The following is a 288,358-nucleotide window of genomic DNA, read 5'->3' as shown; positions in this document are numbered from 1 at the left end:
CAACCTCTAGTTTTATGTTATAAGAAAAAAGTAAGCAGATCAAGAAAAAGAAAGCAATAGAAAGGGGAAAAAGTGGAAAAATAGATGGCAGAGAGTAGAAAAACGTGAAGTGTGTATATAAAAAATAAAAAAAGGAAGAGAGAAAGAGGAGAGTAGAAATAGAAGAGAAGGCCCCTTAAAAGAGAATTTTTCAAATCTGTATTCGGAGATGTAGATCTATCCGCGTCATGAACTGAAATCGGCAATCCTTACGGCACCGCTGCATCACATGATTCCAAAAAGTCGATGAAAGGAGACCAACTCTTTAAGAATTGGTCATATTTATCTATTAGTCGGAGTCTCATTTCTTCAAGGCGTGCTATGTCCATCATATTCCTAATCCACATTTTAACAGTTGGTGTGGTTGTACTTTTCCAAAATTTAAGTATCAATTTCTTTCCAATTATTAACCCATAATTAAAAAAAAACATTTTGATCTTTATTTAAATTGGTATCTTCTCCTATTATTCCAAATATAATCCATTCCATTTTGGGTTCTATTCTTGACTTGAAAATCTTTGTAAATATATCAAATATATCACTCCAAAATTTATTCAACTTTGTACATCCAACAAATGAGAGTGTGTTGTATTAGCGTTTTGAAACAAACATTTATCGCATCTGGGAGAGACGTTTGGATAAAATTTGTTCAACCTCGTTTTTGAATAATATAGTCTATGTAATAATTTGAATTGAATTAAATTGTGTCTTGCATTAATAGAACAGTTGTGTGTGTTCATCAAATATTTTTCCCATCTATCCTTCGAGATCTTTGTCATTAGCTCTTGTTCCCAATCTTCCCTTAATGCTTCTGTTGAGGGTGATTCTCTATTTAATATATTATTATAAAAGTATGATATTAATTTTTGTGAATCAGCCTTAATATTCATTGCTTCTTCTAAAGGATCTAAAAATATAGTTTGAAATCTATGTGTATGTTTCTTCATAAAGTCACATACTTGTATATATTTAAAATATTGATTATCCTTCAATTTAAATTTTAATTTTAATTGTTGAAATGATAACAGTTTGCCCACTTCATACATGTCCCCTACTTTCCTAATCCCCAGTCTATCCCATTGCTGATATGTGTTGTCGATGAGAGAAGGTTTGAATGCGGGGTTGTTCAGTAGTGGGGTTAGTACTGATAAATTATTTAATTTCAAGGATGCTTTTATTTGTTTCCAAATTCTTATTATATTGTGAATAATTGGGTTCTTCTTATATATTATACTATTCAATTTTATCGGTGAGAGCAGGATCGTTCCTATATCGTGCGGATAGCACTCCTCTTTCTCCATTCTTATCCACTTCAACTGCTGAGTGGAACTATCTAGCCAGTATATTATGTTCTTAATATGCACTGCCCAGTAGTAATATATAAAGTTAGGTAATGATAAACCCCCCACTTCTTTAGATTTGCACAAATGCTTTCGTTGAATTCTATGTGTTCTGTAGTCCCATATAAAATTAGTGATAGTGGAATCTAATTTTTTGAAAAAATATTTTGGAATATATATTGGAATTGCTTGAAACAAATATATTAATTGTGGTAGGAAAGTCATTTTTATAGCGTTAATTCTGCCTATCAATGAGAGTGGAAGCGTTTTCCAAAATTTAATCGTATCATTCAGTTTATTTAATAGTGGTATAAAATTGGCACTAAATAATGATTTGTGTCTTCTCGTAATTTGAATACCCAGGTACTTAAATTTTTCTGTTGCAATTTTGAAGGGGAATTTTAGTAAGTGTCTCGAATCCTGTGGTTTTAAAGACATAATTTCGCTTTTATTCCAATTTATTCTGTATCCTGAAAAAGAGCCGAATTCCTCAATTAGTGTTAATAAGGTGGGTATACTCGTTTGTGTATTAGTAATATATAAAAGGATATCATCCGCGTATAATGAACTACCAATTGCTTCTAACCTCATTTTACACCCCTCGGTCTCTATGCTCACACATTTAAGAAACCCTTTCCCTTTAACTCCATCCTCCACTATCTCATTCGACACCCCACCCCCCTTATTCAGTTTAAAGCCACCCGTGTAGCAGTGGCAAACCTGCCTGCCAGAATGCTGGTCCCACACCTGTTAAGATGCAATCCGTCCCTTTTGTACAGTTCCCCCTTACCCCAAAACAGATCCCAGTGATCTAAGAATCTAAATCCCTGCCCCATGCACCAGTTCCTCAGCCACACGTTCAGGTCCCGTATCTCCCTGTTCCTGCTCTCGCCAGCACGGGGAACTGGAAGCAAACCGGAGATAACAACCCTGGAGGTCCTGCTTTTCAACATTTTTCCGAGCTCTCTAAAGTCACGCTGCAGAATATTCATCCCCTTCTTTCCGACATCATTTGTGCCGACATGCACTACCACTTCCGGATGTTCACCTTCGCCCTTGAGGATTTTCTGCACTCTGTCCGTGACATCCTGGATCCTGGCACCGGGAAGGCAGCACACCATCCTCGCATCCCGTCTGTTGCCGCAGAAACCCCTGTCCATACCTCTGACGATGGAGCCTCCCACTACAATGGCCTTGCCTGCCTTAAGCCTTTTGGGTTTTGGCTCAACAGCCCTATTCGCATCGCAAGCCAGTCCGCCGCTCACGTCTTCTGTCCCAACAGCTTCTAAGCGGGTGAACCTGTTTACAAGAGGTACACCACCCGGGGACGTTGGCATTCCATGCTTCCCTCCCTTTCTCACTGTCTCCCACCTTCTCCCTTCCAGTACCTTAGGTGTAACAATCGTACTGTAGGACTTATCGAGGAACGACTCCGTTTCTCGTACGAACCGGTGGTCATCCACTTGCTTCTCCAGTTCCCCAACACGGCCCTTCAGGAGCTCCACCTGGATGCACTTTTCGCATTTGTAGCAGCCAGAGGCACCAGCGGTGTCCTTGACCTCCCACATACTGCAAGCATCACACTGAATCAGCTTGCCTGACATCTCCTTCTTTCGTCTCTACCTCTCAAACGTATTGCGTGGTCTCCTCTCCTCGCCAAAGACTCACACTTTTCTCACAGGGCACTTCCCTCACTAGGCCGCTCCTCACTGCCGCTCGCTAAGAGCCGTCTTGCTTAAATTGACTGATAAATTGCCTGATTTACCAATTTACAAAGCAAATTCCTCAGTTTTCAACTGTTTTCCCACACTGACTCACTTCTCTCCTCCCACTTGGGCTAGAGCCAATCTGTCGTATCTCTTGCTAATCTGCTGCTGCTGTTCCTCCCCAATCTACAGCAGATCTGAACAAAGACTTGCCTGGCCTTGGCCTTTACTGTAACTGTTTTCACCCCTCTCCTCCCACTTGGGCTAAAGTCAATCAGTCGTATCTCTTGCTAATGATGCTGTCTGACCCACTGCTACTCCAGCTCTTTGTGTCTATCTTTGGTTTTCAACCAGCATCCGCAGTTCCTTCCCACACAACTTATTTGGTCTTGGTGCCCAATAATCAACAGACTGCGCAGACAGATCGCAGGTAAATGTGTCATTCCGCACCAGAGGCTGGGAACCTTGACCCATATTTTTTGAGAGGGATTGGGGGTGGGGGTCTCGCCTTCCTGGGTGCAGGAACACCTTCAGTGTGAGGTCGTGGCCTCTCGAAAGATCTATGTCCATAATGTCAGGCAAGGCCACGAATTTGCTACCGAGATGATAGATTATTGATTAGTAAGGATGTTAGGCGTTATGTGGAGAATGCAGGAGAATGGTGTTGAGAGCTTAACATCTCCAAGACCAAGGAGCTGTGTTGTGGGGGGAGGCGAACATCTTCCCCCCAACCTCTCTTTGAACCTCTGAAGCTGAATGGGCAGACAGTTGAGCAGGTAGAGGCCTTTAGATACCTGGGCACAGAGATTGACACCCGCCTGTCCCTCTCCCAGCACACAGACTCTGTGTACAAGAAGGCACAACATAGAAACATAGAAATTAGGTGCAGGAGTAAGCCATTCGGCCCTTCGAGCCTGCAATATGATCATGGCTGATCATCCAACTCAGTATCCCGTACCTGCCTTCTCTCCATACCCCCTGATCCCCTTAGCCAGAAGGGCCACATCTATCTCCCTCTTAAATATAGCCAATGAACTGGCCTCAACTACCCTCTGTGGCAGAGAGTTCCAGAGATTGACCACTCTCTGTGTGAAAAAAGTTCTTCTCATCTCGGTTTTAAAGGATTTCCCCCTTATCCTTAAGCTGTGACCCCTTGTCCTGGACTTCCCCAACATCGGGAACAATCTTCCTGCATCTAGCCTGTCCAACCCCTTAAGAATTTTGAAAGTTTCTATAAGATCCCCTCTCAATCTTCTAAATTCTAGAGAGTATAAACCAAGTCTATCCAGTCTTTCTTCATAAGACAGTCCTGACATCCCAGGAATCAGTCTGGTGAATCTTCTTTGCAATCCCTCTATGGCAATAATGTCCTTCCTCAGATTTGGAGACAAAAACTGTATGCAATACTCCAGGTGTGGTCTCACCAAGACCCTGTACAACTGCAGTAGAACCTCCCTGCTCCTATACTCAAATCCTTTTGCAATGAAAGCTAACATACCATTCGCTTTCTTTACTGCCTGCTGCACCTGCATGCCTACCTTCAATGACTGGTGCACCATGACACCCAGGTCTCGCTGCATCTCCCCCTTTCCCAATCGGCCACCATTTAGATAATAGTCTGCTTTCCCGTTTTTGCCACCAAAATGGATAACCTCACATTTATCCACATTATACTGCATCTGCCAAACATTTGCCCACTCACCCAGCCAATCCAAGTCACCTTGCAGTCTCCTAGCATCCTCCTCACAGCTAACACTGCCCCCCAGCTTAGCGTCATCCGCAAACTTGGAGATATTGCCTTCAATTCCCTCATCCAGATCATTAATATATATTGTAAATAGCTGGGGTCCCAGCACTGAGCCTTGCGGTACCCCACTAGTCACTGCCTGCCATTGTGAAAAGGCCCGTTTACTCCTACTCTTTGCTTCCTGTTTGCCAGCCAGTTCTCTATCCACATCAATACTGAACCCCCAATGCCGTGTGCTTTAAGTTTGTATACTAATCTCTTATGTGGGACCTTGTCGAAAGCCTTCTGGAAGTCCAGATACATCACATCCACTGGTTCTCCCCTATCCACGCTACTGGTTAATTCCTCGAAAAATTCTATAAGATTCGTCAGACATGATTTACTTTTCGTAAATCCATGCTGACTTTGTCCAATGATTTCACCACTTTCCAAATGTGCTGCTATCCCATCTTTAATAACTGACTCTAGCAGTTTCCCCACTACTGATGTTAGACTAACTGATCTGTAATTCCCCGTTTTCTCTCTCCCTCCCTTCTTAAAAAGTGGGGTTACGTTTGCTACCCGCCAATCCTCAGGAACTACTCCAGAATCTAAAGAGTTTTGAAAGATTATTACTAATGCATCCACTATTTCTGGAGCTACTTCCTTAAGTACTTGAGAGTCCTTGAGAGGCCCGGGACCGTTGGAGAGCAGTGGAGGAGGGTCAGGGCGGTGAGTACTTAAATCGGGCGCGGGGCTTGTTTTCACAGAGGCCCGGAACCGTTGGAGAGCAGTGGAGGAGGGTCAGGGCGGTGAGTACTTAAATCGGGCGCGGGGCTTGTTTTCACAGAGGCCCAGGAACGTTGGTGAGCAGTGGAGGAGGGTCAGGGCGGTGAGTACTTAAATCGGGCGCTGGGCTTGTTTTCACAGAGGCCCAGGACCGTTGGTGAGCAGTGGAGGAGGGTCAGGGCGGTGAGTACTTAAATCGGGCGTGGGGCTTGTTTTCACAGAGGCCCAGGACCGTTGGTGAGCAGTGGAGGAGGGTCAGGGCTTTTACCAAAATCCGTAACGTTCCACGCTCCATAGGGAGGGTTCTGGTGGAAGTCGCTGATTGGTGGAAGCAGACTAGAGGAAGCAGCTGATTGGGTGCAACCTCGGGTTAGCATTTGTGCTTTCTGGTTAAAGGTACAGTGCTTTAGTAAAGGTACAGTGAGCTAAAGGTACAGTGCTTTAGTAAAGGCACAGTGAGCCAAGGGTACAGTGGGCTAAAGGTACAGTGCTTTTTGTTTATATAATAAAGGGCAGTTTAAAGGTCACGAGGGAGCAGTTTCTATTGTATTATACTGGTATCAGATCCAGGGTAAGGCGGGAGAATGACAGTCAGAGCAGTATACTGTTCTGGATGTCAGATGTGGGAGGTCATGGTGTTGGATGGCCCTCCAGACGTCCACATCTGCACCAGGTGCAGCGAGATGGGGCTCCTAAGGGACCGTATTAGGATCCTGGAGCAGCAGCTCGATGACCTCTGTCTGATCAGGGAGAGTGAGGAGGTCATAGAGGGGAGTTATAGAGAGGTGGTCACTCCAAAACCACGGGAGAGAGACATGTGGGTCACGCTAAGGAAGGGCAAGGGGCATAGGCAGGAACGAGTGAGTACTCCAATGTCGGAACACCTCGCAAATAAATACTCCTGTTTGACTACGGATGGGGGTGACAGCCTACCCGGCGGTAGCGACAGCGGACGGGCCTCCAGCACAGAGACCGGCCCTGTTGCTCCAAAAGGTAGGGAAAAAAAGAGGGCAATAGTAATTGGGGACTCTATTGTTAGGTGGTCGGATAGGCGATTCTGTGGACGCAGTCGGGAGACCAGGATGGTGGTCTGCCTCCCTGGTGCCAAGGTCTCGGACGTGTCTCAACGCATCCAAGATATCCTTAAATCAGAGGGAGAGAAGCCTGAGGTCGTGGTACATATAGGTACCAATGACATAGGTAAAAAAAGGGAAGAGGTCCTGAAGGGAGGATTTGGGGAGTTGGGAGGAGAGTTAAGAAAAAGGACCAAAAAGTTAACAATCTCAGGATTACTGCCTGTGCCACGCGACAGTGAGAGTAGGAATGGAGCGAGGTGGAGGATAAATGCGTGGCTGAAAGACTGGTGCAGAGGGCAGGAATTCAAGTTCCTGGATCATTGGGACTTCTTTTGGGGAAGGTGGGACCTGTACAGAAAGGATGGGTTGCACTTGAACCCGAGGGGGACCAATATCCTAGCGGGGAAATTTGCAAAGGCAGCTGGGGAGACTTTAAACTAGAATGGTTGGGGCGAGGGACTCAAATAGCGAAAGGTAGTAGACAGAATGGGAGGCAGGAAGCAGAAATGGGAAGCACTCGGACACAAGAGGAGAAAGGAAAAAAAGGAAATAAACAGAGAATAAGAGACGGGGGTTTTCTTAAATGTGCATATTTTAATGCTAGGAGCATTGTAAGAAAGGTGGATGAGCTTAGAGTCTGGATAGACACCTGGAAGTATGATGTTGTGGCGATCAGTGAAACGTGGTTGCAGGAGGGCTGTGATTGGAAACTAAATATTCCAGGATTTCGCTGCTTCAGGTGTGATAGAATTGGAGGGGCAAGAGGTGGAGGTGTTGCATTGCTAGTCAGGGAAGATATTACAGCAGTGCTTTGGCAGGATAGATTGGAGGGCTCATCTAGGGAGGCTATTTGGGTGGAATTGAGAAGTGGGAAAGGTGTAGCAACTCTTATAGGGGTGTATTATAGACCGCCAAACGGGGAACGAGAATTGGAAGAGCAAATATGTAAGGAGATAGCAGATATTAGTAGTAAGCACAAGGTAGTGATTGTGGGAGATTTCAACTTTCCACACATAGACTGAGAAACACATTCTGTAAATGGGCTGGATGGGTTGGAGTTTGTAAAATGTGTGCAGGATAGTTTTTTGCAGCAATACATAGAGGTACCTACTAGAGGAGGGGCAGTGCTGGACTTCCTGTTAGGAAATGAGATGGGACAGGTGGCGGAGGTATGCGTTGGGGAGCACTTTGGGTCCAGTGATCACAATACCATTAGTTTCAATATAATTATGGAGAGGGTCAGAACTGAACCTAAGGTTGAGATTTTTGATTGGAGAAAGGCTAACTTTGATGCGATGCGAGATGATTTAAAAGGAGTGAACTGGGACATTTTGTTTTATGGGAAAGATGTAGAAGAGAAATGGAGGACATTTAAAGGGGAAATTTTAAGAGTACAGAATCTTTATGTTCCTGTTCGGTTGAAAGGAAACAGTAAAAATTGGAAAGAGCCCTGGTTTTCAAGGGAAATTGGACATCTTGTTCGGAAAAAGAGGGAGATCTACAATAATTATAGGCAGCATGAAGTAAATGAGGTGCTTGAGGAGTATAAGGAATGTAAAAAGAATCTTAAGAAAGAAATTAGAAAAGCTAAAAGAGGATATGAAGTTGCTTTGGCAAGTAAGGTGAAAGTCAATCCAAAGGGTTTCTACAGCTATATTAATAGCAAAAGGATAACGAGGGATAAAATTGGTCCATTGGAGAGACAGAGTGGACAGCTATCTGCAGAGCCAAAAGAGATGGGGGAGATATTGAACAATTTTTTTTCTTCGGTATTCACCAAGGAGAAGGATATAGAATTATGTGAGGTAAGGGAAACTAGTAGAGTAGCTATGGATACTATGAGGTTGAAAATAAAAGAAGTACTGACACTTTTGAAAAATATAAAAGTGGATAAGTCTCCAGGTCCTGACAGGATATTCCCTAGGACATTGAGGGAAGTTAGTGTAGAAATAGCCGGGGCTATGACAGAAATATTTCAAATGTCATTAGAAACGGGAATAGTCCCCGAGGATTGGCGTACTGCGCATGTTGTTCCATTGTTTAAAAAGGGTTCTAAGAATAAACCTAGCAATTATAGACCTGTTAGTTTGACTTCAGTGGTGGGCAAATTAATGGAAAAGATACTTAGAGATAATGTATATAAGCACTAGATAAACAGGGTCTGATTAGGAACAGTCAACATGGATTTGTGCCTGGAAGGTCATGTTTGACTAATCTTCTTGAATTATTTGAAGAGGTTACTAGAGAAATTGACGAGGGTAAAGCAGTGGATGTTGTCTATATGGACTTTAGTAAGGCCTTTGACAAGGTTCCTCATGGAAGGTTGGTTAAGAAGGTTCAACTGTTGGGTACAAATGCAGGAATAGCAAGACGGATTCAACAGTGGCTGAATGGGAGAAGCCAGAGGGTAATGGTGGATGGCTGTTTATCGGGTTGGAGGCAGGTGACTAGTGGGGTGCCTCAGGGATCTGTGTTGGGTCCTTTGTTGTTTGTCATGTACATCAATGATCTGGATGAAGGTGTGGTAAATTGGATTAGTAAGTATGCAGATGATACCAAGATAGGGGGTGTTGTGGATAATGAAGAGGATTTCCAAAGTCTACAGAGTGATTTAGGCCATTTGGAAAAATGGGCTGAAAGATGGCAGATGGAGTTTAATGCTGATAAATGTGAGGTGCTACACCTTGGCAGAACAAATCAAAATAGGACGTACATGGTAAATGGTAGGGAATTGAAGAATACAGTTGAACAGAGGGATCTGGGTATAACCGTGCATAGTTCCTTGAAGGTGGACTCTCATATAGATAGGGTGGTAAAGAAAGCTTTTGGTATGCTAGCCTTTATAAATCAGAGCAAGGAGTATAGAAGCTGGGATGTAATGTTAAAATTGTACAAGGCATTGGTGAGACCAAATCTGGAGTATGGTGTACAATTTTGGTCGCCCAATTATAGGAAGGATGTCAACAAAATAGAGAGAGTACAGAGGAGATTTACTAGAATGTTGCCTGGGTTTCAACAACTAAGTTACAGAGATAGTTACAGAGACTGCAAGGGACCTACATTTGTTTTAACTAATCTCTTTCTTTTCACATATCTATAAAAACTTTTGCAGTCAGTTTTTATGTTCCCTGCCAGTTTTCTTTCATAATCTATTTTTCCTTTCCTAATTAAGCCCTTCATCCTCCTCTGCTGGTCTCTGAATTTCTCCCAGTCCTCCGGTATGCTGCTTTTTCTGGCTAATTTGTACGCATCATCCTTCGCTTTGATACTATCCCTGATTTCCCTTGTTATCCACGGATGTACTACCTTCCCTGATTTATTCTTTTGCCAAACTGGGATGAACAATTTTTGTAGTTCATCCATGCAGTCTTTAAATGTCTTCCATTGCATATCCACCGTCAACCCTTTTAGAATTAATTGCCAGTCAATCTTGGCCAATTCATGTCTCATACCCTCAAAGTTACCTTTCTTTAAGTTCAGAACGATTGTTTCTGAATTAACAATGTCACTCTCCATCCTAATGAAGAACTCAACCATATTATGGTCACTCTTGCCCAAGGGGGCACGTACAACAAGATTGCTAACTAACCCTTCCTCATTACTCAATACCCAGTCTTAAATAGCCTGCTCTCTCGTTGGTTCCTCTACATGTTGATTTAGATAACTACCCCGCATACATTCCAAGAAATCCTCTTCCTCAGCACCCCTGCCAATTTGATTCACCCAATCTATATGTAGATTGAAGTCACCCATTATAACTGTTTTGCCTTTGTCGCACGCATTTCTAATTTCCTGTTTGATACCGTCTCCAACTTCACTACTACTGTTAGGTGGCCTGTACACAACACCCACCAGCGTTTTCTGCCCTTTAGTGTTTCGCAGCTCTACCAATACCGATTCCACATCCTCCAAACTAATGTCCTTCCTTTCCATTGCATTAATCTCCTCTCTAATCAGTAACGCTACCCCACCTCCTTTTCCTTTCTCTCTATCCCTCCTGAATATTGAATATCCCTGGATGTTCAGCTCCCAGCCTTGGTCACCCTGGAGCCATGTCTCCGTGATCCCAACTATATCATAGTCATTAATAGCTATCTGCACATTCAACTCATCCACCTTATTACGAATGCTCCTTGCATTGAGACACAAAGCCTTCAGGCTTGTTTTTACAACACTCTTACCCCTTATACAATTATGTTGAAAAGTGGCCCTTTTTGATTTTTGCCCTGCTTTTGTCTGCCTGCCACTTTTACTTTTCACCTTGCTACCTATTGCTTCTACCCTCATTTTACACCACTCGGTATCTATGCTCACACATTTAAGAAACCCTTTCCCTTTAACTCCATCCTCCACTATCTCATTCGACACCCCACCCCCCTTATTCAGTTTAAAGCCACCCGTGTAGCAGTGGCAAACCTGCCTGCCAGAATGCTGGTCCCACACCTGTTAAGATGCAATCCGTCCCTTTTGTACAGTTCCCCCTTACCCCAAAACAGATCCCAGTGATCTAAGAATCTAAATCCCTGCCCCATGCACCAGTTCCTCAGCCACACGTTCAGGTCCCGTATCTCCCTGTTCCTGCTCTCGCCAGCACGGGGAACTGGAAGCAAACCGGAGATAACAACCCTGGAGGTCCTGCTTTTCAACATTTTTCCGAGCTCTCTAAAGTCACGCTGCAGAATATTCATCCCCTTCTTTCCGACATCGTTTGTGCCGACATGCACTACCACTTCCGGATGTTCACCTTCGCCCTTGAGGATTTTCTGCACTCTGTCCGTGACATCCTGGATCCTGGCACCGGGAAGACAGTTGAGCAGGTAGAGGCCTTTAGATACCTGGGCACAGAGATTGACACCCGCCTGTCCTTCTCCCAGCACACAGAGTCTGTGTACAAGAAGGCACAGCAACGCCTGTTCCTGCTGACGAAACTCAGGAGCTTTGATGTCAGACAGGACATTTTAACAGCTGTCTATAAATCACATAGAATCTGTACTCACCTTTAACATCACACCCTGGTTCAACCTCACCTCTTTCAAAGACAAATCAAACCTTTCACGGATCATCAATCAGGCAAGCAAAATAACTGGCAAAACTCAAAATCAATTATCAGTACTCCACACACAGGCAGTTAAAAGGAAAGCCAATTTAATTACACAGGATCCCACCCACCCCCTGCACAACTCTTTCCAACTTCTGCCATCAGGCCGCCGATATAAAGTCCCCCTATCCAAGAAAAATATCCACAAAAACTCATTCATACCCATTGCCATAAACAGCTTAAATAAAAAATGAACAATGGACAAATTAACCCTGACGCATTGTCACTTTACACGTATCCACAACTTTTATCTTGTCTATTTTTACAGTTTTTATTCTTTGTATTTGCTTTTAAGATCGATACACACTGTGTGTGCTCGCAGAAATCTGTGCTGTATGACTGCTTATCAGTACATTGTCCTGTCTGTATGTTGAGCCATGTCAAAGAAGATTTTCTGTTACGACAGACAATAAAGTTTTCTGAATCTGAATCTGAATCTGAAAGATCGGCCATGATTGAATGGCGGGAGAGACTTGATGGGACGAATGGTCTAATTTTGCTCGAACGACTAATGGACATGAGATGTTTTTTTCAGTTTAATTCATAGTCACGAGTACAGAGGTACAGTGAAAAGCTTTTGTTGCGTGCTGATCATTCAGCGGAAAGACAATACATGATTACAAACGAGCCATCCAGAATGTGCATATAACCGATCAAGGTGATAACTTGAATAGCGTTTAGTGCACTTAGTGTCTTCCACTTCCCCCATCTATCCCACTCCGCTGTGTTCCCACTCCCCTCGCATCGCCCACACTCTTCCAGCCTCCCTACACTTCCTGCTTTGCTCCCCACTATTCCAGGGTTAATCTCCCAAGGAGGGAGAGAACGTGGAATGAGGAAAGCTGGGGAGTTGGGAGAGAGAGGCATGTGGGAAGACATGGAGGATCTGAGGTGTTGGCGGCGTGAATGGGGGAGAGTGGAGTTGGAAGGGATGGAGACTGTATAAAAGGGGAACACGTATGACGAGGGTTGAGGGTAGAGATTGAGGAGCGCAGGGACATGGGGTGTTTGGCGAGGTGTCTGAGGTGGGGGAATCCCGGTCAAGGGCTGGGTCACATTAAGGAAAACCTCGCTCGTTGGCGGACCCCGCTCCGTGTCAAAGACATTGAACCTAACATACACTCTGGTCTGGTCATGGTTTCAGCGGCCTCTGTGGGCAAGGATTTGGCAGTGCCGTGGCCCCTTACGCTGGCCCCATGGAACCACTCTTTGATTAAAGAAATTCCTCCTCATCTCCTTTTCAAAAGTTCGTCCTTTTATTCTGATGCCGTGCGCTCTTGTCCAATAGATTGAATACAACGTAGCAAAGTGCGCAGTCGGTCATTTTCGTAGTAGGATCTTCGGTGCCTTGTGCTAATGAGGGTAGGGATGGAAAGACTGGGGAGATTAATGCGTGGTTTAAGAGTTGGTGCAGGGGGGCATGGTTTCACATTTCTAGACTAACAACATATCTTCTAGGGGAATGGTGACCTTAAGAAGACGGATGGGCAGCATCGCAGCATCAGGGAGCTGCAGGTCTAACACGTTTGTCGTAGGAAGGTATTTCAACTTTCCCATTATTGACTGGGAATGTCATGGTACAAAAGGTTCAGACGGGGTGGAATTTGCCAAATGTGATCAGGCGAATTTTCTGCGACAATATGTAGACGCCGCACGCGGGAGAGGGCTACGTTTCAAATTGTGTTGGGGAAATGGGAGGGGCAAGTGGATGAAGTGTGCCTGGATGAGCCTTTTGGGACCAGTGCCCATTGTTGTATCAAGTGTAAGGTAGTCATGGATAAGGAGAGAACGGGCGACGAGTAAAAATGCTAAATTGGGGCCAGGCCAACTTTAAGGATATTTAACAGGATTGCACTCAAATTGATTGGAGTCGGTTGTTTGAAGGAAATTGAACATCTGGAAAGTGGGATGTTAAAAGTGCTGACAAGTGTTCAGGCCATGCACGTCCCTGTTGGAGTGAAGGGCAAGGCAGGCATACATAAAGAAGCCGGGATGATGAGAGAAATTGACGCTTTAGTCAAGAGTGTAAAGCTGGCATGGGACAGCTAATGGCAGCTGGGATCGTGTATCCTTGGAGATGTTTCGGGAACTAAGGTGTAAACTGTAAAGGAGTCTAGTCTGACACACTGTAATCTTTACTAGAGTCTTTAATATAGCACATGGCACACACGTCCCAGTACTGGCTGCACCCAGCCTTCAGGCGTACCAGGACAAAATGGGAGGAGGAGAAGGGAGGAGATCATAGTTATACTGATATGAGAGGGTGTGTTAATGGTGATGAGGTAGCTACATTATAGGTTGCATGCATAAACCATCTACATCCTTTCCCATACAATTTAAACAAAGTTAGAAGAACAGCAGGTTGATTATACAGGACCTGCAAAACTAAGCAAGGTCTCCGTAGCGATCCGGAGGTTTGACGATCCGACCCGAGCGAGTGCGCACAGCACCCTCACCCTCCCCACCCGAAAGAAGAGAGGGCAGACTGGGAACAGGAACAGGGGGGAAGGAGAAGGCCGGCGGGCACCCCGGCTGCAAGGGGGAACCGGCAGGAACTGGAGAACCAGGAGAGAGGGAAGGGGAGGAACGAGCGGTAGGCGGAGAGAGGGAGAGACGGGCAGGAGGAGAGCGGACCGGAGAGCGGAGAACGGGAACCGACCAAGGCATGTTACGGGCAGGGGGCATGTCACTGGCGGGGGGCACCGCAGGCGGAGGAGAATAAGGAACAGCAGGAGGAGGTTTCGGCTCTCTGACCGCCAATAGGTGCTGGCGGCTGCGCCGGTAGACAGTGCCCTCATAGTCCACCAAGTAGGAACGCGGCGAATCGTCTGCAAACGGACGACCTGGCCTGGCAGTAGTGGGGAGAGAGGACGGCTGGACTTGTCGTGCGAGCGGCGTTGGATTTCGTGCTTCTGAGCAATGCGCTGCTGGACGGCAGAAGGCTGCAGGACCCTGGGCACCAGAGTTTGCTGGGCAATCGGCATCGGGGGGGCGAATAACGCGGGACATGAGCCGTTGGGCAGGCGATTTAATGGTCAGTCCCTGGATATATTCCGAAGGTTCAACAACCCCTGGTAGAAATCACCATTAGAGAGATAGGACTGTTCAAGCAGGTGCTTTGCACTGCGCACAGTGCGCTCAGCCAGGCCATTGCTCTGCGGGTACTCTGGACTGCTGGTGTAATGATCGAAGTTCCACTTTGTAGCGTCGGCTTTGAATTCAGCGCTGGTGAACTGGCGGCCGTTGTCAGTCTGTAGCCGGACAGGGGATCCAAAAGTGGCGAAGTGTTGGCGTAGCTTGCTGATGACCATCTCCGAGGTGATGGCAGGGAGAAGGTCCACCTCGAACCAATTTGAGTAAGAATCCACCAAAACGAGGTAGTGCTTTCCACGCCATTCAAAAATGTCGGCAGCCAGCGAGGACCATGGCATGTCAGGGGCAGGCTGTTGTAGCAGCGGCTGACGCTGCTGGTGCGGGGCAAGAGAATTGCAGTCCGGGCAGGAGGCCACTCTGGCCTTGATGTACTTCGCCATGCCAGGCCAATAGTACTGTTCCTGGGCATGCGAGACGGTGGCGTCAGCCCCGGATGCCCCATGTGGGCAGCATTGAAATACAGGTCGTAGAGGGAGGCAGGGACGACAACTTTATGGCCTTTGATGATAATGCCATCGATGAGCACCAGCTCATCACGAACCAGGAAGAAGGGGTGAACGGCGGCAGGTAAAGTGGTGCGTTTGACAGGCCATCCACGCCTGATGACAGCGGCAAGCTGTTGAAGATCGGGGTCGTCGGCGGTGTGCGCAGCCAGGCATTGGAGCTGCTGGGAAGGGACGAAATTCACGTTCAGCACCTGTAGGTCATCCTGTTCGAAGGGGTGCTGGTCGCATGAGGTCCGGGGGGCCCCAGACAGCACGTCAGCCACATGCATCTCGGTGCCCCTTTTGTAGGCGATTTTAAAGTCAAAGCGCTGCAGCTGCAGCATCATCCGCTGCAGCCTTGCGGGAGCAACGTGGATAGGTTTGTTTAGGATCGTCACCAGAGGTTGGTGATCCGTCTCGACAGTGAAACTGTTGCCAAAAAGGAAGTCTCGAAACTTTGAACAAGCGAACACAACTGCCAGCAGCTCCTTCTCAATCTGCGCGTAGCGCTGCTCCATGTCCGTCATGGTCCTAGAGGCATAGGAGACCGGCTGTAGAGAACCATCATCGTGCGGCTGCAGGCAAGCAGCACCCAGACCAAAACGTGAGGCATCACACGTCACCACCACCGGACGCTGTAAATCGAAGAACCTCAGAGTGGGTGTGCTGATCAGCCTTTTCTTCAATAGGTCGAAAGCCTGCTGGTGGTGTGGGAACCAGGACCAGGCAATGTCTTTTTTAGTAAGCTGTCTCAGGGGTGCGCTTAGCTCGCTGAGGTCGGGAATGAACTTTCCCAGGTAGTTGAGCATGCCCAGGAAGCGCTATAGACCGGCAATATCAGTGGGGGCAGGCAGTTCAGAGATGGCGCTCGTCTTTTGCGGGTCGGGCTTCAACCCTTTGGCCGTGAAAATGTGGCCAACGTACGGGACCTCAGGTACACGGAAATGGCATTTGGACGGGTTCAACTTGAGATTTACCTGCCTGGCGCGGTCCAGGATTCTGCGGAGGTTGCGGTCATGCTCAGCCACATCTCTGCCGTAGACCAGAATGTCGTCCACAATAATTGCACAGGGCAGACCTGCAAACAGTTGCTCGATGGAGCGCTGGAATACCTCACTAGCGGAGTTGATGCCGAACGGCATCCGCAAGAATTTAACCCTGCCAAAGGGTGTACCGAAGGTTGTTAAGTCAGAGGAGCGTTTGTCCAAGGGTATTTGCCAAAATGAACTCCTGGCGTCGAGGACGGAAAACACCGTTGCTTGTCGGACTTGGGCGGCGACGTCTTCAACGGTCCGCATTGGGTAGTGGGGCCGCTTGATAGCCAAGTTCAAGTCCTTGGGGTTGATGCACACCCGTATCTCATTCTTTCCTTTCTTCATTGTGGCGACCATAGTGGAGACCCACTCGGTGGGCTCGCTGACTGACGCCAGAAAACCCATATCGACCATGTCCTTTAGCATAGCCTCCACCTTGTCCTTCATGGCGAATGACACTCTGTGCGGCGGGTGAATTACAGGCATCACGGAGGGGTCAGTTGCAATCTTATACACTAGCGGCAGCTACCCAGCTTACCGTCGAAAAGGTCTGGATATGCGGATAGCGGATCCATCACAGCTTGAACCTCGTGAACTGTCCGGTCGAAAGACACCAGACCGAGATCCTGGCAGGTCTGGTTGCTCAGCAAGGTGACACAGTCGCAATCCAGAATAAAGAACGACAGGTCACAGGATGATTTCTGCAGCACACAGTGGAAAGTAGCCCTCCCCACAGGTGTTAGTTCCTCTCCCCCATATGCACGCAAAACAGAGCGATCGGCAGTCAACGGCTCATTATTTCTTATCTTGTTGAACAGTGATGTTGACATAACATTCACTTTTGCACCCGTATCCAGCTTCGCAGAGAATGACTTGTTATTCACCGTAATGAGCACAGAAGGATCGGGGAGGCTAGAGTGGCTGTGAAGGAGAGTGTAAACACTTGACTCTCCCATGGAATATTCGATCGCAGAGTCGTGGGCAGTGTCTGCAGTAGACTGAGAGTCCATCTCACTATCAAGTTGCTGAAGGTTGTTTAGGATTTGCCTAGTAGCTGGTGGAACTTTCCCACGGGAACGGCATGCGGCAGCAAAATGATTCATTTTCTTACAGAAATTACAGGATTTTCCGAAAGCCGGGCACTGAGACTGCACGGGGTGGGCATAGTTGCAATAGGCGCCGCGGGTCCCGAGATGGACGGGCGGGCCGCGGTGTAGGGCGGGAACTGTCCTGCAAACGTCGTGGCCCTGTAACACTAGTCAGATTGACAGCGCGACTGTCAGATCCCCTCACCCCATGTGTAGGGGTTACCACCTCGGCGATGCGACACGCATGCATTGCCTGAGTCAGTGTCAGGTCAGGTCGTTGCAGCAAATCAGCACGTAACTTCTGGTCTAATATGCAAGTAACTAGAATGTCCCTGGTGAGCTGGTCACACATATTTTCGAAACGGCACCGCTGAGCAAGATAGCGCAGGTCAGCGATGAAACACTCGACAGGTTCTTCTGGCTGTTGCTTTCGCGAGAAAAACCTAGCCCGCTCCAATATGCGGTTGGAGGGCAGGTCGCAAATCTCGGCAAATTTACGTAAAAGACATACCGGGTCGGCGGCAGATTCAGCTGGCACGGCGATCTGGCCGTTGACATCCAGGACCTCTGGATCATAAACGAAAGCCCAAGCTCTCTTCATGGCACCAGGACCTGCTAGATTAAGCAGGAGAGAGGCGCGGACCGCAGCAGGGTCATTTCTGTGCACAATATTGACGAAGTGAGTGTAGTCCATCACAAACGTAGCCCATCGCTCCGCAATGTCCACATCAAAGACAAGGGGAGAGGGTTTCCTGCACGAGGAGGCCATCAAAACTGATAGGGAATACCGGGCAAAATATAAAATAAAACCGGTAAACGGGAGACCCGAGTCTAACTAACTACCTGACACCATGTAAAGGAGTCTAGTCTGACACACTGTAACCTTTACTAGAGTCTTTAATATAGCACATGGCACACACGTCCCAGTACTGGCTGCACCCAGCCTTCAGGCGTACCAGGACAAAATGGGAGGAGGTGAAGGGAGGAGATCATAGTTATACTGATATGAGAGGGCGTGTTAATGGTGATGAGGTAGCTACATTATAGGTTGCATGCATAAACCATCTACATAAACCAAAAATGGAAATCAGATGCGCAAATTTGGGACAGTAGATGGCTATGGCAGATTGTGTTAAGGATAATCCGAATAGATTTTATCAGTATCTCTATACTTACAAAATTCTAATCTTTTTTTCTTTATTTGTGTGTGTTTGTGTGTAATCACATTTTCACAAAAAAAGGACGTGGGCTCGCTCTAAGATTTTTACATATTCCGTTAGAGACCCCCCCCCCGAACTCCGAAACGGCCCCATCTGACAAATTCATGCTTTATTTCTCGAGTTATTAATGAAAATGTTCATAAATCTGAAATTTTTTTGAAATAAAACCGGCTGTCTTTCGATGATGACATCACAATGGATCTGCGCGTTGTGTTCCACAAACTGCGTTCCACGCCTGCGAGTGAAGAACGAGCAAGTCGGCCCTGTACTTGAGCTATCGGGTCCATCTCGGGCCAGGTCGTCTGGGGTCGGTTATGTCTCTGGACTGGTCCGTGTCAGTTCGGATTGGTTTCAGGTCGGGTCCGTCTCTGGTCGGGTCCGTCTCGGCTAGTATCCGTCGCGGGTCGGCACCGTCTCCAGTCGGGGCCCTCTCCACACTCCTCCTCTCGCCATCCCCCCCCCCCCCCCCCCCCCCGTACACCCCCGCCGTTTGCCCCCTTCCCTCCTCTCCGCCTCCTTTCCCCTCCCCGGTCCTTCCTCCTCACCCCCCTTCCCCCCTCTCCCCCACCACTCTCTCCCCCCCCACTCCCCCCTCCTTCCCCCTCGCCCCGTCCCTCCTCTCTCTCTCCCTCTCTCTCCCCGCCCTCTACCGCCCTCTATCCCCTCGCTCCCTGCCCTCTCTCTCCCTCACTCTTCCCCCTCTGTCCATCACCGTCTCTCAATCTCCCCCTCTTCTCTCGCCCCCACTGCACGTCTCTCCCACCATTATCTCGCTCGCTCTCTCTCTCTCCCACTTCTCTCCCCCCTCTCTCCCCCTTCTCTACCCATCTCCCCCTCTATCCCTCTCTCTGGCTCTGCCCCTCTATCTGTCTCTGCCCCTCTCTATTTGTCTCTGCCCTTTCTCTCTGTCACCGTCCCACTCTCTCTGTCTCTGTCCCTTCTCGCTCTGTCCTCTCTCTCTAACCCTCCTCCCTCCCCCACTCTAGACGCGCCTGCGAATTGGGGGCTATGCTCGAGAGGATAGGGCGGGGATTGGGGTCAAAGGAACGAATGCATAATGTTAAATTAATGTCAACGGGGTAGTTAGTGTGCGTGTGTGTGCGTGGGGGGGGGGGGGGGGAGTGTATGTGTGTGGGTGTGTGTGTGTGTGTGTGTGTGTGTGTGTGTGTGACACCGCAGCAGAGTTGAGGAGGACTAGTATTTCTGCTCTCTTTTTACGGTGGAGATAGTCAGGATCTCGGAGCATATTGGTGTAGTCAATGTCAGTGTCTTGAAAGCAGTCAGCATTAAGGTCACAGAGATGCTGAAGGTCTTGCCACATATGAAGTTAGACAAATCTCCCGGCATGATCAGGTATATCCAATGACACTGTGGAAGCTAGGGAGGAAATTGCGGGAGCCATGGCTGAGATTTATTAGTCATTATTCAATACAGGTGACGTGTTGAAAGACTGGATGGTGGCAAATGTGCGTCTATTCAAGAAGGGCTGCAGGAAAATGTTGGGAACAACAGGCCAGTGAGCTTAATATCTGTGGTCCGAAGATTACTTGAGTATTCTTATGGATGGGATATAGTGTACATGCATTTAGATGGACAAAGGCTGATTAAGGATCTCAGCATGGTTTTGTACGTGGGTGATCATTTCTCACCAATCCGATTAGGTTTCCTGAGGATGTGACCAAGGAGGTCAATGATGACAGAGCTGTTGACATTGTATGCGTGGATTTGAATAAGGCATCCATCATGGTTCAACATGGACAGCTTCTCTGGAGTTAGATCCAACAGGGTTCAATGAGAGATAGTTCAGTGGATAGAATAATGGCTTCATGGAATGAAGCAGATGGTGATGGAATGTTGCTTTGCTGACCGGAGTCCTGTGACCAGTGGTGTGCCTTAGGGTTCGGTGCCGGGCCTATTGCTGTTGTCATCTATATCAATGATTTGGATGAGAATGTACATGGCACGTTTAGAAAGTTTGCAGATGACACTAAAGTTGGTTGTATTGTAGATAGTGAAGGTAGCTGTCAAATATTGGTCAGGTTATTGATCGCTTCGGTAAGTGGTCTGGGGGATGGTGTTGGAATTTAATACAGAGAAATGTGAGGTGTTGCATTACATGGGCACGACCGACACAGCGAACAGTGTGGCTCTGGGGAGTGGTGTAGAGCACGGGCATCTTGGAATACAGTTACCCAGTTCGTTGAAAGTGCCATCACACTTAGATATGGTGCTTAAAAAAGCTTTTGGCACATTGGCCTTGAACAGTCAAAGTATTGAGTATAAAAGTTGAGAGGTCATGTTGCAGTTGTATAATACGTTGGTGAAGCTGCTTTTGGAGAACCGTGTTCAGTTTTGCGCACCGTGTTTACTGGAAATGGGGCAGTAAAGATTTCCGAGGATGTTGCATGCCTCGAGGCCCGAGGAATAGGAGCGGTTGTATAGGATAGGACTCTATTCTATAGGTATATTCTATAGGTAGATTCACAGAGTCTCTTGTCCAACGTTGGGGAATCTAGAACCAGAGAACGTTGAATTAAAGCGAAGGGAGAAATATGAATAGTAATCTGAGCGATTACGCTTTCACAAAAAGAGTGGTGGTGTACGGAACGAACTGCCAGAGTCGGTAGTTGCGACAGATACTATTTTAAGGTTAAATACATGTACGTGGTTCGGACATCCACATGGATTTTGACATGTACGCGGATAGTACAGGTTTAGTGGATCAACTGAGGGCAGGTACGTTTAACCTTCTTGTGTAGATAGGGCATGTAGGCCAGTATTGTCAAGTTGGGCGGAAGGATCTGCTTCCTTGCTGTGAGACTCCATGACTACGACTCTATAAGTCTAATCTGCCATTCAACAATGACTGATGTATCTTTCCATCTCAACCATACTTTCTGCCTTCTCTCCATAACCCCTTACTCATCAAGAATCTTTTAATCCCGCCGTATAAATATCCCTTGATTGCCCGCACAGCCGACTATGGCAATGGATTCCACAAATTCGCCACGGGAGACTAAAGAAATTCCTCCTCATTTCCTTTCTAACATTTTATTCGGAGGCGGTATCCTCTGGCCATCGACTCTCCCACTAGTGGGAACACCTTCTCCACATCCTTTCTATCCAGGCCGTTCTCAGAGGTGCACGTCCAGGTGGGGCACAGGGGAGGTGGCGAAATGGGTGTGGGGCAGCATTGGTAGGTTAGTTGGTTAACTAAAATAAGAGAATACAATGTTCATAGCAAGTTGTAAGGTAGTCATGTGAAATATGAAGTGATCTCCCTGCAGTTTGCGCGTGCCCTCAATCTGGCAATGGAGGACCTCATCGATGGAGGTCTGCGCTTGGTCCCGCCGATTAAACAGATGAACAGGAGGAACTCAACGGTCAGTCGACAGTCGACTTCATTCGTCCATTCCGTCCACAAATGCTGACGGACCCTCTGAGTTCCTCCAATATTTTGTGTTTTATTTTTCAAATACACGTCACTCGGGGGGGGGGGGGGGGGGGGGGGGGGGGGGGGGGGGGGGGGGGGGGGGGGGGGGTTCACACCACATGCGATTCACGGTTGGATTCAACTTTTTAATCTCATTATGAAGAAACGACCCCTCTGTCCACCGTGTGTCCCTCGTCTCCATCCCATCCGCCATCTACCCCCATTCTTCCACCCGCCCCTCAGCACCTCCTTGTTTTCCCAGTTTCCCCGCGCTTCCCATTCTCCCATCCCTCTACACACACTTTTGCTTCCTACCCCCACCACCAAACCTCCCTTTCTCCCCTCTCTGCCCCAATCCCCCCCCCCCCCCCGCCCCATCCACACAACCCTTCGCATTCCTCCACCTATCCACTCTCCATCCCTCCCCCAGTGCTCGCTCTCCCTCCCTAGCTCCCCTTGTGTCACTCACTCTGACAGTCCTGTCCTTTTTTTTGCTCTGGAGTCATTGCCGTTGTACCCATCAGCCTTCACTCGCTCCCCACCCCGCTTCCGCTTGTCCTTGCTCACTCCACTTGCTCCATTTATCCTCTACATCGGCCTCAGTCTCCCCTCTACCCCCCATCCACCGCACGGCCCGTTTCTCTTGCCCGCCGTCACATCAGTGCCGACCCTCCCGAGTGTGTGAGCAAACTCGGTGCTAGCGCAGTGTTGGGGGCACTCAGTGTGTTCAATGAAGCTCCCTGTGTCGGGCAGAAAGAAGGACAAAGACGACAAGTGTCTGCACAGCGAAGGTTTATTCAGCACGGCTCCACACCCTGACACAAAGCGCTATCTTCGGCTTTAAGCAACATGCAGCGGGTAAACACGGGATTTCCGTCGGGAAATAGAAGCGCGGCGCATGGCGGGGAAACTCAGCGCTCAATTTGAGAGGGACAGGCCGTCACTGAGAGTCAACGCGGAGCTCTGGCGGGGCGGGCGGTGGGGAACTATGTAATGGGTCAGTGAGTGTGGACCGTCCATTGATTGGTCACTCTGTGTGGACACAGAGAGTGACTTCATCGTAGACTTTCCAGAAGAAACGTTCCCATGGGAAGTCATTCATGCATTGGACCCCGTTGAACCGGCGGATAGCCTGGACCAAGTGCCCAGGCAGTTCACCTTTGAGGAATGTCACCACTTCCGTGGCATTTTTGCAATCGTTGAATTTTTTATCCATGATCTTCAGTACCGTGTTACGATCAACTTTGGTTTCGGCCTTGCTGTAGGAGACGACACAGTTGATGCCGTTGGTTCGGTAGAAGTAGAAAAAGTTTTCACCTTTTGTGTTGTGATTTTCGTGGCCGCCCACCTCGTCGTACACAACCACCGACCACTTCAGCCAGTCGTATTTATTTGCCAGCTCAGTGTGATATGCGAAGACTTGTGCCGCGTGCGAGGGGTCTTTATTGGCTTTGATCATCGCCTCCACGTCGATCTTCGCCTGCTCCAGAAACTCGGCGACGCAGCGATCCACCATGGTCTTCATCTTCTCCTCCACCTTGCTTATTTTCTCATCCCACTCCTTCTTGATGCTGTCTACGTCGTTACCCGTGATGGTGGTCTGACCCAGGAGGGCGATCAGGCCGATGCAGAAGAGCGTCTTCAGCCGGGCGCACATCTGCTCCATCACCCGCCGGTTCTTCTGGCTGTAGGACATGGCCGTCTCCAGGATAGGGACCCCGAACAGCATGTTATGGCCCATGATGGCCTCGTAGAGGGTGTGAAGGTTTTGGTCGCCTTTGGTGCTGTTGAAGTGAGTGATGAATTCGTCTTTCTCCTTCTCCTTGCAATCGGATCTGGCACTGATGATCTCCATGTACTTTCTGAACTGGTTTTTCAGATTCATCTCCGTCGGGAAGTACACGCTACTCAAAGTGCTTTTCTCCACCTGTCGCAGAACGTTTCCCAGTTCATCCGAGATCACGTCCAGCTTGTTCTTGACTGCCGTGAACTGTTCCTTCATGTAAGACAACTCCTCACTGTCTCCTCCACCCATGGCCAGTCCGAGCAGCAGTCCCGCCACGCCGGCGATGGGCCCGAGTACTCCGGCCATCGAGGCAAACTTCTCTAGGCTGGCAAACACCTCCATTGCCGCCCCCATATCGGCCATAGCCGCAGTCAGCTCAATGGCATCGCCCATGATGTCGCGGGACGTGGATGCAGTGGGTTCTCTTTACTGGGCGCTGTAGAGGGAAAATGAAGATGGTGATCACCCCCAGACAAGCGGAAGAGTGACGAATGGAGAGGAGGGAGGATTGCCAGAGAGGTGGGGGTGAGGGGATTGAAGCGAAGCGGTTGGAGGGGTTAATGAAAGATAGGCGGCGGTGCAACTATTGGTGAGATAGGAGGGTGAATGTAAAAGGAACGCGGGACAGGGCGAGAGACGGGGAGTTGGGAGAGACATGTGGGGTGGGCGAGAAACGGGGAGAGTGAGAGAGAAATTGGTAGTGAGCGAGCGACGGGGGCAGAAGGCGATAGACGGGGGGGGGGGGGGGGGGGTGGAGGAGCGAGAGACGGGAGATGGAATGAGCAGAGATAGAGAGCAATTGGAAGGATGGGGAGAGAGCTTGAAAACAAATTCTCAGTTGTCATCTCCACCCCGAGAGTTTCACAAGGTCTGTACAGTATTCGTTCCCACGTCCTCGTTACAGCTCATCCCTACCATCACCTTCACCGTCACCATCACCATCACCAACCCAGAGAGACAGTTGGGAGAATAGGCGAGGGACGGGAGCGCTTGATAGTGGGACTGGGGGAGGGGAGAAGGAACAAAGGCGGGCGGGGTCTGAAGATCAACTTAAAAAAAACTCTCCTGGACAATCTACACCGCAGGCGACAGCTGTTTACTGCGCCTAGCGGAGCTGATCCTGACCCTCAACAAATTCTGCTTAAACTCCTCCCAGTTTCTCCAAGACCAAGACGCAGCTTTGGCCACCAGCATGGGCCGCAGCTACACCCATCTCTTTATAGGTTACGATGAACAATCCCTGTTCCAGCCATACACTGACCCCATCCCCGAACTCTACCTCCGTTACATTGATTACTGCATCGGTGCTACGTCCTGTACCCGTGCAGAACTCATGGACTTCAGCTTCACCTGGTCCTCACCTGGCGCTATACCTCCTCGTCGACTCTGTCCAGAAATATAGAGCAGACAGAGGAACCCTACGGCGCCGGGGCAATCTAGGAGAGACGAAGGGAGCAGGGAAGAGACGGGAGTGTGGGGGAGACGTTGAGCGCGCCCTCAAACCACCGCCCGCAACACTGCGCGGGCGGCGTGTAGATACCGGGGTGTGGGGGAGAGACCGGGTGAGTGGGTAGTTGGTGGGGCGGGTGGCGCAGGGAGCATTGGGGAGTGGGGAGCGACGTGGAGGGGAGGGAGAGATGGTGGAAGTGGGAAGAGGCGGGGCGGGTAAGAGGCGGGTTTGTTGGGGAGAGACTCGGCGAGTGTTTGCAGGTGGAGGGGGAGTCGGGAGAATGAGAGCAAGAGACGGTGGACGGGTGGGAGTGCGGAGTGGTGGTATGGGGAGAGACGGAACCACTGCGGGCTGGGTCTGAAGAACAGCGTGACCCCGGGAGACAGATGGTTTACACAGTCCGTACATTATTGTCCCACCCCCCCCCCCCCCCCCCCCAACCACCCGCCCCTCCCGTGCTGTGAACACTGGGCATTGCGGGTGTGGGGCGGCTACAAACAGGGGAGTGGGGAGAGACGTGGACAGAGGGGAAATACCGGGATGTAGGGGAGAGAAGGGAAAAGTTCGACGAAGCGGAGGTAGTTGGGACTAAAAGTGGGGAGAATGATGGGGGGGGGGGGGGGGGGGGGAGAGAGAGAAAGAGAGAATGGGCCTGGGACGGGGGGGGGGGGGGGGGGGGGTGAGGAAAGGCGGGGAGCGACAGATGGTGGGGCTGGAAATGTGATGCGACGGAACAAAGAAGATCAGCTTCAAAACAAACTCTCGTGTACAATCTCCCATACGACCACCGCACCCTCCTCCCCCCCACGGGAGAGTCAGCTGTGTTCACGGGGCTGTGGCCCGGTGTGTCCTGTCAAGAAACTGTCGCCAGTCGTGTTTCCTTCCGCCTGCGATTGAGAGCTTCATTGAACACAACTGCCTCCAACACTGCGCTTGTACCCAGGGGGAGCGAGAGTAGTGGGGAGTGGAGGATGGGGGTGGGGGATATATAGAGAGAGCGGGGATATCAGGATGTGGGGGAAAGACAGAGGGAGTCTGGGAGAGTCGTGTAGAGAGGGGTGACATGGGGCGTGCGGTAGAGACGGAGAAGTGGGAATGGACTGGGGAGTGAGGAGTGACGAGCTGATCGGTGAGAGACGGGGAGAGGGCAGACTGGCGGCGGAAGAAATGGATAGTGAGCGAGCAACAGGCGCAGAAAGCCAAGGACGGGGGGGGGGGGGGGGGGGGGGGGCGAGAGACGGGGGGGGGGGGCTGTAATGAGCAGAGATAGAGAACTACTGGGAGGATGGGGGAAGAGACTGGGGGGGACCGGAGTTGGAGAGGAGTGCGAGAGGGGGGGGGGGGGGGGGGGGGGGGGGGGGTGCGAGAGACGGGGGGGGGGGGGGGGGGGGGGGGAAGAAGTGGGGGGGAGGCGGCAGGAATGGGGTGGAACGGGGGAGTTGGGAGAGACGGGGGGGGGAGGGAGGGGGGAGTGCGGAGAGGCGGCAGGAATGGGGGTGGAACGGGGGGTGTGGGGTAAGACGGGGGGAGTTGGGAGAGACAGGGGGGGGGGAGGCGGGACGTATCCGGAGGAGATTTACCTTCACGAACACCTCGCTCCTTCCCAGGTCACGTCGCTGAGGGGTTCACTCGGATGAGCCGCTCGGAGAAATTGGGACCGACTTTTATCCACGGGGGGGATCCTCCTCCTTCCCCCGCCCAAAATCGTCCACTTCACCTTGCCCCTCCCCAGGGGCGGAACATATGCGGGCGGGGTCCGAACATGAGTTTCAAAACAAATGCCCTTGGACAATCTCCACCTCGGGCGACACCAGGTCCACATGACCTGTACACTATTCTTCACTCTCTCCCGTTACGCCCCTTCCTCCTCCCAACCCCGCGCTGTGAACACAGGGGGAGTCAGCTGTGTTCACGGGGCTGTGGCCCGGTGTGTCCTGTCCACACACTATCGCCAGTTGTGCTTACTTCCACTTGACAGCGGGAGCTTCATTGGACACAATGTCCCCAACACTGCGCTTGCACCGAGTTTGATCACACAGACTGGAGGAGGAATAAGAGCAGTGGGGAGTGGGGGAAGACGGAGACAGAGGGGGGGAGGGGGGGGCTATAAAGAGGGGGTGCGGAGGGGACACGCCCAAGATGACGTCCTCGTTTACGCCTTTTTCCTTTATTATCGTTAATATTTTGTATACATTTCATTCATTGTTCTTTATCTCTCCAAATCACCGTCTATATCTCTCGTTTCCCTTTTCCATAACCAGTCTGAAGAAGGGTCTCCACACAAAACGTCACCCATCCCTTCTCCACAGATGCTGCCTGTCCCGCTGTTTTGTGTCTATCAGCAGTTTACATAATCTGTACATTACATGTTATCTCTCCCACGCTAATCCCCCCCAACCCTCACTCCCACACACGCGCTCCGAGACCAAGGGGAGAGCCAGCTGTGTTCACGTAATGTGACCCCGTGTGTCCTGTCCACACACTGTTGCCAATTGTGCTTACTCCTACACGGCTCTGGGAGCTTTATTGAACAAACACAGTCCCCACCAATGCGCTTGCTCCCAGATTGGTCACACGGATGGGAGGGGGAACGAGATCAGTGGGAAATGGGAGGTGGGGAGTGGGGAAGATGTAAAGTAAAGGGGGGGGGGGGGGGGGGGGGGGGGGGGGGGGGGGGGGGGGATGTGGGGTAAAGACAGGGGGAGTCTGGGAGAGTCTTGGAGAGAGAGGAGACTTGGGACGTGCGGTAGAGACGGAGATGGACTGGGGAGTGTGGAGTGACGAGCTGAGCGGATAGTGACGGGGGGAGGTCAGGCAGGTGGCGGAACGGATGACGAGGGGAGTGGGTAGAGAAGGTGATAGTGGGGTGAGGGGTGGCAAGAGAGGTGGGGAGAGATGGAGCAAATACGGGCCGGGTCGAAGATCAGCTTGAAAACGAATTCTCTGTTGCAATCACCACCCCGTGAGACAACACTTAGTGTTCGCAGGGCTGTTGGGGGTGCAGGTGTGGGGCGGCTACAATCAGGGGGGAGAAGGGGAGACGGGGAACAACTGAGAGTGGGGATGGGGAGGGAAGCCAGAAAAAAGACGGACGGGGTCCGTCGATCAACTTCAAAACAAACTCTCTTACACAATCTACATCCTACCCTTCAACTCCCCGAGGGAGGGACCAACCACTCCCTGGAGCCGGAACAATTGCAGGCGGATCCGGAGATCAGCTTCAACACAAACTCTTTACAATCTTCGCCCCAGGCGACACCAGTTTCACATGATCTCTACATTATTTGTGTGAACCCGGTGTCGCCCGGGAGGATATTGCAAGTTTGTTTTGCAGCTGATCTCCGGACCCCGCCTGTAATTGTTCCGGCTCCAGGATGGGTCACCACCTTCCCACAGGGAGTAGGGAGAAGGGGGGGGGGGGGGGGGGGGGGGGGAGACGGGGGAGAGGAGGAATGAGTGAAGAAGAGTCGTGGGAGAGGAGTGCAGACCCGTACGAAGCTTTCCAAAAACTGGGTTGGCATGACAGTATTACAAAAAATCTAATGTGAAATTGTGTGCGCGCTGCGCACATCATGAGCGCGAAGCGTGAGGTCCCTCGATGCCAGGGTTTGGGGTCTTAGATGCTCTCTGATGCATTCTGAGCCTTATTCTGGAGCATTTTTGCACCAAATTTATGACCAATATTTCAGAAATTAACAGGAATCAGTGAGGTAGCTTTTTCACACAAAGGGTGCTAGGTGTATGTAACGAGCTGCCAGAGGAGGTAGTTAAGGCTGGGACTATCCTAATGTTTAAGAGACATTTGGACACGTACATGGATAGGCCAGATTTAGATGGATATATGGGCCAAACGCGTGTAAGTGGGACTAGTTTAGATGGGACATGTTGGTCGGTGTGGGCAAGTTGGGCGGAAGGGCCTGTTTCCACACTGCTTCATTCTATGACTAAAAAGTTAAGAAGAAAAATGAATGTAGATAAGTAGAACAGATTTGAAAGAGGAGTGAAATGTAAAGGCAGAGAGAGGTTTATGGGTGGAAAGGAACATAGGAAAGGAGGGGGGAAAGTGGGCTTGGGCAGATGTGTGAAGGGAAAATAGACATAAAGTGCTGGAGTAACTCAGTGGGTCAGGCAGCATCTGCGGAGAATATGAATAGGCGACGTTTCACAGAGTGCTGGAGTAACTCAGCGGGTCAGGCAGCATCTCTGGAGAACATGGATAGGTGACATGTCACAGAGTGCTGGAGTAACTCAATGAGTCAGGCAGCATCTCTGGAGATTATATTTCGGGTGAAGACCGTTCTTCAGTAATATTCATGATGTGACATGCATAGACATTCCTGAATGTTGCCCAAACCATCGTGAGCTACTTTGTTACGGTGCTTGACCTCTCCTCTAACATCTCTGCTGCCTTGGGTGATGCAGGACAGGACACGAGCTTTGGGACATGGTGTGAAGCTGTTGCAGTCTGTCCCAGCCTGATAAAAACCTGGATGGAGTGGATGTGGAGAGGATGTTTCCACTGGTGGGAGAGTCTAGGACCAGTGGCCACAGCCTCGTAAAGAAAATACATTCCTTTTGGAAGGAGACGAGCGGGAATTTCTTAAGTCCGAGGGTGGTGAACTGTGGAATTCATTGCCACAGACAGCTGCGGAGGTTAAGTCAATGGACATTTTTCAAGAGGAGATTGATAGATTCTTGATTGATACGGGTGTCAGAGATAAGGGGGGGGGGGGGGGGGGCAGGAGTATGTGTTTGAGAGAGAAAGATAGATAGGGTCATAGAGAGATACATTGTGGAAACAGGCCCTGCGGCCCTGCATGTCCCATCTGCACTAGTCCCACCTGCCCACGTTTGATAGTAAGATTAAACGAGTACTTACCAGTATGAAGTTTGATCTGTATTTTATGAGGAGTTACGGTGAGGTATTACGTGAAGACCCCAGCCCCAGTGCGCATGCGGCATACTTCGAAGCAGCGGTGTGAAATCACAGGATAGACACAATATTTGAAGTAAGATAGTAAAGATCATGAGACATCAGTTTATTAGTTTGATCTATATAATGAGGGTGGGAGCGGCGGGCACGTAATACCTCACCGTAACTCCTCATAAAATACAGATCAAACTTCATACTGGTAAGTACTCGTTTAATCTTACTATTTTACTTCGGAGTCACGCGAGTGATTCCGTGAAGACTTCAAAGGTCTGTGATTTCAAACCGTGTAACAGTTTTTATTTCACTCACTGCCGAAGTTTATGAGGGAGGAAGTGTTATCGTAATCAACCAGTGGATCTGCTTTCAAAAGAAACAGAAAGGTATTTGTTAACAATAACAACATAAAGAGCTCCTCTGAGCTTAAATTAATATTGCAGTTTGTAATATTCTTCTGCAATTAAATCAGGTTTATCAACGGTTTATAATAAAAAATGTTCTGAACGTCGTTCCCTTGACCATTCTGCTGTATTGAGAATGTGGTCAACCGGGATGTCCATTCGTTCAGCCGCTGATACCAATGCTGCCCTAGTGGAATGGGATTAAATGTATTATTATCTATTCCGGCAGCTTTCAGTACCTGTTTGAGCCACCTTGGAGTGGTTTGGCTCGTACCCCGTCTTGGGTTACTGTGGTTGACCCATAGGCTTTCCTCTCCCTCTAAGATTGTGGGTTGTGTCTATATATAGTAGTAGATGGGTCACCACACTCAACCTGGACTCTGGTGGGTAGGCCCGGAATCCCACCAGTGAATTGGGCGTTCCTGGTCCATATAGCCATATAACGACTACAGCACGGAAAACACAGGCGATCTCGACCCTACTAGTTCGTGCCGAACTCATAATCTCGCCTAGTCCCATATACCTGCGAGTTAGATTTTACCAGACCTAAAATATGAACGTGATGCGTCTGGGGTAATCACCATGTTATCCAGTCTAGTTTATGGAGTGACCGGACTCTGTGAGCGTGTACGAGAGCCATAAGCATGAGCGTTTTTAACATAGATTAAGCAAGCTGAGGGATCTGGCTGGTGCCATTCTCTGAGATATGTCAATATCACACCAATATCCCATACATGGGTATACCTGGGTTTTTGGGGCTTATTTTATAGTTGCCCTTCATAAGTTTACCTTCAGTGGATGGGATCCCATGCTCTGCTGTCATGCTGTTTTAGATAAGCAGATAAGGCGCTTCATGCTGTATTTACGGCATTGTAACTCACCTTTTAGTCATGGTGTAGATGTTCCAGGAACTCCAATACGTCAGTGGTTGAATAGTTCGGTATGTTGTCCCTGCGTCGTGGCAGTATTTTACCCATGTTAGCTTTTAGTGACTGTTCGCAGGGATGCCGACATGGTGGTCCCTTGGATAATCCCAGTCCCTGGTAAGGTCTATTCAAACCCTGCACCCAGGAGTTTGATGTTTCCCTGGCATGGGTGGCTTGTGCCTGATACTGGGTTGAGTCAGCAACCATGGTCCACTAGGGAAATCCATAGGTGACTCGCCCACCGTGTCGTGATGAACTGGGAACCATGGCTGTGTAGGCCGGTCGGGCATGTTCAATGTCTCGGAGACTCCCATCTGTATTGCGAAGTGCCCGTCTGATGAGGCAGAAGGGAGGAAGGCAAAGCAGAAATTCCCCCTTCCAGCGTGTAGGCATCTATTGCTGCTGCCTCTAATCTGGTTCCAAAGTCACATACATAGGTTACTGGTGATTCCGTCTTGTGCAACCAAATTGATATCTGGCGTTCAAACTGCTTAATACCTTTAGCAGATATTTTGGGTTTAACATCTATTCAATGTAATCATAAATTTTACCCCGTGACCTGGTGTCTCCCACTGTGTTCTAGCTTCCTAGGACATAGGCAGCTGATAGTTAAAATGTCTTTTGACACACCATTGCCAGATTTGTTTGACCAATTTGATGCACAACAATGATTATTATGCTCCCCATATGGTTGATATAAGCCACCACCATAGTATTATCAATCCGTAACCACATATGTACGTGCTGCATTTGAAATGCATATGCTTTTTAGCCCAATAGGCGCTCACCAATCCCAAGTAGTTGATGCCTGGTATGTGTAGTAACGATGTTTGTGAATTGGTCCATCTGTTACCTGTGCTGGATATGGAGTTTAGTTGCTCTCCAGCCTAAGGTATTGGCATCGGTTTTTAATAACCAAGTTGGGATTGGTGATGATAATAGGGCTGAAAACTATGCCAAATAGATGTCTACCCACCACCTTAGTTGTGATATAGCTTCAGTGGGTACATTCATGATTTGATTATAGTGACCCAAGTACCTTGGCAAAGTAACAGTCATATGGACGGAATTATTATTGAAGCCCAGATAATCCTTGGTAGTTAACGCTTCAATTCTGGTTTATCTGGGCATGGGATAAACCTCAGAGCTTTAGGGAGCTGTTTCGTAGCTAGAACTGCTGCCACAGCTAATTCCTTTGTTTCCCCTAATATGAGGATATCATCCAATATATGCCATGATTATGCTTGTTTTCTTAATATTTTCATGGCCGTTTTAATATTTATAATAGTTTAGGGCTGAGGTTAGACCATAGGGAATGCTCTATGCTCCCATGGTTGCCCTAACCGGGATATCCATTATCCAGGTAAAAATTTTTAGGTATCTATAATGATCCTAGTGTATGGGTATAAGATAGTTAGCATCTTCCATATCAATGCTCCCCTTAGGTATCCTTGGGAGATCAGATGTCTGGCAGTGACAAAAACCCGTCTCCATCTTAAAGTGTATATATACTCAACAGATTTATTTAGTGATATTAGATCAATGATGATGCTACATTCACCATCTTTTGTAGTTTCCAATGGTTCATGTTTACTCCCATGATCCGTTTAGTAATGAGCCTTTCTAGTTCAGCTTGACCTTCTCACTTCTCTTTTCTTAGAGGGAGAAAATGCCCTTTGGGCGCATTGCTGAACTGGCGGTAATATGCCCAATTTGAATTCGTTTTTATCCTCTAATACTGTTGAGTATATTTTAGTTATTTGTGACAGCATCCCATGCTTTATCAACAAGTGTAAATGCCCCCCCCCCCCCCCGCAGTTAGTAGAACACCCTTATTTAGTGTAAACTGGGAGGAACCAGACTACCTACCTCCATGTTTGTTGTTTTTTCATGAAGGCCTAGTTTGCTGGTATGCTGGTGCTGTCGGTGGGGCGGCGCATCTTCCCACGGCTCCGCTCTGGGCCCCGTCTAAAAAGAACTTTGGGGGTAATGTGAAGCGGTCGCCAGGCTTTCACCAGTCCTTGTTTGATATTGCTGGTGGATGCCGAGGGGTGCTGCCAGCTGGGTGTTGGATGCGATGTCCTGCTCGTTCCATGGCCTGCCTTCATGAGGCGCACAGGTTTAGCTGCCTCTCTTCCCGCAGCAGCGGTTTGCATAGCCCCGTATATTTGGGGTTGCGGGCAGGTCTATATGCACCATTGTTCAGTCGAGTATCCCAAATTTGGGAACATCTTAGGCGTCAGCACCCTGGTAGTGCAATGGGATAGTCTCATCCTGGGAGAACCACCTTGGTGATCATGGCGTCTCGCCTGCCAGGTGAGTATGATCCGTGGAAAAAACGAGCAAAGGCGGTAACATCTTGACCCTTCTGTTAGGAGCTTCAGAATTCGCTGCTTGTCTGCGAGTCTGCTGACCCAGCTGCCTGCGGATTTGCCTCTAGAAAGGCCTGCTCCTGCAGGGCTTTGTTGGGAAGATGGTCGCGTGGAGGAGCCATGTAGTGGCCCACGACACCCAGTAGCTCTTCCTGATCCTGCTCCCCTGGCATACTGCTGTTCTCGTCCGCCTGCCCAGCGTTTAAGCCAGCCCAGCCCTGGCCTCCTTAGCTAGCCTCAAAAGAGGGAGCAAAAGGGTGTGCTATAAATTGGAGGAGGCATAGCTCAAACTCCGCTGTTGCATCAATCCCTCGTCAAGGGAGATGGCTAGTGCAATAGCACTGGGGTAGGAGTCAGCTCCCTTGGCATTCAGCCAGTGCCCCTTTTTTCCTGGAGGTGAATTCCATGACCTCCTCTGGCTTGGGGAGACAGACATACTTATTTTTGCTGTCTCCAACCTGTTCCAGTTTTGGAGGAAGTTGGCTCCTGTAGAACCTGTTAAATTGGGAAGATTTTTCTCTTACCTGTATGTAGAGGCTGCCTGCCGTTTTTCAGGCGGCATTGTAGCGGTTCCCGGGCGGCGATTCTCCTTGTCAGGAGTCTGCAGGGCTGCCGGTCGGGTTTTTAAATTTCCCGCCGGTCCGCTGCTGTTCACCAAACAGCTGTTCAGCGGACCGGCATCAGCGCAGCTCCTTCAGCGGTCCGCAGCGTTTGCGGTCCGGGTAGCGCCTTTTCCCCCTCCACTGTCGGCTCCACGCTGGAGTCGAAACGGGGGCCGCTCACCACGCCTCTCTACTTTGCTCCCCCTGGAGCAAAAACCACAAGGCCCGATTAAGGTAAGTACTTACCTCTCGTCCCTGGATGCGGGAGCTGCCGACTCCCGCTGGCCGCGTTCTGCACAGCTGTGCGATTATGCCGCATGCGCACTGGGGCTGGGGTCTTCACGGAATCACTCACGTGACTCCGAAGTAAAATCCATATCCCTCCGAACCTGTCCTATCCAGGTACCTGTGTAACTGTTTCTTAAATGTTACGATAGTCCCCGCCTCAACTACCTCCTCAGGCAGCTTGTTCCATACACCTACCACCCTTTGTGCGAAAAAACATACCGCTCAGATTCCAATTAAATATTTTGCCGTTCACCTTAAACGTATGTCCACTGCTCCTCGATTCACCTACTCTGGGCAAAAGACTCAACCATATCTATTCAAATCATGATTTTATACGCCTCTATTAGATCATCCCTCATCTTCCTATGCTCCATGAAATAGAGTCCCAGCCTACTCAACCTCTCCCTATAGGTCTGGCCCTCTAGTGCTGGCAACAATCCTCGTAAATCTTCACTGTACCCTTTCCAGTTTGATGACATATTTCCTATAACATGGTGCCCAGAACGGAATACAATACTTTGAATGCGGCTTCACCACCTTCTTATGCAACTGCAACATGACCTCCCAACCTCTATTCTCAGCCTGACCCACTGAGTTACTCCAGCACTCCAAGTTCGCTGATGATACAGATGTGAGTGATTTTGCATATAGTGAAGATGGTTGTGAAAGATTGCAGCAGGATATGGATCAATTAGCCAGGTGGGCAGAGGAATGGTTGATGGTTGCATGGTTCCTTGAAGGTCACCTCGCAGGTAGTCAAAACATATTTTGGCATTTTGGCCTTCATCAGTCAGAGTATTGAGTATAGAAGTTGGGAGGTCATGTTGCAGTTGTATAAGACGTTGGTGAGACCTCATTTAGAATATTGTGTTCAGTTCTGGGCACCATGTTATAGGAAAGATGTCAAATTGAAAAGAGTTCAGAGATCCCCATCCTGGATCAGTCCAATCAGGGTTGTGTCGTCCGCAAACTTGAGAAGCTTGACAGAGGTGTCTGTGGAGGTGCAGTCATTGGTGTGGCGAGAGTAGAGGAGAGGGGAGAGTACGCATCTTGCGGTGCTCCTATGCTGAGCGTTTGCGGGACCGAGATATGCTTTCCCATCTCACATGCTGCTTCCTGTCTGTCAGGAAGCTGGTGATCCACCGACAGAGGGGTTCAGGCACAGTCAACACAGAAAGTTTGGAGTGTAGTAGCTCTGGCACAATGGTGTTGAATGCAGAGCTAAAATTAACAAAAAAAACCTCGCATAGGTCCCCTGGCGGTCTAGGATCTGGAGGATGAAGTGTAGGCCCAGATTGACTGCATCATCCACAGATCTATTGGCCCAATATGCAAAATGCAGAGGGTCCAGCAGAGAGATTGTGATATTTTTCAGCTTGGCCAGCACAAGCCTTTCAACGGTCTCCATGACTACAGAGGTCAGTGCGACAAGCCTCTAGTCATTAAGACCAGCAATCCTTACCTTTTTGGGTACAGGGACAATAGTGGAGACTTTGAAGCAGGCAGGAACAGTGCATCTTTGCAGGGGCTGGTTAAAAATGAGTAATTGGGGGTGAAGTGTTGGTGGGAGTGGGAAAGGGTCCACTCTTTTTCATTACTGGAGTCTTGCCTTAAGCAGGTGTGAGGTGGTGAATGGGAAGGAGGGGGTGCAGGGTCCATTCTTTGCAGACTGGGGTCTGGCTGTGTTTGTTGGGGAGGGGGTACCAGGGTTACGTATCTGATTTTCAAACCATATAATAACCATATAACCATATAACAATTACAGCACGGAAACAAGCCATCTCGACTCTTCTAGTCCGTGCCGAACACATAATCTCCCCTAGTCCCATATACCTGCGCTCAGACCATAACCCTCCATTCCCTTCCCGTCCATATAACTATCCAATTTATTTTTAAATGATAAAAACGAACCTGCCTCCACCACCTTCACTGGAAGCTCATTCCACACAGCTACCACTCTCTGAGTAAAGAAGTTCCCTTTCATGTTACCCCTAAACTTCAGTCCCTTAATTCTCAAGTCATGTCCCCTTGTTTGAATCTTCCCTACTCTCAGTGGGAAAAGCTTTTCCACGTCAACTCTGTCTATCCCTCTCATAATTTTAAAAACCTCTATCAAGTCCCCCCTTAACCTTCTGTGCTCCAAAGAATAAAGCCCTAACTTGTTCAACCTTTCTCTGTAACTTAGTTGCTGAAACCCAGGCAACATTCTAGTAAATCTCCTCTGTACTCCCTCTATTTTGTTGACATCCTTCCTATAATTAGGCGACCAAAATTGTACACCTTACTCCAGAATTGGCCTCACGAATGCCTTGTTGAATTTTAACATTATATCCCAACTTCTATACTCAATGCTCTGATTTATAAAGGCCAGCACACCAAAAGCTTTCTTTACCACCCTATCTACATGAGATTCCACTTTCAGGGAACTGTGCACAGTTATTCCCAGATCCCTCTGTTCACCTACATTCTTCTTTTCCCTACCATTTACCATGTACGTCCTATTTTGATTTGTCCTGCCAAGATGTAGCACCTCACACTTATCAGCATTAAACTCCATCTGCCATCTTTCAGCCCACTCTTCCAACTGGCATAAATCTCTCTGTAGACTTTGAAACTCTACTTCATTATCCACAACACCCCCTATCTTAGTATCATCTGCATACTTACTAATCCAATTTACCACACCATCATCCAGATCATTGATGTACATGACAAACAACAGTGGACCCAACACAGATCCCTATGGCACCCCACTTGTCACTGGCCTCCAACCTGACAAACAACCACCCACCATTACTCTCTGGCATCTCCCATTCAGCCACTGTTGAATCCATCTGGCTACTCCACCATTAATACCCAACAATTGAACCTTCTTAACCAACCTTCCATGAGGAACCTTGTCAAAGGCCTTACTGAAGTCCATATACACACCATCCACTGCTTTACCCTCATCAATTTCCCGAGTAACTTCTTCAAAAAATTCAAGAAGATTAGTCAAACATGACCTTCCCGGCACAAATCCATGTTGACTGTTCCTAATCAGACCCTGTTTATCCAGATGCTTATATATATTATCTCTAAGTATCCTTTCCATTAATTTGCCCACCACTGACGTCAAACTAACAGGTCTATAATTGCTAGGTTTACTCTTAGACCCCTTTTTAAACAATGAAACAACATGCGCAGTACGCCAATCCTCTGGCACTATTCCCGTTTCTAATGACATTTGAAATATTTCTGCCCTAGCCCCTGCTATTTCTACACTAACTTACCTCAATGTCCTAGGGAATATCCTGTCCAGACCTGGGGACTTATCCACTTTTATATTTCTCAAAAGTGTCAGTAATTCCTCTTCTTTGATCCTCATAGTTTCCATAGCTACTCTACTTGTTTCCCTTACCTCACATAATTCAATATCCTTCTCCTTGGTGAATACCGAAGAAAAGAAACTGTTCAATATCTCCCCATCTCTTTTGGCTCTGCAGATAGTTGTCCACTAATAGAAACATAGAAACATAGAAATTAGGTGCAGGAGTAGGCCATTCGGCCCTTCGAGCCAGCACCGCCATTCAATATGATCATAGCTGATCATCCAACTCAGTATCCCGTACCTGCCTTCTCTCCATACCCCCTGATCCCCTTAGCCACAAGGGCCACATCTAACTCCCTCTTAAATATAGCCAATGAACTGGCCTCAACTACCCTCTGTGGCAGAGAGTTCCAGAGATTCACCACTCTCTATTTGAAAAAAGTTCTTCTCATCTCGGTTTTAAAGGATTTCCCCCTTATCCTTAGGCTGTGACCCCTTGTCCTGGACTTCCCCAACATCGGGAACAATCTTCCTGCATCTAGCCTGTCCAACCCCTTAAGAATTTTGTAAGTTTCTACGAGATCCCCTCTCAATCTTCTAAATTCTAGAGAGTATAGAAACATAGAAACATAGAAACATAGAAATTAGGTGCAGGAGTAGGCCATTCGGCCCTTCGAGCCTGCACCGCCATTCAATATGATCATGGCTGATCATCCAACTCAGTATCCCGTACCTGCCTTCTCTCCATACCCCCTGATCCCCTTAGCCACAAGGGCCACATCTAACCCCCTCTTAAATATAGCCAATGAAGTGGCCTCAACTACCCTCTGTGGCAGAGAGTTCCAGAGATTCACCACTCTCTGTGTGAAAAAAGTTCTTCTCATCTCGGTTTTAATAAACCAAGTCTATCCAGTCTTTCTTCATAAGACAGTCCTGACATCCCAGGAATCAGTCTGGTGAACCGCCTCTGCACTCCCTCTATGGCAATAATGTCCTTCCTGGACCAATTTTATCCCTCGTTATCCTTTTGCTATTAATATAGCGGTAGAAACACTTCGGGTTTACTTTTACCTTACTTGCCAAAGCAACCTCATATCTTCTTTTAGCTTTTCTAATTTCTTTCTTAAGATTCTTTTTACATTCTTTATACTCCTCAAGCACCTCATTTACTCCATGCTGCCTATAATTATTGTAGACCTCCCTCTTTTTCTGAACCAAGTGTCCAATTTCCCTTGAAAACCATGGCTCTTTACAAGTTTTACGATTTCCTTTCAACCGAACAGGGGCATAAAGATTCTGTACTCTTAAAATTTCACCTTTAAATGTACTCAATTTCTCTTCCACATCTTTCCCATAAAACAAACTGTCCCAATTTACTGCTTTTAAATCCTTTCGCATCTCCTCAAAGTTAGCCTTTCTCCAATCAAAAATCTCAATCCTAGGTCCAGTTCTGTCCCTCTCCATAATTATATTGAAACTAATGGTATTGTGATCACTGGACCCGAACTGTTCCCCAACGCATACCTCTGCCACCTGACCCTGCGGTAAAACTCGTCCAGGTAGTTCGTCAGTTGACGATTGTCCAAAGAGCGGGGGGTGGGGCGCTTTCCTCTCATAGTTGGTGATTTCTTGCATGCCCTTCCAAACTGAAGAAGAGTCACAAGCTGAGAACTTGCTCGTCAACTTCTCACAGTACCTTTCCTTGACAGCTCCGATTCCTCTTCTCAGCTCTTAATCGATTAGGCTGTCATTTAACTATTTAACGATTAGGCTATCGGTTTGGCACATATTTGCAGGCGGGGTTCGAAGGCGGGGTTCGAATATCGCCTTGAAACAAATGCAGGCGATGTTCGAAGATCGCCTTGAAAACAAATTATCCGGTACTCTCACTTCCTGGGCGACAACTCATTTACAGAAACTGTTCATTACATGTTCACTCTTACCCGGTAACCCCCCCTCCCCCTCTCACCCCCCTCACCCCCAGCCCGCGCTGTGAATACTTGGAGAGTCAGCTGTGTTCACGGATTGTCACCCGGTGTGTCCTGTCCATACACTGTCGCCAGTTGTCCTTCCTGCTACCTGACACTGTCACATCATTGAACACACTGCCCCCAACACTGATCACACAACACGGAGGAAGAACGCGAGCAGTGCGGCGGAGGTGGGGGATGGAGAGAGAGGTGTGGGGAGGGTGTAGTCGGGGGAGTGGGGAGAGGAGAGGGATGAATGGGAGAGGCCGGGGTGGGGGTTAAGCGTGGTAGAAAGTGCTGGGAAGAGACGTGGGGACAGAGGGAGAGACGATTGGGAGTTGGGTGACTGGTTAGAGTGGGGCAGAAACAGGAGGGCGATGGAGGACGGGGTGTGGGCGAGAGACGGGAAGCGACTGGGTGAGTGCGGGTGGGGTGTGGGGAGAGGCGGGGTAAATGTGGACTAGATCCGAAGATTATCTTGAAAACAAATGCACTTTCGCGATCACCATGGGGGGGGGGGGGGGGGGGGGGGGGGGGGGGGGGGGGGGGATTTACATGTTCAGTACAGTATTCGTTGCAACTGTGAGCACAGAGAGGGTCGTCTGTGGCAACAAGGCCGTGGTTTGGAGTTGGGAGAGGCGAGCGGGATATGGTGGAGAGGTGGGTGGGAGCATCTGGGAGAGGGGGAGATGGGGGACATCAAGTCAAGTCAAGTCAAGTCACTTTTATTTTTATAGCACATTTAAAAAACAACTTTCATTGGCCAAAGTGCTTTACATTGGTGGAGGTACTAACGTTATACAACAGTGGTTCATAGGTTAAGTACATACATAAATACATACATATCCCTCACTCAGAGGACGTCAAGAAAGGCTTGAGAGTAAAGATGAGTTTTAAGTCTCGACTTCTTTAAGTCGATGGAGGGGACAGTTCTGATGGGATGAGGGATGCTGTCCCACAGTCTAGGGGCTGCAACCGCAAAGGCGCGGTCGCCCCTGAGTTTATGTCTAGATCGCGGGATGTTCAGTAACCCCAACTCGGTCGATCTGAGGGACCTGGAGGTGGTGTTGTGGGTAAGCAGACGTTTGATGTAGGTGGGGGCAAGCCCGTTAAGGGCTTTGTAGACATAAAGGGGGCTCTTAAAATGTATTCGAAACCGCACAGCGAGCCAGTGGAGAGAGGCCAGGATCGGGGTGATGTGGTCCCTTTTTCGGGTGCCCCTCGCTGCGGCGTTTTAGACCAGTTGCAGGTGGGACAGGGAAAATTGGATGATGCCAGTGTAGAGGGAGTTGCAGTAATCTAGGCGGGAGGCGATAAATGTGTGCATTTGTTCCGTCTCTCTCCTACTCTCCGCCTCTCTTACAAACAACCCACTCCTCCCCCACATCCCCTACCACCGACCCGTTCTCACGTTGTCCCCACTCCGCCACAGTCCGGAGTTCGCAGCGCTGGGTGTGGGGGTGAAGAGGGGGGGGGGGGTGTAGCGTGGGAGAGAGATCACCCCCCCCCCCCCCCCCCCCCCCACACACACACACACACACACACCTCTCTCCCCCCGTCCCTTCCTCACTCATTCCCCCTCTCTCCCCCGTCTCTTCCCCCCCCCCCCCCCTCTTCTCCCTACTCCCTGTGGGGAGGTGGTGACCCATCCTGGAGCCGGAACAATTACAGGCGGGGTCCGGAGATCAGCTGCAAAACAAACTTGCAATATCCTCCCGGGCGACACCGGGTTCACACAAATAATCTAAAGATCATGTGAAACTGGTGTCGCCTGGGGCGAAGATTGTAAAGAGTTTGTGTTGAAGCTGATCTCCGGATCCGCCTGCAATTGTTCCGGCTCCAGGGAGTGGTTGGTCCCTCCCTCGGGGAGTTGAAGGGTAGGATGTAGATTGTGTAAGAGAGTTTGTTTTGAAGTTGATCGACGGACCCCGTCCGTCTTTTTTCTGGCTTCCCTCCCCATCCCCACTCTCAGTTGTTCCCCGTCTCCCCTTCTCCCCCCTGATTGTAGCCGCCCCACACCTGCACCCCCAACAGCCCTGCGAACACTAAGTGTTGTCTCACGGGGTGGTGATTGCAACAGAGAATTCGTTTTCAAGCTGATCTTCGACCCGGCCCGTATTTGCTCCATCTCTCCCCACCTCTCTTGCCACCCCTCACCCCACTATCACCTTCTCTACCCACTCCCCTCGTCATCCGATCCGCCACCTGCCTGACCTCCCCCCGTCACTATCCGCTCAGCTCGTCACTCCACACTCCCCAGTCCATCTCCGTCTCTACCGCACGTCCCAAGTTTCCTCTCTCTCCAAGACTTTCCCAGACTCCCCCTGTCTTACCCCACATATCCCCCCCCCCCCCCCCCCCCCCCCCCCCCCCCCCCCCCCCCGCTTTACATCTTCCCCACTCCCCACCTCCCGTTTCCCACTGGTCTCGTTCCCCCTCCCATCCGTGTGACCAATCTGGGAGCAAGCGCATTGTTGGGGACTGTGTTTGTTCAATGAAGCTCCCAGAGCCGTGTAGGAGTAAGCACAATTGGCAACAGTGTGTGGACAGGACACACGGGGTCACATTACGTGAACACAGCTGACTCTCCCCGTGGTCTCGGAGCGCGTGTGTGGGAGTGAGGGTTGGGGGGGATTAGCGTGGGAGAGATAACATATAATGTACAGATTATGTAAACTGCTGATAGACACAAAACAGCGGGACAGGCAGCATCTGTGGAGAGAAGGGATGAGTGACGCTTCGGGCCGTGATCCTTCTCCAGACTGGTTTGTGATAAGGGAAACGAGAGATATAGACGGTGATTTGGAGAGATAAAGAACAATGAATGAAATGTATACAAAATATTAACGATAATAAAGGAAAAAGGCGTAAATGAGGACCTCATCTTGGGCGTGTCCCCCTCTTTATAGCCCCACCCCCCCACCAAGAGAGCACAGCTGACTCTGTTCCCATAGCGAGAGGAGGGTGTGTGTGTGTGTGTGTGTGTGGGGGGGGGGGGGGGGGGGTGATGGTGGGGAGGAGGTACAACGTGGACGTGGGGACACTGTACACACCACGTGAATCTGTTGTCTCCCGTGATGGAGATTGCAACTGAGTACTTGATTTCAAACTGATCTTCGGCCACGCCCGAACCACTGCACAGTCCAACGCACTACCCCCCCTACCGCATGTCTCCCCGCTCTCCAGCCACCCCCCCCGCCCCCCCCCCCACGCTGTATCCCCCCCCCCCCCCCCTCTGTCTCCGTCTTCCCCCACTCCCCACTGCTCTTATTCCTCCTCCAGTCTGTGTGATCAAACTCGGTGCAAGCGCAGTGTTGGGGACATTGTGTCCAATGAAGCTCCCGCTGTCAAGTGGAAGTAAGCACAACTGGCGATAGTGTGTGGACAGGACACACCGGGCCACAGCCCCGTGAACACAGCTGACTCCCCCTGTGTTCACAGCGCGGGGTTGGGAGGAGGAAGGGGCGTAACGGGAGAGAGTGAAGAATAGTGTACATGTCATGTGGACCTGGTGTCGCCCGAGGTGGAGATTGCCTAAGTGCATTTGTTTTGAAGCTCATGTTCGGACCCCGCCCGCATATGTTCCGCCCCTGGGGAGGGGCAAGGTGAAGTGGACGATTTTGGGCGGGGGAAGGAGGAGGATCCCCGTGGATAAAAGTCGGTCCCAATTTCTCCGAGCGGCTCATCAGAGTGAACCCCTCAGCGACGTGACCTGGGAAGGAGCGAGGTGTTCGTGAAGGTAAATCTCCTCCGGATACGCCCCCCCCCCCCCCCCCCCGTCTCTCCCAACTCCCCCGTCTTACCCCACACCCCCCCCGTTCCACCCCATTCCTGCCGCCTCTCCGCACTTCCTCCCCCCCCCCCCCCTTTACCCCACACCCCCCGTTCCACCCCATTCCTGCCGCCTCTCCCCACTTCCTCCCCCCCCCCCGTCTCTCCCAACTCCCCCGTTCCACCCCATTCCTGCCGCCTCTCCCCACTTCTTCCTCCCTCCCCCCCCCCCCCCCCCCCCCCCCCCGGTCCTTGGCTTTCTGCGCCTGTTGCTCGCTCACTATCCATTTCTTCCGCCGCCAGTCTGCCCTCTCCCCGTCTCTCACCGATCAGCTCGTCACTCCTCGCTCCCCAGTCCATTCCCACTTCTCCGTCTCTACCGCACGCCCCATGTCACCCCTCTCTACACGACTCTCCCAGACTCCCTCTGTCTTTCCCCCACATCCTGGTATCCCCGCCCTCTCTATATATCCCCCACCCCCATCCTCCACTCCCCACTACACTCGCTCCCCCGGGGTACAGGCGCAGTGTTGGAGGCAGTTGTGTTCAATGAAGCTCCCAATCGCAGGCGGAAGGAAGTACGACTGGCGACAGTTTCTTGACAGGACACACCGGGCCACAGCCCCGTGAACACAGCTGACTCTCCCGTGGGGGGGAGGAGGGTGCGGTGGTCGTGTGGGAGATTGTACACGAGAGTTTGTTTTGAAGCTGATCTTCTTTGTTCCGTCGCATCACATTTCCAGCCCCACCATCTGTCGCTCCCCGCCTTTCCTCAACCCCCCCCCCCCCCCCCCCCGTCCAGGCCCATTCTCTCTTTCTCTCTCGCCCCCCCCCCCCCCCCCCCATCATTCTCCTCACTTTTAGTCCCAACTACCTCCGCTTCGTCGAACTTTTCCCTTCTCTCCCCTACATCCCGGTATTTCCCCTCTGTCCACGTCTCTCCCCACTCCCCTGTTTGTAGCCGCCCACACACCCGCAATGCCCAGTGTTCACAGCACGGGAGGGGCGGGTGGTTGGTGGGGGGTGGGGGGGGGGGGGGGGTGGGACAATAATGTACGGACTGTGTAAACCATCTGTCTCCCGGGGTCACGCTGTTCTTCAGACCCAGCCCGCAGTGGTTCCGTCTCTCCCCATACCACCACTCCGCACTCTCCCACCCGTCCACCGTCTCTTGCTCTCATTCTCCCGACTCCCCCTCCACCTGCAAACACTCGCCGAGTCTCTCCCCAACAAACCCGTCTCTTACCCGCCCCGCCTCTTCCCACTTCCACCATCTCTCCCTCCCCTCCACGTCGCTCCCCCACTCCCCAATGCTCCCTGCGCCACCCTCCCCACCAACTGCCCACTCACCCGGTCTCTCCCCCACACCCCGGTATCTACACGCCGCCCGCGCAGTGTTGCGGGCAGTGGTTTGAGGGCGCGCTCAATGTCTCCCCCACACTTCCCGTCTCTTCCCTGCTCCCTTCGTCTCTCCTAGATTGCCCCGACGCCGTAGGGTTCCTCTGTCTGCTCTATATTTCTGGACAGAGTCGATGAGGAGGTATAGCGCCAGGTGAGGACCAGGTGAAGCTGAAGTCCATGAGTTCTGCACGGGTGCAGGACGTAGCACCGATGCAGTAATCAATGTAACGGAGGTAGAGTTCGGGGATGGGGTCAGTGTATGGCTGGAACAGGGATTGTTCATCGTAACCTACAAAGAGATGGGCGTAGCTGCGGCCCATGCTGGTGGCCAAAGCTGCGTCTTGGTCTTGGAGAAACTGGGAGGAGTTTAAGCAGAATTTGTTGAGGGTCAGGATCAGCTCCGCTAGGCGCAGTAAACAGCTGTCGCCTGCGGTGTAGATTGTCCAGGAGAGTTTCTTTAAAGTTGATCTTCAGACCCCGCCCGCCTTTGATCCTTCTCCCCTCCCCCAGTCCCACTATCAAGCGCTCCCGTCCCTCGCCTATTCTCCCAACTGTCTCTCTGGGTTGGTGATGGTGATGGTGACGGTGAAGGTGATGGTAGGGATGAGCTGTAACGAGGACGTGGGAACGAATTCTGTACAGACCATGTGAAACTCTCGGGGTGGAGATGACAACTGAGAATTTGTTTTCAAGCTCTCTCCCCATCCTTCCAATTGCTCTCTATCTCTGCTCATTCCCTCTCCCGTCTCTCGCTCCCCCACCCCCCCCCCCACCCCGTCTATCGCCTTCTGCCCCCGTCGCTCGCTCACTCACTCACAATTTCTCTCTCACTCTCCCCGTTTCTCGCCCACCCCACATGTCTCTCCCCACTCCCCGTCTCTCGCCCTGTCCCGCGTTCCTTTTACATTCACCCTCCTATCTCATCCACTGCCCATTGTATTTCGTCAACTCCCCCTTATGCACACCCACCCCCCCCAACCACCCTCCTCCATTTCCCCCTTCCTACTTTCGCCCACTCCGGCCCCCACATTGCCTCTCCCCGCCCCCTCCCGCCCCGTCTATTCCCCACTCTACCCGTCTCTCCCCAAATCCGTCTCTATCCACTTCTTTGTCTCTCGCCCACTCATAGTCATAGAGGCATACAGCGTGGAAACAGCACTTCGACCCAACTTTCCCCACACCGATCAACATGCCTAATCTGCACTAGATACCACCTGCCTACGTTTGGCCCATATACCCCCAAACGTGTACTATCGATGTACTAACGTGCTTCCGCGGACCAAGATTGCCCATCTGCTTGCGTTTGACCCATATATCCCCAAAACAATCATAGGCATGTTTCTGTCAGACGTATTTTAAACGTGATAATACCAGCCTCAACTACCCCCCACCGACAGCTCGTTCCATAGACCCTTTTACCCTATGTGTAAAAAACGTTGCCCGTCAGTTTCCCATTAAATCTTCCTCCCTTCACGGCTCCATCCACTCCGTTCGTCACCCCCACCCCGCCCCCACCCACTCCCACCATAAATCCCCTCCGTCGCCGCACAACTGGCGACATTTTCTGGACAGGATACACCGGCACAGCTCATGAAGCACAGCATACCCTCCCTGTGTTCAAAGTGCGGGCGGTGGTTGTGATGGAGGGGTGACCAAATAAGAGTTAGTTTTGAAGCAGATGTCCAGAACACGCCTGCATTTGTTCCCGCTCCGGGGAGGGGTAAGTCCTTCACCCGCGAACGAGCGAAGTGTTCTTGAAGTTAACTCTCCGCAGGACTGGGCACCGTACGTTCGTGTCTTTCTTCTCGCTCTTCCGCTCCCCCTCAACTCACCTCCTCCCATGTCCCGATCCGACTTCCCCGCCTCTCTCTTTCTCTCTCACGGGCCCTCCTGTCTCCCAATCCGATCCCCGACTCTTGGTCCCCTCGCCACCAATAGTTGCACCGCCGCCTATCTTTCATTAACCCCTCCAACCGCTTCGCTTCAATCCCCTCACCCCCACCTCTCTGGCAATCCTCCCTCCTCTCCATTCGTCACTCTTCCGCTTGTCTGGGGGTGATCACCATCTTCATTTCCCCTCTACAGCGCCCAGTAAAGAGAACCCACTGCATCCACGTCCCGCGACATCATGGGCGATGCCATTGAGCTGACGGCGGCTATGGCCGATATGGGGGCGGCAATGGAGGTGTTTGCCAGCCTAGAGAAGTTTGCCTCGATGGCCGGAGTACTCGGGCCCATCGCCGGCGTGGCGGGACTGCTGCTCGGACTGGCCATGGGTGGAGGAGACAGTGAGGAGTTGGCTTACATGAAGGAACAGTTCACGGCAGTCAAGAACAAGCTGGACGTGATCTCGGATGAACTGGGAAACGTTCTGCGACAGGTGGAGAAAAGCACTTTGAGTAGCGTGTACTTCCCGACGGAGATGAATCTGAAAAACCAGTTCAGAAAGTACATGGAGATCATCAGTGCCAGATCCGATTGCAAGGAGAAGGAGAAAGACGAATTCATCACTCACTTCAACAGCACCCATGGCGACCAAAACCTTCACACCCTCTACGAGGCCATCATGGGCCATAACATGCTGTTCGCGGTCCCTATCCTGGAGACGGCCATGTCCTACAGCCAGAAGAACCGGCGGGTGATGGAGCAGATGTGCGCCCGGCTGAAGACGCTCTTCTGCATCGGCCTGATCGCCCTCCTGGGTCAGACCACCATCACGGGTAACGACGTAGACAGCATCAAGAAGGAGTGGGATGAGAAAATAAGCAAGGTGGAGGAGAAGATGAAGACCATGGTGGATCGCTGCGTCGCCGAGTTTCTGGAGCAGGCGAAGATCGACGTGGAGGCGATGATCAAAGCCAATAAAGACCCCTCGCACGCGGCACAAGTCTGCGCATATCACACTGAGCTGGCAAATAAATACGACTGGCTGAAGTGGTCGGTGGTTGTGTACGACGAGGTGGGCGGCTACGAAAATCACAACACAAAAGGTGAAAACTTTTTCTACTTCTACCGAACCAACGGCATCAACTGTGTCGTCTCCTACAGCAAGGCCGAAACCAAACTTGATCGTAACCAGTTAGTGAAGCTAATGCTTCGCGATCACTATTATAGCAAAAATGCCACGAACGTGGTGTCATTCCTCAACAGTCAAATGCCCGGGCACTTTATCCAGGCTATCCGCCGGTACAAAGGGGTCCAATGCAAGAATGACTTCCCATGGAAAAGCTACTACTGGCATGCTTACGACGGGATCACTCTCTGTGTCCACACACTGTGACACATTAACGGACGGTCCACACCCACTGACCCATTACATAGTTCCCCACCGCCCGCCCCGCCAGAGCTCCGCGTTGACTCTCAGTGACGGCCTGTCGCTCTCAAATTGAGCGCTGAGTTTCCCCGCGATGCGCCGCGCTTCTATTTCCCGACGAAAAACCCCTGTTTACCCGCTGAATGTTGCTTAAAGCCGAAGATAGCGCTTTGTGTCAGGGTGTGGAGCCGTGCTGAATAAACCTTCGCTGTGCAGACACTTGTCGTCTTTGTCCTTCTTTCTGCCCGACACAGGGAGCTTCATTGAACACACTGAGTGCCCCCAACACTGCGCTTGCACCGAGTTTGCTCACACACTCGGGAGGGTCGGCACTGATGTGGCGGCGGGCAGGAAAACGGGCCGTGCGGTGGATGGGGGGTAGAGGGGAGACTGAGGCCGATGTAGATGGTAAATGGAGCAAGTGGAGTGAGCATGAGTGAATGCCTTCCCATGGAAAAGCTACTACTGGCATGCTTACGACGGGATCACTCTCTGTGTCCACACACTGTGACCCATTAACGGACGGTCCACACCCATTGACCCATGACATAGTTCCCCACCGCCCGCCCCGCCAGAGCTCCGCGTTGACTCTCAGTGGCGGCGCTGCCTGTAGTCCGTTTGTCTTTTCTGTTTTTTGTTTTCTCTTGTCCCGTTTTTACAGTTTATTTCGGTTTATTTAGTTGTGTGTGTGTGTGTGGAGGGGGGTGGTGGGAGGGGGGGATGCGACCTTTCCTGCCGTATCTCCTGTCTCCGTGTCCGTCTGCGCTGAGGCCTATCGCGGAGCTGGGACGCTGCGGAGGCAGAGCCAGAACTTACCAACGAGTCTGGCCGACTTCGGGGCTGTGGTTGCGGGGGGACCCAACGTCCGACCCGACTTTGGAGCCTCGGAGGCTCGGCACGAAGTAAAAGTGTGTGTAGAGGGAAGGGAGAATGGGAAGCGCGGGGAAACTGGGAAAACACGGAGGGACTGAGGGGCGGGTGGAAGAATGGGGGTAGATGGCGGATGGGATGGGGACGAGGGACACACAGTGGACAGGTATGGACAGGGTTATCTTTTCTTCATAATGAGATAATAAAGTTGAATCAAAGCGTGAATCGCACGTGGTGTGAACGCCCTCACGAGTGACGTGTATTTGGAAAATAAAACACACAAAATACTGCAGGAACTCAGAGGGTCCGTCAGCATTTGTGGACGGAATGGACGAATGGACTATCCATTCCCTCCACAGGTGCTGCCGGACCCGTTGAGTTCCTCCTGTTCATTTGTTTAATCGGCGAGACCAAGCGTAGACCTCCATCGATGTCCTCCATTGTCAGATTGAGGAAACCCGCAAACTGCAGGGAGATCACTTCATATTCCACACGAGTACCTTACAACTTGCGATGAACATTGTATTCTCTTATATTAGGTAACTAACTAACCTGCCAATGCAGCCCCACACCCATTTCGCCACCTCCCCTGTGCCCCACCTGGACGCGCACCTCTGAGAACGGCCTGGATAGAATTCTCCCGTGGTGAATTTGTGGAATCCATTGCCACAGTCGGCTGTGCGGGCAATCACGGGATATTTTTAAGGGGGGTAATAAGATTCTTGATGAGTAAGGGGTTATGGAGAGAAGGCAGAAAGTATGGTTGAGAGGGAAAGATACATTAGTCATGGTTGAATGGCAGATTAGACTTATAGAGTCATAGTCATGGAGTCTCACAGCAAGGAAACAGATCCTTCCGCCCAACTTGACAATACTGGCCAACATGCCCTATCTACACAAGAAGGTTAAACGTACCTGCCCTCAGTTGATCCTCTAAACCTGTACTATCCGCGTACATGTCTAAATCCATGTAAATGTCCGAACCACGTACATGTATTAAACGTTGAAATAGTATCTGTCGCAACTACCGACTCTGGCAGTTCGTTCCATACACCACCACCCTTTTTGTGAAAGCGTAATCCCTCAGGTTACTACTAATATTTCCCCCTTCACTTTAATCCTACATCCTCTGGTTCTCGATTCCCCAACTTTGGGCAAGAGACTCTGTGCATCTACCCGATCTTTTCCTTCCATGAATTTATACACCTGTGTAAGGTCACCCCTCATCCTCCTGTGCTCAGGAATAGAGTCCTATCCTGTACAACTGCTCCTATTCCTCTGGCCTTCGAGGCTTGCAACATCCTCGGAAATGTTCTCTGCCTTTCTAGTAACATGGTGCGCAAAACTGAACACGGTTCTCCAAAAGCGGTTTCACCAACGTATTATACAACTGCAACAGTTGGGGCAGAGAGAGGGGCAGAGACAGAGAGAGGGACAGAGAGGGGAGAGAGGGAGGGGGAGAGGAGGTGATACAGCGGGGTGGGAGAGAAGACGGACGAGGGGAGGAGAGGAGAGAGGGCTGGGAGGGGGAAAGGAGGTGATGGGACAGAAGGGGGATGGAAAGTACCGTGGGGGGAGGGGGGAGATGGTGAGAGGAGGGGGTGCAAGGGGAAGGAGGGATGGAGATAGGGGAGAGAGAGGAGGGGGGGAGGAGGGAGGGAGGGAGGAGGGAATAGAGGGGGAGAGAGGGGTATAGAGGGGGAAGAGAGGAGAGAGCTCGGGGAGGGGACGGGATGGGGAGAAAGCGGGTGGGAGAGGAGGAGCGGGGCGAAGGGGAGGGGGAAAGGAGGAGGAGGATGGGGAGAAGAGGAGGGGGAAGAGGAGGTGGGGGGAGTGCTTGGGGGGGGGGGGTGGCGAGAGGAGGAGTGGGGAGAGGGCCCCGATTGGACACGGTTCCGACCCGCGACCGATCCTAGCCGAGCCCGACCCGACCTAAGACCGTTCCGACCGGAAACGGAGCAGACCAGAGACAAAACCGACCCCAGCCGACCTGGCCCGAGATGGACCCGATAGCTCAAGTACAGGGCCGACTTGCTCGTTCTTCACTCGCAGGCGTGGAACGCAGTTTGTGGAACACAACGCGCAGATCCATTGTGATGTCATCATCGAAAGACAGCCGGTTTTATTTCAAAGATTTTTCAGATTTATGAACATTTTCATTAATAACTCGAGAAATAAAGCATGAATTTGTCAGATGGGGCCGTTTCGGAGTTCGGGGGAGGGGGGATCTCTATCGGAATATGTAAAAATCTTACAGTGGGAGCGCGTCCTTTTTTGTGAAAATGTGATTACACACAAACACACACAAATAAAGAAAAAAATATCAGAATTTTATAAGTATAGAGATACTGATAAAATCTATTGGGATTATCCTTAACACAATCTGCCAGAGCTATCAACTGTCCCAAATTTGCGCATCTGATTTCCTTTTTTGGTTTACGCCTTAGTTCCCGAAACATCTCGAAGGATACACGATCCCAGCTGCCATTAGCTGTCCCATGCCAGCTTTACACTCTTGACTAAAGCGTCAATTTCTCTCATCATCCAGACTTCTTTATGTATGCCTGCCTTGCCCTTCACTCCAACAGGGACGTGCATGGCCTGAACACTTGTCAGCACTTTTAACATCCCACTTTCCAGATGTTCAATTTCCTTCAAACAACCGACTCCAATCAATTTGAGTGCAATCCTGTTAAATATCCTTAAAGTTGGCCTTGCCCCAATTTAGCATTTTTACTCGTCGCCCGTTCTCTCCTTATCCATGACTACCTTACACTTGATACAACAATGGGCACTGGTCCCAAAAGGCTCATCCAGGCACACTTCATCCACTTGCACCTCCCATTTCCCCAACACAATTTGAAACGTAGCCCTCTCCCGCGTGCGGCGTCTACATATAGTCGCAGAAAATTCGCCTGATCACATTTGGCAAATTCCACCCCGTCTAAACCTTTTGCACCATGACATTCCCAGTCAATAATGGGAAAGTTGAAATACCTTCCTACGACAAACGTGTTAGACCTGCAGCTCCCTGATACTGCGATGCTGCCCATCCGTCTTCTTAAGGTTACCATTCCCCTAGAAGATATGTTGTTAGTCTAGAAATGTGAAACCATGCCCCCCTGCACCAACTCCTAAACCACGCATTCATCTCCCCAGTCTTTCCGTCCTTACCTTCATTAGCACAAGGCATCGGAAATCCTACTACGAAAATGACCGACTGCGCACTTTGCTACGTTGTATTCAATCTCTTGGACAAGAGGGAACGGCATCAGAATAAAAGGACGAATTTTTGAAAAGGAGATGAGGAGGAATTCCTTTAATCAGAGTGGTTCCATGGGGCCAGCGTAAGGGGCCACGGCACTGCCAAATCCTCGCCCACAGAGGCCACTGAAACCATGACCAGACCAGAGTGTATGTTAGGTTCAATGTCTTTGACACGGAGCGGGGTCCGCCAACGAGCGAGGTTTTGCTTAATGTGACCCAGCCCTTGACCGGGACTCCCCCACCTCAGACACCTCGCCAAACACCCCATGTCCCTGCGCTCCCCAATCTCTACTCTCAACCCTCGTCATACGTGTCCACCATTTATACAGTCTCCACCCCTTCCAACTCCACTATCTCCCCCATTCACCCCGCCAACCCCTCAGATCCTCCATGTCTTCCCACATGCCTCTCTCTCCCAACTCCCCAGCTTTCCTCATTCCACATTCTCTCCCTCCTTGGGAGATTAACCTTGGAACAGTGGGGAGCAAAGCAGGGAGTGTAGGGAGGCTGGAAGAGTGTGGGCGATGCGAGGGGAGTGGGGACACAGCGGAGTGGGGTAGATGGGGGAAGTGGAAGACACAAAGTGCACTGAACGATATTCACGTGATTCGCTTGATTGTGTATATGTACACTCTGGATGGCTCGATTGTAATCATGTGTTGTCTTTCCGCTGGATGATTAGCACGCAACAAAAGTTTTTCACTGTACCTCTGGACTCGTGACTATGAATTAAATTGGGAAAAAAAATCTCATGTCCATAAGTTGTTCGAGCAGTATTAGACCATGCGTCCCATCAAGTCTCCTCCGCCATTCAATCATTGTTGACATTTCCATCTCGTCACCATTCCCTGCATTCTCCCCACAACCCCTAACATCTTTACTAATCAATAATCTATCATCTCGGTAGCAAATTCGTGGCCTTGCCTGACATTATGGACATAGCTCTTTCGAGAGCCCACGACCTCACACTGAAGGTGTTCCTGCACCCAGGATGGCGAGACCCCCACCCCCACTCCCTCTCAAGAAATTTGGGTCAAGGATCCCAGCCTCTGGTGCGGAATAACACATTAACCTGCGATCTGTCTGCGCAGTCTGTTGACTATTGGGCACCAAGACCAAGTAAGTTGTGTGGGAAGGAACTGCGGATGCTGGTTGAAAACCAAAGATAGACACAAAGAGCTGGAGTAGCAGCGGGTCAGACAGAATCTCTGGAGGCGTGGAATAGGTGACGTTTCTTGTCGAGATGGGTCTTGACTCGAAGCATCACCCATTCTTTTTCACCGGTGAAACTGTCTGAGCCGCTGAGTTGGTCCAGCTTAATGTGTCAATCTTCGGCTAAAGGAGCTGCCGCGTTGCTAGAGGAGGCCATTGAGCAATTTGAATTCAGAGTCATGACCCACGGATGGACCTCACTCTTGAAACAGCCCTCATGATGATCACACATTCGGGACATGGCGGCCATTCACTCTCACGGTGTTGGTGGCCACGTCCGCAGTAGGTGCAAGCAATTTCATTCCACAGGGGCTCTGGCCTTCACCCTTCCATGTAAATTATCTTTCAGGGCAACTAGAATCATTGGACGAGTAGGGATAAGTACGGGGTCGTGGGAATCAAGTGGGGGAGAGACGAGGGAGTGAGAGGGCGTGGAGGAGGCAGGGGGCAGATTGGGGGATATGAGAGAAACAGTGGAGTGCGTGGGGACGAGGAGGTAGGGAGGGATGTGGAGGTGGTGGGAAAAGGGAGTGTGAGGTGGGGAGAATGATGATGTGGGACCAGACGTAGGAGTGAAGTTTGCCGATGTGCACGAGAAGAGACGGGGAAGGGGACACGAGGGAGAGACAGAACTGGATAGTAGACGACGGGGGTGGGGAGATGCAGGGGGTTGTGGGAGAGGTGGAGAGAGCCGAGGGGAGTGCGGAGGCACAGGGGGGGGGGGGTCTGTAGTGACGGGGATCGTGGGGAGAAACGCAGGCGGTAAAGAGCGACCGGAGAAGTCGGGGAGTGGGGAGAGGTGGGCGGAGTGCGGGGAGCGGGAGGGGTAATTACAGAGAGAGATGGGGAGCTGGAAGGTAGTCGGGAAATGGGGGGTGGTGGCAGACGTGCGAGTGGTGAGTGGTTTGGGGAATTGGAAGAGACTGAGGAGTGGGAGTGATGGGGACAGGCGGGGTGGGGCAGCGAGAGACGTGGGTAATGGGGAGACACGGGGAGCGGGGGAGTGAGTGAATAGTGGATACGGGGGGGGGGGGTCGGGCTAAATGTGGGAGAGACGGACGAATGGGGAGACATTGGGGAATGGGCGTGGACGGAATGGAGGGAGGAGGGTGGGGGGAAGCAATGTGTTTTGGAGTTAAGGGGGTTGGGAGAAGAAGGCTAAGTGGGGAGAGAATGGTATTGAGGAGAAGCGGGATGTGGGGGTGGAATGCAGACAGACGGGGGAGAGTGGGCGATACTGGGGAGTGGGGTGAGACAGGGGGTGGAGTGAAAGGGGGAGTGGGAGGAGACTGGGGGATGGGGACGGACGAGGCGAAGGAAGAGAGCTGAGGGAGAGTGGAGGGGGTGGGGACGCGAAGGGGAAATACGGAGAGTGGAGACGAAGTATGTTTCTCACGTCCAGCCCAATACCGAACCCTCTCACTCCCGTCTTTCCCTCAGTTTTCCCCGCCGCCCCGTCCCTCCACACATCCCCGTCTCTCCCTGGCCCTTCCATCTCTCCATATCCCCCCATCTGTTCACGCTTCCCCTTCTTACCGCTCCACGCTTCTCCCCACTCCCTCCTCCTCTCCCTACACCCCGCGGGAAGGTGGCCACCATCCTAGAGCGGGAACAATTGCAGACGGGGTCATGGAAACATAGACATAGAAACATAGAAAATAGGTGCAGGAGTAGGCCATTCGGCCCTACGAGCCTGCACCGCCATTCAATATGATCATCGCTGATCATGCAACTCAGTATCCTGCACCTGCCTTCTCTCAATACCCCCTGATCCCTTCAGCCACAAGGGCCACATCTAACTCCCTCTTAAATATAGCCAATGAACTGGCCTCAAGTACCTTCTGTGGTAGAGAATTCCTCCGATTCACCACTCTCTCTGTGAAAAATGTTTTCCTCATGTTGGTCCTAAAAGATTTCCCCCGATCCTTAAACTGTGACCCCTTGTTCTGGACTTCCCCAACATCGGGAGCAATCGTCCTGCATCTAGCCTGTCCAACCCCTTAAGAATTTTGTAAGTTTCTATAAGATCCCCCCTCAATCTTCTAAATTCTAGCGAGTACAAACCAAGTCTATCCAGTCTTTCTTCATATGAAAGACCTGACATCCCAGGAATCAGTCTGGTGAACCTTCTCTGTACTCCCTCTATGGCAAGAATGTCCTTCATGGATTTCTGTGGGCCGAATTGCCTGTTTCCATGCCGTATATCTAAACTAAACGCTATTGGTGGTGATTTGGTCGACTCCTGTACTCCCTCTATGGCAATAATGTCCTTCCTCAGATTTGGAGACCAAAACTGTATGCAATACTCCAGGTGTGGTCTCACCAAGACCCTGTATAACTGCAGTAGAACCTCCCTGCTCCTATACTCAAATCCCTTTGCTATGAATGCTAACATACCATTCGCCTTCTTCACTGCCTGCTGCACCTGCATGCCTACTTTTAATGACTGATGTAACATGACAACCAGGTCTCGTTGCATCTCCCCTTTTCTTAATCGGCCACCATTCCGATAATTGTCTACTTTCCTGTTTTTGCCACCAATGTGGATAACCTCACATTTATCCACATTATACTGCATCTGCCATGCATTTGTCCACTCACCCAGCCTATCCAAGTCACCCTGCAGCCTCCTAGCATCCTCCTCACAGCTAACACTGCCCCCCAGCTTCGTGTCATCCGCAAACTTGGAGATGTTGCATTCAATTCCCTCGTCCAAATCATTAATATATATCGTAAATAGCTGGGGTCCCAGCACTGAGCCTTGCGGTACCCAACTAGTCACTGCCTGCCATTGTGAAAAGGATCCGTTTACTCCTCCTCTTTGCTTCCTGTCTGCCAGCCAGTTCTCTATCCACAGCAATACTGAACCCCCAATACCGTGTGCTTTAAGTTTGTATACTAATCTCTTATGAGGGACCTTGTCGAAAGCCTTCTGAAAGTTCAGATATAACACATCCACTGGTTCTCCCTTATCCACGCTACTAGTTACATCCTCGAAAAATTCTATAAGATTCGTCAGACATGAATTACCTTTCATAAACCCATGCTGACTTTGTTCAATGATTTCACCACTTTCCAAATGTGAAGGTCTATCCCATCTTTAATAACTGATTCTAGCAGTTTCCCCACTACCGACGTTAGACTAACTGGTCTGTAATTCCCCGTTTTCTCTCTCCCTCCCTTTTTAAAAAGTGGGGTTACATTAGCTACCCTCCATTCCTCAGGAACTACTCCAGAATCTAAAGAGTTTTGAAAAAGTATCACTAATGCATCCACTATTTCTGGGGCTACTTCCTTAAGTACTCTGGGATGAAGCCTATCTGGCCCTGGGGATTTATTGGCCTTTAATCCATTCAATTTACCTAACACCTCTTCCCGGCTAACCTGGATTTCACTCAGTTCCTCCATCCAATTTGACCCCTCGGTCCCCAGCTATTTCAGGCAGATTATTTTTGTCTTCCTCAGTGAAGACATAACCAAAGGAGTTATTCAATTGCACTGCCGTGTCCTTGTTCCCCATGATCAATTCACCTGTTTCTGACTGCAAGGGACCTACATTTCTTTTAACTAATCTTTTTCTCTTCACATATCTATACAAACTTTTGCAGTCAGTTTTTATGTTCCCTGCCAGTTTTCTTTCATAATCTATTTTCCCTTTCCTAATTAAGCTCTTTGTCCTCCTCTGCTGGTCTCTGAATTTCTCCCAGTCCTCCGGTAGGCTGCTTTTTCTGGCTAATTTGTATGCTTCATCTTTTGTTTTGATACTATCCCTGATTTCCCTTGTTATCCATGGATGCATTCCCTTCCCTGATTTATTTTTTTGCCAAACTGGGATGAACAATTGTTGTAGTTCATCCATGCAGTCTTTAAATGCCTTCCATTGCATATCCACCGTCAACTCAATAAGAATCAATTGCCAGTCAATCTTGGCCAATTCACGTTTCATACCCTCAAAGTTACCTTTCTTTAAGTCCGGAGATCAGCTTCAAAATAAACTCTTGCAATCACCTCCCGGGAGACACCGGGTTCACACAAATAATGCACAGATCATGTGAAATTGGTGTCGCCTGGGGTGAAGATTGTAAAGTTTGTTTTGAAACTGATCTCTGGATCCGCCTGCAATTGTTCCGGCTCCAGGTGGTGGTTGATCCGTCGATCGGGGAGTTGAAGGGGAGGGAGGGGCGTCCCTGTGGATAAGTCATTCCCCCCTTTCTCCGAGCAAAGGAGTGAATGTCCCAGCGATTTGACCGCGTCCTGCCTCACTTCTCTCCCCACGTCTCTCACTGCTGCTCCAATCTCCCCCCCAATCCTCCTGTTTCTCGCCATTCTTACCTTCCATTACCTGCAACCTTCGGCAACCACCTTCAACTATCATCGCAACCGGCTTCGACTAAAAAAATTGTCGATTTTTAAAAGGGCAACCTATTTTTTGATATAGCTATAGCGCAGGAACATAGAAGAAGTGGAAACCACTTTCGACCATTAGGGAGACTGACAAAAACCTCCGTGAACCGCATGGAATCCTTGGATGGGGCGCAAATTCTCCAGAGCTTTCCGTTCAGGTTTCCTAAGTGGGGCAGGGGCATTCAGATGATAACAGAAGATTGTATCAGCGCCTGCTGGCGTACGCAGAGATCAAACCCGGCATTCGGAAGTCGCGGTCACATGACTCGGGAGGGCCTGCTTGTTTCGCGCGTTTTTTGCTTCCGCGCGTTAGTTCAGCGCTGACTACCGTTGTGGCCAGACGTGTCTAGGGAACCTGTATACTGGAATCCAAACTTTTGAATAAAGATTTGTTGGAAACTCCGTTTGTCGTTCTTCAGACCGCCAAATTGGTGAACCGACCTGTCTAGCTGTCGTTAGACAAGAAGAATTATGCAGGAAGTGAGTGTTCCCATAGAATCGGCCAGCATGAGGCAGCGCTCACTGGCCTTCAAACTGCCAGCCTTTTGGCCAGATCAACCTCAGGTGTGGTTCGCCCATGTTGAGGCACAGTTCCACCTTCATCGCATCGTGGCGGATGACACGATGTATTTCCATGTGATGGGCGATTGCCGCAGGACTGTGCCTCGAGGTTGTTGCCCTACATCAGGGACCCACTGTCCATCACCAAATACGAAGGGCTGAAGGCCCTGCTGCTCCACACTTATGGTCTCAGCCGCAGAGTCAGGGCAGCGAAGCTGCTGCAGATGGACTGCATTGGCGATCGGCGGCCATCATGGCGAAGATGTTAGACCTGATGGACGGGCACCGCCCATGACTGCTTTTCGAACAGGCGTCCCTGGAGCAGATGCCTGGCGAAGTGCAACTAATGCTCGCCGGAGCTGATTTCAGCGACCCGCAACAACTCCCGGAGAGAGCTGAAGAACTGTAGGCACACAGGCGGCGGGACGTGTTTGCTTTCGCCCCACCCCTGGTCACACAGAGGGTGCAGCCAAGCCGATACTTACGGCACGCGGACCGCGAACCTAAATCTCGACTCCCACCAGTACAGGTGGAAGTTCATCTTTGCTGACGTCGCGCAACTGATCCTGGGGGCAGATTTCTTGCGCGCGTTCTCTCTGTTAGTCCCTGAGGTGGACACATGGTCCCTGTGTTGGACCTATGCCCTGCCAAGCCGCGCAATCCGTCAACGCCCCTACAGCAATTCAATGAGGTAGCTGAGACCCAGCAACCTTTCTCAGTGCTGCTCGCCGACTTCCCAAGGTTGCTCACACCCCGGTTCGATGGGGCTGTGCCCCGTCATGGCATGGTCCACCACATTCCCATTGTGGGCCCACCAGTACACACCCGCGTGAGCCGTCTCCTACCTGATAAACTGCGCATTGCATGAGACGAGTTCCAGCTTATGGAGGACCTAGCGATTGTCCGGCGGTCGGATAGCCCCTGAGATCCGTTACACATGGTGCCCAAAGCGCCCGTGTGTTGGAGACCTTGTGATGATTACAGGCGTTTGAACGCGGTAGCCACAGCCGATCGGTACCCCGTTCCGAACATCCAGGATTTCTCGAAGGTTAACCTTAATCGCGGGAATAATCAAATCCAGGTCCATTCCGCCGATGTCCCCAAAACGACCACCATTACCCCTTTCGGCCTTTTCGCATGGTTTAGAATGCCTTTTGGCTTGAAGAATGCTGTTCTGGTGTTCTAAAGGCTAATGGATCAGGTCGGTTGGGGGTTGCTGTTCAGGACGGGCCATGTGGGAGTGAGGACGCCGCTGCCGAGGGAAGCAACAAAGGAAGACCCGGCGTGGGGGGACGGCCATGAGAGAAGGGGAAGAGGAATGGACGATGGAGGACCCAACATGGGGGAGGGGGGAAGAACAAAGGGGGAACTGGCTCGGGAGGGTGGGAATTTGTAACTTTGTCAGTGCCCTTTATGGGCAACTATTTGTATATGTTAGGTAGGCAAGCAAATAATTTCACTGTGACTTGTCACATGTGACAATAATGCATTCAATTCAATTCAACTCTGCCTGCACATGATCCCTATTCTTCCAATCCCTGTGTGTTCATTCGCTAACAGTCTCTTTAATGCTACTATTGTTTCTGCCTCCATTACCAACCCTAACAGTGTGCCATCCAGACACTACCACTCTCTGTGTAAAAAAAACTTGTCCCACACATCCCTGGTAGCATTTATCATATTTTGAACAGTAAAACCATGCTTTGCCTGTTATTTAAGGTCGAGATGGACAGATTCTTGATTAGTATGGGTGTCAGAGGTTATGGGGAGAAGGCTCAGAATGGGGTTGGGAGGGAGTGATAGATCAACCATGATTGAATGGCGGAGAATACTTGCTGTGCCGAATGGCTTAATTCTGCTCCTATTACAACAAATCTTATGATTTGATTTGTTGCTGAATGTCTGCAGTTGCAAGAACTTGAAATGTTTTACAATATTTTGTGACCTCACATTCTGTTTGAGAAAGTCAAATGTTTTGGTCAATTTTGAAATCTGTCTTCAACCCCCGAACCGAAGACCAAACTCTATGGAATGCACCAAATTATGGCAACCTTTCAGGAAACAAAATTAAAGCAAAAGGCACATTCTGTTCATTTTTATGTGTTGCCAACCCATTCCCAAACTAATAACGTGAGTTTTGATCAACTGACCCAGAAGTTCTGCCCAGGTAAATAGTTGTCTCAATTTGTTTCATTGCTGAGTTTGTGAATCCATTCAGAACCTGCAGCGTCCCAAAGTGCCACAAATGCAGCTTTTAAAGCTAAATACTGCCATCTACTGATTCATCTAACTCCTCTGCAGATCTGAGAAATTCTTTCTCTCTATAACTGGCACGGAATCACACAGGAAATAGCTCAGACGCTTATAAATTTTTCCACATTCCAAGTAATTCGGGAGAAAAAAACTGAGTTTTTGGTCAATCTTGTTATATAAACCGATTTCAAACTAGGCTAAGTCATTTCACTTATTTTCTACTTTACCAATTATGGAGTGAATCAAATCAAGTATCCACCAATGCATTCACTGTGCAGGAGATAACCTTTAGTTTAGTTCAGAGATACAGGGCGGAAACAGGCCCTTCGGCCCATCGAGTCCGCGCCCACAAGCAATCCCTGTACGTTTGTTCTAACACTAGAGACAATTTACAATTTTTTTTTTTACTAAAGCCAATTCACCTACAAACCTGTACATCTTTGGAGTGTGGGAGGAAACCAGAGCACCCGGCAAAAACCCACACAGTCACCGGGAGAACATACAAATTCTGTGCAGACAGCACCCATAGTCAGGATTGAACTCTGGTCTCTGGCGCTGTTAAAGCAGCAACTCTACAGCTTTGTCACCATGCCACCTTCTCCCTTTCTTTCCTGTACATCCTCCCTCCCCCCCACCCCTTGTGCACCCATTTCTCCCACTCCCCGCATGTCCCATTCCACCTATACCCCACCATCTACCTTTACATTTTGAGCTTCTTCTCTCCTTTTCAGACATCTTGTGTCTCCTTGTTTCCTTGATAACTCCTTTGTTTCCTTCGGATGCTTTTTTGTCTCCTTTCATCTCTAACCTCTGTTTACCAATCAAACCCCCTCACCTGTACCCGCCTATCATTTATAGATAGGCACAGAGTGCTGGAGTAACTCAGCGGGTCAGGCAGCATCTCTGGAGAAAACCTTTCTCATGCAACAACAGTGTACAGTGATGTGACTGCGGATTAAGTGTTTAATTAAGGAATTGTCTGAAAAATGCTTTGAGACATCCTGAAGTTATGAAATGTGTAGGAAGGAACTCGCGACCCAAAACGTCACCCATTCCTTCTCTCCAGAGATGCTGTCTGTTCCGCTGTGTTACTCCAGCATTTTGTGTCTATCTTCTGAAGTTATGAAAGGTGCCACTCTCTTCTTTTTTGAGCCTTACTTGCACAGAAGGATCCTGGCAGCTGGCCCAGATTCTTCATGTGCGTACCTGGATCTAAGTGAGGACAATCCATGATTGTTCGGAGCTACTGTCTGACATTCCATCCGACACGCCAAGCAGCAACCACTTCCTGCTTCTTTCAGCCAACATACAAATGGGGCCTCTGCCGTACATGGCCAGGAATTTATATCATTCACTGTGCCAACGTCAAATTGGCTTTCCACTTGCCTTAGTCCTAAACGTTTCCTTCCATCCTGAGTTACATCTGAGGCTGTTAAACCAGTTGTGTGCTTTCCTAACCAACTGGCACAATCGCTGCGCATATGGTCATAACGAATGGGAGTAGAATTAGGCCATTTAGCCCATCAAGTCTACTCCACCATTCAATCATGGCTGATCTATCTAGCAATGTTACAACATTTTGAGATTTTAAAAATCAAGTCTGCAATTTATCCCATCAGATAAAGCATAAAAAGAAGTTTAATTTGATACCTAATTCGCTTTCATATCTTCTGTATTGGCCAAGTTATGGCCATTTTCATACTCGGAAATTAGGATCTTGTTCCCTATTACTTTTCCATTGATAACGCAAACGCAATAAGCAACTCTGTACACCTTGTTTTTCCTCAACTTTTCAATTTTGGCATTGTAAACTACAGCATTTTGCTCTTCAAACCACGCATGACATGCCTTTCTGCCCACTACTTTCCCATTAAGAATGTCCTGTAGATCATCACATTTGGAGTAGTCCAAATTCAGATAATCTCTGCGAATGCTGTCTAAATCAGTCTCTTTTGCTGGGCATTTGGATTGACACTTTAGCATTTCTTCTTCGCAGACATCTGTTCCAATGAACAGCATTAACAGAAACAAGTTATTATTTGCAGTTGTAGAAAAAAGGTAGAAATAATAACGTTAAACGCTAAAACAAATAGTAAATACGCAACAAAAAATTCATATTCATCAGTTTCATCAAATCAATTAAATTCATCTAATCAATTAAGTTCATCTAAATTCAATTACTCGATCCAAACATCTATCAATTTCTTAAGAAAAGGCTAAATTTTTTAAATCGCCTAAGTATCCAAGTAAAAAACTAATCCCATTCACACAAGAATTCACAATATAACATGATTTTTAAATCTCACTGTCATGAAATATGCTAAATGGAAGGAATTTAATGGTTAATTCCCATAAATTAATCTAGAAATATCCAATCTCAATATAATCAAAATTATTATTTTTTGCACAATACATGTTATTATAACTGTTGTGGATATTCAGTATAAAAATATTGATTATAGATAGACAATTACACAAGATATAGACGATATAGATGCTCTTCTGACATGATTGTCCAGAAAAAAAGATAATTTTAATCATCTTGCGAGTGGGTGTTTCTGGAATGCGATCGATTGGAACGTTGCCGTTGCCGTGAATTTTAACCCCATATCGGCAGGAAAGACATGGCCAATTCATATGGGGCACAAATAACATTTTTGCAATCTTCTTCTTCGAGTCCGTTGCAATCTCAGATGTCGTTCTGCCAGTATCTGGTGCAGGTCACAGCTGGTCGGGTCGGTTCAGCCAGGTCCTGGGGGCTGCACTGGGGGGTTGCACTGGGGGGCGTCGTCACACTCCAGTAGGTGGGACATTGTCTGTACTGCTCCGCAGCTGCATGTGTCTTCTGCCTGGTTGTGCCATGCTTTCATAAGTGCTTTGCACCTCCTCTGCTCCACTCGTAATCTGTTGAGGGTCTTCCAGGTTGGCCATGGGAGGTCGTGCCCGCTGGCGAGGCATTCAGTCGGAGTAATTCCTCTCTTCATCCAGTCGTGGGCTTGTGTGTTGAGCTGGTTCCATTCATCTTTCCAGATGTTGGTCCGGAAAGATGAATGGAACCAGCTCAACACACGAGCCCACGACTGGACGGAGAGAGGAATCACTCTGACTGAATGCCTCGCCAGCGGGCACGACCTCCTATGGCCAACCTGGAAAACCCTCAACAGATTACGAGTGGAGCAGGGTAATGTAAAATTAGATTAAAGCCACCCCAAGAAGCAAGATTATATGTGAAATATAGACTTACCTTTTGTTTTGTCCCAATATTACGATCTGTCACGTTGAGGGCGTTCAAGTCGCATTTTACTTTAATCCAACTATTAAATTGTTCAGAGATTTAAAAAAAAAACGGGAACGGAAGTCTGATCGATTTTTCTTCATCGACTAGCAGCCCGAGGAAATTCCTCTCCGACAAGCGATACAAACCTGCATTTTAATCCCGTCCCTCCCCCAACCACTCCCCTCAAAGGCACCAGAGTTGCACACACAGCCAGTGGCAGATCTGCAGCACCGCTGAAGGTAGGTTATGTAACATCGCTAATCTATCTCTCCCTCCTAACCCCATTCTCCTACCTTCTCCCCATAACCTCTGACATTTGTATTAATCAAGGTGCTATGTATATTAATTATTACCAGCAACCTGTCCTGGACCAGCCACATCGAAGCAATGGCCACCAAGAGAACACCCATGCCGTTACTTCCTTAGAAAGCTGAGGAAGTTCGGCATGGCCCCAACAACCCACACCAACGTCTGCAAATGTGGCATAGAAAGCATTTTATTGGGATGCATCACAACATAGTTTGGAAGAAGCTTCATGCAAAACCGCAAGCATTTGCAGAGTTGTGGATGCTGCCCAGACCATCACACAAACCAACCTTCCATGCATGGACTCCATGTCCACTCTGCGATGCCTCGGTAAGGTCACCAGCATAACCAAGGATGAGTCTCACACACGTTCACTCTCTCTTCGCTGCTCTCGCATCAGGCAAGAGGGACAGAAGTCTGAAAACCAATACGTCTAGATTCACTCCTTAGTCCAGCTAGTGTGATCTTGACCTTCCATCTTCCTCATTGGAGACCCATGAACTATTTGAATCGGACTATATCTTTCACTAAATGTTGTACTCTTCGTCCTTTATCTGTAAACTGTGGACAGCTTGAATGTAATCACATGTAGACTTTTCTTTGACTGGATAGTGCACGACAAAAGCTTTTCACTTTACCTTGGTAGGCGTGACAATAATAAATTAAACTAAAACTAAATATTTTCAAGTCGGGACCCTTTTCCAGACTGTCACCTATCCATGTGTAAGAAGGAACTGCAGATGCTGCGTTACACTGAAGATCGACACAAAATGCTAGAGTAACTCAGCAGGTCAGGCAGCATTTCTAGAGAAAAGGAATAGGTGACGTTTCAGTCAGTCTGAAATCTCACCTATTCCTTTTATTCGTCTGATGCTGCCTGACCTGCTGAGCTACTCCACAGTTTTGTGTTTATCTTTGGTGTCACTTATCCGTGTTCCCTAGAGGTGCAGCCTGATCTGTTAAGTTACTCCAGCACTTGGTGTCTTTTTTTGCATGTTTGCGACCTTTCGTTTTCATGGAATGATCATTGGGGCTGGGAGGAAGTTTGACCTTCTTCCAGTCCAACCTTCCACATGCCACCGCGCTCTATTCATTAAAGAGGCCGGTCTGGACATCTGCTGTTTCAGGTTTTGAGCGACCTTCTGTATAGAGGCAGCTGGCGATGGAAATAAACATTCAACTGCTGTCAGTCATGCAATTCACCGCTCCAATGCCTGGCACATATGCCAGCTGAAGATCCATGCACCAGGAAATTACTTGACACTTGGAACAACTGTCGTGCACCATGCAAGCACTCGACCTGTCTGTGGGCATCCCATTTAGAAACTCCTCGTGCGGAGCCCAAGCTCCAAATGTGACTGTTAAATTATCAGAGGCGCAGAGAAACAAAGTAGACAGTCACACCATCATCCCCTGGGTGGAAATGTCCAACACTGGAGAGCAGTGTTTAAGGTGAGAGGGCCAAAGGTTAATGGAGATATGCAGAGCAAGTTTTTTTACACAGAGAGTGGTGGAGGCAGATACAATGGAGCATTTAAGAAACTTTTAGATAGGTCGGTGGATATGCGGGGATTGGAGTGGTATAGATCACGAGCAGGAAGAGGAGATTAGTTTAACCTGGCAGCATATTCGACATGGACTTTGTGGGCCGGAGGGCCTGTCCCTGTGCTGGACTGTTTTACGTTCTATTTGCCTTACATGAGGTAAGATTTTTCCGCTGAGCATTTTACCAATACAGGATATGCAAAAATAAATCTTTTAAATCCCAAGCGTGGAGAAAGAACAGGAATCGGGAGGTGGAGTAAGATTGTGCCGTGGGCTGGCTGCTGTGACCATGGTGGTGATTGGGAACGATGCAAGGTGGGGCCTACATCATCAATAACGGCAGAGAGTCATGAGTTACAGAGCTGTGATCACAGGTTGGGAAGTGGGGTCAAGGTCAGGTAATTGGGATTGCATGGGATTTGTGAACTTGGAAGAGTGGGTCGATTGGCATGAAATCATGGAGTTGATGGAGATGCATGAAGTAGATAACATAAAGGCAACATCTCTGAGATGGTTCCCTGTACTGGGTTGGGACCTGCTCAAGGGGGTCTCTTTTAGGTCTTTAGATATATAGGCTTTAGAGATACAGCACGGAAACTGGATCTTCAGCCCACCGAGTTTGCGCTAACCAGCGATCTCTGTACACTAACACAATTCTACACGCACGAGGGACAATTTACAATTTTACCAAAGCCAATTAACCTACAATCCTGTACGTCTTTGGGGTGAGGGTGGAAAATGGAGGAAACCCACGTGGTCACAGGAAGAATCCAGATTACTATCTAAATGGCGTCAACAGATTACGATCAAAATGGCGTCAAGTTGGGAAAAGGGGAAGTACAACAGGGTCTGGGGGTCCTTGTACATCAGACTATGAAAGTAAGCATGCAGGTACAGCAGGCAGTGAAGAAAGCAAATGGAATGTTGGCCTTTATAACAAGAGGAATCAAATATAGGAGCAAAGAGGTCCTTCTGCAGTTGTACAGAGCCCTAGTGAGACCACACCTGGAGTATTTTGTGCAGTTTTGGTCCCCTAATTTGAGGAAGGACATTCTTGCTATTGAGGGAGTGCAGCATAGGTTTACAAGGTTAATTCCCGGGATGGCGGGGCTGTCATATGCTGAGAGAATGGAGCAGCTGGGCTTGTACATTCTGGAGTTTGTGAAGGATGAGAGGGTATCTCAGTGAAACATATAAGATCGTTAAGGGTTTGGACACAAGAGGCAGGAAACATGTTCCCGATGTTAGGTGAGTCCAGACCTAGGGGTCACAGTTTAAGAATAAGGAGTAAGCCATTTATAACGGAGACGAGGAAACACTTTTTCTCACTGAGAGTGGTGAGTGTGGAATTCTCTGCCTCAGAAGGTGGGTTCTCTGGATGCTTTCAAGAGAGAGCTTGATAGGGCTCTTAAAAATAGTGGAGTCAGGGGATATAGGGAGATGGCAGGAACGGGGTACTAATTGGGGATGATCAGCCATGATCACATTGAATGGCGGTGCTGGCTCGAAGGGCCGAATGGCCTACTCCTGCACCTATTATCTATTGTATCTATTGTATCTAAGCATGTACAAACTCCATACAGACAGCACCCATAGTCTGGATCGAACCCGGGTCTCTGGCGCTGTAAGGCAGCAACTGCAAAACGTCCAGGTTCAGGAACAGCTTCTTTCCTGCAGCCATTCAGCTATTAAACACTACAACCTCAAATAAGCTCTGAATTACATAGACTATTCTTGTTATTATTGCACTGGGGTCCAGGAAAGAACGTTCACGCCATGGACCTGTTTCCAGCAATCTTTCCACAAGAAGCACAAGACAGACACCATTGAATGCAGATGCCGAGAAGTGTGTTCAGCTCTGGCTGAACAACTTCCAATCTTGGGTGTGGACTTGATAAGAAGATTATTGCACTATTATTGTTTGGTTTTGTGATGTGTACACACGTGTGCGTGTGTATATATACACATACTGGACTTTTTTTTCTGTCTTGTTCATTATATTGTTTACAGTGTACTATGTTGACACATTCTGTCGTGCTGCTGTCAGCAAGAATTTCATTGTTCTATCTGGGACATTTAACAATAAAACAATCTTGACTCTCTTGACTCTGTGCTATCCTGAATGCATGCAACTTATGCAACAGTAGACCCCACACGTTACTTGTGCTGGAGTATCCTGCAAACCGCATGAGCTACCCATCGCAAGCAAGGATTCCCTATGCGATTCCATATTTGGTTAGTTTTGTGTAATTTATTGTCAGGTGTCCAGTGAAAACCTTTCTTGTTACGTGGTGTCCAGCCAAGTGGAAAGAGTATACGTGATTACAGTCGAACTGTCCACCGTGTACAGATACAGGACAAAGGGAATAACAATATAGTGCAAGATAAAGTCCAATTAAAGATAGCCCGAGGATCTCCCATGAGGTAGATAGTAGCTCAGGGCCGCTCTCTAGTTGTTGATAGGATGGTTCAGTTGCCTGATAATAGCTGGGAAGAAACTGTCCCTGAATCCGGAGGGACATTCACATAATTGTTCATCAATCGCTACTGCGTATGTTAGATATTCTTTATACATTAATGGTCAGCTGCAATGAAGAGGTCAGAGGGAAAATCACAGGCTTATCAATTTCATTGTAAAGTCATGAGTAGCCCTACTTTGGGTCATATTTATGTATCATGGAAATTGGGTCGTGTTATGTGCAAAAATATGGTATTATGTGATACGATTTCTTGGCAAGAGAGTCAAAGAAGCCCTTTCATGCTTGATAAACCATTATAAGATGCTGCAACTAAATGGCAGTATCCTGCAAACGTTTATTATATTGATCGCCAAAAATAGCTTTCATCGGCACGAGAAAATTGTTTCCTCGATGCTGATTTATACTTGTTTTCACTTTTCTACTTCATTTAATTTAAAAAAACTTGATTTATCAGATTTGCTTTAAGCCTTAATGATTAAGGTATGTGGTCGTTTTCTTTAGTAAGAGAGTGGGTGTATATAGTGGCATGTTCATTGGTTCATGTGATAGGTGCAGAATTAGGCCATTCAGCACATCAAGTATATTCCGCCATTCAATCATGGCTGATCTATGTTTCCCTCTCAGCCCCGTTTTCCTGCCTTCTCCCCATAACCCCCGACAACTGTGCTAATCAGGAATCTGTCAATCTCCGCCTTAAAAAATCCATTTTCTTGGTTCCCACAGCCGTCTGTGGAAATGAATATTCACAGATCCACAGAAATTCCTCCTCATCCCCTTTCTAAAAGTACATCCTTTTATTCTGAGGCTATGGCCTCTGGTCCCAAACTCTCTCACTAGTGGAAACATCCTCTTCACATCTACCCTATCCAGGTCTTTCACTATTTGGCATCTACTTCCAGTGCCTGTCCCTATGGTATAATTGTGTTCTGCACTGATGCAACCAGGGAAGGTCAATTTTACACATCTCACCATCAAGTTATTCTCCACCTTCCTCCATTCCCTTAACAATGAGCGCTCTTTTAGATGGTCTATGATTTTTCTGGGCTCAATTTCCTGGCAAAGCACTGTGTAGTCTTATAAAGACCAAAGTGAAATACAATATTTTAACAACTCGTTACACTTGAAAGATCTGTTTGGAATACAACAGGTGACAGGAAATAGGTTATTTTCGACATATTGTGTTCATAATCCATCCCTTCCAGCAGGGAGCCGTGCTCATGACAAGTACTGTTGGACAACTGAATCTATAATGTTGTTCCAATTTCATTTTTGTCTGGCGTGGAATGAGTGTGGTGTGGAGTGAGATGAGAGGAATTTTCTACTTGCCTTTTCTGCCAAGCAGCTTTCTACAGAACTTGAAAATAAATTATCTTCAAATAACCCGTAGCGGAAATGGTGCAGCTTTGAGAAAGTAGAAGTAGTATTAAACTTCTTTCTTTTGCAATGAATATAGTGCAGAAAAAACAGTGTGACTACTTGAGATGACAGTTAGCGTCCGGCACAGATAAAAATATTCTAGTTAATTATAGTCTTGTTCTGTAGTGTTTTCTTTTCAATGACAGGTGCAAGGCAGGTACACTTGACAATCAACTAAATTGAACTGAAGGGTAACTTTTTCACACAGGGTGTATGGAACGAGCTGCTGGTGGAGGTTGTTGAGGCAGATACTATTGTGACGTTTAAGATGCAATTAGACAGGTACATGGAAGGACGGATTGAAAGGGATATGGGCCAAACGCAAGCAGATGGGACAGGTTGGTCCGTGTGTGACTCTACGACTAAATGCATGCATAACACCAATCATAAAATTCAGTAGATGACTGAATTCAATGACTTGAGAGGGACGGAGAGAGAGGGGATGCAAGGGTTAGTTGAAGTTAGGGAAATCAATACTGATTTCTCATATCAATTAGAACAGGAATATAATTTGCAGCCATATCCCGCAAGAATTATTCAATCTGGATATATTTTAGAATCTAAAATGATCATTTGTAAATGTTGTAGGGTGACCAATAGTAAGAGCTACTGTAATAACTAGTGAATAGGGAAGTACTGTCGACTGTAAATGTGGTGGAAGGAAACTGCAGACAAAGTCTAACAGGAATGCCATTGATTATGCTTGCACCCTATCATTGTAACAGAAATTTGGATCTACTGTTAACAAATTTAGACTTGTGGACAATCATACCATTCTGATTGTGACCTAATTAAGTCTTTCTGAGTTCCATTATGTAATTAAGAATTTGTTGTATTGCTAATCGAGTTTCTGAGTAATCGTGTCATCTGAGAATATAACAATGTACCAGAGTCACACTTGACAGGCCAGCTTTGGCTGGGCTCCTGGCAGTTAAATAAATCGCCTGTAACTTCGAACATCAACTTTGCACGGCCTTTCCATTTTTTACTCCTACAGTAAACATCCCAAGAAGGACAGCGCGTTTAACTACAAAATATTTGTATTTGCTAGGGAAACAAATACCCCAGAGTAACAGAGATTTAAAAGAACTCTTGAATTGAACTTTTGGGACCCATTTACGAAGTCCTGTTGCGTTAAAACGCTCCAGCCTTGTTCAGAGCTGGCAGTTGCCCAGATTTCACATAATTGTTGAACACACGAAGAAGAATGCTCATGCTTTGTGTTCGGGTCTTCTCAGCACAACCACGTAGTTAGAATGTGTGCATTTAACCTATAGCCTCTACACCTCCCAACCTCACATTCAAGGCACAACATAAGTTCATGTTACAGGAGCAGAATTAGGCCATTCGGCCCATCAAGTCTACTCCACCATTCAATCATGGCTGATCTATCTTTCCCTCTAATCCCCACTTTCCTGCCTTCTCCCCATAACCTAATGGGATTCACCACCCGCTGGCCTCTGGTCCTAGACTCTCCCACTAGTGGAAACATTTAGCAAATGCTGCTTTGTCTTTTGGATCAAGTATCCCACCATCCTTCTCAGGCGGGACTCAGAATGGGACACTTTTCGCTGCCGATTGTACAAAATCGCCTTTTACCCTGGCACTTACAAGAATTGCAGCAGACACCTTCCGGAGGTGGCGCTGAGAAACCGTGGCTGGAGCCTCACGGGCTGGAACCCCACGAGTTGGAGGTGGAGCCTCACAGGTCGGTGCCTCTGAGATGCAGCCTCGTTGGTCGATGAAGCCCACGGCCGTCGGAGCATGAGTCTGTGGAGCCCGAGGCTGGGGCCTGGGCTGGCGCCACGGAGGCGTCTGGAGAGGACCCGGCAGCGATAGTGGAGAGATCGGTGCGGCGGTCGTTGATGATGCCGACTGACAGACATGGACAGACCACTTGGAAGTGAGGATGCCGCTGCCGAGGGAAGGAATAAAGGAAAACCCGGCGTGGGGGGACCGCCGTGAGGGAGGGGGAGGAGGGAAGAACAAGGGGGACCTGGCGCAGGGGGGAATTTGTAACTTTGTAAGTGCTCGTTATGGCTTGCCTCCCCAAGCTATTTGCATACCTTGGGGAGGCAAGCAAATAATTTCACTTGTGACAATAAAGTATTCAATTCAATTCAGTTCCTACTACCATTAATCTGGGATTACTGCTGAGTGAGCAGAGAGCTCTGCGTTCAGAGGGGTTAATCCCCTCGATGGATGTATTGAAACAGCCATATTCTACTCAAAGGACAGTGCTGTCTAGTTTTGTGCAGAGGTAAAGCGAGGAATCAGGCCCTTCAGCCCACCGAGTCCATGCCAACCAGTGATCCCCTCACACTAACACTATCCTACACACACTGGGGACAATTTACACACACCGAGCCAATTAGCTACACACCCACGTGTGAGAGGAAACCTGAGCACCCGGAGAAAACGACTTGATTAGTACGGATGTCAGAGGTTATGGGGAGAAGGCAGGAGAATGGAGAGATAGATCCGCCATGATCGAATGGCGGAGTAGTCTTGATGGGCCAATTGGCCTAATTCTACACCTATCACTTATGACCTAAAACCCACGCATGTCATGGGGAGAACGTACAAACTACGTATAGGCAGCACCAGTAGTCAGGCAGCAACTCCGGCGCTGCGCCACCGTGCCATCTTGTCATTCCAGGATATAATTCACTTAGACAAATACATCTTTCCTTACGTAATATGCAATGCTATTCCCAGTACCCAATGATGCCCTTTATAGTCTGCTTTGCTTTGCAAACTCTTCAGTCTCGGCATGTTTGCAGAAAGAAGAAACATGCACCAAGAAAGCATACTGTCAGGTTGCATCACAGCTATGTTCTGCAACAGTTCTGCCCAAGCCTGCAAGAAATTGCAAAGAGTTGTTGATGTAGCTCAGTCCATAACATAGACCAGACTTCCCAGCATTGACTCCATGTTATTTCACGTTGCCTCAGAAAAGCAGTAAAATAATCACAGACTTGTCCCACCCTGGTTATTCCTTATTCTCCCTGCTCCCATCTAGCAGAAGGTACTGAAGCTTGAAAGCACCCACCACCAGATTCAGGAACAGACTCTTCCCCTCTGATATCAGGTGGAATATATGGAACGGTCCTTCCATAAGCTAGGGTACTTTTCAATTCACCTCTAAAGTAACCCAACACCTTCACTCTCTATCCCTGAAAACTTCAAACAAGCCAGAAATCTTGGGGTTATTATGGATTCAGATTTACATTTCGACAGTCACATCAAATCAGTAACGAAATCGGCCTACTATCACCTCAAAAACGTAGCAAGATTAAGAGGACTCATGTCAGCTCAAGACTTAGAAAAACTTGTACATGCCTTTATTACTAGTAGGCTAGATTATTGTAACGGTCTCCTTGCAGGTCTTCCGAAAAAAAACTGTCAGGCAGCTACAGCTTGTTCAGAATGCTGTTGCTAGAGTTCTAACAAAGACCAAATAATTTGAACACATTACACCAATTCTTAAATCCTTACATTGGCTCCCTGTATGTCAGAGAATTGATTTCAAAATCCTGCTGCTCACCTATAAATCACTACATGGTTTAGGACCAAAGTATATCACTGACATGCTTCCACTATATAAGCCTTCTAGACCACTAAGATCTTCTGATACCAATCTGTTAGTGATTCCCAGAGTAAATACAAAACATGGGAAAGCAGGATTTAGTTACTATGCAACAAATAGCTGGAATAAACTTCCTGAAGATTTAAGACTTGCCTCAACTTTGACCACTTTTAAAACAAGACTGAAAACTTTTATGTTTACTTTAGCTTTAAGCTCCATCTTAACTACATTGCACTTTTAACTTTTGCACTTTTTATAATGCATTTTTAATTTTGCTTTTATTTTCTTTTAATTCTTCTATTTTATTTCATTTTATTATTTCATTTTATTGTATGACATGTTTTTATGTGAAGCACTTTGAGTCTGCCTCGTGTATGAAATGTGCCATATAAATCAAGTTGCCTTGCCTTGCCTTGCCTTGCCTCTACCTAAGGACATTCGACTCTGTCTATGGAACTAATATGCTACAAAGATGAGAACCATATTCTGCACTGTATCTTCCCATTTGCTCTATCTATTACACTTGAGTTTGACTTGATTGTATTTATGTACGGTTTATCTGATCTATGTAAGAAAGAACTGCAGATGCTTGTTTAAATCAAAGGTTGTCACAAAATGCTGGAGCAACTTAGCGGGCGAGGCAGCATCTTTGGAGTAAAGGAATGGGCGACGTTTGGATGAAGACGGAAAACTCTGGCAGTCGGTAGAGCAGTTGGCACTTAACCTCTGGACGTAGCCTGTCGGGGGAGCAGGAATGGGACATGACTGCCACGTTCGAGTGCTACGATGAGTTTATCATGAAGCAGACACCACCGCATGTTCCTTTTCCTGACGTCGCCGCAGGTTTCATATGTTCTAGGAGCAGAATTAGGCCATTCAGCCCATTAAGTCTAGCCTGCCATTCAACCGTGGCTGATCTACCTTTCCCTCTCAACCCCATTCTCCTACCTTCTCCCTATAACCCCTGACACTCATTAGTAGGGCGGTCACGGTGGCGCAACGGTAGAGTTGCTGCCTCACAGTGAATGCAGTGCCAGAGACTCGGGTTCGATCCCAACTACGGGTGCCATCTGTACGGAGTTTGTACCTTCTCCCAGTGACCTGCATGGGTTTTCTCCAAGATCTTCGGTTTCCTCCCACACTCCAAAGACGTACAGGTTTGTAGGTTAATCGGCATAGTTAATGTAAAAAAGTAATTGTCCCCAATGGGTATAGGATCGTTTGACATTTTTTTTTTAGATACAGCACGGAAATAGGCTTTCGGTCCACTGGGTCCGTGTTGACCAGCGACACATTAACAGTATCCTACAACCACTAGGGACAAATTTACACATACACCAAGCCAATTGCTGGTCGGTGCGGACTCGGTGGGCCGAAGGGCCTGTTTCCACGCTGTATCTCTAAAGTAAATTAGACACCCATATTAATCAAGAATCGATTAATCTCCGCTTTAAAAATATCCATTGACGTGGCCTCCACCACTGAGTGTGGCAATCAATTCCACAGGTTCACCACTCTCTGCCTAAAGAAATTACTCCTCAACTCCTATCCAAAGGTACATCCATTTATTCTGAGGATATGGCCTCTGGTCCTAGATTCTCTCACGACTGGAAACATCCTCTCCACATTCACTATCCAGGCCTTTTACTATTCGGTAAGTTTCAATGAGGCTCATTCTTTTAAACTCCAGCAAGTCCAGGCTCAGATGTTGCATGTTCATTTTGTATATATATATTAACATACAACTCTCATCATATGTTAACCCAATCATTCCTGGGATCATTCTTGTAAACCTCCTCTGGACCGTCTCCAGAACCAGCACATCCTTCCTCGGTATGGGGCCCAAAACCGCTCAGTTGATAGAAAGACCATCGTGCTGGAGCACCATGTCTGGAGTGTTGAGGGTGAGCCATGTGCTAGACCAAGTGCAGACCCGTTGGGTCTGTTCCCGCAACGCGCGGTTGCAAGTGGAGGGGCCGGCCTGACGTCATCGCGCAACGCCACGCGTTAGGCGTACGCCGTGAAGACGCTGCGTACGACGTCAAGACGCTGCGTACGCCCGTCGAGACGCTGCGTACGCCCTCAATGCGCCTGCGGGCCGCTAGGCCGTTGACGTCAAGACACTGCGTACAACGTCAAGATGCTGCGTACGCCCTCAATGCGCCCATTTGAGACAAATGCAGCTGATGTTGATATCATACTACAAGAAAGCCTCATTGAGTTGCAGAGTAATCAAATTGCTCAAGCTAAAGTTAAACATGGCTTCAATAACTTATGGACAAGTAGTGAAATTCCCATTGCTATGGCAGGAAGTAAAATTATATTTAATTGCCTTTACAACGTCTTACCTAGTTGAGTCAGGTTTTAGCCGAGTGCCTCAGCTATTATCAAAAGCTCGCAACCGCTTAGAAATTGTAAGTAGTGATCTTGGTCTGTCTCTAACAACCATGGACCCTGACATTGAAAAACTTGCGAAACTGCATCAGCCACAAGGATCTCACTGAATAAATATGGTGAAAAGCTAATATGATATATTTGTATTTTTTTGCTAAAGGATTTTATTTTTTGAAGTAAAAAAGTACTCAATTTTTAAAGGTTATTAATTTTCTGGGTGTCCATGGAAGTTTTTTGTTATGCTGCTATATCAGAAAAATAATGTATGATTATAAATGGCTGTTTTATTGAACACACAAAATATTTTTGATGTTTGTGGAATAGAATAAAAGAGAATATATGTGCAATTAATAGACACTGATATTTTTATGGAAGGTATTATAATATTGTACTTTTTACCCGCTAATAATGTCAAAGATCCCAAGGGGGCCATGAGCTAAAAAAGGTTAGGAACCACTGGTCTAAACCACCCAGCCAATTCTTTCGAAGGTAAACAAAAAATGCTGGAGAAACTCAGCGGGTGCGGCAGCATCTATCAAAGATCCTATAGCAGAGCTCTGCTATAGGATCTTTGGCATCTATGGAGCTAAGGAAATGAGCCAGTTCTCTCCACCTATCTCCAACTAAACGTTAAAAAAATATTCAAACGATATACACTCGTGATAGTTTCCAAAGAGTACTCACAATAACGTAACGTCAAGAAATATAATTCTATTTTTAAAAAAATGGGACGCTCCAGGAAAACGTTGGAGGGGGTTGACGCGTTATTTTCTTCTTTCCATCCAATGAGCGGGTTGTGCGCGTCGAGTGGGCGGCAACTTGCTCTCAACACCTCCCTCTTACCGTGGCAGAGTTTAGCAATCAGTAGCGAATCAGCAGGAGCGTTTTTACTTTTCTGGAGCAGCCAGGTCACACGATGAATGGAAGCCTAGGCCACCGAGCGCACTGTTGCTGTTTGCGTTGACGCAGGGGGAGGTGATTGCGGGAGCCCGCTTTCTACGGTAAGTAATGCATTCTCTCCTCTCTCTCGCGTTTTCCGTAGCTATGGGGAGAAAGAGAGGGCGCCGGGATTGGCGGTGTCTTTGGACGGGATTTGTCCCTCGTTGCTGTTGCTGCTTCAGGCAGTGCGCGTGATGCTGTTTGTTACATTCGGTTGTTACGCCCCGTTCCACAGCTCGCACCGCGGCTCCTGGGAACGTTCTAAATCTCAGGCCGCGTTCCTTACACGGGGCTCCCGGGCCACGTTCCAAATCCGCAGCCCATGCGAGCCGCTAGCGGTCCAGATCGGGCCGCAGTAACCCAAAGGTATACACACGCACTCACACACACACGTCATTGGTCTAGAAAACCTCGTTCGCATAAGTCTACGTTTTATGCCTCTCCGTGTACTCTTATTATTGCAGGATTTCCTAAACTGGGAAACAACTTGCATGATATAACGTTGGAATTGTGGAATGTAACAAAACTGTTTGCATGACTGAATGTAAACTCATTTAACACGGCGATTGTGTTTCTCTGGCACGTTAACGTCTTTAATCTTTGGGTTGGGCACGGAAAGATTTGACCCACTTAACGTATGTGTATTTTGCACGAGTTACTCCCCGCTGGAACTTAACTGAAGCACCATAGGTTTGAAATATGTAAAGATGTATTTACATATCTGCAGTTGGGGGGGTAGTGCAGGTGGTTTGAATTTGGTGACAAAGGACACTCATCTATTTACAGAATTGTTTATAGTTCAGTGGTTCACTGTTGCACCCGGGTCGAGATAGGGATGGCAAAGACCCTGGAAGTTCTGTTGGAGGTGCCATCAGTTGAGGCATAAAAACTGAGCCCCAGAGTGCTCCCCTAATAAATTAGTAACTTTGCCCTTTATCTCTGCAATGTCCTTGCAGTAGTCATTTAGCTTAACTCAGTATGTTATAACTATAGCCAGGATTTTGCCAAAAGTGCCCTTTCGTGCCTTTTTTGATGATTTCACCAGGATAATGCCTTTTTCTCGATCGAGTGCCCAAATCAGCCTTTTTGTACCGTTTTGCTAAAAGGTTGTACTATTTTCTCTAGTTGTACTGTGATTACAATGTAGTTTCCTATGTTAACACTTAAATATTAATGTTGTTATTATTAACATGGTAACATAGTATATATTACAAGAACATTTCCACCACCGGGGCGAAACCGAGGGCGCCACCGTCAGTTGTTCATTCATTTGTGCTGCTGCCCGCTGGTTCAGTCTTCTCCAAAATCTATTTATTACTCCCAATTTTGCAAACTTCCTGCGAACTACCTTGAGAAACATTAGTAAATAACTTGCAGGCTTTCAACAAAGTAACTGATGATATTCGTAAAGTTCCTGGCGACGTAGGTATAGACATACAAGGAAAATGTGAGAGTGATTTTAGCTAACAAAGATCTTGAAGAAATACAAAATATAGCTAAAGTTCTCAAAGGTAGTTAAAATGCACAATATATCGACATGAATATAAAGTCTGTAGCTTGTTTTGGGTATGCACCAATGACCTCAGTTGAGGGAGAAAGAGGTTTTTCACAACTGAAGCATATTCTGTCTGACACCAGATAATTTGAAAAAAAATATGCTAGTAATTATGTGCAATCAGGCAACTTTGGTCATTTACTGTAGAATACCTTTATATTATCAATTTAACCATATTTTGGTGGTGGAAATACAACCTGCCTATTTGAGAGATTTTTAGTGCCTAAACATCCTGGCTCTAGTTATAACCATAACCAGTTACCTTTAAATTTCATCTGTCTGTAATTATGTGGCTGGGATTTATATGTATGCTGAGACGTGTTTGAGGTTGGGATTCTCGCGCAGACTCCCTAGTAGTTAGTTTGGTTTGAAGAAGCATGGGGGAGAGGTCACAGCTTTTGACCATGCACGAGTATGACCAAGAGTAAGATTAAAATGTACTTATACAAGAAGAAGTTTGAATGAATATCTTACTGTTTTTACTACTACAATAAAGAAACTATTAATCAAGATTTATCTTACAATAGGAGCGGGAGTAGACCATTTGGCCCTTCGAGCACCGTTCAATGTGATCATGGCTGACCATCCCCAATCAGTACCCCGTTCCTGCCTTCTCACCATATCCCCTGACTCTGCTATCTTCAAGAGCCCTATCTAGCTCTCTTGAAAGCATCCAGAGAACCAGCCTCCACTGCTCTGAGGCAGAGAATTCCACAACCCTGTGAAAAGGTATTTCCTCATCTTCGTTCTAAGTGGCTTACGCCTTATTCTTAAACGGTGGCCCCTGGTTCTGGACTCTCCCAACATCGGGAACATGTTTCCTGTGTCTAGCGTGACCAAACCCTTGATAGTCGTGTGTTTCAATAAGAGACCCTCTCATTCTTCTAAATTCCATAGTGTAGCCCAGCTGCTCCATTCTCTCAGCTAATGACAGTCCCGCCAGCCTGAGGATTATTATTGTAAACCTATGCTGCACTCCCTCGTTAGCAAGTATGTCCTTCCTCAAATTAGGAAACCAAAACTGCACACAATACTCCAGGTGTGGTTTCACTGGGGCTCTGTACAACTGTAGAAGGACCTTTTTGCTCCTGTACTCAAGATCTTGTTATGAAGGCCAACATGGCCTTTCAATGGCATTGAATCTCGTGGAGAGCTCCTAGGTGCATTTCGATTATCTTCTGATCCCCTGTCTTCAATTAGTGACTGAAGGACTAAATCCTTGAAACAATATAAAAATCTGTCACTACAGTCCTCTCATTTGAGGCCTTTTTCATCAGACTCCCATAGTTGCATTGTTGATAGCTCTGTTTCCACTGCCTAGTCCTGCATTTAAAACATGACTGGAATATTCATCAGACTGCAACTGGGTGTGGAGAGAGTTAACATTATGGGTCAAAGAACTTGCTTTTCCTAGCATTTTCTATCATATAAGATCTCCAGAATCTGCATATTTTGTTTGTTTTCTCATTGCTGATATTTGTTGTTCTGTCTCTGCGTAAGTTTGCTTGCTGTGACAGCCCAATTGTTTGTGGGGCTATTAATATGGTTAGTTTCTTTCTATTTAAAAACAAAGTTGCCTTAAGGATCCTCCATATCTAAAAGCCTGAGATTTTGAGCTTTTGAGGTTTTATCTTGCATGCAATTAATGTGTTTAATTCCAAAGTTCAGAATTTCAGCAGCCAAAACCCCATTGTCTATTGTTTTTGTGAAGGTTTTGTTGGGATGAAGGAAAAGTGACTAGAGATGGTGGCGTAGTGGTAGAGTTGTTGCCTTACTGCGCTGGAGACCCAGGTTTGATTCTGACTGTGGATGCTGTCTGTATGGAGTTAGTATGTTCTCCCCGTAACCTGTGTGATTTTTCACCAATATCTCCGGTTTCCACCCCCACTCCAAAGATGTACAGGTTTGTAGGTTAATTGGCTTCTATAAAAATGTTCTCTAGTGTGCAGGATGCGAAAGCAGGATAACATAGAAACTAATGAATGGGTGATTGTTGGTCAGCACAGACTTGGTGGGCCCTGGGGCCTGATTTCATGTTGTATCTTTAAACTATAAACCAGGAATTGGAGTACCTTCATAGACTCAACAATAATTAATTTCAGATTTTAATAAAGGCCTTTTTTATACATTTTCCTTTCACCATGTAGAAATTATAGTAATGTTTATACGTAGTCCCCTCATTTCAGGGCACCATAATGTTTGGAACACAAATGTAAATGAAGTAGTCGTGTTTAGTATTTTGTTGCATATCCTTTGCATGCAATGACTGCTTGAAGTCTGCGATTCATGGACATCAAATGTTGCTGGGTGTCTTCTTTGGTGATGCTCTGCCAGGCCTGTATTGGTGCCTTCTTTAGCGTATGCTTATTTTGGGGGCTAGTCCCCTTCAGTTTTATCTTCAGCTTACTAAAGGCATGCTCAATTGGATTCAGATCGAGCAATTGATTTGGCCACTCAAGAATTGACAATCTTTTAGCTTTGAAAAACTCCTTTGTTGCTGTAGAATGAACTGCTGGCCAATGAGTTTTGAGGCATTTGTTTGAACTTGAGCAGATAGGATGTGTCTTTACACTTCAGAATTCATTATGCTACTACCATCAGCAGTTGTATCATCAATGAAGATAAGTAAAGTAAAGTAAGTTTATTTATATAGCACATTTTTAGTCAATTTGCATTGACCCCAAAGTGCTTTACATAAGTTAAATAATAAGTTCCATTACAAACCATAGAAGTAGGATAAAAAATAAAAATGAATAAAATGGACACGCCACATTTTAGAGTTCAACACAAACGTCCCCCCACAGCAGAATCAAAGCTTTCCACTGTGGGGAAAGGCACCAGAAAGTTAAATAGACCTGAGACACAACATAATTTACGTAAACATCCATCACAGTGCTGTGATGGAAGGCCAAAAAACTTATCTCTCCACTGCACCCCCCCCCGGATGTCAGCGTCAAAGTCAAAGCCCCCAGCGGGCGATGGCGATTGTCCAGCGGCCATTAAAGCCACGCCGGGTGATGCAAGGTCGCACACCGGGTCTTGGTGTTAGAGCCCCCGGTGTGCGCTCGCAGAATCCCGCGGCCATTCCAAGCCGCGCGGGGCGGTGCTGTAAGGCCCCGCTCCAGGAGCTCTTCAACCCCGCAACTCGGGCGGGAGAAGTCGCCGTTGCGGGAGCCCTGAAAAGAGGTCTCCCTCCAGGGACCCGCGGGCTCCCGGTGCCGCTGTCTGCCAGACCCGCAGTTGCAGCCTCCGAATCTCCGGAGGTCGGGCTGCAGCAGCGCTCCACCACCGCTCCACCCGCTCTGGACTCGGCCAGCACCGCGACGGTGAGGTGAGTAGTCGGCACCAGAGTCCCCGGTCTTCTCCTGTTGGAGGCCGCTCCTCGTTGCAGCCCCAACGACAACGGAGACCCAACAAAGCAAAGGTCGGGTCTCCCGTGCAGGGAGAGATTTAAAAGTTACCCCCCCCCCACATACCCCAACAAAAAATAACAAAAACTACATAAAAACATAGACAAAAAATAATAAAAACGCAGACGGGCTGCAGAGGCCGCTGCGGACGAAAGTGAGCCAGTACTTTCAGCAGCCAGACATGCCCAGGCCATAACACCCCCACCACGGTGTTTCACGAATGGGTTGGCATGCTTTGGATCTTGGGCCTTTTTCTAGAACTGTGGTTGCTCTTTTACATACTTCTTGGCAAACTGTAACCTGGCCATCTATTTTTGCAGCTATCCAGTGGTTTGTATCTTGCAGTGTAGCCTCTGTATTTTTGTTCATGAAGTCTTCTGCGGACAGTGGTCATTGACAAATCCACACCTGACTCCCGAAGAGTGTTTCTGATCAGTTGGACAGATATTTGAGTTTTTTTTCTTTATTGTAGAGGGAATTCTTCTGTTAACAGCTGTGGAGGTCTTCCTTGGCCTGCCAGTCCCTTTGGGATTGGAAAGCTCACCCGTGCTCCCTTTCTTCTTTATGATGTTCCAAACAGTTGATTTTGGTAAGCCTAAGGTTTGGCTGATGTCTCCAATAGTTTTATTCTTGTTTATCAGTCTCGTAATGGCATCTTTGACTTTCATTGGCACAACTTTGGTCCTTATGTTGATAAACAGCAATAAAAGTTTCCAAAGTTGATGGAAAGACTGGAGGAAAGACTAGGTGCTGAGAGCTCTCTTATACCTGCATTAAGAAGGCAATTAAACACACCTGAGCAATTGCAAACACCTGTGAAGCCATGCGTCCCAAACATTATGATGCCCTGAAATGGGGGGACGATGTATAAACAGCTTTATTTTCTACATGGTGAAACCAAAATGTATAAAAATACCCTTTAATAAAATCTGACAATGTGCACTTTAACCACGTGATTTTTTTTTTTTCTATTACAAATCTCAAATTGTGGAGTACAGAGGCAAATAAATAAATGATGCCCAAACATTATGGAGGGCACTGTAATTCTGCTTGCTAATGTAAAGTAACTACCTTCCTCCCACACTCAAGCCGTACAGGTTTGTAGGTTAATTGGCTTGGTATAAACGTAAATTGTCCCTAGTCTGTGTAGGATAGCGTAAGTGTGCGAGGATCGCTGGTCATCACGTACTCGTTGGGCAAAATGGACCTGTTTCCATGCTGTATCTAAACTAGACTGGTAACAGGTAAAAATAACTTTTTTTTTAAATAAGTAGGGCACTTGTAAAATAGCTGTTGAACCGAATAGAAGTGATGAGCAAACCAAATTCGATGAGAGTTGGTGACAGAATTTTGGCTAATCTCAATAGTGTGGTGAGTGCTTTACTGCAATAGTTGTTTAGTTTAGTTAAGAGATACAGAGCAGAAACGAGCCCTTCGCCCCGCCGAGTAGCGCTGACCAGCAATCCTCGCACATTAACGCTATCCCACTAGACAAAACTTACAATTATACCAAGCCAATTAACTTACAAACCTGTACTCTTTGGAATGTGGGAGGAAACCCGTGCTGTCACAGGGACAACGTGCAAACTCCGCACCCAAGGTCAGGTATGAACCCAGGTCTCTGGTGCTGTAAGACACCAGGTCTACCTGCTGCGCTGCTGTTCTGCATCGAAGGAGAAATTGAGAGATTGATGGTGATATAGAGAGAGATTCGGAACAAATGAATGAAAGATATGCAAAAAAATAATGATGATAAAGCTAAAAATGGCTTGTTCCCTTCATCATCGTTAATTTTTTGCGTATTTTTCATTCATTTTGTCTATATCTCCGTACATCATCGTCTATATCTCTCTTCCCTGACTCTCAGTCTGAAGAAGGGTATCGACCCGAAATGTCACTTATTCCTTTTCTCCAGAGATGCTACCTGAGTCGCTGAGTTACTCCAGCTTTTTGTATCATGTCTTCGAAACAAACTGCAGATGCGGGTTGACGCAAAGAGCTACAGTAATAGTGGGTAGCTGGGGAGCAGTCTCCGAACTCTGCCCTGAGCCACCGGTGTAGATGAACGTGGGGCCGCGCGAGTCTCCGAGTTTGCTCTTGGTGCAGAGAGTATCACTTTGATTTGGTCATAAGGAATAGGATTAGAATTAGGCCATTCGGCCCATCAAATCTACTCCGCCATTTAATCATTGCTGATCTATCTCTCCCTTCTAACCCCATTCTACTGCTTTCTCCCCATAACCTCTGACACCTGTACTGATGAAGAATCTATCTGTCTCTGTCCTTTATTTTAGTTTAGAGATGCATCATGGAAACTGGCCGTTCGGCCCACTGAGTTTGTGCCAACCAACGATCACCTGCTCACTTGTTCTATATTATCCCAATTTTGCATCCAACAAATTGGGGGGGCAATTTACTGAAGTCAAATGAACCTACAAACTTGCAAGTCTTTGAAATGGGGCCAGTAGCCGGAGCACCCCGGGGGAAAACCCACACGGCCACAGGGAGAACATACAAACTCTGTACAGAAAGCATCCATAGTCGGGATCGAACCTGGGTCTCTGATGCTGTAAGGCGGGAAATCTTCCGCTGTGCTCCCCTGGCAGGGTTGGGTACATGATTCTTTTTTTTTGTGGTGCCAGCATAGAAGAATTCCATCTATCACTTTGCAGGAAACATGGAAATGCATTTTGAAGCTTAAAAAAAAACACACTCAAGATTTTTGAGCAAATAAAATTGGAGGTGTTTGGATTGCTTTCAATGCTCTGTGCAGTGCCTTGCTACATGAAAGTGCTATGTAGATGACATTGATTTTGACTGGCCATTTTTGGACTATTTTGATTTCTCCCTTGCAATTTAAACAGGTTAGCAGGAAGTTGCTTGCCCTCCCCTGTCTTAATGTTCCATAAAGGATCAGTTTAGTTCAGTTTATTATTGTCATGTGTACAGAGATACAATGATAAGCTGGTTCTGTATGCAATGCAATCACAAGGCACATGAGTTCAATAGACACTCTTGTGGAACAGCACACATAGGGTCGCCACATTCCAGCGCCATCTTGCAGCTGCCAACTCTCTGACAAGTTTGATTTGAAGTATTTGGAGTGGTAATTGGGGCAGCCCAGTAGAGCTGCCACCTCACAGTGGCAGGGTTCAAATCACGGCTTGGAGTTGGCAATTGTATCATATATATGATACCTAATATTTCCTCTTGCCACAAAAAAAGGTAGATACAAAATGCTGGAGTAATTCAGCGAGACAGATGATGGATAGATAGATCCTTTATTGTCATTCAGGCCTTATGGTCTGAACGAAATTATATTGCCTGCAGTCATACACAGAATCAATAATAACAAAATATACAATAAACACAAATTAAGCATCCACCACAGTTAGTTCACCAAGCACATCCTCACTGTGATGGAGGCAAAGTCTTAGTCTCCGTCTCTTCTCTCCTTGTTCTCCCTCTGTGCTGAGGCGATCGATCCAGGCCGAAGATGCCACTCTCCAGTCCAGCGGACCTCCGTGGTGATGTCGCTGCCGCCGAAAGCCGGAACGCCGTCTCTGCTCCGAGACTGCCCGCCACAGCATCAGCTCTGGGCCGCCACCCCAGCTTCAGGTCCCGCAGTCTCCGCTCTGGGCAGCCGCCCCAGCTCCAGGTCCCGCAGTCTCCGCTCCGGGCAGCCGCTCCAGCTCCAGGTCCCGCCGCCCCAGCTGCAGGCCGCTGCTCCAGGTCCCGCAGTCTCTGCTCCGGGCCGCAGCTCCAGGTCCCGCCGTCTACGCTCCGAGCCCCGCTGCATCAGCTCCAGGCTGTTGCCCCAGCTCCAGGTCCTGCAGTCTCCGCTCCGGGCAGCCGCCCCAGCTGCAGGCCGCCGCTCCAGGTCCCACAGTCTCTGCTCCGGGCCGCCGCCCCAGCTCCAGGTCCTGCTGCCCCAGCTCCAGGCCGCCGCCCCAGCTCCGGGTCCCGCAGTCTACGCTCCGAGCCCCGCTGCATCAGCTCCAGGCCGCCGCCGAAAGCCAGAACGCCGCACCAGCAAGTCGGTCCACCGCTACCTTAGCCCTGAAGACGGCCAGCCTCTCATTGGTAAGTCCTGGCTGGCTCTGCCTCCGGAGCCTCGGGGTCGGTCGCAGGTTGGAGGCCGCCAGCTCCGCCATTAGGCCTCAGCGTAGACGGAGGCAGAGGAGGGGGATACAACACGAAAAAGTCGCATTCCCGCGAAGGAAGAGACAGAGAACATGTTCCACCCCCTCTAACACAAACCAACAAACTAAAACTTAACCAAAACAAGACAAAAAAAACAACAGAAAAAAGTAAAGACAGGCGGACTGCAGGCGAGCCGCAGCTGTTAACTGCGCCACCACTTCCGGACCCAGGCAGCATCTCCGGAGAGAGGAATGGTGATGTTTTGGTTCTTCAACCATTCCTTCTCTCCGGAGATGCTGCCTGTCTCGCTGAGTTACTCCAGCATTTTGTGTTTATCTTTGGTTTAAACCAGCATCTGCAGTTCCTTTCTACACAAAAGAAAGGTTGGTTGGTTAATTGAAAAACTAAGTTTTCGTAAGTGTGCAGGTGAGTGGTGGAATGAGGGGTATTGTTGCGTCTGACTGAGAAGGGAGATTAATACACGATTTGTGTAAATCTGTAGGTGTGTAAATGGGTAACTGTTTGGCATGGACTAAGTGGGCTGAAAGGTATGTTTCTGTGCTATATTTATCTGCGACTATATAATTTTCATTTTTTTCCAATCTAGCAGTTGTAAAGGGGAATGTTGGCTGTGAATCAAAGTGCTTTATTCTAGATGTACCACTTTTTCTACTTCTACTTTTATTTTTACCATTATTTAATACATATATTTTGATAGCTTGCATTGAATTTGAATATTTCATGTGTCTGTGCGCAGCTTGATTGTAATCATGTATTGTCTTTCCGCTGACTGGTTAGCATGCAGCAAATAGCACTTCGCTGTACCCTGGTCGGTACACGTGACAATAAACTAAATTCTTGCGTGTACATGCACTCACACGCACATTAATAGATCAACACTGATAGTTTTTTAATAACATAAATAATGTAAAAATTGTCGGGTTTATTTATGTGTGTGTATATATGTAGATATATATGTAGATATTTCTAGCTGTAACTTTTTTTGTATGCGTGTGGGTGGGATTTGATACGTAGAAGGGCATGTCTACATCTGAGGAGGGTAGTGTAGCCACAGAGAGTGGGCAGTCAGTTTAGCCTCGAGGGATGGAAAATAGTTTTTACCACACGACGCAGATGAAACGGTAAGAACGAAAAGTTACAATTTGTATTAGAATAAGAAATACTTGATATGAATCACTTCTTTGTTTGTACCACTTCAATAAAGGACCAATTAATCAAGAAAGATGCGTTTTTACTATCAGTGAGTGCGTAAGCTATATCTCTTTATCTCTGAGAAGTAATGGCAATCAAAAGTTGGACATTTGAATGTTAAGAAATTGCCATTACACATGGAGAGAGAACTATGTCAGTGTTAATCTTTTAATATGCCTTCGTAGTGTAAATCTGTAGACGTTATTCTTCTTTATTTTGTGGCTGGGAGAAGCTGATTTTAACTTGTATTCTCTTATGCCCAGCAGAGAGAAACTGGTTTGGTTACACAGCTTGGTGAAAGGATGACTACTTCATTTGTTCCTATACCACTCCCTGTGGGGACTTCCTCCTCTGGTCCACCTGCAAACAGAAGTCGGAGGAGTTCTTCACTTCAGTCTTTGGACAGTGCGTCCACCAGTTCAAACTCGTCGAAAGGTCAAGTGGGCAGTTTACATTCTGGTGGGTTTCGAAAGACTGTTACGTCTGAGCACCTTGCTTCCACAAACTTGCTCAATAACAACAGTCCCTTGTTGAGAACTAAACTCAATGGGACAAACCCAACAATTGAATATTCCTCCAGACCTGTGGAGTCTGAGAAAGAGACTGACTCAACAAATTGGGACGAGAGACCACCCACGCCTACCATGTTGGGATATGAAGTTATGGAAGAAAGAGCAAAATTCACAGTAAGATTCATTTAACAAGTAAATCTGTGGGTGACATGAAAAATTGATAATGTTGTGGATAGGAAATGTGTTTGTCTAAGGCTAAATCCACTGGATGGTTGTGTGGAGTGATGGCAGATGGAATTTAATCCCAACAGGTGCAAGGCAAAACATAGGATAAGGCAAATGTTAAGGTCCAAAGAAATGCTGATGAACAGAGGGAACATGGTTTCAACTCCATTGCACTATGATAGTGACAACATGGGAAGATATGATGGTGAAGAAGGCAAATACATGCCTGGAAATTGTATATAAAAGTTGGGATGTTTAGAGAGAGAGAGAGCACGCGGAAACAGATCTGTCGGCTCACCAAGTCTGCACTGATCAGTGATCCCTGCACATTAACACTATCCCACACACTGGGGACAATTTTACATTTAGATTCAATTTAATAGTCACATGTACCAATTAAGGTACAGTGAAATTTGAGCTGCCATACTAAGTAAAAAGTAAAAATAAAATAAAGTTTAACATAAACATCCACCACAGTGGAATCAACATTCCTCACTGTGATGGAAGGCAAAGTTCAGTCATCTTCCCCCTTTGTTCATCCTTGTTCGGGGCCTTTGAACAGGGCCGTTGATGATGGTCTGCTGTTCAAGCCCTCTCATCGGGATGATTGAAACTCAGGCATTATACCAAGCCATTTGGCCTACAAATCTGTATGTCTTTGGAGTGTGGGAGGAAACCGAAGATCTCAGAGAATGTACAAGCTCCGTACAGACAGCATCCGTGGTCATGATCAAACCCAGGTCTCCAGCGCTGCAAGGTAGCAACTCTGCTGGTGGACCACCGTGCCTCCCTGTTTTATGGAAACTTGACAAAACGTTGATTAAACAGCTCCTGGAAAGAAGAGCACTCACTGCATTAGAGAGAATGCAGAGGAGGTTCACCAGATGTTGTCTGGATTTAAGAATGTTAGTTATGGGAAGAATTGGATTGGCTAAGCTTGTAATAAACTGGAGATGAGAAAGGGCCAGAACAAATTGGGGCTGGAAACTGATGACCTCGGGAAGGGTGGAGCCCATAATGGCCCATTGTTGGCTGGGGCCGGTGTGGTAACGAGGGATACATGGATGCGAACAATGGAACTGGTAGGATGAGTCGGATGCGAGAGAGGGGAAGGGAGGGAATGCTGGAGTTACATGAAATTGGAGAAATCACTGTTCACGCCATTGGGTTGTAAGCTGCCCGAGCGAAATATGCCAAACTTAGTCATACAGTATGGAAACGGGCCCTTTGGCCCAACCTGCCCACACCGACCAGCATGTCCCATCTGCACTAGTCCCATTTGCCTGCATTCAGTCCATATCTCTCCAGACATGTCTGTGTACCTGTCTAATTGCTGCTGCAATGTTGGGATAGTCCTTGCCTCAACTACCTCCTCCAGCAGTTTGTTCCATACATCCACCAATCTCTGTGTGGAAAAAGGTACCGTTCAGTTTCTTAAATCTTTTCCCCTTTTGCCTTAAACCTGTGTCCTCTGGCTCTTGATTCCCCTACTCTGGGTAAGAGACCCTGCATCCACCCGACCTATTTCTCTCATGATTTTATACATCTCTATATGATCACCCCTCATCCTCCTGCATTCTGGGGAGTAAGAGTCCCAGCCTACTCGACTTCTCCCTATAGTTCAGGCCCTCGAGTCCTGGCAACTCGTTGGAATATTTAACCTTTGCAAATCCTGGTTAGAGTGCATATTTTAGTGTTGTTGTAACTTCTGGTTACAAAACCTGCTTGCTTTGTTTTTTATCAGTTGGCTCAGGGTTCTAACCATGGCTCTGTTTGCCTCATGGTTGGTACAGAAGGCTTCCCACCCACTTCACCTTTAAGGAGGTGTGACAAGAAGGGATTAAAAAAGAAATCCAGCTGACATTGGCTGCGTATTTAAAGAAATTCTTGTGGTTTTTTTCCTGCTTGCTTGCATTTTCATTTTTGCTCATGGTTTGATTTCACCTCGCCCACAGCCAACAATGGACTGTTTCCTTTGTCATTACTTTTTTGCATTTCTTTCATTCACTTGTTCTATATCTCTCTATAATAGTATATACAATAATAATTGTATGTTAATGATTAGGACGAGGGGGTTAAATGCTTTGTGGAAATGTTTGTGGGTGATATGAACATATGTGGAGGGGCAGGGAGTAGAGAAAGCAGAAATCAGGGATGCAATGGGACTTGGGAGGGTTGGTGCAGGATTCCCAAAAAGTTAATTTGCAGTCGAATCTGTAGTAATTGTTAGTAAAGAAAGCAAACTCAATGTTAGCATTTATTTCAAGAGGCTTGTTTACAAAAGCAAGGATGTAATGTTGAGGCTCTTGTAAGGTGCTGGTAAGGCCACATTTGGAATATTGCGAGCCATTTTGGGCACTGTATCTGAGGAGGGATGTGCTGGCTCTGGAGAGGGTCTAGAGGAAATTTACTAGAATTATCCCAGGAATAAGTAGGTTAACTTATGATGAATGTTTCAGTACTCGCTGGAGTTTTGAAGAATGAGGGGGGACTTCATTCAAGTACAGAATAGTGAAAGGCTTGGATAGAGTTTATGTGGAGAGGATGTTTCCACTAGTGGGAGAGTCTAGGACGAGAGGTCATAGCCTACGAATTAAAGGATATTCTTTTAGGAAGGAGAGCGAGGAGAAATGTCTTTAGTCAGGGTGGTGAATCTGTGGAGTTATTTGCCACAGAAGACGAGACCAAGTCAGCGAATATTTTTAAGGCAGAGATATAATTTTTTCATTAGTACGGGTGTCAGAGGTTGTGGGGAGAAGGCAGGAGAATGGGATTAGGAAGGAGCGGTAGATAGAAACATAGAAAATAGGTGCAGGAGTAGGCCATTTGGCCCTTCGAACCTGCACCGCCATTCAATATGATCATGGCTGATCATCCAACTCGGTATCCTGTACCTGCCTTCTCTCCATACCCCCAGATCCCTTTAGCCACAAGGGCCACATCTAACTCCCTTAAATATAGCCAATGAATTGGCCTCAACTACCTTCTGTGGCAGAGAGTTCCAGCCATGATTGAATGGCGGAGTAGACTTGATGAGCCGAATGACCTAATTCTACTCTTATTCCAATGACATAACACCATCTTTATCCTTTGAATTCCTTTCCCTTCACCCTGAAGAAGCATCTCCACCAAAACATCACCTATTCCTTTTCTCCAGTGATGCTGTCTGACCCGCTGAGTAACTCCAGCTTTTTGTATCTATTTGCAGGGCAAGTATAGAGTTGATCGATGATCGATGCTTTTGAAGAGAAGTTGTTTAGCAGTGTGTGATGGGGTTTTCAATAGCTTTGGGTCTTGAACTGTTGGCTGCGTGGATTTTAGATATTGGTCACTTTTGTGCATGCCCAAATGCTGGTTGTCATCAGATTAACACCCCATGAATGCCCTTGTACAATGTTTCACTCAAAGTTTGGTTGAGGTCCTGAGCAAAGATCTTATAGCGAAGCAAGATAGGCTACTCCTGCTAAATGCAATGGACTGACATGTAGTACGCTATGGAGGGGATCATGGGCATTTTTCCACGCCCATTTTAGCAACCTGAGCCTACCTAACCCGACCCGACTCGCACTGTAATCAATGTTGCGGGGCAACAGTTTGTGTGGGTCAGATTCATAAGTCTGTCAGTTCAAACTTCTTGTCAAGAATAAATTTGATTCTGGTAATTGTCTTTTTTAATGTTTTTTAAATTTCTTTTTAAATGGCTCACAAACAGTGATTGAGTTGATTTTGTAGTAACCGGAACCGACCCGACTCGCAGGGTGATTGACAGGGGGGACTTTTTGTGCGTGATTTTAGGGTTAGATTCATAATTCTGTTGATTCTTGTTAAGGAATAAAATGTTTATAAACACACATACATGAAAATTATATAAATGTATATAACACACACAATTATATTTCTTCTAATCCAATAATGAACTTTATTTCAGACTAGACAAGGGACATTAAATAAGAAACATTGTCTTGGGGCACTCTCTCTCCCCGCTGCCCCGGGCCCCGCACTCTCTCTCCCCGCTGCCCTGGACATAGAAACATAGAAACATTAGGTGCAGGAGTAGGCCATTCGGCCCTTCGAGCCTGCACCGCCATTCAATATTATCATGGCTGATCATCCAACTCAGCATCCCGTACCTGCCTTCTCTCCATACCCCCTGATCCCCTTAGCCACAAGGGCCACATCTAACTCCCTCTTAAATATAGCCAATGAACTGGCCTCAACTACCCTCTGTGGCAGAGAGTTCCAGAGATTCACCACTCTCTGTGTGAAAAAAGTTCTTCTCATCTCGGTTTTAAAGGATTTCCCCTTTATCCTTCAGCTGTGACCCCTTGTCCTGGACTTCCCTAACATCGGGAACAATCTTCCTGCATCTAGCCTGTCCAACCCCTTAAGAATTTTGTAAGTTTCTATAAGATCCCCTCTCAATCTTCTAAATTCTAGAGAGTATAAACCAAGTCTATCCAGTCTTTCTTCATAAGACAGTCCTGACATCCCAGGAATCAGTCTGGTGAACCGTCTCTGCACTCCCACTATGGCAATAATGTCCTTCCTCAGATTTGGAGACCAAAACTGTACGCAATACTCCAGGTGTGGTCTCACCAAGACCCTGTACAACTGCAGTAGAACCTCCCTGCTCCTATACTCAAATCCTTTTGCTATGAAAGCTAACATACCATTCGCTTTCTTTACTGCCTGCTGCACCTGCATGCCTACCTTCAATGACTGGTGTACCATGACACCCAGGTCTCGCTGCATCTCCCCCTTTCCCAATCGGCCACCATTTAGATAATAGTCTGCCTTCCTGTTTTTGCCACCAAAATGGATAACCTCACATTTATCCACATTATACTGCACTCGTACTGACCCCGCACTCCTTCTCCCTGCTGCCCCGGACCCCGCACTCTCTCTCCCCGCTGCCCCGGGCCCCGCACTCCTTCTCCCCGCTGCCCCAGGCCCCGCACTCTCTTGCCCCTCCCCGCTGCCCCGCTGCCCCGCACTCCTTCTCCCCGCTGCGGATCCAATCTTTGGCCGGAAGCAAGAAGGCGGGAGCAAGAAAGCGGAACAAGATGGCGGAGTCAGGTTGCTAAAATGTGTCCTATAATCACCCATGAATCCGCCCATGAGCGTACCTCACGTTTGCGTGAGAGTAATCCATCTTGCTTCGCTATAAGATCTTTGGTCCTGAGTACCAAGGATCTATAGATTTGCATGTGGTAACTGGTAGTCTGGCACCTCCTTTACTCTGGACAAAATTACGAGAGCGCACTTGAAATACCCCGGGCGGCCACAGATGGCGCTGCGTTTGGCGTGCTCTTTCAGGTTATGTCCGTCCGTCCCACAAGACTTACTTGTTCATGTCTGCAGTTGTTGATGATCCCTCTATTTTGTGCAATTCTCATCTTATTTTGTTTACATTTGACCTTATTTTGGTTACATTTTCAAGCAAGGTCCAAGTGACATTTGTGGTGTTAAGCACAAGTACATTCAATATGCTGGAAGGAACTGCAGATGCTGGTTTACACTGAAGATAGACACACAAACTGGAGTAACTCAGTGTCTGGCAGCATCTGTAGAGAGATGGAATGGGTTATGTTTCAGGTTGTGACCCTTCGGACTGAGTCATGCAGAAGAGGACTAGAGATATGGAAGGGTAAGGTGTGAAAATGACAGCTCAAAGCAGACTATGTTCAAGGAAATGTAGAATGGTATTTTTTTGTTGTTGAAGTTTCTAACAGTCCATAGAGACTCGAGAGGGGTACACCTAGTGAGTCAGAGGTGTATTGTATCATTAATACATGACCTTTGTCGGTCCAGCAAAAACAGATAATCCGGCAAGGCTCTGGAACCAAGGGTGTAGGAAAATTGGTGGTGGAGTGTACTTGTTCTATTTTACAGGCAAATTTCAATTGCAAACTACTTCCCACTCCATTTCCCCAACCCCCTCCTCCACATGTCTCTTGTGGAAATATCAGTATGGAGGACACAAAAGAACCTGCAGATGCTTGAATCTTGAGCAGAAGACAAAATGCTGGAGGGATTCAGTAGATTTGGCAGCATCTGTGGAGGGAATGGACAACAGATGTTCTTCAGCACCAGAGTACAAGTTGCCTGGAACATTTGTTGTTGAAATAATTTCTGAGGTATAGCTTTGTTTTGATTCCATAAGTTTGAAAATGTCAAAGGTAATACAGATGTGTGTTTTACATCACTGCACCATGACTGACAATACTTTAGCTGCTAAGTCACCAATCTACTAAGTCCAGAGAGAAGGAATGGGTGGTGTTTCGGAACTAGACACTTCTTCACCCTAATATAGTCTGAAGAGGGTCTTGACCCAAAACATCACCCATTCCTTCTCACCAGAGATGCTGCCTGTCCAGCTGAGTTACTCCTGCATTTTGTGTCTATCTAAGATGAAAAGTATGGTGTACAAGGTCATTAAATTGTTGGCATAGGATTAAGAGTTTAGCAGGTGGAGAGACGTGTTTAAAATGTAAGTGGATTTCCCTAGAGCTTGTGATATTTTTAGGTGGGTAAGAAAATGTGCCACAAACAGAAATTGAAGCAGACCAATGGGAATTGATACTTGCACGAAAAGGGAAGTGTTCCACTGAATGAACTGTAAAATGGAATTAGATGAGAGCCAGCATAGGCTTGCGCATGCCAGGTTCTGTTTATTTTCAATAATTCTGCATTAGTTTTGCTGTGTCTTTTAATTTAGAGATACAGCACGGAAACAGGCCATGTGGCCCACTGAGTCTGTGCTGACCAGCGATCCCCACACACGAACACTATCCTACACACTAGGGATCATTTTTATAATACCAAGCCAATTAGCCACTACAATCTTTCACCACTCTGCTTTTTTAGACTTCCATTTATTTTCATTACACCAATGTATGCTGTTTAATTCATGAACTTCAGGCGAACAGGACATTTCATTGCACTCATGTATATGACAATAAACTAATCTAATCTCATGCGTTTTGTTTCCAAAAGCAAAACTCATTAGGTTTGTAAATATTTTGCTTTCTCAATCTGTGGATTTGATTTTAAAATGTTCACACTGTCATGTAAACTGAAGGCCCCAGGTATCAAGGAAATGTGGGAATGTAATAGATTGTTTTAGTTGTAAAGAATTAACATGTTTTGTGTTACTCGTGTTTTAACGTGAATTAACATGTACTCTGAATATTTGGAAGATTGGGACCCGAGAGTTGTGTCTGAAGAAGGCTCCCGACCTGAAACAGTACCCATCCTTTTTCACCGGAGATACTGCTGAATTATTCCAGCACTTTGTGTCTATCTCTGATATAATTCTGAATTTAGTACATGTTTTCAGGCCAAATATTTAGTCCTTTCTGTGCAAGTCCACTGCAGTTATGTGTTTGCAATGCTCCAAAACCTGTATGCACATTATTTTAATTTGATCGAGAAGGGATCTCAGTCTCGCTCTTAGTCTGAAGATGGGTCTCGACCCGAAATGTCACCCATTCCTTCTCTCCAGAGATTTACTCCAGCATTTTGTGTCTACGGTATAAACCAGCATCTGCAGTTCCATCCTACACGGGGATCTAGCTGTCCTGGTCATGTGGTGCTTCATCTGATTTTCTTCTGTAATGTGTGACGAGCTGCGATTTAATGTTGGAATGCTATCCTGCAGAAACCGTTACGCGGAGTTGTCTAGTGGTGCATTTACAAGCTGATATTTTGTGCTTTTCTTAGTCGTGAACTGCAAGCATTTGGGGTTTACAGCAAACTGGATTATGCTTGCAAATTGGTTTCAATATCTAATTGTACAATATTGACGTAAAATAAAAATCAATGTTAACTAGATTTTATTTTTACAATCACAGCTTGCAATGTAGATGTTAAGTTCTCCAGGGTTTCTATTTCTGGTGGAAGAAATTTCAACTGGAGATGTCCTTCACGTTCGTGATTGCTTTAGTTCTTAGATTATTTTTGCAGCGTTTAAGAAATATTTAGATAGCTCCAAGCGAAAGGAGCAGAATTAGGCCATTCAGCCAATCAAGTCTACTCAGCCATTCAATCATGACTGATCTATGGTAGAACTAGTGTAGATTGGTCGACGTGTGCATGTTGGACCGAAGGGCCTGGTTCCCCACTTTGACTCGATTAGATCCCTTAGGTTCACTTTTGGAATAATCACGTGGATGAGTTACCAGATGACTTCTGGCAAGAAAGATTGCTTTGTCAGAAAAGGCATGCATAAGATGATCGGAAACTACTTTTACAATAGCATCCCTTTCCACTGTCAGGTTGCACTAGGATGTGCAAACCAGAAAGTCTCAAGTTTGTTCCTAATCAAATGGTATTGCTATGGCAACAATATAGTGACTGTATTTTGTTTGATCGGTACAAATTGGCAAAAGAAAACCTTGCTGACCATCAATGCAGGACACCTTGAGGCTGCGCACTTAGTCCCCCATTCCTTCTCTCCAGAGATGCTGCCAGTCCTGCTGAGTTACTCCAGTATTTTGGGTCTATCCCCTACTCTACTCTCTTTACTCACGACTGCGCAGTCAGGCACAGCTGCAACGCCATCTTGGGTGGCGAATTTGCAGAGGAGGGCGCCTAGTTATGTAACTGCTTTACTTAATTCAAGAGAGAAATCTTGGCTTCAATATTTTTACTTGACAATCAATTGGACATGACTTAGTTTAGATAGAGCACGGAAACGGCCCTTCGGCCCATCAAGTTCACACAGACCAGCGATCCCCCGCACATTAAAACTACTCTGCAAAACTAGGGACAATCTTATACATTTACAACAAGCCAATTAACCGACAAGCCTGTACGTCTTTGGAGAATGTGAGGAAACCAAAGATCTCGGAGAAAACCCACGCGGTCACGGGGAGAACGTGCAAACTCCGTACCTGACAAGCATCCATAGTTGGGATCGAACCCGGGTCTCTGGGGCTGTAAAGCAGTAGCTCCACCGCTGCACCACTGTGGCGTCAGTGCTTGACCTATGTTCCTAAATGCTGCACAGGAGTTTACAATGTTATCATGTTTGTGTCTTGCTATAGGTTTACAAAGTGCTTGTGAAAAATCATCTAGAAGAAAACTGGGTGGTTTTCAGGAGATACACAGATTTTTCACGACTAAATGATAAGGTAGGTAACACATTTTAAAATTGTCTTCTATTTGCTTGCAAAAAGTACAGAGATACAAAGGAATACTGCTGAATAGGTGCAAGTACACTATCTCCCGAATATACACATATACTATTTTTTCCTCCACGTCATACAGCGATAGGGCATGGAAACAGGCCCTTCAGCCCAACTTGCCCACACCGGCCAATATGTCCCAGCTTCGGTGGTCCCATCTGCCCATGTTGGGCCCATATCCCTCTAAACCTGTCTTATCCATGTTCCTTGCAAACTGAATTAATGGCATGATCTCTTGCAAGCCTGTCAATGGGAGATCCTCCGATTAGTTTATTGTCACGTGTACCGAGGAACAGTGAAAAGTTTTGTTTTGCATGCTAAACGGTCAGTGGAAAGAATATAGATGATTGCAATTGAACCATTTACAGGGAATAAGGTTTAGTGCAAGGTAAAGCTAGTAAAGTCCAATCAAAAATGGTCTGAGGGTCACCAATGAGGTAAATAGTAGTTCAGGACTACTCTCTAGTTGTGGTAGGGTGATTTAGTTGCCTGTTAACTCTGGGAAGAAACTGTCCTTGCTAGTTACCACAAATTAAAAAGAAAACTTAGCTTGAAGATTTAAAAAAAAAAAATCTCACTTGCTGACATTGATATCTCTTAAGTGTAAAGCCTGTTTGGTAAAATTGACCACAATTTGTGAGAGGTGCTCAAGAAAAACAAGAGTGGATGACCAAAATTTTGATCATTGAGTTGGGCTTTACAGTGCCATTTTGGAATCTAAAATGATTCTAATTTCTTCCAGTTGAAGGAAATGTTTCCTGGTTTCCGCCTCGCACTCCCTCCCAAACGCTGGTTCAAGGATAATTACGACACCAACTTTCTGGAGGAACGTCAGCTTGGACTCCAGGCATTTCTGCAAAATCTGGTAGCTCACAAAGATATCGCTAACAGGTATGTAAAAACTTTGTGCAAGTATGCTTGCGGTGCAGGTATAAACGCCGTGCAGACAACACTCGTGGTCAGGATCGAACCTGCGTCTCTGCCGCTGTAACGTAAATATCGAAACATAGAAAATAGGTGCAGGAGTAGGCCATTCGGCCCTTCGAACCTGCACCGCCATTCAATATGATCATGGCTGATCATCCAACTCAGTATCCTGTACCTGCCTTCTCTCTATACCCCCTGATCCCTTTAGCCACAAGGGCCACATTTAACTCCCTCTTAAATATAGCCAATGAACTGGCCTCAACTACTTTCTGTGGCAGAGAATTCCACAGATTCGCCAATCTCTGTGTGTGGAAAAAAGCAATTCTCATCTCGGTCCTAAAAGACTTCCCCCTTATCCTTAAACTGTGATCCCTTGTTCTGGACTTCCCCGACATCGGGAACAATCTTCTTGCATCTAGCCTGTCCAACCCCTTAAGAATTATGGCAAGAATGTCTTTCCTCAGATTAGGAGACCAAAACTGTAAGCAATACTCCAGGTATGGTCTCACCAAGGCCCTGTACAACTGCAGTAGAACCCCCCTGCTCCTATACTCAAATCCTTTTGCTATGAATGCTAACATACCATTCACTTTCTTCACTGCCTGCTGCAACTGCATGCCTACTTTCAATGACTGGTGTACCATGACACCCAGGTCTTGTTGCATCTCCCCCTTTCCTAATCGGCCACCATTCAGATAATAGTCTACTTTCCTGTTCTTGCCACCAAAGTGGGTAACCTCAAATTTATCCACATTAAACTGCATCTGCCATGCCATTGCCTACTCACCCAACCTATCCAAGCCACCTTGCAGCCTCCTAGCATCCTCCTCACAGCTAACACTGTCCCCCAGCTTCGTGTCATCCGCAAACTTGGAGATGTTGCATTCCATTCCCTCATCCAAATCATTAATATGTATTGTAAATAGCTGGGGTCCCAGCACTGAGCCTTGCTGTACCCCACTAGTCACTGCATGTGATTCTGAAAAGGACCCGTTTACTCCTACTCTTTGCTTTCTGTCTGCCAGCCAGTTCTCTATCCACATCAATACTGAACCCCCAATACCGTGTGCTTTAAGTTTGCATACTAATCTCTTATGTGGGACCTAGTCGAAAGCCTACTGAAAGTCCAGATATAACACATCCACTGGATCTCTCTTATCCACTCTACTAGTTAGATCCTCGAAAAATTCTATAAGCTTCGTCAGACATGATTTACCTTTCATAAATCCATGCTGACTTTGTCCAATGATTTCACCACTTTCCAAATGTGCTGCTATCCCATCTTTAATAACTGACTCCAGAATTTTCCCACTACCGAAGTTAGACTAACTGGTCTGTAATTCCCCGTTTTCTCTCTCCATCTCATTTGACCCCTGGTCCCCTGCTATTTCTGGCAGATTATTTATATTTTCCTTAATGAATGCGGAACCAAAGTAGTAATTCATTTGGTCTGCCATGTCCTTGATCCCCATGATCAATTCGCCTGTTTCTGACTGCAGGGACCTACATTAGTTTTAACTAATCTTTTTCTCTTCACATATCTATAAAGGCTTTTGCAGTCAGTTTTTCTGTTCCCTGCCAGTTTTCTATCATAATCTATTTTCCCTTTCCTAATTAAGTCCTTTGTCCTCTGCTGGACTCTGAATTTCTCCAAGTCCTCTGGAAGGCTGCTTTTACCTAACACCACTTCCTGACTTTCAGAACAAGGGGTCACAGTTTAAGGCTAAGGGGGAAATCTTCTGGAACTGAGATGAGAAAACCATTTTTCACACAGAAAGTGGTGAATCTCTGGAATTCTCTGCCACAGAATGTAGTTGAGGCCAGTTTATTGGCTATATTTAAGAGGGAGTTAGATGTGGTCCTGGTGGCTAAAGGGATCAAGGGGTATGGAGAGAAAGCAGGTACAGGATACCGAGTTGGATGATCAGCCATGATCATATTGAATAGTGGTGCAGGCTCGAAGGGCCGAATGGCCTACTCCTGCACCTATTTTCTATGTTTCAATGTTCTTCTGGCTAATTTGTATGCTTCATCTTTTGTTTTGATACTATCCCTGATTCCCCTTGTTATCCACGGATGCACTACTGTGGATAACAAGGCCGTTTTGATTTTACTGGGACATTTGTGCAACAAATCCTGTTCCCCTCTCGTGCATAATTCAACTCCCGAGTGCCTCAATCTAACCCATGTTTATCATTTTTAATCTGTTCCATTGTTCATTAGCATTGACAATTGATTCAAAGAACCATCAGGAATTGCATGTGAACTCTGAAACCAGGTTCGACAGGTAATTCCACAAAATTTGCATTTCTGTATTTCAATATGGCAGAGCAAATTAGAGATGGAAACATGTAAATGATAAACTATTAGAGAATGATCAGCTGGGCCATGATAATTAAATTTGTTCACCCATACCTACAAGTAAAAAGCATGAAAAACACGCTATAATTGTTCGGTTATATGGCATGTGCTGAATTTTACAGTTGGCTGTGAGTTAAATAACTTGCAAACCTGGGAACTAGTTTTCCAAACTGCTGTTTACTTGGCTTGGATAGAGTGGATGTGGAGAGGATGTTTCCACTAGTGGGAGAGTCTAGGACCAGAAGTCATAGCCTCCGAATAAAAGGATGTTCCTTTAGGCAGGAGGTGAGGAACTTCTTTGGTCAGAGGGTGGTGAATCTGTGGGATTCATTGCCACAGAAGGTGGTGGAGGCGAAGTCAATGGATATTTTTAAGGCCGAGATGGATAGAATCTTGATTAGTACAGGTGTCGGGGGTTATGGGGAGACGGCAAGAGAATGGGATTAGGAGGGAGATAAATCAGCCATGATTGAATGGCAGAGTAGGCTTGATGGGCCGCATAGCCTAATTCTGCTCCTATCATTTATGACATGATTAGAAAATGTTGATCAGTGAAGTGCCTGATAACTGCTCTCTTCTGACTCGAACCTCGTTTGACAATCCCCACTACTCGGGTCATGTGCATCAACCACTAAAGAAGAGCATGAGTGGCGGCATGGTGGCGCATTGGTACAGTTGTTCCCTTGCCATGGCAGAGACCCAGGTTCGATCCTGACTACGGGTGTTGTCTGTATGAAGTTTGTATGTTCTCCCTGTGATCGCGTGGGTTTTCTCCAGGTGCTCCGGTTTCCTCCCACATTCCAAAGACATGTGGGTTTGTATGTTAATTGGCTTTGATAGACCCATTTGTTACTGAACCAAGACTTTACTCTGATAATGTTCTTATGAACTGCTGGTGTACAATAGTCTTTCCATGTTAAAATAAATCCACACACAAGAAATATTACACTGGAGTTTGGGTTGCACACAACTCTAGGTTTGTAAGCTCGAGGATTTTGCCCCTCTATCAGTGGAGCAGTACTTGTGTATTTCTGTGTAGGAAGGAATTGCAGATGCTGCCATACACTGAAGATGGACACAATAAGCTGGAGTGACTCAGTGGGTCAGACAGCATCTCTGGAGAAAAGGAATGGGTGACATTTCGGGATTGAGGAAGGGTCGCGACCCAAAACGTCACCTGTTCCTTTTTCTTCAGAGATGTTGCCTGACCCTCTGAGTTAGTCCATCATGATGTATATTTCTTACTTGGGGATAACCCTTAGCCATATCCTGCCCTCCGCTTGGAATATTTGACCTGCCATATTTGAGGTGCTTTCAACGAATTAGAGGCAGTTTGCATACTAATCTCTTATGTGGGACCTAGTCGGGAACTAATCTCTTATATGGAACCTGAATCCTGTACATTTCTGCAATAAAATTCATATTTTTAATGTTTTTTGTCCTTGCAGCACTTCGGTGAGAGAGTTTTTATGTCTGGATGACCCGCCAGGTCCCTTTGACAGTCTAGAAGAGAGCAGGGTAAGTTTTGCTTTAATTATCTGGGTGTGTGCATGGTTTTCCTACAGCAGTGGCATGATTCTTCTACATGTTGAGGAATGTAGGCGTGGGTGGTGTTGATAACAATGGGTTCTAATTTAACCATGCATAGGACTACGCAAGTCGTAAGCATTACAAAGTCAAAGTCAAAGTAGCCTTTATTGTCATTCAGACCTTGCGGTCTGAACGAAGTTATGTTGCCTTGCAATCCTACATATAGTACCAAAATGACAAAAGCACACAATAAACACAAATTAACATCCACCACAGTGAGCTCATCAGGCACCTCCTCACTGTGATGGAAGGCAAAAGGTTTTTGTACGAAAGCAAACGGCAGAAATGTTACTGCAAATGTTAACTTGAGCTAGTATTGTTCCTCAATCTCAGTACCCACTCGTGGCAACCCACAGTTCAACAAGCTACGATGAGTTTTAGTCAGACGAGCTAAAATTAAAACTAAACAGATGCAGCAGCGCGGGACTTTTAATAATAGAGGCCAGCCTGTTTATGAAGCCTCCCAGTGAGATGTTTATTAGTATTTGGGGTTAGACGTGGAAACGGGCCCTTTGGTCGACCAGTGATCCCTGCACAATAACACTATCCTACACATACTAAGGATAATTTATAATTTATGATTTTACCAAAGCCAATTATCCTACAAATCTTTGTAGAGTGTTGGAGGAAATCTGAGCACCCAGAGAAAACCCACGCAGGTCACGGGGAGAACATGCAAACTCTGTACAGACAGCACCCGTAGTCAGGATCGAACCCGGGTCCCTGTAAGACAGAAACTGTACCGCTGTGCCGCCCTGATGGCCAATCTGAAGGCTTTAAAATAAACATCCTTGCATGACAGTTTCTTAGCGGGTGTATAAAAGGAAGGTTGATACAAGCGGAGGAGGTTGATCCGAAAGGACAAGTGCAGTGTGGAATGTAAGTGTGAGACTTTGACTTGAGATGCTTCGGCATAGAGGGTGCCGTTGGGGAAAAGGGATGATCTTTCTTAAACTTTCCTTGGTCTGGTACAGTGAAGGAGGGTAGTTAGGGCAGTGGAATGCTCCTGGTGCAGGATGTGGTGAGTCGGGGAGACTTTGTATCCCCGAGGCCTATACCCGTGTGAGGTGTCCGCATCATGAAACTGGAAACTGGAGCAGCAGCTGGACAACCTCTGGATCATCTGAGGCCGAGGAGGTCATAGATAAAGTTACTGTGAGGTGGTCACGCCTAGGGTAGAGGCAGAAAGTGGATGGGTGACCACCAGCAGAGGAGTAGTCAGAGAATTGGAGTCCCTGTGGCCATTCCCCTTGACAAAAGGCATGCCTCTTTGGATGCGGTTGGTGTGGGTGGGGTGTCCGGTCAGAAGAAAGCAGCAGTCCGAGAGCAAGGAAACGAGCCCTTGGGCCCAACTGGTATTGATTGATATTTGGTTACAATTCAAACTTGTACTTGGGTGGCTATCTCATTTACCTTTCCATATATGGGGAAAGAGATCAATTAAAACTAATTAACAGGATGGCAGGGTGACGTGGCGGTAAAGCTGTCGCCTTACAGCGCCAGAGACCCGGGTTCGATCCTGACTAAGGGTGCTGTCTATGGAGTTTGTACGTTCTCCCCGTGACCTGTGTGAGTTTTCTCCGAGATCGTCGGTTTTCTCCCGCACTTCAAAGATGTACAGGTTTGTAGGTTAATTGGCTTGGTATAAATGGAAAATTCTCCCTAACGTGTGTCGGGTAGTGTTAGTGTGCGGGGATCGCTGGTCGGTGTGGACTTGGTGGGCCGAACTGTATCTCTAAACTAGGCTAAACTAAACTCAAGGGTTTGAAGAACGACTTCAAAATGATTTCTAATTTGGCACTTCCTATCACCAACGTCCAGTTTAAATTACAATGTTCCTGTGCTCTGAGGGAGTGTACATAGTCTGATCCCATTGAATTTGAGAGACCCCGAGTCCTATCTGATTTGTAACTTCTCTATTTCCAAACGCATTCCCTTGTACTCATTCCTTCGTCCTTTAAAGTGTATACATTGTACTCCAGCCAAACATATGAAAGAAATCTGTGCTCCTTAGACCACATGGCAATGTTGGCACTAATCCTCTGCTCCTTGCTTTGTAGTATAGAATGCACATAAAATCTCCAAAGCATTTCTCAGTTGCACAAATCCAAGCTGACATTCCAGTTCAGCTCTGCGGAAATGGGTGTACTGTCTGAGCTAGTCTTTTCAATGAAACATTAAATAAAGGTCTTGGTTGTACTCTTGAGTGGAGATAAAAGATCCCATGACATGCTGCAGTAATTTGGGGAAAATCCGGGGAGAAGGCAGGAACGGAGTTCTAATTGGGGATAATCAGCCATGATCACATTGAATGGCAGTGCTGGCTCGAAGAGCCGAATGGCCTACTCCTGCATCTATTGTCTATTTCCCCCCATGTTGTGGCCAATGTTTATTTCTTAATCAACGTCAACAGAAATGGATTAGGTCTCCAGTCAACCGATTAGAGTCTGAATAAGGGTCCCAACCTGAAACGTCATTCATCCATGTTCTCCAGGAATGCAGCCTGACCTGCTGAGTTACTCCAGCACTTGGTGTCTTTTTTTGGAAACCAGCAACTGCAGTTCCTTGTTTCCAGCTCCGCCACTGATTTTCCAACACCCTTAGTTCCAGAATTTTCTGGATTATCTGTTTTGCCAGACCAACAGGGGTCACGGTCTCCAAGTGGAGTTTAAACGGTCGGCGGAGGCTGAGATATCTGGCTCGGAAGTTGACGATGAGGACAGATCTGCCGGCTCCAACCAGTGCTGAGTTCTAGAGCCCAAGCTGCAGGCGGCAAATTTGATCTGCCGATCGGCTGCAGAAGTCCCAATAAGGTTGGAATCCGCTGCCTCACCTGGCCTAGACGCCACATTTTCAGAGGGACCTGCAGTGGGATTTTCAAGTGCGCTCTTGAAATTTTGTCTGGATTAATGGAGGTGCCGGACTGCCAGTTGCCAGAAAATCTGTGAGGGGCGTGTACTTATTGTTCTCAGGGCCTAAGAGCACAGTGACGGTCTAAAGTAGAGTCCTTTCACTTACAATACCATATTTATGGTTTCAAAAAGTACTCAATAAATTTCTAAACTAAGTTCCAGTAATATTCAACATTTCATTAAGAATTTTGTCGATATTCCATTGTATACACAGACATGATCTTTCAGAGTTTTATGCATCTATGAAAACCTGACACGATAGAAAATATTCACTGTTCTGGTCAATGACAGTATAAATCGGCATTTTGTAAGTGCAGCAAACCTAATTTTGCATGATGTACCAGAGGAATGCAGATAATGATCATGAAGGGTGGTAACTGGTAGATGAAACTAGTTTACACAAACAAACCAAGCACTGGGCTAACTAATCGGGTCAGGCAGTAGTCAGCATCTCTGGGGAACATGGGTAGGTGACGTTTCGTGCCAAGACCTTTCTTCAAAGATGCTGCCTGACCTGTTAAATTACTCCAGCACTTTTTTTGTAAGGCAGCATCAGCAGTTCCTCGTTACTACACACTGGTATTCAAACTGTTTTCAGTGTTTGGTGGTTGCTGCATCATGTCTTTATTGAATTATAACTTCACTTCAAAACTCTGGTTATAATTAAGGGCTTCTTGTGGGTGTAACAAATGTAACATGTAACTTCGGACTCAGAATTATTTTCACAATTTTATTAACTCAGTCATATGGCTGCAGATTTAGACTATGTAATTGATGGTATCAATATAAAGGAAAATTAACTACTGTAAAGTTAAAACATCCTAAATGCTGGAATTATGCCATTGTTTAATTTCAGTTTTAGTTCTCTAGATGCTAATCATTTTCTGTTTGACATATCTTGGAATAATACACTACAGTTAGACAATAGGTGCAGGAGTAGGCCCTTTGAGCGAACTCTGCCATTCAATGTGATCATGGCTGATCATCCACAATCAGTACCCCATTCCTGCCTTCTCCCCATATCTCCTGACTCCGCTATCCTTAAGAGCCCTATCTAGCTCTCTCTTGAAAGTATCCAGAGAACCGCCCTCTGAGGCAGATAATTCCACAGACTCACAACTCTCTGTGTGAAAAAGTGTTTCCTCATCTCTGTTCTAAATGGCTTACCCCTTCTTAAACTGTGGCCCCTGGTTCTGGACTCTGGACTGGTTTCGGGTCGATACCCTTCTTCACACGAAGGGTTTCGACCCGAAACGTTGCCTATTTCCTTCACTCCATAGATGCTGCCTCACCCGCTGAGTTTCTCTAGCAATTTTGGCTACCTTCGATTTTCCAGCATCTGCAGTTCCTTCTTAAACACAGTATTCCAGGTATGGTCTCACTAGGGCCCTGTACAACTGCAGAAGGAACTCTTTGCTCCTATACTCAACTCCTCTTGTTATGAAGGCAAACATGCCATTTGCTTTTTACCCTGCCTGCTGTACCTGCATGCTTGCTTTCATTGATGAACAAGGACCCCCAGATCCTGTTGTACTTCCCCTTTTCCCAACTTGACACCATTTTGATAGTAATCTGCCTTCCTGTTTTTGCTACCAACGTGGATAACCTCACATTTATCCACATTAAACTGCATCCGCCATGCATCTGCCCACTCACCCAACCTGTCCAAGTCGCCCTGCATCCTCATAGCATCCTCTTCATAGTTCACATTGCCACCCAGCTTTGTGTCATCTTCAAATTTGCTAATGTTACTTGTAATTCCTTCATCTAAATCATTGATGTATATTGTAAATAGCTTTGGTCCCAGCACAGAGCCTTGTGGTACCCCACTAGTCACTGCCTGCCATTCTGAAAGGGACCCATTAATCCCTACTCTTTGTTTCCTGTCTGCCAACCAATTTTCTATCCATGTCAGCACTCTACCCCCAATACCATGTGCCCTACTTTTGCCCACTAATCTCCTATGTGGGACCTTATCAAATGCTTTCTGAAAGTCCAGGTACACTACATCCATTGGCTCTCCCTTGTCCATTTTCCCAGTTACATCCTCAAAAAATTCCAAAAGATTAGTCAAGCATGATTTTCCCTTCGTAAATCCATGCTGACTCGGACCGATCTTGTTGCTGCTGTGCAAATGTGCTGCTATTTCATCTTTTATAATTGACTCCAGCCTCTTTCCTACCACCGATGTCAGGCTAACTGGTCTATAATTCCCTGTTTTCTCTCTCCTGCCTTTCTTAAAAAGTAGGATAACAGTAGCTACCCTCCAATCCACAGGAACTGATCCTGAATCTATACAACATTGGAAAATGATCACCAATGCGTCCACGATTTCTAGAGCCAGTTCCTTAAGTACCCTGGGATGCAGACCATCAGGCCCTGGGGATTTATCAGCCTTCAGTCCCATCTGTTTACCCAACACAATTTCCTGCCTAATGTGGATTTCCTTCAGTTCCTCCATCACCCCAGATCCTCTAGCCACTAGTACATCAGGGAGATTGTTTGTGTCCTCAGTGAAGACGGATCCAAAGTACCTGTTCAACTCGTCTGCCGCTTCTCTGTTTCCCATAAAAAAATTCACCCTTTGCAATCTTCAAGGGTCCAACTTTGGTCTTAACTATTTTGTTCCTCTTCAAATACCAAAAGAAGCTTTTACTATCCTCCTTTATATTCTTGGCTAGCTTACCTTCATACCCCATCTTTTCTCCCCATATTACCTTTTTAGTTATCTTCTGTTGCTTTTTAAACATTACCCAATCCGCTGGTTTCCCACTCATCTTTGCTATGTTGTACTACTTCTCTTTTATTTTTATACTGTCCCTGACTTCCCTTGTCAGCCACAGTCGCCCCTGACTCCCGTTGGAATCTTTCTTCCTTTTCGGAATGAACTGATCCTGCACCTTCTGTAATATTCCCAGAAATACCTGCCGTTGTTGTTCCACTGTCATCCCTGCTAAGGTATCTTTCCAGTCAACCTTGGCCAGTTCCACCCTCATGGCTCCATAGTCCCCTTTGTTTAAAACTTATCATATTATGGTCACTACCTCCTGATAGCTCCTTAACAAATCCTTAATTTGATAGGCTCCCTTATCAAATCCGGTTCATTACACAACACTAAATCCAGAATTGGCTTCTCCCTGGTAGGCTCCAGTACAAGCTGCTCTAAGAATCCATCACGGAGGCACTCTACAAACTCCCTTTCTTGGGGTCCAGTACCAACCTGATTTTCCCAGTCTACCTGCATGTTGAAATCCCCCATAATAACCGTAGTATTACCTTTACGACATGCCAATTTAAACTCTTGATTCAATTTGCACCCTATATCCAGGCTACTGTTTGGGGGGGCCTGTAGATAAGTCCCATTAGGGTCTTTTTACCCTTACAATTCCTCAGTTCTATCCATACTGACTCAACATCTCCTGATTCTATGTCACCCCTCGCAAGGGACTGAATTTCATTCCTCACCAACAGAGCTACCCCACCCCCTCTGCCCACCTGTCTGTCTTTTCGATAGGACGTATACCGTTGAATATTCAGTTCCCAGCTCTGTTCCTCTTGCAGCCATGTCTCAAATTCCCACCACGTCATACTTGCCAATTTCTAACTGAGCCTCAAGCTCGTCCAGTTTATTTCTTATACTTTGTGCATTAACACTAACTTCGGTATTCACCTCCCCTCTCACACTGGTCACTATTGGCTCTGACATTACTCTCTTATCCCTTCTTGAACTTTCCTTCCCATTAATTCGGGAGTCTTTTGTAACTTTTCCTGCACTCCAACTTTTCCTGCACTCCCAATTTGTCAATCTCTTCCCCCCCCCCCCCCCCCCCCCCACACACACACATTTAATTATGACTAAAGCAGTGTTTGATGAAAAATGTTGAGTTTTAAATCTATGGTTATCTTCCATAGGCATTCTGTGAAACTTTGGAAGAAACTAACTACAGACTGCAGAAGGAACTTGCTGATAAACAGAAGGAAGTAGAGGCTTTGAAGAAATTACTGGACGAAAAACATCTTCATATAGAATTTTTAGAAAGTAGAGTAAGGTATTAAGGCACCATCCCACCTTATGTACTGTATCTGCTGTTCCAGGTGTGGACTCCGGTATATTGGCAAGCACAGGATCAGCGATCGTTTCGCTGAACACCTTCCCTCAGTCCGCCTAAACCTACCTGACTCCCGGTTGCTCAACACTTTAACTCTCCCTCCCATTCCCAATCTGACCTTTCTGTCCTGGGCCTCCTCCATTGTCAGAGTGAAGCCCACTGCAAATTGGAGGAACTGGACCTCATACTTCGCCTGGGTAGCTTGCACCCCAGCGGTATGAACATTGACTTCTCTAACTTCCGATAGCCCTTGCTTTCCTTCTCTACATCCCCTCCCCTTCCCAGTTCTCCCACCAGTCTTACTGTCTCTGACTACATTTTATCTCTACCGCCCACTCCCCTGACACCAGTCTGAAGAAGGCTCTCAACCCGAAACATCACCCATTCCTTCTCTCTAGAGATGCTGCCTGTCCTGCTGAGTTACTCCACCATTTTGTGTCTATCTTCGTATTAAGACACTTGTTGAGTCTTGTGATTTTTTAACATTTTATAAATGTTATAGATGGTGATTTTAATGTCTCTTTAAACTTGGTTATCCATTTTTTAATCTGTAAGTGGTTAATGTATATAGTTGGCATCTTACTTTTGGGATCTCGACTATTTGACACTTGCTCTCATCGGTTTGAGCTATTTCCAGCAACTTAGTCAAATCTGAGGGCAAAATTGCTCCTTTTTTGGCTATTAATAACTTCCACTCGCGCTGTTTTAAAAAACGTCTTACAAATCCAAAATAATTCTCAAAATAACCACAGAATTACATGTAATGTCCATTTTAGAATCTAGTTGATTTGCTTTTAACCATCCTGCCACCAGTGTCACCTTATTCCATGAGTCTCAAGTTCTTTGAAAAGTCACCCCCTGATAATTCGGCTGGTCCTGCTTGTTCAGGCCTTTTCTTATCCTCGGCTCCCTACCAATAACTTTTAGTTTGAAGAGGGTCCTGACCCGAAACATCAACCATCCATTTTCTCCTGAGGTGCTGCCTAACCGCTGAGTTATTCCAGTACTTTATGTCTATCCTTGATAATTCTCAGTTCTGGTTAGTTTGCTACATTTTCTTTTCTTTTTTTTTTTTTTTTTTTTTGTTGCTTCATTGGTAGAAACTGTGAAAATACAACGTGTGCAGTAAGAACCAGCAAATTGTTTTAAGTTGTGTATTGAAATGCTTTTTCTATCTTTTTATAGGGAATTGTCCTTGGAACAAGAAAATACCCGGCGACCTTCAGGCCAGGAGAGTGAATGTAGTGGCGAAGTTGAGTCTTCTGCAGTAGAAGCTGACCAAGCTGTTATAGAGGATGACAGGTAGCCATTGCCCCAGATCTTTACACTTGAGTTTTAGTTTGGAGATGCAGCGTGGTTGTGCCAACCAGCGATTCCCCGCATGATATCCTACACACACTAGGGACAATTTACAATTGTACCAAGACAATCAACCTACAAATCTGTACGTTTTTGGAGTGTGGGAGGAAACCGGAGAAAACCCATGCAGGTCATTGGGAGAACGTACGAACCCTGTAACAAACAAGCACTCAAAGTCGGGATCAAACCTGAGTCTCTGCCGCTGTAATGGGCCTGTCCCACTTACGCAACTTTTTCGGCGACTGCCGGCACCTGGCATAGTTCGTTACAGGTCGGCGAAAATTTTCAACATGTTGAAAATCCAGTGGCGACCAGAACAAGATATGACTCTTTGGGCGACTACTCATGACCATACAGGCTTCACCCCGTGACATGTCGCCAGGGTGTTGCCTGTATGGTCGAGAGTAGTCTCCCCAGTCGCCGCTGAATTTTTAACATGTTGCGTAAAAGCCGCATAAGTGGGACAGGCCCTTAAGGCAGCAGCTCTACAGCTGCGCCACAGTACCATGCTGCCCACACCAACTTTCCTCAAAAATGACATGCAGCAATGATTCACGGGCTTAATTGCGAGGATGACGGACGAGGAATCTACGCAATGAGTATGCAAACTGCACCGATTCTGAAGTTGAGGAGAGGTTATCTCTGATATGAGTTTTTTTAAGTCCTTGGGAGGGTTTGTTAACATTGATGCTAGGAGAGGGTAATTAGCTGATTACAATGTTATCTGCCAGTTAAATCAAAGAGATAAATATTGGTCACTGTCTGCTTCTATCTTTAAACAAAGTATGAAGAAGGGCCCCGATCCGAAACATCATCTATTCATGTTCTCCTGGGGATGCTGCCTGACCCGCTAAGTTACTACAGCACCTTATCTTTCATTGTTATTAACTGTATTAATTAAATTTGAATTTTTCGGGTACAGGTTGGCCATTTTGGAATAAGATGAAATGTTTATTTAAGATGCAGTGCAAAAACAGGCCCTTCGGCCCATAACGCCCGTGCCGACCAGTAAACCCACACACTGACACTATCCCACACACTGGGGCAATTAAGTATTTTACCGAAGCTAATTAGCCTACAAACCTGTACATCTTTGGAGTGAGGGCGGAAACCAGAGCACCCAGAGGAAACCCACACAGGTCACAGGGAGAACTTACAAACTGTACAGAGAGCACCCGTAGTCGGGATCAAACCCGGGTCTCTGGTGCTGTAAGGCAGCAACTCTACCGCTAAACCACTCTGCCGCCTTTTTTTCTTCCCATAAGTTTATGAATCTTTGCAATTCTCACCAAAGGGACAGCTGTAGCTGTTCAGGTATTCAGTTCATTTTTGGCTGAAGCTTTGGGCACAAATATTGAGTGTTTAGGATAGGAATTATGTAGGGAAGTTGAAGATGTTTTGCTTTTAAAATATGAAAGCTGATGAGCAAAATTGATCACTCCCATTTGTATTCTTGGGAAATTATCTGTATTTATGTTGGTCAAGGAACGTCCTTTGGGATTCCTACCCCAAAACATTATAATTGGGGAACATGCAATATCCTGTTAAAAGCCAACTGGTCCAAGCTGACTGAACATTGGGATCACACTCAAGCCTTGCCCAAGTCCCCAACCTACACATGAGTCATTGTATGTATCTACCTGGACATATTTTGTTTAGTTTAGAGATACAGTGTGGAAACGGGCTCTTCGGGCCACCGAGTCTGGGTTGGTCTGGTCTGGATGATTTGACTCCGAATCAGTTTAGTTTAGACATGCAGCACAGAAACGGGCACTTCGGCCCACAGAGTCCAAACTGACCAGCGATCCCTGTGCACTAGCCTACATACTGAGGCCAATTTAAATTTTTTACCAAAGTTGAATTACCCTACAAACTTACACATCTTTGGAATGTAGGATGAAACCGGAGCACCCAAGGGAATCCCACGCGGTCACGGGGGGAACATTCATACTCCAAACACAGGATTCTCTCCAGGGTCTCTGGCATTAGTGATGATCTTGGACAGCGTGTAGTAAACCATGTGCAACCCCCGGTTGTCGCCTTTTGGATTGTGGGAATTTGCCCTGACAGAATTCACATCACTACCCATGAATTTGCGATGCAGATAAGTTTGCTCTCAAAATATATGTAAGATCGCTGACCGGCGATCGTCACACAATAACACACACACACACACACACTATCTAACACACACACACAAACACACACACACAATCAAACACACACACACACACACACACACACACACACACACACACACACTAACACACACACACACACACCCGACACACACGCGCACACACACACACACACACACACACACACACACACACACACACACACACACACAATACACACACACAACACACACACACACACACACACACACACACACACACACACACACACACACACACACACACACACACACACACACACACACACACACACACACACACACACACACACACACACACACACACACACACACACACACAATAACACACACACACACACACACACACACACACACACACACACACACACACACACACACACACACGTACACACACACACACACACACACACACACACACACACACACTAACACACACACACACACACACACACACACACACACACACACACACACACACACACACACACACACACACACACAATAACACACACACACACACACACACACACACACAATAACACACACACACACACACACAATACACACACACACACACACACACACACACACACACACACACACACACAATACACACACACACACACACAACACACACACACACACACACACACACACAATAACACACACACAACACACACACACACACACACACACACACAATAACACACACACACACACAATAACACACACACACAATAACACACAGACACACAGCCACAGGCAGACAGACAGACAGAGAATGGAGCGGCTGGGCTTGTACACTCTGGAGTTTAGAAGGATGAGAGGCTGATCTTATTGAAACATATAAGATTATTAAGGGTTTGGACACGCTAGAGGCAGGAAACATGTTCCCGATGTTGGGGGAGTCCAGACCAGGGGCCACAGTTTAAGAATAAGGGGTAAGCCATTTAGAACCGAGACAAGGAAACAGTTTTTCTCACAGAGAGTTGTGAGTCTGTGGAATTCTCTGCCTCGGAGGAGGCCGGATCTTAGGATACTTTCAAGAGAGCTAGATAGGGCTCTTAAAGATAGCGGAGTCAGGGGATATGGGGAGAAGGCAGGAACGGGGTACTGATTGGGGATGATCAACCATGATCACATTGAATGGCAGTGCTGGCTCGAAGGGCTGAATGGCCTACTCCTGCACTTATTGTCTATTGTCTAATACCAGTTGTCAGGGTTGAACCTGGGAGTCTGGCGCTGTAAGGCAACAACTCTACTACTGCCCCCACATGCTGCCCTAGTGGTTGGGAATAAGTTTATGAAATGCCGCTTGAAGCTGATAGCTGGAAAATGTCCGAGGGTGTGTAAGAGAGAACAAAGCAGCGTAAGTGGAGAATGGAACATTTGTGAACCTTGACTCGCTTCATTTTAACCTTTTTTGAACAAAAAGAAACTTGTGTTGATGTTCTTAATTTGTCATTTATTACTGCCTGTATTTCAGTTTGGGAATGGAGTCTGATAAAGAGCAATCTGCAGCCTGCCACAACAGCCCTGTAACTGAAACATCGTCAGTAGAAGAAGCCCAAGCTGCTGAAGAAGACATAGAACAGCAAGCAAATGCTGATGGTTAACTTTGCTGGCAATACGTTATAACAATAGCTGTAGCTGGAATACAGCATAAAGGCTTTGTCTCTAGTTATTATCTGTATGTTTTTAGGATATGCCATTCTTCCATAATTAGATATCTCAATATGTTTGCTTAATGCAACAGGTTTTATCGATCTGCTCTGCTGGGCTTCCTTGTGCAATTAAGAAGAGCTCAATCACTTATTCACTAATTGGGCTGTTGGTTCTATCCTGGATGCATTCTGTTTTATAACATTTCAGTTTTCAGTAAGGTACATTTTAGTGTGCGTCTTGAAATATGTGCAGGAATAAGTATGTTAATTTGCATTGCAGAATGTTTCAAATTGCATTACAATTTAAGTAATCCAAGCCATTGTTGCCCCTGCGACATAAATGCAAAGTTGTTTTTTTTGCCAGGAATATGTAAGTGAAAGAGTTTGAATGTTCTGTGTACTTCCAATGATATTGGGGTTTCATCAAACCCAAAGAGCCGGATTTCAATGGGCCTCAGTATGATCTGCATTGAAATTGAATGTTTGAACGTCATCTAAGCAATTGGGTTGCTTCAGATAACGGGCACAATGTGGTTTCGTTTTAGTTTTGTTCCCCTGAACCTTGCAGAATTTGTATAGAAAGCAAATGTGAAATGTGTCACTTTTTCCAAACTCGCTAGGTTAATGTCAAAAGATGTTAGAATCGACATTCCCAATATATGTGGCAGTAGCTGAAGTTCTGACAAGAGAAGGAACCAGGTCTTGTGGTGCACTTTGTGTTTGAATGTTCTATCAAATATTGTTGGTAGAAGACACTTTAGATGTATGGTGCCTTTTAACTGTTGTTACAATCAAAGTAACTAGTTTTGCTTCATTAATGTTGGTTCATTAAGGTTGCATGTCTTGGTTATGCTAAGTGCCTTGTTTTACTGGATTTGCAGGAGCTGTAACCACATTTGTCGATTGCTCTTATTTCATTCGTCCTGCTTCAATTAATATTTGTTGCTGAGAATTTATTATTGGCTAATTACAAAGCCAGGATATAGGATATTTAGAGTAAACCAGAACTGCCTGTTTAAAAAACAAAAAAAAGGAATATCTTTTAATTTATGCTAGTAGTTGAGATTGAGTTGCAAAGCCCCTAAAGATGGACTTTTTACTGGAGAGTGGTTGTAATCTTCCACTGGATGTCTTGGGTCATGTTTTGTTTTACATTGTGTGCCAAATTTGTGAAGATTTTACTGCATGATTTAAATTACAGGTAACTATATGTCTCCCCACCACATGAAGATCATTTGTTTGGAAACAAATACAGCTTTTTGAAATTTGCATGTTTCAATTGAAGGATGCTGTTTTATTTTAAAATAAAGATTTTTTCATTTGACATTCAGTGATCTTTGCTTTTGTTTATTTAAAGTGCCATTTTCTTAAAACTATTTGCAACTCCCCTTTCTGTAAATGGCCTGTCCCACTTGGTGATTTTAACAGTGTCGTCAAAATATTTTGAACATTTCAAAATCCAGCGGTGACAAAAAAGTGGTTGCGACAAAAAACACCGCACCACATACGCCATCACCGCTGCGTCATACGTCGTCACGCCGCATATTTTTCGGTGACATGATACATCAGTCAATGATGCCGGCAGTCGACGAGAAAATCGCCAAGTGGGACAGGCCATTATGGCAAAGCCAAATAATGGGGCTTAGACTAGTGAAAGATGGTCACTTGACCATAGATCATTATAATTACCTTAGCAAGGGTTCCCAACCTGGGGTCAATTTACCCCCAGGGAGTAAATTTGTTGATCTGGATTTGTACGTATTTTTTCTTATTGATTGACTATGTGGTTCTGGTATACCGGTATCTGTTCATCATTAGTTCATAAATAAGAGAAATAACATTGTTATGTGCTATTAAAGTTGCCTGGGGTAAATGGGATGAAAAAGGTTGGGAACCCCTATCTTATAGATCCCCAGCCCTGCACTGCCCACTTCTATCCAAAATAAATGCCCTGCAGTTTCCAACCTTATCGTTCCCCAGCCCCACATTGCCTGCAACTAACATCACCTCCTGAACTGTTGCTGGTCTCATCACCTCTGACGATCTGCCCCCCACATGCTTCAACCTTATACGATAGAACTTTATTCATCCCAAGAGTGAAATTGGTTTGCCAACAGTAAAATATTGTTCACTGCCTGCTTCTATCTAAAAAAAAGTCTGAAAAGGGCCCTGACCCGAAACATTGCCTATTCATGTTCTCCTGGGGATGCTGCCTGACCTCCTGAGTTACTCCAGCACGTTATCTTTAATTGTAATTAACTGTTCTAATGACTTGAATTAAAATTACAAAGATGGGTGGTGAGGAATTCAAAGCAGCAGTTCGCATGTTTGGGATCTCCATTGTGGATTAAGTAACCAAACCTGCCATTTTTTTAAATAAATACAAGGCTTAGGCTATGTCTGCAGACAGAACAATGAGTGTTAACAATTCATTTCCGTGATCACTCATCATGTGAACTTGAACCTTGGTGGTTGCTTTTGAGAATGCACATCTGAAACCTGGTGTTTAAACTAAGTTGTTCACTTGGACCTATCTAAAAGCCTAAAAGCATAGGAGTAAATGGCAGCAGTTCCACTTATTGGCTTTAATGGGAGTTTTACCAGAACTGCACACACATGAGTGTCATTCAAACTTTGAACAACATTAATCAAATATACTTTCCACTGACTGGTTAGTACACAACAAAAGCTTTTCACTGCACCCCTAAACTAGACTAAATCTATATGTGTTCCACTACATGGGCAGCACAGTGATACAGCAGTAGTTCCTGCCTTGCAGTGTCAGAGACCCAGGTTCGATCCTGACTACGGGTGCTGTCTGTATGGAACGTATGTTCTCCCTGTAACCACGTGGGGTTTCTCCGGTTGCCTCTCACACTCGATGGTTTTAAATTATAAGTTTAATTTGACTAAAACAAAATCAAGTGCTTTAACAAGAACTATCTACTCAGTAAATCATGTATTCAATCTTCTCACATATTAAATAAATTCCAATTCCACTGGTACAAAAGACAATAGAATAAAGTTTGGTGTAAATTTTCTTGGTAAGCTAGTCAGTAATATCTTGTGTAAGAAAGAACCGCAGATGCTGGTTTAAATCGAAGGTAGACACAAAATCAAGAGTCAATTTAATTGTCATTTGGACCCCTAGAGGTCCAAACGAAATGCCGTTTCTGCAGCCATACATTACACACAAATAGACCCAGACACAACATAATTACATTTTACATAAACATCCATCACATAGCTGTGATGGAAGGCCAAAAAAAAAACTTATCTCTCCACTGCACTCTCCCCCCCCCGATGTCAGAGTCAAAGTCAAAGCCCCCGGCTGGCGATGGCGATTGTCCCGCGGCCATTGAAGCCACGCCGGGTGGTGCGAGGTCGCACACCGGGTCTTGGTGTTGGAGCCCCCGGTGTGCGCTCGCAAAGTCCCGCGGCCATTCCAGCCGCGCGGGGCGGTGTAGTGAGGCCCCGCTCCAGGAGCTCTTCAACCCCGCAACACGGGCGGGAGAATTCGCCGTTGCAGGAGCCCCGAAAAGCGGTCTCTCTCCAGGGATCCGCGGGCTCCCGGCGCCGCTGTCCGCAGACCCGCAGCAGCAGCCTCCGACTCAGCAGCGGCATCGGCAGCAGCAGCAGCAGCAGCAGCCTCCTCCACCGCTCCAACCGCTCCGGACTCGGCCAGCCCCGCGACGGCGACGGTGAGTAGCACCAGAGTCCCCGGCTTCTTCCTGTTGGAGGCCGCTCCTCGTTGCGGCCCCAACGACAACGGAAACCCGACGAGAAAAAGGTCGGGTCTCCAGTGCAGGGAGAGATTTAAAAAGTTTCCCCCCCCTCCCACACACACACCCCAACAAAAAATAACAAAAACTACATTAAAACACAGACAGAAAATAATAAAAACGCGGACAGACTGCAGAGGCCGCTGCTGGCCAGAGCCGCGCCGCTGGAGTAACAGCTGGAGTAACAGCAGGACATCTGTCTCTTCTCTCCAGAGATGTTGCCTACCCACTGCGTTACTCCAGCATTTTGTGTCTGAGCGGGCAGGCAACATCTCTGGAGAGAAGAGACAGATGCTGCCTGTCCTGCTGAGACTCTGGCATTTTGTCTACCTTCGATTTAAACCAGCATCTGCTGTTCTTTCCTACACAGGTTTGTAGGTTAATTGGCTTTTGTAAATTGTCACTGGTGTGTAGTAGGATAGTGCTAGTATATAGGGGTGATCGCTGGTCTGAAGGGCTTGATTCCATGCTCTATCTCCAATGTCTATCATGGGCAGGAATGACAAGGTAGGCCCAAATGGTCTTTTTCTGTACTGTTCGAGAAACTATACAGACAACAAATTCAAGTTAATGGTCTGCACCTTGTATGAAATATGTTGGCCATCAGGGAATTGAAAACAATCCAGAATTTCAGAGCATTATTTTTCAGGCCGCCATGCGTGTGTGTAAGGGGACCTGATCAGACTCAACTGCAATACTCTTGACTATAGTGCTGCCAACTCTCATGCATTGAGCGTGAGACTCGCGCATTTCACGCACTCAGGCTTCCAGCTCCTCCACACTTTGAGTGACTCACCAATGAGAAGTTTTCTGTCGGCAGGTTTCCTGTAAAGATCGAGCAATTTGATTGGCTTAAGCCCATCGCACACTTAATATGCATAAACATCTACCGACAATCAATCCGAAGTAAAACTGCTGTCTTTGAGCTCCCAGACGCCGTATCCCATAGGCTGCATATGTATGCATCTATATATGTTCGTTATGCCCGCGCGACATGGAATTGCATAACGTCGCCAGATTGAGTCTGGGTACGTTACAAGTGCAGACGATTTCAGCTCATCATTACACTTTGGTGAATTTAGAAGTTCCGCGGCTTCACTGACAGTGACTTTGTACGGCACGTATTTTGTTTTTGTTTATTTATCGATGAAATGAGCGAGTATTAAATTAATTTTTGGGAATTTAGTTTTAAATGGGCAGAAACAAACTAAAGAAGTATCGTTAGACGCCCAACTTCAAAGCTTAAGTTATATGTTGTAGCTTGTCGAGGGTGGACGCAAGTTGAGTTTGATTGTCGTAGGTTGTCGCCTGTGTGTGGTCGAAGGTGGATGTCCCAATTTGTGAGGAATTGTGTTGCCAGAGCTTGTCGTCGACTAGGTGGGAGCTTATCGTAGACATTGTCGAAGGGTGGGTCCAGATTTCTCACTCAACTCTCACCCAATGTTGGCAGGTCTGTGATTCGTGCTACTCCACTTTAATCAGCAAAATTACTCTTTCCAAAAATCCACCTGTTACATTATTCAACATTTTGCCTTAATATACCCAATGCAATATTCGACTCAGACTTGAGAGTAAATACTTTTATTTACAAAGTGCATTTCTGTATTTTTCCCCAAATATAAGCATTTATCTTCAGTAATCAGCTACACAACCAAATCAATATGTACAATGATTATATTTAAAAACTTTGGAAGCTCTGCTTACTAAAGTACTCAGACATAATCAAGTAAATTAAAACCATGTTTTTAAACAGTAGATTTAATTGCTTAAATGCATTGTTATAGAAACAAAATCACTTGCATTTTACCAATTCATTAGGCCTTTGCAAGTTTGATTTTCCCCGGTTTTAAATTATCGTTTCATTTGACTAAAACAACATCAAGTGGTTTAACAAGGACTATCTACTCAGAGTAAATCATGTATTCAATCTTCTCGTGTATTAAATAAATTCAAATCCCTCTGATACAAAAGACAATAGAATAAAGTTTGATGTAAATATTCTTGGTAAGCTATAGTTAGTAATATCTTGGTCAGTGATATAAATCCCAGTGATATACATTTTTTCCACAGGCTATGCTGCTTGGAATGTGAAATATAAGTACACATTTTCATCCACCTTTTTACATAGTGAAGATCTGGATGCTGGCTAGTTTAGTGTGGAACAATACGTGAGCCAGTTAGTCTCATTGAAGAATACAATGAACTCAAAGCTGCAACTTGACATTTCACATGCACCTTACCTACTGCACCCAATGTTCCCGAAATGGCCTCAGTTAAATTTACTTTTTTTTTCAGTTGAAGGAATTGTGGATCAATCATGGAACAATAACTGAAATTTTACATTTTTTGCTTTTAAAAAATAACAGTGAATGTAGTGTTAGAAGAATTCTAATTATAAAACAGTGGCGCAGCTGGTAGAACTGCTTCGTAGTGCCACAGACATGGGTTCGATCCTGACGTTGTGTGCAGTTGGTGTGGAGTTTGCACGTTCTCACTGTGACTGCGTGGGCTTCCTCCGGGTGCTCCGCTTTCCTCCCACATCCCAAAGACAAACAGGTTTGTAGGTTAAATGTGTACAAAAGGGTCTTGGCCCAAAACATCACCCATTCCTTCTCTTCAGAGATGCTGCCTATCCTCCAGAGAAAGTTGCATTTAACTCTTAGGGCTAAAGAAATCAAGAGATAGGGGAGAAAAGCAGAAACGGAGTACTGATTTTAGATGATCAGCCATAATCATATTGAATGGCTCGAAGGGCCGAATAACATATTTTCTATGTTTCTATCCCATTGAGCCACTCCAGCATTTTGTGTCTATCCTAGGTTTGTAGGTTAATTGGCCCTCTGTAATTTGTGCAGGGAGTCAATGTGAAAGTGGGATAACATAGAACTGGTGTAAACGGGTGATTGATGGTCAGCATGGACTCAGTAGCTGAAGGGTCTATTTCTACACTATCTTTCAATCCACCAACCAGCTTTGTTACAATAATATATTGATAGAAACAGACAACCTTGTAGTCCTGTAAGTTCCAGGACCAAATATAATTGTGTACAAAATCAGGAGAGGAATGGATCATGTAAATTCACTGAGCCTCTTCCCCAGAATTGGGAAATTGAGAGCCAGAGGACATGGGTTTAAGGTGAGGGAGAGATTCAACTGGAACCAGAGGGGTAAATTTTGCACAAAGGGTGTTGGGTGCCAGAGGAGGCAATTGAGGTAGGTACTATCGCAATGTTTAAGAAACATTTAGTCAGGTCCACAGGGATATGAACGAAGTGTAGATGGGACATATTGGTCAGTGTGGGCCGAAGGGTCTGTTTCCAAGTTGTACGATTCCAATCCAAGGAATATTGGAATGACAGCTTGATTCCTTTCAAATTAACCGTCAATTGTTTTTGTTGCTTAGATTTTGTACTAAATGGTGAGGCCCTTTTTAATTTAAGACAGTCATCAGCTCTTTGATCAAAATATCCTATCAGGCTAGATACAGAATAAGATATGGCTGGAATATAAAATGTATTTTCCAAATCTAATCACTGTGGTTCAAGTTAAATGTAGTGTAATACACAAAGATCAGATTTCTGATTAGAATTCTATGTGAATATTAATAGCCTACCATACTTCAGATGCCTCAGACCTGTATATATGTTGCGATACTATTATCACAGCATAAAATCTTAAAATACCCTGTCATCTTCATGTTGCTTAGTGTAACAGACCCATGTGGCCAGCTTTACGAAGCCCAGGCAGTCAAATGCTTTATACTTGCATCTTCATCGCGTGTCTTCTTTTTAGCTTTAGCTGGAAAGAAGAAAGTTATATAGTTATTTTAGTCTGACAAGTCTTTTTTTACCTCCATTCCCACCCCATTGACCAAATGGTAAAAATAGCTTTTTCATAACAAACCTGCTCCAACTACGATTGGCTGACTTTAATGTGTAGGAAGGAACTGCAGATGTTGGTTTACACCAAAGATAGACAAAATGTTGGAGTAATTCAGCAGGATAGGCAACATCTTCGAAGACAAGGAATGGGTGACATTTCGGGTCGAGATTGAAGAAGGGTCTTGCTCCGAAACGTCACCCATTCCTTCTCTCCAGAGATGTTGCTTGCCCTGCTGAGTAACTCCAGCATTTTGTCTATCTTTAGTGTAAACTAGCATCTGCAGTTGCCTACTGCAGCATTTTGTATCTTTGACTGACTTTCATTGTGGCTTCACCATGTCCAGAGAGCAAAAGGCGCTTAAGACTGGGAGGGCAGGAGAAGGTTTTGCCCGGGAGAGCTAGGGCCTCGTTAGAAAATACATGGTCAGAGGGACATGGGAAATATGTGCAGGCATTAGCCTGCTTTGTTTTTGAAAATGGCTCATCTACAGGCAGAATATATTATTTAAAAAAACAAAACAGAAATACAAGTAAAATACAATATTTTAAATTGACAGAATTAGATATCTTGGAGTGAAGCTTACATTAGATGGGAAATTTGAGCTGAAATAAAACTGAATGAGAAGGAATAGATATCTCATCAGGGGAGGTGTTTAAGAATGAACTGCAGATGCTGGAAAAACTGAAGGTAGACAAAAATGCTGGAGGAACTGAGCGGGTGAGGCAGCATCTATGGAGAGAAGGAATAGGTGACGTTTCTGGCCTATTCCTTCTCTCCATAGATGCTAACCCCACCCGCTGAGTTCCTCCAACATTTGTTTCTACCTTCATCAGGGGAGGTGATCTTAGAAATAGGAAAATACACGATCTTAAACAAAACTTATCTGGGAGCCAATGTATATCAGCAGCATGGGGATGATGAATGAATGGTGCAAGATAGGGCTTGGATATCAGTTATGGATGATCTGAAACTTATATATGTTAAAAGATGAGAGACAAGACAACTGTCGTTCTCCCTCTATCCTAGCCTCAACTTATTTTTGGTTAAAATTCCTTTTATTCATCCTTACTGTCTTTGAATTTTGCTACTCCAATGCACTCTAAGCTAATAAAGATGTCTATAAAAGATGTAGCTATAGATAAGACAAAGCTGGAACAGAGACAAATAGTATTATGGAGACAGAAATAAGAGATCACAATAATGGTGTGGATATGCTATCCCACGTTCACCTTGGTGTCAAGTGAAGTAGCAGTTCTAACTGACGTTGGAAGAAAGTTCTGCACATCCAGAACTGGGTGACATCCAAGCAATTTGAAAATTTACAAAATGCATTTTCCAAATGTATTTTCACTCATCTTGTGGTACGCTACATTGAAGAATGTTTTCTGTTTTATTACCCTTAATCCAGCTCTCATTAGCTCACCTTGTCTGGATGGGAGATTGGTGGTTGGAACTTTTGGCAGTCCTTTGGTCATTTTCTTATTTAATTCTTCCTGTTCCAGCTCTTCTAATTCTGCCAGCAATTCATCCTGGAAACAACATAACAGCAGAAACGTTTCGGCTTTACCCAGCTTACAAAATGCGATAACAGGGCAGAAGGTCAATACTTTTAAATAAGTAGGATGGAACCGCAGATGCTGGTTACAATGATCTATTCTACATTTTCATTGAGCTTTGTCCCCTTTGATCTCTTGTTTTCACACCTTACCCTTCTATATTTCTCCTTTCCCTCTCCCCTGACAGTCCGAAGAAGGCTCGACCCAAAACATCACCCATTTCTTCGCTCCAGAGATGCTACCTGTCCCTCTGAGTTACTCCAGCATTTTGTGTCTAACTTTGAAATAAGTATTGGAATTAATCATTTCAAACATCATAACATTATCTAGTTTGATTTGCATGAAATAATTCATATCCTTCCTTGCATTAATACCATTTCAATTTCCCTGCCAATAACATGCGAGAAATATACTGCTTGCTAACTGCTGTTCTGTATTCATAGAAACTAGGTGCAGGAGTAGGCCATTCGGCCCTTCGAGCCTGCACCGCCATTCAATATGATCATGGCTGATCATCCAACTCGGATTCAGATTCAATTTAATTGTCATTGTCAGTGTACAGTACAGAGACAACGAAATGCATTTAGCATCTCCCTTGAAGAGCGACATAGCAAACGATTTGAATAAATAATAATAAGTGTGTGAGTCCTTGTTGAGTAGAGTGACAGCCGCCGGAAAGGGTTCCACACCTGCTGGTTCGGCAACGGAGAGACCTGTAGCGCCTCTCGGATGGTAGGAGGGTAAACAGCCATGGTTGGGGTGAGAGCAGTCCTTGGCGATGCTGAGCGCCCTCCGCAGACAGCGCTTCTTTGGCAGAGAATCAATGGAGGGGAGCGAGGAGAGATGCGTTGGGCAAAACTCGGTTTCCTGTACCTGCCTTCTCTCCATGCCCCCTGATCCCTTTTGCCATAAGGGCCACATCTAACTCCCTCTTAAATATAGCCAATGAACTGGCCTCAACTACCTTCTGTGGCAGAGAATTCCAGAGATTCACCACTCTCTGTGTGAAAAATGTTTTTCTCATCGGTTCTCATCTCTTAGGACTGAGATGAACCACCGTAAAACATAGAGCCAATGATTGAAAATAAACAGAGGCAGCCAACATGCATCAATAATAAAACATTTTGGCTCAACAATTAAAGGAGCTATTAATAAAAAATGCAGATTAATTTATTTTATAGATTTTAAAAGTTCCTTTCAGTGTATATTTTCTCCCCTTAGCAAATGAATTACAACTTTGTTATATAAATGATGGAATATTTTGTTATGTACCTCATCAAATTCAGAAGCAAAAGCGGCTGGTCGGGATATTGCATCAGAAATCTCTTGTGCTATTTCCTGCTGTTCCGTGATATTTTGCATCATTTCATCAATTTTATCCAAATCCCTGAGGAAAAAATAATAATACTACCAATAATCTACAAACTTTTGTTCCTTCAAGCCATTTCTGATTTTAACCATTGTGGGCTCACATTTTATTCAAATGGCATTCTCACCAAGGGAACAATTTTAATGCAGTTTTTTTCCTTTATGAAACATAGCAAGTTCATGACTGTTTTAGGCTTCATATCCTTCCTACTGATTTTTTTTAAATGTTATACTTAATTTGATTTGTATTTTAGAACCTACAGCTTAAAGATGACTGCAATTAGACCCAAAATCCTTTAAAGTTTTCTGTAAATAAAGAAGTATAAAATAAAATGAACATAAAGAAGTCATAATCCATTTGCTAAAATGCCGATTTTTTTCATTGTTTTCAATGTTCCCAATATTCCAAAATGGTAGAAACAGGGAATTGGAGATGCGGTTTGAAAAAACAAGACATGAAGAGCTGGAGTAACTCAACAAATCAGGCAGCATCTCTGCAGAACATGAATAGTTGATGTTTCTGGTCAGGGCCTTTCTTCACTCAATTCTGAACAAATTCAGTCTGACGAAGGGTCACAACCCAAAATACCACTTGCACACGTTCTCCAGAGATGCTGCCTGACTTACTCCAGGACTTTGTGTCTTTATTCCAAAACGGCTGGCAGGAAGAATTCTCCCATGTATTAGCTGGAAATAAACCTTCTTTAGTTTAGATATACAACATGGAAACCCCTTTGACCCACCTACCATGATCACCTGTCCACTAGTACTATCGTACCACTCGTGACAATTAACCTGCATGTCTTTGGAATGTGGGAGGAAACTGGAGCACCTGGAAAAAACCCATGTGGTCACATGGAGAATTTTGTTATTGGAATAATGTTATGCACTCCCTCTGCTGGTGTTATAGGGTACTCACCTGTTTCTGTTTTCTCCTGAGTGCAGGCGTGGCTGTGAGTCAGGAATCACGGGGTTAAAGGCTCCTGTACCCGATTGGCCAAGTCAGGTGATGGGTGACTCATCTGAAGCTTAAATACCAGAATCATATTCGTAGACCCTGACTGATGAGCAGACTGCTGGTGTGAGCTGAGGGAGGCCTGGCCACATGGCATAGAACTTTGTGTACTTTCACCATTCCTTGTTAACAAATATTGAATTGGGACGGATAAGGGCTGACCGTAGTGTTTTCATGTATTTTGTTTCAGGGTTATATCTCTTTAGGCAGGTTTTAGAGTCTCCGGTTCGACGGTCCATCATGCATTGTTAAATTGTTTGTCAGTTCATCCATATCCCTGACTGGGTTGTTTAAATCAGGTTTGGGTTTTGTGATCCATTGAATAATTAAAACTATTTTTGAACTTGAACCTAGTTTTTGACTTGTGTTACGCGGCTCTAAAATACCTGCATTCGGGAGTCGTAACAAATAAGAGAAAAAAAACCTTGCAGAGCTCATACCCAAAAATTGTTACGTCCTTCATGTAAGCAAGTACATTTTCCAGTGCTAAAGTTAAATTATGATGAATGCAGCTGGCACATCTATGGGGACTTGACAGGGGCATGTATTAAAGCAATGACTGCAGGCTGAATTTGAAGTTGGGAAGAGCATACCTTATATTAAAATCATGAGCAACAAAAGAAACACTAAGATGCCCAACTGAACTGCTTCCAGTTTATTCTCAATCTTTGCTTGAAAGCAACATCTCATCCTGACATGCAAAGACTCATTACAGTTGGCTCCCGAGGGATTCTTAGCAGACATCCACTGCAAATCAATTTTACTTAAATGAGGTGATCCAAAGTTCAATACATAGTGGACATCTGCTTGCCTTAACCAACTTGGAGACTGTTTAATTCGCATCTACCACATTGCCACGCATATTGTGCTTCCATCATTTTAGGACAGAACGGAAGGATTGAGCTTCAGATCCAAGGTATTACAGTAAAATTGATATACCTCATCTAATTATAATTGTACTGCATGATTCTGTTATATCTCCAGAAACAACAGTTCACAGTTTAAAAATAGAATCAATAAGAACATAAAGTCGGTAATTATAATGGGTCGCATCTTCTGCAATAAGGTGACATTTTAGACATGTTTGTGTACTTTAATACTTTAAAATCTTTATCTAAAAAGTTGCAGGAAGTGATAAGATAATGGAAAATAATGGGAAGGGTAAATAGATGATGTTTTCCAATAGTGTGGTGAATCACAGTTCAAAATAAATATTTTTCTTCCTACTTTACCAACTGCAAATGCATCACTACTGGGGCATATCATATAGTAATTTATTTTAATAACAATCTGGTCCAATGATTACTCTTTAGGGAATATACTCACAAGTACATGACAAAAATGAATCACTTACATGTGCTCATGAGCAGTTTTCATTGCCTTTGCAGCATAGCCCATAGATTTTAATACTTCAGTATTTGTATTTGCATTTTCCAATGCTTCTCGTTGGAATTCAATCGTAGAGAGAGTTCCATCGATCTGTGCCAACTGCTTTTCCAACCTCTTCTTCCGCTTCAGTGCCTGTAGAGCAGCTGATAGAGTAAATAATGAAATGTTTAAACCAGCATCTGCAGTTCCTTCTTACATAATGAAATGAATTAGTTCAATTGATTACAATTTGAGAATCAACATTTCAGAACACCCACCAGGTGATGATCGGAGCAAAGTACGAATGTAATAATACCCAAATTACCAGGCAAGTAGGGATTAAGAAAAAAAGTACAACTCGGTGGGATTATGTAAATGTATGCATTGGAACTGCATTGACGAGATATGCACCCATTGAGCAGTTCTCCATAAACGGCAAAACAACGAAAAATATTGGAAAGCAGATCAAATACTTGCGGAATTATGATATTCTCTGTTAGGCAGTCATTGGCTCTGAGAAGACTCATTGGCTTTGAAATCCAACCAAAAAAAAGGAACATTTTTAAGAGAGTCAGGGCAATCCTATCAGGCCAACAATGCCCCATTGGTCTACTCTAAACCACCAAAATGACTGAAGACAACACTGACAATGCCCACAAGTAAAACACACTCCAGTTTATTTAGTACAAGTAACTTTTTTTTTTAGTAACATCCAATTTGCTTTGAGGAAAGCGAATAACCTACGCTTAACATTCAATACTATTACCAAACTTCCCATCATCAACATCCAGGGTCTCTACTGATTTAAAACTCAGATAGACCAGCAACATAAATATCTCTGCAGTAGCAGTAGGTGATATTTGGCTAGTGATACACATCCTGACACTTGCAGACTATTGACGTACCCCAAACGAGGGATGCGAATGTATGAGTAATGGCAACTCTAACACCAAGCCAGGCAAACACAAGCTACCTGTCTGGTATTCCATCCACCAATGTAAATAGACATTATGTCCCCTAATGGTGGAGTAGATGCAAGTTGGACCATCTAAGAAAACAAAATAGTTACTCACCCAGGCTAATCCAAGTGCACCATACAAATCCATGACCTCTACCTCAAAACCCATTTCCTTTGCACACTAGAATTGAGAGAAACTGGGCTCAAATAGGAGTGGAGACATTGTCAAACACATCTGGACCATAAGATTTCACCAGATCCAGTAGACACACGATTGGCCATCAACCATAAATCTTTGTCACAATTCTTAGATCCTATTCCACAGTTCCCACGCTGGAATGCTGTGGAGAAAGGTCCCCTTGTTGTAATATAATCATAATATTGAATGTCAAGCCCGTGAATAGAACGCAAGATCAGATCCACTGTTCAAAAATGCTAATACAAATACTGCGAACTCACCCAACATGTAGTAGAGAATGATTTTCTAATAATAGTACTGGAGTTAGTAAAAAGAATGCAGAAAGATCCCATATTAACAAAAGCAGAGATTAGGTGTAGACACAAAAAACTTTTTTTTGTGTCTATCTTCGGTTTAACATAGAAACATAGGTGTAGGAGGAGACCATTCAGCCCTTCGAGCCAGCACCGCCATTCATTGCGATCATGGCTGATCATTCCCAATCAATAACCTGTGCATACCTTCTCCTCATATCTCTTGATTCCACTAGACCCCAGAGCTCTGTCTAACTCTCTCTTAAATCCATCCAGTGATTTGGCCTCCACTGCCCTCTGTGGCAGGTAATTCAACAAATTCACAACTCTCAGGGTGAAAACGTCTCTTCTCACCTAAGTCTTAAATGGCCTTCCCTTTATTCTAAGACCTTTAAACCAGCATCTGCAGTTCCTTCCCACAAAGATTGTGTGTCTGGATTTATTTATATACATAACACCACACCTATTTACATATACTATGTAGATATACTAATCGGTGCGGCGGCGCCTTGTGACAGCGGCTCAACTGCAGTCTGTCTGTCTTTTCTTTCTTTTTGTCCTGTTAGGTGGTATGTTTTTGGTTTTAGTTTTAATTTTAGCTGTGTACTAGACTAAGTTGGGTCCTAGCATCACACGGGAGGGTTGGTCACCCAACGCAATATTCTACCTCTCCACCAATTCCAATATTGCTCGCCAGTGGGGGGTGGGGGGGGGGGATTTTTGTTGCGCTAGTATGGGTGTTGTGGGCCGAAGGTAATGGTTTCCAGTGGGCTAGTATAGAGTGTGGGCCGAATGGATTCTTGGGCTAGCAGCTCAGTCACTGAGGCCTGGCAGTACAGTCACTCGGACCTGGCAGGTTGGCAGCTGAGGAACTTCCAGAAATTCTGCCCAAAACAGGTGACAGACTGTGAGAGAGAAGGGGGAAGAGGGTGGACTGAATGGATTATTGGGCTGGCAGTTCAGTCACTTACGGCTGGTGGGCTGGCAGTTCACTTACTCACGGCTCCTGGGCTGGCAGTGCAGTCACTCACGCCTGGTACGCTGGCAGTTCACTCAGTCACCACTCCTCCCTTCACCCCTCCCACTCTGCTCCTTGTCATTCACACACACATACACAGACTCATTCACACACACACAGATTCATTCACACACACACAGATTCATTCACACACACACACAGACTCACTCACACAGACACACACACACAGACTCACTCTCACACACACTCATTCACACACACACTCATTCACACATACACACCAGGGCTCTCGCTTAACTTTTTTTTCCTGTTTCCAGCCGGGCAACCTTGGCAGCTTTTTAGGTTGCCAAATGACAGTTTAGGTGGTCATTTAAGACGGCTTGCATGACGCGTGCGATAATGTGCTCGGACGAAGTGCGCGTAGTTACCAGTCAGAATTATACTCAATGAAGCATTCACATATAATTTCTGCTTCAAATAGTCACAAACTAAACCTATTCACCAATCAAGACACGATATATCCCACAATGACATGCAGCAAAAATTATAAGACAGTATCTCAACTCTTTTTACACATTGCAATGAATGCAATTTCTATTCGTTCTTTCCACTTCCAAACAAAAATGTGGTTGGATTATTCAGTTTATGATCAACCTGTCTCAATAAATCCTGGACCATGGTAACATATATGCTTACGTATAGTTGTGAATGTTGCTCATTAAATAACGACAGTACTAATACTCCATATTAAGAGCATTGTATAATACAGAATTCTGTAATAACGTGTCAACGGCAGCAGTGACAATCGAACACTGCGGTTTTAATGTTCCACGTGTTCACAATTTAATGTTCCACGTGTTCACAATTTAATTAATCCAAGGAGGAAGAAGGGTTTCGGTCCGAAACGTTGCCTATTTCCTTCGCTCCATAGATGCTGCTGCACCCGCTGAGTTTCTCCAGCTTTTTTGTGTAACCTTCGATTCTCCAGCATCTGCAGTTCCCTCTTAAACATTTAATTAATCCATCTTTATGGATTAGAACAAATAATAACATTGGGAATTAAAACACATTTGATTGCATTCAGTTATCAAACATAGTCAATGTTCACTCTGAAGACATTCCCAGGACAATAGGGTCAGGGAGGGGTGTGTGTGTGTGAATCAGTGCGGGGTGGATAGATGGCAGGGGTGGGGGTTGTGGGGGTTAGAAGGCAGTTGGTGCAGAATGGATGGATTGAGGCAGGTGAATTAGTACGTGTTGGTTGGAGTAAGTGAAATTGTGAGGGGAGAGCAGGGAGGATGTCAGTGGTGTTGAATGGGGGGGGGGGGGGTTCAGTACGGGAGGGAGGGGGGTAGACAAAAGGGCTGGAGAAACTCAGCGGGTGAGGCAGCATCTATGGAGCAAAGGAAATAGGCATGGATTCGGATCGAGATCCTTCTTCAGACTGTTCCCCCCCCTTTTTTTCTTGAATGGGATGATCAGTACAGGATGGATGGGAAGGGAGGGGGGTCGCAGGATGAATCGCAGGATGGGGGGGGGGGGGGGGGGGTCAGTACAGTGTGGATCGGAGGGTCTGTGCAGGATGAATGGGGATCACTACAGGATGAATGAGGGGAAGGTGCAGGGTAAATGGAGGGTGGGTCAGTACGGGATGAATGCGTGGATTAGTACAGGATGGATGGGGGATCAGTACAGGATGGATGGGAAAGGATTAAGTACAGGGTGGATTGGGGAACCAGTGTGGGATGGATGGGGGTGGGTGTCGAGAGAATCAATGCGAGGTGATAGGGTGATCAGCGACAGGATGAATAGGGGGGGGGGGGGAGCACAGGGGATGTCAGTGAGGACTGAATAGAGGCGGTAATGGGGATCAGTGCGGGATGGAGAGGAGGGGTCCCAGGATTGGGGGTGGGTGGGGTGGAGGGGGCGTACAAGAGAGAGAGAAAGAGAGAGAAGGGGGGGTGGCGAGGTGGGGAGGAAGGAGGGTCAGCGCTCCTCGGACAACATCGCCCCGCTGCCTTGGCCGTTGGGAACTCTTCGCCACCGCCTCCCTCCTCCGCCAGCCAACAGCAAGGTGCGGGGCCGAGCGGTGCATCTCAAAAATCCCATAGCTATAGGATCTTTGGTGCAGCTGCTTCAGAAGGGTCGGAGCGAATGACGGGCCCCGCACAGCAGCAGCAGCGGCCGCGGCTCCATCTCCTCCTCCCGCCCCCCGCTCACCCTGCTAGCGGCCGCTGCCTGCAAACCCGCTAACTGTGCTTGCAAAACAAATGCTCCCGCACGCCGAGGCCTCTCCCTTCCTCCCTCCTCCCGGCCTCTGCGTGCGGGTGGATTTGTTTTGCAAGCGCCGTCAGCGGGTTTTGCAGGCAGCGGCCTCTATCAGGGCGGGCGGGGGGGCGGGAGGAGGAGGAGATGGACCCGCTGTTCGGGGCCCGTCATTCGCTCCGACCCTTCCTCAACCCGCACCTAGTATCTTTCCCACGCAATACAGCTGTCACCGCTGACACAAAACGTCGCGTTCCTTTTCTCCAGAGATGCTGCCTGACCCGCGGAGTTACTCCAGTTTTTTGTATCTATCTTCGGTACAAACCAGTATATGGTTGTCAAGCCGGGCAAAATGACTCGGTGTTTAGGTTGCCCGGCTGCGCTTTCAGTGGTCAGTGGCACCCGGGCAACCGTTAATTTCGAACCGCGACACACACACACACACACAGACTCATTCAATCAATCAACCTTTATTGTCATCTTGCAAGCAACAAGTACAGTGCAAAATGAAAAGACGTTTCCCAGTGAATAGCGGAGCCTCGCACATGAAATTTAAAACACTTCTCACATAATAACACTAAAAAAAACAATCCAGTCCCTGATGGAACAGAATAAATAGTTAAAATCAGGTAAAAAAAAACACAATGTTAAAAACAGTAAACCAATCATAAAAAAATGTCCGGGGCCGCTGATTTGAGTGGCCAGTGCCAGTTATTAAAGTGTCCGTGCCAGCCGCAGAGTCAAGTCAAGTGACTGTGAGTGCAGAGTGACTGTTTAGCAGCCTCACAGCCTGTGGTAGGAAGCTGTTTAGCAGCCTCGTAGTCCGGGCTTTGATGCTTCGATATCTCTTGCCTGATGGCAAGAGATCCAGGTGTGTGTGGAGGGGGTGCAGTTTGTCCTTGGCAATTCTCTGTGCTTTCTTCAGACAGCGGCTCTGGAACAGTTCTTGTACCGAGGGTAGGGAGACGCCAATACTCCTCTCTGCTCCCCTCACTACCCTCTGCAGAGCCTTCCTGTCCGAGCAGTTGCAGGTGCAGTACCACGTATTGATGCAGTACGTGAGTACAGACTCCACCGTGCCCCTGTAGAAAGTCCTGAGGATGTTGGTGGGGCGTGAGGCCTGTTTTAGTTTCCTCAGGAAGTGCAGTCGCTGATGGGCCCGTTTGACAATCCCAGTGGTGTTCCTGGACCAGGTGAGGTTGTCCGTTATCTGCACACCGAGGAACTTTATGCTCTCCACTCTCTCCACTGCAGTGCCACTAATGTTGAGCGGTGTATGCTCTGGCTGCGCCCTCCTGAAGTCGACAATCATCTCCTTAGTTTTTTCGACATTCACACACATACACTAATTCACACACACACTCATTCACACACACACACACACACACACACACAAACACAAACACAGACTCATTCACACACACACACTCACCCAATACTAAAATGGCAAGTAACTTCAGAACATGTTGAATATACAGTGAGTAAAACAAATGTTTAAAACCTCATGTAGAGGCTGCCGGTGCTGAAGCAAAAACGTGCTTTAAATAACATCCAACAAACACACTCACCATAGACAGAACAGCTCTCCCGAATTATTCAACGGCGCTTGCACTCGGCGCCATCTTGACATCACCCTCTGAGTGAGCCACCACACTTCCGGGTTTTATATTCCTTCCCCCATGCCGCCAGCGGGGGCAGCAGAGAGAATGGTGATTTTTTAAAAAATCATTAATATCTCTCTGATATTTCATGGATGGCAAAAGTCCTCCAGTCCAGTCCGGCAGAGGAGGGCTCTGAGCGAGGTGGCAAAATATGACGGCCGTAAGTGACGGCGTTCTCTCGGAAATCACATCGCAGTGTCAAAAGTGGTCAAGATCTTACTTTTAGTAATATAGATATGTGGGGGTGCGGGGGAACTTTTAAATCCCTTCCCTGAACGGGGACCCGACCTTTTCCCTGTCGTTGGAGCCTAACATCGTGGAGCTGACGGGCCCCAACCGGAATCGACCTGGGGGCTCCAGTTGCAGAGCTTGCGGACTCGCCATCACGGAGCTGGCTATCTTCAGAGCGCAGAGCACTGTGGTGACGCACGACTGCGACCCGTCTTCGGAGCTTCGGAGGTTCCGGCTGCAGGCCCTGTGAACGGCAGCATTGGGAGCTCGCGGATCGCTGGTGGGAGACCGCTTTTCGGAGCTACCGCAATGGCAACTGTGCCCGCCCGAATCGAGGGATTTAAGTCGACTTTAAACTAACCCAGAGCAGGGCCTTACATCGCCCGGTGCAGCTTAAATGGCCGCGGGACTTACCATCGCCTGCTGGGAGCTCCAACATCAAGAGCTTCGATCAGCTCGATGCAGCAGTTTGACCGCAGTAGAAGAATAAAAAACAGAGAACAGGGAAGAGATAAGACTTTTGCCTTCCATCACAATGAGGTGTTTGGAGACTCACTGTGATGGATGTTTGTGTGGAATTGTGTTAATTGTGTGTCTTGATATTTTTTGGTGTTATGACTGCAAGAACAACATTTTGTTTGACCCTTGTCTGAATGACAATAAATGGCATTCTATTCTATTTGTACTACATAAGCAAGTCTATTACATAGAAACAAGGCTTTGCAGGTGCTGGTTAATACACAGGACACAAAGTGTTGGGAGTAACTCAGCAGGACAATTGGCTTCTTTCGAGCACATGGATAGGTGATGTTTCAGGTCAAGTGTGGCACAGTGGTGCAATGGTGGAGTTTCTGCCGTACAGTGCAAGAGATCCAGTCTCGATTCCGATTATGGATGTTGTGTATGGAATTTGCACGTTCTCTCTGTGTAGGTTTTCTCCGGGTGCTTCAGTTTCCTCCCACATTTCAAAGACAAACAGATTTGTAGGTTAAATTGTTCCTAGTGTGTCGGATAGTAGTGTACAGGGATTTGTTGGTTGGTATGGGCTCAGTGGGCATATTGCTAATACGATGAATGTTCTCCAGAGATGCGAGCTGACCGGCTGAGTTCAGCACTATGTGTCTGTAGTAGCCATTTAGCTTAACTGAGTATGTTATAACTATGTTACCTTTAAATTTTATCTGCCTGTAATTATGTAGGTGGGATTTATACGTAGTCGAAGGCGTGTTTCCGGCTGAGATTCTCGCACAGACGCTCTAGTAGTTTTTAGTTTAGTTTGAAGAAGCATGGGGGAGAGGTCACAGCTTTCTACCATGCATGAGCTCCACCATGCACGAGTTTGACTACGAGTAAGATCAAAATGTACTTAAACAAGAAGAAGTTTGGATCAATATCTTACCGTTTTTACTACTGCAATAAAGAAACTATTAATTACGAGACTGTTTTGGAAGATTTATCTTTCGACGGTATTGAATGTCTCGTGGAGAGCTCGTGAATGCGTTTCGATAATCTCCAGCGATGGAGGAAACGCATGAGATTGAGGAACAAGAAATGCGGCTTAAGAGAGAGGCTGATGAACAAGGAATGCGGTTTAAGAGATGCCGAGGAACGAAAAAGGCAGTTGAGTAGACAAAAAGAACAGCTGGAACTAGCCACTAAATTGGCAATTGCCAAAAGTGCAGCAGAGATACTGGAAAAGCGAGGTTCGAGATGCGGCTCGGAAGTATCTCAGAGGAAGAGTTCTTCAGTCCAAGAAGGTACTGCTGAGCTAGAAATAGTAGGTGGTTTCAATCCACAGCCGGGGACCACCTGGTCTCATGGCTTTGAACACCCACTGAAACAGTGGTGGGCCGACAAAGCTTTACCTCAACAACAGGATGTTAGGATGAAGCAACAAAGTTATGGGCCTCCTGATGAGGCTCGTAACAAACCATCAGACCAGTACACTTTTCAGAGACCTAATACACAGGCTCGAGCAAGCCAAGATTGGACGATGCCCGTTTATGATACGAAGAGGCCTAGTCAGAGACAAACAATTAGACAGAGGACTCGTGATAAAACGTACTCAGCCCAGTTTTCTTTTCAGAGGCCTGTTTATCGTACGTTTGCGCCAAGCCAAGGATCTCAAGATGAATTCTATGAATTGGCGAGGAATCAAACTGAAATCAGCAAGCTCATAGCTCAACAAAATCTCTCTTCCACCCTACCACCAATAGAAATTCCTAGATATGATGGTGATCCTTTGTGGTATGAATCCTTCATAATGGAGGAATTCACGAAGGAGTAGAAATGAAAACTGATGAAAAAGAACGCTTACGATTTCTGGTGCATTACACAAGCGGATATGCAAAGGTGCTTGCAGAAAGTTGTTTAAATAGGCCTGGAGGCCATGGCTATCGAGAGGCAAAAAGGTTATTCAAAGAACGTTATGGGAATGAACAGATGATCGTTAACGCATACATGAAGAAGGCCTATGCTTTAAAAGATATTGTCAGAAGATGTGGAGGCATTAAGTGAGTTTGCGATATTTCTTAGAGGTTGTTATGGCTCGATGAAAAATCTCGACCACATGGAGGAAATGAATGTCGAAGGCATTGGAACCTCTACAGACTGTGAGGAGCTAAGGGGATGCAGTGAAAATACTACTAAGATGGGTTATCTATAGCTCCTTGAGATGGAACAACAAAAGCAGGAACCAGAAGAACTTCCCTGCCGCTGCTGTTAATCAAATATCTACTCGTATATTGGAAAAGCTATTGATCAAGCATTACAATCATGACTTCAATGAAAGTACCAGTAAGGAATCTGAATAAATGTCCAGGAAAGAGGTAAAGTTCTTGGATATTATGAACTGCTCAGTAAAGATGATAGACGGGCACTATTGTCTGGACTTACCTTTCAAACAAGAGTTAGTCTGCTGAATAACCGGTAGGCGGCACGGCTCTGGCCAGCAGCGGCCTCTGCAGCCTGTCCGCGTTTTTATTATTTTTTGTCTGTGTTTTTGTGTAGTTTTTGTTATTTTATGTTGGGGTGTGTGTGTGGGGGGGCGGAGGTGGGGTGCGAGGGGGGGGAAACTTTTTTGAATCTCTCCCTGCACTGGAGACCCAACCTTTTCTCGTCGGGTCTCAGGTGTCGTTGAGGCCGCAACGAGGAGCGGCCTCCAACAGGAAGAAGCCGGGGACTCAGGTGTCGACTCACCGTTGCCGTCGCGGAGCTGGCCGAGTCCGGAGCGGGTGGAGCGGTGCTGCTGCTGCTGTCATTGCTGCTGCTGCTGCTGTCGTTGCTGCTGCTGCTGCTACCGGAGAGTCGGAGGCTCCAACGACGGGTCTGTGGACGACGGCACCGGGAGCCCACGGCTCCCTGGAGGGAGACCGCTTCTCAGGGCTCCTGCAACGGCGACTTCTCCCGCCCGAGTGCGGGGTTGAAGAGCTCCTGGAGCGGGGCCTGACACCACTGCCCCGCGCGGCTGGAATGGCCGCGGACTCTGCGAGCGCACACCGGGGGCTCTAACACCAAGACCCGGTGTGCGACCTCGCACCACCCGGCGTGGCTTTAATGGCCACGGGACAATCGCCATCGCCAGCCGGGGGCTATGACTTTGACTCTGACATCGGGGGGGGGGAGAGTGCAGTGGAGAGATAAGTTTATTTGGCCTTCCATCACAGCTATGTGATGGATGTTTATGTTAAATGTAATTATGTTGTGTCTGGGGTCTATTTGTGTGTAATGTATGGCTGCAGAAAGGGCATTTCGTTTGGACCTCCAGGGGTCCAAATGACAATTAAATTGACTGTATGGCAGAGCAATGCACCCAAAATTTGAAATGTAAGTTTCGCAAGAATACAAAATTTCATGAGGAATATACGTCTCTCCTTAGGATATGATTGACAATGATTATGCCAAAATGGTACCAACAAATCAACTAAATCGAAGTGACAGAGAGCTTTGGTACATTCCACATCATGGGGTGTATCACTCGAAGAAAGGGACCTTGAGGGTGGTCTTTGACTGTGCTGCAGTCTTCAAAGGAACATCACTTAACTGTCAACTTCTGCAAGGCCCAGACCTTACTAACTCACTCATTGGAGTTATTTTTAAATTCAGACAAGAGTCGATAAGTTTAATATCAGCCATCAAAGCAATGTTTCATCAAGTCAAAGTATCAGAAAGACACATTAACTATTTGCGATTCTTATGGTGGCCTGATGTGGATGCACAACAAGATCTTGTTAATACCGGTTGAAGATGTATCTCTTTGGAACAATGTCATCTTAAAATCCATGTCCACGGAGCAGAAAGCAATTCAAATGGTAAAACATCTTCCCTCTGCAATAAGGGAGGATTTACGCTTTCCATGTGGATCAGCAACAGCAACAGCTCTCCGAGGTCTTCATGAAAATCTTCAACCTGTCCCTGTCCAAAACCATCATCCCACCGTGCCTGAATTCTGCCACAATTATCCCACTACCAAAAAAGCCTGTTATCAGCGGCCTTAACGACTACCAACCGGTCGCTCTCACACCAGTCATCATGAAGTGTTTCGAGAGGCTGGTCCAGCAGCACATCAAAGCCAGCCTCCCGCCCACCTTCGATCCACACCAGTTTGCCTACAGAGCAAATAGGTCCACTGAGGATGCCATCGCCACTGCTCTTCACACTGCACTGACCCACCTCGAACACCAGGGGAGCTATGTGAGGATGCTTTTCATTGACTTTAGCTCCGCCTTTAATACCATCATCCCCAGCAGACTGGTCACCAAACTCATGGATTTTGGACTCTCCCAACCCATCTGCCTCTGGATCAAGGACTTTCTGTCTAACCGCCCCCAGACTGTCAGACTGGGCCATCACCTCTCCACCCCCATCACACTCAGCACAAACTCCCCAAAGGGCTGTGTGTTGAGCCCCCTCCTCTACACCCATGATTGTGCCCCCGCCCACTCCACCAACACCAAGTTTGCGGACGACACGATTGTGGTTGGACGTATCTCAGGAGGAGATGAGACAGCCTACAGGGAGGAAGTCCAAAGACTGGCAGCGTGGTGTTCAGACAACAACCTCATCCTAAACACCACAAAAACCAAAGGAAATTATCATAGACTTCCGTAAGAACAGTGCAGCCCCCAAACCCCTATTCATCAATGGGGACTGTGTGGAAAGGGTCTCAGACTTCAGATTCCTGGGCACACAAATTACGGAGGATCTCTCCTGGACTACAAACACCACCACAGCAGTCAAGAAGGCCCAGCAGCGACTCTACTTTCTGAGGATCCTCAGGAAAAACAACCTGGAGGAGAAGCTGCTGGTGTCCTTCTACCGCTGCTCCATTGAGAGTGTGCTGGCGTACTGTATAACCACATGGTATGCCAGCTGCTCTGCAGCGGACAGGAGAGCCCTTCAAAGGGTCATCAACACCGCACAAAAAATCACTGGCTCCCCACTGCCTTCCCTGAAGGACATCTTCAGCTCTCGCTGCCTTGGCAGGGCAGCCAACATCCTAAAGGACCCTTCCCACCCTGGACACAACCTGTTCCACCTGCTGCCCTCTGGCAGGCGGTACAGGTCTTTCAAAACTCGCACAAACAGACTCAGAGATAGCTTCTACCCCATAGCCATACGTGAACTTAACAATGCAAAATAAGAAATAACACTCATTCAACTGAATGGTTCTACCTCAGTGGCTATTGTTATTTATCTGTAATTTTTTTTGAATATGTATATATTTTTACCTTTTCTTATATATTTAAAATTGCTCTTGTGAATCGCACCGTGGGATTGACTTTTAAATGTCGTTGTACCATGTTCAATACTTCAACAATGAGAACAAATGTTTCTTGACATTTGTAGCAAACATAATCTCTTTTGTATTGGGAGCTACTAATGTTCCACAATGGAAATATGTTAACACAAAGGAAAATCCTGCGGATGAAGCTTCTAGAGGACTAACAGCAGACCGCTTCTTATGCAACAAGAGATGGATCAATGGACCAGAGTTTCTCTGTAGGCCAGACAGAGAATAGCCAAAGGTTGAGCTAGTATTTGAAATCTCTGCTAATGATCCGGAAATTAAACAAAACATCACAGTGAACGTTATTGCTAAAAATCCTATTATTCTCTCGAATGTCATTCACATGTCAACATTATTGTTACGACATTTCCATGAATTGATCGGACATGGAAGGAGAAGTTTCATGCTGTCAAAACTTTGGACTTTTGGTATGGGGAGGGGGTGGTCAAGATGAGATTTTTAGTAATAGTATAGATAGATTAGGTTTTGCCTTGTTATATACTCAGAACAATTAGGGGTGGTGTGTAGTAGCCATTTAGCTCAACTCAGTATGTTATAACAATAACCAGTTATCATTAAATTTTATCTGCTTGCAAAAAGTGGATAAGTCTCCAGGTCCTGACAGAATATTCCCTAGGACATTGAGGGAAGTTAGTGTAGAAATAGCCGGGGCTATGACAGAAATATTTCAAATGTCATTAGAAACGGGAATAGTCCCCGAGGATTGGCGTACTGCGCATGTTGTTCCATTGTTTAAAAAGGGTTCTAAGAGTAAACCTAGCAATTATAGACCTGTTAGTTTGACTTCAGTGGTGGGCAAATTAATGGAAAAGATACTTAGAGATAATATATATAAGCATCTGGATAAACAGGGTCTGATTAGGAATAGTCAACATGGATTTGTGCCTGGAAGGTCATGTTTGAGTAATCTTCTTGAATTTTTTGAAGAGGTTACTACGGAAATTGACGAGGGTAAAGCAGTGGATGTTGTCTATATGGACTTTAGTAAGGCCTTTGACAAGGTTGCTCATGGAAGGTTGGTTAAAAAGGTTCAGCTGTTGGGTATAAATGCAGGAGTAGCAAGATGGATTCAACAGTGGCTGAATGGGAGACGCCAGAGGGTAATGGTGGATGGCTGTTTGTCGGGCTGGAGGCAGGTGACTAGTGAGGTGCCACCGAGATCTGTGTTGGGTCCTTTGTTGTTTGTCATGTACATCAATGATCTGGATGAAGGTGTGGTAAATTGGATTAGTAAGTATGCAGATGATACCAAGATAGAGGGTGTTGTGGATAATGAAGAGGATTTCCAAAGTCTACAGAGTGATTTAGGCCATTTGGAAGAATGGGCTGAAAGATGGCAGATGGAGTTTAATGCTGATAAATGTGAGGTGCTACACCTTGGCAGGACAAATCAAAATAGGACGTACATGGTAAATGGTAGGGAATTGAAGAATGCAGTTGAACAGAGGGATCTGGGAATAACCGTGCATAGTTCCTTGAAGGTGGAATCTCATATAGAGAGGGTGGTAAAGAAAGCTTTTAGTATGCTAGCCTTTATAAATCAGAGCATTGAGTATAGAAGCTGGGATGTAATGTTAATATTGTACAAGGCATTGGTGAGACCAAATCTAGAGTATGGTGTACAATTTTGGTCGCCCAATCATAGGAAGGATGTCAACAAAATAGAGCGAGTACAGAGGAGATTTACTAGAATGTTGCCTGGGTTTCAACAACTAATTTACAGAGATAGGTTGAATAAGTTAGGTCTTTATTCTCTGGAGCGCAGAAGGTTAAGGGGGGGGGGACTTGATAGAGGTCTTTAAAATGATGAGAGGGATAGACAGATTTGATGTGGACAAGCTTTTCCCTTTGAGAATAGGGAAGATTCAAACAAGAGGACATGACTTCAGAATTAAGGGACAGAAGTTTAGGGGTAACATGAGGGGGATCTTCTTTACTCAGAGAGTGGTAGCGGTGTGGAATGTGCTTCCAGTGGAAGTGGTGGGAAGGGAATGGAGGGTTATGGTATGAGTGCAGGCAGGTGGGACTAAGGGAAAATAATTGTTCGGCACGGACTTGTAGGGCCGAGATGGCCTGTTTCCGTGCTGTAATTGTCATATGGTTATATGGTTAATTATGTAGGTGGGATTTATGCGTAGTCCGAGGCGTGGTTGCTGCTGGGATTCTCGCGCAGACGTCCTAGTAGTTTTTAGTTTAGTTTGATGAAGCATGGGGGAGAGGTCACAGCTTTCTACCATGAACGAGTTTGAATACGAGTAAGATCAAACTGTACTTAAACAAGAACTTTGGATGAATACCTTACTGTTTTTACTACTACTGCAATGAAGAAACTATTAATTAAGAGACTGTTTTGGAAGATTTATCTTTCGACGGCATTGAATGCCTCGTGAGCTTGTGAATGCGTTTTGATATAATCTCCTAAACCCCTGTCTTCAATCATAGTGACAAAGGAGGAATCCTTGAAACAATATAAAAATCTGTCACTACAGTGTCCTTAAGTCACATTGTGTAGACTTGTAATGGTAACAAACCTATATTACTGGTAAAAGTAGTGTTTCTTCTTGAGATAGGAGAAATTACCAACATATTGTTAAACATTTAATTTGTTCTCAAACTATGCATACTCAAGTTGGAAACAAAGACATTGACAGGATCTTTGCTTGTAATTACAACAAAATGACTAGCACCAAATTACATTTGTTAATTGAAATCCAATCTACGACAGTGCAATTGACTTAGATTCTAAGAGCTGCAGTGTAAAAAATGCAGTCATCTCAATATTTACAGCACACCTTGGAAATCAGAATGTGTATATTAGAACATGTAATATTGTGTTTAATCTATTCAACATAGTATTGTTTTTTCACTCACATGCAAGATTTATAATTTATTTGCATTATGTTCTAGTAAAATGGCTTTGGCGGGCTTTATTCAAAACACAATTAGTGTACCACCAGACACAACATTCTATTTTTTATATATTTATAGTTTGAGACTTCACATTGTTCCAGGTATCCATTTACTCAAAACTTAGGTGAATTTTACTGCTTTTACTTGCAATTTTTATATTAATTTAAATTATTTTTTGTTCACCGTGAGAAAAAGATTTATAAAATCACCCAAAATTGATAAACTTGAAAGGCACTGCACAGAAATTAATCTATTCATAAGGAACATGGAAATCAATACAAGATCTGCTGATATGGTAGTAGAGACCCAGGTTTGATCCTGCCTATGAGTGCTGTCTGTATGGAGTTTGTACGTTCTCCCCATGACCGTGTTGGTTTTCTTCGGGTGCTCCGATTTCCTCTCACGCTCAAAAGACGTACAGATTTGTATGTTAAATGGCTTGGTAAAATTGTAAATTGTCCCTAGGGTGTGTAGGATAGTGTTAGTGTACCGGGCGGGCTGGTCGGCACGGACTCCGTGGGCCTAAGGGCCTGTTTCCACACTGTATCTGCAAACTGAACTAAACCTGCACAATAACATTGTAATTAGTCAGTAAAAGCAATTCATCCCACACATTGTTTAGGCAGTTAAATCTGGACGAGCAAAATAAACTAACATTTAGATTTGCACCCATACACAGATGCTTCTCATTATTTCCTAACATACGTATTTGTTAGCATATTTAAGCAAATTCAATTGAGCAAAATGCTGCATTATTATTTTAATTTACATTAAGTTTAAAAAAAAAAAAAAAATGAAAAGCTTCTAGAAAAGAGAAAAATAGACCCAGAGTTCAAACCATTCACCAAATGAGACTTACGAGTTGCAAGATGATCTGATAGAAAGAAGGATTACAGGTTTACGTAGCATGTATCACAGATCAGGCCAGAGAAACGGAAAAAGTTTGGAGATGTTCTTTTTGCAAGTATGAAGAAAGTGAATAAACTTGAAATGATCTGTCAAGATAAAAGTAAGAATCAAATTAAAACCAGCAAAATTAAATCAGAAGGAAACCAAGCATAATTAAAAATTCAACAGGCACCCTTTATTTTCACCCGTATATTTGAGAACAAGATGTATATAAATAAAATTGGAGTTGGGAATTAAATAGTCATTAACTCTTAAATAAAGAAGTTTTCTTTAAATATGCTTTATTTATTTATATTTAATATTCAGTATCACATGGTACATTTGCCAACTGGACTGTTTTTGCAAGTGTCACATCTTCCAAAAGTGACGGAAAAGCACTCTGTAAAGACTAAACAAAGTATTACTATTCAATTATAATTAAATTAACTCAGTTGCTTGGTATTTCAGTCTGATTTATTTATTTTTTTCAAGAAATGGTAGTGATAAAACATTATTTTTTAAAATCATACAATAAGGAAACAAGCCCTTCGGCCCACTAATTCCTCACTGATTATCCCCCCCCCCCCCCCCCCCCCCCCCCCCCCCCATTCCCATAAATGCTACGTAAATCCCATTTCATTCTTCCCATGTTCCCTGAATCTACTACTCATTTTAGACAATAGGCAATAGGTACAGGAGTAGGCCATTTGGCCCTTCGAGCCAGCACCGCCATTCAATGTGATCATGGTTGATCATCCCCAAACAGTACCCCGTTCCTGCCTTCTCCCCATATCCCCTGATTCTGCTATTTTTAAGAGCCTTATCTAGCTCTCTCTTGAAAGCATCCAAAGAACCCGCCTCCACCGCCCTCTGAGGCAGATAATTTTACATACTCACAACTCTCTGTGAGAAAAAGTGTTTCCTCGTCTTCGTTCTAAAAAAAGTGTTTCCTCGTCTCCAATCTAAGTTTAAATCTCGAGGCAATGTTAATTGGCCAAATAACCCGCTAACTCGCATTTCTTTTGAATGCAGAGGTAACTGATCATGGCAGAAAGTCTATGCAGTCATGGAGAATCTACACAGAGCTCAGAGATCAGGATTGAACCCGGGTCTCTGGAGTTGTAGGGCAGCAGCTCTATCAAATGCGTCACTACCCAGCCAGTTAACTTTAACTAAGTACTCCGGTGAATAGACATTGAGCTGACACATTAACGCTGTTTATTTTTCCACTAGTGCTGACCGTTTTATTTTTCAGATTTCCAGCATCTGCATTTAACAGATGTAATTTCGAATAGCAGAAATAAACCAAGATGTGCATTTGATTTATAAAGACAGCATTTTAAAATAAAATTAATAAATGCTCCTTGTTTTAATAGACGCTATTGCACGTTTATGGAGTATTTAGTACAATTCCAAATGTGGTTGATTCTGGGTGAGGTAGACTCTAAAATGTTGTTGTTACCCAATCTTATATTCTTCAATAAATGCAGATAACTAAATACAACCTTTCCACTTTCAGTAAATTAGTAAGCCCAATGAACGCCTTTTCTAGTGCACTTCACTGATTGAACTAAAGTGAAACCTTAACACGAACATCCGACTCAAATCAACAAAATACTGGATTGTTTATTTCAACAGTGCTGTTAAGATAATTAATCGATTCCCGGGATGGTGGTGGGGGCAGATACAATAGCGGTGTTTAAGGAGTTTTTAGATAGGAACATGAATTTGCAGAGAATTGGAGGAATATGGAACACTTGCAGGAAGATGAGATACTTCCATTCATCTAGGTATCATCTTCGAGACAAACATTGTGGGCCGGAGGGCATATTCCTGTGCTGTACTGTTCTATGTAAAATGTTGTTAACTTGATAGGAAAGTTGCATTTAAGCAGCTTTTAGATTTGGATATGCTGGGAATGGAAGGATATGGATCATGTGTAGACAGATGAGATTAGTTTATCTTGACATCATGTTCGGCACAGACATTGTGGGCTGAAAGGCGTGTTCCTGGACTGCAGTACTCGATATTAAATTCATTACCATATTAGTAATTTAATGCTGAAAAATAATGTGCTGAAGAATTATTTTAGGATGAGGCACAACTAATTTGTTGTGCCCCAACTAACCAAGTATATTTGTTTTCTAATTTGCATTTAAGGCATTTTCCAGAACATTTAAATTGAAATAATCTTATGGTTATTAGATTTGGTTTACATGGTCACACCCATATAATTAAAGGCACAAAACTGGGAGACCCACAGTCTAGGAAGCCGAGCCAAACATCATTACTCCCTTCTAACTGGGAGGGAGCCTGCCACAAAGGACCGACGAAACTACCCACTTACAGCGAACAAGTCTTAAGAGTAATTTGTGACATATTATATCTTTCACAACTTTTGCAATCCCTGTTATTTCATCACTCCACCTATTACTAAATTATTCACTGTATTTATGAACTTCTCTTGGTTTTATGTAGCAGGGAAATATTACCACCAGGGAAGTGATTAGGATTCCAGATTAGAAAGCCAATGGAACAAGGGAGTTAAAGAGAAGGGAAAGAAAAGCAATAAAGGATGAAGAATTTAAGAAACTTAAAAGTAGTTGACAGGTAACACAAAGTTGTAGCACATGACTTAAACAAACCAGAAGAAATAGCTTGTTGGACACAAAGTGCTGGAGTAACTCAGCAGACTGTATCTCTAGAGAAAATAGATGGGTGACATTTTGGGTTGCAACCTTTTCTAATTACTGGTCCCAACCCAAAATGTTACCTATTTATTTTCTCCAGGGATGCCGCCTGATCTGCTGAGTTACTTTGCGTAAACCTATAGTGTAAACCAGCATCTATAGTTCCTTCGTAATACATTATGAAATATCTAGTTGTCATGTGACAGGCAATCATCGATACCTGGTGTTGAGAGGTCGACAACATTATTTAACTGTCATCCAATGCAGATGACATGGTGATCTGCTAAAGTTAATGGTTCTGAGATTTTGTGAAATAATTTGAATCAACAACTCAAAACTGATGACAGGTACAGGTACATGGATAGGACAGGTTTGGAGGGATATGGGCCAAATGCAGGCAGGTGGGGCTAGTGTAGCTTGGACATGTTCGCCGGTGTGGGCAAGTTGGGCCGAAGGGCCTGTGTCCAAGCTTTGACCTTATGATGGGATGAATGTCTGAGAAATTGAGATTAATAAAGTGCAAATCTGTGGGGAATTCACCAATTTCAATTGTTTTACCATCTTCAAAGATTTACTACACTCACACACAGTGGCGTAGCTGGTAGGGCGGGTTATCGATAGTCAGCATGGGCCAAAGGGTCTGTTTCCATGCTGTTTCTGTACAAAACATTCGCAGTGCTCTGCCCATGTGCTCTTTTTATAAGTTTGCCATTTAGTTTATATTGTCTCTGCTCATTTTTCTTATCAAAATGTACTTTACACTTTCTTTTGCATTAAAGCTCATCTGTGCTGACCCATTTTGACAATTTACCTACGCCTTTCTTATGACTTCTTCTATACACCTCACTGTTCGCAAGGTTTACAAATCTCACATCCTCTGCAAATTTTCAAATTGTGGCCTACATATTCAAACTCAGGTCACTAATTTATAATAATAAAGAGTGGTTCTAAATACTGTCCACCTGGAGACATATCTTCTGTGAAAAACAATACTTCATGATTCTTTTATGTTCCTGGCTGAAACTGTATCTATGGTGTCAGTGTCCCTTTAATCCCATGGGAAATCATTTTGATAATGTGCCTATTTAAGCTTTACTTTAACAAATGCTCTTTTGAAGTCCTCATAAACAGCATAACATCAATACTCTCCATTACTTCACTAAAAGGCTTGAACTACTCAGTCAAGGATTAGAGTAAGTCTGAAGAAACATCTCGATCCAAAACGTCACCCATTCCTTCTCTCCAGAGATGCTACTTATCCCACTGTATTTTGTGTCTACCTTCAGTCAAGGACTATTCAGCTTTAACAAATAAGCCAAAACTTTAGAGACACAGTGCGGAAATATGCCCTTCGGCCTACCCAGTCCGTGTTGACCAGCAATCACCCAGAACACTAACACTATCCTACAGACTTGGGACAACTTTTACAAAGGCCAATTAACGTGTACATTAACGGCGTGTGATGAAACCGGAGCACCCGGATAAACCCACTTGATCAAAAGAAGTACAAACTCTGTATAGACAGCATCTGTAGTCAGGATTGAACCCATCTCCCTGGCACTGTAAGGGAGCAACTCTACGGATCTGCCACCGTGCAGCCCGTATATGACCACGTGGTCATGCATCTCACTGTTTGCAAAGCTTCGTTGAATGCAAATTGACTGCCGTGCTTTCCACCTTCTTCTTCTTCTTGCATATGGCGTGCATTGCCTAAAGTTGTAAGAAACCTTTTTCTGTTTCATCTTCTGTTTGTGCATGCCAGGTTGATTGCATTCAACGAAACAGGGTGGACCACGTGAAGGTTGATATCTCCCACCCACTTACCACCTTATAAATGTATGGCAAATGTCAAGTGCCCTAAGGATTGTTAGGTATTTTAAGAGTTCACAAAAACTTAAAAAAATCATAGTTGCAGATTCTATTTCCTTATAAATATAATAGAAATAGTGCAAATTGCAGAAGCAACTCATGACTGGGTTAATAAGTAGTTGATACAAGTAGCATACAATCCTAATATATTTGCATATGTCAATGGTATGAGCTGCCAGAGAACGTAGTTGAGACAAGTACAAAAACAACATTTAAAAGACATATGGATAGGAAAGGTTCAGAGAGATATAGACCAAATGCAAGCAAATTAGACTAGCTTAGAGGGTGCATCTTAATCGGTATGGATGCGTTGGGCCAAAGTGCTCGTTTCTGTATGATTCTGTATGTGTAAGGTTGTGGACAGAGATACAAAACCAAGAAATATAATTATAAGATCAAAATTACACTGAAGAGTTCTGGCAGTCATAGAAAAAAAATCTAAAAGACATCATACCAAACCTTGTGGTGGCACCCGGTGGTTGGGCCACTAGCTACAACCCTCAGCAGTCGGGGGTAGGGTCATGTGACAGGGCAATGGCAGGGAGAAGCTTTCATGGGGTATAGGGGTGTGTCCTACTATATATAACAAAACCCGGGACAACCCTCTCTCTCACCGAGCTGACTAGCTCTCTTCCATCTAGAGGGGTGAGTGTCCTTCCACCTCAGCAGGAACTCAGCTCGAGCCCACGAAGCAACAGCCTCGCAGCAGCAGCAACAACAACTTCATGTTAGAGGACCAACGTGCAAGTATAACAAACTTATCATGTAGCGATGTTACGAAACTTTGCAGTTCTGCCACTGGCCATGTGCGTGACTTTGGCTCCTTGGGGGGGGGGGGGGGGGGGGATTCTTCAGCAGCTATCCTTTTAGCTAGCTGCTGGAGAATAATCGATCCGACTTCCTTTGCCATTTTTTTATTTTATTTTTTTAAATCGCGTGACAATTTAATAATTTGATTAAAATAAAAGGCGACTTCTAATGCCCTCAACGCCTACAATGTGACGGATCGCAAGAACGGGACAAAACAAAGGGCAAGTCGTTTATTTTACATATAAACTTGCTTCTTGGAATGGCTTTAATCTAATTTTACGTTGCGAAAATGTGATTTGGGCCCCATGTATAACAAACCTATTATGCCTAAATAAAATAACCCATTTGTTCATCACATTTGGTGCCTCTACAACCTGTCCTTTATCAAGTAAATGGATGCTAAATAGTGCAAATAGGGAAATATCTTGTCGATCAAAGGAAGTTATGCTCCAAAATGTTAATCAATATTTGAAGGATTATACGGGTGCCAAGGCTTACTGAAGCAAATAGGAAATCAAAGAATTAAAAACTATACAAAATAATTAGGGAAGTGCAACATAAACAAACTAACAGCAGTGTTGATGTAGTAAAATCAAAAATGTTAAGGGACAGGAACTAGGAAACAGTTGAGGAATCTGCAGCAAGATTGTTGATTGAAGTAAAATAAAGGACATTATTTTCACTGACTGTTTGACTAAGGGAGACAGTGGGGCATGTACAGTAGACAACTTCATAATTGAATTGAGCAATTTATCTTTTTCCATCATTTTTACCTCTCATTTAAATACCTGCTCCCTATCAGCCAAGTACATTCTTTTCCCTCGGAACTACATTCAATGCTTTTTCCTTCAATCTCTTTTCTTTAACTTTTCATCCTAATTGATTTCAACTGATCATGCAGACATATTACGCCACAATGGCACAGCGGCAGAGTTGCTGCCTTACAGCGTCAATAGACAATAGACAATAGGTCATTTGGCCCTTCGAGCCACCACCGCCATTCAATGTGATCATGGCTGATCATCCACAATCAGTATCCCGTTCCTGCCTTCTCCCCATATCGCCAGACTCTGCTATTTTTAAGAGCCCTATCTAGCTCTCTCTTGAAAGCATCCAGAGAACCTGCCTCCACCGCCCTGAGGCAGAGAATTCCACAGACTCACCACTCTTTGTGAGAAAAAGTGTTTCCTCATCTCCGTTCTAAATGTCTTACTCCTTATTCTTAAATTGTGGCCCCTGGTTCTGGACTCCCCCAACATCGGGAACATGTTTCCTGCCTCTAGTGTGTCCAAGCCCTTAACAATCTTATATGTTTCAATGAAATCCCTCTCATCCTTCTAAACTCCAGAGTGTACAAGCCCAGCTGCTCCATTCTCTCAGCATATGACAGTCCCGCCATCCCGGAAATTAACCTTGTAAACCTACGCTGCACTCCCTCAATAGCAAGAATGTCCTTCCTCAAATTAGAGGACCAAAACGGCACACAATACTCCAGGTGCGGTCTCACTAGGCTCTGTACAACAGCAGAAGGACCTCTTTGCTCTATGTTCGATTCCTCTTGTTATAAAGGCCATTCACTTTCTTCACTGCATGTTTACTTTCATAGACTGATGTACAAGGGCCCCCAGATCCCGTTGTACTTCCCCTTTTCCCAACGACGCCATTTAGATAGTAATCTGCCTTCCTGTTTTTGCTACCAAAGTGGATAACCTCACATTTACCCACCTCACATTTATCCAGGTCGGAGACCCGAGTTCGATCCTGACTATGGATGCTGTCTGTACGGATTTTGTACGTTTTCCCTTTGACTGCGTGAGTTTTCACTGGGTGCTCCGGTTTCCTCTCACAGTCCAAAGACTTACAGGTCCGTTGGTTAATTGGCTTTGGAAAAATTGTAAATTGTCCCTAGTGTGTAGGATAGTGCTAATATACAGGGTAATCGCTGGTCAGCGGGGAATCAATGGGCCAAAGGCCCTGTTTCCATGCTGTATCTCTAAATGAAATTAAACTAAACTAAACTATGTTCGGAGACTGGCCTTCGATCCTCTCTCAATCTTTCTCAACAACTAGATTGCCCTCTCAAAAATGATAGGAGCAGAATTAGGCCATGCCCATCATACTTATTCATACACTGATACTCATCCGTTTGAACGTGCAATCTCACTTGGCCTACTACACCCTTCATCTCCACCATTGCCTAGCCAGGAGAACATGCAAACAAGAGTCCATTCTTATTTATTAATTCCTGGCCAGAGAATCGACTATAGAGTCTTTTCTTCTCGTTTTCCCTGGCGTCTTCTTAGAATTTAACCTTGGTCTCCATCTATTCTCAGCTGTCAGATATCTTTTCCAACCTGATGCAATGGCATATCAGAAGTTTTTCTCCATACTGGGAAAACCAAGACTATAGGTTTTGTTCCCCGTTACAAACTATTCCTGATGACTACTCTTTCTTTCTGTAATTGGAAAGTGGAACATAATGTTCACAATGTTTGCATTATATTTGCCTGTAATATGTGTTAGGACCACCCGTCTGACATAAGAAAGCATACACGCTGGAACATGGAGCAGAAACAAAAACTGCTGGAGGAACTCAGCGGGTTGAGGAGCATCTGTGGGGGAGACAGAGGAACTGCCGACATTTTGGGTCGAGACCAAGCATAGAGAGTGGTGGAGTGAGAGTGGTGGAAAGATCACCAGCATGAAGAGACAAGGGAGAAGGGTGGAACAAGGGCCAGCTGGCTGGAGCAAGAAGTGGTTAATGGACAGATGAGCTAATGGGAGGGGGATGGAGGCAGGATGAAATTTCAGGTAATCCTTACCTCCCCCCACCTCTCCTTCCAATCCACCACTGCTTCCATTTTTGTTCCCTACCCCATTCCCATCCTCTTCCAGCCTCCATCACCAATGTTCTTTGAGTTCCTTTCACCTACCATTCACACATTTCACCTGGACCAGTTCCCTCCCCCAAATGATTCAACCTGTTCACCATCACTTTCTTAACTTTATTACCTTATTTACTTATCAAATTCCAGCACTGGTAGCCTTTGTGTTTAACGCATCCAGCAACTGCTTCCTCTTCCCCACCATGTTTCATCTGCCTTTTTTCCCCTTCACATTTTCCACATATCACCTGCATGCCTGTCTCCCAACTCCACCCTTCCCTCCTCATCTGCCCTACATCCCAACAAGCCCAGCTATGGACAAGTCTGCCAACCCAGGTATGATCCAGGCGTTATCCCCTCTGCACTCTCTCCAACACAGCCGCTTCCCTCCTATTGAGTGGAGACCAGAACTACATGCAATACTCCATGCCGTTCCATGACGTGGAAAGACATTTACTATACATAGCAATGTTACAACATTTTGAGATTTAAAAAATCAAGTCTGCAATTTATCCCATCAGATAAAGCATAACAATAAGTTTAACTTGACACCTAATTCACTTTCATATCTCAAGTAATAAAAAAGTTATGGCCATTTTCATACTCGGAAATTAGCATCTTGTTCCCTATTGATTTTCTATGGACATAACAAAAAAGCTGTGATCGTGGACAGTCAAAAGCACATAACCTTCTTAAAAATTAAGAGAACTGAATGAAATTTTCAGTTATCATAGATTGAACCATTCTGAAACAAATATAAAATAATCTAACTTGGATGACCTGAAATTAAAGCATATAATTAGTTAGTTACCCAATTGTAGCTAATTTCAAACTTCAATTTACTAGATCTAAACATCTATCCATTTCTTAATAAATGATTAACATTTTTAAATAGGCCAAGTGTCCAAATAATATTCACAAATAATTCACAATAAAACATGATTTTTAAATCTCATTTACATCAATTTATAGGCCAAATGGAAGGAATTTAGTGTTCAATTGCTGTAAATTAAAGTCAATTTAAATCGGCTTTCTAGTGGGTTCCTGTGAACGCGCTGGTTTAGAACGTTCACATTGCGCTGGATTTGTGCCCTCAAATGCCCAGAAAAGGGTGAGACTGGAGAGTTGTTGGTGGGGAACATGGAAATGGCAAAGGCATTAAACGAGTATTTTGTATCAGTCTTCACCATAGAAGACACAAAAAATATTCCAACGCTGGATAAACAGGGGGCGGTAGGAATGGAGGAGCTAAATACTATTAAGATCACCAAGGAGGTGGTATTAGGGAAATTAATGAGACTGAAGGAGGATAAATCCCCTGGGCCTGATGGATTACATCCAAGGGTCTTGAGGGAGATAGCGGTGGGGATTGTGGATGCATTGGTGATAATTTTCCAAAACTCCCTGGAGGCAGGAACGGTCCCAGTGGATTGGAAAAATGGCCAATGTAACACCTATATTTAAAAAAGGAAGTAAACAGAAGGCGGGTAACTATAGACCGGTTAGTCTAACATCGGTGGTGGGTAAAATGTTAGAGACAATTATTAAAGAAACACTAACGGGGCACTTGGATAAACATGACTTCATCGGACAGAACCAGCATGGTTTTGTGAAGGGGAAGTCCTGTTTAACGAATCTGCTCGAATTCTTTGAGGAAGTAACAACCCGGGTGGATAAAGGGGAACCGGTGGATGTGGTATACTTGGACTTCCAAAAGGCTTTTGACAAGGTGCCACATAAGAGACTATTGCTAAAAATAAAAAATTATGGGATTGGGGGTAATATATTAGCATGGGTAGAGGATTGGCTAACAAATAGGAAGCAGAGAGTGGGGATAAATGGTTCATACTCGGGATGGCAACCGGTAACTAGCGGGGTTCCGCAAGGGTCGGTGCTGGGACCCCAGTTGTTCACAATTTATATAAATGATTTGGAGGAGGGAACCAAGTGTAATATATCAAAATTTGCGGACGATACAAAAATGGGAGGAAAAGTAGGGGATGAGGAGGATAGGAAGAGTCTGCAAAAGGATATAGATAAGCTAGGTGAGTGGGCAACAACTTGGCAGATGAAATTTAATACTAATAAATGTGAAGTCATTCACTTTGGGAAAAAAAATGATAGGGCAAGTTATTTTCTAAATGAGGAGGAGCTGCGTTGTAATGCAACGCAAAGGGATCTAGGGGTACTAGTACATGAATCACTGAAAGTTAGTATGCAGGTGCAGCAAGCAATCAGGAAGGCCAATGGAGTTTTGGCCTTTATTGCTAGGGGGATTGAGTATAAAAACACGGAGGTCTTGCTGCAGCTGTACACAGTATTAGTGAGACCACATTTGGAATACTGTGTACAGTTCTGGGGTCCATACTTAAGAAAGGATGTACTAGCCCTGGAGGCAGTGCAGCGAAGGTTTACAAGATTAATTCCTGCAATGAGGGGATTGACATATGAGGAAAGGTTAAGTAGGCTGGAACTCTACTCTTTGGAGTTTAGAAGAATGAGAGGCGATCTCATTGAAACATATACGATCGTGAGGGGCCTTGATCGGGTGGATGCACCGAGGATGTTCCCAATGATCGGGGAAACTAGAACTAGGGGACATAGTTGCAGAATAAGGGGGGGCTCTTTTAAAACTGAGATGAGGAAGAGCTTCTTCACCCAGAGGGTGGTTAATTTATGGAATTCACTGCCCCAGGGAGCAGTGGAAGCAGAAACTTTAAATATATTTAAGACTAAAATAGATGGTTTTTTAGCTGCCAAGGGGATAAGGGGCTACGGGGAGAGGGCAGGGATATGGACCTAGGTATGGTTAGTATAGTAAGACCTGAGTGATCTCCTGGACAAGTGTCGATCGCCTAGATTGGGGTCGGAGAGGAATTTCCCGGATTTTTTTCCCGAATTGGACCTGGGTTTTTATCCGGTTTTTTGCCTCCCCCAGGAGATCACGAGGTTCTTGGGGTGGAGAGGGGTGTGATAGTGGTATAAAGGGGAGGGTAGTGTCTTGTGTTCTGTGTCTTGTGTCTACTGTTTGTGGGTAAGTGTGTCTGTTTAGTGTTCAGCCATGAGCGAATGGCGGTGCGGGCTCGATGGACCTGGTGGTCTGCTCTCGCACCTACTTTTCTATCTTTCTATGTAAAAATACTGCGGGATATAAAGAGCCCAAAATGAGCTATTCGCTATAGAAAACTTTATATACAGGGTTATATACATGCCCCATTTAATGTAAAAATAAGGTACATACCTTTAATTGTTTTCTTTATAAAACCCTGGGGCTGCGAGAGGTTGCGAGTTTAGAGAGTGATTTTTAAACTACTCTAACTATTTTACAAGGCCATAAAAACTAATAAGACCATTTGCGACGGGGTCTTTCAGCGATTTTCCGTTAATGATTTACTAGGCTGAACATTTTCGATTGCAACAGCCTAGTAAAAATCGTGTTTTAAACCCGCCCCCTCTAAACAGCGCCAAAATCACACACAAGGGGTGGGGCAGATGCTCAGCCATGATTCAGGTAGGTTTTGTAACATACCTACTATACAGGTTGCTCCTGTACACTCGACACTTCCTCACCCTCGTCTACCGTCACCTTCACACAAAAGTCTCCTTAAACTTGATGGGATTAAATTCCACCAGCAAAAGTTCCACCCAACTTTCCTTCTGATCTATTTCTTGCTGTAACCTTAGGCAACTTTCTCACTATTCATAACACCATCAACTTCTGTTCCATCTGCAAACTCTCTAATAATACCTCCTTTATTCAAACCCAAGTCCTTAAATATAAATCACAAACAACAAGCGTCTCAGCACTGATCCAGTGTGGGCCACTGATCAAAGATTTCTGATTATAAAAAGATTTCATAAGACAGTCTAGTATGGTGGTTGGTCCAGAAGATTAAGGCACATGGGATCCAAGATGAGCTGGCTAACTGAATACAAAATCAGCTTGGTGATAGGAGATAGAAGTAGGAGACTCTTAATAATTCATACATTATGTTGTCGCAGATAGTATGGTTTGATGGAAATGTGATTTTTTTTTTTTGGTTTGTCTAGTTTATCACAAATTGCTTATTGTCCCATAGTTTAACTGTGAAAAGGCATCTTAGATTATGTATGTTGTAAAACGTACCTGAAGCGTCGCTGAAAATCTGTCCTAGCATGTGTGCGCGATTTTGGCGCCGTTTAAAACGTGATTATCCCTAGGCTGTTCAAATCGAGGATGTTCAGCCTAGTTAATTATTAACGAAAAATCGCTGGTAGATTCCGTTGCTTGAGCTATTTTTAGTTTCAAGGGGTTTATTTACTTGTTATAGTAGGTAAAAAATTAACCTCTAAACCCGCAACCGCCGACAATGGGCCGGATCTCATACAGGGGGCAACGGAAGGTAGGTTGTTTATTTTTACGTTAAAAAGGGCTTCTTAAGATCCCTTTATACACAATTTAATGTTGCGAGTAGCTAATTTGGGGCCCATTATATCCTGCAGTATTTTTCTGAGCATTTGGGGGCACAAATCTACCGCAATGTGAACGTTCTAAACCTGCGCGTTCCACAGGATTCCCCACTCGAAAGCTGATTTAAATGCCATTAATTTACAGCAATTGAACACTAAATTCCTTCCATTCGGCCTATAAATTAATGTCAATGAGATTTAAAAATCATGTTTTATTGTGAATTCTTTGTGAATATTATTTGGACACTTAGGCTATTTAAAAATGTTAATCTTTTCAAGAAATGGATAGATTGTTTTAGATCTAGTAATTGAAGTTTGGAATTAGTACAATTGGGTAACTAACTATATGCTTTAATTTCAGGTCATCCAAGTAAGATTATTTTATATTTGTTTCAGAATGCTTCAATCTATGATAACTGAAAAATTCATTCAGTTCTCTTAATTTTTAAGAAAGTTATGCGCTTTTGACTGCCCACGATCACAGCTTTTTTGTTATGTCCATAGAAAATCAATAGGGAACAAGATGCTAATTTCCGAGTATGAAAATGGCCGGTTTTTAATACTTGAGATATGAAAGTGAATTAGGTATCAAATTAAACTTCTTTTTATGCTTTATCTGATGGGATAAATTACAGAACTGATTTTTTAAATCTCAAAATGTTGTAACATTGCTACTTAGAATCTCATGTAGCATTGGGATTGGTTTCGCACTTAAACATTTAGCTAGTGTGTTTGTTAACATGTAGATAGCTTATTACTGAATATGGAGTGAGTTATTGTTCTATTGCATAAGTGTGTATAAGCAGTTTAGGTACTACTTTGGCATTGGGCTTGGTTTCCTCGGTTGAACAGTAACATAACGTTATTGTTAAATTATTTACACATGGTAACTGCAAGTAACCCCAAGAAATTGTGTGGATTGTCTCACTCTTTAACAATGGTTGCTTTGAAAAACAGAAACTGTAAATTGATGTAACAAAGATGGGTCATGGAGAGTGTAATGTTCCTATCCCAGTACAGTGAAGAGAGTGTGTTACATGTACTGGCAAAGGAACAATGAAACTCTTTCTTGAAGCAGCTGAACAGGCCCGTAAATGTAACACAAGCGGATAATAAGATATATTTTTTAAATCAATTAATTGTTAGCCTTTTTAAAGAGTGGCATAGTGGCGCAGCTGGTAGAGCCGCTGTTTCATGGCGTCAGAGACCCGGGTTTGACCCTAACCTCAGGTGATGGCTGTGTGGAATTTGTCTGACTATGTGGCATACCCCTGTGGCTGTGTGGGTTTCCTCAGAGTGCTCTGGTTTCCTTTCTTTGGGCTTGTAGGTTAATTGGCCTCTGTAAAGTGCCCCTAGTGGATGAGTGGGTGAGAAAGTAGGATAATGTGGTGCGAATGGGTGATCGATGGTCAGCATGGACTCTGGCCAAAGTGTATAAACTAAATTTATGTATGATAGAATGTCCCAGCCTCTGGTACAATGTAATATCCCTACCTAGTACAATGTAACAATGCAATGTCTACCCTAGTACAATGTACAGTGCAACATCCCTGCCCCAGTACAGGGTAACAGTGCAATGTCTCTGCTCCTGGTACAGGATAACAATACAATGTCCCAGCCCCCAAACAGTGTCGTGCAATGTCCCTACCTTTTTTTTTGTCATTTCTTCCTTGTTTATTACACCGTTTACATATTGTCACTGTTCTTTCTGGAACATTTTGACAATAAAACTCCTGAATCTAGATGTAGTCCATAAGGAGGTTGCACGGCAGTCGAGGTCATGACCCGTGACCTGTACTGTTGCCACGCAACACCTTCTGGAGTACAAGCGGTGAACGTCAGGTAAACACTTACTGTAGCTGCCAGCGCAGCGGGCCCGTCTTCTGTCCCAGCATCCGGACTGACTGGTTAAAGTCAAAGTCAATTTTATTTGTCACATACACCCGAAGGTGCAGTGAAATTAATTTGCCAGCACGGATACAATTAAAAAGAACACACAATACACAATAAGATTTAACACAAACATCCATCACAGCATTCTTCACTGTGGTGGAAGGCACAAAGTTCAGTCAGTATTGTACTTCCGGTGGCGCTGGTGCCAGCAGCCTCCACCTTCAGCCGGGTATCTTTTTATTTTTTTAGTTATGTTGATGTGTGTTTTTTATGATTTTTTTAATGTCTTTATGTGGGGGAAGAGGGCACGGTGCGGGGGATACCGTCCTTCAGCCGCTTCCTGGTGAGGACGTGACTATTATTCGAGTCGCGTCCTCGTCCCCCCCCCCCCCCCCCTCAGCGGCCTACCTACCTGGATTGGCGCGGCTTTTCCTGCCGGGATCGACCGGAGCTCCAGCAGCAGCGGGAAAGCGCTGAAACATCGCGGGGCTGGCGATGCTTTACCGGGGGTCGCCATCTGGAGCCCGGAGAGCTGGACCTGCTGCACCGACATCCTAGAGCTGCAGTTTGCTGAGCTCCCAACGCGGGCTGCGCTGATCAACAACGAGGGGTCCTGCGACTCTGCCCGGCTCGACCTGCGGACTCGGGAGCTGCGGACTCCGGCTGCGGGAGGCGGCTGATCGGGAGGTCCGGGCCGCTGAGGAGGAGGATGCTCACCGTCGGGGTTCGGCGTCGGCGTTCCACCAGCCCAGCGTGAGGGCCTGAACATCGGGCCACCCGGGGCGGCGACTGCGGGTGCTCGGAAGGCCCAGACCACGGATGACCATCTGGGAAGATCGGAGGGGAGGCTGGCTGGACAATGGTGCCTTCCTCACCTTGGTGCCACTGTGTTGTGTTGTGTCGTGGACTTTCTGTGTTTCTGCTTTTTTTTTTAATTCTATTTTATTTTTTTAATATGTTTTAATATTTATTATTTATTTATTTTTATGATACTGACTGTAAAGGGAAATTCATTTCGTTGTCTCTAATTGAGACAATGACAATAAATTTGAATACAATACAATACAAAGTCCTCCTCCTTGTTCACCCGTGGTGGGGGCCATGAACCTACGACCTACTGTCGCTACGGACTGATGTATAGGCCCTCTCATCGGGATAATCGAAACCACGACGTCGGGACGGTCAAACATACTCCGCAGCTTGGAGGTCCCAAATCAGCGCTTTCTTACCAGGTTCAGGATGTTGTGGGCCGCAGGCCATCGGTGAGAGCTCTTCTCCGGGGATCCCCGGCTCCGGATGGTAAGTCCACGTCACGTCCATGGCTTGAAGCTCCGCAGACTGCGGCTTCAGGATATAACAGTCTGCGGGCCAGGGGGGTGAATCACCCCGTATGTGGGTGGGGGTGGTGAATCACCCCGTGCGTGGTTCCGGGGGGGGGTGGGTGGGTGTGTGTGAATCACCCCGGTGTGGGGGTCGGGGTCCTGTGCCACGCGGTCAGTGGCACTGGGTAGGTGGAGGGACCCAACTCTGCTGCAGCTGACAGGGACGTTGTGGGGCTGTCCCGAGGGATCCGCTCCTTCAGCTGCTTACAACTTGGTGCTCGGGTTCAGAGCGCTCAGTCACCCTCCTGCCCCAGGCAGTCGTGGGCCGGGACTTGGCCTCAATCCGCTGGCCCAGTGACCAGCAGTGATTTTGGTGGTTTTCTCTCACGGTTACCCCTATTTCCACAATTTTTTTATAGCGCAAACATTTACCATTTTGGCCGTTTTTAACAGGTCAGAACGTATATGTGGTGCTTGTGTTACTAGTGTATCCCGGAAGCGGCCTCGTACACCAGAAGGATTGAGCTACTCCATGTGTCACGCCCTTTGACCTTACGTGCAACCTCCCTATTGACTAGATGTAGTCCATTGTAGGGGGGTGTGAGGAGAGGTCTGGTCCCCTGCAGTGTCTCCTGGGGGTTGTAGTTCTTCCTGCTCCCCTCACAATGAGAGTCAATGGGAGGGGACTGCAACTCCAAGGAGTCAGAGCAAGAGTAGCTGCACCTCTGTACCAGCTGATTCACCCACATTGCCTCCTTTTTAAAAATATATACAAATACTTTTATTCAGACGCCCTTGTAGCATAACAGTGCAATGTCCCTGCCCCTGTACAATGGAAGCGTAATATCCATGCCCCTAATGCTGTGTGCTGATCATCCAGAATCAATACCCAGAATCAAATTGATTCCTGCCCCTACTACAGTATATTGACCCTGCCCCAACTACAGTGCAATTTTGCTAACACTGGTACAGTGCAATGATCCTGTATACAGTGCAATGATGTTCCCGATGTTTGGGGAGTCTAGAACCAGGTGTCACATTTTAAGAATAGGGGGTAGACAAAAATGCTGGAGATATTCAGTGGGTGAGGCAGCATCTATGGATCGAAGGATATAGGCAAAGTTTCTGGTCAAGGGTCTCAACCCGAAACGTTGCCCATTTCCTTCACTCCATAGATGCTGCCTCTCCCGCTGAGTTTCTCCAGCATTTATGTTTACCTTCGATTTTCCAGCTTCTGCAGTTCCTTCTTAAGAATAAGAGGTAGGTCATTTAGGATTGAAATGAAGAAAAACCTTTTCACCCAAAGAGTTATGAATCTGTGGAATTCTCTGCCACAGAAGGCAGCGGACGCCAATTCACTGGATGTATTCAAGAGAGAGTTGGATATCGCTCTTACAGCAAATGGAATAAATGGATATGGGCAGAAAGCAGGAACAGGGTATTGATTCTGGATGATCAGCCATGATCATATTGAATGGCGGTACTGGGTCAAATGGCCTACTCCTGCACCTATTTTCTATGTTTCTATATCCTAGTACAGTATAACAATGCAATATCCCTGCCCATAGTATACTGTAACTGTCCAACATCCCTCATAGAGTAATTGTGTAATGTCCCTGCCCCTGTACAAAGTAAGTGTAACATCCCTGCCTCTAATACAGTGCACTGTGCAACATTCCTGCCCCAAGTACAGGGCAATGACCCTGCCCCTCGATTGGTGCAATTTTGCTGCCTCTGGTACACTGTCCCTAGTACAGTGTAACAGTGTAATGCCCCTACCTCTATTACAGTGTACAGTGCAATGTCCCTGCCCCTAGTAAGGGGTAGCAATACAATATCCCTAGACTGGTAGTGTAACAGTGATGTCCCTGCCCCTGTACACTGTACGTGTATCATCCCTGCCCCTAATACAGCGTACAGTGCAACATTCCTGCCCGAAGTACCCTTCCCCTGGTTCAGTGCAATTTGGAAACCTCTGGTATAGTGCAATGACCCTGACCCTAGTTCAGCGGAGAAATAAGAAACTGCAGGTGCTGGAACCTGAAACAAAACAACCTGCTGGAGGAACTTAGTAAGTCGAGCAGCACCTGTGAATGGGAAGGAGTGGTCGGTATTTCGGGGTCGAAACCGTGTATCAGGGAAGGTGCGACGTCCAGCAGCGTTGTTGTTGCTGCTGCTGGCAGGCACAGTCTGAAGAAGGGTCTCCACCCGAAACGCCACCCATTCCTTCTCTCCAGAGATGCTCGTCTGTCCCACCGAGTTACTCCAGTATATTATGTCTATCTTCGGTTTAAACCAGTTCCCTTCCCGCACAGGGTCGCGGCAACCGTCCCAGTGCCCCCCGTCCCCGTCCTACCTCGCTTGTTCCTGGTGCCATTTTTGCGGGCGATATCCAGCTCTTTGCCAATCCTGTTCTCCAGGTACTCCTGCTTCTTGCTCAGCATCTGCTCGGTGTCGCGGAGACGCTGCAGGGCCTCCTGCGGACTCGGGCCCGGATTCTTGGAGCGGGACCGAGAGGAGGACGAGCCCAGGCCGGGACCCGGACCCGAGGTCGCGGACGAGCCGCCCCTGAACCAGTTTGAAAATTTACTCATAACGACCGAACGCGAACTGCTCGCGGGTCACGGCCGCCCGCCCGTCTGTCGACTGACTGTCTGTCACTCAGCGCGGGGAGGGGCGGGCCTCGAGGACTGCGGGGCGGGGCGGGGCTGGTGAACCACCCGTCACTGAACTGGGGGCGGGGCTGGTGAACAACCCGTCACTGAACTGGGGGCGGGGCTGGTGAACCACCCGTCACTGCACTGGGGGCGGGGCTGGTGAACCACCCGGTGAACTGGGGGCGGGGCTGGTGAACCACCCGTCACTGAACTGGGGGCGGGGCTGGTGAACCACCCGTCACTGAACTGGGGGCGGGGCTGGTGAACCACCCGTCACTGAACTGGGGGCGGGGCTGGACGATCACCAGGGTTGGGGAGGGGGGAGTGCCGGGCCGTCCGTCACACACCTGGGCAAAGATCCTATAGCGAGCTTTGCACCTGGAGGCGGGACTGGAGGACCACCCGTCATATACCTGGAGGCGGGACTGGAGGACCACCTATTATTCACCACGGGGGCGGAGGGAGGCTGGAGGGGACGTCCGTCACACACGGAGATAAAATGGCGGAGCTGGACTTGGGCACGCAGTGTGATGAACAACATTGCCGGCAGCTAGGTATGGACCCGGGATAGGGTTTTATTGTCGTGTTCATTTACAATGTGAGGAAGATGATTGCCACTGTGAAAGATGTGGAAGGATACAGGAGGCCACTGTCCCCCAGCTGCTGAATCTATATCAATAGACAAAAACACCCCTTCCTCTGCAACCACAGGAGATGCAACAACTGACCCAATACCTATCTTTTGACCCTACACCTATCTTTTGTCCATATACCACCTCAATTATGTCCAGGGACCCCGACAGTCCTTTCAGGTCATAGAGTCTTACAGCGTGGAAACAACAGGCTCTTCGTCCCAACTTAGTATACAAACTTAAAGTACACGGCATTGGGGGTTCAGTATTGATGTGGATAGAGAACTGGCTGGCAAACAGGAAGCAAAGAGTAGGAGTAAACGGGTCCTTTTCACAATGGCAGGCAGTGACTAGTGGGGTACCGCAAGGCTCAGTGTTGGGACCCCAGCTATTTACAATATATATTAATGATCTGGATGAGGGAATTGAAGCCAATATCTCCAAGTTTGCGGATGACACTAAGCTGGGGGGCAGTGTTAGCTGTGAGGAGGATGTTAGGAGTGGTGAATCTCTGGAACTCTCTGCCACAGAGGGTAGTTGAGGCCAGTTCATTGGCTATATTTAAGAGGGAGTTAGATGTGGCCCTTGGGGCTAAGGGGATCAGGGGGTATGGAGAAACATAGAAATTAGGTGCAGGAGTAGGCCATTCGGCCCTTCGAGCCTGCACCGCCATTTAATATGATCATGGCTGATCATCCAACTCAGTATCCCGTACCTTTTCTCCATACCCTCTGATCCCCTTGGCCACAAGGGCCACATCTAACTCCCTCTTAAATATAGCCAATGAACTGGCCTCAACTACCCTCTGTGGCAGAGAGTTCCAGAGATTCACCACTCTCTGTGTGAAAAAAGTTCTCCTCATCTCGGTTTTAAAGGATTTCCCCCTTATCCTTAAGCTGTGACCCCTTGTCCTGGACTTCCCCAACATCGGAAACAATCTTCCTGCATCTAGCCTGTCCAACCCCTTAAGAATTTTGTAAGTTTCTATAAGATCCCCTCTCAATCTCCTAAACTCTAGAGAGTATAAACCAAGTCTATCCAGTCTTTCTTCATAAGACAGTCCTGACATCCCAGGAATCAGTCTGGTGAACCTTCTCTGCACTCCCTCTATGGCAATAATGTCCTTCCTCAGATTTGGAGACCAAAACTGCACGCAATACTCCAGGTGTGGTCTCACCAAGACCCTATACAAGTGCAGTAGAACCTCCCTGCTCCTATACTCAAATCTTCTTGCTATGAAAGCCAACATGCCATTCGCTTTCTTTACTGCCTGCTGCACCTGCATGCCTACCTTCAATGACTGGTGTACCATGACACCCAGGTCTCGCTGCATCTCCCAGGCAGGTACAGGATACTGAGTTGGATGATCAGTCATGATCATATTGAATGGCGGTGCAGGCTCGAAGGGCCGAATGGCCAACTCCTGCACCTAGTTTCTATGTAGGAGACTGCAAGGTGACTTGGATAGGCTGGGTGAGTGGGCAAATGTTTGGTAGATGCAGTATAATGTGGATAAATGTGAGGTTATCCATTTTGGTGGCAAAAACAGGAAACCAGACTATTATCTAAATGGTGGCCGACTAGGAAAAGGGGAGATGCAGCGAGACCTGGGTGTCATGGTACACCAGTCATTGAAAGTAGGCATGCAGGTGCAGCAGGCAGTGAAGAAAGCGAATGGTATGTTAGCTTTCATAGCAAAAGGATTTGGGTATAGGAGCAGGGAGGTTCTACTGCAGTTGTACAGGGTCTTGGTGAGACCACACCTGGAGTATTGCGTACAGTTTTGGTCTCCAAATCTGAGGAAGGACATTATTGCCATAGAGGGAGTGCAGAGAAGGTTCACCAGACTGATTCCTGGGATGTCAGGACTGTCTTATGAAGAAAGACTGGATAGACTTGGTTTATACTCTCTAGAATTTAGGAGATTGAGAGGGGATCTTATAGAAACTTACAAAATTCTTAAGGGGTTGGACAGGCTACATGCAGGAAGATTGCTCCCGATGTTGGGGAAGTCCAGGACAAGGGGTCACAGCTTAAGGATTAGGGGGAAATCCTTTAAAACCGAGATGAGAAGAACTTTTTTCACACAGAGAGTGGTGAATCTCTGGAACTCTCTGCCGCAGAGGGTAGTCGAGGCCAGTTCATTGGCTATATTTAAGAGGGAGTTAGATGTGGCCCTTGTGGCTAAGGGGGTCAGAGGGTATGGATAGAAGGCAGGTACGGGATACTGAGTTTGGATGATCAGCCATGATCATATTGAATGGCGGTGCAGGCTCGAAGGGCCGAATGGCCTACTCCTGCACCTAATTTCTATGTTTTGTTTTGCCAATACCGACCAAGTTCAATTGAGTTTAATGTCATGTGTCCCTGATAGGACAATGAAATTCTTGCTTTGCTTCAGCACACAGAACATAGTAGGCATTTACTATAAAACAGATCAGTGTGTCCACATACCATTGTATAAATATATACACACATGAATAAATAGACTGATAAAGTGCAAATAACAGATCGTGGGTTATTAATGATCAGAGTTTTGTCCGAGCCAGGTTTAATAGCTGATGGCTGTGGGGAAGTAGCTATTTCTGAACCTGGTTGTTGCAGTCTTCAGGCTCTTGTACCTTCTACCTGAAGGTAGCAGGGAGATGAGTGTGTGGCCAGGATGGTGTGGGTCTTTGATGCTTGTCAGCTTTTTTGATGCTACTGCCGGCTTTTTTAAGGCAGTGACAGCGATAAATCCCCTTGATGGAAGGAAGGTCAGAGCCGATGATGCACTGGGCAGTGTTTACTACTTTTTGTAGTCTTTTCCTCTCCAGGGCGCTCAAGTTGCTGAACCAAGCCACGATGCAACCGGTCAGCATGCTCTCTACTGTGCACCTGTAGAAGCTAGAGAGAGTCCTCCTTGACAAACTGACTCTCTGTAATCTTCTCAGGAAGTAGAGGCGCTGATGTGCTTTCTTGTTAATTGCATTCGTGTTCTCGGACAAGGAAAGATCTTCAGAAATGCGCACGCTCAGGAATTTGAAGCTCTTGACCCTTTCAACCATCGACCCGTTGATATAAACGGGATTGTGGGTCCCCATCCTACTCCTTCCAAAGTCCACAATCAGTTCCTTGGTTTTGCTGGTGTTGAGCGCCAGGTTATTGTGCTGGCACCATATGGACAGTTGCTCGATCTCTCTTCTATACTCTGACTCATCCCCATTAGTGATACGTCCCACAACAGTGGTGTCGTCAGCGAACTTGATGATGGAGTTCGCACTGTGACCGGCTATGCAGTCATGAGTATAGAGTGAGTACAGCAGGGGGCTGAGCACGCAGCCTTGAGGTGCTCCTGTGCTGATTGTTATCGAGGCTGACACATTTCTACCAATACGAACAGACTGTGGTCTGTGGATGAGGAAGTCAAGGATCCAATTGCAGAGGGATGCGCAGAGACCCAGTTCTGGGAGTTTGGTAACCAGCTTGGAGGGGATGATTGTTTTAAATGCCGAGCTGTAATCGATGAATAACAGCCTGACATATGAGTTTTTGTTGTCCAAGTGTTCCAGAGCGGAGTGGAGGGCCAGCGAGATTGCATCCACAAGCGAACTACAGTGGGTCCAGGTTTTTGTCGAGGTAGGAGTTGATTTGCTCCATGATCAACCTCTCAAAGCACTTCATCACCACAGGCGTTAGTGCCACTGGCCGATAGTCATTGAGGCACGTCACCTTACTCTTCTAGGGCACTGGTATAATTGATGTCCTTTTAAAGCAGGTGGGGACCTCAGAAGTTAGAGGTTCAAAATGTACGTAAAAACACCAGCCAGATGGTCTGCACAGGTTTTTAGAACACGGCCGGGTGTACCATCAGGTCCAGGTGCTTTTCGAGGGTTCACCCCTCTGAAGGATTTCCCGACGTCGGCCTCTGTGACTGAGACTGAAATACTATCACAGCGAATGGGGGCTCGGGAAGGCACATCAGTATTCTCCCTATCAAAGCAAACTGTCAGATCTCAAGATGGCACCTGCCTGCGGCGACTTTTATGGAGCACCAGAACAGAAAAGGTTCAACTACAACTTCTATCAACTCACCTGGATCAGTGAAACGGCAGTAATCCGTGCCGTTTCAGACAAGCTGCTTGGGCAGCTGAAAGCGCTGGCAATTTTGTGATCTCCCGCAGCTGCAGGAGCCCCGGACTTTAAACTTTCCCACGCTGGCTGTGAAACTCCCGACCCGACTGAGGAACAACTCCAGGACTGGTTGGAGTCTGTTGACTGGCCAATGTTCAAGGACTCGGCAACGGACTTGAACGAATACGCCACAGTCGTTACAGACTTGAAGAAATGTGTGGAGGACTGCATCCCTACAAAACCCTTCTGAGTGTTTCCCAATCAGAAACCTTGGATGGACTTTGAGATCCGCACTCTTCTGAAGTCCAGAAACCGGGCATTCATGTCTGATGATACAGTGGCCTACAAGAAGTCCAGATATGACCTTGGTAAGGCCATCAAAAAGGCCAAAAGGGACTTCTGCTCCAAACTGGAGGAAGAGACAGATGTTCGGCAGCTGTGGCAGGGCCTGAATGCAATCACCTCCTACAAGGGGAAACCAGGAGGCAGCTTGAATGTTGGTGAAACATCACTCCCTGACGAGCTCAATGAGTTTTATGCACGCTTTGATAGAAGCGCCCTGAAGAAATCTCATGGCATGTTGGCCTTCATTGCTAGAGGATTTGAGTTTAGGAGCAAGGAGGTCCTACTGCAGTTTTACAGAGCCTTGGTGAGACCGTACCATAAGAGTATTATGTTGGTGAGACCGTACCATAAGAGTATTGAACAGGCAGGTTGGATAGATGGGAGAAGGTAGTCATAAAATATTTGGATTTCAGGATGATGTTTGGTAAGGTTTCTGTGCAAGATAAGAATGTAGGTTGTTGGGATAATATGTTAGCGTAGAAAGGAGAGCTGGGATGAGAGAGTCTTTTCAGTTTGCCACCAGTATTGAATTGCGTGCCACTATTTATAACCTGTTTTGTTGAAGTGAGCAAGATACTGCAACCAAATTGGTTGATGATGCACAAATTAAGTATTTGTGTTGAAAATTATATATATTTATCGCAGTAACATTCTACTTCTGTTTCAATGTTTCATTTGCCCCTATCTGCCTTGCTGATTGAAACCCTTCCCTGGTTTTTGTCCTCATTCAAGGTTTATTTAAAAACTTTACTGTTTTTACATTAGTACCTTTTCACAAAGAACTTGAGTTGAACAGTTACGAGTTTAAATCTCATGCAAAAGATTTCAGGAAAAATATTTTTTTTTCTATCAGACCTTCAAATGGAAGGTAGTATCTTTGCCTTTGGAAAATACATTGACCAAACATTCTAGGTAAATGCTGAAGTCATTTTAACTGACAATATATCTTTGATGCTTTATTCACTGTTATATATGTGTGAATAAATTAACTGAGTTTTGCTCAACTAACTTTCTTTACCATCTTTTAGATTTTCTACCATTTGTTTGTGATGCCTGTTCAGGAACCTATTGGTACAGTATGCTAATTTTAATTACATATTACAAATTGTTTTTAATCTCCACTTTCATACATGCAAACTACTATAACTTTCCTCTTTCTTTAGCCTTGAACATAGAAATAAAGATGCTCATGGTTGCTCTGGGGTGAGTTATGGACTAAACCAATAAGCATGTATGTTAAGATAGACACAAAATGCTGGAGTAACTCAGCGGATCAGGCAGCATCTTTGGAGAAAAGGAATAGGTGATGTTTCGATTCAAGAATTCAGACACTGAAGGGTCTCAACACGAAACATCACCTATTCCTTTTCTCCAGAGGAGCTGCAGAGTTTCTCCAGCATTTTTGTCTACCTTCGATTTTTCCAGCATCTGCAGTTCTTTCTTAAACACTTAATATTGTTAATGTTGTCCTGAGGCCAAACTGGAAATATTTCAAATGTTTTTGGTTCAGGTAAAGCAAAATATCTTGGCATTTGAAGGGAGTTTCTAGCAACTGCTTCACATCATAATTATGTTATTAAGATTCATGAGAGAAGAGGTACACATTGGAAGACTATTTATATGTATCAATGAAAAGTGTAAAATACATTCAAATACAGCGCCAGAGATCCAGGTTCGGCCCTGACAGGCACGTGCCGTCAGGTTAGGCAAGGTAGGCCATGCCTACCCTGACTAAAATTATAAATTGGTAATCATTAAATATAAATAGCAAAGGCACGGGAGAATTATGCCTACCTAAGAGATCAATCTCTTCGGTAGGCATAATTCTCCCATGCCTTTCATCTGCAGTACATTTAACACGCGAAAGTATGTGCAACTCACGTGCTGTCGACGCTGCTTCAAGCCTTCAATGACAATCGTCTATAAAGGCAGCTGAAATTCTGCCTTTGCACCGTGGACTGTGTGCGCATATGCTGCGTAGCGTACTGCGCATGCACAGCGCAAGTTTTTTGGTGGGTTTTTCCAAACATGGCTTGTCATTATCTTAAGAAACAAAAAGAGAGAAGAATAGAGTTCGTGTACAAATAATGTGGTAAATAAATTGCTTTTAGCTACCGTATTTCCCGGCAACGAAGACGCTATTTTTTTACCTTAAAATTAGGCCCGAAAATTTGCCTGCGTCTTGGAGGCCGAAGGCTACATTTTAGTCAAGAATGATAGACTTGGGCCAAATAGCTTTTAAAACATGGGGGAGGGGGAACACAATGAGGCCTTACACGGGGGTCGGCAACCTACGGCTCGGTACGGCCCATAACCCGAACTCAAGCAAACGCAAATTAGCCGACCTGGGAACAGCAGCCATTCCCGGGGCACGCAGCCGACCTGAATGTCACAGCCATACCTGGGGCAAGCGAGCCGACCTGTGCACACCAGCCAGACCTGGGGCAAGAGAGCCGACCTGGGCGCTACAGCAAGTCCCGTGGCACGGTGTCGGTCAAGTGAGAATAACAGAGAACTGCTGCCTTGTCAGCGGAAGCGCACAAAAGCAGTTGATATTAGTTTTGATATTCTCGTATCCCTGTTTTTGACCTGGCTCAGAGACCGGACAGTGTGGGGAACAGCTCAAGAGCAAAGATCCTGTGTCAGCACGAGTAACCTCAACTGGTCTCTTGAATTAGTATTGTCATTCAATAAGATCACAACTGATTCAACTTGTCCCGATGTGCTCCCATTTTCCCCCACCATCTCTCCACCTGCCGTCACCCTCCACCCCCCACTCATTCAGAATGGAGGAGATCTGGAAGCCTTGGGCAAATTGAATTGTTACTTTCTTTATTTTTATTTTTTTGAGCGTGAGAAATTCTATGTCCTTTTTTCAAAATTTAGCAACTTAAAATGTGGGTGCGTCTTAATTGCCGGGAATTACAGTATATCCTTTTAAATACTTGAGAGATAAGGCTTTTGAAGAAAATAACTATAAAAGTCAACTGGCTGCCTACGTGGAGAGGAGAACAATCTGCACATGCACGATTTTCAAGATTTTTTAAAAGCCGACTGACAGCCTACCCTGAGTAATTACTCACGGCACGTGCCTGGACCCCGACTATGGGCGATGTCTGTATGGAGTTTGTACGTTCTCTCCGTGACTACGTGGGTTTTACATAGAAACATAGAAAAATAGGTGCAGGAGTAGGCCATTCGGCCCTTCGAGCCTGCACTGCCATTCAATATGATCATGGCTGGTCATCTAAATTCAGTACCCCGTTCCTGTTTTCCCCATATCCCTTGATTCCTTTAGCCCCAAGAACTCAATCTAACTCTCTCTTAAAAATATCCAGTGAATTGGAGAATTCCACAGTTTCACAACTCTCTAGGTGAAGAAGTTTTTCCTCATCTCAGTCCTAAATAGCCTACCCTTTATTCGTAAACTGTGACCCCTGGTTCTGGACTCCCCTAACATCGGGAACATATTTCCTGCGTATAGCCTGTTCAATCCTTTAAGAATTTTATATGTTTCTATGAGATTTCCTCTCATCCTTCTAAATTCCAGCGACAACAAGCCCAGTCGACCCATTCTTACACCGAGAACTTCGGTTTCCTCCCACACTCCAAAGAAGTATGGGTTTGTAGGTTATTTGGCTTGGTCTGTATGTAAAAATAGCCCCGAATGTAGGATAATGCTAATATGTGGACTCCGTGGAACCATGGTTCGGCGCTGAATCTCTAAACTAAAAACTAAACTAAACTAAACCAAAGAAAAATGTATTTGAAATGAAATATACCATTTTATTAGTAACATTACCTTGTCTTATAACATCCATTCTTTCAAAATAAATTATGTATTATCTATATCATAAATTAATGAAGATGAGAAGATGGCCCCACATTCTAAATTTAATAGGAAAGATTCCCTTTGTTTCATTTGAAAATATGCTGAAGGGAAACAGGAAATATTTAGCAGGAAGATGAAAAGTCATTATCTCACACTCACTGACAAATAACGCAGACTAAAAAAAGCATTAAATTGACTTTTTTTTAACAAGAACATTTTTTTAAATTGTTTTCGTAAAAATAAGCAGCAAAAATGAATACAATGCAGTGGTATACTGACCTTGTAAAAATGTAAGGTAGACAGAAATGCTGGAGAAACTCAGCGGGTGAGGCGGCATCTATGGATCTTGTATTCTACCCCATTTTCTCAAAAAATCCTTAATCCACGGTCTTCCAAGGCCAAAGAAGTTCATATCATGTTGCAGAATCCACATGTATCCCACTGGAATGCAACCAAGCTTCATTATACCCGATTATATCAAACCTCTGGACCATTTAATTGGATCGGTGCACTTGGTGCACAAGGAACATCAAGACTTAAGGGAAGTATTCATTATCATCACCCCCTCAAAACTTGGCCTTTCCAGTTAAAAGAGAAATTATAAATTATTCTATTTGCTGATTCCATTGAAGACACTAGATAGGCTAAAGACTGATCCAACTAAAAGTTCTTTCCACCACTATTGTTAAAGATATCTAGCTCAAGCTTTCTCTGATATTTCAATTTTAAGAGATGGAAGCTAAAGACCAAATATTTATGATTGACACAGAGAAATTGGTAAAATTGTGGAATGAAATTGCTTTAGCACTGGAAATAATATTGAATCTCATTTAATAAAAGTTTGATTTTTATTATTGGTAGTCATAATTGGCTACTTGCCCACTTTCTTGTTGCTTTTCAATATGTCCTTGATTTTCACATCTGCATACAGCAGTTTGGATGTATATAATGAAGTAGATTCAGACATTGCAAAGTGATGAAGTCAGCACTTTTCATGCAGGCTCCCAGCTTTAAGAATACCACAAATTAGCATGAAAGTGGTAACCCCTGGAGTTGCTGAGTTTAATTGAAAGGGTAAGTTTAGCTAAGATTATTTTAGTTTAAGATAGACTCAAAGTGCTGGAGTAACTCAGCGAGTCAGGCAGCATCTCTGAAGATAAAGGATCGGTATTAATTTGGGTTGGAACCCTTCTTCAGACTAAAGGTAGAAGGGAGGGAACTGGAGATAGGAAAAGCCCATAACTATTTCGGGGGTGGCAACAGAACCTTGATTTGTTCTGGGCTTTTCCTACCACCAGTTCCCTCCCTCTACTTTCTGTCTGAAGAAGAGTTTTACCCATCTTTTTTCTCCAGAGAAACTGCCTGACTGCTGAGTTACTCCAGCACTTTGTGTCTAACTGTGGTATAAACCAGCACCTGCAGTTTCTTTTTACACATTATTTTAGTCTACTTTTCTTTAGTTTGCTCCATATTTAGATTTTTAATTAAAGTTTATATGCTTTTAACTATTTGAATTGCCTTTTGAAAAAACTTTTAGTATCCAGTTGGACTACTTTTAATTGTCTCCAAATTTCAGAGACATTTAACACAGTGAAATATACCTTTCACAACAGTGAGTTGTCATGGGCTCAAGGTTTTGCTGTGGACAGAGCCTCGGTTTCAAGAGTCAAGAGTGTTTTATTGTCACATGTGCCAGATAGAACAATAAAATTCTTACTTGCTGCAGCACAACAGAATATGTAAACAAAGTACACCGTAAACAATATGATAAATGAGAGAGAAAAAAAAAGTTGCCAACAGGGCCTCAGAACGGACGCATTTGGCTTGGTCTTGCCACACAGTCCACTGCAGTTCAGTGCAGTAATAGTGGGGTATGTGATGGCATGGATTGAATCGAGCATGATCGAGCCATATTATTCTCTTATCAATGTGCTTCATTACAACGAGTCATTGATTCTAAGTTGAGCTAGTTTATTTTAACAGAGTAACGCAGGGGAGGCACGGTGGCGCAGCGGTAGAGTTGCTGCCTTACAGCATCAGAGACCTGGTTTGAATCCTGATTACGGGTACTTGCCTGTGACCTTGTTCTCCCTGTAACCTGTGTGGCTTTTCTCCAGGATCTCCGGTTTCCTGTCACACTCCAAAGACGTGCAGGTTTGTAGGTTAATTGACTTGGTATAATTGTAAATTATTCCTAGTGTGTGTTGGACGGCGTTAGGTGTGCGGGGATTGCTGGTCGGCGCGGACTCGGTGGGCCAAATGACCTGTTCCGTGCTTTATCTCTAATACTTAAAACTCAATACAGTACTGTAAATAAGGTAACATATATTTAAGATCTGTATTTCAAATTACAGGTACTTTTAAGAAAAGAACCAGTTCAGTCAGAAGGGACCTCATCCTACAGTTGCAGTTACCAAAGCTGTAAGGCAATTGAGCTTGTGCCAATAATTTGCTCGGATTGTAATAAGCATTTTTGTCTGAGGTGGGTATTTGGAGAAGCTGAATTTTGATGCAAACATTGGTATAATTTACACTTCAGTGTGTTGACCTTTTCTTTATATAGGCATCGGCACCAATCAGACCATGACTGTGAAAAGCGGGAGGTGTCTAAATCGCGTTCGGTTGTCATTCAGCAATCAATAAAAGAGGGTGCTGGCAAGTGTTTCTCATTCTATACGTAAATGGTGTTGGAGTTGAAACTAAAATAGTAATTATAAATTCCATGTTGTGGTTAAGCAGGAAGTTACCGCAATTTTCTGGTTGGGAATGTTTTGCGTGCTGATCAGTGATCGAAGGGTGAGGCCAGACACTCCCTTTCGGATGAGGTATTTTGTTTCTGAACTAAATACAGTCGAGCTGCTGGTAGATTGATGGCATCTCCAGATTAACCATTTCCTAACATTTTTTTAGAACTATGCTGCTTTTGTCTGGCTGATGAGATTCAATTAAATCCCATATACATCATTTGACAGTATCCGGGTCTTCTCCCCTCATCCTGGACCTACGACTCGGTAGCCTCCTATGCAAATCGACCCTTCACTTCCTACCCATTGACCGCAATTGCGATACGATAAAACTTTATTCTTCCCCGGAGGAAAATTGGTCTGCCAACAGTCACAATACATAACAACTCACTTGGACTTGGTACACAAACATGAAATTAAAAGTGCAAAAAAAGGACAAGCGACTGTTGGCTGGCTGCCATGTGCACAGCTCCTAAACCGGATCGAACCAGAAAGAACAACAAACAAACAAACAAACATAAGCAGGCTTATCCTTTGAGCATAGGATTTTAAAACTAAAGTGCCCCCCACCACCGGGTCCCCCTTTCTTCCCCCCCCGTCCCCCACGGTGGTCCCCCCCCCCCCCCAAGCCGGGTCCTCCATTGTTCTTCACAGCGGTCCCCCACAGCAGATCCCCATTGTCTCCCTCCCCCCCCCACGTTCCACCACCTCCAAGGTTCCCGCCCCCGCTGAGTCTGCCGCTGAGGCACCTTCGACCCAGGCAGGCCTTTCCGCCCGGCTTCTCTGCAGTCCCCTGGGAGGCCCACCGGGGCACCGCGGTTGTTTGGCGGGAGGATAGGGACCACGCGGCTCCCTGGGGCACTCCTGCCGCACGCGCAGCTCCCCGGGAGAATCCCCACAACCATTCTCCCCAGGAGAATTAGTAAGTGACAAAATATCCCCTATTAGAATGCTCAACGCCGATGCCTTACAAGGATGCATTCTCAGCCCCTAACTACACTCTCTGTACTCATTACTCTGTGGCCAAATTGTACACTGGATGTTACAGGCAGTTCACCTGACCAACCACAGCATTTTCATTACATATCTAGCCGAAGGTCTAGAGGTAGAGTACTGCTGTAGATTTGGGATGAGCAACAGCAGCAACAGATTAGCTAGAGATACCGAGGGGATTCTTAAATAGGACCAGTTAATTACTTATATAAGATGGGCGGTCAGGAGATGTGCCAATACTGCGAGATGTGGGAATTTGTCGACACCATTGATGTAGAAGATCCCTACAGCTGCAGTAAGTGTTTGAGGCTAGAGGAACTCCAGCTCCGCATTGATGAGCTGGAGCTGGAGACCCAACTTCATACGCTGCGGTACATCAGGGAGGGGGAGTATTACCTGGATGTTTTGTGCCAGGGGATGGTCACACCGACCAGTTTAACTAATTCAGTAGGCAGTGAGCAAGGAAAGGAAGGTGTGGCCATAAGCGAGGCAGGTAGGGGGAACCAGGAGGAGATGCGGCAGGAGCCACAGCCCTTGTCCCTGACGAGCATGACCGAGGCTCTTACTCAATGTAAGGACGGGATCAGGGGCTGTGGGAGGGATGAGCAACCTGGCTGCAGCACCGTGGATCAGGAGGCCATTCAAGAGGGGGGAGTTAGAAGAAATGCCGTAGTGATAAATGAATTAACGGTGCAATTAAGTATATATAGTTATGATATCGTGGCCATTACGGAGACATGGCTGCAAGGGGATCAGGACTGGGAGTTAAATATAGAGGGGTACTCGACAATTAGGAAAGATAGACAGGAAAGAAAGGGAGGAGGGGTGGCCCTTTTAATAAGGGAGGGAATAACGGAGGTCTATAAATTACACCCACTAGTGTTTTTTTCCCCTTATTATTCTCTATCTGTACCCAAGCTGTTTCACTATCCTGATCCTTCAACGCAATATCCTTCCTCTCTATTGCCGTTATTCCCTCCCTTCCCACCGTTAATTCATTTATCTTATTACGAATACTCCGTGCATTTAGATAAAGCACTTTCAGATGATTTTTACTACCCTTCCTTTCCGTTTTTGCCCCTTTTACATCTAAAGCTTTATCTTCACACATTCTGTCTCCTGTCACATTTTGACTTTCCGCTTCCCCACTGATACCCTGCTCTATTTCCTCTACCCCTGCCGTTATTACCCCCCTTGATACCTCCCCCCCGCTACTTAGTTTAAAGACCTCTCTACTGCCCTAGTTATATGATTTGCCAGGACCCCAGTCCCAGCACCGTTCAGGTGAAGTCCGTCCTTACAGAACAGATCCCCCCTGTCCCAGTACTGGTGCCAGTGGCCCAAGAAACCAAACCCATTATTCCCACACCAGTCTTTGAGCCACGCATTTAGCTTTTTAATTTTACGTACCCTCGCCGATTTGGCCCGTGGCTCAGGTAGCAATCCGGAGATCAGTACCCTCGAGGTTCTGCTTTTTAATTTATTCCCTAACTGCTCAAACTCCTTCAGCAGATCCTCCTTCCTCGTCCTTCCTATGTCATTGGTCCCCACATGGACCACGACCACTGGATCCTCCCCCTCCCTCTGCAAATTTCTCTCCAGCATCGCAGAGATATCCTTAACCCTAGCACCGGGTAGGCAACACAGCCTTCGGGACATGTTCTGCTGGCCGCAGAGAACCTTATCTACCCCGCGAATAATACTATCCCCTATCACTACGGCATTTCTTCTAACTCCCCCCTCTTGAATGGCCTCCTGATCCACGGTGCTGCAGCCAGGTTGCTCATCCCTCCCACAGCCCCTGATCCCGTCCTTACATTGAGTAAGAGCCTCGGTCATGCTCGTCAGGGACAAGGGCTGTGGCTCCTGCCGCATCTCCTCCTGGTTCCCCCTACCTGCCTCGCTTATGGCCACACCTTCCTTTCCTTGCTCACTGCCTACTGAATTAGTTAAACTGGTCGGTGTGACCATCCCCTGGCACAAAACATCCAGGTAATACTCCCCCTCCCTGATGTACCGCAGCGTATGAAGTTGGGTCTCCAGCTCATCAATGCGGAGCTGGAGTTCCTCTAGCCTCAAACACTTACTGCAGCTGTAGGGATCTTCTACATCAATGGTGTCGACAAATTCCCACATCTCGCAGTATTGGCACATCTCCTGACCGCCCATCTTATATAAGTAATTAACTGGTCCTATTTAAGAATCCCCTACTGTATTGATACACCCCTTATTTATATAATCCTACCTCCTATAAATGGGAAAGTACTCACCCCAGCCGTAAATTACCTACTGGTTTGGCTGTCTAGTGGTAATTCCGTCCGCTCTTCCTGTCTGGTCCACTGCTCCCTTGCAGTGCGTGGCAAACCTCTTTGCCTCTCCCAGAATCCTTAGCCTCTCAAGCGTATTGCGTGGTCTCCTCTCCTCAGCCTCCTCTCTGAAGACTCTCGAGCCGAAGACTCACACTTTTCTCACAGGGCACTTCCCTCACTAGGCCGCTCACTCACTGCCGCTCGCAAAGAGCTGTCCTGCTTAAATTGACTGATAAATTGCCTGATTTACCAATTTACACAGCCAATTCCTCAGTTTTCAACTGTTTTCACCCCTCTCCTCACACTTGGGCTAGAGCCAATCAGTGGTATCTCTTGTTAATCTGTTGCTGCTGTTGTTCCTCCCAAATCTACAGCAGTACTCCAGTCTTTGAGCCAAGACAATATAGAGTTACTGCCTTACAGCGCCCGAGTCCCAGGTTTCATCCCGACCACGGATGCTGTCTTTACGGAGTTTGTACGTTCTCCCCATGACCGCATGCGTTATTTTCCAAGATCTTCGGTTTCCTCCCACACTCCAAAGACATTCAGGTTTGTAGGCTAATTTGCTTGGTATAATGTAAATTGTCACCAGTGTGTGTAGGATAGTGTTCATGTGCAGAGATCGCTGGTCGGTGTGGACTCGATGGACCGAAGGACCTGTTTTCGCACAGTATCTGTAAACTAAACTAATAATTTTAGTAATTTTAAAAGGAGCCGACAATTAGTTCATCCCAGGGTAATTTATATGTCTTGCTTGATTTTCATTTAAATCAAAAGCCAAGAAAACAGTCCCGGTGAAGAAAGGAAGAAGCGGAGCAAGGAATGATGCGACAGCTGCAAAAGTGGCCCTAATGAAGCTGAAGCTACATGCTGTTGGTGACAAGTCTATTCCACAGGTATGTAAGTCAATCTATTTGAAGTGAAAATTTCACTGAAGTTGTCTTAGTGGTGATAGTGCCAATTGTGGAGTGTACTTTCTTTTGAGGTAATATCTGATTCTTTTTAAAGTTTTTTATTTTCTTGAAACAGGCAGACGTAGTGTAAAAATCATCTGTGTCCTTTGGTTGCTGCCCATTTTGTGCTAATTGATTTTTTTTTATGTGCACTGGGTAGGCAGCAGGATTTCCTGCCTCAAACGGTGAGAGTTTCATAACATTTAAATGAACAGGGAAGTATTATCAATTTGAAATTACTTTGTTGTTAAGCTTGTTCTTCCTCAGACCACTAACTGAAGAAAACAACTGTTTTAGTGAGAATTCATGTAACCTTGTTTGGCTTTTGATTTAGTGTAAGGAGGAACTGCAGATGCTGGGTTAAACCAAAGACAGACACAAAAAGCTGGAGTAAAGGGCCTGTCCCACTTGGCCGTCATTTGCTCGTCACGCAGATGGCGCGCGAAGATTTTGTACATCACAAAATCCTGGGACCACGCGTCACTGCCTATGTTACCACGCACCATGCGCGCGTAATGCGCCCCTCATGCGCAAATGATGGCCAAGTGGGACAAACCCTTTTAGGTCAGCGAGTCAGGCAGCATCTCTGGAGAATTAAAATGGGTGTCAGTGTGGGTCGAGACCCTTCTTCAAGGTTGAGACACGAAACGTTACTAATTCCTTTTCTCCAGTGATGCTGTCTGACACGCTGAGTTACTTCAGCTTTTTGTGTCTGGCTTTGCCTTTTGAGTTAAATTAAGCAAGACATATTTATAAACAAAAGATAAATTAACAAAAGATAAGCTAACAAAATATATATTAACAAAAGATAAGCTAACAATTTTCCCCTCCTTTCAAATGTGATGTGAAGTTATTAAAAAAAAAAATCAAAATAAATGGTCTCTGCATGCTGTGTGCAAATGCAGCTTTTAGAAATGTATTTAGATATTATTTAACATTCTTGGGTTGTTGGACGATAACTGACATTGTGGGTATTACTACTTGTTGATGTAAGAGTGTAAAAAGGCATAGATTGAAAACAACACAATCCATCATAGGCAAAATTATCTGGCTGATGTGATTTGGAGGATACACTTCATAAAAATTGAGGCTGAGCTATGGACAAGGCAGCGAGATTACAAAATAAGACTAAATTGCATTGATTTTCAAAAGTTTATTTAAGGAACGAGTGAACCTGATATTGTATAGGCAGATGACAAATCCAGAACAGCCGAGATGGGAGTTCAGAGACACTGGGACCTTAAGCTTTGTTGACCTTCAGAAGCACAAGATTAGCTAGTTGGATGAACCGGCACTGTGCAGGAGAACATATGTTGCTGACTGCAATTGCTACAATATCACGGGCACTTACAATGCACGTGAAGGCAGTATTTCATCAAGAAGAGAGTAATGGTGATGTTGCAGACTGCAAAATGGCTGCCAGATAACAAGCATATTAGGAACAATACAATCTGTTTGCTGTAGAGGTCACTGCATGTCAGAATTATTGGATTTGAGAACTCTTCATCCCTATCTTGGGTACAATGACGACATTAGCCAATCTATCATTCATACAAGTAAAATAAAATTTAAATGCTGTGTACCAAATATGGTGTCCCATCATTCCCACAATAAACTGAGGGACACAGTCTTACTCAAACTTCATATTTCAAAAAAAAAAGTAGATTATACAAATTTTGAGCTGAGAAAGTGGAGTTCAAGCAGAGTTGAAGTAATTGCAACAAGGGTGGAATTTTTTATTTATTTTGCTATTTGTGGAATTTACTTCTATGAACTGTTTTAGTGCACCTGTTTCCTTAAACATCTTAACTTTGGAAATAATTGAGTTGGTATGAACTTGCTGAACAAGCTCATCTTTATATAACTTTTCTTCAATCAATCAATCAATCAATTAGATTTATTTATCACATACACAATAAAGTGCAGTGAAATGAACGTGCCAGCAACGGTACAATAAAAAAGAACAGACAATACCAAATAAAATTTTAACACAAACATCCACCACAGCATTCTTCACTGTAGTGGAAAGCACAAAGTACAGTCAGTCTTCCTCCATTTTCCCCCGTCGTCTGGGCCATAACCTCTGCAGTCACCGCTGCGGGCGGCCAGGTGACAGGCCCCCTTGTCTGGAAGGTAAGTCCAGAATCGGTGCTTCCCTACCGGAGACCGCGGCTTCAGGATGACGCAGGCCGGCGGTCTGAGCTCTTCTTCAGGGATTCCCGGAGAGGGAACCCGCTCCGGATGGTAAGTAAGTAAGTCCGCGCCCGCGGCTAGAAGCTCTGTAGACTGCGGCTTCAAGATGTTGAAGGCCACGGGCCGGCGGGTAGGAGCTCTTCTACGGGGGCCGCCAACGAGGGATCCCAGTCTCCGGACGCTGCTCCTGAAGCTCCGCAGTCCGCGGCTTCAGGGTGTTTTAGGCCGCGGGCCGGCGGGCGGAGCTCTTCTTCACCAGGGGTCCCCAACGAGGGATACCAGGGTCCGTATGCCGCGCCCGCAGTTTGAAGCTCTGCAGACCGCGGCTTCAGACTGAACAGTCCGCGGGGCAGCAGTCGCAAAAGTTGACGCTGTGCCTGCTGCTGAAGCTCCAGGCCTGACTCCAGGGAAAGGCCGCACCAATCCTTGGTGTTATGCCTCGAGGGAGGCGACATTGAAACTGTCTCCTCTCCGTGGAGGAGATGACCGGAAGCGGTTTCCCCCTTATTCCCCCACACCACCCCCCACATAAGGCACACCGAGAGACATTAAAACACACATTTGGACATACTAAAAAAAACAAAAAAAAAGTGTGTGTATGAAGTGGGTACATAGAATTTTACTTATCAGAGTTTAATATTAAGTTTAAGGTTAAGACAATCTGCATCTTTAAGTTATGTTAAACTATACGAAGTAAGGAAATTGTCTTGGTATGTGTGCTTTGTGATAGCTGTGCCATCTTTGTTAAAAAAAAATTAAAAGGCACACATAAATTTAAACTGTGAATGTGCCAATGGCCACAAATCAAATGGATCTCTTGTTTACTCACCATTTTAACTACCCTTCCCATTCCCATACTGACCTTTTGGACCTGGGCCTCCTCCATTGCCTGAGTGAGGCCACACACAAACCGGAGGAACAGCATATTTTGATTAGTAGAGTCAGAATTTTGCCATGTGCCTTTTCATGCCTTTTTTGATGATTTTAGGAAGATAATACCTTTATCCTGATTGAGTGCCTAAATCAGCCTTTTTTTCCCGTTTTAACGTAACTTACAAGAAGATCTACAGCACCAGGGCGAAACCCGGTTGTAAGTGGGTGTTAAGTGGTGACTGGAGAGGGGTGCGTGGGAAAGGGTTCAGTCCTTGTAGCTTTAATAGGTGTGAAGTGTGATTGAGGAGGAATAGCTGATGAAGGATCTAGTCTTTTTAAACTGGAGTCAAGCTTAAGGGGTTGGACAGGCTAGATGCAGGAAGATTGTTCCCGATGTTGGGGAAGTCCAGAACAAGGGGTCACAGTTTAAGGAAAAGGGGGAAATCTTTTAGGACCGAGATTTTTCACACAGAGTGGTGAATCCCTGGAATTCTCTGCCACAGAAGGTAGTTGAGGCCAGTTCATTGGCTATATTTAAGAGGGAGTTAGATGTGGCCCTTGTCGCTAAAGGGATCGGGGGTATGGAGAGAAGGCAGGTATAGGATACTGAGTTGGATGATCAGCCATGATCATATTGAATGGTGGTGCAGGCTCGAAGGGCCGAATGGCCTACTCCTGCACCTATTTTCTATGTTTCTAAGCTGTGAATAGGTGTGAAGTGTTGGTTGGGGATGTGGTGTGGGGTACCAGGGTTACGTTTCTGTTTATCGAACCTACAGTAGAACTCGTTCAGGTCATTGGTCAGCTGATGATTGCCCAAAGAGCGCGGGGGTTTTCCTCTTGTAGCTTGTGATTTCTTGCAAGCCATTCCACACTGAAGAAGAGTCATTTGCTGAGAACTTACTCCTCAACTTCTCAGAGTACCTTTCCTTGGCAGCTTTGATTACTCTTCTCAGCTTGTACTTGGCCTGCCTGTACAAGGCTGCATCCCCGCTCCTGTAGGATCTACACCTGCAAGCGTCAAAATGCCTAAAGTCAAGTCAACGCCTTTTTAAAAAACGATTTTGTGAGTGTACGGATATATTCCCTGCAGACAACTGTGTGTAGTTTTGCAAAGCATGTGAGAAAGCAGTGAATCATGAGAAGAAATATTTTGTCACCCAGCATGTACAGACAGCTAAACACAAGTCGACGGCAGAGAAACTGAAGGTAGGAAATACGCAAGCTTGTCTCCTCAACATTTGCTGCTGGCTCCAATCGCAAATCTGAGTTTTCGAGTGATCTGTGCAAAGCATTCATTGATGCTGGAATTCCACTGGAAATTGGAAAACAAATCTCTCAGAGGTTTTTTAGGGAAATACACAAAGGAACCTATACCGAGCGAGTCACCATTACAAAATAATTATGTTGACAGCAACTTCAACATTGTGGTGCAGAAAATTAGAGATTAAGTTACACGCAACAAAATATGGATCTCACTAGACGAGACAACAAATACTGTGGGGAGATATGTTACCAATGTGGTCATCGGTAAACTGGTGGTAGGTCAACCATCAAAGGAGTATTTCTTGACATTGGAAGTATTGGAGAAGTCAAAAAGCACAACTATTGCTCAGTTTATATCTTCACTTGCTGTACTTTATACTTAAAGTTCCTGGCGATGTAGGTAAAGACATACAAGGAAAATGTGAGAGGGGGATTTTAGCTAACAAATATCTTGAAGAAGGTTACACAAAAAAGTAGTTAAATTTCTCAAAGGTAGTTGTAATGCACAAGATATCAACATGAATTTGTAGAGTTTGTAGCTTGTTTCAGGAATGCACCAGTGACGTCAGCTGGGGTAGAAAGAAGTTTTTCACAACTGAAGCATATTCTGTCTGTCAGACGGCATATTTAACACCAGATAATTTGAAAAAAAAATGCTAGTAGTAATGTGCAACCAGGCAATAATGTAGTATACCTTTATAATTATCATTTTTAACCATATTTTGGTGGTGGAAATACATGCCTTTTTATTCCTTTTTTGTCAATAAATGCCTTTTTTGTAATTTTATTTTGCCTTTTTGCCTGCCTATTTCAGATATTTTTAGTGCCTAAACATCCTGGCTCTTTTGATTAGTGTAACTTAGTGCATTCTGTAATCTTAGGTAACCTCTAACCCCACCCCCCCCCCCTCCTCCTTTCTCCCCCACAACTCAATTTTCCCTCTCCTCTCTCCCCCTCCCCCCCCCCCCCCCCCCAAACTCCCCTTTGTGTCCTTTTGTGCACCATAAATCATTGTTGAACTGGTACTATTTTTTGCAGAATGAGCGTGTCTATTTTCAAGTTTTTTTGCCGCAAGGAAATCAAGAGAAAAGCAGACCAATGTTCTTCTGTTCCAAATGGAGTATTGGGAAAATGGTGGACAAAGCAGCCTCAATGTTGAACCTGAGGAACAACAACAATATTTTGGCATCCAAGGTAATACTTTGTTTAACATATAAAAGTTGTACATTCCCTGATTTATATTGAACCAATTTTACATTTATTGTTAATGTCCATTATTTAGCAGTAATATAGTGTGCCCTGGTGAATATTGTTGAGATATTCATTAAGGATTGCCTTGTTCTACAAATATGTAACCCCTCTTGTCCCTGATGTGATCTATTCCTTCCTTTGCTGCCCTATTTTTCTATATACATATAAAAGGTTTTAGGACTTTCCTCAATCCTATGTACATGTCTCTTCCAAGTAGGACTCCCTACATACTGCTCAGAAAATCCTCTTCAGTATATTTCACAAATTATGACGGGGGAGGGGAGAACAAAAGGGGATCTGGCGTGGGGGTACTTTGTAACTTTGTAAGTGCCCCTTATAGAAACATAGAAACATAGATAGAAGATAGGTGCAGGAGTAGGCCATTCGGCCCTTCGAGCCTGCACCGCCATTCAATATGATCATGGCTGATCATCCAACTCTGTATCCTGTACCTGCCTTCTCTCCATACCCCCTGATCCCTTTAGCCACAAGGGCCACATCTAACTCCCTCTTAAATATAGCCAATGAACTGGCCTCAACTACCTTCTGTGGCAGAGAACTCCAGAGATTCACCACTCTCTGTGTGAAAAATGTTTTCCTCATCTCGGTCCTAAAATATTTCCCCCTTATCCTTAACTGTGACCCCTTGTTCTGGACTTCCCCAACATCGGGAACAATCTTCCTGCATCTAGCTTGTCCAACCCCTTAAGAACTTTGTAAGTTTCTATAAGATCCCCCCTCAATCTTCTAAATTCTAACGAGTACAAACCGATTCTATCCAGTCTTTCTTCATATGAAAGTCCTGACATCCCAGGAATCAGTCTGGTGAACCTTCTCTGTACCCCCTCTATGGCAAGAATGTCTTTCCTCAGATTAGGAGACCAAAACTGTACGCAATACTCCAGGTATGGTCACACCAAGACCCTGTACAACTGCAGTAGAACCTCCCTGCTCCTATACTCAAATCCTTTTGCTATGAATGCTAACATACTATTTGCCTTCTTCACTGCCTGCTGCACCTGCATGCCTACTTTTAATGACTGGTGTACCATGACACCCAGGTCTCATTGTATCTCCCCCTTTCCTAATCGGCCACCATTCAGATAATAGTCTACTTTCCTGTTTTTGCCACCAAAGTGGATAACCTCACATTTATCCACATTATACTGCATCTGCCGTGCATTTGCCCACTCACCCAGCCTATCCAAGTCACCTTGCAGCCTCCTACCATCCTCCACATAGCTAACACTGCCCCCCAGCTTCGTGTCATCCGCAAACTTGGAGATGTTGCATTCAATTCCCTCGTCCAAATCATTAATATATATCGTAAATAGCTGGGGTCCCAGCACTGAGCCTTGTGGTACCCCACTAGTCGCTGCTTGCCATTGTGAAAAGGACCCGTTTACTCCTACCGTTTGCTTCCTGTCTGCCAGCCAGTTCTCTATCCACATCAATACTGAACCCCCAATGCCGTGTGGTTTAATTTATGGGCTACTCTTTACATACCTTGGGTATGCAAGCAAAGAACTTCACTGTGACTTGTCACATGTGACAATAAAGCATTCATTCATTCATTTAAGCCCTTTGAACTCGGGCAATACCAATCAATATTGTGAAAGTTAAAATCTCCCACTACTACTACCTACTGCTTGTACGCCCTTCTGCAACCTGCCGACTATCTTTTCTAATTTCCACTGACTATTGGGGAGGCCTACAATATAACCCCATCAAAGTGATCCATCCCCCTCTTATTGCTAAATTCTGCCTTTGTAGCTTAATTGACCAATCGCTCAAGGATATTCTCCTTCAGTCGTGTCAAAACGTTTTCCCTGATCAGCGGTGCAAGAGCCTTTCCTCTTTATTCGCCATTCTCTGTCACTCATGAAACTGCAACACCTATGCCAGTCCTGCTATTCCTTGAACTATGTATCCAGAATTGCAACAATTGCAACAATATCACAGTCTTGTGATAATATCTTAATTCTCCAATTTTTGGTAACCTCTCACTGACTCTCTTCCCTTTGCCCACCTATTAACCCCTCCCCCCCACCCACATTACTTTCCTCCCTTGGACTTCTAAAGTCACAACTCTTCAATCCAGTTTTACCCCCTCGCCTGTGTCCACCTATTAGTGCCACATTTTGTCCTTGTCCCCTCTTCCAGCTTTCTTCTCTCCTCCCCTACAATTAGTCTGAAGAAAGGCTTCGACCTGAAATGTCTCCCATCCATTTACTCCAGAGATACTGCGTGACCTGTTGAGTTACTTCAGCACTTTGTCGTTTTTTGTATTAAGCAGAATTTGCAGTTTCTTGTTTTTCATTATCCTCTGTGCTGATCCATGTTCGCAGCTCATCTGTCTTGCCTATGGGGTTCTTTGCATTAAAGTAAATGCAGTTAAGGCCACTGTCCCTTTCGTTGTTCCCTTCCTCTCTCTGTTCACTGTTCCTACTAGACTTGACGTACCTTGCACTGATTTTTTTTAACTTGAACTTAATGTTATTTTTCCATGCAATAATAATAAAATAATAAACTTTATTACGGACTCAAGGATACTTTAAAGATAAAAACAAAACAATCATTGAAGAAATAGACAATAGGTGAGGGAATAGGCCATTTGGCCCTTCGAGCCAGCACCGCCATTCAATGTGACCATGGCTGATCATCCCCAATAAGTACCCTGTTCCTGCATTCTCCCCATATCCCCTGACTCTGCTATCTTTAAGGGTCCTATCTAGTTCTCTCTTGAAAGCATCCAGAGAACCTGCCTTCTCTGAGGCAGAGAATTCCACAGACTCACAAAAGTGTTTCCTCGACTCCGTTCTAAATTTTTGTAGTTCATCCATGCAGTCTTTAATTGTCTTCCATTGCATATCCACTGTCAACCCTTTTAGAATTAATTGCCAGTCAATCTTGGCTCATACCCTCAAAGCTACCTTTCTTTAAGTTCAGAACCATTGTTTCTGAATTAACAATGTCACTCTCCATCCTAATGAAGAACTCAACCATATTATGGTCACTCTTGCCCAAGGGGGCACGTACAACAAGACTGCTAACTACTATCGCGTCCGCTGCTCTAGATGTCAGCAGATCTATATCGGTGAGACCAAGCGGAGGTTGGGCGATCGTTTCGCCGAACACCTCCGCTCGGTCCGCAATAACCAAGCTGACCTCCCGGTGGCTCAGCACTTCAACTCCCCCTCCCACTCCGTCTCCGACCTCTCTGTCCTGGGTCTCCTCCATGGCCACAGCGAGCAGCACCGGAAGTTGGAGGAACAGCACCTCATATTCCGTTTGGGGAGTCTGCACCCCGGGGGCATGAACATCGAATTCTCCCAATTTTGTTAGTCCTTGCTGTCTCCTCCCCTTCCTCAGCCCCCCTGCTGTCTCCTCCCATCCCCCAGCCTTCGGGCTCCTCCTCCTTTTCCCTTTCTTGTTCCCACCCCCCCCCCCCCCCGATCAGTCTGAAGAAGGGTTTCGGCCCGAAACGTTGCCTATTTCCTTTGCTCCATAGATGCTGCTGCACCCGCTGAGTTTCTCCAGCTTTTTTGTGTAACCCCAGACTGCTAACTAACCCTTCCTCATTACTCAATACCCAGTCTAAAATAGCCTGCTCTCTCGTTGGTTCCTCTACATGTTGATTTAGGTAACTATCCCGCATACATTCCAAGAAATCCTCTTCCTCAGCACCCCTGCCAATTTGATTCACCCAATCTATATGTAGATTGAAGTCACCCATTATAACTGTTTTGCCTTTGTCGCACGCATTTCTAATTTCCTGTTTGATACCATCTCCAACTTCACTACTACTGTTAGGTGGCCTGTACACAACACCCACCAGTGTTTTCTGCCCCTTAGTGTTTCGCAGCTCTACCCATACCGATTCCACATCCTCCAAACTAATGTCCTTCCTTTCCATTGCGTTGATCTCCTCTCTAACCAGCAACGCTACCCCACCTCCTTTTCCTTTCTGTCTATCTCTCCTGAATATTGAATATCCCTGGATGTTCAGCTCCCAGCCTTGGTCACCCTGGAGCCATGTCTCTGTGATCCCAACTATATCATAATCATTAATGGCTATCTGCACGTTCAACTCATCCACCTTATTACGAATACTCCTTGCATTGAGACACAAAGCCTTCAGGCTTGTTTTTACAACGCTCTTACCCCTTATACAATTATGTTGAAAAGTGTCCCTTTTTGATTTTTGCCCTGGTTTTGTCTGCCTGCCACTTTTACTTTTCGCCTTGCTACCTATTGCTTCTACCCTCATTTTACACCCCCCTGCCTCTCTGCTCTTGTACCCATCCCCCTGCCACATTAGTTTAAACCCTCCCCGACAGCACTAGCAAACACTCCCCCAAGGACATTGGTTCCATTCCAGCCCAGGTGCAGACCTTCCTGTTTGTACTGGTCCCACCTCCACCAGAACTGGTTCCAATGCCCTAAAAATTTGAATCCCTCCCCCTTGCACCATTTTTCAAGCCACGTATTCATCTGCAATATCCTCCTATTTCTACTCTGACTGGCCTGTGGTACTGGTAGTAATCCAGAGATTATTACCTTTGAGGTCCTACTTTTAAGTTTATATTCTAGCTCCCTAAATTCATCTTGTAGGACCTCATCCCTTTTTTTAACCTATATTGTTGGTGCCAATATGCACCCCGACAACTGGCTGTTCACCCTCCCCTCCAGAATGTTCTGCAGCCGTTTAGTGACATCCTTGACCCTTGCACCAGGGAGGCAACATACCACCTTGGAGTCTCGTTTGCGGCTGCAGAAACGCCTATCTATTCCCCTGACAATTGAATCCCCCTATTACTATTGCCCTTCCACTCTTCCCCCGCCCGCCCCCCCCCCCCCCCCCCATGTGCCGCAGAGCCACCCATGGTGCCATGAACTTGGCTGCTGCTGCATTCCCCTGATGAGCCATCTCCCTCAACAGTATCCAAAATGGTATACCTGTTTAGGAGGGAGATGACCGCAGAGGACTCTATTTGTAATGGAACTGAAGTGCTGTAATTTAGAAAGAGGTTGATTGATGCATTACAACATGTATAAAATCTTAATGTATAGGCGGTAAATTGATTACTTCAAAGAGATTACAGTTGAATAAATTATGAAAAGGAAAATTAAAAGTTATCAAGTAAAACCCTTTTTTACTTTCTATATATGCTTTGGAATCCTCAAAGTGATAAAGTTGAAAATACGTGTAGCCTTTCTAATGACTGCCATTTTGTGGTGTATTATGCAACGGGAACTGGTTTTAGAGAGATGAATTATTTATTTTTCTATCCCCATCTCTTATTAATCTTTCTCTATAATTTCTCAGAAACTGAGACTGTGTCATAGTGAATCTGGTGATGTATTACCCATGGAGAATACTTTGGAATGGTGCATTACAAGGACTGACTGCCTACTGAAAAACGGTACAACAGTTATTCTGGAGTATTTAGACAATGATTGTTTAACATTGGGAACCACAAGCTCGTACATGGAATGACAATCACGCCAATGAACAAAACATATTGTAATAGGGAAGTCCTCAAGAAAATTTGTTTTTTCCGATTTATATATTTAATGTATTATAACTGTCAAAAATAAGGTGTAAATAATATGTCATTGTATGACTAGGATAATGCATTTTAATTAAAAAAAGCTTTTAATCCATCCAACACCATTGTTAACTTTGTTATGGGCAACTGCAAGTTAAATTGAACTATTATATGGAATGGAAAATTAACTCGCTTGTTTCTGTTGCAAGTTTTCGTGCACTTTTTCAAATCTACTTTAATTTGGCATCTGTTATGTGATATTATCAACTGATGATCCTCCGACATTTTTGCCACCTCCAACAGGATCCCACCACTGGCCACGTCTTCCCATCTCCTCCTCTTTCGGCTTTCCGCAGAGACCGCTCCCTCCGTAACTCCTTGGTCAATTCGTCCCTTCCCACCCAAACCACGCCCTCCCCTGGTACTTTCCTTGCAACCTTGTCATTTTACCTACCCCTTCGACTCCATCCAAGGACCCAAACAGTCTTTCCAGGTGAGACTGAGGTTCACCTGCACCTCCTCCAACCTCATCTATTGCATCCGCTGCTCTAGGTGTCAACTGCTCTACATCGGTAAGACCAAGTGTAGGCTTGGCGATCGCTTCACCCAATACCTCCACACAGTTCGCATTAACCAACTTGATCTCCCAGTGGCTCAGCACTTCAACTCCCCCTCCCGTTCCGAATCCGACCTTTCTATCCTGGGCCTCCTCCATGGCCAGATTGAGCGGTATGAACATTGACTTCTCCAATTTCAGGCAGTCCTTGCTTTCTTCCTCCTCTTTCTCTTCCCCCCCCCCCCCCCCCCCCCTCCCCATCCCAGCTCTCCCACAGCCTACTGTCTCCGCCTCTTCCTTTCTTCTTCCCCCCCACCCCTACATCAGTCTGAAGAAATGTCTTCTATTCATTTGCTCCATAGATGCTACGTCACCGGCTGAGTTTTTCCAGCATTTTTGTCTACCTTCTTATAAACTGATGATTGTCGTTCCCTACCAACATGGAAAATCCTGATGAACCGCCATCTCAGAACACTCCATGATTGTTCATTACATTTTAGTGTGTTCCTGCTCTATCCTGAACAGTGTTGCAGAGTGTGTAACATACCAAGATTATACTGCTCATTATACCAATGAGTCTTACAATGTTGCACCAGATCAGTCTTCTCCCTAGAGATAGCACCCAAGATCAAGGTCAAATCCAGGTTCCTGGTGCTCTGAAGTAGTAGCAGTAACTGCAGTACCATTATCCCACCATCATTACTGCTTGGCCATTGGCCTTCTGTTCTGGGCATTGTTGACAATACTCTTTGCGTTGCTACTTCAGAGCAACAGGAACCTAGATTTGACCTTTTTTTGGGGGCGCTATCTTCATGGAATTTACGTGCTCTCCTTGTGATTGCAAAAGTTTCTGTCAGTGCTCCACTTTCCTCTTCCTCCCCCTCCCATGTCAGATTCAGGCTGATAGGTAAACTGGCCTTAATAAATAACCGTCAATAAAAGTTTGTGGGGAATGAAATGATGCAAATATGCTAAGATCTGCTGACTTACCTTGTATCTTTTTTTAAAGGACGAGAGAGGGAGAGAGGGGGATGGACTAATGGAAATGGTCTCCTTGAAGATGAATGCGAGACGGAAGGGGTGGGTTGCAGGGTTCAGCGCTTCCTTCAGAGTTTAGAGTTGTGCATTATGACAAGACTCAAGTGTTTTATTGTCACATGACCCAGATAGAACAATTAAATTCACACATGCACACGCACAAAAAGACAAAACCAATGCCCCCAGTTCTATGTGGAGGAGGAGCCATCTTGGGGAACGGCTGCCGTCCGTTTAATTCATTTTTTTCCCAGTTTTTAGTAAGTCTTGTTCTTCGTTTGTTGGAGAAATTGATTTTTTAAAGTGGGGGGAAGGAGGTAATCATTCTTCTAGGTCCCTACCTGGTCAGTGAGGCAGCTTTTTCTCTGGGCTGCGCGTCGACCCGTCCTCGTGGCCTACCAGCGGGCGTGGAGCGCTGTTTCCTGGCGGGGCCCGCCCAGCACCCCGGCTTCGTTGGCGGCACAGCGCTGGAGCGCTATCGCGGAGCGGAGCGGGCGATGTCTTGCCTGGGTTGCTGCGCTGGATCGACGTGCTGGAGCTCCGGTGAGCTGTGACTGCCGAGTTCATCACCTCCGGGCTGTGGGTCTGCGGAGCGGAGCGGGTGGCGCTGACCTTAACATCGGGAGCCTGGGAGCTCCAACCCGGCGCGGACCTGTTGGCTTCGGAAGCCGACAATCCCCTGCTAGGAAGCGGCCGTTCCAGGTGGTCCAGCCGCGGTGAGGAGTCTCCCGACGCCGGGGCAAGACCACCTGGCTAGAACGGCCAGGAACATCGGGCCTCCGTTGAGGCAATAGCGGTGGCCTCAATAGGCCTGACTTCTGGGAGAACTGGGGTTGGGGACTGGACTTTTGTGCCTTCCCCCACAGTGGTAACCACTGTGGGGGTATGATTTTTCTGTGTGTAAGTTACTATGTTAGTCTGTGTCCAAGATGGCTGTTGGAAGAGAGAGTGGACGCTGGCGCGCTTTAGCTGCCGCTGCTCTCTCTTCACGTTGTGTTTTTTGATATTGTGTCTTTGGAGCGATTTCTATCTTTAATTTGTGTATTGATGATGACCTTATTATTTATTTTTCTCCGACTATATGTTTTTTCCTCTTCTGTTAATCTTTGTAAGGTGTCCTTGAGATTTGAAAGGCGCCCGAAAATAAAATTTATTATTATTATTATTATTATTATTATTATTATTATGTAGTTCAGAGCTTATTTGGAGGTTTTAGTCTTGAATAGTCAGATGGCTGTAGGGAAGAAGCTGTTCCTGAACATTACAACTTTCAGGCTCTCGTAGCTTATTCCCGATGGCAGGTGATAAATTAGAGCATAAAGCGTGATGCGGGTCACTGATGATGCTGGCTGCCTTTTTGAGGCAATGATGCAGTAAATCTTTTCGATGGTGGGGAGGTCAGAATCCGTGAATGACGGGGCAGTGTCTACCACTTTTCGTGTTCAATGTGGGCTAGGATGACAAAGCCTGGGATTGGAAGAAGCACAGTGTAAGTGACCTGTGTGTGTGTGCAGGCTGCCCTCTTTGCCGCTTCGTGCTCATGTTCATAAGTGATAGGAGCAGAATGAGGGCATTTGGCCCATCAAGTTCCATCATGGCTGTGAAGGAAGGAACTGCAGATGCTGATTTAAACTGAAGATAGACACAAAATGCTGGAGTAACTCAGCTGGACAGACAGCATCTCTGGAGAGAAGGAATGGGTGACGTTTAGGGTCGAGGCCCTTCTTCAGAAGAAGGATCTTGATCTGAAACGTCACCCATTCAAAGGCTGTCCCTCTCAAGCCCATTCTCCTGCCTTAACACCCGTACTAATCAAATGGTCTCCCTGCCGATTTAGAGACGGTCCCTCTGCTCTGCGTTTGGCTCTCGCACCCCGTTTGGAAACGGTCCCCCAGGTTCCCTTCGCGTTCGCGGCCCATTTGGAGACGGTCCCCCGACCCGTTATGCGCTTCTTGTGCATTTGGAGACGGTCCCTGTATGTGCGCGCATGGGCAGTGGGCGGCGCCGGCAGGGACTGGGGGAAGAGGCGGACGGACGGTTGGTCGGTTGGTCGGTGTCGGTGACGGTGACGGTGACGGTGTCGGTGAGTCCCAGCCTCACGCACGCGTACCGGCCCAAGGCTCCGGGCCCGAGCAGTCAGCGGGGCCGCCGCTGCTGAGTTACTCCAGCATTTTGCGTGTCCATCCCCAATCCCCATGACCGCCCAGTATCTGTGGTAGTCCGGGTGTGGGGAAAGGGTTGGTCAGGGAGAGAAGATTAGGGAGGGTGGGGTCAGGGAGGGGTGGGGAAGAAGATGGGGGGGGAGGTGAGGGAAGGGGTCAGGGAGGGGGAAGGGGTGGGGGTCAGGTTGGGGAAGGGGAAGGGGTGGGGCCGGGAAGGGGAAGGGGTCATGGGGGGAAGGGAAGGGTGGGGTGGGTCAGGGAGGGCGAAGGGGGTCAGGGAGGGGAGGGGTTTGGGGTGGGGAGGAGACAGGGAGGGGGTAAGGGGTGGGATGGAGGGTCAAGGAGGAGATGGGTGGGAGGTTGGTTGGGGAAGGGACTGGGTTGGGAGGGAATGGGGGGGTGGGGTCAGAGGGGGGACACTGTGTAGGGTGACAGGACTGCGGAGAACAGGGGGGACTGGTGAACAGAAGGGATGGTGAAAGTGGATGTGGTTGGGCGCGGTGACAGTAGAGGGGGTTCGGGAAGGGGACGGGGCTGTGGATGAATAGATGGTGGGGGGGGGGGGGGGGGGGGGGGCCCAGAGATCCCCGCCCCCCCCCACCTCCCCCCTTGCCCGCCCACTGGTACTGACCTCCTCACCTTGGAGAGGCAGCTAACCTTGTCCATATCACTGACCTTGAGGCTTGTTGACCAATTTTTGACGTGATAAATTGCCGCTGAAAGAAAGCAGACACAAGGGACTACAGATGCTTGAATCTTGAGTGAAACAATCTAAATTGTTTGCATGTTTTTCTCAGCTACGAGAATGCAGAAAAACACAGTAGTCAGTTAGTGCATTTGATATAATTAACCAGACAAGATAAGAATGTCTCGTAAACACACCTTACTGTCAATGAAGTTTAATCACTGTTCTAATGCAGGAGTTTTCCAACATAGCTTGTTTCTGCTGACGGCATGCTTTTGAAAATGTTAGAGACATACAGCGTGGAAACAGGCCCATTGGCCCAACTTGCCCACCCTAACCAACATGCCCCATCTACACGAGTCCCACCTGCCTGCGTTTGACATATCCCTCTTATCCAATCCACATATCTATCTAAATGTTTCTTAAACGTTGTGTACTTGCCTCAACTACCTTCTCCGGCTGCTCATTCCATGCACCTACCACCCATTGTGTAACTGCGTCAAAACATTGTCCCTCGGGTTTCTATTAAATCTTGCCCCCTCACCTTTAACCTATGACCTCTGGTTCTTCATTCCCCTACTCTGGGAATATCAATCTGCCCATTTACCCTATCTGTTCATTCTTCTCATGATTGTCTACACCTCTAACCTCATCCTCCTGCGCTCCAAGGAATAATGTCTTAGCCGTAGCTCAGGCCCTCGAATCCTGGGAACATCTTCGTAATTTTTTTCTGAACCCTATCCAGCTTAACAACATCTTTCCTAAAACAGGGTGACCAAAACTGAACACAATACACTAAATGTGGCCTCACCAATGTCTTGTACAAGTGTAAATTGACGTCCCAGCGTCTTTACTCAATACTCTGATGAAGGCCAATGTGCCGAAAGCCTTGTTCATCACCCTATCTACTTGTAATGCTTTAAGGAACTGTGCTCTTGCACTCCTAGATCCCTCTGCTCCACAACACTCCCCAGAGCCCTGCCATTCACTGTGTAGATCTAGCCCTGGTTGGTTTCCCATAATGAAACACCTCGCACTTCAAGGTATTAAAATCTATTAGCCATTTCCTCAACTACCTGCCCAACCGATCAAGATCCTCTACAAATTTTGATAACCATCTTCGCACTCTACAATACCACCCAATTTAGTGTCATCTGCAAATTTACTAATCCTGCCTTGTACATTCTCATCCAAATCATTTCAATATAATTCAATAGTGCTGTATTTGTCGCATATGCAACTGTACAGTGAAATTCATTTTGTATATATTACGCGTGAGCGCTGCCATTTTTGGCACCATTATTCAAAGTCCAAAATCCTGTCAGCCTGTGCTCTCAATGTACTGGAGCAGTTCTCGCGAACTAACGTCCCTCACCTCGCCCCCATCTTTGTATCCCAGGGGCATTTATATAGATGACAAACAGCAATGGGCCCAGCACTGAACCCTGAGACACACCACTAGTCGCAGGCCTCCAGGTCAGGTTTCAATGTTGATAATGCTTGAGAAATAAATGATATGATGTCAAGAGAATTCTCAAATTAGAAATTTTCCGCATGGCAAGGAATTTGGCCTTTTAAGCCTAGACAAGCTAAAAGCCAGAGGATCTACATCTGCCAGAAAATTCTGCATTACCTTCATTTAAAATTTAAATCAAAGCATAGAGTTCCTGATGATACAATACTCCCAGTATTATGTTAAAGGGCAGTCTTTATTATGTGCACGTCCATGAATGAACTTTAAACTCATGACCTACACTTTGAAGAGTCCTTGCATTGACCAAAGATAGCACTTGACTTAATGGTTGTGTATTCATTTTTAGAATGTAAAATTATTATCCTCCTCCACTGACTTACTCCCAGTCTCCATTACCCCACATACATATAGTATTCTTTATTCCCACTTGATTTGTCTGTACTTCAAAGAGAATTTTACCAAAAAAAATAAATGTAAAGAAATGAAAGAAAAAAATATTAAATCTCACACTGAATTATTCACATATCATAGAAGGTTACTTTTTATGGATATAGGCCTGTGATCATTTTTTTTAGGTAGCAATGAAATGCAGATTAATTGCTTCTGAAGAACGAGAAACTGAATTACTAAAGTAAATTAAATTCCTTAACATTGTATTTAGTGTGCCTGAAAATGAAGATGCACCTTAATATGACTAAAGGGTAACTAGCTTGACAATATATTTACGTAAGCCCTGAGGCTATAAAGTTCAATACTGAATTGTTTGCAGATAATTTCAGCAGGTTTTTGCAAATAAATTATTGCGGCATAAGTTCAGTGAATTAATCGATTGGGAATCAAAAAAAATGTGTTTTCATTGTTTTTTTAAACTTTTCTCCAGAGATGCTGTCTGTTCCGTGGAGTTACTCCAGCATTTTGTGTCTATCTTTGGTGTAAACCAGCATCTACAGTTCCTTCCTACACCAAAGATGATTGATACATCACTTTGGCAAACTGCTTATCGAATGAATTTTATTCATACGAATACATGTCTGTTTTGTACAGGTAACACGAACAAAGTAGTCCTTGACTGCTCCGTATCTGTGCAGACGTTGATGTGCGTCAGAACAAACCTGCAATGCAACACCAATTACCGTATTTCCCGGCAACGAAGACGTTATTTTTTTACCCTTAAATAAGGCCCGAAAATTTACATGCGTCTTGGAGGCCGAAGGCTAGATTGTTAGCCAAGAAATATAACTTGGGTCTCTCCCCCCCTCTCTCTCGGCAACCTCATCCTCCCCCCGTATTTTTCTCCTCTCCCAGCCATTCCTCTCTCCCCCCCCCTCTCTCCCCCCCTCTCTCCTCCCCCCCTCTCTCTCCCCCCCCTCTCTCCCCCCCCCTCTCTCTCCCCCCCTCTCTCTCTCCCCCCCCTCTCCCCCTCCTTCTCTCTCTCCTCCCTTTGTCTCTCCCCCCCTCTCCCCCTCTCTCTCCCCCCTTCCCTCTCTCCCCCCCTCCCTCCCCCCCTCTTCTCTCCCCCCCCTCTCTCTCCTCCCCCCCTTTCTCTCCCCCCTCTTCTCTCCCCCCCTCTTCTCTCCCCCCTCTCTCTCTCTCCCCTCCCCCCTCTTCTCTCCCCCCCTCTTCTCTCCCCCCCCTCTTCTCCCCCCCCCTCTCTCTCTCCCCCCCTCTTCTCCCCCCCCCTCTCTCCCCCCCCTCTTCTCTCCCCCCCCTCTCTTCTCTCCCCCCTCTTCTCTCCCCCCCCCTCTTCTCTCCCCCCCTCCTCTTCTCCCCCCCTCTTCTCCCCCCCCTCTTCTCTCCCCCCCTCTTCTCTCCCCCCCTCTTCTCCCCCCCTCTTCTCCCCCCCCTCTTATCTCCCCCCCCCCCTCTTCTCCCCCCCCCCTCTCCCCCCCCCTCTCCCCCCCCCCCCCCCCCCCCCCCCCCCCCCCCCCCCCCCCCCCCCCCCCCCCCCCCCCCCCTCCTCCCCCCCCCCCCTCCCCCCCTCCCCCCCCGCACCCCTCCCCCCCCCCCCCCCCCTCCCCCCCCCACCATTCTCCCCTCTATCCCCTCCCCCGCAGGTGCTTCTCATTGCCCCCCATAGTGTCAATACGGGGTCCCCCCCCTGAAACATCCAAGAGTAATTGATCCCCCCCAGTTCATTGGTTTCCTCAGTTCCCCCCCCCTTGAGTATTCTCCCCTTCCGATACAAAGCCCCATCATTCAGTCCTCCCCCCCCCCCCCCCCCACCACATTCTCCCTCAGCGGGTCTCTTTGGAGAACATCATAGCGTGTTCAACGCAGGTTAACGTCTTCGTTTATTGCCGGGAAATACTCTAACCATAGTGTCAATACGGGGTGAGACAAATTCACTGAAACATGCCAAGAGTAAATTGATCCAAGACAGTTCATTGGTTCCCCAGTTTTTGTTTTGGTTGAGTATTTTAGTCGCTGGTGTATACATGATACAAAGCCTGGAAGCATGATAAACATTCAGTGAAATCAAGGCTCTCCCTGAGCTGCATTCAAGAGGGCACAAAGTGTTGGAGTCACTCAGTGGGTCAGACAGCATCTTTGGAGAACATGGATAGGTGGCGTTTCAGGTTGGGATCCTTCTTCAGTGAGGTACATCATTTTGTTTATTGACATTAGGTTTTACCCCAATCTCTGATTCCATTAGCACCGAAAAACCTCGGCTTGAATGTATTCACATATCGAGCATCCCGCAACCTTATGAAATTGAAACCACATTGTCACAATTTGCTGAAAATAGAAATGTTTTGCAAGTTAGGCCTAAATCACTGATTCCGTTATCGTGAGACTGTTCTCCCTGATTCCAAACTCTCCAGATATTTGGACATAAGATTTTAAAAGTTATATGAAGAACGTTAAGGAATTGTTTCAGTGCAGCTTAAAAAAATGCCTCACCTCAGAATGCAGCAGTACATAGCCAGTATATTTTGTCCTATAGCTTTGTTACTCTGTTCAATCAGGGAACTGATGAAAATAGCTTACTATGCACAAAATCTGTGAGAAGAGTAAGTATTGAGTAATAGAAACAAGCATTTAATTGCCATATGTACGAACAAAACACCACAATGAAATTCTTACTTGCAGCATGAGCAGGCCTGTACACAGATGATTTATTGATTTTTTTAAAATTATATATTAATAACCCCAATACATGAAAAAATAAAGTGAATCCTTATGTAATCTAAAACAGTCCATAATTCACAGTTGCGGTTAGTGTCATGTGCTCAGAACCATGGTGGTTGATGGGAAGAAGCTATTCTTGAACCAGTTGGCCTTGGTTTTCTGACTCCTCTACCTTATCCCCATGGTAAGAGTGAAATGCGACGCATAGTCAGTGTGATGATGCTGTCTGTCTTTACAAGGCAATGTCCCCTATAGATGGTGGTGAGGTCGGTACCCATGATGGACCGTGCGGTGTCCATCGCTTGTCATAATATCCTTAGTTTCTAGGCTTTCGGGTTGCTGTACCACGCCATGAGGCAACCAGTAACACTGTGTGGATAATGCATTCGTATTAGGTGATGATTTTGCGTTATTGAGCATAATATTTGCTGAACCACTTGAACGTCCCGGTGTGGAAAAGACTGCAAAAAGATGTGACTACTGCCCACTTCATCACCGGCTCTGACCTCCCAGCCATCGAAGGGATCTATCGAAGTCGCTGCCTCAAAACGGCAGCCAACATCACCAAAGACCCACACCATCCTGGCCACATTTCACCATTGCCATCGTGAAGACGGTACAGGAGCCTGAAAACTGTAACGTCCAGGTTCAGATCCCTACAGCCATCAGGCTTTTAAACATGACAACAAATAAACTCTGAACTACTACAGATTATTATTATTATTGCACGATATTTGTTTATTGAGTACGTGTGCATGTGTGTGTATATATACACACCAAACTTTTTTCCTCCCGTTATGTACTATGTTTACATATTCTGTTGTGCTGCAGCAAACAAGAATTTAATTGTCCTGTCTGGGACATATGACAATAAAACACTCTTGAATCTTGACTTGACATTTACCAGTCACATTTTGCAACATCTGGAATAAGCTTCAATGTTCAAGTCCAGGGATGCTTCTGTTTCAATAGCTTACATCATTTAGCATGAATCTTTGTTTCTAGAGTTATATAAATGTACAATGCAAAACAATTCTTTAATATTGCCATGACTTTTTGACATGGTGATTTACAGAAGGAAGATGGCAAATATCTGTGGGGCCTCCGATCCATGGCGAGAGTGTATGGAAGTTGCAGTTGCCGTTGCTCGGAAAGCTGGTGAAGTGAGTAAATCATGGAAATTGAATTTCTACATCTCTCTGACTGTCCTTTTTTTGGTTTAAAAGATGATTTTTTTATCATTCAGCTAAAGAATTTGGCATAAAATTAATTTTAAACTCGAGCTTTTCCTTATTTCATGTTGCTAAATTGGCGTATAATGAATCCATAGAAAATGCATTGAAAAATTCCATTGTTAATAAATGACCATGTGTGCAGCAAAGATTATTAATTATATATTTGCTGTGGGAAGATGGATTTTTTTATTTTCTAGGAAATGCAGTCATTTTATTTTGTTTTCATAATTTTTCCAACTCCATTATTCACTTTGCAAATGTAAAGTGTGTTGAGGTACTATTTTGATAGTTCTGTAATGCATCACAAATCTCCTAATACACAATGAAGCATTATAGAGACCTATGTTGGTGCAGATGACTGAACGCTTGGTTAATAGCGAAAGGGACGTTTGGTGGCAAGGAGTGGGAGTGATGGTGATCCATATAACCATATAACAATTACAGCACGGAAACAGGCCATCTCGGCCCTAGAAGTCCGTGCCGAACAACTTTTTTTCCCTTAGTCCCACCTGCCTGCACTCATACCATAACCCTCCATTCCCTTCTCCTCCATATGCCTATCCAATTTATTTTTAAATGATACCAACGAACCTGCCGGCACCACTTCCACTGTAAGCTCATTCCACACTGCTACCACTCTCTGAGTAAAGAAGTTCACCCTCATGTTACCCCTAAACTTCTGTCCCTTAATTCTGAAGTCATGTCCTCTTGTTTGAATCTTCCCTATTCTCAAAGGGAAAAGCTTGTCCACATCAACTCTGTCTATCCCTCTCATCATTTTAAAGACCTCTATCAAGTCCCCCCTTAACCTTCTGCGCTCCAGAGAATAAAGACCTAACTTATTCAACCTATCTCTGTAACTTAGTTGTTGAAACCCAGGCAACATTCTAGTAAATCTCCTCTGTACTCTCTCTATTTTGTTGACATCCTTCCTATAATTGGCGACCAAAATTGTACACCATACTCCAGATTTGGTCTCGCCAATGCCTTGTACAATTTTAACATTACATCCCAGCTTCTATACTCAGATTTATAAAGGCTAGCATACCAAAAGCTTTCTTTACCACCCTATCTATATGAGATTCCACCTTCAAGGAACTATGCATGGTTATTCCCAGATCCCTCTGTTCAACTGTATTCTTCAATTCCCTACCATTTACCATGTACGTCCTATTTTGATTTGTCCTGCCAAGGTGTAGCACCTCACATTTATCAGCATTAAACTCCATCTGCCATCTTTCAGCCCATTTTTCCAAATGGCCTAAATCACTGTAGACTTTGGAAATCCTCTTCATTATCCACAACACCCCCTATCTTGGTATCATCTGCATACTTACTAATCCAATTTACCACCCCTTCATCCAGATCATTGATGTACATGACAAACAACAAAGGACCCAACACAGATCCCTGAGGCACCCCACTAGTCACCTGCCTCCAACCCGACAAACAGCCATCCACCATTACCCTCTGGCTTCTCCCATTCAGCCACTGTTGAATCCATCTTGCTATTCCTGCATTTATACCCAACAGTTTAACCTTCTTAACCAACCTTCCATGAGGAACCTTGTCAAAGGCCTTACTAAAGTCCATATAGACAACATCCACTGCTTTACCCTCGACAATTTCCCTAGTAACCTCTTCAAAAAATTCAAGAAGATTAGTCAAACATGACCTTCCAGGCACAAATCCATGTTGATTGTTCCTAATCAGACCCTGTTTTTCCAGATGCTTATATATATTATCTCTAAGTATCTTTTCCATTAATTTGCCCACCACTGAAGTCAAACTAACAAGTCTATAATTGCTAGGTTTGCTCTTAGAACCCTTTTTAAACAATGGAACAACATGCGCAGTACGCCAATCCTCGGGGACTATTCCCGTTTCTAATGACATTTGAAAGATTTCTATCATAGCCCCGGCTATTTCTACACTAACTTCCCTCAATGTCCTAGGGAATATCCTGTCAGGACCTGGAGACTTATCCACTTTTATATTTTTCAAAAGTGTCAGTACTTCTTTTACTTTGAAACTCATAGTATCCATAGCTACTCTACTCGTTTCCCTTACCTCACATAATTCAATATCCTTTTCCTTGGTGAATACCGAAGAAAAGAAATTGTTCAATATCTCCCCCATCTCTTTTGGCTCTGCAGATAGCTGCCCACTCTGTCTCTCCAATGGACCAATTTTATCCCTCGTTATTTTTTTGCTATTTTTATAGCTGTAGAAACCCTTTGGATTTACTTTCACCTTACTTGCCAAAGCAACCTCATATCTTCTTTTAGCTTTTCTAATTTCTTTCTTAAGATTCCTTTTACATTCCTTATACTCCACAAGCACCTCATTTACTTCATGCTGCCTATAATTATTGTAGATCTCCCTCTTTTTCCAAACAAGATGTCCAATTTCCCTTGAAAACCAGGGCTCTTTCCAATTTTTACTGTTTCCATTCAACCGAACAGGAACATAAAGATTCTGTACTCTTAAAATTTCCCCTTTAAATGTCCTCCATTTCTCTTCTACATATTTCCCATAAAACAAAATGTCCCAGTTCACTCCTTTTAAATCATCTCGCATCTCATCAAAGTTAGCCTTTCTCCAATCAAAAATCTCAACCCTAGGTCCAGTTCTGACCTTCTCCATAATTATATTGAAACTAATGGTATTGTGATCACTGGACCCGAGGTGCTCCCCAACGCATACCTCCGCCACCTGTCCCGTCTCATTTCCTAACAGGAGGTCCAGCACTGCCCCTCCTCTAGTAGGTACCTCTATGTATTGCTGCAAAAAACTATCCTGCACACATTTTACAAACTCCAAACCATCCAGCCCATTTACAGAATGTGTTTCCCAGTCTATGTGTGGAAAGTTGAAATCTCCCACAATCATTACCTTGTGCTTACTACTAATATCTGCTATCTCCTTACATATTTGCTCTTCCATTTCTCGTTCCCCATTTGGCGGTCTATAATACACCCCTATAAGTGTTGCTACACCTTTCCCACTTCTCAGTTCCACCCAAATAGCCTCCCTAGATGAGCCCTCCAATCTATCCTGCCAAAGCACTGCTGTAATATCTTCCCTGACTAGCAATGCAACACCTCCACCCACCTCTTGCCCCTCCAATTCTATCACACCTGAAGCAATGAAATCCTGGAATATTTAGTTTCCAATCACAGCCCTCCTGCAACCATGTTTCACTGATCGCCACAACATCATACTTCCAGGTGTCTATCCAGACTCTAAGCTCATCCACCTTTCTTACAATGCTCCTAGCATTAAAATATGCACATTTAAGAAAACCCCCGTCTCTTCTTCTCTGTTTATTTCCTTTTTTTTCTTTCTCCTCTTGTGTCCGAGTGCTTCCCTTTTCTGCTTCCTGCCTCCCATTCTGTCTACTAGCTTTCTCTATTTGAGTCCCTCGCCCCAACCATTCTAGTTTAAAGTCTCCCCAGTGGCCTTTGCAAATTTCCCCGCCAGGATATTGGTCCCCCTCGGGTTCAAGTGCAACCCATCCTTTCTGTACAGGTCCCACCTTCCCCAAAAGAAGTCCCAATGATCCAGAAACTTGAATCCCTGCCCTCTGCACCAGTCTTTCAGCCACGCATTTATCCTCCACCTCGCTCCATTCCTACTCTCACTGTCGCGTGGCACAGGCAGTAATCCTGAGATTGTTACCTTTTTGGTCCTTTTCCTTAACTCTCCTCCCAACTCCCTAAATCCTCCCTTCAGGACCTCTTCCCTTTTTTTACCTATGTCATTTGTACCTATATGTACCACGACCTCAGGCTCCTCTCCCTCTGATTTCAGGATATCTTGGATGCGTTGAGACACGTCCGAGACCTTGGCACCAGGGAGGCAGACCACCATCCTGGTCTCCCGACTGCGTCCCCAGAAACGCCTATCCGACCCCCTAATAATAGAGTCCCCAATTACTATTGCCCTCTTCTTTTTTTCCCTACCTTTCGGAGCAACAGGGCCGGTCTCTGTGCTGGAGGCCCGTCCGCTGTCACTACCCCCGGGTAGGCTGTCACCCCCATCTGTACTCAAACAGGAGTACTTATTTGCAAGGTGTACCGACATTGGAGTACTCACTCGTTCCTGCCTCTGCCCCTTGCCCTTCCTGAGCGTGACCCACATGTCTCTCTCCCGTGGTTTTGGGATAGCAGCTATTTCCTGATCTTTTTTTTTGGTCCGGCTTTGACAACTATAGCGCAACCAGAGGAGTGACCACTGTAATCGCAGTATGTCAGCAGGCTCTCGATGGACGAGCGGTAGATGGACGAGCGGTAGCAAGGTGTACCGACATTGGAGTACTCACTCGTTCCTGCCTATGCCCCTTGCCCTTCCTTAGCGTGACCCACATGTCTCTCTCCCGTGGTTTTGGAGTGACCACCTCCCTATAACTCCACTCTATGACCTCCTCACTCTTCCTGACCAGACAGAGGTCATTGAGCTGCTGCTCCAGGATCCTAATACGGTCCCTTAGGAGCCCCATCTCTCTGCACCTGGTGCAGATGTGGACGTCTGGAGGGCCATCCGACGCCATGACCTCCCACATCTGACATCCACAACAGTATACTGCTCTGACTGTCATTCTCTCGCCTTACCCTGGATCCGATACCAGTATAATACAATAGAAACTGCTGGGAGAAATCAGCAGGTATCTGACTCACAAACAGCTGCTCCCTCTTGCCCTTTAAACTGCACCTTTATTATATAAACAAAAAGCACTGTACCTTTGGTCCATGAGTCTGGGTGTTTCATGAATGACAAATGCAGGAGATGTTTACCCTGCAACTTGAGTACAGGCCATCAGGGAATATGTGACTGCCAGAGAGATATTTTTAAGGACAGTAAAGTAGTTCATGGAGATCCTAAGGGCATATTACCTTCTGAGCAGTATTTTCTCCTGACCAGACGAGTGTTTCTGAAGTTGCAGACATGATTTCAGATGTTCTTTCCTGTCAGAGGTAAGGATATCAATCTCATGACATTCTGGAATCAGCCTCACAGTGTCAGAGTCCCAGGTTCGATCCTGACCTTGGGTGCTATCTGTGTGGAGTTTGCACAATCTTCCTGCAACTGTGTGTTTCCTCTGGGTGCTCTGATTTCCTCCCACGTCTCAAAGATGTGTAGATTTGTAGGTTATTTGGCTTGTGCTTAAAAATGTCCTTAAAGTGTAGGGAGCAGGTGGGAAAGTGGCATAAGTTTAGAACTAGTGTGAATGGTTGGCATGAACTTGGTGTGTCGAAGGGTCTGTTTCCATGCTGCATTTCTAAAACTAAGCTAAGAAACTAATGTTGTAGATGGATTTTTTTTTAAAGGGGTTAAAGTTCTGTGGGCATATCTTTAAGGAGATTCTGAAGTAAGACCTTAAAGATGATGAGCTCTGGATTACTTCCTTTGCCACATACCAGTGATTACAGTAATAAAAATGTAGTAAGATGTATGTGCAGTGCAGAGATGGTACATGAAGAAGGGTTTAAGGACATTTGGTCCAGTTCTGAGCGAGGTGGCATCTGTACAGGCCAAGAAGCACTAAACTCCCAGGAAGTTTGCTCGTGTTTTGTGGGGGAGAGTTAAACATTTTGGCACAGCAAAGTAACACTGATAAGCAGTAGAACATAAATCAAAAGAAAACAGATTAAGAAGATTATTACAGTACTAGAGAACCGAAACAATCAAGAACGAAATGTCTCTCTAATCAGTCAACATTGAGCTAAATGGTAGAGAAGAGGAAACTATAGGTTTAAAGAAATGTTCAATTGGATTCAGTTCTCTTTGTTAAATTCACCCTATTCACTCTGCAGGTTATTTGCGAAGCTTTGAAAAAGGAACAGACTGTTTTGCTGAAAAGTTCTCCGGCAGACTTGGTGACCGAGACTGATAAAAATGTAGAGAAAATGATTCTGTGCACTCTAAAGGAAAAATTTCCTTCCCACAGGTAAAGGACTATTGAAGTAATCTGAATACCATGTGCACTTTAGCACAACAATATTGCAACACAAAAATATACTTCCAATTGAGCTTTGTTTACAATAGTTTACTGATATCTTAAAACATAGAGATCTATATTTAGACTTCATGGCTTGCCTTTGCCATTATATTAAAAGTAAGGTAGTTGGTAAAAGAAGAGTTCAGGATTTTTCCCCACTCAAAGAATGGTGGCGATCTGGATGTCACTATTTGAAAATGTTGTTGAGAAAGAAGCCCTCGTGTTTAATATGCTGCTGAAATTTGCGGAACATAAGTGGGAATAGTCCAAATAAATTGTTTTTCCCTTAGTTTAGTTTATTATTGTCATCTGTACCAAGATACAGTGAAAAGTTTTTTTTTATTATTTGCTATCCAGTCTGTGAAAAGACCATACATGATTATAATCAAACTGTCCACAGTGTACAGATACAGGATAAAGGCTATAACATTTAGTGCAAGATAAAGTCCAGTGAAATCCGAATAAAGATAGTTTGAAAGTTAGGCAAGTTATGTTCCCTCTGCACAACAAATTACTATGATTTAACTGTAGGAATAGTGTATTTCCCATAAAAATGAGCTTTGAAGCATTTCTTGTATGGAAGGGCCAGCTGCTGATCTCACTTCAAATTCATCTCAACAATAATTTGGTACAGATTGTTCATCCTTTATTGTAATAGACCAGTTGTTCGGTGTCTGCTAGATTCAACCGGTATCAGTTAATCAAATATACTGCTTAATTCAGTCTTGGCAACTGTACCTTGCTGCCCCTTGCTTATCCCTCTAATTTACTGTATACAGGAGCGCACTATTTGTGAAGTGCCAGATAACCAAAATGTTATTGTATGTCAGTGCAGACTTGGTGGGCAGAAGGGCCTGTTTCCACGCTGTATCTCTAAAATTCATTAAATGATCATAAAATTCGTAAAATTATCATAAAACAATTATTTTTTTTTTGGAGGACACATAGTAACTGTGGATTAGGCAGCATTTCTTGAAAACATGAATATGTGATGTTTCAGGTTGGGGCCCTACTTTAACTGATTATCTGATGATGTTAAAATTTAACTTTTGTCTTTCTACTATGATTTTTCATTTATTTCAGTTTTATCGGGGAAGAGTCTGTGGCGGATGGAGCAGCAAGTATACTTACAGATACTCCCACGTGGATAATTGACCCCATTGATGGGACCACTAATTTTGTCCACAGGTATGGCTTTTGGCTGGGATAGGTTTCTTTTCATGGATAAACATATACAAACACAAACTGTTTAGGACTGCTTTGTGGTAATTACTACTGTAACAAACATTTGTAATTACATTTTGAAGTCCATAAAAAAAGAATGTGAAATGATTAGAATGATTCAGACTTCAATTCAGACTTTTATTTTACAGGTTTCCTTTTGTAGCAGTTTCTATTGGATTTTATGTAAATAAACAGGTAATGTAAATGGAATGAACAGAATATAATTTTTATTATTCCATAATGTATAAACATTTGCAAAGAATAAGACTTGTGATGTTTGCATTTGAGCTTGCGTAATCGGCTTTATCTGAGAATTAGATTGCCGATAATGTTCAGTTATATTTATCATTAATTTGTCTCCCTATTACACCAACAATTATGGAAATGGAAATACTTATCCTTGCACTATGGTATTACACTGTTCTGCCTCTGCATGCCTTTAATCATCTAGCTCTTAAGCTCTTCACAAACAGCCTATTTATTCTACCTCTTCCTTTTAAGTTGGTGTTTAACGTCTCTGACCATTCATTTTGTCAGAATCATAATGTCTTCTCCTTTGGATAGTGCTGTATTTTGGACGATTAAGTGCCTTGCAGCATTTTATTTTGCTCAAGTGGCACTATGAATGCATGTTGTGAATCTCAAATTTTGTTTTTTTGAATTGGCCATTTTAAAACTAAAAGTAAAAGTAAATGTTTTATAGTATACTGATTATCTTATTTTCTGTACATTGCACTTAGAGTGAAATTGGTGTGATATATAGCTGTGTGGAGGACAAGATGTACACAGCTCGAAGAGGGCAGGGAGCATTTTGCAATGGCCACCAGTTGAGTGTTTCTGGACAGGAAAGTAAGTCAATGCCTTCAACTAGCTTTACGGTCGCTTGAATATTAATCTTTGGGCTTTAGCAGGCAACTGTGAAATGAGCTTGAGAGAAATGGAAATTCTTGAATATGGATTGGAAAGGCTTAGAGGGAGGGCCAAACATGGGCAAATTGGACTGCTTAGATGGGCAATCTTGGTTAGGTGAGGGTGCGGGGATTAAACTGCTGCTCAGGTTGTGCTGCACGCTCCGCTGGGCCCCTTCAAGTTCTAGAACATGGCGTCGGCAGTCGTTATCGCCGCGCGGGTGTGGGCCAGCGAGATGGGAAGGTAGGCCGCGGCGGTTATTACTCCCTCTGGGAGAGGCCGTCTATGGAGACCTGCGATTCCACCATCAATCGCAGCGACTCGGGACCCCTTTTCCTCGCTGGTGATCATGATCCCACCTGCCGATCTCTGGCCGTCACAGGGGATGATCTCCACTCTGTCTCCCCCGCCTGATTGTCTGTCACGCTGGTGGGTGGGCTTCCCGTCGCGGAAGCCACGATCGGCCGGCCCTCCGTTGCCTTTGACCTTCCTCGGATCGCTCCGGGCCTCCCTCGGTCCACGCTGGCCGCAGCCTCAATTGGGCCCGGCGCCTGGTGGGGAGGTTGCTGCTCTACCTGGGTAGGTGCTGCCTCTACCCCCTCCCCCTCCCTCTCTACCCCCTCCCCGGGGCAGAGAAAGAGAGAGATGGAGAGAGGGGGGGAGGGGCCCTCTCTCTCGGGTACACGCCCCCCCCTGCTTCCTTGCTCGGGCCTAGCGCCTGGTGGGGAGGCTGGTGCTCTGCGACCTGGGGTAGGTGCTGCCTCTACCCCCTCCCTCTGGGTCCCCATTTCATTTCTGCCCCCCCCCTCTCTGCCCCCCCCTCTCTGCCCCCCTCCCCGCCCCTGCTGCCCCCCCCTCCCCCCTCTGCCCCCCCCCTCTGCCTGCCCCCCCCCTCTCTCTGCCCCCCTCCCCCCCCCCCTCTCTGCCCCCCCCCTCTCTGCCGCCCCCCCCCTCTCTGCCCCCCTCTGCCCCCCCCTCTCTGCCCCCCCCCCCCCCTCTCTGCCCCCCCCTCTCTGCCCCTCCCCCTCTCTGCCCCCCTCTCTGCCCCCCCTCTCTGCCCCCCCTCTCTCCCTGCCCCCCTCTCTGCCCCCCCCCTCTCTGCCCCCCCTCTCTGCCGCCCCCTCCCTCTCTCAGCCCCCTCTCTCTCTGCCCCCCTCCCTCTCTTTGCCCCATCTTCCCCCCCCCTCTCCCTCTGCCCCCTCCCTCTCTCTCTCTGCCCTTCCTCCCTCTCTAGGGAGTGGTGAATATTGGGACCTATGGGTGAGCGGTGGAGTATTGCGTTTGGGAACCAGCCCTCCCCTGTGACCCCGCGCGCGTGCCCACCCTTAAATCTCTACCCCCCCTCCCTCTCCCTCTCCACCCCCCACTCCCTCTCCACCCACCCCCACTTTTAGCTGCGCCTGCACAGTTGGGGTTATGTGTGAGTGGATAGGGCGGGGGCTGGAGTAAAAGGAGCGAGTTAATAATATTAATATAATATTGCAGGGGGGGGGGGTTTAGTGCCTGTGTGGGGAGGATGGTTAGTGTGTGTGCGATGCCGCAGGCCATGTCCCCACCCCCCCCCCCCCCCCCCCCCCCCCACCCGCAACATAAAACTGAGGAACTGAGGTTCACAAATAAATTATTTCAACATGATTCAGATTGATCAAAAACCCTCACAGCAGCAGTGCATGACAGGGAGAGATAGTTCATGAAGTTTGAGAAAATGTCATTAATGAACAAAATTCCTTGTTTAACATGCGTTCCTATGTGGTTTTTTTTTACACTTTATGTTTGGTGTCCACCATAACAACCATGAAATTTAGAAAGTCATCTAAAGCATGATAACTGATTTCTTCACTTTTGCTGTTTTTCAACATACAAAAATGTACTTTCTTGCTATAAACATGGAGTATGTGACCAAACAAGCAATATTCCTGTTACACAATGTCCAAGGGTGGACACCAAAATGAAAGTAGCTCCTGATTCTTCCAGTATTTGTTTTGTAATTTCTTTCTCATGTTTTGAATAAACTTTATGGAAGTAATTGTCCATACATAATAAGAGACTGCAGGTACATTTGATGGAAATATAGCTTTGGTGGAATTTGATGAAATATAGCTACTGCAAAATACTGGTGTTACGCGTGTGATGGTGGACACTAAAAATATTGATTAATTTTGGCATCCAGCAGCTTTTACAGAATCTTGATATTAAGATTACTTTCTTCTCATAATTGCATTATCTATTGAGTTCTTCAAACTAGAGACAAATTCAATCTCCTTGGTAAGTTCTTTGGTCTTAATTTACCATTGTGGTGTAATGGTGATTACTCTAAAATAGGGTGGACACCAAGAGTAACCACCGTTATACGCTTTGAAATATGGTCATTCAGAGCACAATGCCAAATTCATCAAAAGCTTTGCTTATTACTGTGAAACATGCATCTGCAAAGCAACAAACTTGAAAATATTTTGAATTATAATGAAATGAATGCAGAAATTGCCTGTTTATTTCTTTGTGTTTGTTGCTTTGCAGATGCATGTTTCACAGTAATAAGCATGTCACATTTTTGGTGTTATATAAAAATTTTATATATATATATATATATATGTTATATAAATAAATGAGTTAATTGATATTTTATTCACAGTATTAGGATTTCATACAGGGGGAGAGAGAGGTTGAAAGAAAGAAAGAAAAAGGTTGCTCAACAAATAATCAGAGGAAATCACTAGGAAGAAACTGGAGATGTATATATATGTGTGTGTGTGTGTGTGTGTGCGTGTGTGTGTGTGTATATATATATATCACATCACACACACATATATAATTAATATATATGCGTTTATATGCATATAACAAACTAGAGAAATATATGCGTGTTATATATTTACATACATCCATATCACACGCACACACACGCATATATATATATATATTTGTGTGTGTATCATATATATATATACACACACACACACACGCATATATATATCCCCCGCTCTATCCAGTCACGCATAATCCCCAACTGCGCAGGCGCGGCTAGAGAAGGGGGGTGTAGAGGGTGGGGGAGGGTAGAGAGAGATTGTGGGGGGGGGGGGGGGGGGGGGGGGGTGCAGCGTCACAGGGGAGGGCTGGTTCCCGAACGCAATACTCCACCACTCACCCATAGGTCCCAATATTCACCACTAGAGAGGGAGGGAGGGGCAGAGAGGGAGGGAGGGCAGAGGGGAGGGGACACAGAGGGAGGGGGTAGAGGCAGCACCTACCCAGGTCATAAAGCAGCAGCCTCCCCACCAGCGCCCCGAGCGAGGCCCTCCTCCCCCCCCCCCCTCCCCCCCTCCTCCCCCCTCCCCCTCTGGTCTCCCCCCCTCCCCCCCCCCTCTCCATCCCCCCTCCACCTCTCCTTTCACACTCCCTCCCCCCCCCACCCACCCCTTCTCCCATCCCCCTCCCTCTCCCCCTCTTCCCCCCTCTCCCCCCCCCCCCCCCCCCCCCTCCCTCTCCCTCTCTTTCTTTCTCTGGACCCGAGCAAGGCCCGGAGCGATCTGAGGACGGTCAAAAGCAGCAGAGGGCTGGCTGATCGTGGCTTCCACGAGGGCAAGCCCACCCACCCGCGTGACAGACGATCGAGCGGGGGAGAAGGCGATGAGGTCATTCCCCCGCCACCAAGCTCCAGAACTTCAAGGAGCCCAGCGGAGCACGCAGCATGACCTGAGAACGCTAAGTGACAAATTTAAAGAAATGAAAGTTAAGAAGCTAAGAAGTACAGAAGACAGAACAGGTGTGACGTCCCTCACAGCGTGAGCAAAGGCAGGCAGTCAGATCCATTGTGACGTCATTAGCGAGACCATCTCGTTTAGTTTCTGAGTTATTTGAGATTTGTGAACATTTTCTTAAATAACTCGAGAAATAATGCGATAAATAATGCATGAAATTATAATTGCCTTAATGGGTTATGTACATCAAGAGAAATAAGATAAAGAGAAATTGAGCGTTGCTTTAAATCAAAGTTGCTTCTGATCCATGAGGGAACTTTGAGATCTATTATCTCTATCTTGCGTCTTACACATAAACACACATTCATATATATATATATATATATATACACAATACGGGTTTATTCATTTTATTTATAAAGTGCAAGTGAAATGAATATGTCAGCAGCGATACAATGAGAAAGAACACACAATACACAATAAAAATTTAATACAAACATCCACCACAGCGTTCATCACTGGTGGAAGGCACAAAAATTGGCCAGTCCTCCTCCATTTCCCCCCGTGGTCGGGATCAGAGTCCAGAGCCAGTCCATGGTCGGCTCTTCCCCACCGGAGACCGCGGCTTCAGGATGGTGTAGGCCGCCTCCTCCATTTCCCCCCGGACGGCGGTCGAAGATTTAAAGTCCCCCCTGCTCGTATATGTTATATATTTGTGCATAGTGTGTGTTAGAGCAATACAAGGGAAACTGCAGAAAAAAAGTGAATGGGGAGGAAGGATGGGAGATGTATGGGCAGAAACAGATAGATTAAGCAGGGAGGAAAACACTTAAAAAGAAAATTAACAAAATTATTAATTTTGTAGATGAGCTATATCTCTCTCTCTCACACACACACACACACACACACACACACACACACACACACACACACACACACACACACACACACACACACACACACACACACACTATTCCCCGCAACACTGATTACACAGCGAGGGGCATAACGGAAGTTGGTTTCACAAAATCTTGAAACCTGGATATGTGCACGATGATCATGTGTAAATCAACACTGCCAGAGAGTTGGGGAAGGGGGGGATCTACCTGTACTAGATATTCCTGCAGAATGAGATGTGTGTGAATTTGTTTCACATGCTATAAATTCCAATTTATTAAAGATGTTCATTCATTTTTGTCTATAAAGATTACTGGATTTTTATGATTTTCAATAAATTACCAAGATCCTTTCAAACAATGATTTGTGAATATAATGTAATTTCTCTGGCAATAGTTAAGCCCATAGACAGAACACCATTTTCATTCTTCAGAAAACCCTTTTTTTTCTCAAATAGTAATCTTAGTTTGATACAAATATATAATGTAATACATTTTATGTGTTCATGATTTTTCGAGCCCTTTTGAAGTGTAATTTCCTATCTAAAAATCCCATTGTGGGAGCTCATCTTCATAAGAACGGCAGCAGTTTAAACAGATCACCACCATTTCTCAATGCATTAAGAAATGTGGGATTATGTAAAATATTTCACAATCTCATGACATTCCAAAATCCTTTACTGGCATTGATATATTTCAGCAACTTGGCCACCATATGACATTGGACTAGATATCTCTTCAATGAACACATAGCAACAATTTACAAACAGTATCTTGTTAAATGACTGGTTAATCTGGAGATTTTCTTGAATAATTTGTTTGTTATATTAAATCACCGACAAAGTCAGACTGCTCCAATAGTGAATTAATTTTTTTTTAAATTGGTAAATTAATAACATTTTATTTTTTTAAAGTTCCAATTATTCGCCCATTGATCCCTTTTTATGCTTCTGTTTTTTGATGCTGGAATATGACACCATGAATATACGCAATTTCCTAATATCATAAATATGGGGAGCTTCATGTGCAGGTTTAGCATTTCAGGGAATTACTTGCGAGCTAAAAAGCATTGTAATCCAATTCAATCGGCTCACCTGGTGTGTTTGTATTGCTCTTCGGCAGGCATGAGAACTCTGGCTAAAATTACTATACGAGTTTACTCTTAAATTGTAGCGCTCTAGCTGATATCTGATTGCAGGCACATATTTACTGCTTTATTTGGTTATATATTTACATATTAGGGTAAGAGCTAAATTTAAAAATACACTCTTCACTATCATTTTTTGTGAACACAGAGAAATTAAAAAAACAGAAGTGCTGGAAATATTCAGTTGGGTAGCATCATAACTGGAAATGTGTAGGAAGGAATTGCAGATACTGAAGATAGACACAAAATGCTGGAGTAAGTCAAAAGGTGATCAGCGATAGGAGCAGAATTAGGCCTTTTGGCTACTCCGCCGTTCATTCATGGGTAATCTACCTCTCCCTCCTAGCCTCATTCTCCTGCCTTCTCCCAACAACCCCTGACACCCGAACCAATTAAGAATCTATCTATCTCTGCCTTAAAGCTATCCATTGACTTGGCCTCCATGGCCTTCTGTGGCAAAGAATTCCACAGATTCACCACCCTCTGAGTAAATAAATGTATCTGCATCTCATTCCTAAAGGAACGTCCTTTAATTCTGAGGCTATGACGTCTAGTCCTAGGCTCTTCCACTAGAGGAAACATCCTCTCCACATCCACTCTATTCAAATCTTTCACTATTCAGTACGTTTCAATGCAGTCCCCCTGATTCTTCTAAACTCCACGCCAGTGCCGTCAAACTCAGTGGGCCAGACAGCATCTGAGGAGAAAAGGAATAGGCGAGGTTTCGGGTCGAGACCCTTCTTCAGACTCGACCCAAAATGTCACCTATTCTTTTTCTTCAGAAATCATGACATGAAAGTTTGACTGGATGAATATCAAAACTGGATGAATTCATTATTCTTACGGCAGTGCTCTTTGAGCTTGCATTTAGTTTCATTGGAACAGTGAAGGGGGCTAAAGAGGATAGTGTGAAAGGAATGGAGAATTAAAATCCCAGGCAAATCAAAGTTCAGGGTTACTCTTGCAAATTAAACAGGCATGCTCTACAAAGTGTCAACCAATTCAATGATCAGTCTGAAGAAGGGGCTCAACGAAACGTCACCCATTCCTTCTCTCCATAGAAGCTGCCTCACCCGCTAAGTTTCTCAAGCATTTTGTGTTTACCTACAACCAATTCAACATTGGGTTTCCTCTTGTAGAGGAGATCACTTTGTGAGCAAGGAATGTTATGCTAAGTTTAAAAAGGTACGTCACTATTTCACCTACAAGGAATATTTGGGCCCATGAATGATGGAAAGAGGAAATAAAGGGGCATTTGTTACAGCTTGGACAAACTTTGGACAGTATTTTTGACTCTTGCCAGTCATGGATGCTTGTGGTCATAAACATACAATCCTAAAGAAAAATATTCAATAAATAAAACAGAATTTGAGAAAATGAAATGTAATCTAGAAGTGCTTTTTACTTCTCATATGTTTCTAGTATTAATGCATGACCACAGTTATATATCCTAATCATTGCCATTGTATTACTTTAAATGTTATAGATATAAGCAAAGCTCTCATTGTAACTGAGATTGGATCAAATCGTACGCCGGAAATTGTAAAGACAGTACTTTCAAATATGGAAAAACTTATTTCTATTCCAAGCCATGGGTAGGTATCTTTCACAAGGTAAATAGGAAACGGATTTGCTATTCATTATGATTATACTTCTTTATAATGGCTAGCCTGTATAATTTCCTTGATAAAAACATGCTTTGAGGAGGAGTACCACTTTTCAAGACGCGCCCTAACTAATGGGCTCTTGTTTTGAATTGCTTTTCCAGCATCAAATCCAATCGTTTGTGCATGTGTTTAAAGATAATAGTGGAGAGAATTAATACTTCAGAGAAAAAATAAGAACATGACATCCATCTTTCAGTACCTGTGAGGAATGTTAGCTGGTCTATACATTTGTTTGCCAGTAAATGAACTGAGTAGAATGCAAAACATTAACAGGGGATTTTCCAAGTGCAATTGACTGCTGAGATTCACAGTTCTACATTTATCTTAGTTATTTATTTATTCTTCCGTAAAGAAGATTTAAAAAAAAGGTTGCAGGTACTATCGCAACGTTTAAGAAACTTTTAGACAGGTACATGGATAGGGTGGGTTTAGAGGGACATGTTAGACAGTGTGGGCAAGTTGGGCCAAAGGGCCTGTTTCCATGCTGTATGACTATGACTCTGAAAGCCTAATGGCCTTGATCTTGATCTTGTTGATCAACAAGCCTTTGCATGATGTAATGGAATCTTGAAAGCAAACCCCAATTTCAACAACTCAGAACTTTACTCCCTCTCAACATTCATATGTATTTCAATGCTTCTGGAAGTTCTCAAAGTTGAAAGGGTTTTTTTTTTAATTGACAATGAAAAAAAAATTAAATAATGTCACCAAAAAAAATAAAATTAATTAATCTATACACTAAAATATCTTTCTCAAATCCATAAAATCTTCCATTCAACTGATTGAGTGTGCAAATTTTATGATGGTGTTTCACGGTTGAATTCCGTACAGCATTTGTTGCTGCAGGGCAGTGATGGATTTACTGCCAATTTTATGTGGAACTGTAATAAATTACTGGTCTTGGTGATGAACTGTATTGAAAGCCAGTGTCGCTGGAGAAATTTTAGCTAGTGGTATGTAAACTGTTTACGTTAAATCAAGCTTTAAAATATTTTGTGACTGTGTTTCAGAGTTCGAGCTCTAGGATCTGCAGCTATAAACATGTGCATGGTGGCAACTGGTGGTGCAGATGCCTACTATGAAATGGGTATTCACTGCTGGGATGTGGCAGCGGGCGCACTCATTGTCACAGAGGCTGGCGGCATTGTGCTGGATATATCAGGTAGCATTGAATGGAACGTTTTGTAAATGGAGTATTATTAACGTATTTTCAGATCATAATTTTCCTAGTAAAAGGATGTCTTTACTGGAGTGGATTTAGAATATTCTTCGGTGTGCGATTATCTCCACATTCCCAAATTACTATCTTTTGGATCTCCAATCTTAATCAATATGTTATTATTTGACAACATCACTCTCTATTCTGCCTGCCACCTTTCTCAATGTGTCTACTCTAACTACAGTGCATTCAGAAAGTATTCAGCCCCTTTCACTTTTTCCACATTTTGTTATGTTATAGCTTTATTTTAAAATGGATTAAATTCCTTTTTTTTACCATCAATCTACACACAATACCCCAGAATGAAGAAGCAAAAACAGGTGTTTAGATATTTTTGCAGCGTAATTAAAAATAAATAACTGAAATATCACATTTATATAAGTATTCAGACCCTTTACTCAGTACTTTGTTGAGGCACCTTTGGCAGCGATTACAGCCTCAAGTCTTCTTGGGTATGACGCTACAAGCTTGGCACACCTGTATTTATCCCATTCTTCTCTACAGATCCTCTCAAGCTCTGTCAGATTGGATGGGGAGCGTCGATGCAAAGCTATTTTCAGGTTCCTCTAGAGATGTTTGATCAGGTTCAAGTTCGGGCTCTGGCTGGGCCGCTCAAGGACATTCGCTAACTTGTCACAAAGCCACTCCTGCGGTTGTCTTGGCTGTGCGCTTTGCGTCGTTGTCCTGTTGGAAGTTGAGCCCCCGCCTCAGTCTGAGGTCCAGAACGCTCTGGAGCAGGTTTTTATCAAGGATATCTCTGTACTTTGCTCTGTTCATCTTTCCCTCAATCCTGACTACTCTCCCAGTTCCTGCCGCTGAAAAACATCCCCACAACATGATGCTGCCACCACCATGCTTCACCATAGGTATGGTATTGGCCAGGTGATGAGTGGTGCTTGGTTGGCATTCAGGCCAAAAAGTTCAATCTTGGTTTCATCAGACCAGAAAATCTTGTTTCTCAAGGTCTGAGAGTACTTCAGGTTCCTTTTGGCAAACTCCAAGCGGGCTTTCATGTGCCTTTTACTGAGGAGTGGCTTCTGTCTGGCCACTCTATCACAAAGGCCTGATTGGTGGAGTACTGCAGATATAGTTGTCCTTATGGAAGGTTTTCCCATCTCTACAGAGGAACTATGGAGCTCTGTCAGAGTGACCATTGGGTTCTTGGTCACCTCCCTGACCAAGGCCCTTCTCCCCCGATTGCTCAGTTTGGCCAGGCAGCCAGCTCTATGAAGGTGGTTCCAAAGTTCTTCCATTTAAGAATGACGGAGGCCACTGTGCTTTTCAGGACCTGCAATGCTGCAGAAATTGTTTTCCCAGATCTGTGCCTTGACACAATTCTGTCTCTGTGTTCTACGGACAATTCCTTCGTCTTCATGGCTTGGTTTTTACTCTGACATGCATTATCAACTGTGGGACCTTATATAGACGGGTGTGTGCCTTTCCAAATCACGTCCAATCAATTTAATTTACCACTGGTGGACTCCATTCAAGTTGTAGAAACATCTCAAGGATAATCAATGGAAACAGGATGAACACCTCTTTTCATTTTTTATTATGGTGATGATTTTTTATATTGATGATAAAAAAAATTAATCCATTTTAGAATAAGGCAGTAAGGTAACAAAATGTGAAAAAAGTGAAGGGGTCTGAATACTTTCTGAATGCACTGTATGTTCAATACCTGATAATCTGCAATGTCTCATAGTTAAACTATGGAGAAACTGAACATTATTTGCTAGGGAGGGGTGAGAAAATGATAAAAAATAGAAAGATTTTTTCTTCAGAACTTACAACCAGGGTATGAAATCTTTAACCAGAAACATAACTCTGTTTCTATTTCCAAAGATGTTCCCTGACCTGCTGAATATTTTTATTTCAGCACTCCAACCCATGTAGTTTTTTGTTTCCTTTTCAATTGTCTATTCCAAGGCTGTGTTGGTTGGTCTGCCTTGCACACCAAATACCACCTCATCCAAGTTCCTGCTTCCCATGTTCTACTCCATTCCATGCCCTATTTATTCATTGGCCCTGCTCTCTTCTGTATGAGGGACCTTCAATGAGGTTCCCCCTTATTCTTCTAAACTCCAGCGAATATAGGCCCAGAGCCATCAAACGCTCTGCAATGGTTGTTCCAGCTCTTCTATACCTCAAGTTTAAATTTCGAATCCACGTGTTTAAATATCTTAGATAAACATAAATTTCTGGAATAAATGAGTGGGTTTGACTCCATCCCAGGAGAACGTGGATAGGTGATTTTTTTGAGTCATAAGCCTTCTTTAGACTGATTATAGGGGGGGCAGGAAAGAAAGCCGGGATAGCAAAGGGGCCGGACAGAGTATGGGCAGTAAAAGGCAAACACAGGCAAGGGGGTTATTTGATAGGCAGAGTGATGGACAAAGGCCAGTGCTGAAAAAAACATGTATGAGCCCGAGAGGATAAAGAGTTGTGAATGTTAAGCTCGGGGATAAAATGAGCGAATTGCCTGGGGAGCTAGGTGTGAGATCAGTCTCGTTCTGGGAAGGGGGGAGATATTTAAATATCTTGAGTAGGAAGGAACTGCAGATGCAGGTTTATACCAAAGATCCTATAGCAAGCAAGATAAATCACTCGACGAAAAAGATGTAGTACGGTCATGGGCAGATTCATGGGTAATTTTCGGCCCTATTTTTGTAACCGGCTTCCGTCTCTGCAGCAAAGATCCCATTGCGGAGCAAAGATTTTAGTACGGTGACGGAAACCGGTTACGGAAACATCCTTGTAAAAATAAAAGTTATTTGGGAAAATTTTTCTCATTTTCAGAATTATAATTTATTAACACAACCTGTTCCTCCGCATCGTTGATTGTACTGAGTCGGGTCGGGTCGGGTTACTGAAATGGATGAAAAAAAGGCCCACGTTCCGCTCCGTTCAGCCCATTGCATTTAGCAGGAGTGGTCTATCTTGCTTGCTATAGGATCTTTGGTTTATAGACATAAAATGCTGGAGTAACTGCGGGACAAGCAGCATCTCGAGAGATGAAATGGGTGTTGTTTCGGATCGAGACCCTTGTCACCTATTCCTTCTATGCAGAGATGCTGCCTGTCCCGCTGAGTTACTCCAGCATTTTGTATTTAAATATCTTCATGGTTCCAACGTCCTCACTAAATACTTTCAATTGAACATCACCTCTATTCCATATTTCTGACGCTGGTTCTGCCTCGTCCTTTTGTCCCACAATTTGCTTCCATGTTCTCAGCATTGGAGTCCCACCCTCTGAGATTCCTTTCCATGAAGTTGTCTCCTGTTCAAATTTTTTATTAGAACAGGTGTCAATGGTTATGGGGAGAAGGCAGAATCAGCCGTGGGATTAGGAGGCCATGATTGAATGGCGGGGTAGACTCGATGGGCCAAATGGCATCATTCTACTCTTATAACTTGTGAAAACACTCCAAAAATTAACCTCTGTACATGTTTCAGGTTACTTCTAATAAATGACTCGTCTCAGCATTTGTGTTGCAAAGGTTTGTATGCAATGTCTGGTGATGTTTTATCTTGAAGGTATCAATTGTATGTTGTTGCTAGTTTAACAAATTCAACAAAATATGACAATTCAGGTACATTAACATGGTATGAGATTTATTGTCTGATAGGTTTACACACTGTGTAGAATTAAGACTAAATCAAAGTACTCACAGTCTGTCGAAGGGTCTCGACCCAAAACGTCACCTATTCCTTTACCCCAGAGATGCTGCCTAACCTGTTAATTCACTCCAGCAATTTGTGTCTATTTTGTGTGTCAGGTAACATCTGTGCTTTTTCCATAGATGCTCTCTAACCCGCTGAGCATTTCCATCCTACACCATTTTCATATTGGATTTGTAGCCTGTTCTTACTCTAAAAGACTAATATTTATTTCCTTTACAGTGTAAAGGTTGACGGAAATAATGCTGTAAAGTATAAGTAATTGTCGGAATATCCCTTCCGTTGCCATTAACACTCTTTCATTTCTTCTTTAGGAGGCACATTTGACCCGATGTCGCGCCGTGTCATCGCTGCAAGTAGCAAAGCAATTGCAAAAAGAATTGCACAAGAAGTTCAGATAATCCCATATCAAAGGGATGATCAGGAATAGTGAGAATAAAATGTATTTCTCTAGAGTATTAATCAAGTTTAAATAGATCTTCATTGTTTGCATATGTACTCAGAATGTATCTGAATCCAATAAGTGAAAATGCGGCCAGGTTCAGTATCTGATGTGAATTGTGCGTGTATCAAAATATCATTAAATATTATAAATTTTATCAGTATTTTACTATATAAAATACTACTCCTGCTGAAACTGATGGATTGAAGTCATATAATCAAAATTTGGTCCGTAACTACCGGTTACTGTACAGGAATTTTTTTAATAGCTGAATGGTGTAAAAAAACCCACTTATTTTTGGATATTTAATGTGTAGAAATAAGTACATAAAATTAATGTGAAATGTAGTCGAGTCAATATGAACACAAACATTATGTAATAATAAAAGTTAATGCAAGGTGAAAATCACTTGGTATTTTTTATCAGATAACATCAGTTTGTAAACCTGGGAATTAATTTTTTTTAAACTAATTTCTCAATAATTCTATCAACTCTAGCTTGCAGGACATTTTTGCAATCTCAGCTCCTTGATCTTGAGATCTGATGCCATAATTGATCTAATACTTTGTTCAACTTTATTTAATGTTTAATTTTCTTCCTGAGCAACTTTGAAATGATACCCATTTGTGAGACACTCTAGGCCAATAGATAGATAGTTTAGAAGGATGAGGGGTACTCATTGAAACTTACTGAATAGTAAAATGCCTGGATAAAATGGATGTGGAGAGGATGTTTCTACTAGTGCGAGAGTCTTGGACCCGAATCCAAAGACTACCTTTAAGAAGGAGGTAAGGTATTTCTTTAGTCACAGGGTGGTGAATCTGTGGAATTCATTGCTACAGATGGTTGTGGAAGCCACATCATTGGATATTTGTTTGGCAGAGATTGATAGATTCTTGATAAGTAACAGTGCCCAGGGTTATGGAGAGAAGGCAGAATGTGGTTGAGAGGGAAAGGTAGACCAACCATGATTAAATGGCGGAGTAGACTTGATCATCCAAATGGCCTAATTCTGCTCCGATCACATGAACTTTTGACAATTTTTAAAATTAGGTAAATCACATGTATAAAGGTGGTTTTCTGTTGCTTACACATGAAAGGGATTATCTAGGTGGGAAAGTACTCAACTTTTAAGAATCATTGGACGTGCTATGACTATTCACTTGTAAATAATGGACACTAGTGCAACATGTACCAAGCCAGATTAACAGATGATGCATACACTTTAGTTCAGGCCATGGTATTCCTCAAAGATATGGTCTAGAATTAAGAATAGAGCTAGCAAAGACTAATTCAAATCAAAAACACAATTCCCAAAGGTCCAGTGGTACTTTATTAAAAACATACACACAAATTCAGTACCATCTGATTGAAGAGCAGCACAGCTGCTTATTTTGTAGTGTTTGGTTTTATTAATTGATACAACACAGAAATGGAAGTTTATCTTCAGTCCTCTGCCAGGGTTAACTCCTGCTCATGTCTGGAATGAATTCTGAGCACCACACCGATGCAAAAATGTCACATTATTTCATAAAACTCCAAGAAGTGTATCAGAATGGTATGCAGTTAGGTGCACAGGAAGAAATGACATAGCAGAGATAATTCATTTAGAAAGTGGATTGTGTAGATTTTCATTTCATTATTTCTGAGGATACAACTTCAAATCCCATGGATATAGATTCATGCAGCACAGAGAAAGGCACTTCAGCCCAATCCATGCCGATCAGCAAGCATGCCATTTATACTCATCCTGTTTTTTTCCTCCCCACATTCCCATCCCAAATTCCACACCTCATCCCCACACAATGGGCAATTCAGTGGCCAATTCACCTGCTTATTTTTGTGATGTGGGAGGAAACTCATGACTGCATGGGGGACAACATGCAAACTCCATACAGACAGCACTGGAGGTCAGGATTAAATACGTATCACTGAATTAGGACCGCCCACTGTACCAGGCCAAAGAGCCGCTCCTTCTAATTGTTGGGCTTTACTTGTACAACGCACTACACTGGGGCTGCACAGTGGCGCAGCAGTGGAGTTACTGCCCATAAAGCGCCAGAGACACGGGTTCGATCCTGACTAAGGGTGATGCCTGTACGGAGTTTTACATTCTCCCTGTGACTGCGTGGGTTTTTTTTTGCGTGCTCTGAAATCCTCCCAATTACAAGTTTATCAGTTAGTTAGCTTCTGTTAATTGTAAATTGGCCTCAGTGTGTAGGATAGTTCAGTTTAGTTTAGATGTACAAAGTGGAACCAGACCCTGCTGCCCACCGAGTCTGCATCGACCAACGATCACCCGTACACTAGTTCTATCCCACACACACTGGGGACAATTTACAGGAGCCAATCAACCCCCAAACCTGCACGTCTTTGGAATGTGAGAGGAAACGAGATCATGGAGAAAGCCCACACAGTCACAGTGAGAAAGTACAAACTCCGTACAGACAGCACCCACAGTCAAGATCGATCCCGGGTCTCTGATGCAGTGAGGCAACAACTCCAACGCTGCGCCACTGTGCTGCCTACATAGAAGTAGCGTGCACAATCTCTCCGCTCAGGAAATCCCACCATATCAGATGCTAATCTGGTGAATATTTTGTTGCATTCACTTGAGTAAGGAGATAGGTTTGTGTCCAGTTCCACAGGTAAGGACTTGAGATATTTGCAGTACATTCCAGCCATCAAATCTACTCCATGAAGGTCAAGATATCATTTGGCTTCCAAATTACTTGTTGCACATGAGCTGGCCAAAGAGTTAAAAAAATATCCCGAGGTGCTGTTGGGCACGTTGAATTAGGTGCCTATTTTGGTGAACCAACATCTGCAGTCCCTTGTATTCCTCACTTTCTTTGCCACAGAAGACTGGGGAGGCAAAGTCAGTGGATATATCTAACGCAGAGATAGATTCTTGATTAGTGCGGGTGTCAGAGGTTATAGGGAGAAGGCAGGCGAATGGGGTTAGGAGGGAGAGATAGATCAGCCATAATTGAATGGTGAAGGGGCCGAATGGCCTAATTCTACTCCAATCTCTTATGATCCATCACAATTACGTGGGTTCCATCCCATCTTCCACTTACTATTTAAAATGGACTCTGATCAATCCCAATACTTGAGAGAGTAGTTCCCATGGCGAAATGTTACTTGAAGACCTTCCACTAAGGCAGGAAAGTGCACCTTAAGGTTTGTTCAGGTAGTGACATTTCTTAGTGTAACTCTGCATAACTGCAAAATAGTTATCTGTATATAGTGTTGTGATTTTCACATAAGAAACCTGATTCCTTCTTGGCCCATGTGAAACTAGCTCAGGCCTCCCTGCATTGTCAGTGAAGCTTTAATTTTCAACCATAGGAATTTTCTGTCCACTGTAGTACTTCCATTTCTCATAATACATTTGATTGATAATCAAAGCCATCCTGAATTCTTGTCGAGAATGGTTTGTTGAGCCAACTTCAGCTCCTTCATTATTTTCTGTTAAAAATAAACCACATAATATATTTGTTAGTTTCATGTTATGAAAACACATACCATCAGTATCTGTCATTACAATACCTGCCTCATATAAATGATTTACCCTAGTTAAATTTCTTCCTGAAACTCAATCTTTAGACTTATAAAACTCTGATCTTGGATGTGTATTTATTTGTGTGATGTTCGTCTGCGTTTCACATCTCCTCGAAAACACGACGCACTAACGGTGAAATGTTTACATATTCCGATAGAGATTTACGCCATGATGTCAAAAGTCGCCATCTGAAAACTCCATGCATTATTTCAAGTTATTTATGAAAATGTTCAGAAATTCCAAATAAATTCTCGCGGCTCCTCGGTTGCCTCCCACACTCCAAAGATGTAAAGGTTTGTAGGTTAATTGGCTTGGTGTAAATTTAAATTGTCCATAAGGACAGTGTTAGTGTGCATGGATCGCTAGTCAGTGCGGACTCGGTGGGCCGAAGGGCCTGTTTCTGCGCTGTATCTCTAAACTAAATTAAACCTCTAGCCCATCACGGACATTGGACTTTGTCTTGAAACTGATGCGCTACAATGCTGAGAACATTATTCTGCACTCTGTATCTTTGCCTTTGCGCTACCTATTGTACTTGTGGTTAGCTTGATTGTATTTATGTATAGTATTATCTGATTTGATTGGATAGCATGCAAAACAAAGCTTTTCACTACCCCGAGATACGTGACAATAATAAACCTATACCTAAGCTTGGGTTTAATAAGCAGGGTCAATGCCTGTCTGAGTAAATGTTGCCACCACCAGAGGGCAGTAGAATAAGCTTTCACCTGTGGCGCAGTGGTACAGACAGCGCTAGAGACCCGGGTTCGATCACAATGACGGGCAGTGTCTGTACGGAGTTTGGTACGTTCTCCCCGTGAACTAAAATGTCATCCATACTTAGGCGATCTTAGGTTAAATGCGACGAGCTTATGCTGGGTCAAGTACTGGCAAATGAGACTCGCTTAAGATTGTTTTTAATGTACACATAGTAAATAATAAGCCCAGGCTCCTTAAAGCTTAATTTATGTCAGTATTTATGACTATTTTGTCAGCCTCTCTGCTTAAACTGTCAATGTCTGGTGCACCAAAGATTGACACAAAATGCTGGAGTAACTCAGTGGGACAGGCAGCAACTCTGGATGGAAGGAATCGGTGACATTTTGGGTTGAGACCCTTCTTTGGACTGAACGTTAGGGGAAAGTGAGTTACAGAGATAAGGAAGTGTAAGAGATCAAAAGAGATGAGGATCTAGGAAAATGTGGAATAGACCATTGTTAGCTAGGGGGGGTGACAACAAAGCAAACAGATAGGATGTACCAAATCACCAAACTGCACCAAATCAGTCTGAAGCTTGACTAGTTGAGTTACTCCAGCACTTCATGTTTTACACAGTTTGTAGGAAGAACTAAATATCAGGCAAGCTTCTTTTTAGTTTATAGATACAGCGGGGAAACAGGCCCTTCGGCCCACCGAGTCCGCACCAACCAGCGATGGCCGCACATTAACACAGGCCCACACATACTAGGGCCAATTTGCACTTATACCAAGTATACAAACCCAAGCCAATTAACCTGCAAACGTGTACGTCTTTGCAATGTGGGAGGAAACTAAAGATCTCGGAAAAAACCCATGCAGGAGAATGTATAATCTCCGTACAGACAGCACCCGTAGTCGGATCGAATCTCTGGTGCTGCAAGCGCTGTAAGATAGCAACTCTACTGCTGCACAACCTTTCCGCCCTAATAGGTATGTATTGAACCTTCGAATCCTCCCACACTCCAAAGACGTATAGGTATGTAGACATATGTGTAGGCTTGGCATATGTGTAAATTGTGCCTAGTGTATGTAGGATAGTGATAATGTGCGGGGATCGCTGGTTGGCGCGGAGTCGCTGGGCCGAAGGGCCTGTTTCCATGCTGTATCTCTAAACTAAACTATTCGACATGTTTCCATCGTGTCTTCTATAATCAGACGTCGGGGTGAGGGTGGTCTTTAACCATGTTCCAACGTACATTGGCTGATGCAAATTTGGATGAAGGGTCTGTCCCACATGGGTGTCGTGACGCACGTGATGCTCGCATGGTGCGCATGATGCATGGTGACATAGGCAGTGACGCACGGTCGCACGTGGCGCCCCAGGATCTTCGCGCCATCGTGACGCGCAAATGACTTCCAAGTGGGACAGGCCCTTAAGTTAACATTTTGATAAATAGTGCAACCGGGTATTTTTGTTAAATCTTTGTTAACTTACATGTCTTAATCTTCCTATAAATTGATCTTCTGATTCACTAAGGTGTTTATTAGGAACAGAAATATTCCAGCGCTGGAGTTCCATTAATATGTCCACCTTGCTGTACAGTACAGCTGGATCCAAATTATTTGTATTTATAAGTTCAACCAAGTGCTGTTTCAAATGGATACTGAAATAAAGATGAGGGAGTCCTGTCAAATAAAAGTCTTTGTATACAATTGCTAATAAATCTTCATACAAGCATTTGTTAAATTTGAACAGCAGTAATTTTAAATACCAGGGTATTTGAAGGCTGAGACAATGATAACAGTGGCAATATAGACACCTCAGTGCTTTTATTAAAAAAACAAAGTCGCCATTTAAACAGGAGAGAAGGAATTAAAGCGGAAACAGTTGTAATAATTGTAATAGAAATTGTTGTAAAAACTGGTTTTCAATAGCATTCAATAGATTAGTATAGCTGAATGGATTTTCTGACTGTGGGGTGGGGTGGGCTGGGCTGGGTGGTGAACGCCCTGTTTCCGTGCTGTCGTGCTGTATCTCTAAAGTATAGTACAGTAATAACCTTAAAATTGACTTTCTTCTGAATGACACTCTCACCCTTCCTCCTACGTCTTGAGTTACTACCTCATGATTAATATTTTCCCATTCTCCACTCCAAGAACCCAAGCCGCTGGCTTGTACACTTTTGTGCGTTCTACACCGGACTCCTTTAGGCATGGTGGGCTACAGAATTTTGCTGCTGTGTGTCGAGAATAGAATTGGTTTTCTGACAGTGCCCATTCAACAGAAATTTCTAGGTTTCGTATAATTGCCACGCCAACATGTTTAACAAACTCATGTTCTGAGAAGCACCACTTCACGTACTTGCAGATGCCTGAGTAGCCTTTAACTGAAGATTGTCCACACTGCTCATCCTTTAGATATTGCAAGGATTCTCTCTGCTCCATGACTTTACATTTACCTGTAAAAACAAATGTTTACCACAAAGAGGTTTTGTAATACACTCACAAAGATATTTAAAGAAAATATCTTTTACCAGGGTAGCGCAATCAAGAACTTGAGGACACAGGTTTAAGGTGAGAGGGGAAAGGTTTAATATAAACTTGAGGGACAACTTTTCCACTCAGAAGGTGGTGGGTATGTGGAAGGAGCTGCCAGAGAAGGTAGTTGAAGCAGGTATAATAACAACCTGTAAAAGACACTCTGACAGGTACATGGATAGGAATGGTTTAAAGGCATATGGACCAAATGCAGGCAAATGGGACTAGCTTAGATGGGGCATCTTGGTCGGCAAGGACGAGTTGGGTTGAAGGACCTGTTCTTGTGCTTATGACTTACTGACTCTTAAAAAAAATAGTCAGTAAGTCATAAGCATAACTAATCTTAATAAGTTAATTTTACATTTTTTAATTGTAAACATTCATATGTTTACATGTAGATTCAGATGCTCTAGGTAACATAAGAGAGTGGTAGAATTGATGGGATTTTAGACTTGCGAGATGCAGCATGGAAACAGACCCTTCGGTCCAAGTCCGTGCCGACCAGCGATCACCCTGTACACTAGCACTATCCTACATCCTAGGGACAATTTACAATTTTACAGAAGCTAATTAACCTGGGCATCTTTGGAGTGTGGGAGGAAACCAGGGTACCCGAAGAAAACCTATGTGGTCCCAGGGAGAACGTATAAACTCCCTAGAGAAAGTATCCACTGTCAGGATCGAACCTGGGTCTTTGACGCTGTAAGGCAGCAACTCTACCGCTGTGCCACTGGGATTGTGAGGAGAATAGTTTACAAGTAAAATTGGTGGGATATTAGGATTGATCAACAAGATAGCAAAGCAAGAAATGGCTTGCTAAATCAGATGGAATGCATGGAAATATGTTTTGACAAAAACTGATACTTCCTCTTTCTATGTCGTTCTTAAATTCCGGGGTTAAAAATACACTAAAGAGCTGCTTCTAGGATTGAGAGCCATAACTTAAATTTAACACCGTTCACTTCTCTCGAATGCATGTTTTTTTTATATTCTGCACCTGATATGTGATGAAAGAATGTATGCATATTTCAAACAATGATCTATGCTGATCTAGATGTAATTCTATAGGAGAGGAATGTCAAAGGACCATGTTAATGGTTCACATGTGTTCATGCAAACTTCACTCCAACACATTTCATTCCTATTATTAAAAAGTAATATTTTTTACCTTCCACTTGCCCATGGTTGGTATCTGCTATGAACTCAGTCAAGGGAACAGGTCCCATCTGAAAGAAAATAAATCACATACATTAAGAAAGTAGCAAAAGAAAGACAATTGTTGTTGTATTATTAACAGAAGAACTCCAGAGTATGCTGATAACTACAGGGGGCAGATAACTCGATATTAACTTGCTGCATCATGGCTTGGTTTGGCAACTTGAATACCCAGGAGCGAAGAAGACTGCAGAAAGTTGTGAACACTGTCCAGTCCATCACGTTTCCTTCCCCTTTGACTTAATTAATCATGTTCATAAGTGATAAGAGCAGAATTAGGCCATTCGGCCCATCAAGTTTACTCCGCCATTAAATCGTAGCTGATCTATCTCTCTCTCCTAAACCCATTCTCCTGCCTTCTCCCCCTAACCCCTAACACCCGCTCTAATCAAGAATCTATCTATCTCTGCCTTAAAAATATCCATTGACTTGGCCTCCATGGCCGAGAATTCCACAGATTCACCACCCCCTGTAAATTTAGGACATTTTACACATTTACTTTAAATGTGTTTATATTGCATTAGGAAGAGTAGAGTCCAGTTATTAAACATGACTCACAGTTAACAGCTGCTTCATCCGTTCCACACTCCAGTCTCTGAGGTAATAGAAACAGTTCCGCGGATGGTGAGCATGCAAACCCTTTGTAACGCAGTTCTCCATAAATGAACAAGCCTGTTGTGATCAAAAGTTTAGTTTAGTTTAGAGATACAGTATGGAAACAGGCCCTTTGGCCCACTGAGTCTGCATTGGTCACTAACACTATCATATCCTAGTTATGTGTTTATATTTGATCTATATCTATGTATATTTGTGATTACACATATAATGTGTAATATATATGTTTTTTTCCTTTGTTTATTATATTATTTACAGAGTACTATGCTTACATATGCCGTTTGTAAGTGTGCATAGGATAGATTAGTATCCTATCTAACAGAATAGTGTAATGAGTGGAGTCGTACACACATCAAAATACACACATATTTATTAAAGTCCACTCACAGCATTGGTCTGCAGAATGCTACAGTACCTAACAGCTACTCAGACTGAATCACGTAAGCAAGCGCTTGGGAATATAAATCGCATATTATGCGGAGCAACTACTAACAAGCACTACAATTGGTTAGTAGGAAATAACCAATCACGGGGAGAACATACAAACTCCGTAGACAGCACACAAGTTCAGGATCGAACCTGGGTTATGGCGCTGTAAGGCAGCAACTCTACCGCTGTGCCACCGTGAAAAGCATTCAAAATATCGTCACATCATTCTGATAATCTACGTATTTAATATTTCGAGATACAATGAGGAAACAGGCCCTACGTCCCACCAAGTCCAAGCTGACCACACTAGTTCTATGTGGTTCGACTGTTGCATTCATACTTTACACACTCGCACACTCGGACAATTTACAGCAGCCAACTAACCTAAACCCACACGCCTTTGGGACGTGCTAACTCCAAACAGACAGCACCCGATCTCAGGATCAAACCCAGGTCTCTGGTGCTGTGAGGCAGCAGCTCTACCAACTGTGCCACTGTGTCACCCAAAGAAAATGAGATATAGATAAACACAAGATTTAGATTAAAAATACAAGGTATATTAAATACAAGATCCGGAAACAGCAGCACCTTACCGATCCTAACTTAAATGGTCTCCTGCAGCCACCACAGAACTGATGTTGACATTCCTGGCAATTAAAATGCATACAACCTCCTCTCGCCAAGTCAAATTGAGCTGTGCAATTAGGGCACTCTGAAGGAAACACAAAATGTTCAATGTAGGAGAACACAAACATATAGCAGGCTACAAAATAATAAACGTGTACAATTTAGATATTACATGACATTAAATAAAGAGCTTCTGTTTAAAAATTAATGGGTCACCAATGTGATTTTTTTTTTCCTCTCTCTCTCGCTCTCTCTCAGAAGATTGTGGGTCTGAGGAACTTGCTTGCTCTAAAGGTGGTGGAAGCAGAAACCTTGAATGTTTTTAATGCTGAGGTGGATGAATACTTGATCAGTAAGAGATGGGGAAGAGTGAAAGATTCTTGCAGGGAGATGATTGAGATACAAACTTGATCAGCTGTAATATAATTTCAGAGAGGGCAGGGCAGGCATGAGGAGCCAAATGTGGAAAGAATTGCAGATTCCACCGCTGTGCCACCGTGCCGCCTGGTGATAGTGGAAGCACAATTTTGAGCCACAAGTGTGCCCAAAATGTGTGCATTGGTATTGGTTTATTGGTAATGTCATGTGTGCCAAGGTACAGTGGAAAGCTGTTGTTTCCGTGCTATCCAATATAATGCATGATCAAGCCACACATAGGTACGACAGGTATTCAACAATGTTCTGCATGGTAGGCTGCTCTGGAAGGTTAGATCACATGGGATCCAAGGAGAGATAGCTCAATGGATAGAAAATTTGCTTCATGGAAGGAAGCAGAGGGTGATGGTTGCTTCTCGGACTGGAGGCCAGTGGCTAGTGGTGTGCCTCAGGGTTCGGTGCTGGGCCCGTTACTGTTTGTCCTCTATATCACTGAAATCACATAGGGTGGTGGGTGTATGGACAAGCTGCCAGAGGAGGTAGTTGAGGCTGGGACTATCCCAACATTTAAGAAACTGTTAAGACAGGTACATGGATAGGACAGGTTTGGAGGGATATGGACCAAACGCAGGCAGATGGGACTAGTGTAGCTGGGACATGTTGGCCGGTGTGAGCAAGTTGGGCTGAAGTGCCTATTTCCACACTGTATCTCTCTATGACTCCAGGAGTAACAGGCAATACATTACAGGACACTAAAAAGATTTAGTTGGCCTAGAGTCAGCAGCTGCTGTTAAGTGCAACTAGTTACCTATTCCATTCTGCTTGAGGTAGCTGTCCAGTGCCCTAGCCTGATACTCAGGGTTATTTTGTTGCTTCCACTCCTTGAACTGTTCACAGCTGATTCCTTCATGCTGCGGCTCCCACTGTGGAAAGAAGGCGAGGTAGGTTTGCTTGATAGTTTCACACGTTCAGAAGTTATAGGAGCAGGATTAGGCCATTCAGCCCATCAATTCAATCATGGCTGATCCATCTTTCCCTCTCAACCCCATTCTCCTGCCTTCTCCCCATCTCCCCATAACCCCTGAAACCCGGACTAATCATCTTTCAATTTCCGCCGTAAAATATCCATTGACTTGGCCTCCACAGCCATCTGTGGCAATGAATTCCACAGATTTACCATCCTCTGATTAAATAAATTCCTCATCTCCTTTCTACAGGTACGTCCTTTTATTTGGATGCTGTGACCTCTGGTCCTAGACTCTCTCACTAGTGCAAACTTCCTCTCCCCATTCACTCCATCCAGGCCTTTCAACAGTCAACGTGTGTGGTGTGGATAAATTAAATGGAAAGACCAAAGGGCATTCCATAAAGAATACTTACAGGAATCTTACACTGGAAGCATGTGCTTTTATTACAAGAAGGACAATCCACCCTCAGCCGATCAAAGTCGTGCAATAGCCCGAAGGAACACTGAAAGAAACAGTATCATATTTAGATAGTCCAACACTGAGTGTTCTACGCAAGATTCCAGCACCTGCAGTTCCTTGTGTCTACATCTTAGCTTTATCTATCTGTTTTGTTGATTGCTGAATTAGGACATCATGGAGGCGCAGCCTTACAGCGCCAGAGACTGGATTATGGGTGCTGTTTGTGCATTCTCCCCGTGACTGCATGGGTTTTCTCCGGGTGCTCCGGTTTCCTGCCACACTCCAAAGACGTCCAAAGGTTTGTCGATTAATTGGCTTTGGTAAATTGTCCCTAGTGTGTAGACTAATGCTCATGCGGAGGGAACGCTGGTCGGCATGGATTTAGTGGGTTGAAGGGCCAGTTTCCACGACGTATCTCTAAACTAAATTAAGTCTGTCAATCTCAGTTTTGAATTTTTCCATTGCCTTGCTCTCCCCAGCTTCTGGTAAGACATTGTTAGAAAAAAACTGAAACTCTAACAGTGTAAGACATGAATGGTTGCTAAAATATTGGCCTCTATTTTGTTTCCCCGTAGAATTAAGATAACCGCAAGAAACTCTTACATGGGCACACCATCTGAAGTTTTCCATTTCCATTAGCGTTCGGTCCCGTAGTTTTCTTTGAAACAGTTCATGAGTTTTTCCATCCAGATAGTGGCGAATCTATTTGTTAAAGAAGTACAGATATTCTAAGTCAACAATTTAGTATTAAAAGATACATTGATGGAGACTTAACACATTCATTTGTAGGATGTACAAAGTTGAATACATTTTGGAGTGATATATTTACAAAGCTTTTCAAGTCAAGAATAGAACCCAAAACGGAATGGATTATATTTGGAATAATTATAACTTCTAAATAAAGACCAAACTTGTTTTTTTTAATACACACTTCAAACCATAACTGGAAAGTCTTTGATACATAAAACTAGAGGTTGTACATAGAATGGATTACGGTATGACATAGTTGGCACCTAACATTAGGTTCTACTGTACTCTTTTATACTGTATTAACTTCTAATAAAATAAACATAGCAAAAAACAACAACAAAAAAAAGATAAATTGAATGAAGACTTAATTATTAAAGTCAGAGAATTAAATGGCCAAAATTGGAGGGATTAGTTTCAAGGGCTATGGGCCAAACATGGGCAGGTGGGACTCGTGTAGCTGGGGCTTGTTGACCGATGTGGGCAAGTTGGGCCTCTATGACTCTATAACATCAATCCTTTAGTTTGGTAGAACAGCAACACTTCATTTTGGTCTCCAAATTTGAGGAAGGACATTCTGGCTATTGAGGGAGTGCTGCGTAGGTTCACAAGGTTAATTCCCTGTGTCATATGGTGAAAGAATGGAGTAACTGGGCTTGTATACACTGGAATTTAGAAGGATGAGAGGCAGTCATATTGAAACATATAAGATTATTAAGGGATTGGACACGCTAGAGGCAAGAAACGTTCCCAATATTGGGGGAGTCCACAACCTGGGGCCACAGTTTAAAAATAAAGGGTTGGCCATTTCGAACGGAGATGAGGGAAAACTTTTTCACCCATAGAGTTGTGAATCTGTGGAATTCTCTGCCTCAGAAGGTAGAGGAGGCCAATTTTCTGGATGCTTTCAAGAGAGACTTTGATAGAGCTCTTAAAGATAGCGGAATCAAGGGATATGGGGAGAAGGCAGGAACGGGGTACTGATTGTGGATGATCAGCCACAATCACAGTGAATGACAATGCTGGCTCGAGGGCCAAATGGCCTACTCCTGCACCTATTGTCTAATCACATTTTCCTTCATCCCTCAGCTAGAAAGATTTTCTTTTTGATTTAACAAACTGTTTTGAAGTTTTAAATACCTAGTAATAATCTGAATGATCTATTAAATAATTTACAGTATGTTTAAAGAAATGTGGGTTGCCAGGAGGTCGAAGGTTCTCGAAGGTTGTAGCCGGTGCTGACTGCTGAATTTCATTGGCTCATTGGGAAAAAAAACATAAGCAGTAGTTTTCAGAACCAAGGATAACCGACCGGTAATGTTAAATGTCCGCCCAGCTTCACAGCCGTGTATCTCTGGCGTCTTAAAGTTTGCCTCCACTCCTTTTCCCCCCTTCTCCCCCCCTCTTTTAACATATAAAATTATAAAAGGACTGGACAAGCTAGATGCAGGAAAATGTTCCCAACGTTGGGCGAGTCCAGAACCAGGGGCCACAGTCTTAGAATAAAGGGGAGGTCATTTAAACCAGCTCCACTGCCATTAAAACCAATAAGAGCTTATTAATCACTTTAATGGCAATGCCTTTTTTAATTATAGAAAAAATACACAAATATCTGAATAAATTAAGGTCACTTTAAGGCTGATTTGAGAAAAAACATGTTTCATTCACCCAGAGAGTTGTGAATTTATGGAATTCCCCCAATTTGTGTTTCCACAGAGGCCAAATCAAAATCTGGATGGATTTAAGAGAGAGTTGCCCTCAAGATAGAGCTCTAGGGTATAATCTAGTGGTGTAACAAGGGATATGGGAGAAGGAAGGCAGGGGTGAAGACATGGTCGTATCTAACTATTGTTTCATATCTTGGGGACGATCAGCCATGATCCTAATCAATGAGATGGCGGAGTTTCATGGCTCGAAGGGGGGAGAGGGAGACGAATGGCCTCCTCCTGCACACTAGAGTTTTGAGCTTCCAGTGTTTCTATGGTTTCTTTTAAAAGAGTTACCATACACTGTGCTTTAGCTGTCTTACATGGAAAGGGATAGGCAAATGGATGATAAGGGAATGGAGGGTTATGGTATGAGTGCAGGCAGGTGGGACTAATGGAAAAAAAGTTGTTCGGCACAGACTTGTAGGGCCGAGATGGCCTGTTTCCGTGCTGTAATTGTTATATGGTTATTATATGGAGAAAGTTAGTTCCATATTACAATAAACCTATTACTTTCAGATCTTGCTGTGGTTTGGTTACATTTATCTTAAAATTCTAAATGTTGCTGCAGTAACTCAGCGGGATAGGTTATTACTTTTTCAGCTGAGACATAAATTAAAATCTTGGTCAAGATTTTTTTTTTGTTAGCTTTTTTCAAGGTTGCTCACAATTTGACCCTTTTCCCCTCACTGTAGCTCTCATTCAGTTCGTTCTTATGTGAAATTGCAATTCAAATGAAGATATTTAACCTGAATGTCCACATCAGTACATAAAGGAATTGGGCAAAGTATTGTCAATGTGGTTTCTTGAAGCCACAATACAGTGCAGGTGCCCCAAATTTGAAAAGCCCAAAACACAAAGAAGATATCACAGAGTACTTTAATTTCATGGACATTCAGGTTAGAATTACAAAATCTGGGAAAAATACATTCCGAGATTATATTATTGCAATCATCACAACATCATTGAGTGATGGGCAGGACTAGCAGCTGAATGAGAGCGCAGACTGAGAGTGAGGGGAAAAGGAGGCAAAGCGATATGGAAGCGTTACGTGTGAAAACACAGCTGACAAAATGTACCATTCCACATATCCTTGACCATTGTCCCCTTTGATCTGTGTTTTCACACCTTACCCTTCCATATCTCTATGTCTCCCTCTCCCCTCTCTCAGTCTGAAGAAGGGTCTCAGCCTGAAACATCGCCCATTCCTTCTCTCCAATGATGCTGCCTATCCCGCTGAGTTACTGCAGCATTTTGTGTCTATCTTAGATATTCTGGAGGGATGGTTCAATGAGAGTAGAGATTTAAGAGCATGGGGCGATTGTAATATTAGATGTAAATAGTCGCCAGGGTCGGGCGGTATCTTGTAAGCATGAGTTCAGTAATTATTAGATGACTCATTCTAATCACAGTGACTGAATTTCCTAAACATCATTGATAGATGGAAATGAATGTCAATCCCTGCCTGCAGTTTTTCTTGGAATTCTGAGTAGTTTAGTTTAGTTTAGGGGTACAGCATGAAGACGAGCTTTTTGGTCGACTGAGTCCATGCTGACCAACAATCACTCATGCACTAGATCTATTTTACAATCTAGGGTCAAGCAGATTAATATAGGAATGGTGTCAGATTAGGAAAAGGGGAGGTGCAACAAGACTTGGGTGCCCTTGTACATCAGTCACTGAAAGTAAGTATGCAGGCAGGGCAGGCAGTGAAGAAAGATAAAGGCATGTTGGCCTTCATAGCCAGAGGATTTGAGTATAGGAGCAAGGAGGCCGTACAGGGCTCTGGTGAGACCACACACGGAGTATTGTGTGTAGTTTTGGTCTCCTAATTTGAGGAACGACATTCTTGCTATTGAGGGAGTGCAGCGTAGGTTCATCAGGTTAATTCCCGGGATGCCGATACTGACAAACAATGAAAGAATGGATTAACTGGGCTTATCTATATTACTAAAAGTCTGATCTTGACCCACTTCCTGTTGTTCAGTATATTGATTTTAGAAAAAACACTGCCACTTACGGCTGTGATTTATGGCCATCTGACTGTCAACTATCCCCTCCACTGTGCAGGACAAGTGGATTTTTCCCATTGATGAAAAATAAAAGTTATTAATGTTTAAAAAATGTTGAGATTCTCTCTCCTGAAGCCCCTTCCAGAGGGACTATAAAACCTGGAAGTGTTGAGTGCCTCAATCAGTCTCTGCAAGATGGGGGAGCTAGAGGGTCACGTCTCTCAGTCTGACCTGTGAAAAACACTGAACCTGTGTCTACTAAACTGTGACCTGTCAGTGCCCTTAATGTGGTTTGAAAATATAGTTTGGAAATGCTAAAGCTGTGTTGCCGTTGGTTTGGAAATGCTAAAGCTGTGTTGCCTTTGGTTTCGAGATGCTAAAGCTGTGTTGCCGTTGGTTTGGAAATGCTAAAGCTGTGTTCTCTTTGGTTTGGAAATGCTAAAGCTGTGTTGCCTAATTAAAGTTGCCTTGTCCAATTAAAGTTGGCTTGCCTAAATAAAGTTGCCTTGCTTAATTAAAGCTGCCTTGCCTTCTATATAATTAAATGTCTAATCTTGACCACTTCCTGTTTGCGCTTTATATTGATTTTAGAAAAAACGCTACCATGTACGGCTGTGATTTTTGGCCATCTTACTCAGTTCCCCACCGCTCAACAGGAGCCAAGGATTTTTCCCGATCAATGAAAAATAAGAGTTATTAGTGTTTAAAAAATGTTGAGATTCTCTCTCCTGTCAATCACGCCATGAAGGCCACGCCCCTTGTGGTGGGAGGGGAGGGACTATAATACCCAGAATTGCGGGCGTGGCTCAGTCTCTGCAAGATGCAGGAGGGAGAGGTCATGACTCGCTGTCTTTAGTGGCCTTGCACCCTGCTTGAAGTGGTAAGAAACTGCAATTGAATTTGGTGGAGACAAAAGTGCTGGAGAAACGCGGCATCTATGGAGCGAAGGAAATAGGCAACGCTTCGGGCCGAAACCCTTCTTCAGACTGATGTAGAAAGAAGAAAGGAAGAGGAGCCCAAGGGCTGAAGGAGAGCTGAGAAGGGGAGGAGACAGCAAGGGCTACCGGAAATTGGAGAAGTCAATGTTTATGCTGCTAGGGTGCAAACTGCCCAAGCGGAATATGAGGTGCTGCTCCTCCAATTTCCGGTGGTGCTCACTCTGGCCATAGAGGAGGCCCAGGACAGAAAGGTCAGATTCGGAATGGGAGGGGGAGTTGAAGTGCTGAGCCACCAGGAGATCAGGCTGGTAATGCTGACCGTGCGGAGGTGTTCGGCGAAACGATTGCCAAGCCTACGCTTGGTCTCACCGATGTAGATCAGCTGATATCTAGACCAGCGGATGCAATAGACGAGGTTGGAGGAGGTGCAGGTGAACCTCTGTCGCACCTGGAAAGACTGCTTGGGTCCTTGAATGGAGTTGAGGTAGGAGGTAAAGCGACAAGTTGCAAGGGAAAGTGCCCGGAGAGGGGGTGGTGCGGGAGGGAAGGGAAGAATTGACCAGGGAGTTACGGAGGGAGCGGCCTTTGCAGAAAGCAGACAGGGGGGGGATGGGAAGATGTGGCGAGTGGTGGGGTCACTTTGGAGGTGGCAAAAATGGCGGAGGACTATTTGTTGTATGTGACGGCTGGTGGGGTGAAAGGTGACGACTTTGGGAACTCTGCCCTTGTTACGAGGGGGGGGATGGGGAGAGCAGTGTTATGGGGTTTTGAAGAGACCCTGATGCAAACCTCATCTATGGTAGAGGAGGGGAACACCCGTTCCCTGAAGAATGAGGACATTTCCGATGCCCTGGTGTGAAACACCTCATCCTGCAGATGCGGCATGGACAGATTGGGAGTAGGGGATGGAGTCCTTACAGAAAGTAGGGTGGGAAGAAGTGTAGTCTAGATAGCCATGGGAGTCAGTGGGTTTATAGTGGATGTCGGTCAGAAGTCTATCTGGGTCTGCGATGGAGATAGTGAGGTCAAGAAATGGAGCTTGAATTTGGTGGCCTTGCACCCTGCTTGAAATGGAATTTCAAGGAATAGCCGTGAGTCAACTACCAGCCTACCAGCTGTGAGTGAGTGAGCTGCCAGCATAACAGGCTTGTGTGACTGAGACGCCAGGCCAAGAATCCATTCGACCCACAATGTCCATACTAGCCCTCTGGAAACCAGTCCCTTCAGCTCTCAACGCCCATACTAGTGCTCCAGAAAGCCCCCCCCACCCACTGGCCCTCAATAATGGAATTGGTGGAGAGGTGGAATATTGCGTTGGGGGACCAGCCCTCCCGTGTGATGCTGGGACCCAAAGGGTCCCACTTAGTCTAGTATTCACTGGAATTTAGAAGGATGAGAGGGATCTTATAGAAACATATAGAATTCTTATGGGATTAGACAGGCTAGATGCAGGAAAAAAATGCTCGATGTTGGACAGTCCAGAACCAGGGGTCACAGTATAAGAAAAAGGGGTAGGCCATTTAATACTGAGATCTCAACCCGAAACTTCACCCATTCCTTCTATCCAGAGATGCTGCATTTTGTGTCTATTTCGGGTTAAACCACAATGTCCAAATACTAGCCCTCTGGAAACCAGTCCCTTCAGCAATGTATCTCAAGACTTCATGTCCCATACTAGAGAAGGTAATGCTCCAGAAAGCAACTGGTCGAGATCCTTCTTCAGACTGATGTGGGGGTAGGGGGGTGGGTGAGCAGAAGAAAGGAAGGGGCGCAGGGGCTGTGGGACTTGGAAGTCTTGGAGCCTGGGGTATCACCAAAATATGAGGTGAAAGTACCAGGGGGAGGGGGTGGTTTGCGAACTGGGGAGGTGGGGCGAAATGATCGAATTGGCCAAGGATTTACGGAGGGAGCGGTCTCTGCGGAAAGCCGGATGGGGAGGAGATGGGAAGATGTGGCCAGTAGTGGGATCCCGTTGGAGGGGGCGCAAATGTCGGAGGTTATCTATTGTATGTGACGGCTGGTGGGATGGAAGGTGAGGACAAGGGGAACTCTGTCCTTTTTACGAGTGGGGGGGATAGGGAGTGAGAGCAGAGCTATGGGACATAGAAGAGACCCTGGTGAGAGCCTCATCTATTGTAGAAGAGGGGAACCCTCGTTCCCGAAAGAATGAGGACATCTCCGATGCCCTGGTTTGGAACACCTCATCCTGGGTGCAGATGCAGCGTATTCAGAGGAATTAGTAGGGGATAGAGTCCTTACAGGAAGCAGGGTGGGAAGAAGTGTAGTCCAGATAGCCATGGGAGTCTGCAGTAGAAATTATAGTCGGTAATTGTAGTAGACATTGTAGTAGGTAATGATATCAATTTGTTTGACCATTGAATAATGCAGCATGGGGAAGTATTTTGTCATAAAATAGTCAAGGCCTCATCTCCAACTGTTCCCTCTTAAACACCTCATCTCCAACAATGTGCTGAGTTAAAGTTCAGTTTAGTTTATTGTCACGTGTGCCAAGTGAAAGGCTTTTGTTGCGTGCTAACCAGTCAGCCGAAAGACATGATTACAATCGAGCCATTTGCAGTGTATGAATTCATGATAAAGGAATAACGTTTTGTGCAAGATAAAGCCAGCGAAATCTGATCTAGGAGAGTCCGAGGGTCACCAAATAGGTAATTAGTAGTTCAGCACTGCTATCTGGTTGTGGTAGGATGATTCAGTTGCCTGATAACAGCAGGGGAAAACTGTCCCTGAATCTGGAGGTGTACGTTTTCATCTTTTGCCTGATGGGAGAGGGCGAAGAGGGAGTGGCCAGGATGCGACTTGTCCTTGATTATGCTGCTGGCCTTGCCGAGGCAGCGTGACGTATAAATGGTGTCAATAGAAGGGAGGATGGTTTGTGATAAATAAATTAGATAAATTAATGATTTGAAATGGGCGATCTCCTAATTTGGGACACTGTGGAATTTTGTTTATTTTAGATTAGTTTAGAGATACAACACCGAAACCAATTCTTCGGCCCACTGAGTCGGCACCGACCAGCGATCCCTGCAAATTAACACTATCCTACACACATTAGGGACAATTTACAACTTTACCAAGCCAATTAGCCTCCAAACCTGTACATCTTTGGAGTGTGGGAGGAAACCAGAGCACCTAGAAAAACCTATGCAGTGACGGGGAGAATGTACAAACTCTATACAGACGGCACCCATAATCAGGGTCAAACCTGGGTCTCTTGCGCTTTAAGGCGGTAACTCTACCATTGTACCACAGTGCCACCCTCAAGCTTGTTGCAAAGTTCAGAATTCGGACTTCTAGCCCTTTCTGTTCACTGTATTTATTTCTGTTCTGGATAAAGACACAGGGAAGAATGTCATTTAAATAATCCCAGACTGTTTGGAAGAATTAGTAACCTAGTGAGAAATAAAATCTGGATTTGGATAGATTGTAGAAATAGGGCCAATGTCCTTCTGAATCAACGAGTGAAGAAATGTCCAAATGAAAGGCAAAGAAGGTGTGTCACATGAAGAAAAGTGTGAGATGAAGAAAGTTTAAGATCTGTTAAGGATCATAGACAGAGCATGCAGGCCTGCAAGGTGGTTTAGTTAGGCCTATAAAATAGAATCTTTTAAAACTTTATAAATTTAAAGAATATTTCTAGCATTGTGTTTGATGAACTGTCTCTCTATTTTTAGTTTAATTTTGTTTATTAATGTCACGTGTACCACAGTACAATGAGAAACGTTTTTTTGTTGTGTTCTATCCAGTCAGCGAAAAGACTATACGTGATTACAATCGAGCCGTTCAGTGTACGGAAACAGGAGAAGGGAGAATAACGTTTAGTGCATGGTAAAGTCCAGTAAAGTCCAGATGGACTTTTTTATTTTTTTAGTATGTTTTAAAGTATGTGTTTGATGTTCCTTCGTGTGTTTTGTGTGGGGGGTGGTGTGCGGGGGTGAGGGAGAAACCGCTTTGGTCGCCTCCTCCATGGAGAGGCAACTTTTTCCAGGTCGCCTCCCCCGTGGCCTAACATCAAGGATCGGCGCGGCCTTTCCCGGAGACGCGCTCGGGGCTTCAGCGGCGGGCGCAGCGTGGACTCTCCCGTCGTGGAGCGGGTGAGCCCTCGCTGGGGCTCGCTGGAGGGGAGCGCTCCGTTTCGCTGGCCCGCGGGCAGCCGGCAGCCTGAAGTCGCGGTCTGCAGAGTTCCAGCTGGTGCGGCGTCTACAGCCCGGGATCCCTCGTGGGCGGGAAGAAGAAGCCATCACTGCCGGCCCGCGGCCAACTTCTACCGCGGGTCCGGCATGGACTCACCATCACCCCTGGAGGGGAGCTTCGACCGCCGGCCCTGCAGTCTACGGTGCTTCTGGCTGCGGCGGAGACTTTAAATCTCGACCGCCGGCCTGCGGCCTACACCAACTTAAAGCCGCGGTCTCCGGTGAGGAAGAGCCGATCCTGGACTGACTCTGGACTTTGGTCCTGTCCACGGGGGGGAAATGGAGGAGGACTGGCCAAATTTTGTGCCTTCCACCACAGTGATGAATGCTGTGGTGGATGTTTGTGTTACATTTTTATTGTGGTTGTGTGTTCTTCATTATTGTACCACTGCAGACAACCCAATTTCCACCAACCCTGGTTGTGTGGTAAATAAATTCTATCAAATTCTATCAGTATTTTTTTTTCTGTCAATGTCATAAAACACAATGAGAGAAACTAAATATTTTGATTCAGTTCTTCATGAGACAAATGTGCTACTCGGGTCATGAGATTTGTAAAGGTTAGTGGACTTCACTTCAGTCACAGGACAGACCTTAACAGCGGAGACAAAGATTCCGCACATTATACCTTACCCTGCTAAACGATACTTGTTCACTGCAAATGGGACACTCGTGAGAGAGGTACCGCAAAGCTGATTCATAATTTAATCCCGACTGCACAACCTCCATCACATCCTCTGCGTTGAAATTCTGGTCATCCGTGCTCAGGAGACGCTGAAAGAGGTCTGATTTTTCCTTTGAAGAATCAGCAGCATTCGATGGCAATCCTTGCTGTGAATTGGGGGGGAAAAACATATCGGCGATTTAGATAAAAATTCTGTTGCATAATGGTTTATACTAATGTGCTCCTCCATTTTGCATCTAAAAGCAGGTAGACACAAAATGCTGGAGTAACTCAGCGGTCAGGCAGCATCTCTGGAGACAAGGAATGGGTGACGTTTTGGGTCGAGACCCTTTTTCAGACTTGCATCTAAAAGCAGCAGGGTGGTGCAGTGGAGAGCTGGGTAAAATCCTGATTACAGGTGCTGTCTGTACTGAGTATGTATGTTCTCCCCGTGACCACATGAGTTTAGTCTGAGTTCTGACATCTGAGTTCTGAGGGATGTCAGGACTTTCGTATGTAGAAAGACTGGATAGACTCGGCTTGTACTCGCTAGAATTTAGAAGATTGAGGGGGGATCTTATAGAAACTTACAAAATTCTTAAGTGGTTGGACAGGCTAGATGCAGGAAGATTGTTCCCAATGTTGAGGAAGTCCAGAACAAGGGGTCACAGTTTAAAGATAAAGGGGAAATCTTTTAGGACCGAGATGAGAAAAACATTTTTCACAGAGAGTGGTGAATCTCTGAATCTTTTGCGTTGTATCTCTAAACTAAACTAAATTAAAATAAAAGGCAGTAAATTGGTGCTAAAAACAACAAGCTGAGGGAAACTATAATACTAGATCGCACGTACCAGTATATAAATATTTAATAATGTTACCTACCCAATTCTGGTGGTCATGTTTTATATCCACAGTGGAAATGTTGTTACCAATGTCATTTTCGGCAGAAACTACATCTTTGTCATCATGGAACTTTAGATGTACTGGGTAGTTTTTATTATTATGAGTGAATAAATGTTGTCCCTGTTGGACAAGTCTTTCTGCAACTGAAAACAAATGTTTCATTATATCAAAAAGGAAATAACATTTTGCAATTTGAATAAAAATGGAAATACTTCTTGCATATTTTGTTTGACATTGCAAACACTAATTCTGCATACAAATGTAACATGGATAATAATATGGATGAGTACACATTACAGTTTTGAAAAGCATTCCAAAATCTAAACTGAACTCAGTCATGCAGACTTACCACATGAAAACAGGCACATTGACATAACCTGCCCACACCGGCCAATATGTCCCATCTACATTAGTCCCACCTGCCAGCATTTGGCCCATATCCCCCTAAACCTGTCCTATCCATGTACCTGTCTAAATGCTTCTAAACATTGTGATAGTACCTGCCTCAACTACCTCCTCCGGCAGCTCATTCCATACACCTGCCACCCTTTGCGTAAAAAGGTTACCCCCTAAGGTTCCTATTAAATCTTTCCCCCTTCACCTTAAACCTATGCCCTCTGGTTCTCGATTCCTTTACTCTGGGCAAGATGCTGTGCGTCTACTCGATCTATTACTCTCATGATTTTCACACATGTTCACACAAGTTATAGGAGTAGAATTAGGCCATTCGGTCCATTGAGTCTAGTCTGCCATTGAATCATGACTGATCTCTGCTACCTAATCCCAGTTTCAATAGACAATAGGTACAGGAGTAGGCCATTCGGCCCTTCGAGCCAGCATCACCATTCAATGTGATCAGGGCTGATCAGTATCCCATTCCTGCCTTCTCCCCATATCCCCTGACTCTGCTATTTTTAAGAGCCCTCTCTAGCTCTCTCTTGAAAGCATCCAGAGAACCTGCCTCCACCACCCTCAGGCAGAGAATTCCACAGACTCACCACTCTCTGTGAGAAAAAGTGTTTCCTCGTCTCCGTTCTAAATGGCTTACTCCTTATTCTTAAACTGTGGCCCCTGGTTCTGGACTCCCCCAACATCGGAAACATATTTCCTGCCTCTAGCGTGTCCAAACCCTTAACAATCTTATATATGTTATAACTTATCTTATAACAATCTTATAAGGACGACAGATGGCGCAATGGCTAAGTGTTCGGCTGGCAACCTGACGGTGGCCGGTTCGAATCCTGCTTGGAGTGTGTACTGTCGTTGTGTCCTTGGGCAAGACACTTCACCTACCTTTGCCTGGGACTAGAGACGGAAATTAGCTACTGATTGGCTACAATCTCGCATATTTACATGCAAATGTTAATTAATATGCACTGTCCCTATAAACAAAACATTATTATTATATGTTTCAATGAGATGCCCTCTCATCCTTCTAAACTCCAGAGTGTACAAGGGGATATGGGGAGAGCTCCATTCTCTCAGCATATGACAGTCCCGCCATCCCGGGAATTAACCTTGTAAACCTACGCTGCACTCCCTCAATAGCAAGAATGTCCTTCCTCAAATTAGGGGACCAAAACTGCACACAATACTCCAGATGTGGTCTCCCTAGGGCTGTGTACAACTGCAGAAGGACCTCTTTGCTCCTATATTCGATTCCTCTTGTTATAAAAGCCAACATGCCATTCGCCTTCTTCACTGCCTGCTGTACCTGCATGCTTACTTTCATAGACTGATGTACAAGGACCCCCAGATCCCGTTGTACTTCCCCTTTTCCCAATTTGACGCCATTTAGATAGTAATCTGCCTTCCTGTTTTTGCTACCAAAGTTGTCTGTCTGCCTTAAAAACATCCACTGACTTGGTCCTCTGTGGCAATGAGTTCCACAATTTGTGACACTTCAAACCTTATTTTACCTTTGGTTTCGACAAAAGTGATAATGGCAGATGCTGGAATCGGGCCTGGATACTGAAGATCAGCAATTTCCCCACCACCATTTCGAAAGCTTTGGAAAAATATGCTCAGCTTGTCTTTCATCCTGTGCTCTGGTAAATCAGTAGGAATGTTGAGCACCTGCACTCTCTGCTTGTCCTTGTGTGAACGTGGCCTCTGAGCATCAAGTGAAGTCAAATCTGATTCAATACCAATGGAAGAAATTGTAACATCAGATAGATTGTCAACAAATTAAATACACAATGTTTCCACTAGTGGTAGAGTCTAGGACTAGAGGTCATAGCTTCACAATTAAAGGATGTTCGTTTACGAAGGAGATGAGGAGAAATGTATTTAGTCAGTGGGAGGTGAATCTGTGGAATTCTTTGTCACAGAAGGCTGTGGTGGCTAAGTCAGTGGATATTTATAAGCCAGAGATAAATAGATATTTGATTAGTACGGGTGTCAGAGGTTACGGGGAAAAGGTAGGGGAATGGGGTTAGAAGGGAGAGATAGATCAGTCATGATTGAATGGCGAAGTAGACTTGATGGGCCAAATGGCCTAATTCTACTCCTATCACTTACGACCGACCGTAGATGGAGATCTAAAACTGTATATCATAGTATTATCATACTGGACAGTGGCACAGCGGTAGAGTTGCTGCCTTACAGCACCAGAGACTTGGGTTTGATCCTGACTACGGGTGTCGGCTGTACTTAGTTTGTGCGTTCTCCACGTGACCGCTTTGTTTTCTCCGGGTGCTCCGGTTTCCTCCCATATTCCGAAGACGTGCGGGTTTGTTGGTTAATTGGCTTCTATAAATTGCCCCCAAGGTGTGAGATGCGAAACTAGGATAACATAGAACTAGAATGTAAGAAGGAACGGCAGGTGCTGGTTTAAACCCACACAAAAAGCTGGCGTAACTCGGTGGGACAGGCAGCATCTCTGGAGAGAAGGAATGGGTGACGTTTCAGGTCGAGATCCTTCTTCAGACACTCCAGAGATGCTGCCTGTCCCGCTGAGTTATTCCAGCTTTTTGTGTCTTACATATAGCGAGGGTACGGGTGATCATTGGCAACTCATGATTCCTGCATTACGACCAACATTGCTCTTGCATATCATGTGGGCTCAGCATTCAAGTCTCTCTCACACAAGGATACTGCCGGAGACATTTTACCACAGTACGCAGTACACAGAAGCTCTATACATTTAGTGATCACTTTAACATGTTTAGTCTAACAAGCAGCACAATGAACCTTCTTTTGATTTTGTTTAATTTAGTTTTAGTTTCAGTTTAGAGACACAGCACGGAAACAGGGTCTTCGGCCCACCGAGTCCGCGGTGACCAGCGGTCCCTGCACACCAGCAATATAGCAATGTTACAAATTTTGAGATTTAAAAAATCAAGTCTCCAATTTATCCCATCAGATAAAGCATAAAAAGAAGTTTAATTTGACACCTAATTCACTTTCATATCTCAAGTAATAAAAAAAGTTATTGCCATTTTCATACTCGGAAATTAGCATCTTGTTCCCTATTGATTTTCTATGGACATAACAAAAAAGCTGTGATCATGGACAGTCAAAAGCCCATAACCTTCTTAAAAATTAAGAGAACTGAATGAAATTTTCAGTTATCATAGATTGAACCATTCTGAAACAAATATAAAATAATCTTACTTGGATGACCTGAAATTAAAGCATATAATTAGTTAGTTACCCAATTGTAGCTAATTTCAAACTTCAATTACTAGATCTAAACATCTATCCATTTCTTGATAAATGATTAACATTTTTAAATAGCCCCCCCTGGAGCCTGTGTGTCCAAATAATATTCACAAATAATTCACAATAAAACATGATTTTTAAATCTCATTTACATCAATTTATAGGCCAAATGGAAGGAATTTAGTGTTCAATTGCTGTAAATTAAAGTCCATTTTAAATCAGCTTTCTAGTGGGTTCCTGTGAACGCGCTGGTTTAGAACGTTCACATTGCGCTGGATTTGTGCCCTCAAATGCCCAGAAAAATACTGCGGGATATAAAGAGCCCAAAATGAACTACTCGCTATAGTAAACTTTGTATAAAGGGGTCTTAAGAAGCCCCTTTTAATGTAAAAATAAGGCACATACCTTTAATTGTTTGCTTTATAAAACCCTGGGGCTGCGAGAGGTCGCGGGTTGAGAGAGTGATTTTAAAACTATTATAACTATTATTCGAGGCCTATAAAACTAATAATACCTTTTGCGACGGGGTCTTTCAGCGATTTTTCGTTAATGATTTACTAGGCTGAACATCTTCGATTGGAACAGCCTAGTAAAAATCGCGTTTTAAACCCGCCCCCTCTAAACAGCGCCAAAATCGCGCACACGGGCTGGGGCAGATTCTCAACGACGATTCAGGTAGGTTTTGCAACATACCTAAACAATATCCTACACACTAGGACCAATTTACAATTATACCACTCCAATTAACCTACAAGCCCGTATGTCACTGCAGCTGAACTTTCTTCTATCCAACGAGAACTCCACGACCACAGAGAAATCCGGGTGGAAATATCCCACCAAGGACAACCATGGTGCCCCTACGGCAGAGTCTCTGCCTTACAGCACTTGCAGCACCGGAGACCTGGGTTCGATCTTGACTACGGGTGCTGTCTGTACGGAGTTTGTACGTTCTCCCTGCGACCATGGAGGTTTTCTCCGAGATCTTCGGTTTCCTCCCACACTCCAAAGACGTACAGGTATGTAGGTTAATTGGCTTGGTGTATGTGTAAATTGTCTCTAGTGTGTGTAGGATAGTGTTAGTGTGTGGTGATCGCTGGACGGTGTGGACTCGGTGGGCCGAAGGGCCTGTTTCCGTGCTCTATCTCAAAACTAAACTAAACTAAAGTGAGGAAGTAAAAGGCCAGTTACTTACTTTAAATGGCACATTTCAGGCGGATTATTTACCTTGATTTTTCATGGAGGGAGTCATCAGGTTTAATGTCTTTATCACCTTGTCAATATGCAAATCAGCAAAGAAATCCGCAGTTTGTTTCACGGAATCGATTTTCTTCTGAACCACATGATCTATCAAATGAAGTAGACAAGAATAGAGCACTTGAAACTAATTGCTGAAGACGCAAGGAACTGCAGATGCAGGTTTACCCACAAAAAAAAGTGCTGGAGTAAAGGGCCTTTCCCACTTGCACGACCTAATTCACGAGTTTAGAAGACTCTAGACCCTAGAGTTGAAAAAAATGTCAAGGTCGTGTTGACTCGCCGAAGTAAAAGACCTCCTACGACTATGTCTATGACCTCCCACGACCCCCCTCGACCTCAGTCTTCCACACCTAAGACCAACTACAACTAGCTATGAGTACAAATGGTCACATGATAAAATGATGTCATGTTTGGATTTTTTTTCTCGGGCCAGTTACTGACCCACAACTACCTACGACTACCATCACGACCTACTACGACCTACTACAACCTACCTACGAGTAAAAAGTTTCAATTTCTTCCATGCCGACCTTTTTTTACTCGTGGACATTTTTTATCAGGCTGGAAAAAACGCCGCCACCTACTTGAGGCCACGAGTATGCGGAGACCACTCACGAGCATGAGGAAGAGTGACCTTCGACCTCCTATGATCTCGTGGCGGCCATGCTGCGAATATGAGTCAAGGGCAAACTCGGCAGAGGTCGCCAATTAAGTCGTGAAAGTGGGACGGGCCGTAACTTAACGGATCAGGCAATTTCCCTGAAGGACATGGATAGGTGACGATTTGAGTCGGGACTCTTCTTCAGACTAATTATAGTAAGGAGGAGAAAGCTGGAAAAGCGTTGGGGGTGATGAAAAGCCCAGCGGGTGATAGGTGAATACTAAATGTTGAAAATGCAATAGAGGATATCCGAGGCACAGAATATACTCCATGTAATGTTAGTGGGAAGAAAAATAAACAATGAAAGTCCAAAGAATTGCAAATGTTTGGAAATCTAAAATAAACACAGAAGATGTGAGAAATATGAACAGGTCGGCTGCAACTTGGGAAGGGAAAGAGTTAATGTTTCAGGTCAAATACCCTTTATCAGAAGGGTTAATAGAGTTATAGTCATAATAGGAGCAAGATTAGGCTCAGCCCAACTTGGCCGAGGAGGAGGTAGTTGAGGCGGGGATTAAAATGGGTGATGTTTCGGGTCGAGATCTTTCTTCAGGTCTTGACTAGAAACGTCACCCATTCCTTCTCTCCAGAGATGCTGCCTGTCCCACTGAGTTACTCCAGCATTTTGTGTCTATCTTCAGTTTAAACCAGCATCTGCAGTTCCTTCCATCACATTTATCTTCCAGGTTTTGTATCGTCAGCACACTAAAGAATAAACTACAAACCTCATTATATTTATATTCTTTTTAAAGAGAGACCGTACACCATTCTCATTATTATGTACCTTCTGAATTCATACCCACAGCAGGAGAAGCTTTTGTAGAGGGATGTGTAAATGAGATCCCCATAGCCATCAGCTCTCTAACGTAAGATATCTTCTCAGATTTGCTTGAAGCATTCTCTCCAGAATGGAAAGGTGTGTCTTTTGCAATGCAATGGGCCTCTGAAAGATAAAATAATATTTGCGCTATATTTGAGAGAAAAATATTTTTAATATAAATGATCACCAATGAGGATACATTAGGGCAGCACAGTGGCACAGAGATGTTGCTACTGCCTTACAGTCCCAGAGACCTGGGTTCGATCCTGACTACGGGTGCTGTCTGTACGGAGTTTGTAATATCTCCCTCTGACCATGCTCCAGTTTCCTCCCACACTCCTAAGAGGTTGTAGGTTAATTGGCTTCAGTAAAATTGTAAATTGTCCCTAGTACGTAGGATAGTGCTGATGTTCGGGGTGATTGCTGGTCGGTGCGGTCTTGCTGGGCCAAAAGGCCCGTTTCTGCACTGTATCTCTAAAGTACGAAAAAGTAATAATAATTCACTGGCTCTATTAAATTTCCCGATCAAGCCCAAGTGAAAAAATGATTTAAGTGTAATTCCATTTTAAGGGAATTGAAGTACAACTTGAAAGATTAAAATATATTAATGAGTGGTCTTTTCATGCCCAAAATATTATTTTGTATAATGCATTGCAAGCAATTGCTGATTGAACTGGTACAGTTTTGCAGCTTGTGTCAGGGGTTATGGGGAGAAGGCAGGAAAATGGGGTTGAGAGGTAGATCAGCCATGAATGAATGGTGGCGTAGACTTGATGGGCAGAATGGCCCAATTCTGCTCCTATGACATGAACTTTCTAGAGATGCTGCCTGAGTCATTCCACAATTTTGTGTCTTATCTTCGGTGTAAACCAGCACCTGCAGTTCCTTCCTCCACATAACTTATGACATGCCAACTTCTGTCACAAGGCAACACAAGGCAACATAAAGCGGGAGGCAGCAAGTACAAAAGGAGGGAAAGACAAGGCACCTTGTTTAATACCTTCCCAGAGTTGAAAGTGGTAATTGTAGCGCTGCATTGAGTACTGCTACAATCCCTGCCCTCACCACTGCTGGGAGCTACAGTGTCAGGAAGCCCTGTCCTTTGCTACCACTACATCAATGATAAGTCATAGAAAGACACAAAGAGCTGGAGTAACTCAGCAGGTCAGGCAACATCTCTGAAGAAAAGGAATTGGTGATGTTTCAGGTCGGGACCTTTCTTCAAAGTCAGAACTTATTAACAACTAGGTTTCCATCTGTAGGCTGGGTGGGAGAGGGGATGCAGTAAACATGAGCACCATCTCGCTCAAGAGCAAAATGTCAACTGCGTGGATTCCAAGGAACATCTGGTTTCGACAACTGCATCAAATGGACACGCCTGCCAGTAAGCTGCCTGCAATTAGGTCTTGATGAGTTTCTACATCCATTCAGCCACTTTGTTCAGCGTTTTGTTTCTTAATCATACAGCATGGAAACAGGTCCTTCAGTCCAACTCGCCCATGCCAACCAAGTTGCCCAATCAAAGCTAGTCCCATCTGCCTGCATGTGGCCCATATTCCTTTAAACCCCTCCTATCCATGTACCTTTAGTACCAAGTATCTTTAGTGTTATTACAAGGGATTTTGGTGTAGATTTACTTAAGTAGTGAGAACTTAAATGCTTTTGCAAAATCCGTCATCATAAAATTATAAAATGTGAAACTCTACCTTCTGAATCTGCAATTTGTGGTGAATTATTTAAGGAGTTTGTAAATGATGCTTTTATTTCTTCAACGAGTCCCAACAACTGTGATCTTGGCTGAAGAAAGCAAAACAATTCAGTGAACAGTAAGTAAAAAGAAAAAAGGTTAAATAAATCAATAGCTTTTTACCCAACCAGAGATATTCCATTTACCCTCTCCATTCCTTCCCTCAGCAACCTAAAGTTAAGTTATTTTTATAACTTCACAAGTGATAGGAGAAGAATTAAGCCATTCGGCCCGTCAAGTCTACTCTGCCATTCAATCATGGCTGATTTATCTTTCTCTCTCAACCCCATTCTCCTGCCTTCTCCCCATAGCCCCTGAGACCCATACTAACCAAGAATGTCTGCCTACCTATCTCTGCTTCTACCTCTGTTTTCTCTCCCAGTTCTGACAAAGGATTCTCAACCGAAAAGTTTGACGCTTTCTTTTCACACAGATGCTGTCTCCTTCAGGTTCTGCATTTATTTCAAATTTTCAGCATCTGCATTTTTTCCATTTTTCTTAACTATCGAAACCAATTAATTCATTGATAGTTTTTAAACAAATTCTTAAATAACATTCACACAACCTTTGCAAATGAGCGGTCCTGACCTACTATCTACCACACTGGAGACCCATGGACTGTCTCTAATCGGACTTTACTGGACTTTATCTTGCACTAAACATTATTCCTTTTATCCTGTATCTGTACACTGTGGACGGCTCGGTTATAATCATGTATAGTCTTTTCGAGAACTGAAAAAGGCTTTTCACTGTACCTCGGTACACGTGACTATAAACTAAACTAAACTAAACCAAGCAATGTTTGCAAAAATTGTCTCTTTAATCAACTTATGACATGGCATGAACCCAGAACAATACTTGTGTTTAACAAGTACTGATTCACATTCAAATACAATGCTAGTTATTTTACGAACAACTTGCTAAAGCCAAAATATAATACTTTAAATACTTTGTATTCTTCTAATGTAAACTAATGTTTTCATGTCAATAATTTCATTAATTCCATTCGGCCCATTGTCCACTCTGTCATTCAATCATGGCTGATCTATCTCATCCTCCTAACCCCATTCACCTGCCTTCTCCCCATACACCCTAACATTTATAATTACATTTTCTAGAACTAAAGGTTTAATTTCCATGGAACTTTCTCATCACTTTTATCGCAAACAGTTCCTTATGCAAACATTGTGTTATAATTCATATTCAAACATTATAACATGGACTTTTGCTTACATATTTCCAATTGCACAAGTAACTTGAAGACTTATTGCTAACATCATCCAAAAAGTCTCCTGTCTTTCGGTCATGAACTGGTAGCCCCTTCACAAAACATTTTGGAGGACACTTGGGGTGTGTGTTGTGCAACCAGATGGTTATCGGAAGGTTGTAAATTTGGCCTGAATGTAAACATACGTGCATTTGTTAAAAGAACAAGTCATAGAAACATAGAAAATAGGTGCTCGTGTATGCCATTTGGTCTTTCAAACCAGCACCACCATTCAATATGATCATGGCTGATCATCCAAAATCAGTACCACGTTTCTCCCCATATCCCTTGATTCCGTTAGCCCCAAGAGCTATATCTAACTCTCTCTTGAAATCATCCAGTGAATTGGCCGAGAATTCCACAGATTCACAACTCTAGGCGAAAAAGTTTTTTCTCATCTCAGTCCTAAATGGCCTACCCTTTATTCTTAAACTGCGATCCCGGTTCTGGACTCCCCCAACATTGGAAACAGTTTCCTGCGTGTAGCCTGTCTAATCCCTTGATAATTTTATATGTTTCTTTAAGATCACCTCTCATCCTTCTAAATTCCAGTGAATATAAGCCCAATCGACCCATTATTTTCTGTAATTCATATCTGTACAGATACACTCACCTCGTGTGGTACATCTGAGAGCATCAACTTTTATTTATTTGGCACAATGTTTAAACTGATATTCAGTACTTGTTTTCAATTTTGTTGCTTATTTAAAATTATTAATTTATCTGACTAATGAAGCAACTATACAATATAAAATACAAGTTATTACAATTCTTAAATTGTTAAACTAGGCCAAAAACAGTACTATCTGTCCTCGGTGCACGTGCCATTAAACTGAACTCAAACAATCTTTGTTTTGCACCTCAGAGAATTTTTCAATGCCACTGACAATATAATTTGATTGATGACATTCCTGTTGCCAGAAATACTCTAGTGTTAGATCAAAATTAGCACCAAGAAAGAGGAAATTCATGCCAAAAAGACAATCAGATCTTTATGAACAGCTTTCTTCTGGGTGAGTGGCTAACACTGTAAGTTTGTGGCTAATCACAAATGGAAGCCAATTACTTTATCGTGTTTTATAAATAACGAGACAGACTGTAATTACTTTAAAGTCAGTTCCTCGCACCAGTCTTTTCAGCCCTCCACCCCACTTCCCTACAACTCCCACCAACAGATGCACCATAAAAAGCATTTTATCAGGATACATCGCAGCTCCATCATAGACCGCAAGAACTTGCAGCAAATTGCGATCGCAGCCCAGCCCATCACACAGACCAACTTTCCTTCCTGTGACTCCATTTATACCTTACGCTGCCTCGGCAAGGCCAGCAGCATAATCAAGGACAAGTTGCACCCTGGCAACTCCCTCTTCTCCCCTCTCCTGTCAAAAGGCAAAAGGTATAGAAGTGTGAAAATGCACACCTCCAGATTCAGTGACAGTTTCTTCCCAGCTGTTATCAAGCAACTGAATCATCCCACCACAACCAGAGAGTAGTGCTGAACTACTATCTACCTTATTGGTGACCCCCAGACTATCCATGATCGGACTTTGCTGGCTTTACCTTGCAATAAATGTTATTCCCTTATCATGTATCTACACACTGTAAATGGCTCGATTATAATCATGCATTATCTTTCCGCTGACTGGATAGCATGCAACAAACGTTTTTCACTGTATCTCGGTACATGTGACAGTACACTAAAACAAGATAGAATCAACCCACAAGAAGCCCCATTAGTTGTCCAAGAAGGACAGTCAAGTTCTGCCAAAGATATAACTTCCACCTTGGCAGTATTTCCCAAATGGATTCACTACTCTGGAAAACACAAAGAGATACAATACAATACTGCTTTATTGTCACATGTCACATACGGCGGCACAGTGCCAGAGACCCAGGTTCGATCCCAACTACGGGTGCTGTCTGTCCGCAGTTTATACATTCTCCCTTTGACTTGCAAGGGTTTCCTCCGAGATCTTCAGTTTCCTCCCACACTCCAAAAGAAGTACAGGCTTGTAAGTTAATTGGCTGGGTATAAATGTAAATTGTCCCTCGTGTATAGGATAGTGTTAATGTGCGGGGATCGCTGGTCGGTGTGGACTTGGTGGGCCGAAGGGCCTGTTTCCACACTGTATCTCTAAACTAAACTAAAACACTAAATGTGCAAAACACAGTGAAAATCTTTTGAATCACCAGGTTTGGCACCATTTCTAAAGTCACTATGTCTTATATGTATGCTGTACTGTGCTGCCTTACCGTTGCATGATACAGGAATAGTACCATTTATATTAACCAGTTGACTTTTAAATCCAGTTGAGTGACCTGGAAAAAAAAGAAAAATATTTTTCAATTAAGTTGAATGAGGGAATATTTCACCCGATAACAAAAAAAGGCACAAAGTGCTGGAGTAACAGCGGGTCAGGCAGAATCTCTGGAGAACATGGATGCTGCCTGACCTGCTGAGTTACTCCAGCATTTTGTGTCCAGTTTTGTAAACCAGCATCTGCAGTAATTTGTTTCTACATTCCACCTTGGAACAATTTGACTTAGCCTCTTTCACTATGGCAGGCATATAATAATATATAATTAGAATGAATACAATATATATATTAAATTATAAAATATATTGTATATTTAGAGAGAGTTTAGAGTTTAGAGTTCAGAGAGATACAGCGTGTAAACAGACCATTCGGCTCACTGGGTCCGCGCCGACCAATGACTACCTCAGGAGGTCACGGTTTAAGAATAAGGGGTAGGCCATTTAGGACTGAGACGAGGAAAAACATTGTCACTCAGAGAGTTGTGAATCTATCGAATTCTCTGCCACAGAAGAGAGTGGAGGCGAATTCACTAGATGTTTTCAAGAGTTAGATTTAGCTCTTAGGGCTAACGGAAGCAAGCGATATGGGGAAAAAGCAGGAACGAGGTACAGATTTTAGATGATCAGCCATGATCATATGGAATGGCGGTGCTGGCTCGAAGCCTGCACCTATATTCTATGTTTCTACCTTTACACTAGTTGTATCCTACAAAACTGTATATCTTTGGAATATGGGAGGAAACTTCAAAAAATCCATCATTGTACCAGTACCAAAGGATGCCTCCCCAGCCTGTCTGATTGACTACCGTCCGGTGGCCCTCACCTCGGTAGTCATGAAATGCTTTGAGAGGCTGGTGAAGAAACACATCTGCGCCTTCCTCCCTCGCAACATGGACCCGTTGCAGTTCGCATACAGTCTGAACAGATCCACGGACGATGCGGTCTCCCAGGTTTTGCACACCGCTCTCTCTCATCTTGACAGCCAGAAGGGGGGCTACGTGAGGATGTTGTTCATAGACTTCAGTTCAGCCTTCAACACGATAGTCCCCACCAGACTGGCCGAGAAGCTACTGGAATTGGGGCTCAACACCGCCCTATGTGCCTGGGCCCTGGACTTTCTCACCTCCAGTGGTGGTGGTCCTGATCTCAGACAACGATGAGAAGGCCTACCGGGAGGAGGTGGCTGATCTGGCACTCTGGCGTCAGGACAACAGCCTCCTCTTGAACATCAAAAAAACTAAGGAGCTGATCGTGGACTTTAGGTAAGGTGGACTGATCGCAGCACTCGTGAGTAAGGCAAGGCAGCGCCTTTACCACCTCAGGCAATTGAGGAAATTCAGAGTGTCTCCTCCAGTGCTTCTGCTCAGCAGCTGTGGAAAGCATCTTGTCCAGGAATATTACAATCTGGTTTGGGAATTGCTCTGCCCAGGACAAGAAGGCTCTGCAGAGAGTAGTGCGTTTGGCCGAACGCATTATGGGAACTTCACTCGCCCCCCTGCAGGAACTATACATCAGGAGGTGCAACTCCAGAGCCAATAAAATCATTGGAGACCACTTCCACCCCTGCAACGGACTGTTCCAGCTGCTACGGTCAGGCAAAGGCTTCCATTGCCATGCTGTGAGAACGGAGAGGTTGAGAAGGAGTTTCTTCCCAGAGGTCATTCGGACTGTACTCCTATCTCACCAGGGACTAACTTTTACTGGACCACTCTACTGCTTTTTTTTTTTTTTAATGCTGTTTTTTTCCCTTTTTCCTTCCGCCCACAATGTTTAATATGTAAAAGAATATGTGATTCTGTTTGGTTGTTTATTTGTTTGTCTTTTGCACAAAGTCCGTGAGCATTGCCACTTTTCATTTCATTGCACATCTCGTATGTGTATGTGACGAATAAACTTGACTTGACTTGACTGTACATTCTCAATGACCAGGTTATTTTTAAAACACTTAAAAAAACTTATTTTGACATGTCTTTATTTTCCAACTGATCTACTTTTTCTCTTTGGAAGTTAAAAAGACAGCCTGGTTAAAGTTTCTGTTGTACTGTATCGTCACAGCTCAGGTGACCCTAGTTTGATCCTGACCTCAGCTGCTGTTTACATGGAACTGCTATGTTTTTCCCAGTCGTTTCCTCTGGGCTCTCCAGTTTCTTCCCACATAACAAGGATGTGTCATAGATTATTCGCTGGCTATATATTACCTCTGAGTTTGGTTAAGTGGCAAAAGAGGAATTAACGAGGATGCGAAGATTGGACTTTCTTGATTAGTATGAGTGTCAGGGGTTATGGGGAGAAGGCAGGAGAATGGGGTTGAGAGGGAAAGATAGATTGTGGTGATGTGGTGATTGTGGTGAAAGATAAAGGTGGTGTGGACAGCCATGATTGAATGGTGATGTGGACTAAATGGGCCGAAGGGCCTAATTCTGCACCTGGAACTTATGAAGATATGTAAGAGGGAAAAGGTTTACAGGAAGATAGTACGGGAATGAGATCGATGGGAATGCTCTGTGACTCAGCATTGACTTGATGCAGGGCTGGGAGATTGCAACCTTCACGTGGGTCAGCGCTGTTTCAACAAATGGAATCAACCTGGTGTGTACAATCAAATAAGATCAAATAGAACAAGTCGTCCTACAACTTTAGGCTGTACACGCCATACCCAAGCAGAAGACTTAATGCGCTTAACAATCTGGTTCAAAGTCATAAGATCGGGTATGTCAACGAACACTGTCTTGAACTTCTGCAGGCGTAGTTACTGTGTTACTCCAGCCTTTTATGGCTATCATCAGTAAGAATTGCATTGTTCTGTTTCGGGGCATATGACAATAAAACACTCTTGACTCTTGAAGTAAGTACGATAACATGACATGCATTGATATGGTTAGTTTAGGATTCTTCAAAGTGCCTTGCAGCCATGATAGCCCTTCATAATATGTAGTCACAATTGGAATGTTGGGGAGAACAATACCACAGGCAGTAAGTTGATATTGACTGGTTATGTCCCTATGCTATTGAGAAATATTATTGAACTGCACATCACCATATAGTCCAGTCCATAAGGTCATGTCATCGGAGCAAAATTAGGCCATTTGGCCCATCAAGTCTACTCCACCATTCATTCATTGCTGGTCTATCTTCCCCTCTCAAGCCCATTCTACTGCCTTCTCCCCATAACCTTTGATGCCCTTACTAATCAAGAATCTGTCAACCTCAGATTTTAAAAAACCCAATGAGTTGGCCTCCATGGCTATCTGAGGCAATGAATTTCACCGATTCACCAGCCTCTGGCTATAGAAATTCTTCCTCATCTTCTTTCAAAAGGTCTGTCTTTTTAATATGAGGCTGTGGCCTCTGGTCCTAGACCCTCCCACTTTGGGAAATATCTTCTCCCAATATAGTGTTGTATTTTCTTTTTAATCTCATAAGAAATACGCTTACAGGAAAATAGATCTTGTACTTTGATGCGAGGCATCTGAGGAGTTAAATTAAAATATTAAATATCGATTATCACTTCTATGTAAACAGAAAGTCATTACTTACAATAAAAGTCAAAATTCACCGACAGGTCTCTGTAGACTGCTCGCACATTTTTAAGCTCTTTTATAACTTCTTTTGGATGATCGTATAAATGCTGTAAAATAATTAACAAATGGGATTATTTGTAACAGCGCATTTTGCTGCACGGAAAAAAAACCCTATTAATCACCCAGACTAGATACAGGTACATACTTATATAGTTTTTAAGAAGGAACTGCAGATGCTGGAGAATCGAAGGTTACACAAAAAAAAGCTGGAGAAACTCAGCGGGTGCAGCTACACTATACCGACATACACTATACCGACATACACTATAAACCCACTGACTCCCATGGCTATCTGGACTACACTTCTTCCCACCCTGCTTCCTGTAAGGACTCCATCCCCTACTCCCAATTCCTCCGTCTACGCCGCATCTGCTCCACGGATGAGGCGTTCCACACCAGGACATCTGAAATGTCCTCATTATTCAGGGAACGGGGGTTCCCCTCCTCCACCATAAATGAGGCTCGCACCAGGGTCTCTTCCATACCCCGCAACACTGCTCTCTCTCCCCATCCCCCCACTCGCAACAAGGGCCGAGTCCCCCTAGTCCTCACCTTTCACCCCACCAGCCGTCACATACAAAAAATAATCCTCCGTCAGTTTCGCCACCTCCAACGTGACCCCACCACTCGACACATCTTCCCATCTCCCCCCATATCTGCCTTCCGCAAAGACCGCTCCCTCCATAACTCCCTTGTCAATTCTTCCCTTCCCTCTCATACCACCCCCTCCCCAGGCACTTTCCCTTGCAACCACAAGAGATGCAACACTTGTCCCTTTACCTCCCCCCCTCGACTCCGTTCAAGGACCCAAGCAATCGTTCCAGGTGCGACAGAGGTTTACCTGCATCTCTTCCAACCTCATCTATTGCGTCCGCTGCTCTAGATGTCAGCAGATCTATATCGGTGAGACCAAGCGGAGGTTGGGCGATCATTTAGCCGAACACCTCCGCTCGGTCCGCAATAACCAAGCTGACCTCCCGGTTGCTCAGCACTTCAACTCCCCCTCCCACTCCGTCTCCGACCTCTCTGTCCTGGGTCTCCTCCATGGCCACAGCGAGCAGCACTGGAAATTGGAGGAACAGCACCTCATATTCCGTTTGGGGAGTCTGCATCCTGGGGGCATGAACATCGAATTCTCCCAATTTTGTTAGTCCTTGCTGTCTCCTCCCCTTCCTCAGTCACCCTGCTGTCTCCTCCCATCCCCCAGCCTTCGGGCTCCTCCTCCTTTTTCCTTTCTTGTCCCCGCCCACCCCCGCCCCCGATCAGTCTGAAGAAGGGTTTTGGCCCAAAACGTTGCCTATTTCCTTCGCTCCATAGATGCTGCTGCACCCGCTGAGTTTCTCCAGCTTTTTTGTGTAACCTACTTATATAGTTTCATTGCTATGGCTATGGCACCTCTGTCTGTTGCATGTATTAGGTATGTTACAAAACCTACCTGAATCGCCATTGGGAATCTGCCCTCAGCCAGGTCGGCGTTTTGGCGCTGGTTGGAGGGGGCGGGTTTAAAACGCGATTTTTACTAGGCTGTACTAATCGCACATGTTCAGCCTAGTAAATCATTAACGAAAAATCGCTGCAAGACCCGGTCGCAAAAGGTATTATTAGTTTTATAGGCCTCGATAATATAGTTCTAATAGATTTAAAATTACTGTTTCATCTCGCAACCATTCGCAGCCCCGGGGTTTTATAGAGCAAACAATTAAAGGTATGTACCTTATTTTTACATTAAATGGGCCATATATATAACCCTATATATCAAATTATCTATAACGAATAGCTCATTTTGGGCTTTTTATATCCCGCAGTATTTTTCTCGGCACTTGAGGGCACTAATCCAGCGCTATGTCAACATTCTAAACCGGCGCGTTCCACATGAACCCACTAGAAAGCCGATTTAAATGGGCATTTATTTACAGCAATTGAACACTAAATTCCTTCCATTTGGCCTATAAATTAATGTAAATTAGATATAAAAATCATGTTATATTGTGAATTATTTGTGAATAATCTTTGGACACTTAGGCTATTTAAAAATGTTAATCTTTCCTTAAGAAATGGCCTGTTGACTATCCAAGATCACAGCTTTTTTGTAATGTCCATTGAAAATCAATAGGGAACAAGATGCTAATTTCCGAGTATGAAAATGGTCATAACTTTTTTAATACTTGAGATATGAAAGTGAATTTGGTGTCAAATTAAACTTATTGTTATGCTTTATCTGATGAGATAAATTGCAGACTTGATTTTTTAAATCTCAAAATTTTGTAACATTGCTACATGTATGTGTGGAAAGGAACTGCAGGTGCTGGATTATACTGAAGCACTTTGTGTCTATCTCTCCATACTATATTTAATTTACAGACATAGACTATTTTCTAAATGGGGAGAGAATTCAGAAATCTGCGGTGCAAAGGAACTTGGGAGTGCTGCTGCAGGATTCCCTAAAAGGTCATCTGCAAGTCGAATCAGTAGTAAAGAAAGCAAACTCAATGCTTGTATTTATTTCAGGAGAGCTTCTATACAAAAACAAGGATGTAATGCTGAGGCTCTATAAGGCCACATTTGGAATATTGTGAGCAATTTTGTGCACCATATCTGAGGAAGGATGTGCTGGCTCTGGAAAGGGTCCAGAGGAGGTTTACCAGAATGATCCCAGAAATGAGTAGGTTAACATCTGATGAGCATTTGTTGGCACTGGGCCTGTATTCGCTGGAGTTTAGAAGAATGAGGTGGGGCCTATTGAAACGTACAGAATAGTGAAAGGCTTGGATAGAGTAGATGTGGTGAGGATGTTTCCACTAGTGGGGAGTCTAGGACTGGAGGTCATATCCTCAGAATTAAAGGGCGTTCTTATAGGGTGATTTCACGAAAGGTCACTGGAGCGTAGATCCGCACCCACGTGACCGAAAATCTGAAGTGGAGTACATGCTAGACATCCGGTACATGTTAGTGGATGGGAAAACACGCACTTTCCCACCCGTTAAAAACATAGAAAATGGCCAGTTTTTGAGCTGCAATTTACTGTGCCAGTCGGGGTGACCGTGAGGCACAGCTACCTAGATTTACAGTTAAAAAAAATTTTTTTTAATATATTTTTTTTGGACTGAAAATCTAGGTAGCTGTGCCTCACAGTCACCCCGACTGGCACAATAAATTGCAGATCAAAACCTGGCCGTTTTCTATGTTTTTAACAGGTGGGAAAGTGCGTGTTTTCCCATCCACTAACATGTACCGGATGTCTAGCATGTCCTCCACTTGAGATTTTCGGTCACGTGGGTGCGGATCTACGCTCCAGTGACCTTTCGTGAAATCACCCTATAGGAAGGAGATGAGGAGAAATGTATTTAATCAGAGGGTGGTGAATCTGTGGAATTATTTCCCACGGAAGGCTGTAGAGGCCAAGTCAGTGGATATTTAAGGCAGAAATAGATATATTTTTGTTTAGTACAGGTGTCAAGAGGTTATGGGGAGAAGGCAAGAAAATGGGTTTTGGAGGGAGAAATAGATCAGCCATGATTGAATGGCGGAGTAGACTTGATGGGCCGAATGTCCTAATTCTACTCTCATCACATGATCTTATGACATTATGATCAGCCAAATTCAAGGTCCTAATGCAGTCATGGACTCACCAAGCTTAAGAGAGGCAATACATAGATTTATCACTGTTTAGATCCCAAGGCATAACTAGTCTAAGTTAAAACAAACATTGGGGTGGCAATGGGAGAGTTGCTTCTAAATAACAGGGAATAGAAGATTAAAGATAGGTGGGGGGGGGGGGGGGGGGGGGCACGGCTGAAATGTTACAGAAACAATGTTCAATGATGAATTGTTTCAATAATGTAAAATCTACATGTAACCATAGTGTCGCGGGAATATAAAAATGCAGTGGGTGCAGTGAATCTTTGAAATTCTTTGGGTTCTCTCAGAGAGTTTCCCAGTGCGAAACAAACTGCCAGAGGTGATAGTTGAGACAGGGACATCCCAACGTTTAAGAAACAATTACACAGGTATATGGATCGGACAGGTTTGGAGGGATATGGACCAAACGCAGGCAGGTGGGACTAGTGAGGCTGGGACATGTTGGCCGGTGTGGACAAGTCAAGCCGAAGGGCCTATTTCCACACTGTATATCTATGACTCTAACCACTCGCACCTTACTAAAATAATAAATCATTATTAAAGGACATTCGGTAGCATTCCACAATGCAACCCCCGACTTAATGGAATCTGCATTACTCCTTTAATGTAATGTTGGATGCTTGAGCACAGCAATTCACCGTAACGTTGTGTGGCGGTGCTATATGTCCAGCCCTCACAGTATCCCGGTGCATATGAGCCGCTCCAGTGCCCAGCCTGTGTGCGCTGCCCCCTCAGTTTATCCGATTCCTCGCCAACCTCCTTGCACAGCAGTCATCGACCAACCCTACGCCTCGCCCGCTCACCTTCAGCAAGCCGTTCTTCAGCCGGTTCTCCCAAACATTCATCGTCCTGCCTGCAACATAACAACATCCAGCATCCTCCTGCATCGGAAACCGAAACTGAAAGAGAATGTGGAAATAAAGCAGCAAATACGCTGTACGTATCTGAGCACTCGTAAATCCTGATGTGTCACGGCCCAAATACTGCAGAGAATAAATTTCCGATCATTTAACACCAAGATTTAATAATCTGCTGCACGTAATAGCCATGCATTGTACAAAAAAAAAAATAACGCCACCCATCTGATCGACGCAGCATAGTAACATGGTGAAAATCACACAGACCATTTAATGCATGGAACCATGGTAGCATGATTAAATATAATACAGTATATAAACATCATATATACTGTGGTGGCGTTGTAACCATAACACAAGGCACGTGATGTATGTAGTATGCTGCCATGGTGTAAATAACACATTGCATCTAATGCATGTAGTTTGGTGTGCAGAAAGGAACTGCAAATGGTGGTAAATATGTACCAAAAGATAGATACTAAGTGCTGGAGTACCTGAGCGGGTCAGGCAACACCTCTGGAGGTATGGGATTTTCTTTTCTCCAGAGATGCTGCCTGACCCAGTGACTTAATCCAGCACTTTGTGTCTATCTTCATTTTTTATGATAGCAGGGTGTAAATAATACAGGGGCAGCTCCATCGAGCAGTGGCGCAGCAGTAGAGTTGCTGCCTTACAGCGCCAGAGACCCGGGTTCCATCATGACCCCGAGTGCTGTATATACTGAGTTTGTACGTTCTCCCTATGACCATGTGGGTTTTCTCCGGGTGCTCGGATTCCTCCCACATTACAAAGACGTACAGGTTTATAGGTTAATGGGCTTCTGTAAATTTTCCCTAGTAAGTAGGAAATGGCGGCGCTGCCTGGCAGCTGTGGCTCGCCTGCAGTCCATATTTTTTTTTTCTTTTTTTTGTTGTTTTAGTAAAATTTGGTATATTAGGTTGTGTATGTGTGTGGGGTAGGGGAAACATGGTTTTGGTCTCTCCCTTCGGAGAGATACGACTTTTCTTGTTGTGTTCCCCATCTCTGTCTCCGTCTGCGCTGAGGCCTAATGGCGGAGCTGGCAGCCTCGGGGCTGTGGTGGCGTTCCAGCGTACCGGCGGCTGACCCGACTCCAGAGCTGTGGCGGCGCAGACTTGGTTGCAATTCAGACCTTTCGGTCTGAATGACAATAAAGGATACTTTGACTTTGACTTTGACTTAATTTTTGACTTTTGACTTGAAATAACTAGTCTCCGGGTTGATCATTGTTGGCGTGTGCTAGGTGGGCCGGAAGTCCTGTTTCCATGTTGTACTGTATCTTTAAACTAAACGAGAGTTGTGGATGTAGCCTGGACCATCACAAAAAACCAACCTCCCTTCCATTGACTCCATCTACACGGCACGCTGCCTCAGCAAGGCCACCAGCATAATCAAGGACAAATGATACAGAAGGGGATCAGATAAGGAGCAGAGGAGGAGTGAAATGTAAACATGGGGATAGGATGCGGTAGAAGGTGACAGAAGAGAGGGAGGGTAAAGAAGGGAGATAAAAGAAAATGGAGGATTCGTGGATGGGAGATAAGTGGACGAAGGAGGGGAAGGGAGCAAGGTGACTGCACGACACGGTAGCGCAGCATTACAGTGCTTTCAGCGCCAGAGACCCCGATTCAATCCCGACTTCGGGTGCTGTCTGTACAGAGTTTGTACGTTCTCCTCGTGACCTGCGTAAGTTTTCTCCGAGATATTCGGCTTCCTCACATATTCCAAAGAGGTACAGGTTTGTAGGATAATTGGCTTTCTATAATTGTAAATTGTCCTGAGTGTATGTCGGATAGTGTTAGTGTGCGGGGATCGCTGGTCGGTGGGCCGAAGGGCCTGTTTCCGTGCTATGTCTTTAAATTAAAAAACTAAAACTAAAAAACTAAAGACAGGGGTGAGTGGAAGATTTAGACTTTGCACTTTAGAGACACAGCGCGGAAACAGGCCCTTCGACCCACCAAGTCTGCGCCGACCAGCGATCACCCCAGTACCAGGGACAATTTATAATTTTTGAAGCCAATTAACCCACAAAGCTGTATGTCCTTGGGAGTGTGGAAGGAAAGCAGAGCATCCAGAGAAAACCCAGGGAGAAGGTGCAAAACGGGATAGAGTCAGCACCCTTAGTCAGGATGGAACCCGAGTCTCTGGCGCTGTACGGCAGCAACTCTGCCACTGTGCCACTGTGCCACCCCGCTAATGTTTTTAAAGTAGATTTAAAAAATATTTTTGTTTATTTGTTATGTTTTTAAATGTCACTGATTATCATAAGGTCATTAGGAATAGGATTAGAATTAGGACATTCGGCTCATCAGGTCTACTCCGCCATTCAATCATGGCAGATCTATCTCTCCCTCCTAACCCCATTCTCCTGCCCTCTCCCCATAACCTGTGACATCAGTACTAACCAAGAATCTATCTGTCGCTGCCTTAGATATATCCACTGACCTTGCCTTCACAGCCTTCTGGGGCAAAGAATTCCACAGATTTACACCCTCTGACTAAAGAAATTTCTCCTCATTTCTTTCTAAAAGAACTTCCTTTAATTTTGAGTGTCCCCCTCCCATTGGTAAGGAACATTTGCATTTTTCAGCTTGAAATTGTACAATATGGTGCATACTGTAGCGAGTCTTTTAACTTACACTTGAATGCAATATATATGCTTTAAATTGGATTGGAGCGTTTTTGAAAGGGGGGCGGCTGTGCGATCACTGATCACTGGCATTGGGGGTACCCGGTGAGGGAGTGGAGCAACCAAGTTGGGAGAAAGTGTGGAAGAAAGGTGTCCCCCTCCCAGGGTAGGAACTTGTTGAAATTTGATGTATTAAAATCATGTTTTAGTGCACTGTAGAAGTATGATTTCAATGTTTTTTGTATGAAGTATTTTTAAGAGGTCACTTTTTAAGGGGTAACTTTATCCACACAAAGGGTGATGGGTGTATGGAACAAGCTGCTAGAGGAGGTAGTTGAGGCAGGGACCATCCCAACATTTAAGAAAAAGTTAGACTGATACATGGATAGGACAGGTTTGAAGGGATATGGACCAAAAGCAGATGGCGTAGCTGGGACATGTTGGCGGGTGTGGGCAAGTTGCACCGAAGGGCCTGTTTTCACTCTATGACTACATTATACCTCCACTATGCATGAATGCTTCAAAATCAAGTGATCGAGTTTTATTGCCATGTACTCAAGCACCGAAACATAGAAAATAGGTGCAGGAATAGGCCATCGGCCCTTCGAGCCAGCACTGCCATTCAATATGATCATGGCTATTCATCTAAAATCAGTGCTTCTTTTCTGTTTTTTCCCCATATCCCTTGATGTCGTTAGTCCCAAGAACTAAATGTAACTCTCTTGAAAACATCCAGTGAATTGGCCTGCACTGCCTTCTGTGGCAGAGAATTCCACAGATTCATAACTCTCTGCATGAAGAAGGTTTGTCCTCATCTCAGTCCTAACTGGACGCCCGTTTATTCTTAAACTGTGACCCATGGTTCTGAGCGCCCCAACATCGGGAACATTTTTCCTGCAGTTACAGTAAGTGAAAATCTAGTAGGCAAGCAGGATGCTTTCACCAACCACCCCCATTTGAAGTCCACTATCTTCCACCGTATCTACCCAGTGCTTGGTACTTCCAGCAGCCACTGGTTGCCCTCCAGGATGCACCGAGCCGCAGCCTGATCCATGCCGGTCACCTGGGCGAATTTGGCACAGAGACTCTCACGGCAGCGGTGCAACGCTTCGACGCCTCCGACGGCCCGGGACTCTTGCACTGAGGCTGCTCCATGGCTGGAGCTGCAGTGAGCGACTCGCCAGCCCCGGTAAACACTTCCAACACCCGCGGCCCATGCAGTTGATATGAGTTTTGAAATTTTCGTTGATCACAGAATTTCTCACAACAGAGCGAGAGAAATTTGTGATCAGCGTGAGAATTTGGTGAAATGCGTGATTCTCACGCTCAATGCATGGGAGTTGGCAGCCCTGCCTCTCTATCCCCCTCTCCCTCTCCCCCCTCTCTCTCCACCTCTCTATCTCCTCTCTCTCTCCCCTCTCTCTCCACCTCTCTTTCTCTCCACTCTCTCCCTCCCACCTCACTCTCATCCCTCTCTCTCTCCCCTCTCTCTCTCCCCCTCTCTTCCGCTCTCTCTCCTCTCAACCCCACCTCTCTCCCCCCTCCCATCCTCTCTCTCCTCTCTCCCATCTCACCCCTCTCACTCTCTCCACTTCCCTCACTTCTCTCTCCCCCTCTCTCTCTCACTCTCTCTCTCTCTCTCCCTCTCTCTCCCTCTCTCTCTCTCTCTCTCTCTCTCTCTCTCCCTCTCTCTCTCTCCCCCCCTCTCTCCCCTCCCACCCTCCCTCCTCCCTCTCCCTCCTCTCCCTCTCTCCTCTCCTCTCTCTCCACCCTCTCCACTCTCTTCCTCTCTCTCCCCTCTCTTTCCCCTAACTCTCTCTCCTTTCTCTCTCATTCTATCTCTTTCCCCCCCCTCTCCCCCCTCTCCCTCCCTCTCTCCCTCTCTCCCCCCCCCCCTCTTCTCTCTCTCTCTCTCCCTCTCTCTCCCCCATTTCTCCCTCCCACCTCACTCTCTCTCTCTCTCCCTCCCTCTCTCTCCTTCCCTCTCTCTTCCCCCTCTCTCTCTCTCTCCCTCTCTCTCTCTCCCTCCCTCCCTCTCTCTCCCCCTCTCTCTCTCCCCTCTCCCTCTCTCTCTCTCCCCCTCTCTCTCTCTCCATTCACACCCCCTTTCTCTCCCTCTCCCTCTCTCTCTCCTCTCTCCCCCCCACTGTCTTCCTGTCTCCTTCCCCTCTCTCTCTCTCCACCTCCCTTTGAGAGTCTGTCACTTCGGCACAGAGACTCTCGCGGCAGCGGTGCTTCCGACGGCTCTGCAGCCCGCAACACTCGCACTGTCCGGAGCTGCTCCATTGCCAGAGCTACAGCGAGCGACTAGCAGCGCTGCAAACACTCGCCAGTCCCGGCTCCCCGCATCTGTTCCCGCCGCTGGTTCTGCTCCCATCCCTCCCGCAGCCCCGGCTCTCCACCACCCGCGGACCAGGCAGTTTATCCGAGTTTTGAAATTTTCGTTGATCACAAAATTTCTCACCACTGAGCGTGAGAAATGTCTGATGAGCGTGAGGGCGTGAGAGTTTGCTTGAGGGCGTGAGTCTCATGCTCAAAGCGTTAGAGATGGCAGCCCTGAGAAAGCATCAGGACAGACTGGAGGTTCAGTCTCAGAATCTGTCACATGAGGCCCGGCTAATCTGAATATAATTTTTTCAGTCTTGATGTTAGAATAACTTGTTTTCATTTCCAGTCTAAAGAAGGACCCCAACCTGAAACTTGACCTATCATTGTCTTCCAGAGATGCTGCCTGACCCACTGAGTTCCTCCAGCACTTTGTGGTTTGTGTTTGTAAACCAGGATATGCAGTTCCTGCGTCTACTCTTGTTTCCACTTTGTTTAATTTAGTTTAGTTTACTTTAGTTTGGTGTTACAGCGTGGAAACAGGTCCCAAGTTCAGCCCACTGACTCCACACCAGCCAACAATCCCCGCACATAAAGACTACCCTCCACATGTTAATATCAGAAATTTTGGGTACTTGGGATATTGAAGATCTGTAAAGCCTGTTTGACATCTTTTGCAAAGCTGCAGGACTATGTAATATGGATGGTTCTAGAAAGTCTGAATCCTGGGAGGGGGTTGTATAGAGGTTGCTGTGCAGACGGCCTGCAATATGTATGAGATTTTGCAGAAAGAGCTAGGTCCTGCTGCAAAAGCATGCTTGGGATTGGTTGGGGAAATGTTGGGTTACAATTATGTTTCAGAGCCTTCCCGCCGCTAATTGTGATTGGTCCTAATAGAGTGGCCTCGCCAAACATGTTTCTTTACCTAGTGATAATGTTTCTTTACTTAATGGAAGTGTGTTCTCCCTAAGTGCTTTGTGTTGAAACCAAAGATACTAGAGGAGCAAGATAGACCACACCCCATGAAATCCAATGGACTGACGTGTAGTACGCATCGGAATGCAACGGAACGTCACTGCCTCCATTTTAGGAATAAGACCCGATCTCCGTTATGCCTCTCGCATTTTAATCCACGTCAGTCCATTTAATTTTGCAGTTTATCTTGGTCTATTTTAGCCTTCAATGATAGACCATTATGATCTTTGTTTATAATAAATAAGGTGCTTCTTTTTTTAATTTTTTTTTAAGGGAAACTGTGTATAAAACGAGCTGCAATGCGCAATGAAAGGTCTCTGGACCATATGAATTCTATGATCTTTGGTTTAATCAGTGTTGTGGGGGAACGGTATGTGTGTGTTTCTGTGTGTGAGTGGCAAGATAGAGATAATAGATTTCAAAGTTCCTCATGGATCATAAGCAACTTTGATTTAAAGCAACTCATGATGTACATGAGCCATTCTCATGATGTACATAGCCATAAAGACAATTATATTTGCCTTTAGTCAAGTCAAGTCAAGTCAATTTTATTTGTCACCTATAATATATAAGGAACATAAGCCATAAAGGCAAATATATTTGCCAATATTTATATATTATAAACACATTTATATATTATATCTATATTACACACATGTATATCAATGTGATATTGATGTATATAATTATATAACACACATACATATTTCTCTAGTTTCTTATATATACACACATATATTCAATATATATATATGATGCATATATATGTGTGATATATATGTATGTAAATATATAAAACACACACATATGTCTGTATTTCTCTAGTTTCTTTCTTGTGCTCTCTATTTATTTGTTGATCCTTTTTCTTTTATTCATTCAACCTCTCTTTCTCTCTCTCTAAAATCCTAATATTGTGAATAAAATAATGAACACATGCCAAGATATTCTTTCATTCTATATTAGTGTAAAGAAATATAGTGTGTACATACCTACATTGATGCAGAAGTGCGAGCTTTAGACAAGAATACTGTGCATTGCTACCATAGTTTCGTTTTTAATTTAACATATAATTGAGGAAAATATATTTGACATATATTTGAGGGAAATGAGTCACCGTATTTCCCGGTAATGAAGACGCACCACCATTTGAGTTGCTAATTTTCTTTAAAAGGATTGAGGGTTTGGTTTAGTCCACGGGTCAGCAGCCTTGTTTGCATAGGGGCCAGTACCCTCCAGGACTAGCTGAAATTTCCACGTCGCCTGCGAGCCCTGGATCGAGCTGTAGTTCCACTGTCCGATCCCGGCGGCCACTCACACCTAGCTACTGAGTGAGATTTTAAATGTGAATATCTCATAACGACACATTTGTGAGTTAGCAGTCTATTGCATCAATCCACTCAATTTTAAATAATTCTACATCAAAATTCATAAACAAGGATAACGCTTTTTATTTTTGTCATTCATGGTAAGATTGACATTATTTAATCGCTTTATGTGTGAGATATACAGGGTTGCAGTGTTTCGCATATCAGCTAACCAATGAAAATGATGTAAAATTCAACATACTTTAAACAATGAAACCCCCAGCCCTACTTACCCCAAAGGACAAAATGTCCAACGTTCATACAATAATAAATAAATCGTCATTTGCATAATTTTGTGCGGCTAACAAATCACAAATTCACACTGTGTATATAAACAACTGTATTACTTCAAATAAATTATTCAAGAAAATTATGTACTTTACTTATGTGCCACTTTTTGAACTTTCTTGCACTTCCTTTTAACGGTCATGTCCAGCATTTTTCTATTCTTAAATTTGAGTCCATAATGTATGTGGACACTCACAAAGATTGCTACAATTCTAGCTATGGCTCTGTGGCAACACAACTTCATGTCTTTGTATTCCTGTGTAGTGTGTATTGCTGCGTTTATTAGATGGGAAATGTTGTTCCTGGTCATGTTAAGATCGTTAAGATTCTGTGCGAAACACTTCCTCGCACACTTCACAGAACGATATAAAGTATTCAGAAGGCACCATCAGGGAGCTGAAGTCAGACGTTGATGTGTCATATGCTTTATGATGGATGAAAATGAGGGCAGGATCAAATAAAGTGGCATCAGGTCGGAGTAAAACTTCTCTGCATGTGTGGCATTTTGAGGACAGTTCATGTAAGGTGATGATCCTGCGATAGATGTGACCTGCGATGTAAGCTGGTGTACTTTCTTCAGGGAGATCAAGTGAAATGCTAAAGACTGCATTGTGCTGTTGTGTCCTATTGACATGGGAGATGGATGAAGATGGTTTCTTTACTCTGTTCTTTGTCAGTGTTTGCAGTGTTAAGATAAATATGTCAGAGTCGGGGGAACAGATTGCACTCACGGATGTCTTTATCAGTTCAGCTACCATGACCTATTCGAAAAGCACATCTAAACTCCTTCGCTGATGGATTTTCTCAGAACCCGCCCTTTCGCCGAATGGTAGAGAACAAATTCTCAACAACATCCTGATGAAGCTGAGATGTCAAGTCAAGTCAAGTCAAGTCAAGTTTATTTGTCACATACACATACGAGATGTGCAGTGAAATGAAAGTGGCAATGCTCGCGGAACAACAAAACAACCAAACAAATTATAAACACAAATCATAACACTCATATTATTTTACATAATAAATAATAGAAGCAAAAACGTTCTGTACAGTTAGTCCCTGGTGAGAAAGGCGTTTACAGTCCGAATTGCCTCTGGGAAGAAACTCCTTCTCAACCTCTCCGTTCTCACTGCATGGCAACGGAGGCGTTTGCCTGACCGTAGCGGCTGGAACAGTCTGTTGCAGGGGTGGAAGAGGTCTCTCATGATTTTGTTTGCTCTGGAGTTGCACCTCCTATAGTATAGTTCCTGCAGGGGGGTGAGTGAAGTTCCCATAGTGCGTTCGGTCGAACGCACTACTCTCTGCAGAGCCTTCTTGTCCTTGGCAGAGCAATTCCCGAACCAGATGGTAATGTTCCCGGACAAGATGCTTTCCACCGCCGCTGCGTAGAAGCACTGGAGGATCCTCGGAGACACTCTGAATTTCCTCAATTGCCTGAGGTGGTAAAGGCGCTGCCTTGCCTTACTCACCAGTGCTGAGGCGTGTGTGATGACCATGTCATATCCTCAGAGATGTGGACTCCCAGATATTTAAAACAGTTCACCCTATCCACAGGATTCCCATTTATACTCAATGGAGTGTACGTCCTCGGATGATGTGCCCTCCTAAAGTCCATGATCAGCTCCTTCGTTTTTTTGATGTTCAAGAGGAGGCTGTTCTCCTGGCACCAGAGTGCTAGATCAGCCACCTCCTCCCGGTAGGCCTTCTCATCATTGTCTGAGATCAGGCCCACCACCACAGTGTCATCAGCAAACTTAATTATTGAATTGGAGCTGAACCTAGCCACACAGTCATGTGTGTAGAGGGAGTACAATAGGGGGCTGAGGACGCAACCCTGGGGCGATCCTGTGCTCAGGGTGAGGGACTTCGATGTATTCCCTCCCATCTTGACTACCTGGGGCCTGGCGGTGAGAAAGTCCAGGACCCAGGCACACAGGGAGGTGTTGAGCCCCAATTCCAGTAGCTTCCCGGCCAGTCTGGTGGGGACTATCGTGTTGAAGGCTGAACTGTAGTCTATGAACAGCATCCTCACGTAGCCCCCCTTCTGGCTGTCCAGATGGGAGAGAGCGGTGTGCAAGACCTGGGAGACCGCATCGTCCGTGGACCTGTTCGGACGGTATGCAAACTGCAACGGGTCCATGTTCCGAGGGAGGAAGGCGCAGATGTGATTATTCACCACCCTCTCAAAGCATTTCATGACTACCGAGGTAAGGGCCACCGGACGGTAGTCATTCAGGCAGGCTGGGGAGGCATTTTTTGGTACCGGTACAATGATGGATTTTTTGAAGCAGGCAGGGACCACGGACTTGTCCAGGGAGAGGTTGAATAATGTAGTGAGCAATGGAGCTAGCTGCGTAGCACAGGACTTGAGTACTCGCCCCGAGATGCAATCGGGGCCTGCAGCTTTTCTTGTGTTCACCCGTGTCAGTGCCCTCCTCACGTCGTGCTCGGACAGCGAGAATGTGTGCATATTCCTCCCTTCAGCTTCGGTAGCCAGCCCGCTGTCGGTATTGTCGATAGTCGGCAGACCTGGGGTGGTGTTGCCCCTCTCGAAACAAGCGTAGAAGGAGTTCAGGTCGTCAGCTAGGGAGGTGCCGGCACATGCGGATGAGGGAGCGGTGCTTCGGTAGTTGGTTACAATCCGTAACCCCTGCCACAGGCTTCTGGTGTCCTGCTGCTCCATCTGTAACTCCATCTTGTCCCTGTACCTTCTCTTTGCGTCCTTCACCGCCCTTCGCATTCGGTAGGACTCTGCCTTGTAGACGTCCATGTTTCCTGATGCCAAGCCCGAGTTGTAGGCAGCGGTACGAGCATTCAAGGCCACACAAACAGATCTGTCTACCCAGGGTTTTTGGTTCGGGAAGGTGCTTACCCTTACCGTGGGGACGATGTTGTCGGTTATTGTTGCGATGAAGTCCATGACTGCTTCCGCGAACTCACTGACGTCACTGGAACTTGCTTCGAACATATTCCAGTCGACATCACTCAGTGCGTCTTGCAGCATGGCCTCTGACTGGTCGGACCACCGCTTTACGTCCCTCGTCTCTACCGCTTCCCGAACTATCCTCTGTTTATACTCCGGCAACAGGAAAATAGCAGCGTGGTCAGATTTTCCTAGGGGAGGGAGTGAAACGGCCTTGTAGCCTTTCCTGAACGGTGTGTAGCAGTGGTCCAAAGTTCTCTCCCCCCTGGTGGCACACGTGATGTGTTGGTAGAAGTTCGGCATGACCTTCTTGAGATTTGATTTATTAAAATCTCCAGCCACCACCATAGCCGCTTCCGGGTACTTGTTTTGATGTCGACATAGCACATCGTGTAGGGCCGATAGTGCCACGTCGGTGTCCGCCTGCGGTGGAATGTAGACGGCTGTGACGATCACTGAGCCGAACTCCCGGGAACATAAAACTAGCGTCTGTGCTTTCTTTCATGTGCTGCCACAGCTGTGAAATGTAAGAAATTGCAAGCCGCCATTCCTTAGCAAACAACACATTTTTTGCTCCAAGCACTGTCAAGCTTTGTAGTACAGGCAAGCAGGAATCGAAGAATGACTTATGCACAGATTTATAAGACATGGGCCGCCTCAAATTTTTTGTGTCCCTGAAATACCTGCTGTTAAATGAATCAAACAGTCCATCTATCATTTCAATTAACTCAGCAGTATAAACAGCCTCCCCTGACAACTTTCCAAGAGCTGCATAGGTGTAGACCCCCTGCTGCTACCGAATGGCTAAGCAGCTGTGCAGCCTTGTTAACTCTCATTGCAGAGAAGCTGTTAAGAACAAAATGGCCTCTGGTTAGTTTATGGGCTTTTCTAATGGGCAACTGTGAATCATGTTCATAAAATGCATAAATATGTGCCCACTTGATACGTTTCTTTCTCCCATCCTCTCCATTGACTTCAAAAACATATTTTTCCAAATTTGATCTAGTGTTTTTTAACAAGTGTGGCGGATCATGCATGCAATAGATTTTGGCTCCCCCGTGGATGAAGAAAGGATGGTCTTCTGTCACACCCAAGGTGGAGTCGAAGATTACTTGAGCCTTGATCACAAACCACGGCCTAAAGGGCCGGTCCCACCAGCATGCGCCTGCATGCAGTCGGGACCAAACCAGAAGCGGGGGCCGCACGGAGGTCGAGTGATCCCCGTACAGGGCCGGTCCCACCAGCATGTGGCTGCATGCGGCGAGCGTGACCAAACCAGAAGCGGGGGCCGCGCGGAGGTCGAGTGAGTGAGTGACGTGAAGTTCGAGCGCAGTCCGTGGGAAGTTCGAGCGTGACATACGGCATCAAGACGTGCGTACGGCGTTGAGACGCTGCGTATGCCTGTCGAGGCAATGCGTACGGCGTCAAGGCGGCTGCGGGCCTGTAGGCCGTTGCCACGCAGAATTTTTGAACACGGTCAGTTTTTCTGAGCCCTGTGCGATGTCGAGACCAGCTCCACACAACTCCATACGGCTCCGCCCCGCGAGACCGTACGGCTCTAGCGACCATGTTAGGTCGTGCTTGCCGCATGGAGTCGCCAGCTCGTGGGACAGGCCCTTTAGGCTGTAGTCCAATTGCCGTAACCTTATGTAAACATTCATTGAGTAGTGTTTGTAGTTATCAGCTGGTGTGCAGTCTCGCGACAGAAAGTAACCTACAGGTTGTTTCCATTTTCCCATCAAGCCTCTAACCATGAAAATGAGAGCACGGTTGGCAGGCCGTGACGCCTTCCCTAGGGATCAAAGTGCTCAAAACCCTCGACTGAATCTTCGCTAATATCATACGAGAGGCCTGCACATAGACTCATTTCATAAAAGGAGACTACACAGAACGTATCATTCTCTGTCATTGCTGTTTCCCTGTCCTTCAAAAGTTCAAAGATCTTAGTGGGAAACCCAGGTCTTACTTCGACATTATGCAACCACCTACGTAGGGATGTAATTGATGGAAGCGTGAAAATGCACTGGCAGAACTGGTAAGCATGGGGATTCTGGTGGTATAGGAACAACGCAACTACCTTATCTGAATAACTCCATCGTCTTCCTCTTGATCATCTACGTCCTGACACAGTCTGCAATTGTGATGCAAGGAAAGACAGTGCTGGTTCTTGTAAAAATTCACCAGCGCCTCTGATCACCTCTTTGCCCGCTCCGCTCTCGCCACGGCTGAAGGTGGCCACATGCCGCCGAGACACGGGGTTGGTGTGAGGTAAGACGGCGTTTGCTCTGGAATGTTCAGGAACATTTCACAAATGAAAATAGAAGTGCCATACATGCTAGTACATAGTGTGCCATTACCTATTGTATCAGTTAGGATACAAATTTGCAATTTAGCAAAGTGAGAAAACAAATGTTATTTTTAAAATGAGAAAATTATTTGCCTCTTTGCTGCTTTGAAGTCGTTGGTGCAGATGGGAGGTTCTCATTCTTGCTCTTGAGTATCCTGCATTGGGAAAACAGACGTTTGGGTGGGTTAGGGATGTCAAAGAGCATTGGAATTGCATTCCAATTTAGCCTGTTCTTGGTCTTCTTGTTGGAAAACTGGTCAAGTTTGAAGTGTTCAGAACAAAGGCGGCAGTTCTTAGACAAATAGTCCATAGATCGGTGCAAGAGATCTTGTCGATAAGTATTCTGAACCCACTGTCGACATCTGAAATTACAGTAAAATATCATATAGTTGATTTATAAGAACAAATTTTATTATAACTACATAACTGCAGAATGGGTGATATGTCACTTAAATGCAATTGTTTTCAGGGTGGGAGAGAGACATGTATATTGAAGATGCATCTTTCCTCTAATAGGTCAATTTATCTTAAATGTAGAAGAGCTTACACTAGCACTCATGCCTTATAACAAGAACAAAACCAAAAATGTACAGCAGTGTAAAAATTGACACCTTTATCATTGTTTAAGAAGGAACTGCAGATGCTGGAAAATCGAAGGTAGACAAAAATGCTGGAAAAATTCTCCAGTACTTTTGTCTACCTTTATTATTGTGGTAAGTCTCGATCTATAAAAGAAGACTTTCTAATAACTTGCTCATGTACCAAAAAATGATGTATTATATAATGTAATACATTGTTGGGATCATAAGAATAGAATTGCATATGTTACGGTCATCATACATTGGGAAGGAGATTAAATCTTTGTGTGCTCCTCGTGGCATATCGTTGTTCCCTATAACACCATTTATTGTGTATTTTAAACACCATTGATCCATGTACATTGTGTACATTTAACAGTATTTATCCAGTATTTTCAGATTCAGATTCAGATTCAATTTTAATTGTCATTGTCAGTGTACAGTACAGAGACAACGAAATGCATAGGGGGGGAGGGGGGGGGGGGGGGGGGGGGGGGGGGGGGGGTGGTGATTGGCAGTCACCGAGGTACGTTGTTGGTTGTTGAGTAGAGTGACAGCTGAAATTACAGTAAAATATCATATAGTTGATTTATAAGAACAAATTTTATTTGTTTCTCGACCTGCTGGTTCGGCAACGGAGAGACCTGTAGCGCCTCCCGGATGGTAGGAGGGTAAACAGTCCATGGTTGGGGTGAGAGCAGTCCTTGGCGATGCTGAGCGCCCTCCGCAGACAGCGCTTGCTTTGGACAGACTCAATGGAGGGGAGCGTGGAACCGGTGATGCGTTGGGCAATTTTCACCACCCTCTGCAATGCCTTCCGGTCGGAGACAGAGCAGTTGCCATACCATACTGTGATGCAGTTGGTAAGGATGCTCTCGATGGTGCAGCGGTAGAAGTTCACCAGGATCTGAGGAGACAGATGGACCTTCTTCAGTCTCCTCAGGAAGAAGAGACGCTGATGAGCCTTCTTGATCAGAGTAGAGGTATTGTGGGTCCAAGAGAGGTCATCGGATATGTTGACTCCCAGGAACCTGAAGCTAGAAACACGTTCCACCTCCGTCCCGTTAATGTGGATGGGGGTGTGCGTGCCGCCTCTGGACTTCCTGAAGTCTACAATGAGCTCCTTGGTCTTCTTGGAGTTAAGGGCCAGGTTGTTGTCAGCGCACCATGCTGCTAAGTGCTGGACCTCCTCCCTGTAGGCCAGCTCATCGTTGTTGCTGATGAGGCCAATCACCGTTGTATCATCTGCATACTTGATGATGGTGTTAGTACCATGTACAGGTGTGCAGTCATAGGTGAAGAGGGAGTAGAGGAGGGGGCTCAGCACACAGCCCTGAGGAACACCGGTGTTCAGGATGAGGGTTGAAGAGGTGTGCTTGTCTAACCTCACAGACTGGGGTCTGTTGGTTAGAAAGTCCAGTATCCAGTTGCAGATTTTAAACTCCATTTCAAAGAGGATTAAACACAAACCGATTCGGGATCTCTGCGGCTTGGAGGTCCTGAATCGTCCGCCTCCTACCGGAGACCGGGGCTTCATGATGTTATAGGCCGCGGGCCGGCGGTCGGAGCTCTTCTCCGGCGAGGAATCCCAGACTCTGCGAGGGAAAGTGCACGCTGCCCCCGCGAAAAAAGCTCTGCAAACTGCGGCTTTAGGATGTTACAGTCCGTGGGCCAGCAATCGGAGCAATTAATCTGGTGACCACCGGCTCCGCGATCTGAGCTATAGGAAGAAATCGGGCAGGCCACACGACAGAAAGTTAAGATTTTTTTTCTTACCTTTCATCTTTAGTGGGGAACCTGAAGAAAGACAGGTCGGGTCGCTTACATTGGCGATTCCAGCACTTTATAGCAGAACAGCACGCTACGCCATGACTGAAGCCCATTCAAAAAATGCTCATATATTTGATTCCCAAAATGGCATGTAAAAAATGACCCATGAGCCCATGACCGTACTACGTCTTTTTCGTCAAGTGGTCTATCTTGCTCCTCTAGTATCTTTGGTTGATCTTCATCTGTTATGTGCTATTGTATGATTGCGTTAGGGAACTGTCATTCCATGTACTTTGCAGCCTTTATCAGTAATTGGCTTGTTGGGGTTGCCCCCCCCCCCCCATGTATTTTCGTACCTTTGGTTTGTATGGGTATTACAGAGTGGGGAGCACATTGGGGTGTGCCGATCATCTGGGATTTGTTCTATTTGCGCGAGGCTGTTTGGGCTCGAATAAGTAGTAACGAGGATCGGTCTGGCGGTATTGGTATTGGTATTATGTACAATAGAAGAGAGTTGGATTTCCAGTGCTCGTATTTGATGTTTGACTGAACCAGACCAGGTGGGTAAGTTTTAGACCGGAATCTACACACATACTAGGGACAATTTTACATTTACACCAAGCCTATTAACCTACAAACCTGTACGTCCTTGGAGTGTGGGAGGAAACCAAAGATCTTGGATAACACCCACGCAGGTCATGGGGAGAACAGACAAACTCCATGCAGACAAGCTTCCATAGTGAGGATTGAGCCTGGGTCTCTGGTGCTGTAAGGCAGCAACTCTACCTGCGAATGGTGGGCCTAAACAGCCTAATTCTGCTCCTATCTCTAATAAATTTATGAACTTTTCGCCACACTACCCAGTTTAGTTTAGTTTATTATCGCCACATGTACTGAGGTACAGTGCAAAGTATTTTTTATGTTCTATCCAGCTAACGAAAATACTTTACATGAATACAATCAAGCTGTCCAGATAAAGTATAAAGGGTACAATATTTAGTGCAAGGTGTAGCATTGAAGTTGGATAACGTCTGAATAAATGCCAACATCTCCAAGTTTGCGGATGACACAAAGCTGGGTGGCAGTGTGAGCTGTGAGGAGGATGCTAGGAGGCTGCAGGGTGACTTGGATAGGTTGGGTGAGTGGGCAGACGCATAATAGATGCAGTATAATGTGGATACATATGAGGTTATCCACTTTGGTGGCCAGAACAGGAAGGCAGATTATTATCTGAATGATGTCAGATTAGGAAAAAGGGGAGGTGTAACAAGACCTGGGTGTGCTGGTGCATCAGTCACTGAAAGTAAGCAGCGGGTACAGCAGGCAGTGAAGAAGGCTAATGGCATGTTGGCCTTCATTGCGAGAGGATTTGAGTTTAGGAGCAAGGAGGTCCTACTGCAGTTGTACAGGGGCATGGTGAAGCCGCATCTGGAGTATTGTGTGCAATTTTGGTCTCCTAATTTAAGTAAGGACATAATTGCTATTGAGGGAGTGCAGCGTAGGTTCACCAGGTTAATTCCCGGGATGGTGGGACTGACATATGATGAAAGAATGGGTTGACCGTGCTTATATTCACTGGAATTTAAAAGTATCTTTCAGAAACATAAAATTCTTAAAGGAACGGACAGACTAGATGCAGGAAAAATGTTCCCGATGTTGGGGGAGTCTAGAACCAGGAGTCAAAGTTTAAGAATAAGGGGTAAGCCATTTAGGACTGAGATGAGGAAAAACTGAGAGAGTTGTGAATCTGTGGAATTCTCTGCTACAGAAGACAGTGGAGGCCAATTCACTGGATGTTTTCAAGAGAGAGATTTAGCTCTTAGGGCTAAAGGATCAGGGGATATGGGGAAAAAGCAGGAACGGGGTACTGATTTTAGATGATCAGCCATATTGAATGGCAGCGCTGGCTCAAAGGGTCAAATGGCCTACTGCACCTATTTTTCTGTTTCTATGTTTCTAAAGATAGTTCACTTCTTTTACTTTTACTCTATTTTCTGTTACTTCTCTCTATTTTCCTCGGAATAAAAATCGTAATTTTAGCTCCATCTCGTCTTTATATGTTTAAATCCACATGGATATGATTTTCATATCACAGCACTCAGCTTCAAAATGAATACTTCTAAAATCAATCTAGATTTCAACAATGTTTAAGAGGGAACTGCAGATGCTGGAGAATCGAAGGTTACACAAAAGAGCTGGAGAAACTCAGCGGGTGCAGCAGCATCTATGGAGCGAAGGAAATAGGCAACGTTTCGGGCCGAAACCCTTCTTCAGACTGATCGGGGGCGGGGGTGGGTGGGGACAAGAAAGGGAAAAGGAGGAGTAGCCAGAAGGCTGGGGGATGGGAGGAGACAGCAGGGGGGCTGAGGAAGGGGAGGAGACAGCAAGGACTAACAAAATTGGGAGAATTCGATGTTCATGCCCCCGGGGTGCAGACTCCCCAAACGGAATATGAGGTGCTGTTCCTCCAATTTCCGGTGCTGCTCGCTGTGGCCATGGAGGAGACCCAGGACAGAGAGGTCGGAGGCGGAGTGGGAGGGGGAGTTGAAGTGCTGAGCCATGGGAGGTCAGCTTGGTTATGCCATCGACTCACGTTGAACGTTCTGCCATCGACTCAATCCGCAACAACCCAGATTTGGTTATCAAACCCGCTGACAAGGGAGGTGCCGTGGTAGTCTGGCGCGCCGATCTCTACAAAGCTGAGGCCACGCGCCAACTATCGGACACCTCCTCCTACTTACCCCTGGACCATGACCCCACTGACGAGCACCAGGCCACCATCTCCAGCACCATCACCAACTTCATCCACTCCAATGCCCTACCCGACCGAGCCTCCAACCTCATCGTTCCCCAGCCCCGCACAGCCCGATTTTACCTTCTCCCTAAAATCCACAAACCTGATTGTCCCGGAAGACCCATTGTCTCCGCCTGTTCGTGCCCCACCGAACTCATTTCCAAATACCTTGACTCCATCCTATCACCCTTGGTTAAATCCCTCCCTACCTATGTCCAAGACACCTCGGACACTCTCCGTCGTCTCCGCGCATTCAATCCTCTAGGCCCTCACCCCCTCATCTTCACCATGGACGTCCAATCACTATACACCTCCATCCCCCACCACGATGGTATCACAGCCCTCCGGTTCTTCCTCGACCAGAGAAGCAACCCATACCCAGCCACTGACACTCTCCTCCGCCTAGCGGAGCTGGTCCTTACCCTCAATAACTTCACGTTCGACTCCTCCCACTTCCTCCAAATACAAGGCGTAGCTATGGGCACACGCATGGGCCCCAGCTATGCCTGCCTATTTGTAGGTTACGTTGAGCAATCCTTGTTCAATACATACCAGGGCCCCATCCCCGACCTCTACCTCCGCTACATCGACGACTGCTTTGGTGCCACCTCCTGCACCCGCACACAACTGACTGACTTCATCCACTTCACCACTAACTTCCATCCGGCACTCAAATACACCTGGACCATTTCCGACACTTCCCTACCATTCCTTGACCTCACTATCTCCATTGCAGGTGATAGACTTCTAACCGACATACACTATAAACCCACTGACTCCCATGGCTATCTGGACTACACTTCTTCCCACCCTGCTTCCTGTAAGGACTCCATCCCCTACTCCCAATTCCTCCGTCTACGCCGCATCTGCTCCACGGATGAGGCGTTCCACACCAGGACATCTGAAATGTCCTCACTATTCAGGGAACGGGGGTTCCCCTCCTCCACCATAAATGAGGCCCGCACCAGGGTCTCTTCCATACCCCGCAACACTGCTCTCTCTCCCCATCCCTGCACTCGCAACAAGGGCCGAGTCCCCCTAGTCCTCACCTTTCACCCCACCAGCCGTCACATACAAAAAGTAATCCTCCGTCAGTTTCGCCACCTCCAACGTGACCCCACTACTCGCCACATCTCCCCATCTCCCCCCATATCTGCCTTCCGCAAAGACCGCTCCCTCCATAACTCCCTTGTCAATTCTTCCCTTCCCTCTCGGTCCACCCCCTCCCCGGGCACTTTCCCTTGCAACCGCAAGAGATGCAACACTTGTCCCTTTACCTCCCCCCTCGACTCCGTTCAAGGACCCAAGCAATCGTTCCAGGTGCGACAGAGGTTTACCTGCATCTCTTCCAACCTCATCTATTGCGTCCGCTGCTCTAGATGTCAGCAGATCTATATCGGTGAGACCAAGCGGAGGTTGGGCGATCGTTTCGCCGAACACCTCCGCTCGGTCCGCAATAACCAAGCTGACCTCCCGGTGGCTCAGCACTTCAACTCCCCTCCCACTCCGCCTCCGACCTCTCTGTCCTGGGTCTCCTCCATGGCCACAGCGAGCAGCACCGGAAATTGGAGGAACAGCACCTCATATTCCGTTTGGGGAGTCTGCACCCCGGGGGCATGAACATCAAATTCTCCCAATTTTGTTAGTCCTTGCTGTCTCCTCCCCTTCCTCAGCCCCCCTGCTGTCTCCTCCCATCCCCCAGCCTTCTGGCTACTCCTCCTTTTCCCTTTCTTGTCCCCACCCACCCCCGCCCCCGATCAGTCTGAAGAAGGGTTTCGGCCCGAAACGTTGCCTATTTCCTTCGCTCCATAGATGCTGCTGCACCCGCTGAGTTTCTCCAGCTCTTTTGTGTAACCTTAGATTTCAACAATGTTTCTTTATGACCACTGGGTGTCAGTAAAGAGTTACCACATGGACAAAAACCAACATTTTTCTTGATCACTACAAATCTTTGAAAAAAAAACTTTTAAACAAGTTTACTACATTTTTGTTTTACCATCATTTATCATTTTTATTTTCATGCTTTATTTCCCTGACAAAGTGTCAGCACTAATAACCAAGAATTAGAATCAAAGAACTGCAGATGCTGGTTTATACCAAAGATAGACACTAATTGATGGAGTTACTCAGAGAGTCAAGCAGCATCTCTGGAGAAAAAGGATGGGTGGGGAATGTTCTTCAGACTGGAGAAGGGTCCCGACCCGAAATGTCCTCCACCTTTTTGACTTTAATTCTGAGGCTATGACCTCTAGTCCTAGACTCTCCAACTAGTGCAACAGGTTTCAATCTGAATTCTTAATTGTCTTTTTTTTTTCATTCATGATGGCTAGAATCAAAGAAAGCACTAAATTATTCAGGTGCATCCAAAATAACATGCCTTTTCACAAAATTGCTGCCATGTACATGTGGAGAATAAACACTGTGTCAGACTGGTGACAGGAGCAGTGGTGACCATGTTACACTGCCTGTTATTTTGGCTCAACATGATTTTGTTGATTTAGAAACTGCTTCACCAGCGAGTAGGCGTTTAACCAACGCTGGTGGCAACCGATAGGTGGGTGAAGATAGACTTATCAGCAGTTGCTGAACGGAGGACTGTTATGGGGAGATGCCTTTTTGTGTGCTCAATGTTTCAAAACCTGTTACAATTTGTTTTTGGCAGCCAGAGCTAAAATCTACGGTGCTGCAGAAGTGTTTATCCAGTGCTCAACTATATTTAAATAGACATGATCATATAGTGGAGGAATGCTGTGCAGTCTGTAGTCCTTTCATCATACATCCAAACTATATCAGCTAATTGCTGTTACTCATTCATCCAAAGAACACATACAATTATGATACTTTGATCTTATAGAGGTGTATAAGATCATGAGAGGAATAGATCGGGTAGATGCACAGTCTCTTGCCCAGAGTAGGTGATTTGAGGACCAGAGGATATAGGATTAAGGTGAAGAGGAACAGATTTAATAGGAATCTGAGGGGTAACGTTTTCACACAAAGGGTGGTGGGTCTATAGAATGATCTGCCAGAGGAGGTAGTTGAGGCTGGGACTATCCCAGGACCTGTCCCCTTAAGATTAAGGGGTTGGACATGTAGAACGGAGATGAGGAAAAACTTTTTCGCACTCTCTGTTGTGAATCTGTGGAATTCTCTACCTCAGAAGGCAGTGGAAGCTATTTCTCTGGATGCTTTCGACAGAGAGTTAGATAGAGCCCTTAAAGATAGCGGAATCAAGGGATATATGGAGGCAGGAACGGGGTACTGATTGTGGATGATCAGTCATGATCACAGTGAATGGCGGTGCTGGCTCGAAGGGCCGAATGGCCTACTCCTGCACTTAATGTGTTATTCAATTTACCAAGATGAAGCGTACAAATTAGCTAGAAAATGCAGCCTACCAGAGGACTGGGAGAAATTCAGATCCAAGCAGAGGACAAAGGGCTTAATTAGTAAAGGGAAAATAGATTATGAAAGAAAACTGGCAGGGAACATAAAAACTGACTGAAAATGTTTTTATAGATATGTGAAGAGAAAGAGATTAGTTAAAACAAATATAGGTCCCTTGAAGTCAGAAACAGGTGAAATGATCATGGGGAACAAGGACATGGCAGTGCAATTGAATAACTACTTTGGTTCCGTCTTCACTAAGGAAGACATAAATAATCTGCCGGAAATAGCAGGGGACCGAGGGTCAAATGAGATGGAGGAACTAAGTGAAATTCAGGTTAGCCGGAAAGTGGTGTTAGGTAAATTGAATGGATTAAAGGCCGATAAATCCCCAGAGCCAGATAGGCTGCATCCCAGAGTACTTAAGGAAGTAGCCCCAGAAATAGTGGATGCATTAGTGATAATTTTTCAAAACTCTTTAGATTCTGGAGTAGTTCCTGAGGATTGCAGGGCAGCTAATGTAACTCCACTTTTTAAAAAGGGAGGGAGAGAGAAAACGGGGAATTACAGACCAGTTAGTCTAACATCGGTAGTGGGGAAACTGCTAGAGTCAGTTATTAAAATGGGATAGCAGCACATTTGGAATGTGGTGAAATCATTGGACAAAGTCATGATGGATTTACGAAAGGTAAATCATGTCTGACGAATCTTATAGAATTTTTCGAGGATGTAACTAGTAGAGTGGATAAGGGAGAACCAGTGGATGTGTTATATCTGGACTTTCAGAAGGCTTTCGACAAGATCCCACATAAGAGATTAGTACACAAACTTAAAGCACATGGCATTGGGGGTTCAGTATTGAAGTGGATAGAGAACTGGCTGGCAAACAGGAAGCAAAGACTACAGTACTATTAAGGAGTAAAAGGGTCCTTTTCAGAATGGCAGGCAGTGACTAGTGGGGTACCGCAAGGCTCAGTGCTGGGACCCCAGCTATTTACAATATATATTAATGATCTGGATGAGGGAATCGAAGGCAATATCTCCAAGTTTGCGGAAGACACGAAGCTGGGGGACAGTGTTAGCTGTGAGGAGGATGCTAGAAGGCTGCAAGGTGACTTGGATAGGCTGGGTGAGTGGGCAAATGCATGGCAGATGCAGTATAATGTGGATAAATGTGAGGTTATCCATTTTGGTGGCAAAAACAGGAAAGCAGACTATTATCAAAATGGTGGCCGATTAGGAAAAGGGGAGATGCAATGAGACCTGGGTGTCATGGTACACCAGTCATTGAAAGTAGGCATGCAGGTGCAGCAGGCAGTGAAGAAAGCTAATGGTATGTTAGCATTCATAGCAAAAGGATTTGATTATAAGAGCAGGGAGGTTCTACTGCAGTTGTACAGGGTCTTGGTGAGAACACACCTGGAGTATTGCGTACAGTTTTGGTCTCTAAATCTGAGGAAGGACATTCTTGCCATAGAGGGATGCAGAGACGGTTCACCAGACTGATTCCTGGGATGCCAGGACTTTCATATGAAGAAAGACTGAATAGACTCGGCTTGTACTCGCTAGAATTTAGAAGATAGAGGCGGGATCTTATAGAAACTTACAAAATTCTTAAGGGGTTGGACAGGCTAGATGCAGGAAGATTGTTCCCGATGTTGGGGAAGTCCAGGACAAGGGTTCACAGTTTAAGGATAATGGGGAAATCCTTTAGGACCGAGATGAGAAAAACATTTTTCACACAGAGTGTGGTGAATCTCTGGAACTCTCTGCCACAGAAGGTAGTTGAGGCCAGTTCATTGGCTATATTTAAGAGGGAGTTAGATGCAGCCCTTGTGGCTAAAGGGATCAGGGGGTATGGAGAGAAGGCAGGTACAGGATACTGAGTTGGATGATCAGCCATGATCATATTGAATTGCGGTGCAGGCTCGAAAGGCCGAATGGCCTACTCCTGCACCTATTGTCTATGTTTCTGTTTCTGTGTTTCTATGTATTCACTGGAGTTTAGAAGGATGAGGGGGAACTTATAGAAACATATAAAATTTTATGTAATATAAAAATTATAAAAGGACTGGACAAACTAGATGCAGGAAAAATGTTCCAAATGTTGGGCTAGTCCAGAACCAGGGAGAGTTAGATTGAGCTCTAGGGGCTAGTGGAGTCAAGGGATATGGGGAGAAGGCAGGCACGGGTTATTGATACGGGGACGATCAGCCATATCACAATGAATGGCGGTGCTGGCACGAAGGGCAGAATGGCCTCCTCCTGCACCTATTTAAAAAAAAAATAGACTGGTCAAGTGAGGGCATAGTGTGTATAAAATGCTGTGCTGAAAGTACGAGAGAAAGAGATGGACCATGATCGCTGCAGCTGGCTACTTCACCATGGAACAGGGAAGGATTAAACGTGACCTGACCTGAAATGTCGCTTATCCATTCCCTCCACAGTTGCTGCCTGACCCACTGAGTTACTGCAGCAGTTTGTGTTTTGCTCGAGTATCCAGCGAGGTTCCTACCGGTCTGCCACGGTGGCACAGTTTAAGGATAAAGGGGAAATCCTTTAGGACCGAGATGAGAAAAACATTTTTCACACAGAGTGTGGTGAATCTCTGGAACTCTCTGCCACAGAAGGTAGTTGAGGCCAGTTCATTGGCTATATTTAAGAGGGAGTTATATGCGGCCTAACAGCATCTCAAAGCGCCGGAGCCCCGGGTTTGATCCCGACTACGGGTGCTGTCTGTACGGAGTTTGTACATTCTCCCCGTGACCGCGTGGGTTTTCTCTGAGATCTTCAGGTTCCTCCCACACTCCAAAGACGTACAGGTATGTAGGTTGATTGGCTTGGCATATGTGTGTATTGTCACTAGTGTCTGTAGGATAGTGTTAGTGTGCAGGGATCGCTGGTCAGAACGGATTCGGTTGTCCGAAGGGCCTGTATATAAATCTAAAATCTAAATCTCTAGTTATAGTCTTGCAACATGGAAACAGGCCTTTTGGCCCAACTGGTCCACACCAACCAACATGTCCCAACTACATTAGTCTCACCTGCCTGCGTTTGGCCCATATCCTTCTAAACCTGTCTAAATGTTTCTTAAACATTGCGATAGTGTCTGCCTCAACTACCTCCTCCAGCAACTTGTTCCATACACTTACCACCCTTTGTATGAAAAGGTTATCCCTCGGGTTCCAATTAAATCTTTCCCTCCCTCACCTTCAACCTACGACCTCTGGTTCTCGATTCCCCTACTCTACGCAATAGACTCTGTGCATCAACCCAATTGATTCCTCTCATGATTTTATACACCACTATAAGATCACCCCTCATCCTCCTGTGTTTCAAATAATAGGGTCCCAGCCTGCTCAACGTCTCCCTACAGCTCAGATCCATGAGTCCTGGCAACATCTTCGTAAATCTTTTCTGCACCCTTTCCAGCTTGACAATCCTTGCATCTCCTGGATAAGACTTGAGTTCTGCCAGTGTCCTGGTTTATTTTCCTTCTGACAACAATTAGCCACTGAAAAGGCAATGTGTTATCAACCCCCTACCTGCACCAACAGTACACTGTCAACAATCTTACTGTCTTCCCGTTTATATACTCATTGGCCATTTACAACCAGCACAAACCTATTATGCTATAGAAAGGCTGTTATTAGGCTGGAAAGAGTGCAGAGAAAATTCATAAGGATGTTGCCAGAACTTGAGGACCTGAGCTTTAGGGAAAGGTTAGACAGGCTAGGACTTTGTTCCTGGAGTACAGGAGGATGAGGAGTAATCTTATAGAGGAGTATAAGATTAAGAGGAGAATAGACAGGATAGAGGCACATAATCTATTACACAGTGTTAGGGAATCAAGAACCATAAGTTTAAGGGAAAATATTTAATAGTAATCTGATGGTAACATTTTCATGCAGAGGGTGGTGGGTATATGGAACAAGGACCAGTGGAAGCGATTGAGGGAG

General features: G+C 45.2%; 8 protein-coding genes across 14 annotated transcripts; 4 read left to right on the top strand and 4 right to left on the bottom strand.

Annotated features, from left to right (window-relative positions):
• Positions 1 to 22,962: 22,962 nt before the first annotated feature.
• LOC129696017 (protein rapunzel-like) lies at positions 22,963 to 27,093 on the bottom strand. Its single transcript, XM_055633433.1, has 2 exons — positions 27,004 to 27,093; positions 22,963 to 24,409 (listed from the first exon to the last, which is right to left on the bottom strand). Exon 2 carries the CDS (start codon positions 24,364 to 24,366, stop codon positions 23,215 to 23,217), a length of 1,152 nt encoding a protein of 383 aa, XP_055489408.1. The 5' UTR covers positions 24,367 to 24,409; positions 27,004 to 27,093; the 3' UTR covers positions 22,963 to 23,214.
• Positions 27,094 to 43,820: 16,727 nt separating this feature from the next.
• On the top strand, positions 43,821 to 48,944 carry LOC129696016 (protein rapunzel-like). Its single transcript, XM_055633432.1, has 2 exons — positions 43,821 to 43,961; positions 47,480 to 48,944. Exon 2 carries the CDS (start codon positions 47,523 to 47,525, stop codon positions 48,672 to 48,674), a length of 1,152 nt encoding a protein of 383 aa, XP_055489407.1. The 5' UTR covers positions 43,821 to 43,961; positions 47,480 to 47,522; the 3' UTR covers positions 48,675 to 48,944.
• A 28,152-nt stretch (positions 48,945 to 77,096) lies between these two features.
• Positions 77,097 to 114,913, top strand: snx16 (sorting nexin 16). Of its 2 annotated transcripts, none has more exons than XM_055634234.1 (8): positions 77,097 to 77,282; positions 87,804 to 88,226; positions 97,325 to 97,411; positions 98,208 to 98,356; positions 102,202 to 102,271; positions 109,168 to 109,304; positions 110,550 to 110,666; positions 114,389 to 114,913. In XM_055634234.1, exons 2-8 carry the CDS (start codon positions 87,843 to 87,845, stop codon positions 114,516 to 114,518), a joined length of 1,074 nt encoding a protein of 357 aa, XP_055490209.1. In that variant the 5' UTR covers positions 77,097 to 77,282; positions 87,804 to 87,842; the 3' UTR covers positions 114,519 to 114,913. The 2 variants fall into 2 exon arrangements, with proteins under 2 accessions (XP_055490209.1, XP_055490208.1); XM_055634233.1 differs by having other exon boundaries at positions 77,098 to 77,282; positions 87,807 to 88,226.
• Positions 114,914 to 119,913: 5,000 nt separating this feature from the next.
• On the bottom strand, positions 119,914 to 162,335 carry LOC129696376 (charged multivesicular body protein 4b-like). 2 transcript variants are annotated; one of them, XM_055634231.1, is made up of 5 exons: positions 162,005 to 162,335; positions 127,524 to 127,701; positions 125,059 to 125,173; positions 123,654 to 123,759; positions 119,914 to 122,146 (listed from the first exon to the last, which is right to left on the bottom strand). In XM_055634231.1, exons 1-5 carry the CDS (start codon positions 162,240 to 162,242, stop codon positions 122,079 to 122,081), a joined length of 705 nt encoding a protein of 234 aa, XP_055490206.1. In that variant the 5' UTR covers positions 162,243 to 162,335; the 3' UTR covers positions 119,914 to 122,078. The 2 variants fall into 2 exon arrangements, with proteins under 2 accessions (XP_055490206.1, XP_055490207.1); XM_055634232.1 differs by lacking the exons at positions 119,914 to 122,146; positions 123,654 to 123,759; positions 125,059 to 125,173; positions 127,524 to 127,701 and adding exons at positions 132,689 to 133,526; positions 143,702 to 143,837 and having other exon boundaries at positions 162,005 to 162,143.
• Positions 162,336 to 162,673: 338 nt separating this feature from the next.
• zfand1 (zinc finger, AN1-type domain 1) lies at positions 162,674 to 189,476 on the top strand. The gene is made up of 8 exons (XM_055634230.1): positions 162,674 to 162,859; positions 168,424 to 168,466; positions 168,559 to 168,598; positions 173,582 to 173,709; positions 173,791 to 173,882; positions 178,051 to 178,169; positions 183,597 to 183,752; positions 189,139 to 189,476. The coding sequence occupies exons 1-8, from the start codon at positions 162,805 to 162,807 to the stop codon at positions 189,307 to 189,309; spliced, it is 804 nt and encodes a 267-aa protein (XP_055490205.1). The 5' UTR covers positions 162,674 to 162,804; the 3' UTR covers positions 189,310 to 189,476.
• Positions 189,477 to 192,914: 3,438 nt separating this feature from the next.
• On the top strand, positions 192,915 to 220,926 carry impa1 (inositol monophosphatase 1). Of its 5 annotated transcripts, XM_055634229.1 has the most exons (10): positions 192,915 to 192,997; positions 197,766 to 197,769; positions 199,476 to 199,565; positions 205,454 to 205,587; positions 206,722 to 206,826; positions 207,012 to 207,057; positions 207,603 to 207,711; positions 214,999 to 215,107; positions 216,190 to 216,341; positions 220,394 to 220,926. In XM_055634229.1, the coding sequence occupies exons 1-10, from the start codon at positions 192,930 to 192,932 to the stop codon at positions 220,507 to 220,509; spliced, it is 933 nt and encodes a 310-aa protein (XP_055490204.1). In that variant the 5' UTR covers positions 192,915 to 192,929; the 3' UTR covers positions 220,510 to 220,926. The 5 variants fall into 5 exon arrangements, with proteins under 5 accessions (XP_055490204.1, XP_055490203.1, XP_055490199.1 ...); XM_055634228.1 differs by lacking the exon at positions 197,766 to 197,769 and having other exon boundaries at positions 192,947 to 193,017; positions 199,478 to 199,565; XM_055634224.1 differs by lacking the exon at positions 197,766 to 197,769 and having other exon boundaries at positions 192,954 to 193,023; positions 199,478 to 199,565.
• A 364-nt stretch (positions 220,927 to 221,290) lies between these two features.
• LOC129696373 (E3 ubiquitin-protein ligase RNF31-like) lies at positions 221,291 to 232,870 on the bottom strand. Its single transcript, XM_055634223.1, has 9 exons — positions 232,615 to 232,870; positions 231,965 to 232,054; positions 231,393 to 231,507; positions 230,176 to 230,294; positions 229,097 to 229,210; positions 228,492 to 228,549; positions 227,148 to 227,244; positions 226,281 to 226,449; positions 221,291 to 223,992 (listed from the first exon to the last, which is right to left on the bottom strand). The coding sequence occupies exons 1-9, from the start codon at positions 232,645 to 232,647 to the stop codon at positions 223,927 to 223,929; spliced, it is 861 nt and encodes a 286-aa protein (XP_055490198.1). The 5' UTR covers positions 232,648 to 232,870; the 3' UTR covers positions 221,291 to 223,926.
• Positions 232,871 to 241,673: 8,803 nt separating this feature from the next.
• On the bottom strand, positions 241,674 to 263,235 carry LOC129696372 (uncharacterized). Its single transcript, XM_055634222.1, has 10 exons — positions 262,951 to 263,235; positions 258,465 to 258,555; positions 254,864 to 254,929; positions 252,574 to 252,737; positions 251,300 to 251,390; positions 249,558 to 249,716; positions 248,080 to 248,199; positions 245,112 to 245,327; positions 243,172 to 243,335; positions 241,674 to 242,456 (listed from the first exon to the last, which is right to left on the bottom strand). The coding sequence occupies exons 1-10, from the start codon at positions 263,032 to 263,034 to the stop codon at positions 242,220 to 242,222; spliced, it is 1,392 nt and encodes a 463-aa protein (XP_055490197.1). The 5' UTR covers positions 263,035 to 263,235; the 3' UTR covers positions 241,674 to 242,219.
• Between the last annotated feature and the right edge of the window lie 25,123 nt (positions 263,236 to 288,358).

This window comes from Leucoraja erinacea, chromosome 4 (assembly GCF_028641065.1).
Source record: "Leucoraja erinacea ecotype New England chromosome 4, Leri_hhj_1, whole genome shotgun sequence".
NCBI lineage: Eukaryota > Metazoa > Chordata > Chondrichthyes > Rajiformes > Rajidae > Leucoraja > Leucoraja erinaceus.
This window is presented reverse-complemented; position numbering and strand designations above follow the sequence as displayed.

Bases quoted from the DNA above. Each gene is read 5' to 3' on its own strand.
- LOC129696016 (XM_055633432.1), top strand. From the start codon at position 47,523: ATGGGCGATGCCATTGAGCTGACGGCGGCTATGGCCGATATGGGGGCG.
- zfand1 (XM_055634230.1), top strand. From the start codon at position 162,805: ATGGCGGAGCTGGACTTGGGCACGCAGTGTGATGAACAACATTGCCGG. The intron at 173,710-173,790 runs GTGGGTATTTGG...TTCTTTATATAG, and splicing joins AATAAGCATTTTTGTCTGAG to GCATCGGCACCAATCAGACC. The intron at 183,753-189,138 runs GTAATACTTTGT...ATAATTTCTCAG, and splicing joins ACAATATTTTGGCATCCAAG to AAACTGAGACTGTGTCATAG.
- impa1 (XM_055634229.1), top strand. From the start codon at position 192,930: ATGTGCGCGCATGGGCAGTGGGCGGCGCCGGCAGGGACTGGGGGAAGA. The intron at 199,566-205,453 runs GTGAGTAAATCA...TTCACTCTGCAG, and splicing joins TTGCTCGGAAAGCTGGTGAA to GTTATTTGCGAAGCTTTGAA. The intron at 207,712-214,998 runs GTAAGTCAATGC...TAAATGTTATAG, and splicing joins GAGTGTTTCTGGACAGGAAA to ATATAAGCAAAGCTCTCATT.
- LOC129696376 (XM_055634231.1), bottom strand. From the start codon at position 162,242: ATGAGTAAATTTTCAAACTGGTTCAGGGGCGGCTCGTCCGCGACCTCG. The intron at 127,702-162,004 runs GTAGGACGGGGA...TTACTCTATCAG, and splicing joins TGGCACCAGGAACAAGCGAG to CTGCTCTACAGGCACTGAAG. The intron at 125,174-127,523 runs GTAAGTGATTCA...TTTTTTCCTCAG, and splicing joins AAAACTGCTCATGAGCACAT to GGATTTGGATAAAATTGATG.
- LOC129696017 (XM_055633433.1), bottom strand. From the start codon at position 24,366: ATGGGCGATGCCATTGAGCTGACTGCGGCTATGGCCGATATGGGGGCG.
- LOC129696373 (XM_055634223.1), bottom strand. From the start codon at position 232,647: ATGGAAATGGAAAACTTCAGATGGTGTGCCCAT. The intron at 231,508-231,964 runs GTAAGTATTCTT...TTCTTTCCACAG, and splicing joins GCTTCCAGTGTAAGATTCCT to TGGGAGCCGCAGCATGAAGG. The intron at 227,245-228,491 runs GTAAAAAATATT...TTGTTTTTACAG, and splicing joins CAACCATGGGCAAGTGGAAG to GTAAATGTAAAGTCATGGAG.
- snx16 (XM_055634234.1), top strand. From the start codon at position 87,843: ATGACTACTTCATTTGTTCCTATACCACTCCCTGTGGGGACTTCCTCC. The intron at 97,412-98,207 runs GTAGGTAACACA...AATTTCTTCCAG, and splicing joins TTTCACGACTAAATGATAAG to TTGAAGGAAATGTTTCCTGG. The intron at 98,357-102,201 runs GTATGTAAAAAC...TTGTCCTTGCAG, and splicing joins CACAAAGATATCGCTAACAG to CACTTCGGTGAGAGAGTTTT.
- LOC129696372 (XM_055634222.1), bottom strand. From the start codon at position 263,034: ATGCAGGAGGATGCTGGATGTTGTTATGTTGCAGGCAGGACGATGAAT. The intron at 251,391-252,573 runs GTAAGCAAAAGT...TGCTTTCTTCAG, and splicing joins ACTTGTGCAATTGGAAATAT to CCAAGATCACAGTTGTTGGG. The intron at 242,457-243,171 runs GTAGGTAACATT...CCCAATTCACAG, and splicing joins AACATGACCACCAGAATTGG to CAAGGATTGCCATCGAATGC.